The sequence below is a fragment of the Episyrphus balteatus genome, chromosome 1 (assembly GCF_945859705.1).
Source record: "Episyrphus balteatus chromosome 1, idEpiBalt1.1, whole genome shotgun sequence".
NCBI classification, from domain to species: domain Eukaryota; kingdom Metazoa; phylum Arthropoda; class Insecta; order Diptera; family Syrphidae; genus Episyrphus; species Episyrphus balteatus.
Genome location: NC_079134.1, coordinates 16710238 through 16920587, shown reverse-complemented (window position 1 = coordinate 16920587; position 210350 = coordinate 16710238). Strand labels below are relative to the sequence as shown.

The 210350-nt window shown below is 29.4% G+C and overlaps 4 protein-coding genes and 1 non-coding gene across 8 annotated transcripts; 3 read left to right on the top strand and 2 right to left on the bottom strand.

The window, feature by feature from the left end:
• The first annotated feature begins 27312 nt into the window (after positions 1-27312).
• LOC129921267 (guanylate cyclase 32E) lies at positions 27313-121240 on the top strand. The gene is made up of 23 exons (XM_056003010.1): positions 27313-28118; positions 82454-82587; positions 82811-82922; positions 94448-94522; positions 94650-94757; positions 94880-95003; positions 95092-95241; positions 100684-100792; positions 100879-100963; positions 101089-101241; positions 101322-101462; positions 101568-101749; positions 101850-101964; positions 102127-102199; positions 113607-113704; positions 113932-114242; positions 114314-114483; positions 117614-117797; positions 117854-117994; positions 118060-118252; positions 120123-120329; positions 120383-120541; positions 120606-121240. The coding sequence occupies exons 1-23, from the start codon at positions 27972-27974 to the stop codon at positions 121074-121076; spliced, it is 3642 nt and encodes a 1213-aa protein (XP_055858985.1). The 5' UTR covers positions 27313-27971; the 3' UTR covers positions 121077-121240.
• Positions 121241-125017: 3777 nt separating this feature from the next.
• LOC129921252 (hepatocyte growth factor-regulated tyrosine kinase substrate) lies at positions 125018-137943 on the bottom strand. Of its 3 annotated transcripts, none has more exons than XM_056002988.1 (9): positions 137810-137943; positions 137529-137613; positions 137197-137461; positions 132916-133152; positions 132729-132851; positions 132556-132654; positions 132074-132280; positions 125477-126323; positions 125018-125418 (listed from the first exon to the last, which is right to left on the bottom strand). In XM_056002988.1, exons 1-9 carry the CDS (start codon positions 137841-137843, stop codon positions 125036-125038), a joined length of 2280 nt encoding a protein of 759 aa, XP_055858963.1. In that variant the 5' UTR covers positions 137844-137943; the 3' UTR covers positions 125018-125035. The 3 variants fall into 3 exon arrangements, with proteins under 3 accessions (XP_055858963.1, XP_055858964.1, XP_055858965.1); XM_056002989.1 differs by having other exon boundaries at positions 132732-132851; XM_056002990.1 differs by lacking the exons at positions 137197-137461; positions 137529-137613; positions 137810-137943 and adding an exon at positions 133225-133363.
• A 5197-nt stretch (positions 137944-143140) lies between these two features.
• LOC129921254 (ATP-binding cassette sub-family G member 1-like) lies at positions 143141-182873 on the bottom strand. Of its 2 annotated transcripts, none has more exons than XM_056002992.1 (12): positions 182415-182873; positions 160191-160369; positions 151590-151710; positions 151337-151517; positions 151029-151174; positions 147204-147442; positions 146868-147130; positions 146635-146803; positions 144487-144587; positions 144236-144391; positions 143901-144109; positions 143141-143596 (listed from the first exon to the last, which is right to left on the bottom strand). In XM_056002992.1, exons 2-12 carry the CDS (start codon positions 160264-160266, stop codon positions 143458-143460), a joined length of 1800 nt encoding a protein of 599 aa, XP_055858967.1. In that variant the 5' UTR covers positions 160267-160369; positions 182415-182873; the 3' UTR covers positions 143141-143457. The 2 variants fall into 2 exon arrangements, with proteins under 2 accessions (XP_055858967.1, XP_055858968.1); XM_056002993.1 differs by lacking the exon at positions 182415-182873 and adding an exon at positions 166127-166217.
• Trnav-aac (transfer RNA valine (anticodon AAC)) lies at positions 149396-149468 on the top strand. Its single transcript has one exon. It is a non-coding gene; the product is annotated as a tRNA-Val (tRNA).
• Positions 182874-195666: 12793 nt separating the features above from the next.
• Positions 195667-210065, top strand: LOC129921253 (dynamin-1-like protein). Its single transcript, XM_056002991.1, has 8 exons — positions 195667-195896; positions 204655-204799; positions 204872-205536; positions 205598-206049; positions 206113-206434; positions 208460-208673; positions 208744-208955; positions 209016-210065. Exons 1-8 carry the CDS (start codon positions 195795-195797, stop codon positions 209070-209072), a joined length of 2169 nt encoding a protein of 722 aa, XP_055858966.1. The 5' UTR covers positions 195667-195794; the 3' UTR covers positions 209073-210065.
• Positions 210066-210350: the final 285 nt, after the last annotated feature.

Below are 210350 nucleotides of genomic sequence, written 5' to 3'. Positions count from 1 at the left end.
ACCGTTTAGAAGATAATCGTATTCAAATCGCAATGCATACTTGTCATAAGAAAACTATTGAAATCAGTGGGCATTGGTTTTGATACGAATATCTTCTTAACGGTTAAAGCAATTAATTTGCTGCTAAGGAACTTTTTATAGAACGTTTAAGTCCCTACAAGAAAACATCTTGCTAATTTGAAAATATTGAATTTTCAGTGAATTAGAAAATTTTGAAATTGAAAATTGATTTTTTTAATTTTTTTCTCGATTTAAATCGTGAATAACTTCTTCAGAACTCAATTTGGGGAAAATTACTATGAGACCTTTTTTGTAGAGAATTAAATTTCCTATAAGAATCTGTCGTGGTTTTATTTTTCTATTCACTTATTTGCTCATCACAAAATTCCAAAGTGAAACAGTCAAATTGAAAAAACACTTCGATTTAAAAAGCTTAATTACTCGAATACGGCTCGTCTGACGAAAATTTTCAATCAAATCTTTTTTGTAGGAAATTTAATTTTATATACGAAAAAATGAACAGAAATTTTTTTTACTTTGATCGTCTAGCAGTTCTGTTGTAACACATCATATCATGTATAAAAATAAAAAAACACCGATGATAGACCTCTTAAAATTATTTTTAACGGCTCAAATTTTCACCAAATTTTTTTTTCGTCATCCTGAACAAGATTTTCGAAGTAACTTAAAAAAAAAAATATTTTATTTTTTTGGCCCAGTCTACTATACATTATTTGCTAAATTTGTATTATAAAAAGTTTAAATTTTTTTACAAATTTGAACTATAAAAGGAAGTTCGTGCAACCCACAATCGTGCATTTTATTTCTAAGGATCAAATTTAGCAATACTAAAATGCGGTACCAAAATAAAAAAACGGCTCTAACGATTTTGATTAAATTCTTCTTAATCAAATAATAATATATTATTTATATATGGATACCTTCCCGTAAGAATGTATCACAACAAAAACATTACTGTTAAAAAAGGAGCCAAGTTCTCCTATGTTAAAATTATGCTGGCACAAAAAGTACTGAGATGTAAAAGTGTACCAAGTTCTAAAGTTTGGGTTCAAATTCGTATCAATAAAATTTTGATTGTTCTCTTGACAATTTTTCTTTTAATTACCGATTTTTAAAGTTATTTCAAAAATTGCCAAGTAAACAATCAAAATTCTATTGATACGAATTGGAACCCAAACTTTATAACTTGGTACACTTTTACATCTCAGTACTTTTTGTGCCAGCATAATTTCAACACAGGAAAACTTGGCTCCTTTTTTAACAGTAATGTTTTTGTTGTGATTTCACTACTTTTTGCAAGGTATGGCTGTAGAATTGAAAATCTCTATATTTGATGAAAATTCAGCGGAAATGGGCGGTTGCCACGCCCCCTGGCTGAAATTCTCAAATTTTAAATTTTTTCCTTTGTATAAACTACCATCTCTACCATTCTACCAAATTTCAAGATTCTACGATAATCAGAAGTGCTCTATTATATTTAATGAAAATTTAGCGGAAATGGGCGGATGCCATGCCCCCTGGCTGAAATTTTCAAATTTTAAATTGTTTCCTTTGTATAAACTACCAGCTCTACCATTCTACCAAATTTCAAGATTCTACGATAATCAGAAGTGCTCTTTAATATTTTATGATAATTCATCGGAAATGGGCGGATGCCACGCCCCCTGAATTGAAAATCTCAAATTTTTCCCTTTGTATACACCACAAGCCCTATCACCGTGTAAAATTTCAATTTCTACGTTAACGGGAAGTTCTCCATAATTTTGATGATCTGTCAGTGAGTGAGTGAGTGAGTCAGTCAGTCAGTTACGGTTCTTGCGATTTTTGAAGCCCTATATCTCAGAAACTACTCATCGTAAAAGGCTGAAATTTTGTGAGGAGTTTGGTTTTGACAAGCTCAATAAATGTAGCGAGTTTGAAATTTCTAGCATCTTTGGTGTGGAAGTTAGAGTGGGGTCGAAAATGACCTGAGTTGTTTCCTGTAAATAAGGGTGTAATGCCAAAGTTGCTAGAGAACTTGGCTGGGCCCCTTGATTAAGCGATCCCGTAAGAATGTATCAAAACAAAAACATTACTGTTAAAAAAAGAGCCAAGTTCTCCTATGTTGAAATTATGCTGGCACAAAAAGTACTGAGATGTAAAAGTGTACCAAGTTCTAAAGTTTGGGTTCAAATTCGTATCAATAAAATTTTGATTGTTCTCTTGACAATTTTTCTTAATTATCGATTTTTAAAGTTATTTCAAAAATTGCCAAGTAGACAATCAAAATTTTATTGATACGAATTTGAACCCAAACTTTAAAAACTTGGTACACTTTTACATCTCAGTACTTTTTGTGCCAGCATAATTTCAACATAGGAGAACTTGGCTCTTTTTTTAACAGTAATGTTTTTGTTGTGATTTCACTACTTTTTGCAAGGTATGGCTGTAGAATATAAAATCTCTATATTTGATGAAAATTCAGTGAAAATGGGTGGTTGCCACGCCCCCTGCCTGAAATTCTCAAACTTTAAATTTTTTCCTTTGTGTAAACTACCAGCTCCAACATTCTACCAAATTTCAAGATTCTACGACAATCAGAAGTGCTCTATAATATTTGATGAAAATTCAGCGGGAATGCCGGTTGCCACGCCCCCTGGCTGAAATTCTCAAATTTAAAATTTTTTCCTTTGTATAAACTACCAGCTCTACCATTCTACCAAATTTCAAGATTCTACGACAATCAGAAGTGCTCTATAATAATTTATGAAAATTCAGCGGAAATGGGCGGTTGCCACGCCCCCTGGCTGAAATTCTCAAATTTTAAATTTTTTCCTTTGTATGAACTACAAGCTCTACTATTCTACCAAATTTCAAGATTCTAAGACAATCAGAAGTGCTCTATAATAATTTATGAAAATTCAGCGGAAATGGGCGGTTGCCACGCCCCCTGGCTGAAATTCTCAAATTTTAAATTTATTCCTTTGTATAAACTACAAGCTCTACTATTCTACCAAATTTCAAGATTCTACGACAATCAGAAGTGCTCTATAATAATTTATGAAAATTCAGCGGAAATGGGCGGTTGCCACGCCCCCTGGCTGAAATTCTCAAATTTTAAATTTTTTCCTTTGTATAAACTACCAGCTCTACCATTCTACCAAGTTTCAAGATTCTACGACTATCAGAAGTGCTCTATAATATTTGGTGAAAATTCAGCGGAAATGGGCGGATGCCACGCCCCCTGGCTGAAATTCTCAAATTTTAATTTTTTTCCTTTGTATAAACTACCAGCTCTACCATTCTACCAAGTTTCAAGATTCTACGACTATCAGAAGTGCTCTATAATATTTGGTGAAAATTCAGCGGAAATGGGCGGATGCCACGCCCCCTGGCTGAAATTCTCAAGTTTTAAATTTTTTCCTTTGTATAAACTACCAGCTCTACTATTCTACCAAATTTCAAGATTCTACGACAATCAGAAGTGCTCTATAATAATTTATGAAAATTCAGCGGAAATGGGCGGTTGCCACGCCCCCTGGCTGAAATTCTCAAATTTTAAATTTTTTCCTTTGTATAAACTACCAGCTCTACCATTCTACCAAGTTTCAAGATTCTACGACTATCAGAAGTGCTCTATAATATTTGGTGAAAATTCAGCGGAAATGGGCGGATGCCACGCCCCCTGAATTGAAAATCTCAAATTTTCGATTTTTTCCTTTGTATACACCACAAGTCCTATCACCGTGTAAAATTTCAAGTTTCTACGACATCGGGAAGTACTCCATAATTTTGATGATCTGTCAGTGAGTCAGTGAGTCAGTTACGGTTTTTGCGATTTTTGAAGCCCTATATCTCAGTAACTACTCATCGTAGGAGGCTGAAATTTTGTGAGGTGTTTGGTTTCGACCAGCTCAACAAATGTAGTGAGTTTGAAATTTCTAGCATGTTTGGTGTAGAAGTTAGAGGGGGGTCGAAAATGGCCTGAGTTGTTTCCTGTAAATAAGGGTGTAGTGCCAAAGTTGCTAGAGAACTTGGCTGGGCACTACCGTGCCCCTTGATTAAGCGACATTTTTTTCGAAAATGACTTTTTGATGTGGAAATATACTATAAGTTGAGCGCCACGTTTTGGTTGTTCTATCATGTATACAAATGAAACTAGAGAGAAAATAAAATTGTGCAGCCCATACATTTCCTCACAGAATAATTTTGTTTTTTTCGTTTCCTGAACAATTTTAGAAATGTCGCTTAATGAATTCTTACGGGAAGGTATCGATATGAACATTCAACATATTAATAAAAGTTGTCCCAAGAAGTTGTCGCATTGTAGGTACCTAAATTTCTTAAAGTGTCAACATTTTAATCACCTGTTGTAAAAATGTTTTTTTTTTTTTTGTTTCTTTTGACGTTATTTAGTTTATTATTAGATTTATCATTATATACCTATTTGTATGGATAAATAAATTGAATTTATGCTACAAGAAAATTTCAGTTTCATGTACCTATAACATTTGGGATACATTTAGATTATAATATTATTTTTTGAAAATATGTATTACTACCGTAAACATAATTTCAAAAATAAAACGTTTTACACTGTGAGGTAAAAAAATAAAAATCAATAATTCCCAAAACGTCATTTCCGGGAACGCTTTAGGGCTCTGAATAAATAATTGGTTTCTTTTCCGATTTCTAGATCGTTTACGTTGTTTTGCAGAGATCACCAACATTACGGTGGTTTAATGAAAAATACACATTTGTGTGCTCTGCCCGTTTATGAACCGATAAATGATACATAGCTGCTATAGAAAGCATTTTAGTATGAAATTTTTATCATGAAAGAAAGTTGAGATTTTAATAATTCGGACCTCGAAATTTCCCACCTCCATGGTTTTGGTCCTTATATTGCTTTAATACTTTTTTTATTTTTCTGATTTTACTTGCACAATAATTCCATATAAAGTACTATTAGGTACCTATTTGTATTTATTGATACGATTTTCTCAGTGTTTTTTTTCCTCCTCAATTTATCCCAAAATATTTAAATAAACTTAATTTCTCATATTTTATGAAATATTCTTATTAAATTGTAATCGGTCTACAAAAGAAAAATCGATAGTAAAGTTTTACGTGATTGTTGATATTGCTTTTAGCATTAAAACTACCTGAAAATCAAATATTATATAAGAACTAGCTGACCCGGCGGACTTCGTTCCGCATTTTTCTTGTATTTATTTTCAATTTTTGGCTTTGTAATGTGTTAACCTTTTCCAATACAAAAAAATCGGGCCACAACTTGATATATGGAACAAAAAACATAAAATTGTATAAAGTATTAAAAAAAGCAAACCATTTGTCTGACAGCTATCTATTATAATTTTAATTGGAATGTGTACGAAGTTTCATTAATATTATTATAAGGTATAACAACATAAATCTTCAGCGGAAAGCAAAATGGTATTATGTCCTTAATAGATCCTATATGGAGTTACAATAATTTTGCTTTCCCAGGCGATATGTATGTTGTATGCATGCCACTGTTTTTTTCTGTTATTGGCACGGGTTTTTTGCGTCAAATAGTAAAAAAAATGTTTTTAAAAACAAAATCTTATGTGTCTCGAACTCCTTTCAATCACTTGCAATCGCTACTAAAATTTGATAATCCAGTCAAATAAGGGAATGAATGCTAATAGAATTTTTTTTGCTCAATACCTTCGTTTTGGCATTCCATAACATACCTCAAAAGTCTAGAAAAATCTCATGTCTGCAAGTCGCGATTTTCAAGCTCAAATCGCGAAATGGAGATTTTCAAAATTAGAATTTCAAGAATTACATAACTTTGAGGCAATTTTTAATGCTGATTACAAAAATTTTTTTTTGATTTTTGACATAAGTTATAGAATATCCAAACAGAGATACAAACAAAAAAATTAGCCAATCAGCACTAATTATAAGATTGTACCAGGATGTTTTTTAGTGCATATCCCAAAATTGTCCCTTTTCTCAAAAAATACCAATTTTTCATAGGTATGAATGTTTTTACTTGCTCTATAGGGCAAGTATTGGTTTCGTGTCAAAAAAAAAATTTGAGGTTTTAATCAAAACTAACATTACGATGATGGAGAAGTCCAAAAAAGTGGGTTTCGTCATGACGTCCGTCGGTCTGTGCGTCGGTGCGTCGGTGCGTCGGTGCGTCCGTGCGTCCATCTGTACAAGTAGCTACAGCCTAAACGGGTGGACGGATTTTGTTGAAATTTGGTATGGATGTTTTTTTCGTAATTTCCAAGGTTGTTTTTTTTGTTTGTTTTTTAATATCTCACTTAGAACGTATACCTCCCATACAAAATTTTTGAGTTATTGCAATTTTCTCGAAAACGGCTCTAACGATTTTGATTAAATTTAACACACGTAATGCTGTACATAGATCTAACATAACTGCGTTTTTTGTTTTTCTCAAAAAATACGGATAGTGGAAATATGGTCTTTTCATTTTTTTAAATCGCGGATGGCGGCTCTTCCCGTACATCATTATGGAGTTATTGCAATTTTCTCAAAAATGGCTCTAACGATTTTGATAAAATTTTGCATACGTAATATTCAAGGTAATTGCAGTAAAACTGCATTTTTAGTTTTTCTCAATAAAGTCAAGTCAAATAAAAAAAAATTTATTTAACTAACATTTGGCCTCCATGCCGTCTCTTCCCCTACATCAACCAAATTTCTTAAAATTTTATATAGAGGCAGCTCTTATAATCTACAAGTAAGCTAACTTAAAAGTGCTTTGAACTGCAAGAGCAAGTACGTGCGGCCCCAGTCGTGCATTTTATTTTCATTGCATTGTTTTGATTCTTAATGATAATGGATATGAAAACCTTCATGAAAAATTTTTTCCCTCTACCATAACTTTTAAGGGTTTTTCGGTAGTAAGTTTGCAACTGTTATAATAATATGGGTTGACAATTGAAAAACAGCTATAACTTTTTTCAGAGACGTCAGATTGTCTTGATCTTGTCTAGATCAAAATACCTCGAAGTGTTGTATCATATGTGAATAGCATTGTCTTTTATTGCTTATTTTGAAAATCTCCATTTCGCGCTTTGACCTTGAAAATCGCGACTTGCGGACATGAGATTTTTCTATACTTTTGAGGTATGTTATAGAATGCCAAACCGAAGGTATTGAACAAAAAAAAATTTCTATTAGCATTCATTCCGAGGTTTACTCCTTTTTTTTCACCTTATTTGACTGTATCATGATATTTTTTGGCTATTTAGGAAATTTAAAAAGTAGCAATCTTTTTTTGTAAATTGTAAAGAAACCGACTTAAAATGAAAAGATTCCGTCTTAATTCTATACATACGTCTAAATATTAAAATATTTTCTTAAGAATATTAAATCATTTTAAATTAATGCGAAAATTGTATTAATAAATTGGTAGTTGAAACAACTTAAACAAATTTTAAGTTTCAGTTTATCATACCAATTTTCAACTGTGAGATATAGCTTAGTGGTAGATAAACAATTTTAATTGAGGAAATAACATTTTAAAGAGTTAAATCGTGTTTGTTTTTATTAGCCTTGAATATGAGCTCTTTGAACCCCAAATATTGAATTTGCTCATAACTTGACAGCAGCGCCACGTACCAGGCCCAACAGGGGCGTACACACCATTGGGGCAAGTGGGGCGGTGCCCCGGGGCCCCCAACACGCCAGGGCCTCATAAGGAGACAATGCAGAGAAGGCAGAGAAGGTTATAAAAGTATCGAAGCAAAAAGATAAGATACTTGACATGAATCACTTCGGACACAAGAGAGACACATTATATTTTTCAGTGAATTGGTAGCCAGTCACATAATATTTCATCTAAAAAAAAGTATTACCTTAGGGGTCCCAAAAAAAAATTGCTTTTTTGAAAGAAAAATTACATATTATCTTGGGGCCCCAAAAAATATTACTTACATAATTTTAGCGCCCAACAAATGTTAGGTACATCAGGGGCCCCAAAAAAAATAAGTGGGCGTATACGTCCTTTTTTATTTGTTCTTATTTTCTATATCAAAGGGGCCCCAAAAATTTAGTCTTGCCCCGGGGCCCCGACAACTCAACGTACGCCCCCGGGGTCCAACTATGAAACAAAGCTTGTCTCGAATGAACCTTATCAAACGCAAAAAATTTCATAAAAGTCTATACAGCCGTTCGGACTCCAAATATGGAATTTAACTATAACTTGACAACAGCGTCAAGACTTTCTATATATAATTTGACAACAGCGTCCCCTACTGCATACAGTTATAATTTACAAAACATGGATGTAAATTATCACGAAAACGAAGTTTCACAAAAATCTGTCAAGTCTTTCGGACTCCAAATATGAAATTTGTCTATAACTACTTCGGCAACAGCGCCACCTACCAGGTCCAATTTATGAAACAAAACATGTTTCGAATAAATTGTATCAGACACAAAAAGTTTCACAAAAATCAAAAAATGTAATTTCCTTGAACTTGACAACAGTGCCACTAACGACTGTCCAGTCGCTCGTTCAAAATATGCAATTTTCCTAAAACTTGACAAAGTGCCAACTACTGGGTCCAATCATGAAACAAAACTTGTCTCGAATGAACCTTGTCATAACACAAAATTTCACAAAAATCTGTCCAGTCATTCGACCCCACCTATGGAATTTGCCTATAACTTGAAAACAGCGCCACCTATCGGATCAAATTATGAAACAAAACCTGTAACGGATAGACCTTATCAAATAAACAAAATTTCACAAAAATCTCTTCAGTTATTCGACCCCAAATATGGAATTTGCCTATAACTTGACAGCAGCGCCACCTACCGGGTCCAATTATAAAACAAAACCTGTTTCGGATGGACCTTTTCACATATATTTCACACAAAATTTCAGAAAAATCTGTCTAGTCGTTTAGGAGTAGGACCACAAACAAACGCACAGGAGAAATATGTATATATAATATGTAGATACAAACCATAACTCTGATTGATGTGCCAATGCTTTACTTATTTGTCCTCAATGAAAATCAGAGATATACATTTTATTTGTGCAGTCCATATGTGGATTTAATATCACAAGACGAATAATTATTTGTGTCACTCAAAATCAGACTTTTTTAATTATTTTGAAAGCTTTACAAATTAAGCTTAGTTAAAATTTTTAAAAAGCGAGAGTGGTTTTTTACTCGTACATATTGACAGCTATGTAAAGATGCGAAAAAAGTTTTATTTTTTTTTTATACAAACCATCTACATATTAATACCTTTCGAACAAAAAAAAAATTACCAAAATCGGACCAGCCAAACGCGAGTTTATCGGCCACACACACTAAACGAACTCATTTTTATATATAAGATGAGGATGTTTCACTTGTCCTTTGAAATTCAATAAAACATGTACAGCATAGAAAACACATTCTATCTATCCTTCCAGTTGGAATGTGTAAATTTTCCCAATATATGAAAAAGATTAAAATTTCATTTTATCATATGCACTAAGTGCACATTTGACTTCAATATATGCTTGGCAACATCACTATTAAAAAGAATTCCAAGAAAACAGTTTTGTATTTCAGAGATGACGACACAAATATGCTTTTGTGAGTGAAAATTTACCAAATAAAATCAAAGCATCAATATTTATGAATGATATTTCAAATTTTAGATTTTAATTATAATTTAGTAAAAATGCTGCAAATATTGTTTAAATTAAATTTAAATTTTTATTAAAAATATTAAGTCTTTTTTGTTTAATTTCACATTCAATCAAAAGGAATATAAATGTTTTCGAAGAAAATACAAATAAATAAAACTTCAGACGAGGACAAGACCAAATATTAAATTAATGTACACATCAATCAACAAACTCACTTTTGATATATATTTATTTATGCTTCGACAGGTTTGAGTTGATCGTATATCTTTTTATGTTAAAACAAAAAAAAATACATATGAGAACCTATCTATAAAGAGATGTATGTTTTTTGTACGTAAAAAGGATATGTGTGTAAATTTATTGAAATAAGGATGTTTCACGCCCGCCACGGTTATATGATATTTTGATTGACTTTAATCATAAAGTTGGAAGAATTAATTGGAATACTGTGGCAATTTTATTTAAATACTTCTCAATATGAAGGCGACGGATATTACACCCATCCAAAACACTACATGTAGGTGGATTGGATACCTTAAAGAAGATATTAAGTTTCCACTTTGTTCACACGTGTTCTTATAAAATTGGTGTGAGAGGTAGATAAAACCCTCTTTGAATAAATTTATTTTGACTTTATCGCGACAAAACACATCTCTGCAATCTATTTTTTTAATGAAAAAATGTCATGAAAAATTAAATTATACTTTTGTTGACAATGAAATTAAGTGCAGTAGTAGACAAACAAGGTTAGTATCAAGGGTATGTAATATTTTAAAACACTATATCTACCCAACTACTTTCATGCGACAAGTTTAAGGTTTTAATTGAAATATAATTCAGTTAAAAAAGTCAGACCATAACTTATGTTGTTTTATGCACTGCACAAGATGTAAATTCTGCTTTTGTTGAATATTTCTACCTTTTTAAAAAATAAAAAACAATTTTTGATAAATTGACCAAAAAAAAAGCTTTTACACTCCTAGTTTGTTACAGTATACGTGAAAACTTATTTTTGTGTAAGGACTGAATTTATTTACTTAAGCCTTTGTGCTTGAGAAAATAGTACAAAAATATCAGTTATTATCATAGTGCATTTCAAGATATTTTTGTATAAAATTTTTACTTCACGTATAGCAAATTAAACCAACACTTAAAAAAGTACGTATACGCCCGAGTGTACGTATATTTATTATTTTTGTATTTTATTATTTATTCAATAAAAACAACCAATTTACTGGTTTTCTTTTGCAAATTATTTTATATTTTTTTTTTCATATGACTTTTAAACTTGCAGTAAGTACCTACCAGAGCTGTTTTTTAATCTTTTTCATTTGGAAACAAAACAATGGATTTCAAAGACAATTTTAATAAATGCATTCGTTTTTTTATTATAATTTTGGGGAAAAAATTTAAGAGTCCATTAATGCCTTTGAGATGATGAATTTGGTTAGATGTATCGCCTGAGGAATCTTTCTTTAAAATGAATATGATGTTGTTTGGGTTTACCTAAGAAAAACATGAAAACTTAATTGCCCAACAATTGTGTTAATGTCCTATTTAAGTTGTAACCCTCTATCAGCACACGGGTGCAAATTTTTTTTTTTTTGAAAAATCCACTTTTCATTTTTTTTTAAAACTTTATAAATGTTTTTTTTAAATAAAATGGTTGCAGCTCTTTTCGAGAAAATTAAGATCTTCCAAAATTGATATAACAGGAAACTTAATTTTTGGTAAAAATAACAGCGTTCCCCAATAGATGCAAAATTAAAAACTTGGTGAGGTCGGTTTTGAGAGCTAATCGATGTAATAAATTGAGACCGAATTCAAAATTAACCAAATAGGTAACAAAATTTATTTGCAAACTTATGTTTTGGTTATCAAAACAAAGTTGTTTTCTTAAAAAATATTTCTAATTTTTATATTACAAATTTATATAGTGAAACAAATGTTCCATATGATTTTAGTATTTTGGTACGAAAAATCTGCTAAATTCTAAAAGTGGTTAAGTATAAAACTGTCATCTGTAATGTGTTTTTAATATTATCGAAATATTTGTCTTAGCATTAAAGTTGTTTAATAGAAAAACATGATTTTGGACTCGAAAAGATTTAAACGTATTTTGAGTCTAAAAACAAGCCAAAAATCATATTAAATCATGATTTCTGTCATTCCGGAATTCTAAGCAAGTACTCATTCCATTCCATATACAAGACTTTGTAAAGTTATCTGATTAAAGGCTCAAGACTAAACTGGTTCCCAGATAATCATAAGGTGTTGCTTAAAAAAATCTTTTTGTTAAGTGTTAATGACGCCAATGTACTTTTTCTTACATTTTTAAACTACTGAACTGGTTCCAAGAAAATTTTATAAGAAAGCTTTCTGTAGGTATCCTTTTTTTTTGTTAATTACGTACGTAATTTTTCAGTAAATTTTGAATTATTTAAAAAAAAAAGTCAAATACAAAAAATTTGACATTTATGTAGTTTTAAGTTAATAATTTCTTAAAAGTGGTGTATACCTATTTTTTATTTAACTCTTATATTTCACAGAACTTTTGACAGTTAAAGGCTTTAAAATAAGAGTCATTTCATTTAACACATTCGTTTTCAATCAAATTCAGAATATTTTGTACCAACTCCATCCTGGAAGAAAGATCCTGAAAAAAATCCTTAATATATTTTTACTTAACATTTTGCTTCTTTCTAATTGTTACTTTTGAGTAACAACAATACCATGCAACTGACCTTTTTCACTATCTTAGTTCCTATATACTTAACTACTTAACGAAACATCAAACTCCACAAAACTCATTCCACTACAGAAAAATATTATTACTAAAAATTCAAATTATAAAGTGTCTTCTAATTGAAAATTACAAACTATTTTTTTTTTGTTGCATAAAAAAAGATAAATATAGAAATAAGAAGTAAAAGTTTTTAAGTAAAATAAAACTTTTTGACCTCATACTCTTAAAATAGGATCTTTAAAAAGTCTGTTTATAATAGTTTACCACAATAAGTTTCTGCCAGCAAGATGTTGTCGGTCGTTTTCAATACTTTCTTTTTTCCAAAGAAATTTTAAAGAAAGTTTAGTGGTGATTTTGTGCAAATTGAGTTAACATCATTTTTTGCTCCATTTATTCACATTAAATGATGTTTGAATATTCCTTCAAAAGGAAAAGTTTTTTTCTGAAAGTCTTTAAGGAACTGATGTTGAATGAAAATAAAGTGATTTTTATGTTATTGTACTAAGCGATGTTAATTACAAAGATGTTGAAATAGGGAAAAGTAGCTATTATAGATAACTGAGGAACTAATTTTCAATGAAAGTACCTAACACTCGCTTTTTTTATCTTTTTTAATTAATATTGAATTAAAGCTTTAAAATATAGCTCAGAGCTGTATATGTCGACGATCAAAATTAGAAAGAAGAAATAAAATAAAAAACGGTTTGAATATAATTACCGCCATTTTTTAACGCACTTGCATTGAAGTTATTTATTTCCTTCCTGGAAGAATTTTATATTAAAAGCAATAGATTTTTTATTCTCTATTTCACGGTATTTTTTTTTTGTTTAGCTTTTTGCGTTCCTCTTTATGGTTTACATTTAAAAGAACCTTTTGCTTGTGTTGCGTTGAATTTTTTCAACCAAGAATAAAAGTTCTCGGGAGCAATTATAAATTTTTTGATATAAGTCACGTCAAATTCAAGCTTTACTTATCTTATGAAAAAAAAAAAAATACATTCAACCATGTACAGAATGTAGTTCATAGTTCACATTTCTATATGAGTGTTAATAATTAACAAGGATTTTGCAAAATCATTTTTATGATTGACCTACTTTTCAAGCCACGTAAAGAGTCTCCTCCTTTTTGTAAATATTTTTCACAAATTAAAATTAGCAATTGCTTACCATTAAACAGGAAACAAGTAGGTACAAGTACATAGGAAAGTTTTGAAACTTAATTTTGTTCCTGTTGCTCTATGAGAAGTTAGCACTTTTTACACTTTTAAATTGCAAAAGTTGGGATTAAATATGATATACAACTTAATTTTATTTGTATCTTTTGGCATTGCTAGTTGTTTGTGTTGATTGCATGTGTTTAATTTAGAGCTCTGTTTCTTTATTAAATACTTTGAGTCCTCTCTCTATCCTATTTGCATCCCAGGTTGGTGCTTTAGAAGTTATCATCATGTCAATAAATTATTCGGCGTTTCATAGAGTTCCTTGTAGTGCCTACAGGTGGTAAATATCCTCCATCATACTATTAAAAATCCGTAAGATGTACAGATACTCCCTCTCTTTTAAGATTTCTGCTTTTTTCGATTTCCTTCGGGATAGTTTGTCCCTAAAGGTTAGGAGGCTCTGGCATGATAAATGAACCAAAAAAGCTGGAATGTGTTCTGATACTATAAATCGCTTAAACTGTGGGTGTCATAGGTTTAAATTTATTTTTTAAATTATAAATTTTAGCTCCACAGCGTCTATAAGTCTGAAGATCAAGACTTTTGTTCCGGTTGATGGACAATCCTACGTTCTTCATAACTACTAAAGTAATGTACATTATAATTAATTACGTTATTTTCTAATTGGTAGATAGTGTACTTTCGCTTGAAAAACGTTAGTGGAGTTGGAACCGATAAGATCTGGATCACCGGCTATGTGTGTGAAATGTGCCTTAAAAGGCTTTATTAGAACCATAAAAAGCTTGCCAAAAGAAGTATGCATTTCTTAACCGTACTCTCCTTATTATTAATTCTAAATTATAATTGATACTTCATTCAACTAAGTTGAAAGTTCCTGGTCATTTTTACGATACTAGATTTGCAGGTTTACTTCTTCTTTTTGTAGGGCTCATTCACCGTGTTTTTGTTGGTGCGGCGTTGTCAGCAATCATAACTTCTAAGGTGTCTTCTGTTTCAGCTGCATCGAGTGTACCCAAAAGTAAAAACAAATTGGACCTAAAACACTACTTTGTGGTAATAAGTATTCAATGTAAATACTTCGCCTCTAACTTTGAATATTCGTATCCACCGTCACCACTTAACCTCATCAATCAGTGTATTGCCTAAGCTCAAACTTTAGGACTATCGAAATCTAATCAGGACCCGATTACCTATAATGCCGTACTAAGCAAAAAGGGCGCATATTTGACATCCTGAAACAATGCCTCATTTATATGTTAACTAAAAACAACTCATTTTCAATTCTAAGTGGCTCAAAATAGTCAATGAAGATGAGCACAACGATATTACTCTGCTGTATTCCTCAAGAGAAAAATGCATTTATTAGTACAACTCTAAAAATTAAAAAAAAAAACAGATACACATTTGGGAAGCTTGATTATTTTTCTACTAAAAGTTGCTTAAAATCATTTTTGAAATTGAGCACATTTACAATTCTCAACCTTTTCCCTTGTCAGTAAAATGCATTTATCTCAAAACTACAAAAATGGATATGTGTCCTTTTTGCTTAGCACGGCAGTAATAGATGTTGTGCCATTTTTAAAATAAAAAAAAAAAAAAACAACGCAAATTGAAGAGCAAGATCGCATCAAACAATCATTCATTAAATAACACGTTAAAAGGTCTGTGCAGGATAACGATGGGCCAACAAACCCCTCACCGATACCTTTGGTGTCAAAACAGCTTTTAGACAAGGCGACAGGCACTGATGTGACTTCCTTAACATCACCCTTAAATGATTTATACATAGGTATAGAATTCTAACATTAAAACCAGAAGCATCATCTTTCAAAAGTCCGTTCAGCCACTGGAATATGCTGATGATATTGAAATCAACGGAAAAACCCAGTGTAATTTCAATGGCGCGGCAAGTTTATGATGTCCTCAAAAAAAGGACACTCAACGTCGGCGTTGACGGACGCAACACAGCATCATGGACAAAACTTCCATAACCACTATAAACACCAGACAACAACACCAGGGCTAAATTCTATAGGAGGACTACTCTTGCCGAAAGCTGCTTTTGTGCTGATATAATTTCAAAATAGAACAAAATAGAACTTTACGAAAATTCACTATATTAATTATTGTTTTAAATTAAATTTAGGGCTTTCTGTGCCTTTGTACCTTCTATGAATATTGTACAATGCACATAGACTGTGTTATTTTAATATCGTTTGATATTATTTTAATTTGATTGATTTTAGTTAAATTTATATTACGTAAATAGGTATTTTGTTTGCTTTTGAGTGGCTAATTGAAACCACTTTTTGTTACTTTCATTTTGAGTAATGAGTTTTCTATGTTTAATATTATTTGTATATTTTGTTTGTGGTCTTGTATTTATATAATAATATTTTGTTGATAGTAATTTTAACAGTTGACGTGGCTCCCCCTTTTTTTCTGTGGTGGCACCCATCAGTGACCAAAACTTATTCTGCACATCAATAAGCACAACCGAATCTGCTGAACAGCTGAACGAATAAAAGCTATCAATGCGATGAGAATGTCAAAATTTCTCTGGACAAAAAGCAGGTTTTTGGCGAATTTTTTGAAAACAATTTATTTCCTATTTTTACAATTCCAAGAAAAATATATGTACCATTCCATAAACAGTCCGATTGCAGTCAGAAGTTTTAATACAATTTTGCCTTTTTGACCAGTGTATAATATGGTCTTGGTAAGTAGACGAAATTGAGGAAAAACATGTTTTTTAATTCTCAAAGGTCTAGAGATAAAATAAAATAGACAACCGACTTTAGTTTGAATAAAGTTGAAAATTATTTTGATTAGGTTTGAAATTTGTTTGAATTAACATTCTTATAAATATTTGTAGGTATAGACGTTCATACTGGCATTTGTTTATTTATAAAAAATATAGACTGTATATATGCAATTTAATATGAGTGAGTACTCTCTCATTTTAACGTCACCAGGGACTCAGTTAGGAAATTTGTGTTGAGTTTTATTCAAATAGGACTGCAAAAGAGGTGACGAATTCTATTTAAAAGAGTCCCCAACACTGAATATAGGTATGTATTCTTGTTGGAAATCATTTAAATAAGATTCTTTACCTATTTTTTTGCATTTAAAAACGTGTTTATTTATATTTTCAAACAGAAAGAGTTGTGTTATTTAAATTTGCTTGGAGAATTTAAATAATGTTGAACGTACGTGTTTGAATTAATAGCTAAAGTGACCTCAAAATAGAAATTTGTCTATTTTTTAAATCACCAAATAAAAATATACCTACACTAAACTAAGTAATACTCTCTTATATCTAAAAATTGTCGGGCGCCAAATCTTTAATATGAGCATGTACTTTGTAATCTCACTGAATTGCTTAAAAAACACCTAATTCTCTTCTTATTATAAGTTTAAGCTTAAAAAGGACTCAGAATTTAGGTCAGACCTACTCTCATCTAAAAATATATAGTTTAAAAAACTAAAAATACGCTTTTATTAAGCACTAAAAACTATAAAATAATTTAATTGGTTCTACGCTTTTTGATCTAACCATTTCCTATAAGGCAATTAAATTATTTTATAGTTTTTAGTGCGTAATTAAAGCATATTTTTAGTTTATTAAACTATGTATATATTTTATTTGTTACTTTTTAGTCTTATCATATGTTTCGACCCCCCAATGCCCCACCACAGGGTCCGGACTGCCAAAATATTGTGTTGTCATCCTAACTACATAGTAGGCTAAAAATGATTTGGGGTGTTTCGACCCCTCAATGCCCCTCCCCAGGGTCCAGATAACCAAAATATTGTGTTGTTTTCCAAGCTACATATATGTACAAAGTTTCAGTTCGTTACGATAAGTTAAAGTGGGTCAAAATTTAGTTCCAAGATTTGATTACATTGTTAGTTATTTAGTTAGTTAGTTAGTTAGTTAGTTAGTTAGTTAGTTAGTTAGTTAGTTAGTTAGTTAGTTAGTTAGTTAGTTAGTTAGTTAGTTAGTTAGTTAGTTAGTTAGTTAGTTAGTTAGTTAGTTAGTTAGTTAGTTAGTTAGTTAGTTAGTTAGTTAGTTAGTTAGTTAGTTAGTTAGTTAGTTAGTTAGTTAGTTAGTTAGTTAGTTAGTTAGTTAGTTAGTTAGTTAGTTAGTTAGTTAGTTAGTTAGTTAGTTAGTTAGTTAGTTAGTTAGTTAGTTAGTTAGTTAGTTAGTTAGTTAGTTAGTTAGTTAGTTAGTTAGTTAGTTAGTTAGTTAGTTAGTTTTTTTGGTTAGTTAGTTACAAGCGAAGCGTATTAAAAAATGTACTCGACAACTTTACTAAAATGCTCAAAACCACTAAAATCACTTATTTTTTAGTCAAAATGTATAATATTTGATACTTTTTACAAATGTCTGATTTTTTCTCGCTTTTGATGCTCTGATTACACTGGTCAATAGATTTAAAACATTTTTTTTTTACTAAAAAGCAATTACCAAATATTTAATTCAAACATTTAACATTCCAACATTTCCAATCGATTTGGTATTCAATAAAAAAAATTTCCACCGAATCCTGATTCTATTAAAAAAAATCTCATCATCATTACCACCAGATTTTCAAAACAATTTTCAAACAATTTTCCCTAACGTACAACTTCCTAATTCAATAAAACGACAGGCAAAACAAATTTCCAAAAACCTGATTACCCCTTAGCAAACAGACAGAGCTAATTTAACATATTCCACCATCGAAATCCGAAATACATATTTGTCCGGCAAAAAAGGGTTTTTTAACATTTGTCAAGGAAAAACGGCCTTGAGTCAAATCAAATAATCAAAAATCCGCATTGGCAATTTTATAGTTATTGGGAAAATACTTAACAATCAATCTCGTCATTGGGTGAAAATCGTTTAATTTAACTTCACAACATGTGTGTTTTCAATAAACGTTTATTACACAGACACAGGATGTTTATGAGCTTCCGTTTAACCTTGAATTAATATATGAAACGTGTGTGTAGCGAGATATCAACAAAACAATTACAATAATTATTTCAATTCACATACGAGTACTCGTACTAAAAAAGAGGTATGAGTTTGAGGGTATCCATGTGAAGTCCTTGAATAAATGTAAATTTCAATTACATATAGGATTTTATGCGATACCAGAGTAACAACACTGATTGTGTTAGTCGCTGCTTCTCATTTGTTTACTTGTGTGACAACTCTGTTTATCTGTTTCCAACTGGATTGACATTCCGAGAATTGCACTTGACCAAGTTCAAGTTGGAAAAAAAAAGCTTAAATCTCAATTTAATTCAATCCTGGAATGCCAAACAATTATTGTTATTATTATTTTGTTTTTCATTTACTGCTGGGTTCCATTAATAGCAGTCCCGTCAGTCACAACAACTTATATTACTTCGTCTCTCCTTGGTCTTCATGAGGACGGAAGGTACAAATTTATTCGTTGTGTAAATACAACAACAAAAATCATTAACAGACGTAATTGACGAAAATATAAAAACACAAAACGATTATCATTTAATGTATTTTGAATGTTAAGGTCTCGCAATAAAGTCCTTCATTTAGGCTGTAAATTAGGTATTGGGGTTTGGAAAGTTTTCTTCCCACTTTCTGTCAAAAAAAAAAAATGAAAATTGAGGAGAGTTGTTTGGTGGAGGGTTGTGTTAATACCGACACGACCGACAGTTGAGTATCTTATCCAGTGACTCAATCACCCATCTGATAGCTCTTGCCACTTCGCAAAAAAATCAGTTTTCTGAGAACAGAAGAAAAAGTTGAACAATTTTTGATACGTGATATTTGCCATGGTTTAAAGTCAATTTTTTTCGACAATGCCACCCAGCTTATATAGTTCAGTAAATGGGGAAAAATACGAAAAAAGTTGTGACGTCAACTAGAAGAGGGGTTTATCCTAAGTACAAATTTTAGTTTGTTTGGTCTTGTGGGGCGTCCGCTATTTTGAAAAACGCATTAATCTCAATATCTCGAGAACGACTGGGCGGACAGAAAACTAGCGAGGACTTTTTAAATTGGAAATATAATTATCTTTCTCTCTTTTCTATATCATTTTTCTCTAAAATTAATAATTTCAGAGTTACAGTACCGCAAATTGTGCGTTTTTTTTTATATTTTAAATATTTTAAACAACCATTAGAGTTAAATGGTAAATTACTGAAAATGAGACATTTTGCGGTTCTCTTACTCTGAAAGTATAACTCCTAGAGAATAATGATATACTAGAGGAAGAAAGATAAATTATATATTGAGATATTGAGACCAATGCGTTTTTTCAAAATGGCGGACGACCCACAAAACCAAACAATACGCAAACTGATATTATTTGTACTAAGGATAAACCCCTCTTTAATACTGCATTCAAATTTAGCAGACGTCACAACTATTTTCGGATCCCCTGCTTGTGACTCCTCATTGACTGAACTGATATGGTTAGTGTTAGAGGTGTAAAAAAATAATATGAGGAGAAAATTTAATTTTAAAATTTAAATACTTAGGATTTTTAGAAATTTGAAGTTTTTGTAGGGTAAACTGATGTGAATTTGGAAAAAGGTCAAAAAGCTATTTCCTTTAAAAGAAGTGATAGAATAAAAGATTGATCCTGGAATCGATAGATATTTTTTTAATATATAAATAGGTATTGTTAATATAGTATAAAAGTCACATATTTATACAAATAAAAAATGTAAAAAATCAGCAACTCGAGATATTTATGGCCTCTGTGTTTTCTTAGAAAAATTACAGATTTTTAAATTTCAATACACTGTATCAAAAAAAAACGAAATTTGAAAAAAATTTTTTCGTGACCTAGAACGTTTTGTAAAGCATAGGTATTGAATTTATTAAAACTGCATATTTTGTTTTTCAAAATACCTCCAAAATCTGGATTTAGGAACAAAAAACGGATTTTTAGGATTTCAAACAATGCAAATGCACTAACTTCGTAAATTTTCAATCGATTTTCATAAAAAATAAGTCATTTAATTAAAACTTAATATAAATTACATGAGTAGTTTTGCAAACAAAAAATATAACCGTGATGTAATTGGACGGCAAAAAGGCGCAAAAAACCCGTTTTTGACCTACTAATATTGAAGTATTTCAAAAATGCCAGTGAAATTTTGACTTCAAATTTGGAATCAGCACAAAAATGCTTTAAAAAAGTATGGTTTGTTACAAGTTTAAATAAAAAAGTTGTTTTCGTCTGTTGTTCCATACGATCTGAGATATTTCTTTTGACCAAACGAGTGAAAGGATTTCTAAAAATTTGGTACATGTGTTTTTTAAAGATGTCTGAAAGTTTTGTTTTTGCATAGCTATATTATCTCGCTTAGAACGTGTATAAAATTTTCGAGATATTGAATTTTTTTTTTCAAAAACGGCTCTAACGATTTTGATGAAACTTTCCAAACGTAATTGCCATAAATCCGCATTTTAAATTTTCCTCAAATGAAAAAAGTGTGTTTTCGTAAAAAAATCTGTCTTCTGTGTCGACCTTTACCGTATAGGTATTTCGAATAGAATATGAAAATCCCAGTTTTGTTTATTGATTTTATCCACTGGTTAGAGCCCCATGCGTTGAGACTGCAATTTGCTTAAATATGCGTGAGAACAACTTTTAATTTAATTTTTATTCAGCAACACCTCTGATGAATGACGAGAGTTAAGTTTCAGGTGTAGGCATACTCTCATATCCAGTGGCCAGTTTGAGGATATAATTCATTGTCAAAAGCTTCTTGTGTGCCTCTCTCCTTACTTTTTTGCTAACATGAAAGAGAAGTTAACCCGACAACACAACTTCCAAGTTGTGTAGGACAATAGGGATAGTGATAGTGTTGCTATATTTTCAGATTCTATTCAACACTGAAAACTCTCACTTATAAGTTGTTAGGCAAGTCAAGTTCAGTGTTGTACGTGAATATTGCTATGCAGTTACAATTAGGAACTGAAATAACTACAATTGATGTAAAGTGAAAATTGTGGTCACTGGGAGCAAAACTGCTATGGACATTGCCCACCCAAAGGGTTCAACCTACATAAATTTACAAGAAAATACATTAATTAAGTTTTCTATTTCTTTTGTACTCAGGTGTAGCCCGCAATTATATGCATCACTGGATTTGAACAATTTGAAAACAAATTGACAAAAAGTTGAGTTATTGAAAAACTTTGGTTATAATTTTCAATTTTATTGTTTTATTAATTACATAATTATTTTTACTACAAAGGCTTTTGTTTTTATGTATTTTTTAACAGGTTTAAATTATATTTTCTCTTTAAAAAATGATATTGTTAAAGAGTATTTTTTGTTTTGTTTTTAACAATGCTTACAAATGTTTGTTTAATTTACTTGGAAAATTTCTATAAATTCATATTTTTCAACTTTTTGAATACAATTCTGAATAAAAATTGATATCATGTAAAAATATTCCTTTTGAAGCACATTTTTTTGGGTTATTGGATCTGTGGTTTCATTAAATCGAATTGAAATTAACCTTGCTTGTTAATTAACGAAGTTACATCCATGGATAAAGAACAAAGAGATACAAGTCAATTTGAAATAAAAAAGTTTAAAAAATATTTCCACATAATTAAAAGGCATCATAAATAAATTGATTGTACTCAATTATGTACGTGATGTATAACATTTCCAATATCCGATATTTCTCTTTGTTCTTTCAAAACTTTTGAAATACCTTCAAACGAACAAAAAAGAATATGATTTCGTTTAACACGCCAATCTATCATAGTTGTAATAAACAATATTGTGTGTCTTCAACTATTTTATCGATGACAATAGTAGAGTTTTTTCTTCTAATATTTTCAAAATATTTTGATTTGCTAGAGACAAATTGATGCTCTGGATAAAGGAATTTCAGTGAATATCTGAAGCACAAAGAATGAAGTTCCTATTTAACGGAGACGGAGTAGATACCATGACCAGTGTTACCATATGCTAGATATTTGATAATTGAAATATTTTTACCAATTTTTACAAACTTTAGACATTTTAAGTTTTCGTGCTAAAACCTTTTAGACATTTTAAGTATTCGTGCTAAAACCTGAAAATGACAAACTCTACAATATGCATATTTTCATGGACTCTTTTGATTTTCAGTTCACATGGAATGCGAAACTTTCATACCATCATTAAGTAAGCTGTCAGTAAAACAAATATAAAATTAGAATTGAAGAAGCTAGATTTTTTTTGCAATGGATGAAAGTATGAAAAACAGTGTTTTTGAACTTAGTTAAATATTGGGGGTGTAACGAAATTTTTACATACCCTTTGTAATCAGTGTAACAAGCTCTATAAAATGCGTGTCACACAACGTACAAGTGCAAATAAATGATATTTTGCAACTTTTAAACTTATGAAATTTCCAACCAAAAATTAAATCAAATGCACGACTGGGTAGCACGTACTTGCTCTTGTAGTTCAAAGTATCTTTATCTTAAATATCAATTGGAAATTTGAGATTTTGTTTAGTGTGCAGAATAAAAAAAAAATCAAAAAAAAATCGAAAGTTAAAAAAATTTAATTTTTAAAAGTTTTCTTCAAAAACTTTTTTTTTAAACTTTTTTTTTACATTTTACACTTTAATATAATGTCTGTAAGTTTTGAATAAAACTGATTTAAGCTTTAATGAAATCTATGAACTTAAAAAATATGTCAATTTTTGAAAAACGGCAACGCCATATTTCCGTTTGCCGAATTTTTTAAGAAAAACTAAAAACGCAGTTTTATTAGAATCAAAAACGCAGTTTTATTAGAATCAATAAGAGTATTATGTACACCAAATTTAATCAAAATCATTGGAGCCGTTTTCGAGAAAATTGCAATACATCGGAAACGTTATATCGGAGGTAGGTATGCTTTAAAAAAGAGATATTGAAAAAAAAGGAATCTAGGAATACAATTTCTTTAAATTTTTGTGTTTTTTGACTCAATAATGATTTTGGAGTAAAATATTCCACAAATTGACTCTGTTTAATGAAACTAAAACAGTCTTAATATGCCAAATTTGGTAACTTAATTCTTGTTCAAAATTCTTTAAACCTCTTTCGTTTGTATTTTTTTTGCTCGCTACTGTATGTAGAAAAATATGTACCAAATTTCATTAATTTGTATTCGTTCATTTCTGAGATATTGTTCTTAGCACATAAATCTTTAGAAATATTAAAAAGAAATTATAAAATTGAAAAAGAGAAAGTTTAACTCACTACAACTACAATGCTGGATCTAGGGTTTGGGTCATATAACTTTGTGTGTACCGAAATTCGATTTACAAACCATAATTCTGTTATAAAATTCCCCAAATTCAAAATCCTGTATGCAAAATACTGTTTTTATAAATGGGTAAAGAAAAATGGTTTTGATAATGAAAAAAGTGCGTCGTTCTTTTTCATTATCAAAATAATTTTTCTTCTTCTCTTTGTGGAATTTTGGTGCTGACTTTTGTTCATTTAAAAAAAAATTTTTCTTTTTCCATTTACAGAATTTTGGAATACAGATTTTTAAAACCAGATCTCTGTACCGAAATTTTGAAATAAAGGATTCTAAATTAAAAAATTTTGAAATATAGAAAAATAGAACAAATGGAATATGTTCTTACCGAATTTTAGAAGGAAATACAGAATTTTTACCATACAGAATTTTGGAATAGAGAATAACGACCCCTTCCCAAGGATAGACTGTGTTCTGCTTGCAAGTTTTTTTTATTCATACTGTTCTGGGGATGTTTACAAACACTTTTGGTTATGACAAATTCTGATGGTACTGACACCAGTCATCTTTTGTTGGAGTGTTGGGTACTTTATAAAGTATCTTTTTTGTTTAGATTTTCGGAAAGTGGAAAGAACTTTTGTTTTCTGACCCATGTCCTTTTCTGTGATAGGAAGGCTGGAAACCACAGTTGGTTAGGACATCCAGCCAGATCATATAGTTTTCAAATACATGTATTGTAAACAGGACTGGCAGGTATCCTTACCCCTTGCGTAGAAATTGAAATAAATCGTTTTAAAAAAATTTGGTGGGAGGAAATGAGGCAGAAAAGCACGAGAAGAATACACTAATTTGTATTTTTAAATCAGTATTGTCAAAATGTTTGCCATTTTTCAGGAAGTTTGTCGACAACTACTCTCAGCTGTTTAGGTCTTAAATGGGCATTCACTTTAAGAGGGTATAAAACTGCTTGTTGGAGATTTTTTACGTAACAAGATGGTGCGTTGATTCGGCCAGGTTCACTTTCATATTTAATTGAGCGTTATTAATTGGATCATTTGTTATATATTGGTATTATCAAATTACATAGACCGTAAAGCAGATTTTTTCGTAAAACGTATCCGATTAATAATACTGTAGCAAGCCTCAACCAAATCATTGTGATGACAAAAACGATGGTTTGCCAATAAGCATTGGTGCCTTTGCAAAGAAAAAGTGTTTCAAAAGTGATTCCATTTTTCTGAAATTAGATTCAGTGAGAGTAACCACTTAATATTAGTTAGATCATGAAACCATTCTCTCCCTCATTATATATACATCCATGGCAGACGATTTATTCGCATCTAAACACTCAGCAGACGAGCCCGAAAACTCGTCTTTAAGCTAAACATTGAAAAGTGATCACATCTTGTTGCTTTTGACTCTCTCATTACAATAACATCAATGACAGATGTTTTTTAACAGCCCAAAACAACAGACAGTCGATCCCAAAAACATGTTATTTTCCGCGGAGATAGAGTTTGGGCGTTTGGGGTAACCACCTTGTTGGGTATTTGGGCGCAGTTTCATCGGTCACTTTCACTTTCACTTGTGCGGGCTAGTAAGACTAAGTAGGGGCACAATAGATCTTATAGGTCACAATGCATCTTACACCCCAAATATTAATCAAGACTAAGTAGTCTATTTAAGACTACAAAATCTGAGCCAACTTCCTCCACAAAAACCGGGCTTGAAGATGAGGAGTGAGAAGTTTGGTCCCATTACCTAAACTCTTACCATTAATCCCGTTTACGATCTAGCTTTTATTTAAGTTCAAAAACACAAAATTGTGTTTAATTACACTGTGCGACAAAATAAAAAAAAAAAATACACCCGAGAAATTACATAGTGTAGGCTGTTCGTATGGTCGAATAATGTATAAAAATATTTTTGTTATATTTTTGGAACCCTCCATTTTGTTTTTATTTACAAAAAACCATTTTTACAGACCTTACGATGTAATCCATCAATATCTCAGTCATTTTTCTAACAACTCTCAATATGTTATATGTTTTTGGAAAGAAGATTTCCAGACCTTTTGAATGATGTATATAAGTCTATTGTTTAAACAAATTAAGTATAGGTTTTTATCCCATAAATCTTGAAAAAGTGATTCTTTTCTCAATTTTTTCAACTTTACCTAATTTTTTTTGCAAAATAAAACAAACAAAAAAATAAAGTAAGATAACATTCTGAAAGAATATACATTTAGGCAAAAATTGGCGTATTTTTTTATTGAATTGGACCAAAACTGCGGAATCTATGCTACTTTTTCGTAAATAGAAAATGTGGCTTTTCATGATGTGAATTGCAAGATGCACAATAGGGTGTTCGTTATTTTAAAATAATTAGAATTTCTATGCTCCTAGGATCTTATATGGTTGAAAATAAACTAAAAAAAATATTCCCCAAGTTTCAAGTCTCTAACTTAATTCTAACCCGTGCCGCCAAGCGGTTGAAGTTTCTTATGGGAATAACATGGGGTTTCTTGGACTTTGTTCGATCAATTTTAAATTCCAGCCAAACCATTCGTTCAAAAAATTTAAAACTTTATAGACTCAAATTTAATAAGTGTAGCTATCATGTGAACATTTTTCAGATTTTTAATTGTTATAATTTTAGAGATTTAGCTTGTTAAAAAAATCATTCTTTTCAGACTTTTTCAAAAATCGCTTTTTACACGTTTAATGCCAAAAAATTAAAAAACATACATTTTTATTCATGCCTAAATTTTTATTTATGCCTAAATGTATATTCTTTCAGAATGTAATCTTACTTTATTTTTTTGTTTGTTTTATTTTGCAAAAAAAATTAGGTAAAGTTGAAAAAATTGAGAAAAGAATCACTTTTTCAAGATTTATGGGATAAAAACCTATACTTAATTTGTTTAAACAATAGACTTATATACATCATTCAAAAGGTCTGGAAATCCTCTTTCCAAAAACATATAACATATTGAGAGTTGTTAGGAAAATATTGATAGATTGATATTGATAGATTACATCGTAAGGTCTCAAAAAATGTTTTTTTGTAAATAAAAACAAAATGGAGGGTTCCAAAAATATAACAAAAATATTTTTATGCATTATTCGACCATACGAACAGCCTACACTATGTAATTCGTCGGGTGTATTTTCAGTGTCGCACAGTGTTATATACGTTTAAGCTCACATGAACTTTATACTTTAATTATTCAATATTTTGCTTTAAAAAAAAAAAACAACCCAACTGGTAACTCCAATCCATCCTTCTATTCTAATAACAGCATCCTCGCACAGCCACCCCAAACAGCAAACAGTCTACCGGATGGAACAGCATCAGAACATTACCCAGCGTGGGCTTTCCTGTTGTTTGCAGGAAGACACATCCTTGTGTGCCAGTCTGATAACTCGCACATAAAGCTACGATAATTTTTGAATTTCATTCAGTCGACTACAGGACTCGTATCGAACAGGATCTAAGAGACAAAACCGAAACGAAAAGATATTTATTTTTATTCTCTCGTCGGGTTGGTAGATGCGGTTAAAAAAAAAAGAAATGTGATGGTCCTTTGGAAGTGTTAACAGAGTGTACCTACTTGTTCCTCCTGCTATCGCGTATATATTATAGTTCTGTATTAATATTCGCTTCTATATTTTTTTCTATCCGATTTCGATATCCGTTTTAACGTTTTTTTTTCTCTGAAATTCCACTACTTTGTCATTTGCATTCACAACATTCTTCAGTTGATTGGTTTGACATAGGGTTTGTGATGCAATTTATATCCTCTTTTATAGTAGGTAGTTTGTTCGGGATTTGTTTGTGTTTGTACTAAAAATAAATTTAAATTGTGTTTGTTAAGGATCCGAAAAAGGCTTAACATCCTTTTTGTCGTTATTTTCCTACTCTTAATGGGTTTGATGATTATAGATAAATCTTTTGTGTGATAAAGAGTGTTAATGCATAGAAAGTGAAAAAATTGTAAAAAAAGGATATCCTAAATATTTAACGCTATACACACTGCCAATTTAATACTATAAATAGAAAAAAAGACTAAACTAATTTGTTTAGTTAAAAAAAAAAATAGAGAAAAATTCAAAATAAAAATGAATAAAAGAAACTTCCTCTTGTGGTTTGTTTTCGGAAATATTTTTAATTTTTTGACATCACTCCCTCGAAATTCATCCTTCCAGCCATCTGCCAATGGAGAGACAATATACATTGGCTTCCTCGCGGAGTATGCACAGATGCGTGTAAGTTGGAAATAACTTTTTTGGTTTTCAATTTCGCAGGAAATTTATATTCTTTGCAAACTTATTTCATTTATTTTTTTTGTGCGTTTTGAAAAAAAAGTTGAAAAATTAAAAATTCATCACCTCAATTGAACTTTATGTATGAATAAAGTTTTTGTCCCGTGAAAGAAACAACAGGAAAGTTCTTGGTAAATAATTATTTTGAATAAAATTCTCAAATTAACTATTTCTGTTGAAGTGATTTTAATTGGAGAGTTTTGTGGTTGCAAAATTATTTGCCGCAAAGTGGAACAGGTGTAACAGGTGTATTTTGGGTTTTATTTTAATCTTTTCAACTGCTATTTATTTTGGAAGTTTAAATAAGCTTTTGTTAAAGGATTTTAAGGTTACTTAATAGGATTTATGAAATTGAAATTGTGGATCTTAAGGGATTGAAAAGATTTTTGATCCCTTTTCTTTTTGTATAAATAAATGTTGCATCTTATAAGATTTCTTTTTGTTGTGAAAGAAAATATTTCTGAGAAATATTTTTCTTGAAAACAAAACAAAAATATGCGTTATCCCTTTAAGAGATTTTGTGTGTTTAAAAGAAATCGAAAAAGGTTCGATGTGAAATATTATTTGACAACGTTTTGGAGGTATTTTTTTGACAAAAAAAAAAATTGTTATTAAAAACGAAAACGTCGTTTTTTTAAGATTAAAGATTTAAAAAAGTATTTAGAAGGTAGGTATTTTTCTTTAAGATATATTTTTTCGAAAAAAAGGTTCTAGTTGTATTTATCTTCCCTGGAGACTATACGGTACATATGTTGTAGCATTTTTTTTTTTGAAGAAAAACTATCTTATATTTTCTGGCAGTTTTTTTTAGATTCCAGGATTTTTCGACAAATCTTTTGTTTTGCATTTTTGAAATTTTATTTTTCCGACCGAATGGCATATACCTATGTATGTAATTTTTTTAATACTTGAACATTCTTATAAACGAACCTACACATATCTATTTTTTTTTTTAAGTGTATCTATGTATCAAACTTTTAAAATTGTAAAAGCCCCGATTTGTAAAAGAGTGTGCAAAACGGTGGAACTAAACATCAAAATTAGACTTGGGCCAACATTAAAAAAAGCAGAATATCAGGGATGAAGGAAAAAGGATGCGGGGGTAGAAAATGAGACTTCAACCATTTCTGGCAAGAGTACCTCTCTTAATCAAAAAAGGTGTTAACAGATCCTTTATTTGATAAAAATGTAAAAAAAAATATCAATTTGTCGATTTTTAAATTTTTTTCGTGTTGAAAAAATAACAAAATTTTAAATACAAAATACAAAAACATTCATTATTTATAAAATATCCATTGGAAAATTTATTTTTTAAATACTCTCATTCGGTTTAATAAAAAGGCAATATAATATTTTTTGAGGTGTTGCCTTTTTTGTTTAGATAAATTAATCTATTCCAAGAAATACAAAATCAAAAGTTCAAAAAAACTAAAAAGTAAACTTTTGTTTTTAAGCTCCTTACGCGTCGTATATCTAGATTGTGTAAAAAAATATACATTTTTATTTCGATCAACCTCACCTTCTTATTGCTTTTCATCAAGAAAAATCCAGTAAAGACATTTCTCAACATTTTTTTTAAATCTATTTTTTTTTGTTTCCGTTTAATTCTTTTGAACTGACCATATTCTATGCATTATATTTGTCCTTAAGAAAAAAAAATTGCATATTTTTTTTTTTTTTTTTTTTTTTGAGGATTTGAGGATTGTATTTAAAGTTCATGAGATGCTTACAAAATTCCCTTTGAACGAAATTTTTTTTTTACTTGTTTTTCCATTTTCCATTTTCAATATTTAAAGAGAATCACGAATTAACATGAAATTAATTTACAATGTTAAAGCTCAGTGAGTTTTTTATAGGTAGGTTATGGTAAGTTATATACGTCGTGAGTATCATTTTGCTCCTTGTGCTGGACGCAAGTTTTGATAAGTAATAAATAAATCATCAAATTAAGAGATGAGAACATAATCATTAATGCCAACCCAGTGAATTTTTTTTAAAACTTCTGTTAATTACTTTTATGCTATAGCGGCGCGGCGTTCCACAAGTGTTGTTGATGATTGAATGCATTAAAGCTGTCTTAAAGCTTATTTAACATTGAATAAATCATTTAACATCGAGTAATCCTTAATGGACTTTAGGCAGCAATTAATGGACTTTTTTGGGAAATGACTTTTAGGGTATGATCAAGAACTCATTTGTACAATTTGGTTAAGCAAAGAATATCTAATTAAAATGCTCCAACTACCAGAAAAGAGATGCTAGGTGAACTGCAACAACTTTGGAGTTAACCATATTCACAACATTTCTCTTAAAGATATGATGAAACTCTGTAATGAGTCCTCATTATAATATGCTACTACCCACCATGCCACCACCATGTTGCTATGCTGCTAATGTTTTGTGAGATAGTGAATGTTATATCGGAAATAAAAATTGTGTCTGACTTTTTCTCAAAAAAAGATGATTTCGAGAAAAAACAAAAATTATATGCTGAACATTATTATCGTTGTTTGAAGGGAAAGAAATTTTTCAGATTTATTTTTGCATGAAAACAATCTATTCTTTATATTTCTATTCCATTTATTAATAAAATTCATAGAAAATTAATCTATCGTAAAGAAAAACAATACAAAAGATCAAAAACAGTCACCTTTTTTTATTAAAAAAAGTCGTATAAAGTTATTTCTGTAGATTTTCGATTTGTAATGGAAATTCGAAGCCGTCCTACATAAATTTTCTCTACATTTTTTTGAATGAATTTTCGAACAATTTTTTTTTTTTTTTGTTTGTGTTAAATTCGTGTGAACTGACCATAACCTATCCATTAAATTATTCCGTAAAAATAAGAAATTATAAAAACCTGAACATTTTTAAACTACTTTGCTTTAAAAACAGTCCATTTTATTTTTTTATTTTGTTCTTCGACATTAATTAATGAACTTCAAGTCAAACTCCTCGTGCAATTCCTTTTTCCACATAAAGTTTTCGTAATGACATCTGGAGGTGAAGTATCTAATAATTCCTTTCTACGTAATTAATTTTAAACTTTCCACTAATTTTATTTCCCTCTGTGAAAATTCTTAAGTTAAAATTTATGAGACCGGCATATTTTACACAGGTTTCGGAAATTAGGTTTTATGGCAGGAACAAATTTGAAAACTTATATTTACATATCTGTAATCTGTGAACAGAAGTAAATTAAAATGTGTTCACGAAAAAACATGGAAACAGGTAAAAATCATCTAAACTTGATACAAAATACTAAACATTCCAACACATTTTTGGCAAAAAACACAAACTAAAATAACTCTCTACAGTTGCACAAATTTACATTTTAAATTCCTGTGTTAACGTGACCAAGAGAATATTATTTGCTTACGAAATTCTCTTTGAGAGAAATTTAGTTTTTACTTGTCTTTCTCTTTTTCTAAACAAATTTACAAATTCAAAGGTACTGTCCAATACTGGAGGGGCCATCAAAACTGTGTGTAACCATTCTAAGTACTTTATGTACAGACAAACGCGTAAACTTGAATGACTCTCTTTTTCGTCGTAGTTTAAATTTATTTTGCTCCAATTTCTGATTTAAAAGGATGATTATATTTTAAACAAAAATAAAATTTAATCCTGTAGGCATACTGGTCATACCTACCCATAATTACTTTTACCAATCCTAAGGCAATAAAGACATTGAATTTGATGAATTAGTTTAGGTTATACTTTCAGAAAAGAGTGTATATAAAAGGAAATTAGTTTTCAAAGTTAAAGCCCAGTGATTTTTTTAAGCTTGGTATGGAGTTTTGGATGTCATGTGCACTCATTGTAGAGTGTTGAACGCAACTACTATTAAATCATAAATAAATAATTAACTTTAGAGATGAAAATGTAATAATTAATGCCAAACCACTCAGTGGTACTTTTTGAAAACTTCTGTTAATTACTTTTACGCAAAGTTTTTTTTTGTCAGGAGTTTTAATGATTAAGTAGATTTAAGTTGTCTTAAAGCATAATTTTTACATTGAATACACTTACCTACTTACACTCCATTTATTAAGTCAACAATTAAAGCATACTAGCCGACCCAGCCCTCGAAATTCGAGTGCCAATTTCTTTATTTTTTTTTTATTTGCAACAATTTTGAACACAATAATACCAAAATAGTTTCTTTATTTTTTATAGTATTTGTTGTTGTTTTCTTACGATTAACTACACTTTTTACACAGGAATATATAATATACCTACTTTTTTATATATTTTAAGCCTGATTTAGATATTGTCGAACTACGTTTTAACTACGCTCAACTACGTAAAAAAAGTATCGAAAAAGAAAATGCAAAGTGTAATCTCCTTAAGGGCATTGTGTTTGCACCTTGCATTTCAATTCAATTCAACCTGTTTCATGTTCCATTCGTTCAAATTCAATCCGTCAATCATTCAACCTCCACCCAACTTCACTCAAATTTGTCATTCACACCATTTTTTTTTTCATTTAGCTTGTAGGAACATGAAAACAGACCGACTTCTTTTTGCGATTGTGTATGTGTCCTTTGACAACAATTTTAACACGTACGTCAATCTGAAATCAAAACAACTTCTGCAAAATAAAACCAGAGATTCCTTTGATCAATAATTTTGTTTATTTTCTTCGGTAATATAAATTCAATTAAATCAAAATCAATAGGAAATTGCAGATATTATTAAGATCTGAGTGAAGATGAAGTAGAAAGTTAATTATTTTGGCCGTATGCTGTCGTTTTACAGAGACAAAATATCCTGAAGACAATCACGGGAAGAAAAGTCACAGTAATTTGACTTTTTCACAATAACTATACCAGGAAAAAATATATTTTGATCGCAAATGGTTTTTTTTTATTTATTTTATATTTTTCCGCAATAAAAAAACGATATTCAATTAGAATTTACTCTTTATTTGAAGTTGGTGTTCTCAAATTAACAATACGAATTGAATTGAATTGAATTTTATTGAGTCTTCAAAGTTAGGTTACATTTTATATCTTATTCTAACAATAGCTTTTATTGTACTAAAGTGGCTATAAAGTATTGCCTTCTTTTTCGAGTATTTTTTTTGTAAAGCCTCGTGGCTGTCAGTATTTATATAAAACTAAATATATGGTTGGACTGCTTTTGCTCATAAGCATTTAGTTGAATTTGTTTGTGACGGTAGTCACGAATACATATATACAATAAACTTAACCTATCTTAAAACTACATATATACGAAAACTGGCCAGTGCAGTGATATGCTTAATATCTAACATATTGCTTGAGATTTTTATTTTTTTTTCGTTTCTTTTCTTTTTTGTTTTTTGAGTTTATGAAGCGAGAGCGCCATATATACATTAAACATACAAGTAAAATCACATTGTAGCAAACAATAAAACATTCAATTTAGATGAAATTAAATCAATTAACTGGCGAATATGTTTTAAAGTATTTTAGATGTACTAGGGAATATGCTTTCAGTTTTAGCATCAGGTGTTTCGATGCGCCGTTATGATTCGTACCGCTTACTTGTATGGATATAGCGTGCGATGAAATGCCGCTATTTACTGTTGTGGTGTGTTATGTTGTACTGTTAGCACAGTTTAACTTTTTGTACATACTAGTTTCCCTGTTTTATGGCGATGTAATTATCCATCCTAGTCACTTTTTGTGTTATTATTAGCTGTGGCTAATTGTCTGTTGCTGTTGATGATTTATGTCGACTTCAAAGTCGCACGTTCTTTGCAGGACACACGAACGGGTTGGGGCATCCCGCAGACCCGTAAGTGACTCGTCCGGATCTCCATCACTATTTGAATTAATTAGCTGTGGCTAATTATCTATTGCTGGTGTTGACTTATAAGTCACACGTGTTTGTTGGACATACGAATGGGTTGGGGCAATCCCACAGACCCATTAGTAACTCGTCCAGATAATATAACTTTACGTTAAACTTTTACTAGCTCCAAGAGCTGCGACTGCCTTCGGCCACGACTGCCTTCGGCCACGGTTACTTCCAAACTCCTTAACAATACGAAGAAAACTTTCAGCTTGACGTTTGAGAAATGTCAAATCTTCCAGGAAAATTTTAATGAATGCGTTCAGACACTTAATAATGATTAAAGATATGTTCACATTTATTAAAGGTATGTTCAGGTGTAGATCTTCATAATATACAGTTGTAGTAAAAAGGTAATCCGTGGTACTATGTGGTGAGAAGCGACATTTTTTAATCAAACAAATCAATTCTTAAGGCATTACCACGACAACTGCGTCGCACAACAACGTTTTTTTTATTTTTTTATGTTAAAACCATAACTACAATGACCTAAAAAGTGAAAAAGTGGGAAATTTACAAAATTAAATTTTTTTTTATTTCTTTCTAGCAATATTTGTTTTTTTTTTTTTAATTTTTGGAAAAAACTACCAAACATTTTTTTTTAAACCAAAAAATAAGCTTTTTGCATCATTATTTTTTATTTTGTCGTCGTAAAAACTGTCATAAAATGAGTTTGAATCTATCACTTTTTGACTTTTTGCAAAAAGTTGCCGTTGTAGTTATACTTTTAAAGCCTTGAGGCTTAACTACAATGACCTAAAAAGTGAAAAAGTGGGAAATTTACAAAAGTAAAAAAAATTTATTTCTTTTCAAGCTCCATTTGTTTTTGGAAAAAACTACAAAAATTGTTTTTCAAACCAAAAAATAAGCTTTCTGCATTATTATTTTTAATTTTTTGGTCGAAAAAACTATCACAAAATGAGTTTGAAAATGTTGACTTATTGACTTTTTGCATTAAGTGGCTTTTAACTACATTGGCTCAAAAAGTGAAAAAGTACAAAAGTGACAATTTTCAAACGCATTTTTGTATGGTTCTTCGGGCTAGAAAATTAAAACAAAAAATGCGAAAACCATATTTTTTTTGAATAAAAACAATTTGTTAAAGGCATAACTACAATGGCCTAAAAAGTGAAAAAGTGGGAAATTTACAAAATTAAAAAATTTTTATTTCTTTCTAGCGCTATTTTTTTTTAGAAAAAAACTACAAAAATTGTTTTTTTAAACCAAAAAATAAGCTTTCTGCATCAATATTTTTAATTTTGTGATGGGAAAAACTGTCACAAAATGAGTTTGAAAATGTTCACTTTTTGACTTTTTGCAAAAAGTGGCCGTTGTAGTTATACCTTAACTCTTTTTTACAAAATTTTCAAATTCATTTTTTGACAGTTTTTCTTACCTTAAAATCAAAAATAATGATGCAAAAAGCTTATTTTTTGCTTTAATAAACAAAAACAAATAGCGCTAGAAAGAAATAAAAAAAATTTAATTTTGTAAATTTCCCTTTTTTTTCACTTTTTAGGTTATTGTAGATAAGGAACAAAAAAGACGTTTTTGTTAGTTTTCCCTGAACCTCATAAGAAAAACGCTTTGCCATGCGGCGATAAAATATTAGTGCCTTTTATGCAAAAATGTAAACGTCTTAAAGTGAAAACTTGGTAAAATGGTAAAGGAACTGTCAAAGTCAGCTATTACATGAAGCCTCAAAAGGCTTGACTCTTTTTTCGAAATTTCTTTTGATAACACACCCACAAAAAAAAAAAAAGTTCTGACCTGGGGTTGCGACTAAGTTTTTCATATAGTTTTTGGGTCGCTGAAACCGAATCTGGAGTCCGTTTTGCCCCATCACGTCAGGTTTTCGAGATAACCTAAAAAAATGTCACGAAAACAAAAATTTGTTTTCACTGATCTGGATATGCGAATATGTAAATCATATAGTTTTTGGATCACTGAATCCAGATTCGAAGTCAATTTTGCCCTATCACGTCAGGTTTCTGAGATATCCTCAAAAAATGTCAAAACCAAAAAAACTAAATTTCTTATTTGGGGTTGCGTCTAAGTTTTTCATATAGTTTTTGGGTTGCTTAAACCGAATTTGAACTCTATTTTTCCGTATCATGTCAGGTTTTTGAGATATCCTCAAAAAATGTCAGATAAGAACTTTTTTTTTGAGTTTAGACATTTTTTGAGGATATTTCAAAAACCTGACGTGATACGCCAAAATAGACTTCGGATTCGGTTTCAGCGACCCAAAAACTATATGAAAAATTTTGTCGCAACCCCAGGTAAAAACTTTTGTTTTTTTGGTTTTGACATTTTTTTGAGGATATCCCAGAAACCTGACGTGATAGGGCGAAATTGACTTCGAGTCTGGATTCAGTGATCCAAAAACTATATGATTAACATATTCGCACATCCAGATCAGAGAAACAAATTTTTTGTTTTCGTGACATTTTATGAGGTTATCTCGAAAACCTGACGTGATGGAGCAAAACGGAATTCGGATTCGGTTTCAGCGACCCAAAAACTATATGAAAAATCTAGTCGCAATCCCAGGTCAGAACTTTTATATTTTTTTGTGTGGCTGCCCTACTAACAATTTTGCTTCTATAATGCTTTAAAGAAGCAACAATTGCATCTGTAAAGCTTTATAAAACCAAAATTGTTTGTCGGGTGTGTAATCATTCTGTGAGGCGCGTACTATTACACGATGCCTCTTGAGTCAAGGACTCAAATTTGACATTTATCTTTTGAATTAAAATTTGTTGTTGTTGTATTGCACCAAGAAGCAAAAAGAAATGTGAGGGAATGTTGAAAAAAGAAAAAGTGGAAAAAGAAACGTCAAAAAAGAGTCTCGGACTCCGACCCACGACTCTCCGGTCGGATAATTTTTTCTTTCATCTTTTTCTCTTTTGCACTCATTATGTTTAAAAAGAGTCGCGCCTCTCGAGGCTTCATGTAATTGCTGACAAATTCTTATGTTCTTTCAAGAGAGAAAAGGACGAAAATAGATTTCATTGGTATCAAAAGTGTTTACAAAAGTAATAGACTTGATTTTAATAGAATTCGATTTTAACAAAAAAATTCATGGTAATAAAACAAACATCTTACTTTCTAAACTTAGATAACTAAAACAATGAAAGTTAACCATAGTTTACGTGCGATCTTAAAACAACGCACCAATTTGAACCCACCTTAATGTTTTTTGATTTTCGCTGAATGCTTTCATTCATTCATTCAGTCATGAATGACATTTCATTCCAGTCGATTGGAAATTTTCCAATAGAATTCCAGTTGTTTTTGTTTTTGTTTTGTTTTTGTTTTTTTTTTATTTTGTATCGAATTTTAATTTGCTTAATTTCGTTATTTCGGTTAATAAAAAGTAAAAAAAAATGTGATTCTGCACATCTACGCGTCATTCTCTTTCGTTCCGTGTATAATTTATGCCCCTTCGGTTTTTGGGGGCCCGGTAATTTGTACCACAAAAACTATGCTCGCCGTTTAATTATATGATGATTAGATCGCGTCATAGGACTATCTACCCTCATCGTTATACCACCTGTTGAGTGTTATATTTTCCTAAAGGAAGAGTTTAAAGAAACAGCTTGCACAATGCACATAGGTTGCCTAGCAATATCCTTCCCGATGTCATAATTTTAAAGAATGACATTCTTTTGAAGTAACTCACATTCTGTTATGGCATCAAAAAGTGTACGAGTACATGCAAAATAATTTAAATTCAAAAATTAGAAAATAAACAATTTAACTTCTAGTTAGTCTGCATATCTAATTTTATTAAGGCATTATGTCCAGGGAACATGCATAATTTATAGAGATTTTATCCAGCAAAGTGAAGGCATAAAGGAATACGAGAACTTGATTATAAATTTTCACTCGACTTGTTTTGCTCTTAAATAACATGAGAATGTTAAACAGCAACAAAGTCAAGAATTTATTCTCTAAAGATAACAATAAAAATTGAGTAGATTTTTTTTCATAAACAAGAAATAAAGAATTTATGATTGACGTAATTGAAATGGAAAAAGCATTAAAATTTTTTTCTTAGAAATACTGATATGATTTGTGCTTTAAAGCAAATAGATTAAAATTCTTTTAAACCCTTTTTAATCTCAAAATATAAAATATTAGGTCTGTTTAATGAAGAAAAACTAGAACAGAAAAGATCAGAACAGCACAAATTCTTAAAAACTGTCAGAACAAAAAAGATCAGAAAAGTACACCTTCCTATTTTATAGGGTTGACTTTTGCCTATCAGTTTTGAAACTTAAAATAAAAATAATTTTTTTGTTATGACTTTTCATTCAAATAAATTATAATTAATCAGAATATTTGTTCACATTTTGAATTTTTCTTCATATTAAGAAGATTCTAAACAAAATTTCATTATTTTGAATTTATTTAAATATATTTTTGTAAGAATAAAACAAATCAGTTGCTGTTTGACACTTCTCACTCGTTTGCTCTACCTCAAAAGTAGGTGCAGAAAAACTTGAACTAATCTGTGCTGGAAAACTTCAAGGAACACAAAATGACAGTTTGTTGAACAGTTTAGGGCAAGGTTTTTCTTCATGAAACACACAAACCTGTACTTTTCGGATCTTTTCTGTGCGGATCAGATTCATTAAACAGACCTATTTATACAAAGGTATATTTATCTAATAGTAATTTCGATTGGTAGTCCGGAATCATTCTGAAAGCGTTTTATTCGCACAAAACTGACAGTTTTGTATGAATAAAATTTTTTCAGAATGATTCCGGACGCTTCCGGACTGCCAATCGAAAACGCCATAAGTTTCAAAAAAAAAATATTTATAGCTGTCAAGTTGTTGGAATACTTTGAATAGTTGGAATGAAATAAAATTTGATGTCATGATAAAATAAACTTGACCCCAAATGAAAATGTTCATATATCCTTTTTCATACCTCGTTTAACACACATTTTCGGAAGTTTACTTAAGAATACTTTTTCTTGTTTGATAACAAAAAAAAAACTTTTTTTCTTGGGGTTACATAGTTAAGGATCAAGTGCGAACATTTACTTGAACTTTGGGCTTTATTTCTTAAATACAAACAAAAATAAAAATATTGAAAGAAAAGAATTATTAGAAAGTAGAGCAATTTAAATTAAACTGTCGGAATAAGTAATATATGTCGGCGTTTCTGTTTATCTGGACATATCTTAACCAACAACCTAAACTAAGATATTTTCTTGAAACTTGGTAATTAAAACTTTTAAGTGACTTCCAAGAGAGAGAGTTGTATTTATTTTGGTTTTCTTTTAAATTGTTAAATCAAAATATTTTTTGTTAACGCATTAGTTTTAAGAAGTGTGCTCGACCATTTTTTTACTGGGCTCATTGTTTTTTTTTTTTGTGTTCTTTAACTTGTGTTTCAACTTCAAAAACATTTTTCAACATTATCATTAATTGATTTTTAAATACAACCACTCTCAGCATAATTTGTGAGAGGCTCCCCACAAACCCAAAGCATAACTACCCATTGTCAGGCCTACCAATTTTAAAAACTACTCTGGTTGAACAAAAAAATTAGTTTTTAAGTCACTGTGGCGTATGAGTACTTTTTTCAGTTTTAGTTCTTTTGTGACTTTATAGTTCAAATCACTATTTTATCTGCTACATATATTGAGCCAAAACGAATGATATCACAAAATCTCAAAAGCTCATAAGTCATAACTGAAACAATTTTTTTTTTTAAATAGGTTATGTATTTGTTCAAGTCCTAGCAAAAATCATAATTAAAACTCATTCATTATAACGGTTCAATAGTTTCCCTCAATAGCAAAGGCAAACGTAAAATTTTCGATTGGCATCATATTACTGGTCGATCATCAGAAAATAAATCAACTTCATTAAGCTTCAATTGTTTTCATCACTATAAATTACATTTGGATATGAAGGCTCTCAACATGATAACCTATCAAATTCAAGACACTCTTCCAGCTTTGAAAGTCACTTATGTAAAAATCTAATATAAGCAGTTAAAAAAAAATTGTTTATAGTCGGTCGGTTACGGTGGTGTATGCGTATTTTTTTACGTATACATATACATACTTTTTATTTTTAAACTGATTATTATAAAAAGGCTATCTGCTAGTTATATCATAACTGAATGACACTCATTGGATTGTTGTGTTACAGGATTGGAAAATCAAATGTCTTTTAAACAATGTTTGAAAACGAGAAACATTTAAATATGATGATTTTCTTTGCAATAGCATTTTTTTTTTTGCTGTTTTGAGACCCGACAGAAAATTTTGGGAGTGGAGGTAAAACCAATAATGCGTTACATATTACATACATACATACATATTTGGATGATAAGCATCTTGATTTAGAAAGTCTGACAAGTTTATTTTACTTAATTTTTTAATTCATAGGTAGGTATACATATACAGGGTGCCCCAAAAGTAATGGATCAAACGAAATATGGTGATATACCAACTAAAAAGCTCTCAGAATTTGGTAACTTTGTACAAACAAAAATAGAGGCTTTTGTTCAAAGAGAAATAAACAAACAACAGCTCGAGAAAATGTGAACTCTAAAAAAAACACACACAAAATTTTTAATTGCTTCCTAAAGATCATTATTACTACCAAGTTTATTCAATTTTCAATAAAATTCAATTCACTACATCATTAGTACGTACCTACTTAACTCCTAGACAAAAAAAAAAAAAAACTTGTGTAAAAGTAATTAACAAAAGTTTTCAAAAAGTAACACTCACTGGTTTGGCATTAATGATTACGTTTTCATCTCTTTAGTTGCTCATTTATTAACAGCTTAATAAAAGTTGAGTTCAACACTTGACAATGAGTGCACATGACGTCCAGAACTTCATACTATGACCAACCTATAAAAATCACTGCTTTAACTTTGAAAATTAATTATATGTTATATCCTGTTGTTTTTAAACATTATTTACTAGATTAATTTATCAAATTCAATGTCCTTTTTGTCTTGTTGTTGGTGAGAGTAATTATGATTGTAAGCAAGGTATGTCCTGTCCAGTTTGCCTACAGATTTAAACTTTATTTTTTTGCTTAAAATTAAATCAGGAAAAATTGAGCTCCAAACTACGATGACAAAGAGCATCATTCAAATCTGCTGTGTTTTTCTGTATCTAAAGTACTTAACAACATGGCTACCCACAGTCCTTTTACCCCCTGCGGTGTTGGACAGTACCTTTTAATTTGTAAATTTGTTTTAAAAAGAGGACAAGTGAAACCCAAGTGAAAATTTCATTCAAAGAGAATGTCGTCAGCAAATAATATTCTTTTGGTCACGTTGAGACATTAAATTCGTGCCACTGCAAAAAAGTTCTTTTAGGTTTTTTTTGTGCCAAAAATGTGTTTGACCGTTAAGTATTTTAAATCCAACTTGACGTGCTACACAGATGTCTTTTCTTTGTCCTCGGATTTGTAATATACGTATAACTTTTTAAATTTTCCCTTACAATAAACCTAATTCCCGAAACCCTTATTTTAAAATATGTATACCGGTCTCATAAATTTAAACAGGAATTTTTCATAGGGCAATACATTTAGGTAGTGGAAAGTTTGTAAATTAATTTGGCAGAGAGAAATAAGTAGTTTTTCACCTTAGATATCATTACCTATTTGTATATGGTAAAAAGAATTTCTTGAAAAGCTTCATATGAAGTCCATTAATTTTCGAATAACAAAATTTTAAAAAAATTACGGGTTCAGGTTTTTATGCAATTTTGTTTCAGGACAAACACAATGGATTGGATAAATTACACTGGTTTACAAGGGTTTTGTTGCCGAAACAAAAATATACTTTTCTGAATGTTTTCGGTGTGCTGAACTCGAATCCGAAGTCAGAAAAAACTAATCAGTACCCGTTTTTGAAATATTACCTTTAGAAAATGCAAATGTATAAAAAAAATTGTTTTAGAATATTTAGTAGCGGTTTCTAAAAGATCTGCTTTCCATCTTTCAAAACCTGTTTAAATCTTTTCAATATCATTTTTATTGCCCGAGATATCTTAAAATGAAGTAAGTGGGTTTGGCTTCATTTATAATAAAGGAGATAATGGCGTTATAAAATTTCTATGGTATATTAAATTCCAAACAACAGAGGATATCTCGGGCAGTAAAAAAGATATCGGAAAGATTTAAAGAGGTTTTGGAAAATGGAAAGCAGATCTTTTAGAAACTGCTACTTAATATTCTAAAACAATTTTTCTTATACAAAAGCATAAGGTCCGAAGTACTCAAAAAAACGTTTTTTTTTGGCATTTTCTAACGAGACAAATAGGAAAAACTATTCAGTATGTATAACGATTTGTTAAACTTTACATTTCAAATTCTAAAGAAATAATTTTATTAGATTTTTTTTTCATGAATATCAAAATATAGGTTTGCCCTTGTAAACACAAAAAAAATGTTAAAATTGTTGAGCTTTTAAGTAGCTCTTGTAACAAACACTGATATTAAGGTATTTCTGATTTTTGACTTCAAAAAGCATGTGTGTGCACGTCGGTTTTTTGACATAACATTGTTTTTACTCAACGCAATTTAATTGTCATCATTAACGACGGTAAAAAAAATTGTTATTATATGACCACTATGGAAAAGCTTGTTTTTCTCAAATACGACCCACCACCTGGTGGGTTGCGGCAAATAAAGTCTTCCTTTTGACTCTTTTCAGTCTTTCCTCTTACAATTTTTTTTTTACGTTTTTGAACTTTCTTAAATTGCTGTTGGTAATTTCTTAACACCCACCCAGACTTTTGGCAATTTTTCCTCTTTTTTTTTAATTCTCATGGCAAATGCGAATATCCAGCCTTCTACGTCATTAAATTCATTAATTTATTGTTTTTAATTTTACAGTTTGATGACAACAATCAACTTTTTGCCCACACTTTAGCCTCGGGAAATTGTAATTTTTCCCGGCTAAAAATATAGAGATAAGATTTCAAACATTAATAATGATCCTTATAACAAATAAAAATGACGTTGAACTTTCGTGGCTTGCTCATATTAAAACTGCCAGAGGTCTTATGTAATATCCTTTTTTTTTCATTGACAGTAAGACCTACCAGAGGTTCTACTTCTGCCGAAACTGTTTCCAAATGTAAATAATTTGAATGCCAAATACCCAGGTTAAATAATATCAATTTGGGTATGTAAACATGTTTCTATGTATCCGGATTTATCAAGACATTTTTCAACTGAAATTAATTATTTTCTTCAGAAATCACATTAAGAAAAAGGCAAGTAGGATAATTGTTTGTCTGGAAAGGATAAAATAAATACCATAGAGTGAAATCAGAAAAGTGATCTTTAATAAAATTTTATATCATTCTTATAAAATGCTTTTACTTTTTTATTAAGGACAATGACGAATGAATCATTTTTAATTCTCTCTTTAATTTTGAGTAATCATCAATTATTTTTACCTTTCTTCAATGAACTTACTGACCTAAAAACCAATTTATATTTTCAATTATTTCAACAATTTTTTGTATGTTTCTACAAAAAATGTTAATTTTTCTCTACCCAAATGAATTAACTTTCATAAAAGGTTTCCATTCGAAGCCTTTAAAGTGTATGCTAAATATAAAACTTTCTTATATTTCAAGTCTGTGATTTGAATTGCAATTATATATTCACAAAGAAGAATTTAAAAACTTTTTTATTTGAATTCAATTAAGGTTCATCGAATAAAGTAGTCACATTCCAGGAAGCACTTGCTTTGCCTTGCTTAACAGGATATAATAGTTAGGTATTCCACACAGTTAATGGGTAAAACAACTGAAAAGTAATAATTTTCTATAGAATCATAAAGGATGCGGATATAATAGAATTCATTTGAATCCCACTTGTTTCCATTGCAAGTTTCAAAGCTTAAAAAAACCCTTGAACCAATCTCAAGGTTCAATAAACAGTGTTCGCGAAATAATTTTTTTTAAATTTCGATTTCTTTTATGTAAATGCCATACTTTTCTAGTAAATAAAATAAGTACTCCCGAGATGTATGTATATTTTCTTTACAAAAAAAGACGTCAAATTGATTTATAATGTCAAGAAATTATTGTGTTTTTGTGAAATTTACTGAACAGAAATAAGTTCATTGTGTCTCGAAAACCAATTCATATTGCTTTTTCTTTACAAAATTCGTTTAAAAGCATCAAACCAGAATACGAATTATGAATTATGTAGGAAAGGAAGAGGTAAGGGCATGTCATGGAAAAAGTAATTCATTTAAGTTTAATAAGAGCCCATACAAAATATTTGAAACAAGTGGTTTTTGATTTTAAGAAACTGAAAATAAGAGAAGGTTGTTTTGATTCAATTTATGTACCTGAAATGTTTAAATGAGAAATCAATTTATTTTTTTTTTTTTTGAAATATCAATTTGTTGAAATTTTTATATTCAAAAACGTTTTTTTAGATGCCTTTTTTCCTTGAAGTTATGAAAATATTTAACCCTATATGAAATAAGGGTCAAAATCATGAAGGTGGAAAATTTGGCATTTTTTTAATCAAAATAACAATCATTTAAAGCTTTTTTCTCATTTAGGTACCAATTAAAATAGTTGGCACGCATCTAAGAATATATTTGTTTCGGTTAGAAAAGTTTCCATTTCTTTTTTATTGCATCTAATATACCCAAAAGAATCTGAACAAATAATGCAGTCTTACACTCATAATTTTGCATTTTTTGGGTATTTTTACTCAGTATCCTATCTAAGTATGATTTATTTAAACCAACTATCTTAGTATAATTGATATTATTTCTAGTCCCCTAAAGTCGTTTTGAAGAGATCACCACCATTTCGAGGAACATTTGTGTAGTACTAATTTTTGGGGTTTTGCGGTAAATTGAAAAATATACATTTTTGTGCTCTGCCAGTTCATGAGCCGACAAATTATGGATAAAGCGAACATTTGAGCATGAAATTTGTATCATAAAACAAAGTTGATTTTTTAAGAATTCGGTCATCGAAGTTTCCCACTTCCATGATTTTGACCCATAAGCACTTGCCGGTAAAAACCAGACTTGGAAGTAAATTTATACAAATCAACTAAAACCTCTTGAATTTGGAAAACGCTTTCAAACTACGAACAATAGTCTACACAAGTATAAAGCAGACATATCAAACTTTCAGGAAGATTAAATCTTCTTCCGAGGAGAAGTGATGTAATTAAAAAAAAAAAAAACAAAATAAGGACTTGTTTGCAAGCGAGAGACGACGAACATGATTCAATTAAATAATTTTAAAGTTAAACCTAGAACGCAAGTCGAATCATCAATTAGATGCTTTACCTTTTCTAAGAACACACAAAATTACGACATCAACTGATGAGCACACTCCGGCTGTGACATTTTGAGTAAAGAATGTTTTTCTTTGCTAATGGAAAACAGAAAAACATTCCATAAATCATATTATGAGTCTAAAAAACAAAAAACATTTTATGAACATTTCAGAAATCTTGGATAAATTTGCCTCAAGTGTTTCTATATAAGTATTTGAAAAAGTGACATTGTTTTAAGTGATTCTCTTTCCGTCACATGAAAAATTTTTAAAGGTCATGCGAGTAAGGTACATGCAAAATAATTTAGGTTCAAAAATAAGAAAATAAACAATTAGCCTCAGTTAAAGTCTGCATGGATAACTTTATTAAGGCATTAAGGCCCATTTGCTCATACTAGTCATAAATTCTCATCTTAGCTAGGTCGAACATAACTCTTGTGTTTTACTTAGTTTATTCTTAGTTGCTAAAAAATATTTATGTTTAACCTAGCAATGATTTACTTTCATGATATAAATCGCTGAGAACTTCAAATTCAAAAGTCAAACCAATAGAAACGTCAAATAATTTAAATAGATTTTGAGCAATTTAGCAATTAATATACAACAATATCGTTAAATGTTCAAGTTTGTGTCTTTATCTTGCGGAATAAAAGTGTAAAAAAGTATATTTGAGCCAAAAATAAGTGTTAATTGGTTAAACAAAAATTATTCGTGTGTGTGTGTAAATGTGCTGGTGTGTCAAAATTAGTCAATGAAATATGACAGCAAAATAGTGCCTCATACAAAAAACTGTATTGTAAATTGTACCATCTGTGGATGGTTTAAGTTAATGAATGTAAGTTTATTTTTATTAAATTGATAATAATTCATGTCCTTTGTACTACCGACATCAATTTTTGAGCGACATTCTTGCTTTTTTCATAAAATAAAAGTGCCTAGGTAGAACATAACAGCTTAAGTTCTACTATTTCTTCCCCCTAAGTTATGTTAAACTTAGAGGAATTTATGACACAGTTTGAAGTTCGTGCAAACCGTAATGTAGAACTTAAGGGTTTATGTTTCACATAAATATTTAAGACTCGTTTCAGCAAATGGGCCTAAATCCAGAACATGCAAAATGTATAGAGATTTTATCCAACAAAGTTTGGGTATAAAGGAATACGAGAACTTGATTATAAATTTTCACTCGACTTGTTTTTCTCTTGAATAATATGAGAATGTAAAATAGCAGCCATATATTCGTAGTCAAGAATTTATAATCTACGAGTATGGCAGAGGATAACAATAAAAATTTAGTATAGATATTTAGCTTAACAAGAAATAAAGATTTTTTGAGTGACGTAATTGAATATATAAAAGTATTTAACATTTTTTCAAGAAATAAGTACCTACTGATAAAATTTGATGTTTTAAAGCAAATTAAATTTGAGTAAGTTCAAGTGTATGTACTATGTATGTAGTTTATACTATTTATCATTCAATAAGAATCCCAGAATTAATTTAAACCCATTTTAATCTGAAAATATAAAATATTTATGCCAGGTAGGTACATTATCTAAGTTCCAAAAAATATTTATAGCTGTCAAGTTGTTAAAAAACGTTGAATAGTTGTAACGAAATTGAATTTGATGTCATGATAAAATAAACTTGACCCTTAATGAAACTGTTCATATCCTTTTTCATACCTCGTTTAACACACATTATCGGAAGTTCACTTAAGAATACTTAATGACAAAAAATAAAGGATCAAGTGCAAACATTTATTAAAGTTGGGGTTTTAGTTTTTAAATGCAAAAGGGGTTTCGAAAATTATTTTTAAATGCTTAAAAAACAGAGCCTGCCATGCCATCGCGAATTTAAACAAAAATAATTAAAACCTACTACATTTGATATTAAAAAAAAAAAAAAATGCATCATTTCAAAAAGCATTATTTCAACTGAAAAAAAAATCTTTATTACAAATGAAAAAAAATTGCATTAAAAAAAATATTGCATACAAAAAAATTTTGCAATAAAAAAAAACTGAAAAAAACTTTTAATTCAAATGCATTTTTTTCAATTGATAGTTTTACAACTCTGGTTGTAATCATTATGAAGAAAAAAATACGGCGGTAACTATATGTCAGTATCAATGTGCATATAATTTATTATAAGACAATAAAGTATTATAGATGTTATGAAATTTTAAAGTTGGAAAAAGTTATTCCAAAAATTAGGGTTTTGGTATCATGTTATCAGGGAAAGGATAATTGAGAACGTATTGATTCCACGAATTCGGGATTTGGTTTTAAGGCTAAAAGCTCCCATAATCATGAACGGCAGGTGGACTTCTTGTCATAAAGTTAAGAGTGTCATGTCATCCTCTAGTAAAAAAAAGTAGCCTGGCAATTTTCCTGGAATTAATTCCACATGGGAGTTTCTGAAGCGAAATGTAGCCAAAAACCCTATAACATACAAATGCTTTATGCTTAGTTGGACGCTTTACTCCTTTAACACCCTTCTAGTTTTCTATTTGATTTATTCACCGAAATGCAGAAAATTGAAAAGTTGACACAGTTAATCTCCGGGAAAGGTAATTTTCTAAGAAATTGACTTAGAAAAAAAGAAATATTAAATTTCCTTCAAAAGACGTTTTTTCCAATGAAAATTATTATGTTTCTTCAGAAACTACATTGAGAAACCGACAAGTTACATAGAAATGTATCTGTAAAGGATAAATAACATTTTAGAAAGTGAAATCAGATAAGTGATCCTGAATAAAATGTTTCTTCGAATTTCTGCTCAGAGTTGAAAGGGAAACATTTGTAATTTCTTATTTTGATTTGAGTTATGTACAATATCATAAATAACTTTAACTTTTCTTTAGTAAATTAACTGACCTAAAAACTATTTAAGATAATTGCTACCTATTCTTTATACAAGATTTCCATTCGAAGCTTTATAAAAATTCATTCAATTTGTAAAATTGTTTTCCTATAGATAAAGTTTTTCACTTTTTTTCTTTTTAATTGTGATTCGAATTCGAACAATTATTAGGTAACAAAGAAGAATTTTAAAACTTTTTGCTTCAATCCAAAAAAGAGAGCAGTAAAATTCCGGTAGGCACTTACTTTACAGGATACAATGTGTAGTTTGGTATTCCACACGGTCCTTATGTGAAATGGGTAGGTACAAATGGAAGGTAATAATTTTCAATTGAGTCATAAAGGATGTGGATAGATAAAGATTCATTTGAATTCCATTTGTTTGCAAGATTCAAGCATTCAAAAGTCCTTATTTCAATCTAAGGTTCAATGAGCAATGTGTACTTTGTACATAATAAAATCTTGATTGAGTTTCATTTTTTACTTGCGATATAGGTACTATAGGTACTATATTCGTAAAAAAAATCGAACTCGAGATAACAATTTTACATGGCATTACGATGATGGAGAATGCCAAAAAAGTGGATCCGGCAATTCTGTCTGTCTGTCTGTCTGTATGTACCTCGAGCTACAGCCTAAACTATTCGAGTGATTTTGTTCAAACTTGGTAGTTAACAGTTTTGGGTGATTCCCTAGAGGACGAATTCAAATTTTTTTTTTAGGACCAAAATTAACGGTACCTGTCATATAACGGAAATAGAAAAGTTAATTTTTTTCAAAAACGGCTCTAACGATTTTGATTAAAATTTTTGAGTGTAGTATTAAACATAAGAGCCAACTTTCCAAATAAAAAAAATATTTTTTTTTACCGTTATTAACGGTACCTGTCATAGAACGGATTTTTTTATTTATGAATATGTCGTTCAAGACCACCCCGATTTCAACGAAAATTTTTATACAAAAGCGTTTAGGTGAAGGTGAAAGTTTTCAAAAAACTCATTTTTGGATTTTTAAAAAATATTTCAAAAATTTTTTTTGAAAAATCAATTTTTTGAAAACGGATTTATGAAAAATTTTGAAATTTCGTTTTTATGCGTAAATAAATTATTTCTTCAAAATGGCATACCAACTTTTTTTTTGAAAAATGTTAGAACATTTTTATATATGAAAAATTATTTTTTAAAAAAACGGCTCTAACGATTTTCGAAAATTTTTTTCTAAAAAATTCCTTTTTATACAAGAAGTAGACATGCATGCTTGGTTTTTTTGTGAAAGGTCATTTAAAGCGGTATTTAATTAATTATAAAAACAGATTTTATTTTTTTTAATTTCTTGAAAATATCAAATTTTAAATTTTCTTAATTTTCTTGAATAAAAAGCTTTAACATTAGAGTAACTATAAGCATAAGAGCAAGTACGTGCGACCCCAGTCGTGCACTTTATTTTTCTATGAAAATGCAATACAAGGTGTATATTTTCCTTACAAGAAGGATTATTAATGTTGAGCTATTGTGTTCTAGGAAATTTATTGAACAAAAAAAATCGCAGAAATAAGTTCTTTGTGTCTCACAAAGAAAAGTCATATAGTATAGCTTTTGCTACACAAAATTTATGTTACCTATTCTTATTGAGATTGTGTAAACCCATCAAACCAGAAAGCGAATTATATCAGAAGGGAAAGTATAGGTCATTGAACTCATGTAAAATATTAATTTTTTCCATCATTAAACTTGAATAAAGAAACCATACAAAATATCTTTGAAAGACAGGTGGTTTTTTTTTTTTAAGGAAACATTAGAGAAGGAAGGTTATTTTGGTATAAAATGTCTGCTGTCCAGATAATTTTAAGTATTTTTTTTAATACTGAATTGAATCACCGTCAAATATTTTGTAGACTTTTTATGTAGGTAGAAATGACTTTGCGTAGGGGAGAGGTGCGGACAGTGAGACAACCTTTTTTTCAATGTTTTCAAGATAGCTTAACGAAACTTTGAAGTCAGTGTAAGACATATTTTATCTTAATGTTGCAAAAAAACTTGTTGTTAAAAAATGAATGAGAGCATCACATTGGACTAAAATGTAGAAAAAGTCAAAACGTCTCACTGTTTGCAAGGGGTGCGATCGGTGAGACATTCTTAGGTGAAAAAAAATTAACGAAAACGTCAAATAATTAGGTAATTGACAAGTATATAATTACACTGTGTTCGAAAATGGAACTTTTTTTTCTGACAGAGGGCTCTCATATCTACTAAAGATAATTCGAGTCTGCTGAACACGATGGAGTTCTTAGTTTTTCTGGAATAGGTCAAATAAGAAAGATTTTTGCGTTTGAAATTTTGTTTGCACATGCCAAAACTGAGGGTATAAAACACCATATATTTTCCAATTTTTGATTGTTTATCGATGAAAAATGATGGAAAATCTATTTTTTCCCAAGTATTATTCGTACAAGAAGTTATTTGAAAGAAAAATCTGTCGATTGACATTTTAAATCATTATTTTATGGCAAAAAAAACGTCGATTTTTCTTCAGTTTTTCTAATATTTTTCGTATTACTTAAATTAAAATGCAGCACTCAGTGGCAACTATTTGGTCTTGTATTTCAGGATAAAATATGGCTTGTTTATAAATACGAATAGGCAGTACCTACCTATCTACAGTATTGGTTAAGCTTAAGAGTGAAAAAGTAGCAGTAAAACACTGTTTTTTTTTAATTTTTTAGTTTTTAAAATAAAAAAAAATTACAAAAAGTTTAAATGCAATACATATGTAGGGGAAGTGGGGGCAAAATATCACGTAAGATCGGAAGGGGGCAAAACGCCCATGTTCTCAAGTAGCATAAAAACCCGCTTAAGAGAAACCCTCTTAAGAGAAAAACCAGCTTATCTGAAACACTTTTCTGATCTTTAAATATTTTCTTCAGTTTAACGGGGTTCGTGTTTAAGTGAAAAACCCACTTAAGTTAAAGATGGACTGTGACAAATATATTATGTGTTGTGTATGTAAGCTCATATAATGCAGATGGACGTAATAGTAAATATGTTTTAATTTTAAAACAAATTGAAAGAAAAATGATTTTTTGAACTTAAAAAAAAATTAAATAAAAATATTGATACCATGCCTGATTTGTTAATTAAATATCTACATCTACATATGTATAATATTCCAGAGTACTAACACATAAAAGGTGTGTACAATAAAAATGTTGAGTTTTCGCATACATTTGTACCTTTATAGTTAAAAAATGTAAGAAAAAGTGAAAGAAAAGTCGACGTTTTTTGCCATGAAATAATGATTTAAATAGTTATTCGACATATTTTTTTTCAAATAACTTCTTGTACGAATAATACTTGGGAAAAAATAGATTTTCTATCATTTTTCATCGATAAATAATCAAAAATTGGAAAATATATGGTGTTTTATACCCTCAGTTTTGACATGTGCAAACAAAATTTCAAACGCAAAAATCTTTTTTATTTGACCTAATCCAGAAAAACTAAGAACGCCATCGTGTTCAGCATACTCAAATTATCTTTAGTAGACATAAGAGCTCTCTGTCGGTTTTTTGAACTATCACAGTGTTATTTAATTTATGCTACTTTAACCCATTTTTTCCAAAAAAAATAACAAAAAGCCAAAAAAAAAAACGAAAGAAAACACACTACAAAATCATATTGAATTCATGCTAAAACAACAGATTTTTTAAAAATCTATGTCTCACTGTTTGCTTTTTAATAATGTCTCACTACTGTTTACTTTTTGTCATTTTTCGGAAAAATATAAAATTACAAAAAACGAGAAGGAGTTCTAATTCCATGATATTTTTTTATGAAAGAACATATAAATATATTACATATGTAAAATAAATTCTGCCCAAAATCTAAATATAAAAACAAAAATTCTTTTTAAAATTATTTTATTTCTTGAATTTGAAAATGATAATATGTACATATAATGCAAATTTTTTTTCTGAAAAACAAAGTTTTTTTTTTATTTTATAGAAAGGAAGCATTAAAAAAAATAATACATCAAACTGGAAATGTGCCATGAAATTCTGTTAAAATAAAATATAAATTGACAAAATAACAGGAAAAGGTAGAACCATGTTTTGAGTATGAGGAATCATGCGTCGTCAGTTATGTATTTTCTTCTTCTGAATTCTAAATTTATGCAAACCTACTCGGTTATTGAAAAAAATAAATATCATTTATAAAGCTGAACTGTTTTAAATTCAATCCAAATACACAAATCCAATGTTTATCTGGATAACATTTGAAACGATTTACTTGATTTATTTTATTATATTAAAAAAATATTTAAATAATATACCCTAACTTGATCTAACCTTGAAATTTCCAAAGGTTGATATAATTGAATAGAATTCCGCTCTTAGTTAAATAAGGTATAACCACTTGTGTATATGGAACTTTGATGGAGTTATAATAATTAGAATATCATTTAAGACATAATATATCAAACATGCATGTTGTTAGGCAACAGATAGAAAATTCCCTTTGATAACATATCAGAGATGTATTAAATCACCTCTAATAGGATTCAAACGGTATTTATGTGAATAATTGTGGTTTATTGAAACTTATCATCATAGGTAACTATATTTGCTACTACTCAAATAAATTGGTACATATTATTATTATAGAGATACCTGCTTTTATTACTTTAACCATCGAAGTGTAATTCTGTTGAAAATTTCGAATATTGATTTCCTATGGGATATAAATTTTCATAGGAATATTCTTAAGTTCAAAGAGAAAATAAATACAATTAAAAAAAAGATGGTATTGGTATACTACTTTGTAGTAATTATTAAATAAATTTTATCAGCACTTTAAAAAAATTTAAAAAAAAATACAATTTATTATTTTTTTAGAAAACACGATTTAAAAAAAAAAGTTAATTTTTTTTTTTAATCAAAAATTATTCAAAAACATTGTCTTAATCTTCATTTGTATTCTATAGGAAGGATATTGACGCAGAGAGAACAAATTATGTAATTTTTTTAAAAGTTGTTGTGAGCTTAAGTTTTCGTCGGACTGAAGCCAACTCCTAAGTTTTTTTTTGTCGTATGAACAAACACCACGTGAACATTATTCAAAAGCACTGAAAAAAAGCATGTTAGGTCAAAGGTATTCTTTAGGATGACAAGGCACTTCGTTTCAGAATCGCGTTCAAATCTACAATCTACGCGTTCTATGCACAATTTTAAATGTGAACTAGCTCATAACTTTGAAGATTTTGGACATTGTCTGAACAAAAGTGGTCCCCAAGTGGAACCTTGAGGAACAAAATGAAAAATGTTTTTTTTTTTACTTATAAATAAGAAAATAAGTGTTCAAAACTAAATTCAAGTAAAATTGACTATATTAGGGCCAAAATTAATAATTTTTGAGCAAATATTACCAAAATTATATGAGTTAGAAGTTTGGTTTGACGTTTTATATGGGATTTACCATATTAACCCGGCCCCCAGTTAATGTTTAAAATAAAGAGCTGAAATTGTACAGGAATTTTTTTTAAATTTATTTAGAACAAACAAATCAGTCGAAATTCAACAAAATATTTTTTAAGGACCACTCTAATACATATTAGTATGCCTATCTTCAGCCAACCTGCGCATAAGATTCCATCGAATAACTCTTTCTATTAAAAACAATAAGTTAAATTTATGAAGACTTCTATGAAAGTTTTTAAAAACTTTCATTTTTCAAATGAATTTTCTTTGAGTGAAGTCTTTAGAAGAGATGCTGTTGTGTATGATAGGTAAGTGAGTAAAAAAAATTCATGACAAAATAAAAATCATTGCAAACTTTGCACAAAAATGCAATCGAAATTCCAATAACCACTTTGTATATTTTGTTTATAAACCTAGAACTTATTCATGTCATGTCAAAGGCAAAACCATGTCTTGTTTTATTGATCTCTATACCCTATGAAAGAATTTGCATTCCTAATTTATTTTGTTAATGAAAACATGTTATAGTCGAGTCTCCCAGGAAGTCTTAAAAAAAAAAAAAAAACAGGTCCTATTTAGATGACTTTGGTTTTGTTTCTATGCATCGCAGGAGGTGTCTTAAACCAATTTAATAGTTTTGATATAAATGATATAATATGTTTATTTTATGATAAACATACATGCATTTATTTTAACTTAGAGCTGAAAGAAATATTTGTTTTCATAAGAAAAAGCATTTTAGTAATCTATTACATAAAACGATGAAAAAAGCGATATACAAAACATATAAATGGTTCATACAATTCTAAAGAAATATAAAATTCAAATTTGTCCTTTTCTTATTTCAAATACCTACATATTTTATTTTTCAAAAGAAACAAATTTTCTTTCTATTTATGATTTCGTTTTTTTTAATTGACTTTTAATTGAATCGGTGATTGTTTAAACAACATAAGTGACAAATTTTTTGAAACCACTTTTATAACTGTTTTGCATTGCTTATGGGTAGAGCTAGCGTTGAGAGCAAAACCAACATGATTTGATGTTTGGATCATATTAAATTTCGAGGTTAAAATACGCATTTAGTGCTAAAACAACATATCTCTTCTGCCAATTTTGAAATTGAGTGTTAAAACACCTTAAGTACTTCATATTAATTTGTTTTTTTTTACATTCAACGCTGGAAAAACGAAGTAAGTAAACTGTTGTTTCTTACAGATTTTCGATGATTTAGTGTCAGTCAGTTGTTCGCGGTCATTCGAATGGAATTGCATCTTTCAAAATGTTCTTGTTAATAAATTAAATTGGTACCAAATGAAAAAAACTATATCTTAGGAAAAAGTTTTACTATGAATTTTTCTCTGCATTTGGATTAAGAATGTAAGATATTGCAATATTAGTATTGGTAATGCATCTTGCAATGTGTGAAGGACATATTGAATTTAATTTTTATTTTGAATATAAATTATGATGCTCTGTTATTTTCCCTGAGCCATTAACTTCGACATTTTGCTCTAGAGTTTTCAAGCTATTAATACCAGCAAAGAATTGAAATGCAAACTAAAAAAAAAATCGTAAATCTTGTCTCAAAAGGCTTCTAGTTTGGGTTCTATTGGTTTGATATTCAAAACCAAGGTCTTTAAACTCAGGGAAAATTACAAACTATCATATTTTTCACTTCAAATAAACATTAAAATTCAATTAGACAATCAATAAGAAGTGTTAAATGCAAAAATGCATTTTATACTATTTTGAAGTACCTATATCACAAGAATAAAACTTTTGCACAATATTAGTAAGACTTAACTACCTCAAAAAATAACAAATTCATTGCTGGCCGTGGAACGTCCACTTTCGCCTATTTGTTTAATGTTCTTGTTTTTTAATGTATGTATTAATAAAATTGCTGAATTATGATGGTCTTTTATTCATTTCCATTAAATTTGCTAGTACTTTGGATGTAAAATGAGTGTCAAAACAACATTATTTCCAAGTAGTTAAGTGGTTTTGACTCCCAACAAAACGTTGGGTGTTAAAACAACATATAAAAAATATTTATTTTTTGTTAAATCTTCCTTGATAAAGATATTTTTTTAAAACTTTTAGTTAATTTCAACTGCCAACAAGGCCTCTAAACCGAATTTAAAGCTAAAATTGTCAATGCGGCCGCTTCGTCAAAAATACAGAGTTTTTTGTCTCTCCTGAAAAAAAATAAAAATGTTACTTATGTTGTTTTAACAATCACCGATTCAATTATAATTAAATTGAGATTTGTGTGTGTGTGTTTTTTTTTTTTTTTAATATTTTGATCAAATAACAGCACGACAACTTTCAATTACATTTCTAAGCATCAAACATTAACTGAATAGAAATGTTTGTGATATAAAAATGAGGAAATGATTATGTATTTTCAACCACTCAAATGTTTAGGATTTTTTTAATATATGTAGCAAAGTATTTTTGTTCAACAAATCCTTCGACAAAATTTCTTGTGAAAGCGGAAGTTTGTAAACATTTAAAAAAAGTATCTCGAAAAAAAAATCAGTTTTTTTTTTCTCAATACAATACTTTTCAAACTATGCACTTTATACATATTATAAATGCTCATTGCTCATGTATACCTACATAAGCACATATATTTCATCGCATATGTATTATTATGTCAATACAAAGAAATCAATTATTTTAATGAATGGAAAATGAGAAGAAGAATTAATAAAAATCACTTTAATTTTATTAAAATTTAAAAACAAACATGCAAAAATTAAAATAAAGAAATTTCTTTCATTAAAATGTCCATTGCATGTCAGACCTGTATAAAATGATATACTGAGAACCTTTAAAGAACAAGATCGTATTGGAGGCATGTTTAATGATATTATGTATGTATTAAATAAAACGTGTGTTTTTTCTATACGTGACTGACAGTTTAAATTTTCAATATCTCTACTTTATACAAACTTTTGCGTATCAATTAATTTTTGTTTTTGTGGGGTAGATTAATTCGAGAGTTAAAAATGTGTAAAAAAAATGATTAAAACATTTTTGCTGATTCCTTAATTTAATAATAATACAGTCAAATAAGGTGAAAAAAGGGGTAAACCTCGGAATGAATGCTAATAGAATTTTTTGTTGCTCAAAAATTTCGTTTTAGCATTCTATAACTTACCTCAAAAGTCTAGAAAAATCTCATGTCCGCAAGTCGCGATTTTTAAGGTCAAAGCGTGAAATGGAGATTTTCAAACTAGCAACAATGGACAATGGTATTATATGCACATATGATACATGATTTCAAGGTGTTTTTTTAATGCTGATTCCAAAAAAATTAAAACCAAGGCAATCTGATGTCTCTCAAAAAAGTTATACCTGTTTTTCATCTGTCAACCCATATTATTGTAATAGTTGCAAACTTACTACCGAAAAACCTTTAAAAGTTATGGTAGAGGAACCATAAATCTGACATGAAGGTTTTCATATCAGTTATCACTAAGAATAAAAAAAATGCAATGAAAAACACATATATATCCATGAAAAAATGGTATTTTTTTGAGAAAGGGGGACATTTTAGAATATGCATTAAAAAACATCCTCGTACAGTCTGGGAATTAGTGCTAATAGGCAATTTTTTGGTTTCTTTCTTTGTTTGGATATTCTTTAACATATGTCAAAAATCTAAAAAAATCTCATTCCGCAAGTCCCATTTTTCCTGCTTTGAAGATTAGGTGCAAATTTAAAAAAATTGAAAAACAACACTTCAGATATTTGTGTCACATCAACATGAATAAGGTGCATTGCTTTTCAAGAACGTTCAGATTGACTCTTTTGTGAATTTTGTTTGAATAAGTGTTAAAAAATACCTTTAAATCATGTGGGTTATGTTGGTATACGTATACAAATCTAAAGTTTTCTTATAATTTTTTTTTAATCTGCACTTAACTTAGTATAACCTAGAAAATTATGATTTGCGGACATGAATATCCAAACAAAGATAGAAACCAAAAAAATTGCCTATTAGCACCAATTCCCAGGCTGTACGAGGATGTTTTTTAGTGCATATTCTAAAATTTCCCCCTTTCTCAAAACATGATAATGGATATGAAAACCTTCATGCAAAATTTGGTTCCTCTACCATAACTTTTAAAGGTTTTTCGGTAGTAAGTTTACAACTATTACAATAATATGGGTTGACAGATGAAAAACAGGTATAACTTTTTTGAGAGACATCAGATTGCCTTGGTTTTAAATTTTTTGGAATCAGCATTAAAAAAACACCTTGAAATCATGTATCATATGTGCATATAATACCATTGTCCATTGTTGCTAATTTGAAAATCGCTTTGACCTTGAAAATAGCGACTTGCGGACATGAGATTTTTCTAGACTTTTGAGGTAAGTTATAGAATGCCAAAACGAAGATATCGACCAAAAAAATTTCTATTAGCATTCATTCCGAGGTTAAACCCTTATTTGACTGGATTATAAAATAATATTCAATTTAATTTAAATTAAAAATTAAAGCATTAATCAACAAAAAAAATATATATCCAGATCCTTTTTGAAATGAAATAAAAATTGACAAAATAATAGGTAGTAAGGTAGTTATAAAGTCTTCTTTTGAATTCTAAATTAATGCTAATACAATAGAATATTGAAGGAAATAAATTAAAAAAAAAAAAATGTGAACTGTTTCAAATTCAAACCAAATATCGCAAATCCAATGTTTATGTGTATATAACATTTGGTCTGTTTAATGAAGAAAAACTAGGACAGAACAGATTAGGACGGCACAAATACGTGAAAACTGTCAGAACAAAAAAGATCAGAAGTACACCTTCCTGTTTTATAGGGTTGACTGTTGCCTATCAGTTTTGAAACTTAAAATTAAAATAAATTTCTTTGTCATGACTTTTCATTCAAATATTATTAATTATATTGTAATATATTAACCTGAATATTTGTTTACAATTATATTTTTTTCATATTAAGAAGATTCTAAAAAAAATTCCATTTGAATTTTGAATTCATTTTATTGTATTTTTGTCAGAATAAAACAAATCAGCTGCTGATTGACACTTCTCACTCATTTGCTCTACTTCAAAAGTAGGAGCAGAATAACTTGAACTAAACTGTGCTGTAAAACTTCATGGAACACAAAATGACAGTTTGTAGAACAGTTTAGAGTAAGGTTTTCCTTTATGGAACACACAAACTTGGACTTTTCGGATCTTTTCTGTGCGGATCAGATTCATTAAACAGACCTATTCTAAACGATTTATACGCAACGCAACGATAATTATAATTAGAATAGTTTCATTAAAGTTATAAGATTATAAATGTTTTCAAACAAAAGTTAGAAATTTAAGTATTCCCTTTGATATTATTGATCTTAAATCACCTCACCGGTATTAATGTGAATAATTATGAATTAATTAACCTTCACATGCCAAAATACTGTGTTTGCTAACCAAATTAACTATGGCTTATGCTTATGTCTCGTAATCCAATAAAGTATATTTCTGCTGAAAATTTTAGAATTTCAATATGTTAAGGATTTGGGCCATATCCTATCCATAAAATTTGGAGTAATTTTTATGATGAGGTAGAGATGAAAAAAAAAACTATGCATTAGGGTCCTTTTTTTAAGGCGACCAAAGATTTTTGTCACTCACATTAAAAAATTTTAGAAATAACCAACAAAAAATCCCTAAAAATTTGAGCACTTAAAATTAAGATTTAGCACTCGCTCTCAACGTTTGAAGATTTCCCATACAAAATACACGTTACATTGAGTGTATTTTAAAACCCATTTTTCCATGATGTTTTTTGTTTTTTTTTTTTCGGTATTATTTGGTGTTATTTTAGAAATATCTAATTCTATAATAAAATTGTATATGACAAAGTTGTAGAACTTTCAATTTCCTACAAAAAAATTCTATGCCTTTTCCTTATCCCTATTAATAATTTGGTCTTTTTTGTTTTCATTTTCAATAGTTGGTTTTTCGGAAGCCCAATTTTTTAGAATTTTGGAAAACTTTTGGTTTTTTTTAAACACGACAGTTTTGAGTAAACAATGAACAAACTAAATTCTCGACTTTCTCGTTGAAGTCAACTTTTACGTTCGTCAACATCCTATGAAAAATAATTGAATACCTGGGAATTTCACAGAATGTATTTCAGATAAGGTACACCTTTCATTAAATACCAAAAACATTGGTATTGAGGTTTCTTTGAAAAATGCATCACACGATTTCTTTCTTACAAAACACTCAGTGTTTTTACTTTTAATCTAAGCCATACACAATTTTCATTTGATGGATATGCGTTCTCCTTGAGATGTAAAATACTTTGTCCTATTTTCCTTTCTCTGAAAACAAAAAATTGATGAATGAAGTATGAAGGGCCATGTAAATTCTATGAAATCCAATACGAGCTATATCATCGAATTATTCATTCTATCAAAAAAAGTGAAAAGAATTCACTTTATGAGAACTTCTATGAAACTTTTTTACAGTTTTTTTTTTTTCAAATGCATTGACCATGAATGAATTCTTTACAATATATGGAGTTGAGTCAGTTAAGTCAATAAAAAAAATTGTGTGCCAAATAAAAATTCACTGCAAACTTTGTAAAAACCTGCAATCAAAACACCAATTTGACAACTGGATTTGTTTCTATAAATCCTAGAACTCATTCATGTCAAAGACTAAATTTTATTGTTTTTGAAAACACTGCAAATAAAAACGTATACATTTCACAGGTTTTTCTACATCATTGAGTGTTTTGTTTTATTGTTTTTTTTTTTTTATAGTAACATTCAAATAAAGTTTCAATTCAAATTAAAATTTTTACGTGAAAAAAATTGACAACACTTTTTCTATATTCAATTGTTTTACCAAGTGCAATTGCATATCAATTTTGTCAACTAATATTTTTCAGAACTTAGCAAATATTTTTAGTTACTCATATTTTTTGTCCCTCACTGATTTATGTTTCATAAGAAAAATGATATTGAGTTACCATATTTTTCGATGAATAAAAAACAAAAGTTATTTATGTTTCATACATATTCGAGAGAAAAACCCCAAATTATTTTTATTTCTATTTCAAAATATTTTAATTCAATTTATTTGATTTATTCAAAGCATATTTTATTTATCATGAAAAAAAAACACACAAATTGCAAATAAAATAAAATTTCCATTCAAAAAGTTAATTCGTGGTTGTAATTGAATTTTAATTATAGTAAATCCGGATATTCTACGAAAAATTTATTGTTAAATAACAGCACGACAACATTTTTAATCTCATTTTAAGCATCAAACATGAACTGAAATTGACAGACCAATGTTTCAGGCTTAAATTTAAAAACGCTGTAGTTTGAACCGATTAACTTTTTTTTTCCAGAAGGAAAGTATAAATTAAAATACAGGAAAAGGATGCACTGAGAATAACTTGATTTTTTTTTGTTCAATAATCCTTCAACAAAAAATTCTTGTCTTTGAATTGCGAAAGGAGAAGCTTATAAAGTTGAAAAAAGGATCTCGAAAAATTCTGTGAAAAAATTCTGAGCTTTTGTAAGGATGCGAGAAAATATTTAAACGTATATTGTCATATCAGGTACAAAAGAAATCGATTGTTTTAACGAATCGAAAGTGAAAAGAGGACATTAAAGAAAAGCACTTTAATTTCATTAAAATTTAAAAAAAAAAACAAACAAGTTCATTTCATTAAAATGTCTTTTGCATGCTTCGGAATTGTATAAAATGCCACACTCCCTTTGCTATGCCAATGCGTAGACCCACTTTTTACTCAAATGTTTCTACCATTGTAGTTCGAAAGTGGTTCCGTTGAATATCCGTAAAACTTTCATTTTTATATACGAGCTATCAGGAAAGAGTTATTTCTACTTTACGTTGTCTCATCAATTTTTCAATAAACTTGATTCAGGACGAAATTTAATCTTTCACCTTTTTGGTTTTTCATGGCAATTTAATTAAAAAATAAAATAACTGCAATGTGTGATACCAAACTCGTTCCTTTAAACTTGTAGCCGGAAATGGATATATTATCTTTAAATAAGTATCTTGCAAATATTTGTGATTGAGTATTTATTTTTAATGCAAAGAGCTTGTAAAAAGGCCTACATACAAATAATTAAACGTAAATTTCCATGTAGCTACAACAAAATCAATTGTTTTAACGAATGGAACGTGTAAAGAAAGTTCATGTGTGAGCCATTCACCATCACTTTAATTTCATTAAATAAAAAAATACATGCTTGCGTCTTTTTTGTTTAAATAAATAAATACTTTTAATTTAAATGTAAGTTGCATGTCAACCCATATAAAAATGAATATTGTGAATATTTTAAGGATAATGTTAAATTGGAAAGACGACCAAACAGAGAAAAGGAGGTTAAACAATATGTAGCTACCCATAAAACATGTTGGATGTTCTTAAGAATTTACTGCTTTTATAAGAAAAATTGCTCTCTGTTCTTTGTAACTTCACTCCTATTTTACCGAAAATGTTCTCGAGTATTTAAAATGTCACTGCTTTTTTGTAAGCATTCTTTTCTTTGTATCTTATGATTTCATTTACGATTATAAAAGCGAGGATGTATAGGGAAAAGTTTAACATGATGATGACGAAACAGATAAGTTCTACTTGAATTACCATTGTTTCAGTGCAGGCATTCAAGTAGTTATCTCTTATTAAAAAAAATCAAAAATGGTAACTTATTTTGTATATATTTTGTATCACGTTTTTAATCATATTTCAAATCAGGAAGAAATTTAAAAAGTTCCTAATTTACGGCTTTAACTGCTATAAGGAGTGATTAAATAGCAACTATTAATCGCTGCTTTTTTATATTCTGCTCACTGCTCTTTAAAAACAGTTCTTTAGCACACCTTTACCCTATAGTACATTTAAAGTGTAACTTGATTCATTACAGAGATAAAATGTCACCATCCTGTGCAACCTACAATTAGTTTGACTTGTAGAAGTTTACAATTTTTGAATTCTCGTTTAAAGTCTTCAATTTTTTTTTCTTTTTGTAACAACCTATTGAATTTTCAAAACTTTCACAAAATTTCTTTTCCTATTTCTTTATTAAATTTAGTCATAAATAAATAAGGATTCATTCTTCAACAACGTAAAAAATAAAAAAGTATTTTTTCCTGTAAATACAAATTTAATTACGTATACGCCTGAGTGCACTATTAACGGATATATGTATGCTTTGCTTTGAAAGTATTGACCTACTTTATTTTATCTATTTTACAATTATGAGTACAGATATACTCTTGTTTAGTTTCTCTAAGGATAAGAAAAATAATGATTTCTTATATTCTAGTGAAAAACCTAGATTTTACTGTGAGGCGCTTACACGAGCAAAGAAATCGTCTATGACAAACATATAAAAATGAAGAATAGAAGACATGCTTTTAATTTGTATGATTTTCAGTTAAAAGAAAAAATGCATAGGAATCTAGAATTTCTTTTGAAATCAAAAGAAATGTCTCAAGAATGTATGGAAAAAGTTCTTTCAAACTTTTACATGTTTACGTGGTTTGAGGCTTCAGGGAAGACATTTTCATTTAAAGACAGAATAAATGTTCTCTTTAAAGTTTGTAAGAGATGCTGTTGATTAGCTGTAAATTCATCGGTAATATGATTCTTTCTTTAAGTCTTTTGGCTTTAAAATGTTATCTTGGAAATATATCAATTTACAATATATCTAACGATAACGTTGCACATTTTCGTTTAATTCTAATTATCCTATCAAAAATTCTTTAAGTTAAGAATTTTTCTATAAAATTTTATAAAATTCTCTGAAAAATGGAATTTATTTATTATATTTTGAATTTATCGTCTCTTGCAGATGCATAACTTTTTAAAAGTTTAGTTGAATATGATTTAAAAAAAAAAATTAAAAATTACCCAAACTTTCAAGAACAACAATAAAACAATCATTTTTCATGGCAACTGTTTGAACAAGTCGCTGAACCCATTAATTAAAACAATTTTTTGTTTTATTATTTCAAACAACAATTATTCATCCACATTTTTTGTTTGTTCTGGCTTCTTGGAAAGTTATTCTTTCCCCATTTTTGTTTTTTTCTTGTTTCAAACAATATTTATGAACCTGTGACATTTTAAGTTAAAAATGGAAAATAATTTTCTAGCTTGAGTTCCGGATAACTTTTTAATATCGGCCTTAGAAATAACAATAATATTATATTACGATGATTTTTAGGCAGTATAGTCTATTGATTTGTCAGTAACTTTTGCCTTTAAAAAAAAATATGCACCCCCCCCCCCCTAAAAATTTTACGAGCTATTGCATTTTTCTCGTAAACGGCTCTAACCTAACGGTTTCGAATGAATGTGTAATGAATTATGTTCACAGCTCAGCTCAAATTTTGATCTAGCTCACTTTTGAGCTAGGTACCATAGCTCAGCTCATTTGAAAGTGAGCTAAAAGTGAGCTGAAAGTGAACTAAAAGTGAGGTGAAAGTGAGCTGAGATCAAAGTGAGCCGAGCTCAAAGTGAGCTGAGCTTTAAGTGACCTGAGCTGAAAGTGAGCTGAGCTGAAAGTGAGCTGAGCTGAAAGTGAGCTGAGCTGAAAGTGAGCTGAGCTGAAAGTGAGCTGAGTTGAAAGTGAACTGAGCTGAAAGTGAGCTAAGCTGATGGTTGAGCTGAGCTGTCGGTGAGCTGAGCTGTTGGGTGAGCTAAGGTAAAGTGAGCTGAGCTGTGATGGGTGAGAGGTTACATTGATTTTTATTTGGAAAGTATAATGAAATATGAAGATATTTTAAACTTTTATAAAACACCATAGGTTAGCTTAAGATATTTAGTTCTAGTAGTTATTAATGGAATTATTTTATAACATGCATATTTTTATAATTAAACTGATAATTTTTCGTGATCTTTTCTCTTGGTTTTTTTTAATAGTAAGTTGAACTTAGAAAGCGGCGGTAAGCATTCCACTTTTGAAATGTTTCATATCTCAGGCCAACTTCTTATGATGGGGTTCAGGGTTGTCTTTCAACATGTCAATACTAGCTGAAAAGGACGTGTTCAATTTTTTAAGAGATGTTTGTTTTTTTTAAGAATTTAAAATTCCTCGGATCTGCTACACAGTGAGCCTGAACAAGTTTAAAATTGATCTAAAATGACGACAAAAACAAAATCGGATTAGCTTCTTTTTTCGAGATACCATTCATAAACGTGTTCTTTTCGGAGAAAAATTCATATTAGCACAAGGCTCGAGTACGATAACTTGGGCACCGAGAATTGAAAACGGTTTTTTGTAGAGGTATTCAATACAATCATCGGATATTTATCTTCTGTTAGGTGTTGGGTAAAAATATTGAAAAGTATAGCCTGGGAAATTGTTCATTTGAAAGTCTGTCGCAATACTGTCGAATTTTGTGGTGAATTTCGTCCTATTCCACAAAAAGTTTTTGGCGAAAAAAATGTCTGAGCTTTCCTTCTTCTTTAAGCTGTTATTTTGAAGACGGTTGCTTTATTCATAAACACTTCAAGAAAATAACCGAAAAATAGTGTAAACTATAAAGAAATGATGAAGAGTGATTCAATTTAGATAGAGGGGTTTGTGTATATATTGTAAATGTAGGGCTTACAATTAATTTATGTTCAAGATATAATTTTAAGAAATTTATGGATATGAACCTCAAATATGGTTATATTTCAATTATAAAATGAAATGAAAATACATACTTCAAAGATAGGTAATTGTTTAGAATTTTGTACATCCTCTACAAATATTTCATTTTCAGTAGGTATTTCATGCCATAAATCCGACTCTTTGCAGTAAAAGTCCATTCATAAAGGAGAAGATGACCACACACAAAGTCCATCTATCCTTTTAGATAGATAAAAGAGTATTAGGTCAGTGTTTGTCTTATGATATAAAATGCCAAACATATAATTGGATATTATTCTTAACGATTAAATAACATTGTGTAAATATCTTACACTTGCAGTACTAATTTAAAACCCACTCTAAACTAAATACTTTGGACTTGGAGAAATAATTGATTTGAAATTATTGTGAATTCCATAGGAAATAATATAACAATCACTTTATTAGGTATAATCATCAAATCAGAAGTATTTTATCATTGGTTAAGTGGGGGATAACCTTTTCTAGGAATTATTATTTCTCTCATCAAATTGACTTACCTACTTTCAATTTATGTAGTAGAACATTTTGTTGGGTACCTACATAAATATATTATGTGCGAGTTCTTAAGATAAGTATTTTATTTGATCCAATTTATTTATTATTCTATAACTGACACAGCAATACCAAATAAGTACCTAATTGTATTTTATTTTAAGGACATCAGATCGTATTATTTGAAATTGTTTTGTGTGTTAGGAAATATTAAGTAAAGTGTGCAAGGATATCATTCCATCAATAAGAGTGTGTCATTTTAAATTAATTTGTTTGGGTTTTGTTTCTTTCTTTTTTTTAAGAATTCAAAAATTATAAGCATATGTGTATTTGTCTATTCATTTTCTACATGATGTTACATAAGATAATTGGTTGACATTGAATTTCATTGCCATAACAACAAAACAAAAAATAAACCGACATAATGTGCGGTCTGATGTCTAAGAGCATTTTGAAGTGGTGAGGCATTATGTTATGATAATGAAGAGGAATTTTATATAATTCCTTTCTGTATCCATTTGAAAATGATGTAGGTTTTGGTATCATCCTGTTACAAAAATAAAAAACCCAAAAGCTTGTGGAAGAATTGTGTAAATAATTATGAAAATAAACAAGGACATGTCTGTCATTTTTCCTCATTTTATTTATTTTTTTTTAAGGGACTAAGACACATTTTTTTCTGTCCAATTTGATTCATGAACGTAGAGCCGGAATTTCACTGGTATTAATTTTTAAGACAGTAAAGTGTTTTGAAATAGAAGATGATGTGAATGTTTCAGTCATTTTACCATTTTAAATGGAAGCATATTTAAACTGCACTTTAAAGAGAATATAAAACCGGATATGGTAGGATAAATAAAAGTATTAAATAGGCTATCAACTTCTGTAAGTGAATATTTTTGACGTGATAACGTGATGAGGGAAAAAAAAGTAGGCGTCTGATACGGATTTTTTTCCAACACTCTGAGTTTCGAAGTATGAATTTTTGAAAAACTCCTTGTTTTTTAGGGGTATTTTTGGGTAGTTTTTGATTTTTATCTTTTTTTTGGAGCGTTCAAAAAATCACAAACTCATACATACTGCCCATAATCTCGTAAAGGCCCTAACTACACTTTTCGTAGTTCTGAGTTATAGAGGGAAATAGTAAATGTAATATCGCAAATCTTATATATAAAAATGAGTTCGTTAAGTGTGTGTGGCCGATAAACTCGAGTTTGGCTGGTCCGATTTTGGTAATTTTTTTTTGTTTGAAAGGTATTAATATGTAGATGGTTTGTATCAAAAAAAATAATACCTTTTCTTCCATCTTTACATTGCTGTTTATTTGTACGAGTGAAGAAACACTCTCGATTTCTTAAAATTCTAACTTAGCTTAATTTGTTAATAAATTAATTAAGACAGGCTTCAAAATAATTATTAATTATTATCGTTTAAATCCTGACTTTAGCATTATTGTTAAGATAACATTACTCAGGATCAGCAAAAGCGTCGTCATTTAATCCACATTTGCAATATACACACATTCTGATCCTCGGTCTTATTTTTACAAAAAATATTGGAACAATGTTCGTGTTTAAATAAAAAAGTATAGTGGAAATGGGGTTCAAGACCGCCTATGGGGTCTGCCAGACGTCCCGATTAACAAAATGTCCCGATATTGTCCCGACATTCTGTTTTTTAATCTGTCTTTGTTTGAAATCGTTCGGCAATCAAAAAATGTGACTGCGTAATGAATCACTATTGATGTGCAGCAATTTCAATTGATTTCGAACAATCATATTCATCAAACATTTTGATCTTTTTTTTAAACCGTTAAAACAGAAATACAATGTTGAAATGTCAATGAAAAGTAAGTTTTTGAAACCTCAGATATAACACATTCATAATGGCTTTACCCTTGAAATTGATGAAAATGATTTTTGTTCTCTCTCGAAAACATTTAGCTGAGGTGACATTTTCTTCCTAAAAACATTTGCTACGTGTTGTTTCCCTTTTGGTGAAAATATATTACCACTTTTATTATTACACGTGTATAAATGAATAGTAAAACTACCGGCCCAAATTTACAAACATGTTTTTGAGATATTTTGTGGCGTCTTGATGTTTGTAAGCACTATAACTTTCGTTAGAGTTCAGACAATTGAAATCTGGTAAATGCCAAAAGCTTAGAATTTCCAAAATGAAAAACTTCCAGCTTTAGATAAAAAGCTGTTAGCCTTAATTTATTCACACTCCATTATATTTTAAGTCCGCATTCAAAATTAGAAAACTGTCAAAACAGGGAATTTTTACCATCCGAAAAAATGTATTAAATAAGTTTGTTTGGTGTCCCGATTTGTCCCGACTTTTAAAACCTGTTGTCCCGACATTAATATTATTTTATCTGGCGGCCCTAGGGCAAGACCATTTTTGTACTACGTTGTATGAAAAAAAGTAAAATTGGCAACACTTGCAATATAAAATACGTGCCTTTTAGTATAATCGAACACGTCTGTAAGTTTTACCAAGCTCAGTTGAGGCGCCGAAGAATTATGGTAAATTTTGTGATTTTTCATCAAATTGTTCATGTGTCATGTCAGTTGTATTTTTAACAGTGAAAAAATAAAATTTTTAACTTTTTCTTAAATAGTAAAAACGTTAACGAATGATCGTAATCGTATGCTGTAATTCGACCCCAGTACATCAGATATGATATGACTGGGGCAAGACTGCCCATGAGCGCAATTGTTAACATATTTTCACACAGGTTAAATTTTTTTTATAAATGAATCATTATTTTCAAAACATAATAAGTCCATGATTTAAAATTTTGCAGGAGAAGAAAAAAACGTTCTATTTTCTTTTGATGTGTGTAGCAAAATTTATAAAAAATATATTTTGTAGAACTTTTGCCTAGGTACAAAATACCGTTTCGTTTTTAATTTTTGGAGCGATAGTTCAAAAGATAAAAAAAAAAAACGCTTTTGGACTTATCATACTTTGAAAATATACGGATGTGAAATTACTTTTAAAATGGGTACACAATTTTGCTTTCATCTCCAGTCTATCACAAAATAGTATTTGAGATTAAAAAATAATGTATAATGTTCGGAGTGCTTCTTTAACTTTAAAGAAGCTTTAAACTTAAGATTTTCAGCCAGTAGCTTAATATAGCATTTACACATAAAAAGCTGTTGTTTATTTTCAAAAGATGATAAGTCCGGGACTTATCCTGTTTTTGATACTAAAAAAATATTTCGCTTAGCTGTAAGATCGGATATAGATGGAGTAGATACTACATTATTTTGAAGATAGACGTGGTTATCCCTAGAGTAACAATTTAGTCAAAAAAAAAACAAATTTTGAAAAAAAGTGGACTTATCATGTTTTGAAAATAAATGATTCAAATGCACTCAGCGAAGCGGGTGGGGTTAGCTAGTTTCATACAAAAATGAAAAAAATCAAAAGTTCATTTTCAATTTTCTGACGTATTTGAAGACCTAGGCTAAAAAAATAAATGAGGATAAATCAGAGACAATGCCCTAACTCCAAATATGCAAAAAAATCAAAATCGAAAATTTTGTAGATAGGGCCTTTACGAAATTATGGGCAGTATAGGACAAGTAGGTTTTGGCCTTATGCATACATGTGCAAAAAATTGTAATCCTTAAGTGAGTTTTTATAAAAAAATTCAATTCAATTGACTCATTTTAAACAAAAGCACACAACCTGTTTTCTGACGACGTTATCACGTAAAATCATCGTCCGTAAACCGGCTTTACAGACAACCTCTTTTTTTTTTTTTTTTAATTTGGAAGTCTTCTTCTTTACGAACCTACTTATGGGGAATCTTAACCAACAAGCCTTTCCTATACTGTACCTGAAACTGGCAGTAAGTTTAAAACAAATTTTGGACTGAGTGAACCAATGTTGATAATTCTTTTTGTATTGGAAAGCTGGTGTGTGGTCCCATTTCAATTTCGTCCGTTTTTGGCTATATAAACATGAGAAAAACCATAAAACCCAGTTTCGATCCATATAAGTTGGTTTTGTTTTTTTGCTAAAAATGATTTATCCATGCTAAAATTAATTAAAGTGTTAAAAACAATTTAACTCAACCCAGTCATTTTATTTTTTAAGCCTTGATACACATGATTCAACATTTCGTTTCTTCCTTTTAATACGATCTTTTATGTCAATTTATGCAGGTCGATATATGTACATGTTACAAAAACAAGTACAAATTTAATGAAATTAAAATGATTTTTAGTAAGTTCTCTTTTCATTTTTTTTTTTTGTTAAAGCAATTGATTCCCTTTTAATATGTCCTCATAAGTACGATTGTTAAATACAAGCACAATATATGCACGAAAGCGTTGAAGAAAGGAAAAAGATGCATGAATGTGAACATTGCAAAACTCATTGTATTTAAAAATGAAAACTCCATCATGGGTGAATTTTTCGAAAAACTTTTATAAAGTCATCTGTTTTTGAAATTAAGAGGCAAGCAATTTTGCTTCATTTTTTTTTATATTGGACAAAAAATTTTAAATTTACGCAATGATTTGTGCATCCTGTATTTAAATTGCTTTACTTCAGAAAAACAGTCGAACATTTAAGCGGTTTCAATTATTTATAGTATTTTTAATTTTAATTTTTAATCCTTCCACATGTGTATGGTGTACTTGTACATATGTCAACTGCGTTTATATGTTTGTTATGGGAAATGAAATTGAAACCTGTTTTGCTTTTTATTGGATTTATTAGTGGGAGAATATTTGCTATTTAATAATTAAAATTCAATTAGTAAAAAAATAACCTACATAGAGTAGACATTTTATATTATCTGTTTTTTTTTTTTTATAATATGTGTTTTAAATGAACCATATAAATAAATTAAAATATTTGAAATAAAAAACTGAGTATTTTCTCTCTCGAATGTATGCATGAAATATTAATACCTTTATATTTGCTTTTTTTCGTCGTTAAATAAAGTAAATCAATATTTTGGTTCTTTTAAAACATATAACAAATTAACAAAAAAATATTTGTTAAATTCTGCAAATATGAGTGACAAAATTGATATTCGAAATGTATGTATGTATTTGGTAAAATAATAATATAGCAAAAGTGTCATACATTTTTTTTGCATAGTATGTATCAATGAACGCAATAGTCAGTTTAGAAATGGCGATTTTTTTGGAATATTAATTAAACAAAATGAAAAAAACATCCGCGCTATTTTTTTATTAAAAAAACACACACAAAAAAAAAACACTTTAAAAGGATTAAAGTAAAATAAAAATGTTGTGAAAGATACGCACACTCAAGGGAATAATCTACCGTAAATGTGAACACATTTAGATGTTTAAAAGTTAATACTAAGCAACCTGAAGTTTGGGTAACGCTTTCCACATTCGTGTAGTTGGGCTGAAGAATGAATCTCTGTATCCGAAATAATATTGTAATTTTCCCATAATGAATAGATGCTGACAAAAATGATGTATGAAGGCGTCTTATCCTGTCTTAAACCTCTTAGGTTTTTTGGTTTCCAAAATATTGCTTTTCAAATTTCATCAATTATGTAATGTAAAAATCGAGTATTTTGTTTAAGAAGGCAATTCAGTGAATAATTTTGGCCTTCAAAAGGTAAAAATGTACCAATTTTAGTAAATTTTGCTTGCATATTTTATGAAAACTAAAATTTTTCAACATAGAGGGGATGCATGATAGAATTTTGTAAGACCGTATTGGTTCGGTTAAGCTCACATGATTTCAGCGATATGTGGTAAAATTAATTTATGTGTTTTCTAAATACATAATACCAGTTTAAAAGCAAATACCACAATTCAAACTGCGTTGACAGGGTTACATGCTGAAAAGTATAATAAGCCCAAAGGATACTGTTCTACTGAATTAACAGGAATCGCAGTTTTAGCCCAATTGAATCGAAAAGTGAAACAAATGCTTCACAGCGAATATATGGAGGCAATTCATTCCATTTATAGTTTTACAGACCTAAAATTGGATCTAATGGTGTCAGGAGTCAGGCAGGACTCTCATTGTATCTATACAATTTATATCAATTTGATCCTTTTCACATTTAATATTTATTATAGTTAGCTATATTAGGATTGGGATTTAAGCAATGCTAAAACTTTAACTTGTTGGATAAACAGTAAATCTGTTATGACCTTTAATAGTATAAAAAATAAAAAAAACACATTAAAATGGAAATGAAACAAGGATTTACCCTTAGTCATTTGGTCTGATTGTAGTTAAATATTAAATCCGAACCACATATATGCATTTAACATCTGTGAAATACGAGATAAATTTTATTGATTTTCTTTAAATTATAATTCAGGACCATTTATATTAAACCATATATAAACCGATTACAATAAATAATTCATTGAAAATGTTTTCAAACATTTACTGAAAAATATTCCAGTAGACATAAATTCCCTCAAGTTCAAGGTTAACAGAAATATTAATATTTTATATTGTATGGGGGAATTTGTTATTGATTTTATATAGTTTGCCACAAAAAATATCTGTTTCTGAGTTTCTACGAATTACGTGCTTTTAACTTGAAATGGGAATAGTTCAAATATCAGGAGGACACATAGTGAATTGGGACAAAACAAACACATTCATATAGATAGGAATTAACTGCGTTGTTTATTTTTCATTTTAGAAAATATAAATGAAATAAATTCTAAATTTTTAGAAGTACTACACTATCTAGGACACACCCATTGGTTCTCAGAATATCATCTATCAAAAAGAGTTTATAGAAATCAATAGGACATTTTTATATAAAATTTCCATATCTCTATTTTTTATTTTATTAAATGTTTCTCAAGTGGACTATCCTTTCATGATAGTGAAACTCCATACATATGCATAAGGTTTTTGAAACGTTAAAGAAAAAACTATATTTATATGCATCCCTTGTCGATACATTCAATTGAAATTGAAGATGTGTGCGAGTAAAATTGACTGAAAAATTCTCTGGAAAAGAGGTTACTGGTTTGCGAAGTAGCATATACAGGGTGTCCCAAAAGTAATGGATCAAACGAAATATGCTGATAGGCCAACTTTAGGACTCTCAGAATTTGGTAACTTGATCATACCAAATCCTCACGGTTTTCGATTTAATGCAGTTTTTGTGAAATTTCGAAAAATCCCGATTTTGCAACAGTATTTTGCTTCCTCGGCTAATAATTGATTTTTGTCTTTTACAATTCTTTCCACTTAGTGTTTGACTGTCTTAAAAACCAATAAAAAACATCTTTTATAATAGAATACAGTTTTTATTCATTAAGTTTAATGTTTTTTGCAGAAACTCTCGTTATTATAAAAAAAATAACAAAATACTGAACAAAAGATAATACGTTTTGAAAAAACATTTTACAAAAAACCGTCTTGCCCCCACATGGGGGTAAGACCGCCCTATCAAATTTTGTTGGTAGAAAGACCGTTTCTATTGTTTTAAATGCAGCCTATTTGTAATAATAACACAATTATGCTATATTTTCAATTGTTCTCACTCCAGCACAAGCTTTATGGTACCATTTGGTACACATTTTGCACTTAATCCAACATTACTTTGGATTGGATCAAGAAAACAGTTGCAGATAGAAGGTACAAATACAATCTGCAAAGTCTTCTTCATCAGAATCATCAATTACAGTATTCTTTGGCGCCTGTTGCTTAGCTTTTTACAAGATTTACCGGTGAACTTTATTTTTTCACTTTGTTTAAGCTACCAGAGCTTCCAATTTCGCCCATGGGCGGTCTTACCCCAGTCATATCATATTCGATGTTCTGTATTATTTTTTTTTTTAATTTATCTTTATGACTCCTTCTTTCGCAGAAAATACTTTTTGATATTCACTTTCTATTATAAAAAAAAAAGAAAAGTGTCAAAAATACAACTGACTTTTCACATGAACGATAACAATTTGATGAAAAATCACAAAATTTACCGTAACTCTTCGGGGTCTTAACCCAAATTGCTAAAACTTACAGACGTGATCGATCGTACCAAAGGGCACCTATTTTATATTGCAAGTGTTGCCAATTTTACTTTTTTTCATACAACATAGTATGAAAACCGTCTTGCCCCCATAGGCGGTCTTGCCCATACTTCCCCTAAATCAAAATGTTTTTCATTTCATGCGCCATTTTGCTGCAAATTAATTAACAGTTCCATGTCTAATAAAAACTCAATTCCTTACTTTTATTTCAGAGCATCAGTCTGCAAAAAATTTATATGATGTGACACTGGTTTATTATTTTGAAAACTTGCCGTGTTATTGCAGTTATCACAAATGTATAAAAATGTCCAAAGTTGAAATTAGAACTAAAGATATAACAGTTTGAATGCACAAAAACAGAGGTTTTCAGAGCAAAATAACAACCAAAAATCGAGGTTTTTATTCAAAAAGAAATCAACAAAGAACAGTCGAGAAAATGTGTTTATTTTTTTTTTGTTATTTTTTTCTGAAAAGCTCTGTTTTGTTGTTTTTAAATTGTAATATCTTTAGTTCTAACTTCAACTTTGGAAATTTTTATACATTTTTGAAAACTGCAATAACACGGCAAGTTTTCAAAATAATAATCCAGCGTCACACCATACAAATTTTTTGCAGGCTGATGCTCTGAAATAAAAGTTAGGAATTGAGTTAATTAATTGAGATAATTGATCCATTACATTTGGGACACCCTGTATAGTAAAATAGTAATGGAATTCTTTAACATTGTTCTACATATATATACCTCTATGTGGTAAAGTAAAAAGCTTAGAGAAAGTTAGATAGAAAAGCACAACTATTATTATTTTATTATTTATCTTGTTGATGTTTGTTTTCCATCGTCTTCAAATATTCTTTTGTTATATCGAGAGTAGAATAAATATATTTAGACAAGGTTTTTTGCATCTTTGTAATAAAATATACTTTGAAAACTTGACATAAGTATATGCATAAAAAGAATGTCATGAGAAAAAGAATAGAGACAAATTTAATTTAATAATATTATCATACTTTCATATTTATTTATAAATATTGCCAGTGGGTCATAGCTCCTTTTTAATTTTATAAAGATCTTTGAGATAGTATTTCATTTCATTAAAATATGGTATTTTAAATAATATCTTCTTCAACTCTTATAAAATATTTCGTTGGTTTTGCTCATATTAAATAAAATAAAATGCACGACTGGGTCGCACGAACTTGCTCTTAGAGTTAAAGTTGCTTAAATTTTTAGGACTTTTTATTTAGAAATTTGGAAAAAAAAAATAAATATCGTTTTAAAAAAAAAATAAAATAAAATCTGAAATCAAATTGCCCTCCAAAGCAAGTATGCAGTTTTGATTGATATATTAAGATGCATTTTTAGAAAAAAAATTTTCAAAATCGTTAGAGCCGTTTTTTAAAAAACTAATTTTTTCTAAATAATTTTTTGGAAAAAAAGTTATAAAGTAAAATTGGTATGCCATTTTGTAGAAATTACTAATCAACATCTTAAAACAAAATTTCAAAAAAATTCAATGTCCCGTTTTCGAAAATTTGATTTTTCAAAAAAAAAAATTTCAAAATTTTTTTAAAATCCAAAAATTATTTTTTTTTAATTTAATTTTTGGTTCATATTTAAATTATATAAATGCTTCTTCACAAAAAGTTTCGTTGAAATCGAATAAGCAGTTTCGGATATAATCGGATTTAAAAAAAAAACGGTTCTATGGCAGGTACCGTTAATAATGATTTTCAAACAAAAATTTTTTTTTATTAGAAAATAGACCTTAGCTTAAAACTACTATTTGAATTTTTTAAACAAAATCGTTATAGCCGTTTTCGAGATATTTCAATTTTACTAAAATCGGTATATGACAAGTACCGTTATTTTTGGTAAAAAAAAATTTATTCCAAAAATACCTCTGGAGAGTCTCCAAATAACGCTACATACCAAGTTTGACATCAATCGGTCCAGACAGACAGACTGACAGACTGACAGACTGACAGACTGACAGACTGACATACTGACAGACTGACAGACTGACAGACTGACAGACTGACAGACTGACAGACTGACAGACTGACAGACTGACAGACTGACAGACTGACAGACTGACAGACTGACAGACTGACAGACTGACAGACTGACAGACTGACAGACTGACAGACTGACAGACTGACAGACTGACAGACTGACAGACTGACAGACTGACAGACTGACAGACTGACAGACTGACAGACTGACAGACTGACAGACTGACAGACTGACAGACTGACAGACTGACAGACTGACAGACTGACAGACTGACAGACTGACAGACTGACAGACTGACAGACTGACAGACTGACAGACTGACAGACTGACAGACTGACAGACTGACAGACTGACAGACTGACAGACTGACAGACTGACAGACTGACAGACTGACAGACTGACAGACTGACAGACTGACAGACTGACAGACTGACAGACTGACAGACTGACAGACTGACAGACTGACAGACTGACAGACTGACAGACTGACAGACTGACAGACTGACAGACTGACAGACTGACAGACAGACGGACTTCCGGGACCCACTTTTTTGGCATTGTCTACCATCGTAATGTCATGGAAAAATGTTATCTCAACTTGTTTTTTGTACGAATGCATAACTTGATATATGTATATAGTACCTATATCGCAAGTAAAAATAAAAAGTGATCTAAATTTTAAGAGCAGATACGAGCTCCTTCGGCTAAATTCTATCACATTAGATCAGTTGTTGAGTTTGTAGACTTACTTGTAATCAGCTTCGTTTTTGAGCTGGATTTCGACGTGAAAAATCAGGGTTCTGATCCAGCAGCCACTATATTTTCAAAACTGATCTAAATTTTAATTTTAGGTTAAACTCAACTAAACAGGTTTTAGGATAACTCATCATGGACAGTTTATCAAAAGACAATTCATCACAGGAAACATTGATGAGTTGTCCTAAAATACTGTGGTAACTTGAGTTGTTGCGATTTTTGTAAACTTATCTTGCGATTTGAAGCAAGCGTAAACAGTTTGAAGAACTTTTCGAACTTTTTCGCTAATTAATTCTAACTCGTGCCCCCAAGCAACTGATGTTTCTGATAGGCTAGGCATTGATGTTTTCTCTTTGAACAATAATTCGAAAGTCATCGTTCATTTAATTAGATGGCGCTGTATAAAGAATATAGGATAAAGTTATATGGCTCATTGTCTAAAAGGCATTCAGCAACGAAGCCGGGTATCAATCTATTTTAAAAATCGATTGGTATTACCAATCAAGTTTTTTTTATTGTAATTTTTCAATGTGCAATTTCAGCCGAATAAATGCAAAAAAAAAACTGAAATAAAAAATTTTAAAGCCTCAAATTATGACTTTACAGTTTTACTGACACCATCAAGAACCACAATATTTTTTTTTAACTTGAATCGCTTATGGACATACCGTATAGTTAAACCAAACTACAAAAACCAAACAAAATCACATCAGAAATATTTCCAAGAACACAGCAGACATGTTAATCCTTCCAATAATTTAAAATACATAGCTATTTTTTTAATTTCCAGAAAATGGACACAAAAGAGAAATATATATTCCATGCACATTGCACAGTATGATATTTTTTATTTGCTCCTTTTGGGGAAGTGTATATGTATAACAAGGTTTCCTGTGAAAAAAATCAATCTCACGTTACAATAAAAACCAAAAAAATGGTTATGGTGGTTTTCATCGTATACCGTCCGTTTTATTTTTATTGAATATTTTATGAATATCTTTGACACATGACACAGTTGTATTAATTTAAACAAATTTATTCGAAAACAGTTTTGACGATGACGAGTTCGATTTATCTTGATGTAGGTTATGTTTATTCAGTCCTAGTCAAAATGTATAAAAAAAAATCTTATAGTGAAAATAAGTTGTAGGTAAAAAACGGTGTTTTTTTCAGTTTGCTTAATGGTTGCTATTTACTTAAATCATCAGCTTTAAAAAATGATAGCAAATACATGCAGTTAAGTCCCAGCCTTTTGTTTTTGTTTTTTGTATTTCTGGATAAATATTTATGATTTTTGTGTGTCTTTTTTTTAACCTAAAATTAAAATATTGAAACCCACTGGCAAAAATGTATGCTCCTACATTTTAAGACGAAAATAAAAAAAGACATCTTTAAAAATCCTTATGATCTCTGAATTTATGTTGAAAATATGTCGCATCGTGTTCCATTCCACAACATTATTTGCCTTAATGTAAACCAAAATAAAATCGATAAGGATATTAATATGAGACTCTTTCAAGTAGGAGGATGTTTTTTTTTCTAAGATAAATATAAATATTGTTTAGGTATGATAAGTTTTCATCATTAGAAGATAAATATGAAGACAGAATAATTTCCTTAAATTTCCTGAATTTTAATTTAAGTCACGATTCATTGAACTAATGGAATTGTGAAGTCATGTGGATGGATTTTGGTCTTATTAATAATTTTAAAAATTTTAAAATAGCCTAAATTGAAAATTTTACTTTTAAACCATTAAAAAATTTTTTTAATGTTAATTAACTTATGTTTTTGGATAAAACGTTTAGTTGTTGTTTTTGTTGATAAGTCCCCGATTCCATTTCTCAACCCTCTGGCATATCGCTTTTTAGCATTCCAAAATATCAGGGCGATATTCTGATATAAACGGTGAAATTCCAGTGGAAGTATTATTACAAGCTGGTTTACCATAATTTACAACATTTGCTTTTGGAATTTTGTTGATGTTAAAGTAGGTCACTGTGACGTATACGTATTTTATTTTTGTATTTTTAAATTTTTTAATATTCTCAATTATTGTTCTTAAAAAAATTCCTTGTGTTGTCTTGTGTGATATACAGAAAGAGTCTATTTTGATTTAATTGTTTTATTGTAACATGAAAAACTAAAAATGTGGACTTTGACGTTCAAAAATGGAAAATATGTAGGTAATTTCCGTAGTTTTGTACAAGTCATAAAAAGACTATAATGGCGTTTTCGATTGGCAGTCCGGAAGCGTCCGGAATCATTCTGAAAAAATTTTATTCACACAAAACTGTCAGTTTTTTACGAATAAAACGCTTTCAGAATGATTCCGGACGCTTCCGGACTGCCAATCGAAAACGCCATTATACATATCTTTCTATACGAACAACTGATATTTTAATTCAATAATGAAAGGCACCAAAATACTTTATAAAACACCCATCAGACTAATCCTGTTGATTGGTACAGAAGCACGGACATATTCTTCGTAGAAAAATATTCGTTATCGCTAAATATTCTTAACGGCATATTTCTTATCTCCGAAAAAAAATTTATAAACAATTTAATTTACAAAAACCCAAACAAAAAGAGTCTAGCAAAAATTTCATCTTATAAACCTTCAAAACGTATGAAGTGATTAAAAAAAAAACTAAATAAATAATAAATAAGTTCAACCCAAAGAAAACGTGAAGAACAACACTTCTTTTTTTGGTGTCATTCTTTGTAACATACATCGTCTAGGTTAAACCAAAAACCCAATAAGAGATATTGCAAAGTCATGTTTTATTAATTTTTGATAGCAGCAGCCTTGGTCTCGTTAACAGATGTGTTATATTTTGTATTACAATACAATCGCAAGGAAATGTAACCAATATATTTTGAAAGGATGGAGAAAATTCACAAATTGGAAATTCATGTTTTATGGATTGTAATACACTAAACACATTCCCAAAGCGTTTAAAACGCGAATTTATTGACTGAAAATTTTGAACATGAGTTTCATTAAATCTGTAATATAAATGTATGTAACAAGATACATTATAAGAATTGGGTGCGCAATCTTTGCAAATATTTGTATGTAATAAAAAATACAGAAATCACAAACAGAAGATAAAAATAACCAGACAAGAATCGTAGACAAGTGCTGGAGGCAAGTATCACAGACAAGACTTATCTTGTAAAAGAAAACAAAATTAAAGATTGTTTCCAGCTAACTAACTTACAATTTTTCAGCTTAAAATCAATGTTATGTAATATACATTGTATTTCTTGTAACCAACTTGTTTTTGACCGAAAATCGCATCTAAGCACTGTCAACCTTAACAATACCCACCAAGACATGAATGTATTCATAGGAGGAGTCCTTGTTTGCTGTAGCATACTATTTGGCCATTACAGCAAAAAAAGCATATAAAAGATGTTTTCCAATTATAGTAAGGTATCTAGGCAATGACTATTTTTCTATAGTTTAAAAATCATTGCTATGAACCACACATCACATTTCTCGCTGCATTTTTCCATATACCAATCTGGACTAAAAAGTATGACAAGATAAAATAAGGATATTGGTTAAATTTCCGGAATTCGGTGCAACTCGCTTATTTCCATTTTATTAGATTGTCACCCATAGCAGCACCCATATCCATTCATCTAACCATCAATGCATTTGAAAGTAGAGAGAGAGAGTCCTTGGTCTGTGTAGGATGAGGTTTGGGTTAACATTTCTTGTCAATGCTTTCAATAGAAAGTGTGTGAGAAGTACAACTATGGTTAATGTAAAAATAGATTTATGGAAATAACTTGTCTTTACTTTTTAGATAGTTGCTTATTCTCGTTTAAGAGGCAAAGCCTTTAAGGTGATCTAAATAATTTTTTTAGGGAGTTTATGATAGAGACTTTGAAAACTTCTTCATTATGGGAGAGTCTTTAAATTTGATACATATGTTACAAAAAATGAATTTTTTAATATAAAATGGCAAGTTAAGCCCACAAAACGGATGATTTTATTAATTCTTATGAATTCAAATATTAATTAAAAACATTCTTTGATATAAGGAAAATATTTGCATTTAAAGTAAAGCTCAAATTTTTTAATTCAAAAAATATTTTTTTTTTTTAAAGGCAAAATGGACAATGTAATTTTTTGAAAATAATCGATGCAATTAGAACTGAAAGCTCAAGTATAACATTTAAAGGTATTGCAATTTTTTCGAAAATGGCTCCAACGATTTTTGAATAAAATCGAAAAAACTGTTTTCTAGCAAATTATTAAACTGTTAAAAATGGGTAGTATTACACTCCTAAATCCAATACAAGATTTATTTTAACTTTTTTATTAAAAAACAAGCATTTTATGCTTTAATATTATGTTTTAAAATGATAATTTTTCTTTTTCTTTATGAGTATTTTCTTTCTTACTTCTTTAAAATGAAAAAAAAAAAATAAATAAAACTGAATGTGAATATTCATCATAAATTTAATAATGGTGATATTATTGTCTCTATTATTTGTTTCTCAAACTATGTGAAGGAAAATCTTATTGCCGATCAAAATTTTGTAAGAAAATCATACAATTTCCTTCGAAAAAACACAAAACGACTTAATTGGTTCAAATTCTAATTTTTTTTATCAAATATTTTTAAATTGATTATAATTTCATGTTTTTTTAATTTAAAATAAAATTGAAATTAATAACAAATTATTTAAAAACAGTGTTATAAAATATTGAAAAAGGCATAACTCCAAAGGTTATCTTGAAAACTACAACAGAATTTTCAACCTCGTACTAACAGTACCTATCTCCCGTTTTTTCTAACTTTTAACGAAGCATACGAAAATTTAAATTTAATTTGAATTATTTTTTTTTTTTTCATAAAAAAAGCAAAGTGTTCGAAAGCAGAAACACCATTATAATTGCAGAATTTTTATTGAAATTCAAATAATTCACTGGGGCGTATACGTATTTTTCTTTAATTCCTGGATTTGTGTTTTGTTGTTTTGTAAGTAAGTTAATTTTGACTTTAAAAGGATGTTATTTAAAAGATTTATGTTATCATTTTAAGCTCTTTTTCAGTCTTTCAAGAGAAAGCATTATTTCTCAGAAATGTCATTAATCACTCTAGATCTACATTTTGAGAGAAAATAAAATGATATTTCTTCAAATAAATTGCTTTATTTGCTTCATTCAAAGTTTTAAGTACAAGGTGATTCCCTGAATACTCATACCTTTATGAGGTATTTTAATAAATGTTTCGAATGGGGTTAAATTGATATGGATGTTCATAGAACATTAATACCAGGAAACCAAGAAGAGAAGATATAAAATCCGCAACATCTGTTGAATATCCCAATAATTTTGTTATTTTTTTTCTTTTTCTTTAAGCACAAATTCATAGAAAGAGTTATTATTTAAAACCCAAAGAAGCCCCCACAAAAGATATATAATTACACCCACAGCTTCATTGCATTGAACCTATTGATTAATTAAAGCTCTTTAATCCGTCTGACGAAAATATGTAATATTTTTGATATTCTATATCAAAAATATGGACATTTCATGATAAAGCCTTTTTGTTATTTATTTTAATGCAAACAAAAAAATGGAAATTCAATATTGTTTGCTCATGAAATTTGCGAATAATTTTACCACATTATTATTGAGTCATATTTTTAAATGGAATAAATTTAATAATGAACAAACAAAAAGAAAATTATATTCTTTTTGCTACAATAAACAGAAGTTCAATATTATCATAATTTTTGTATCGATTTCAGGTTACTCTTGGCGGTTTGCCATTGGCCATCAAAAAAGTAAATGAAAACCCCAAACTTTTGCCAGGAAGGAAATTGGATTTTAAAGCTTTCGATATTGGTCAAAGGGTCGATTCACATCGATTTCAGCCTATTAAGTAAGTAGGTATATATTTTGAGGTTATGTATGAGTTGAGTAGAGATACACATTTGAGTGAAGTCAAAAGTATTTAAGATCTCATTTTTTGTCAGTCGGTCCAATTTTGAAGAATTAAATTGTCTTCATGTTTGATTGATGGTGGAAAATACGTGGTGTTGAAACTTTTTATCACACAATCCTATTTTAATTAAATATGATTTTTTTTTTCATTTCTTTTAAAGGTTTATGACACAAATGAGAGATGAAAATATTGCTGCATTCATTGGACCTGATGAAGGCTGTACGGGAGAAGCACTCATTGCTTCAGCATGGAACATTCCAATGATGTCATTTGTAAGTTCAACAAATTTTCTATCGTCACTCTTATATCATGCTCTAATGTCATTAGCGAAGACACAAAGAAGTATTTGAAGTTTATTTCCGTAATTGGAAAATTAGATAACCCCTTTGTGTTACCAATTAGTTACTTTAATCGCAAGAAAGTGATTTCAATTATTTGAGTTCAAGAAAGTTTTATTTTTCTGACAAGAGCTTTAAAGTTTTTGATTAAATGCATTTAATTTAATTTCAATGATGATCTGTGTAGTTCCATTAAAGAAATCCATCAAAGACTTTCCGGTTTTTTCAAATAAATGGATTTTATACTCTTTTATGTTTTGACTCTCAAACCACTGGGAACACGAAGCCAAATGATGGAGAATTTGTTGTTCAGATGTAACAATGCGTTGGTTCCCTTTTGCATTATAAATACCTACTAATACCTATTATATTAGCTTCATGAATATAACCCTTTACAGCTTACACTGACCAATAAATGAAATCAACAACTATCAAAAGGAAGACCATAAATTGAAAAGCATTAGTTCGCAATTGTATGGGAATCTAATTAGGCCATGTTCAATGTAATGTGGAACAGACCAACGTGGTAAACCGAATTAAAATGTTGCAACAGGTAGAAACGCTGGTGTCATTGATGTTCATTTGAAACTACATATGTACATGTCTGGAAAATTTAAATTTTCCTCTTAATTTTCAGAATTTCTTGGAATCCCTTTCGATTAGGTACCTGCAATGGAAATTAAGAGGAAAATGTCAAATTTTAAGCTATGTAGTTTCAAAATAACATACACGAAAAGTTTTAAAGTTCATAAGTTTATTGTTGGACAGTATAAATGGGTGTTTATGAATTAAGTTGAATATTAATAAAATGAACAAAAAAAAACGTTTCATTCTATCAAATAATTTTCAATTCCAGGGGTCGAATTACGGAACACGATTACGATCATACGTTAACATTTTGACTATTTCTTTCTCTATTTAATTATTAGAAAACGATAGGGACACATAGCAACCATTCGTTAACGAACGTATGCAGTAATTCGACCCCAGGTTTTGAAATGAAAATATGTAATTTTAAGCGGAAAATTTGTACATAGGTACTGTTTGTAATTTAGATTTTGTGATGGTGTTTGTTCTGTTGAGTCGGTTCTATATAATGAAAAATAAACTAGACATCCCAAGTTTTTTTTAAGATAATAAAATTTTTTATATTAAATTTTCTGTGTAAGCTTTATGGTTTCCATAATATTTTATTTCGGGGGTATTTTTGGGTGAGTTTTTATTTTTTTTTAATTTTTCGTGGCGTTCAAAAAATCTCAAACTTATAGAACATGTAGTCTGTGACCGTGCACATGCATTCGCAAAAAATTTATTTTAAAATGATTTTTGACCGAATAACGGGAAAAACAAGTTTTTTGTCCCAAGTTTTTTGACCGTTTTTAACCATTTTTTATTTTTATCTTTTTTTCTTCGACAGATAAATGAATGAAATTAATACGGTAGATAGATAATAGACAGGACTATATCTGTGACTATATAGTCACAATTTTGAGATAACGGTAAAATAAAGTTATATTTTTCAACACGTTTTTTTCTTTTGATCTAGAACAGATAAAAATAATTAAACTTTATTGAGCATTGTGATTTGATATATCACACATAACTACAAGCTACACAATGTTAAATTAAAAAAATTTAGAAATACCTCAAAACACCTGTGGAGATCTGTTGCCCAAGACCAGCCACCACCGGTGTGGGAAGTACCGTATTCTCAGTTTAAAATCTTGACATGGTTGGCTTTAAAAAATTCTAACTTTTTTTGTAAGCATCCTAAAAATATAATTGAAAAGTCATATGAAAGGTGAAATAATAAGCTTTCTTATGATATAAAATTCAATATACAGTAGCCAGCAAAAAAAATGCAAACAATAAAAACATTTGCATTTTTTTGCTCGTCTAAAAACGCATATTTAGGTAGACTTTTGACCAAGTAATGGTTTTGGAGTAAAATGTTCCACAAATTGACTCTGTTTATTGTTTAATGAAAATAAAACAGTTTCAATATCCCTTTGGTAACATAGTTCTTGTTCAAAACTCTTTAAACCTCTTTCATTTGCATTTTTTTTTTGCTCGCTGTAGGTTGTTACAAAAAAAAATTAATTTAATGGCGTGAGAAGATAAAAAATAATGATATTTTTGCTTTTTTGATGAAAACTGATTGGGTTTGAAAAATTCTAGCTCTTTTTGTAGACGTCGCACAGACATGAGCGATATACAGTGGCGACAAAATAAATAGCACATGTACCCTAAAATTTCTAAAATGAAAGTTTTTCGCACTTTTTTAACTAAAAAGAGCTGTTTTATTAATGAGGAAGTAAGAACACAGATATATTTGATTTATTAAAAAAAAAATTAAGTACATTGAATTCTTAAACAAAAAATAACAACAAAATCATTAATACAGCTCAATTTTTTAGGACAAAATAAATAGCACACTTCCTAAAAACAAAAACAAATTAACAAAAATTTTAACACAGTTAAAAGAAAATAACTAGTATTTGGTTGGGTAACCCTCATTATTTATCACAGCATAAAACCAGCTGTTAATAGACGTAAAAAGACTCCGAAATCGTTCAAAAGGTACTGATTACCAAGCTCGTCGAAATTCCTGCCAAAGTTTGTCCTAATTTGAGGTATCAGACCTATTAATCACTTTTCCCACGTCACTCTACAAGTCCTCAATAGGATTCAGATCTGGGGACTGGCTTGGCAATTCCATAACAGCGATTTTTTGGACGGATAGCAATTGTTTCACAGACTTAGTCTTATGCTTTGGATCGTTATCCTGTAGAAAGGTCCACTTTAAAGGCATTTCCTTCTCAGTAAAAGGTAGAATAGTGTCCCTTAGGATTTCCTTGTACTTAAGGTGGTCCATAATACCCTCTATCCGATGAAATGGCCCCACACCATGCCAAGAAAAACATCCCCAAACAAGAATACTAGCCCCACCATCCTTAACAGTCTATACTTTATACTGCGGGTCACATTTCAACTGCCCCACTCGGGGAATTTCCGTATGGGGCATTTGGAAATGCTTCTCATGCCCCATAGGGGGCACACAACCTGTTTTCTTACGACGTTATCTTGTTAAATCATCGTCCGTAAACCAGCTTTACAACCAACTTTTTTTTTTTTTTTTTGAAAAAACAATTTTTTTCATAACGGGTTCATGAGTTTTTCTTATAATTTTCGTTCTAACTGTTGATCAATATTTTCATAAAAAATTGCATACCAACTTATTAAAAAAAATGGCTCCTACGATTTTCAATATTCCTTTTTTTTTTAAATTCAATTATATACAAAAATTCGAATAACATTTTTCATTCTGTGGTGTTAAAGTAATTTTTAAAACTATTTTTTTGTATATTTTTTACAATCCATATGAAATACCTTAAATTTTTTTCTTAAAAACTTAAATTTTTAACTGTAATTTGATTGCTTAACTCTGCATTAACCAATTTAAAATTTGTAAGGTAAATTCACTCTCTATGCATTATAAATTCATTCAACTTACTTTCGTCAACCGCAACCACACTTGTTTTTGGTGTTCTATTGTAAAATTGTGTTTTATTGCTGTTTCCACGCTTTTTCAAATTTTAGAAACAAAAATGTAGATTTATCAAATAAATATATTCAAGTTAATATAAAAAAAACACCTCTTCACAACACACCACACAAGACAAGTGTGGTTCCGGCTTTGAATATATTAACAGGAAGTCATTCAACCCCTTAAATCTTCTATCCCACATCCCAATTAATAAAAAAAACTTTGAAAGGTTAAACCTTGACTTAACTGAGTTCAACTTAATAGAAAAGCAAATAAAACCTCCCACATTCAACATTCCTCATAAGAATACCAAAGATAAACTTCAAAAGTAAGCACTTTGCTTCTGAGTCTTACTCTATATCCACAAAACACATTCTTTCGAAAACGAAAAAGGTGTAGGTTATCGTTAGGAAGGCAAATAAAAATCCCTACATATTTGAGGGAGTTCAGGAAATGTTTAATAAAACTATGTGGTAAAATAATTATGAATGTGTGTGCATTTTAACGCTGTTTTCGTTTATTCACTTTATTATCCTTTGAGATTGAAGAAATATTCACCATTTTAGTTGGAAAACTCTTTAAACCAAAATTTAAAAAGCGAAAGCTGGTATGTAAATAAATGAATTTTTCTATTTTTATTGAAACTATGGTTACGAGGAAAGCAAAGGTAGATTAACTCTTTGACTACCTAACCTATTCTACTAACAAAACAGTAACGATTTTCTTAAGGCGACTAACAGAACTCTTGGCTTGTTAAGAACTTCAGAACTCCTCGTTAGTTTGGTCTACATACGTGATTAGTAGTACGTAAGAGTATGTAAGAGGATGGTAGTATTAATACCTTCTCGGGGAATAAAACATTAAGATGTGTAACCATCTTAGTGCCATAAAATTATATTTTCAAATGTTTTTGTTCGCAATGATGTTCAGGATTTTTATCTTTCTATTCTTGTTTTCCTAATCCTCTTACAACCCTATCTATCTCGGTAATCGTGGTGTGTGTATCTTTTTCTCTTATGGCTACCGGCAGCCCTTTACATGAATATTATTACTTATTTTTTGTTTTTCTCTATCTCTTAGAGATTTGCAACTGTCAATTGAAAGTTGATAAAAATTAAATTTCTATATCTTATTACTTAATTCAAAAAAGTTTTGAAAACGGAAAATGATGTTTTCCGTTATTAATTTATATACTACCTACCTACTCGTAATTCAAATTTCCCTTGAAAAGTTGATCAATTTTACTATAAAATGGATTTTAAAATACCAAATTTCAGTATTTATCAAGTATCAACTCTAAATCGATAGTTGTAAATCGCAATACGGGTATATAATTTCAAAAACTTGTCAATACCGAGTTCAGTCATCGAAAACTGTTTTCATTCGGATGTACACAAAAGGTTGCATTTATAGAAAAAAAAAAAAAAAACAATTAAAAACCGTTAGAGTCGATTAAAAAAAACTTGTTTCTTTTTTGTTTAATGTGGTCCCATTTTAATTTCATAATTTCCATAAAAAAAAAAAAACAGTTTTGATCCATGGAAGTCGGTTTTGTTTTTTGATAAAAAATTATCAGAAATAAAATTGTAATGCAATTTTGTTGCTATTATTAATAAACGTCTAAAATTTAAATTTCAAAAAAATGCCCCGTTTACGAAAAATTGATTTTTCAAAAATAAAAATTAAATAAAAAGATTTCTTTTCTTTTTTTTTACTACGATGTAAGGCCGTGTGCGAATTGGGTTCAAATGTTGGTTAAATTTTCTACCACGATTAAATTTTGACGTTTGGTTAAAAAAGGGATCAAATTTATTTTTTTTCTGTGCGAATTGGGTTAAAATGTATTAAATTGGAACTTTTTTGGCACTACTTTGATTAAAATTCAGTCAAGATAAATCAAAATTACCCTCAAAAATAGTTTATATTAAAGTTGCTGCCAATAATCCTATAGAGGGTTTGGCTTAGGATTTGGATGTGGATGCGGATGCGGCAGATTCGAAACACTAAAGACCGGAAATAATTACTTTGCTGGCCTGCCTTAAGTTGTTAAGATAAAAAGCAGTTTATCAACATGGACGCTCAAAGATGGAAAAATGCTCAGAAAACTCGTGCTAGAAAGTCGATGGTGATATTAGATATTTTCAATTAGCTGAACTTATTTCTTCGAAGTACACAAAAAGTAAGTGTGTTAGTGACTAATAATACATTCCAAGGAATATACAAGCTTTTGCATTAAAAACTAAAATTACCATAATAATTTTTAAAATTTTCGGACAATTTTTTGCGTCAATTTTCATTTATAAATGTCAGAATTGAGTGATTTCATATTTTTGCATTCACTCTTATCGTTATTCCATTATCACGAACTCTATATCAAGAAAGAAATGTTAAAAAATAAAATAAAAACTTTCTCCTATTTTTTTTTTTTTTGAAATTACCAAATTCATTTATTTAAAATTTCGTGACTCTTTAGTCTTCGTGATGATTTTCAACAACACATTACATTTCCATCAACAAAAGTATCAAAAAAGTTTTATTAGTGAAATCAATGCACGTGCCAATAATTTTAATTCTATTTTGTATTCATCCTTGAGTCCTTGACCAAAAAAAAGGAGTTATTTAAATTTACACATTTTTATTTTCCAATCAATTACATACTATCACTTTTGGTTGTATTTTTTCCCTTTTTTTTTTCATTAAAAATGAAAATTTTACCTTGACCTTGTCACATCCTATACTAAAAACAACATGTTTCCATATTGAGGAATGTAAATGTCATAAATTGTCTGTAAGAGTATGTGAGCTTAATATAAAGCACGTTTTTCAAATCATTATTATAATCGTATGTGTATGTGTATGGTGGGTTGTCATTTTACCTGATGTTCTATTTAAATTATGCCTATTTGTATTTTTTTGTTAATTCTGAAGGCCATTTATGTATTTTACGTAAAGATTGGAAAGCAAATTCTCCATCTTCCTTATGAAATCTTAGATGGTAAAATATATTTTTTATTTTTTGTTTTCTAACTCATGACAACACGTTATTGTTCGTGACTCTAACAAACATGTGTTTCAAGGATTTAACTTAACATTATGTTGCTAATGACAATTAGAAGATTGATACTTTTCAAATTAATTTCTAAAAAGGTATCCAGGTATGCAATAATTAAAAAGTCTCATTTTAGAAATTGATTTTCTAAAATTATGTAAATCTAGTTAATATGGTATTTTCTTTATTTATTTTCTATGAAGAGTGGGAAAGCTTTCCGAAACCGGAAACCAAGAAAGTTAAACATTTGACTTCAAATTGGCAAACTTTAATTCCAAATATCCTTAATATAGCTATAAAACATGAACACAGTAATTTTAGATAGAAATTTTAAAGCCCAGGAGCATTAAATAGCTTTGTTATATAGATATTTTGGTATTTTAATAATTAATTTTGAATAATTTCCTATTCGTAAATATATTCAAAGCTTTTACATCAAAATAAACATCCTCAATAATGTAATCAGTCATCTTCTGGTTATCTGTGGTTTTAATATGCATTGTGCCTTGCCTAGTGTAACATACACCTGGGACCTGGAGTTGGGAATCTATCAAATATTTAAATATAAAACATGAACATATGTATAATACATTAAATCTCTGTTGTTGTTATTAAAAAGTTAAAATAAATTAAAATTGTACATGTCCTGAAATATAATGATTTTGTTTTTTAGGAATTTTCCTAAAACAACAATTAAACACAGATTGTAATTACAATATCAATTTAATTTCCGGAAACAAACCACAACAAGATACACTTCAAATTCTTTAAATAGCTTTTTGATGTTCATTTACCAAAATTTTTGTATTAGGTATCAATTTAATTAACTTTTGCTAGGAAGGGCATTAATTCTTATTAACGTTAAAGACTGGGATATATGTATATATACCAGTCTACAGTGTATCTTCTTTTTATTTTTTGTATTGCTTAAATTGGTTGACAAAATAAATATAGAGAAATCTACTAGCATAAAAAGATCAAAAGAGCTTATTGAAATAGGTTTTCATGATATTAAAACGTACCTAGTATATTTATCTAACACAGCTTTGCATATAGGGGTGTCAACTTTCTAATAGAGATTCTCTTTGACTCTGTCAAATAAATTAGGAAGTGCTTCCTGGATTAATTTTAAATTTGTTGGAAGCATGGGTAATTCAAGTAGATTAACACTACGATTCTGTTCCACATTCGCAACTTGTCAGATTCACAAACGAAATGTATCCTTTGTAAAGATTGTTTTGAGTTATGAACTGCTTTGAAGGAGATTAGAACTTTGAGAATTTTTATGACTCATAAATGGTGATTATGGAAGACAATCGGACAGTAAATGTTACAAACAAAAATTAGATAGTCCTTTGAATAGAACTTCTACAAACTTCTTTATTGTAGATAAGTAAAAAAAAGTTCAATTTTGCGAGTTTTTCATTTAAAATTTTGTTTTTTTTTTTTTTATAAATAACAAAATATTTCAAAAATGTTTTACTAAATCACTTTACATTTTGAAAGGATCTACTACTTGCGAATAAAATGCAAAAAAAAACTTTATTTCCTACCATCTACATTTTTTGTAAATAAAAATGTATGCTAAAATATTGATAAAAAGCAAAAGAGTCATATTTTTTGGTTAAAAAAAGTAAATCCTTTAAATTTTATGGTTTTCTAACGGCATATTAAGAAAACTGTATTCAAAACAAAAATCTACTCCGAACGATTAGAACATTCATTTCCTTTAATGTATGTTAATATCAACATTCATTTTTACTTTTTTATACCGAATATACTCCAGAGTTGTTTTGTGTAAATTTGCGAATCGAGTCACCGAAATATTAGGGGTATTCACGTAAACGCGGAAAACCCATAGAAACTGTAGAAACCGTAGAATTTTCTATCGGTAGAAATGAGCTGTCAAAATTTGTATGGGAAAAATATTCTGCAAATCATAGAATTTTATCTCACAAATTTGAAGCAGAAACCGTAGAAAAAAATCTGATAAACTTTGGGTGTGTTCAATCACCTATCGGACCTACTTTTAAAAAGACTGAAGTACAATATTTTGATAAATTAAGATTAAAAAATGGATTTTTAAATAAATTATAATTTTCGTTTTAAAGTGTGCGAATAATCTTTTTGAACGCGATTTATGTCTTATTATTCAGATATCCACAAATAAAATATGTTAATATTGAAAAAAAGAATATTATTTTATCTGAGCAAATTACATTTTTTTTTTTATTGTTGCATAGTATTTGCAAAATTAGCTTGACTTTATTTTTTTAATTGAACAAATTTTATAAGTTCAATTTGACGTTTAACAAACAGCTGTTTGTTTCCCTTGTTTACGCAATTATTTTCTGCTGGGGTGTTCATTTAAACCTATTGCGGAATTTACTATTTTTCTGCAAAGAAGAAAATTATCTGGTTACGTGAATACCCTTACTATTCTTTTTTTCAATATTAACATATTTTATTTGTGGTTATCTGAATAATAAGACATAAATCGCGTTCAAAAAGATTATTCGCACACTTTAAAACGAAAATTATAATTTATTTAAAAATCCATTTTTTAATCTTAATTTATCAAAATATTGTACTTCAGTCTTTTTAAAAGTATACAGGGTGTCCCAAAAGTAATGGATCAAACGAAATATGCTGATTGGGGAACTTAAGCGCTCTCAGAATTGGGTAACTTGTTCATCCCAAATCCTTACGGTTTTCGATTTAATGCAATTCTTGTGCAATTTCTAAAAATTCCTACTTGGCAACAGTATTTTGATCCTGCGCCCATTATTGATTTTTGTTTTTTTTTAAATTCTTTTACGAAAACATTGCCAAATAATTAGGAACCATTAATTTATCAAACATTTTTTTATTCCATACGCCATTTCGCTGCAAATTAACTAACAGTTTCAAGTTTTATAAAAAATCTATTTCTAACTTTTATTTGAGAGCACCACCACAAACAAATTTTGTACGGTGTGACACTGGTTTATTATTTTAAAAACTTGTCCCAGTATTGCAGTTTTCAAAAAAGTATAAATGTTTCCAAGTTGAAGTTAGATAGCAAAATATTGCAATTTGAATTCAACAAAACAAGGTTTTTCAGAGCAAAAATTCAAACAAAAATAGAGGCTTTTGTTCAAAGAGAAATAAACAAACAACTGTTCAAGAAAATTTGTTTATTTTTGTTTGTTTTTTGCTCTGAAAAACCCTGTTTTGTTGAATTCAAATTGTAATAATTTGCGATCTAGCTTCAACTTTGGAAACTTTTATACTTTTTTGAAAACTGCAATACTGGGACAAGTTTTTAAAATAATAAAAACCGTACAAAATTTGTTTGCGGTGGTGCTCTCAAATAAAAGTTAGAAATAGATTTTTTATAAAACTTGAAACTGTTAGTTAATTTGCAGCGAAATGGCGTATGGAATAAAACATTTTTTTGATAAATTAATGGTTCCTACTTATTTGGCAATGTTTTCGTAAAAGAATTTAAAAAAAACAAAAATCAATAATGGGCGCAGGAAGCAAAATACTGTTGCCAAGTAGGAATTTTTCGAAATTGCACAAGAATTGCATTAAATCGAAAACCGTAAGGATTTTGGATGAACAAGTTACCAAATTCTGAGAGCCCTTAAGTTCCCCAATAAGCATATTTCGTTTGATCCATTACTTTTGGGACACCCTGTATACGATACAATATAGAATATACAAAAAAAATGAAAAACGAAAAAGAAACTTAAACTTAGTGACTTTATTCGTTTTTGTACTTTGGTTTTAAAAAAAAACTAGAGAAAAATTAACTTAAATTAAGAATATTTTTTTAATAAAAACATATACTACATAAATTATTTATTATGTTAACATAATTTAAATAAGGCTTCGTAATATAATTTATCTTCCGAAGACATAAAAGGGAAAAGACTTTTTATATCTTCAAGTTTATCTACTCTTTGGATATTTTTTTTTTTGTTCTTTTCTGAATAATTTGTCTTATAAGTCCTGACTCCTGATCTTATACATCAAATCCCTCGCATTAAGACGTACGTGGATAACATATTTGAAAAGAGCACCCTCGAAAACATAAGACTGCATACCAAGTTCAAAAAATGCAATTTGGTGTATTCGGCAAACGGCACTCCAATAGGGCGCAGATATGTTAATTTTATACAATCATGAGAAGAATTGAAAAGTTAAATAATAAATTCATTATAAAAGACAAGTTTTTTTTTTAAATAAATACAAAAAGTTAGCGCATTCAAGTGCATTTCACCGTTAGGAAGTAACAACTTTATTTCTTTGTGTTAGGGCAGAAAAAAATGCAATCATGTAACATTTTTTTCTGGAATTCATCCTTGCATAAAAACTGTATTGTTTATGCACTTTATTTTGTAATACAAAATTTCACATCTTATACATCCAAATCAAAGAAAAGGCCGGTTGGGATGGGTGGGTGGTGTGTGTAACTGAAAATAAACAATATAACTTTAGGCGCTATCTCTTAAATGATAAAGAATAAATCATGTCTATAGTATACAAAATTGATTGGAAGTAATTAAATATTCACCTTAAATTGCCTCTAGCATGTTAAGACTTAAAAACTAAACAGCTCTATTACACTTTGATATTTTCCAGATTCAATTTAAATTCCTGTCCTTCAGTTTAAATGTCAAGACTTTATTAAATTTTACCATTTCCTGCGAGTTTACTTGATTAAATTAAAATGTCCGCTATCTTCCCAAAATTTAATAAACAAATTAAATAAACTTGATGAATCCTTCCGTATTAACCATTAAAAAAAAAAACATTCAACAATCAATTACTCATCTTCGTTTCCCTAGTTAATAATTTCACTCTCTCTTTTTTCAGAAATGTGCAGACTCGGCCGTTTCGAATAAAAAAATCTTTCGCACATTTGCAAGGACACTGGCGCCGGCCTCCAAAGTAAATCAATCAAAAAACAATTACATAAGCCTTTCCCAGTTGATTCATACTTATTTTCTCTTAATTTTTGTCCACTTTTCCCCTGTTGACTATGACAATAAATGTGTAATGTTGTGATGGTAAACAGGTATCGAAAAGCGTAATAAGCCTTTTACATCATTTTAATTGGGACAAATTTGCCATCATCGTTGGAACTAAACCTGATTGGGGTTTAGAAGTAGCACGTGCAATTCAAGTAAGTGAAATATAATAGTATAAAGTTTTAAAGTTTGTTAAACTTATTTTTATAAATTAAAAATACCTACATCAACTTTATAATTGATTTTTATTTTTACAACCTCTATCTTTCCGAGACAGGACCTGGCTGAACTCGAGAACTTAACAATTACTCACTTCAAGGAAATTTCCGATTACATTCCCATGAATACAACATTAATTAAAATGCAGAAAATCGTCGATGAGACATATCAAAGTACCAGAAGTAAGATTCTACATTCTTTTGAGTTTGATGGAAATACGTAATTAAAATTCCCAAAAAATGATAAAATTCTTTTGTTTTTTGTGGAAAGTTTATGTTTTCATTGGAGAGCATATTGCAATGGTGGACTTTGTACGATGCCTACAAAATCGAAAGCTACTCGAAGCCGGAGATTATCTAATTATTTCAGTTGATGATGAGATCTATGATTCCAAACGTCGATTGAACATCATGGAGAGAAGTATTTTTAAACATTTCTTTTTGAAACAGTTTCGTGGGAACTATTGATTTGAAAATGATTTTACTTTGAAAAGTAAGAAAATAGAATGATGTCCTTTATTACTTTAAATTCTCTAAAAGAAGTCCTTTTAATAACAAAAACATGAAACTACTTGAAAGAATCACATCAAATTTAACTTTAATTTGTTTCCAAGAAATTTGAAAACTTTTAATAAAATGTCTCCTTATAAAGCTGTCAAGGTTAAGGTTAAGGCCAAAGGCAGAGACGATTCAGGCGAAATGATGTCAAAAGTTCTTATTCTTATTCATATTATTCTACACACACACACACGCAAGTTTTTTAAATTAAAAAAGGTTTTGTTAAAGTTTGTATGGGACGATGTTTTCCGGTGATAAACAAACTTTTGAGAAGGTTAAGACAATAATAAAATTAGTCTGAATTTTTTTAGGAGTTGAGAATGCATAGAGGGGGCATGTAAATGACATTTTGATGAATCTTGTATTTACCTAGAATTTATTCATACCTTGATGATTCTAACATTCATTTTTCCTTGAAATCCAAAAAGGGTTTTCTAGGAATTATCCTTTTGAGGAAATGTGTTTGGAAGAGCCTTAAAAAGTCTATCCTTGTTCCTGTTTGCGAATGTTCTTGGTGCATTTCCTTAAATTTCCAATGTTTTCTTTTATTTTTTGTTATGAATCCTGTTTTTTTTATTAGCCTTTCAAAACCCATTCTACAATTTTTTTACAATATCCAAACAAGTTAGTGTAACGTCATCGATTTTGGATAAAGTCAAACTTTTATCTTTTTATACACACGGTTTTGTATACAGACAGGCAGAAGAGATGGTCATGGGCAAGCTTTATACAATGCCACATAACATCACCGGGCAACCAATGTTCGTCCTTAATATCAGCCGATATCTCATTCCCTGAACACCAACCCCCAAACACATCCAACTTTGATGTTTTGCGTTACTTTCAGTTTGAAATTCAGTGACTTTAAGGAAGAACCAACGACATACATACCATAGTAGATATTTCACTGTTGCCTTTAAGCAATTGCAGTTGAAGGCTTTTAAGGCTGAATAGGTTGCGTTGTAGTTGTTATGTAAAACGTTTCCATCTTTTTGTGTCTGAATATATTAATATAGATTTTGAGTTTTTTTACTGATGATATAAAAACTATAGGGTAAGTTAAATGTTCGTAAAAAAATAAATCACGACTGGATTAAATTTGACTATTTGATTTAAATAAAAAAATAAAAATAATGATATTTGACTTTTTGATTAGTTACCTAAACGCAAACCGTTTGAAATGATTTTGACCACAAACCGAAGAATGTCATTTCATTTCATTTTTTTAAATCGTTACCACCTTATTTTAAATCTTAAAAAAAAAAGAAACAAAGTTCCAAAAAAAATTAACGAACCGCTAATCAAAAAATCAAAAAAAAACATTTTTGGATTTTTAACAAAATATTTAAGAATCTTACACTGTTGTTAGGCTGTTTTGGTCGTCATAAAGAAAATGCGAATAAAACAAGTTCTATCCCATTAAGAATTTTGTTTTTAAAAATCAGTTTTTTGAAAACAAGGTTTTTTTTCAATTCCGTTTTCCATTATTTTTGATTAATATTTTCTTAAAAATGGCATACCAATTTCATTTTTTATTTTTAATATTAGAACATTTGGAATTATGTACTGTAAATATATATAAGAAACAAATACAAAAACCGCCCTAAAGATTTAGACAATTTGTTTTTCTAAAATTTCATTTTTATACAAGAAATCAAATGGAATACTTGGTTTAGTGGTTAAAATGTTTAAGTCATTATAACAACACTTTTTTTGATATTACTTATCAAATACCAATTTTCTTTTATAAAAAGCTTAAACCTTACACCTACTTTTGCCATAAAGACTTAACTAACCTTTGTTAATAGGTGCATTTGAATTATAAAAAATATACAGCAAATATTTTCATTTGGAGAATTTACGAAGAAATTTAACGCACAGGAAAATATAAGGTAGAAAATTGTCCAACTTCGAACAAATCGGAAATCTCCGATTATTTATGATTCTCATAGTATGTATAACAAATGTATGCAGTCCAAAAAAATGCATAAATTTTCCATGTGGTGCAATGGTACCATTTCAAAAGTATTCTTTCGCACTAAAAAAAACACCCTTTAACCTAAAATATTTGGATGCCCATATTTTATTATTTTTGTCTATGATGTTTTAAAAGTCCATTACCTTTTCTATGATATGCAACAAAGCGAGTGCAACAAGAAAAACTCTTGTATCTACCCTTCCAGATGGAATATAAAGTGGCCCAATATTACCTATGCTTTTATCATAAAGCGCACAATTGATCTCTTTTTTAATGCTAAGCCGCCCGACTAATAAGTTTATCTTGGTGATAATCAAATATATCAGCAATTCTAACGCATACAAAATTGTCTTTCAACATTATATAGATGGGAGATGGGGGTGTCCTAGAACTATTTTAACGAAATTCTTCCTGCAACACTCAAATAACCAAAATTAAATTTGTTTTTGAATATCTTTGTTCCTTTGTACTTTTTCTTGGAAATAGATCAATTTTTAATCATAAAACATCCTTATATCAAAGTTATTTTAACTTTGAAAAAGCCAACGAATAAAAAAAAATTGCGACCATTGGCGATCGATGCCGATTTACCATCAAGCTATCTCACTGTTGAAAATAAGTGTGAGAACACTGACCAACAATTTTTAATTTCTAAAATTTACCAGAAGGATTTAGGTAGGTATATCAAATTTTATGGATTTCGGTTCACTAAATCTTAAAAACTTTACTTTTTCTTCGACCGAAAGAAGAGTTAAGTTCTCATCTACAAAATACAATAATATCGAACTTGGACAAATACCCCAATGAATAAACTTTAAAACCATACGGGTTTCTTCAAAGTAGCTCTATTTTTTGAAATATTTAATTTTTCACATTTGGGTGCATATTCAGTTCATGCTAATTTTAAAGGTTTCCTTATTTAAAGCATTTATTAAAATTTTCCAGAAAATGTAATTCGGCTCAGTAAGCCTAAAGATCACATTGGTTCTCTTCTAGGAGCTCTAATTTTTGACCTGCATATTTTTTTTACTTGCGATATAGGTACTATAGGTACGTTGACCATCCGTCCCGGTTTACCCGGGACTGTCCCGTATTTCTACAGCTTGTCCCGTGTTTTTATTTAAGAAACCCGGGACGTATAAGTGTCCCGTATTTTGTTATTTGTCCCGTGATTGTCCCGTATTTGCACATTCTATTTTCAATATTTGTACAGAAAACAAGAAAACAGTGGTTGGAAATTAAATTTTTTTTATAATTTTTCGGATAAAGCATTCAGCTCAGTACGCTGATGAAGCAAAACGAAAATTTTTCTATGTCTCCAAAGTTAAAAAAATTTTGGAGCAAGAAAAATTGACTGGACAAATAAATGGGAGTGACAAACGATTGAAAACTCTCCAAATATTCTAGCACAGCTAAGAATTTCGTTGGCTAAACTGCGTAATGAGCAACGAAAAGAAAATAATTAGTTCCAGGTTCTGTTTGTCAGGCTACACCAGGAAATTTTTTTTTTCGAATAATGAACAACAAATGAAAGAGTAAAGAAGAATGGTTTATAAACTTTTAAGGACAAGTTAAAAGTTGAATTAAGGATCATACAATTTAAAATCATTTTTTTTGAAAAATTAATATTTTCAAAATGATCTACGATTTTTTTTATCTGTCCCGGGTTTCGCTTCCAGAAATATGGTCACCGTAACTATAGGGCAGGTTTAGGATTCGTAAAAAAAATCGAACTCGAGATAACAATTTTACATGACATTACGATGATGGAGAATGCCAAAAAAGTGGGTCCGGCAATTCTGTCTGTCTGTCTGTCTGTGTGTCTGTCTCTATCTGGAGCTGCAGCCTAAACGAGTGAAGTAATTTTCTTCAAACTTGGTAGTTAGCAGTTTTTGGTGATTCCCTAGAGGGGAAATTGAAATTTTTTTTTATGACCAAAACTAACGGTACCTGCCATATAACGGAAATAGAAAAGGTAATTTTTTTCAAAAACGGCTCTAACGATTTTGATTAAAATTTTTGTGTGTAGTACTACACATAAGGGCCAACTTTTTAAATAAAAAAAATATTTTTTGTACCGTTATTAACGGTACCTGTCATAGAACGGTTTTTTTCGTTTCTGAATATCTCGTACAAAATTAACCCGATTTAAATGAAAATTTTTAAACAAAAGTGTGTAAGTAAAGATAATATTAAAATTTTAGAAAATTTAAAAAAAACGCATTTTTGGTTTTTTAAAAAATATTTCAAAATTCTTTTTATACGAGAAATAAAATGGCATATTTGTTTTTTTTTTAAGATATTTTAAAACGGAGTTTTATTAATTATAAAAACAGATTTAATTTTTTTATACTACTTATGAAATTTCTTCAAAATATCAAATTTTAAATTTCTTGAATAAAAAGCTTTAACATTATTGTTACTTTAAGCATAAGAGCAAGTACGTGCGACCCCAGTCGTGCAATTTATTTATTTTTCACATCTTAAGGATATTATCACCACATGCGTTTTTGAAAATCTATTGAATTTCGGTTCAGTAAAAGTAAAATAAAAATAAATGTTTTTATATGAAAAAATATAAAACAAAAATTTTAGTTTAAAACTAGAGAAATACTAATGTTGTTTTCGGAATTCTGGAAAATTTGTATGTGTTTCTGCAACTTAAACTGGAGGCTGATAATAATTACATTTTTTTCTTTAAAGTTGTTTCAAATTTAATTTAAAGATGATTCAAGTAAGACAATGAATATACGTTATTGAGCATATTATATTTTACGTTTCGTTTTTTTCCCACAGTTCATTGTGGTAGTTGGCAGACATTCTTCTGATAAGACTTTTTGTTATTTTGGCCCAATCTAGACGCGTTGGTGTTTTTATGAAGATATATTTTGAAAAATACATATTTATTGGACTTAAATTACACAAATAAATGAACTTATTTGATTTCTTGAGTTCAATTAACAAAAATTTAAAAAAAATCTACGTTCAAGATACTGTGTAATTCATTAACCATTAATAATGACGGAAATCAAATACTGCGGAAAAAACCTGATTTTTCTTATTTATGTTTTCGGTTTCGTTATAGGCAAATGTGTCTAAATACAAATTTGTTGTAATAAAAAACACAAGAACAAAAAAAATCATCTTTAAACGAAAATAAAATTTCAAAAGAATAAATTAAGCAATATGAAGATATTACAGTAATTTTATCTGTTTTGTCTTCATCAAATTAATTCATTTTTCGAATATCAATAGTTCCCATTCCAATACTACTTCTGAATATAAAATTTAATTTCCCTTTATGATTTGTCATCTTTTTTTTTTTAGATTACCTTGATCCATATATAAAACGCGATAAAAATAAATCCCTAGATAAAAATTCATTTCGTTCTGTCATCAAAATCAGCATGTCATATCCCCAGAATCCGAATTTAAGGTAAAAACAAAAATTTACAACAAAAACAACAATTTTTACAGTACAATATTATTTTTAAATATGTTTTCCAAAACCTCTCCTCCCAGAGAAATTTGCAGCAAAATCAAAGAGAACGCTCGAAAGTATCCATTCCTAGTTCCGTACCATGAAAGAGTATTCGACAATATTTCGGTACATAAATTTTGTCAAACATAATAATGTCCTATTGCATGCCTACACTAACCTACTTTTGATTATATTTGCCTCCAATTTGTTATGATATCCATTACCTCTTCTCTATATTGCAATTTATGTAGGTTCCAATCTATGGTGTTCATTTGTATGACACGGTAATGATATACGCCCGAGCTATTACAGAGATTCTCCTTATTGGTGGCGACATTCGTGATGGCAGCTTGGTAATGAGCCGAGTCTTCAACAGATCCTATCACTCAATTCAGGGTTTCGATGTAAATTACATTTTTGGATGCCTGCCAGAGGCATAAGTTTGTATTGTATTTCAACACGTCTTCTATTCGTCTATGTCCAGGTGCACATCGATTCGAATGGCGATGCAGAAGGCAACTATACCGTGATAACATTGCAGGACGACACCGGACACGGATCGCTGGCTAAAATGTCCATGCAACCAGTTGGTTTCTTTGTGTTTAACAAACAATCATCCCTTCCGGTAAATTTAGGTTCTATTTTTTTTTTGTTTTGTTTTGTTTTCACTAAAAATACAGAAAACCAATTTCCGGCTAACGAAAAAATAAACAATTTATTTCCGCCGCAGGAATTCCGCTACATCAAACAGGATCGTCCAATACTTTGGCTAAAAGGTCGACCACCTTTGGCCGAACCGATTTGTGGCTTTCTAGGCGAGTTATGCAAAGTCAAACGAATAGATTGGAAATTTATTGGACCTGGAATATTCATAGGCTTCTTTCTCATCGTTGCTTGCATATTTCTCATTAAGTAGTCAATATGTCACATTTGATAGTAAAATAAGTCGACTTCCAGCTAACTATTTTGTTTGTCTTCTTTTATTTCTTCCAATTTTTTCAATCTTATACAGGCATTATCGATATGAGCAGACATTGGCTGGTCTTCTGTGGAAAGTCGATATGAAAGACGTGACCCCAATAAATATACCGAGTCCTGACTTCAATATGAAAGGCAATCGAAACATTGTAAGTTTATATAACCATAGTAACATTTTGACAGTTCTTATAAGAGTATTAATAGAGTACCTTACAATACTTGTGGATATGGTGGATGTGATGTAATCAATATGTTTTGTGTTGTTTCTTTTCTTTTTCGATTTTTTTTTCTTTTATTTTTTTTGCTGACAGTTTCAAACAACATGTCGTCAAAGCATATTGAATGGTGGTATGGATCCAACGAAACGAGCGTACACCAGCATAGGTAAGCAATTTGAGATTTGTGTTTATTTTTGGAAAGATTTTTGGTATGTGTTACCAGGAGATAGAATTTATCTTTCAGGAAGAATTGCAGAAAATATGGTAAATTTATTAATTATATTACTGATCTCAGTTGTGTGGCATATCTAGGTATCCTTAGGCAAAATAGGTTTGTTGGTTAGAGAAAATTGAGGTAGAAATATGAATTTTTTAGTTCAAAAATTCAGATAGAGGAAATGCAAACGAAAAGAGATAATTTCTAGTGAAAAAATTTTTTTGAGGAAATTCTGAAACATAAGCAACTATTAGCATAAGAGCAGGTATATTTTACCCAGTCATACATTTTATTTTCTCTACCTTGATATGCGACTAAGATATTGTTAGTCAAAATCAAAAGTATGGTTTTTGGCTTAATGATTTGTGTCTAGGTGCGTCTTTATACATATATTTAGGGACCCTAAGCCCCTGAGGATATTGAAGCCTTCGGTAGAAAATGTATAATGTTAAAGTTGTTTATTGATATTGCTTAAGATGATATTTGAAAATTCAAAATTCAAGTCTGGCTCTTCGATGTAAAATTTTGAAGATTTAGTTCTAGTTAAGAGGCTTTCAAATTATCAGAAAAAAAAAACAGTTAAGTTAAATTGAGTTATAGTTTTTAAGTTATTTTTAGAAAAAAAAAAATGTTACGCATACACCCCAGTGACCTTCAATTTGTTATGCATCACGAGATGGATATTTTAAGATAGGTATAGCTAAATTTAATAAATGGTCAAAAACTTAAGGAAAAAAACTTTTTTAATAAAATAACAGCAGCAATATTGACTTCTCGATAAAACCAAACCAAAAAAGTTAAGTACAAAATCAGGAAAGAAGACTGCATCTTTTTTTAACAAACGCAATAGGTACTAAAGGCCAAGTTCAGAATTCATGAAAAAAAGAACTTGAGATAATAATGAAGCATGATATCACGATGAAAGAGAATGTGAAAAAGTGGGTCTATCAATTTTGTCTGTCAGATTCTATCTGAAGTTGCAGCCCAAGCCATTGGAGTGATTTACTTCAAACTTGAGTGACTCCATAAAGAAGAATTAGAGTTTTATAATAAACGGTAGGTACTTATTAGTATTCTTAAAAAGGCTTTCGAAAACAAAAGTTTATTAATAATACAGTTAAATAAGGTGAAAAAAGGGGTAAACCTCGGAATGAATGCTAATAGAAATTTTTTTTGCTCAATACCTTCGTTTTGGCATTCTATAACATACCTTAAAAGTCTAGAAAAATCTCATGTCCGCAAGTCATGATTTTCAAGGTCAAAGCGCGAAACGGAGATTTTTAAAATTAGGAAAAATAGACGATGGTATTACATATATCACATATCGTCGCTGTAGTTCTAATACCTCGTAACCCAGAAAAGTCTATTTTTCAGCAGAGCCAAAAAACTAAGTATGAAATGTATGAGAATCAATACAAATGATCTGGTTTTGATTAAGCGTAGCTCTGACAATATCGATGTTAGGCAAACAGGTTCTTTTCTATTGCATCCGGATTTTTTTCAACAATATAATTGCATCATTAGTCCAAAATCGCCTTTTTGTGGGTTACGAGGTATTAGAACTACAGCGACGATATGATACATGATTTCAAGGGATTTTTTAATGCTGATTCCAAAAAATCTAAAATCAAGGCAATTTGATGTCTCTAAAAAAAGTTATATCTGTTTTTCATCTGTCAACCCATATTATTATGACAATTGCTAACTTACTACCGAAAAACCATTAAAAGTTATGGTAGCGGAACCAAATTTTGCATGAAGTTTTTATATCCATTATCATTAAGAATCAAAACAATGCAATGCAAACATTCATATCTATGACAAAATGGTATTTTTTGAGAAAAGGGGAAAGTTTGGGATATGCACTAAAAAACATTCTGGTACAATCTTGGAATTAGTGCTAATAGGCGTTCAAAAACGCGACTTTCGGACATGAGATTTTTCAAGACTTTTGAGGTATGTTATAGAATGCCAAAATGAAGGTATTGATCAAAAAGCATTCATTCCTAGGTTAAACCCTTATTTGACTGGATTATACCAATTTTAAATAAAAAAGAAAAATAATAATTTTTATTGAAAAATCAACTTTTGAAAACGGACCACTGAATTTGTTTGAAAATTTGATTTTAATTCTCGATTAATATTTTGTATGTGATACAAAATCAATTGTTTACAAATTATTTCACACAGTAAATTAATCCCTGAAAATATTAAGAATTGTTTCCACACAATTTTTGAGTATTTCAGTGATGAACACTGAATAAAATTGATATTCAGCTTGACAGCTGTTGACAAAATAAGTCAGATTATCTATAGAATTTTTGTTTAACTTTGTGTTCAAGCATTGTGGTATGCCTAATTTGAGATAAGACTATCATTAACACTAACTTAATGGGAATTCAATTCTCTCATGCGTTAGAATTGCTGACATTTGATTTGCTCCAGATAAAGTTCTTAATTTTATCATTATTGTTTATAAATGGTGCAGAATCACACAAATATCATTAATTTGATTGAACTGTTTATCCAGACATCCATCAATAGTGTATATGACATATTGAATCGATTTATACTTTCTATGTTCGTATGTTGCAAATCCCATCTGAATGAAAGCCATTTGAAAACTGAACAGAGTCCAATCAAAAACGATTATATGGAATTGATCCTTAACTAAAACGATGGCATTCCATTAAAATTTCTATTTCCCAATAAAGTGTCAAAGGAGTTCAATATATGTACGAGTATCTAATATAGTAGCAAGTATCTGGTTGGTTCGATGATTTTTCTAAGAAAAACTCTCAGGGGAAATTGGTTTAAGAAATTTTCATTTTGCTTGTTCTGGTTGGTAGAACATTAAGTTGACACAAATCTCAATTTCATATATATGTATGTACATAGGTAAAGTCTTTTTCAACTTTTCAATTCACCTCTCTCAACACACATTTCTTAAATTTCATTTTAATAATTTATAAATTGCATTGTTATGAATGCTGTAGAAGAAAATAAGCTCAGTTAACTCGCCGGTTCAGAAAAAAGGATACAGTACATTCACTTCATTACGCTTTTCCATTCACTCATCGTCATCACTAGGTTAAGTTGTTCTTTTCTGACATTACTTTTTACTGTTGCACGGATAACACACAAGTTGAATTCAAGAAGGGATTGAATTTCTTATTTTTTTAGATTATTTTATTCCTTCTAATGCTGAGAAAATTCGCGATTTAATGAAACTATATGTAGTTTTTTTTTTTTTATTCCGTTTTTTTTCCAGAGAAAAACAATGAAGGATAGACAAAATGTCAGGAGATAGACTTAACAATAATCCTTACTTTTTTACAAGTAACTTCAGAAGCAACATTGGAGTGTTTTTCGCTTTCCTAGTTCTTTTTAAAATAGCTTTGTAATTCTAATAAAATATTTAGATAGTTTAACCTTAATATCTTAATTTAGAGGCTTTTAATAGTGTACACACAGAAATGAAAATTCAATTGTACGATTTTTTATGATGTTTCGAAAATTTAAATGAGAAAAAAAAATAATTTTTTGAATTTCGTTAATTACGGGAGTAAGTGTTGAAGAAGATTTATGTGTAAAGTGTTGAGCAGTCAACAGAACCAACTTGGTTATACCTACTTAGATTCATGCAGTTCTTTAAACACCAGACCGAGAAATTATTCAGATCTAATTGAATGAAAAGAAGAGGACCTAAGTGACTGCCTTGAGGAACCTCGGAGGTAGCTGGAAAGGATTTGGAAGTGCAGTTCATGAACGACCTCTGTAGTCACGGTTGTCCAGGTTATAAGATATAAATTTTAAGAAGGCAGGTTCAAAACCGAGGGTAACAATTTGGTCACCGGAAAATTTATCGAAAACAATTCATCGAATTACAATTCATCGAACACAATTGATCGAAAAAACAATTCACCGAACAACAATTCTTCGAATGACAATTCGTCGAAAGCAATTCATCGAATGACAAATTCATCGAATAAATTATTAAAAATCATTGTTTGCCACCACAATGACGTGCCATACCTTTTTGTAAAGCTAGTAACTTTTACTTTAATTTTGCATTTAAATAAAAATGTTTTAAGAATTTTTTTTTCAAACTAAAATTTTTGAAAATAAGTCCAAAATATAAAAAATTATTCTAAGTGCCGGTTTGTTCACAGTCGATTATATTTTAATCAAGGATTATTCCATACAAAAATCCTTGATTAAAAGATAATCGAGTGTCAACAAACCGGCCCTAAGTCCTAATATGTGAAAAATTTTATTAAGTCGTGAAATATGAAATAGAAATTTTTTTCATATTTTTGGACTACGAAATTTTTTTCAGGACTTAGAACAATTTTTCATATTTCAGGACTTAGAAAAAATTTTTACATTTAGGACTTAGAAAAATTTTAAAATTTTTTTTAAATTCCCTAAAACATTTTTATTTAAATGCATATTGAAACAGAAAGTTACTAGCTTTACAAAAAGGTATGGCACGTCATTGTGGTGGCAAACAATGATTTTTAATAATTTATTCGATGAATTTGTCATTCGATGAATCATAAATTATCATTCGATAAATTGTTTTCGACGAATTGTCATTCGAGGAATTGTCTTTCGAAGAATTTTCATTCGAAGAATTTGCTGAAAATGCATCAAAACTCATCGTAAAATAAAAGGAAATGAACACTAAATCAACCATGTAAAACAAATAATTAAGTGTTTTCTTAGAAAAAAGTTTTTTTTTTTTTTTTAATTAATTTTTCGGAAACGACAAGACATTTTTGCATCAGGTTTTCTTTGTTTCCTTAAAAACAAATGTTAAAATGTATCTTTAAAAACAAAATTAGCTTATAATTTCATAAAATTTTGAAAAAAATTAGTTTGAAATTTTTGTTTTATTTTTTTTTTTCAAAATTTTGTGTTTGAAAAAAAAAATTGGAAAAAAGATTCAATAAAACGGTTTTATTTAAATGCAAAATTAGAGTAAAAGTTACTAGCTTTACAAAAAGATATGGCACGACATTGTGGTGGCAACCTATGATTTTTAATAATTTATTCGAAAAAATAATAAGAAATAATAAGAAAGGTAGGCCTAAAAACTCCTGGTACAAGCAAATGCAAAAACACCAGCATTCAGTTGGCCTTAGAAATGGAACAATACAAAACCGGGAGGCTTGCCGCCGATTTCTGAGGTCAACCCGGCTAACCCCACAGGCGGATCACTAGTGTGAAGCAGTAACGTGGGATAGTTATGATCCCCTCGACATCGAGATCATAACAGCGCCGAGAAAAAGGAAGAAGAAGATTCGATGAATTTGTCATTCATGAATTGTCATTCGATAAATTTTCATTCGATAAATTGTTATTCGACGAATGGTCATTCGAGGAATTGTTGTTTGGTGAATTGTTTTTTCGATCAATTGTGTTCGATGAATTGTAATTCGACGAATTGTTTTCGACGAATTTTCAGCAAATCAACAATTTATGTCACTAAAATCAATGGAGATAACGTCGAATTTTTCCTGAAAAGGTACAGGATACAAATTCGAGTAAGTAAGTAGACTTACTTTTCCGAAAGCCATGAAATCTAGGTAAAATGAGTGACTTGCAGCGAAAGCTTAAAAGACTATATGCAAAATATGTAAAAATTTTCCGATGGAATCATAATTTTTAACATTATACTTTGAACTTTTTTTGTGAATCGGGGTTAAGAAAAAAACCATTTCCATATTTTCTTAGAAATCTGGCGGTAATACATTGTGCAGTTTGTAATTTTTTATTATAAGGGTGTATAGGTATGCTGTATTTTCCATTCCAGATTGATGTTTTCAGACTCAGGGACCCTTAAAAGTTGGATGGGTAATTAGATGGGTGCAAAATTGTGCCCTTATAGTTTCTTAAATTTTTGATTCCAAATTGTAACGTTTCCAAAAACTTCAAACCAAATTGTGTTTTTGTTTTTGTGAAAACAAAATTAAAAAATCTTAAAAGTTCTCCGAAATGGTTGATTTTTAGATTTATTAAACTCTTCACTTCCTTTCATTTTATTGTCATTTTACTGCTCTGTGGAAAACAACAAACAAAACACATATTGCTTGGTGTTAAACCTTCTGTTTGTCACTTCCGATCAATTTTAGCTCCTATTCAAATAACCGCGTCAACGTTATACTGAAAACTGAAATGAACACTTTTGTTAATCAAGGAAGGCAGTCATCTCTAAATTATGTGCCCAAGTGTCACGTACACATTTGTTGATATTTGCCTACAGGAGCGTTGACACTTTGACACACATTTGAGTGTTTTAAATAGGAGTTCATTTCTTGTTTCTCAAATTAAAAAAAAAAGAAAATAAAATGCTATTCCAACGAGGTAGCTATTAGTTGGTGATGGACTTTTTCTTTATTTGATTTTTGCTTTAAAATTGCTAAGATTAAAACAGAGAATACTATTAAAGTTTTTGACTTGATAACTTAACTTTAACATATATTTTAATACCACCCAATTTAATTTAACTCTGTCTAAAAATAAAAACATAATTTTACCAACACTTCTTTCAGTAGATAAATTTCCTCAATCTCCCAAAGCAAACAGTATCTCCAACTTTCCCAATTTAATGAAAGTAAAAGTTTGAAACCGATGAAGCATCTACTTATAATGCTTCTGCAGTTGTCTTGTTTGTTTTGTTAGACAAATTTGCGTTCACTTAAATTTCTCAATCTCAATTGAGCAATAATAACAAAAACCTTGCAATAAAATAAAGTTAAAAGGAGTAGAATGTACGCTTTTAAGAAGCGAAACTTCTACGCAATAAATGTGTTTCTCCCATTGAAAGGAAAGAAGATCAGGAAAGTAGAAGTCAATTATACAGAATTATAAACTTAAACACACCATAACATAAACAAAATATTTTTTAAGTACAGCTAGGTACATGTTTTGAAATTCACTTCATTGCAGCATGCATGCAATTTGCCGTACCTTCTAGGTCAAACATTTCTTCTGGAGTAAATGCGGTGTTCATTAAAAGGTTAAATTCTGCTTAGCAAAATGAAAATAAAAAGTCATTTGAAAAACGTATGTTCCACGAATTAAATGCATATAAATAGCAAAGTTCGTTCATCTTTAACCCACTTCGTTAGAAAAGTGAAATTTTACAAACTATGTATCTATTTTTGGTGTGGTTATAGAAAGAAAAAAAAACAATAGGAAAAACATTTAATTTCCTGGAACATTCAAGTTGAATTTTTTTCTTCTGCGGAATGCTTGAATAAAAATTATTCGAACATTTTTTTAAATATATAAAAACTTATGGTGAGTAAAGAGAAATGCAAATTTCAAAATTTTCCAAGGAACATTATCTGCTAGTGAGAGTGTGAACTGAATCATTTTATGTTATTAAATAAGTACACTTCTACGATTTGAATGAAGTTCCGAAAAATCACAATACGTTGAAAACATAATGGATTTTCCATATACAAAACAAAATAAATGTATGTGTTATGAGCTGGTGCACTCATAAGAAAACAACGGCAATACTTACATTTTTTTTTTATTTTTAAGCCAAAATTTGGAAAGAAATAATTTAAACAAGCACATGAAATTTACTTCCAAAGTTAACTGCCTCTTTATCTATTTTATCCTTTATCGCACTGATTACATTTTTTTTTTTTGAGAAAATAGAAAAAAAAAAATTGTTGAAAACTTAATTGTATAAAACTTTTGATTACACGATTCACTTTTCAAACTTGGTATGCATCAGTTTTTTACTTGCGATATAGGTACTATAGGGCAAGTTTAGGATTCGTAAAAAAAATCGAACTCGAGATAATAATTTTACATGACATTACGATGATGGAGAATGCCAAAAAAGTGGGTCCGGCAATTCTGTCTGTCTGTCTGTCTGTCTGTCTGTGTGTCTGTCTCTATCTGGAGCTGCAGCCTAAACGAGTGAAGTGATTTTCTTCAAATTTGGTAGTTAGCAGTTTTTGGTGATTCCCTAGAGGGGAAATTGAATTTTTTTTTTATGACCAAAACTAACGGTACCTGCCATATAACGGAAATAGAAAAGTTAATTTTTTTCAAAAACGGCTCTAACGATTTTGATTAAAATTTTTGTGTGTAGTACTACACATAAGGGCCAACTTTTTAAATAAAAAAAATATTTTTTGTACCGTTATTAACGGTACCTGTCATAGAACGGTTTTTTTCGTTTCTGAATATCTCGTACAAAATTAACCCGATTTGAATGAAAATTTTTATACAAAAGTGTGTAAGTAAATATAATATTAAAATTTTAGAAAATTTTCAAAAAACACATTTTTGGTTTTTTAAAAAATATTTCAAAATTTTTTTTCGAAAAATCAATTTTTTGAAAACGGATCAATGAAAAATTTTGAAATTTAGTTTTTATGTGTAAATTAGTTATTTCTTCAAAATGGCATACCAACTTTTTTTTTGAAAAATGTTAAAAAAATTTTATATATAAAAAATTATTTTTTTAAAAAACGGCTCCTACAATTTTCAAAATTTTTTTTCTAAAAATACCTTTTTATACGAGAAATAAAATGGCATATTTGTTTTTTTTTTTAAGATATTTTAAAACGGTCTTTTTATTAATTATAAAAACAGATTTAATTTTTTTATACTACTTATGAAATTTCTTCAAAATATCGAATTTTAAATTTCTTGAATAAAAAGCTTTAACATTATAGTTACTTTAAGCATAAGAGCAAGTACGTGCGACCCCAGTCGTGCAATTTATTTTTTTTAAGATTTACGACCAAAAATAACAATACCTGTCATATATGTAGGTACATATTTATTTTAAATTTTAATAATGATAAATTCTGTCACGACACAACCCATGAAGGAGTAAGGCCCTGTGAGGTCATCACTAACAACCATTATTCTTTCTTGTCTGCGTTTAATTAATTTGCAAAAGTTTTTTTTTTTTTTTTTTATATCTCGCTTAGAAAGTGTACCTCCCATACAAATTTTTCAATTCAAACCAATTAACTCGAAAACGGCTCTAACGATTTTCATTCAACTTTGCAGACGTAATATTCTAAGCAATTTCAATAAAACTGCATTTTTAGTTTTTCTCAAAAAAAAAATCAAAAAAGTGTACCTCCCATACAAATTTTTCAAATTATACCAAATAACTCGAAAACGGCTCCAACGGTTTTCATTCAACTTTGTAGACGTAATATTCAAAGCGTTTGCAATAAAACTGCATTTATATTTTTTTTTTTAAGTCAAATACAAATTTTTTTTTCATTTAACAAAATTTTGCCCTAAATGTCAGCTCTTCCCCAACTTCAACAAAATGTCTTTGAAATTATATAGAGGCAGCTTTTAAAATCCACAAGTAAACTAACATAAAAGTGTTTTGAACTGCAAGAGCAAGTACGCGCGACGACAGCCGTGCATTTTTTTTAAGAGCGTTCAATTCTCTACAAAAATCTTTGATCCGCAGACCGCATGACAGTGGAATTCATCCTCCTTTAGTCATAAGAATCAGAAGTAAAAAAATGCCTGTGTTTTTGTTTTTGCTCATATTTTCAGGGAAGTTTTTAAACATCTAAACGAAACTTTTGAGCTCGGTTTCGAGAAACGCAAAAATTTTCTTTTTTGAAACACACTACCTTATATATATTATATACCTACATTTACTAAATTCGTTCATATAAGAGTTTAAAAAGTTAAAATAACTTAAACTATAGTTCGTGCACCCCAGACGTGTATTCTAAAAAAGCCTATAATATCTATTCATCAATTTTACCATTTTTATCTTGAATGTACGACCGATTTTGGTTGCAACGTTTTGTGATTTTCGGAAGTTTAATCAAATTGCAACAGAGGTGTTTAATTTATGATTCAGTTCAGTCTCAGGATGCAAATATGTGTTCTTTGGAAAATCCTGAACTGTGAATTACTCATCATCATAATGCTAGATACAGTTCCCAAAATATTCTAATCATTTTCATTCATATTCTATACAAGACCATAACTCAATTTCAATTAGTATTTTGATACACCTGTTGGCGAAGGTTAAGAATATGAAATGTTAATTTTTCCAGGAAATAAGAAGCTTTTCTCTAGTTACACCAAAAATAGATACAACGTCTTATCTGTGTGAAATTTAACTTTTCTGACAGACTGGATAAAAGTTTAACGATATAGTTAATTATGGCTATTTTGCATCAAATTCTATGTAAATCATTTTGAGTCCGCTTAGTCTCTAGAAGTTATATTTTACTAGGTACGGGAAAATTTGAACTACACTATTCTGTGGAAGTGGAATAATCATTTTGTTGTTTGTTTTTTGAGTGTTATACCTTTTAATCCCTTATAATTAGCTTCTACATTTTGATGTTCTTATCTTCCAAGAAAATTTTTTTTTTTAGAAATTTCCCTTCTTAAAAGTTTCTTCATTTGAAATTGATTTTATCTCCTGTTGAAATTTCAGTCCTTAAAATGTTGAAAAAGTTCTTTACACTTTTTAAATATTTATTTCCAAGAATAATTCCTTAAATCGCATTCAAACGAGTAGACAAATTTATTTCATTATACTAACAGATTTATTCCTAGAAATATGTATGTAAGTTTAATTAGGCTCTTGAGTCAAACGAATAGCAATAGTAATGCCGCAAATTAGACAAAATCTGAGAATTGCGAGTTGGAACGTTGGGAGTATGACAGGAAGAGATGATGAAGAGAAGGAGAATGGATATTTTGTTTTCTAGAATCTAAATGGTGAAACACGAAAACATCAAGGCCCGTTTTTAATCGATATCGAGATCATAACAGCATCGAATTAAAGAAAGAAGAATAACTCAGGGGGTCACTGTGGCGTATGTGGTACTTTTTTATTCGAAAATCTAGACTGTTGATGGTTAAATTTTTTTTTTTTTTTGCTTTGTAAACATTCTCTAGGATTTTATATTACCTACAGAAGTGTTTCACTGTAGAAAATGTGTTTTTCTAAATATTTAACCGCTTTGTTCTTAAGAATTTAGTTGTTGCCAATCAGCCATTTCAAATTCTGTCTATCCGAGTTATTTTTAGACTTTGAAACCCAACTCCATTCTTTTTTCTTTGTATACAAAGTAATAATCCTTTAAATGGTTTTTGACAAGTTCTTAGAACTAAGGACACTAGATATTTCCGGTAATATATATTTTTTGAATGCCCTTTTAGTAGACCCAGACAATTTGAACCACCGTCAAACTTTGGTTTTTGTTTTGCTAAAAGCATAAACAAAACTCCCACTAATGTACATGAATTTGCGTATCAACTTATTGTTTGGCTCATACTAACAAATTCTCTTTTTGTTGTTCTTTTGTTTGTTTCATTCAAGGACTCTTCCGTGGCAATATCGTAGCTATGAAAAAGATATACAAGAAGTCTGTGGATATAACTCGTGCTATCCGGAAGGAACTCAAACAGATGCGAGAGGTTGGAAAAGTGTTTTTTTTTTTGTTTTGTTAAATAATAAATAATAACATTACGAAAAGGAAATGTTAAGGTTTTTTTTTGTTTTTCTTGGAATAAGTGTTTTTGCACAAATAAAAAAAAAAACTCTCATACTCATTATCCTTGCAACCATGTTTTTCTTGATTAAATCCTCAAATGTTGGTATAATATTTTTTCTTTCTTTTATTTTGCGTTTGATGGTAAATTAGATACGCCACGAGAATGTAATAGGGTTTATTGGAGCTTCAATTGACCATGGAATTGTTGTTATATTCACTCCCTACTGTGCACGTGGCAGTCTGGAAGATGTTCTTGCGAATGAGGACCTGCATTTAGATCATATGTTTATATCGTCATTGGTGAGCGATATCCTCAAGGGAATGATATACCTTCATGATTCCGATATTATATCGCATGGAAATTTAAGATCCAGCAACTGTCTGATAGATTCAAGATGGGTATGTCAAATTTCAGACTTTGGTTTGCATGAATTTAAGGCGGGACAGGAAGAACCAAATAAGTAAGTAAAGTGGATGGTGTTGTTTTTCTAAAAATATTACCAACGAAATTGTTTTTTATTATTATTTTAAGGCGAGAAAAAGAGCTTAAACGTGCCCTTTGGATGGCTCCAGAGCTATTGAGAGATCCAGGCAGATTACCTAGAGGCTCACAAAAAGGCGACGTCTACTCTTTTGGAATTGTCCTTTATGAAATAATTGGCAGGAAGGGTCCTTGGGGAGATACAGCATACTCCAGTGAGGGTGAGTTTGAAATGTCCTTGCTAATGTTTTGTTTTTATTTTCGTTAAATCATACTGTCTATGTCTACAATAGATTGATGGTTGATGATGGTTTTGAAATTCAAGAAAAAGTTTTCTACTTTAATGTCCAGAGGGATTTAGATTTTATTAAAAATTTCTTGTCGCGCAATTTTGAAATTTATAAGTACTTATAAAGAATAATGGCAGTGAGAAATATGAGTAAGTGATGGTCTCAAAACTTTAATTAAATACCCAATCAATTACAAAGTTGTAAGCTTTCCGACCAATTATAAAGGTATTTGCTTGGATTAAATAAAGAAAAAGAGAAGGTTATTTAAAATGTTTTTTTTTTGTTTAAGAATTTGAATTAAAAGAAATTGAGTTACCCACCTAATAAACAAATCACCATTAAACCATTAAAAATGATAGTATTATGGTAAAGAAGCAATTTCGGTTATTTATTTTTAGATATTGTTTAAAACTTATTTATTAAAATACCTTCACATCACCAGAAAAAAGTGAAATTAGTTTCCACTTTAGGTGAAGTTATTTTGTTAAGGTATTTCCTGTGAAGTAAGTTCCCTTTACAGTTTCCATTTTCAGCCTTGGAAAAACTTTAATTTCTCAGAAACGGCTGCTGCAATTTTTTTTTTTAAATCATATCAAAATGTTTGAACAAGAGCATATGTATCAATAAGCATTAGGGTGGTCCTTAGGAAAAAAAAATAGGGCACGCCCTCTAGATTGGTTCCAAATCGGAAAAAAATGCCCTAATTTTTTCAAATTTTCATTCCTAACCCTTCGTGATCCTATTTCATTAAGAAGTTTATATGTATGAATGATCAAATATCCGCCATTTACCCAACACTGGACACAGAATATCGCCACTGCTCTAGTAACTTCTTATCAAAATAGGGCCAGGAAGGGTTACAGATAAAAATATGAAAAAAATAAGATATATTTTTTTCCTGATTTGGAACCAATCTAGGAGGCGTCGCACTCAATTTTCGCAAAAGAGTGAAATACGGACCACTCCTATTGTGTAAATAGTTAATCCAGTAGAACCATTTTGTTTGAATTTATAATTTTCTCCCAAACGAATGAACTGATTTCAATAACGTTTTGCAAGCAAAAGATTTTATCTAGCCTCAATCTTTTAAATAAATCGATAACAGCTTGCTATTTATATTTATTTGGTTTTAAAGGAATAATTTATTCTTTTTGAAGAGCCAGTTTTTCAAAAACCAATATTTTTGTGCATTTCTTTTTGAAGATATTTAATCATAATTATTGCTTTAACCATTTTGAATTCAAAATTTTAAACAAGTTGTGTAAATTATTAAAACTTTTTTTTACTCAAAATTTAGTAACATTTAAAAACAAAATAAAAAAGATATAAAACAAAAAAGCTAATTATTCATTCAAAAACCTTCAAAAAAACAATTTTCCTACTGTGCTTCATTTTTCTTTATTACGATGCATTTTTACAACAAGAAATCAAAGTCAATGGACCCGTTTAAAAAAAAATTTTTTTTTTGCTTTCTCCATTATCGCTAGTTTTGACATTTTTTTTTTTTTTTGAACGAAACAACAGTCACCGCCAAAGATGAAAAACATGATTTCCAGAAGTATTTCGAGGTCAAAAAACATTTTCTCGTTTTCGCTTCGTTGTCGAGTTGTAACATTTATACTATGTTTTTGGTGTTGTTTTTTTTAAATATTTATTTATTTTTTTATCATTTTATTTTCTTTTCCCGATGTTTTCCTGACTACGCAAAACGGATCATAGGATCTTTCTCTTGAATAAACCAAGAGAGTTTTTTCCCCGCTATTTGTCATTTGATGAGCTAACAGCAGTATCAAAAATCGTTGACCACCTCAAAGTTAAATATATCGATAGTCTCGTTCTTCATTTTGACTTCAACATTCGAAAGAGTATAAAGACACGAGTCGGAAATCTAATTCTGCACAATCGCACCTAGAATTATTTGGTCGCAATTTGTTTTTTGTTTTTTTTTATTTTACTTTTCTCACATAATTTTTTCGAAAATCCCATTGGCTTGAAAGCTAGAGCGATTTTTAATCACATTGAGACTTGATTTTCTTATATTCGTCATTATCTTTTATTTGAGTCTTTTCTTTATTGTTCTAGTGTCAGCTTATCACGAATCGACTTTTTGCAGTGAAAGTAACCTCCTTTTGACTATTCGACCGTTAACATTATGGTGACAGAAAGCATAATTTGCTGTATGTAAAATTAACTTCTGAATATCCGGTTCAATGATTCGAATTCAGCGTCCATTTTGTCAACCAGTATTATTACTTATAATTGAATTCTAAATTTTTTTTTCATTTCAAGTTACGATTTAATGCATCGCTTAACAAATTAAATAACACAATATTTTAATGAAAAAAAAATATGTATGAAAATAAATATAAAATTCTGTAAATGTTGGTTCTTTTACAAGAATAAAAATTAATCTAAGCAAATGAAAATAAAAAAACTTTTAAATTGATGGAATTTATGTAAGTACATTTTGAATTATATAATGTAAAATCGTGTTCACTGAAAAGAAGGGTAGGGAGGAAAAAGTCGAAGGATAAGCACTCATCCATTATTTTCAAACATGAAACTATTGAAACTAGTAAAAGTGCTAAAAGACATTGCATCTTTACTTCAAACTTTTTCAACAGAAGTTTTCTTTTCTATTTTTTGATACTTCGGGGACATTTCAAAAATGTTTGCCTGTAACTCAATGTTTTTAGATCTTTACCTTTGCGAGAAAGTTTTGTTTCGAAGAATTTAATAGGGAAAGTAAAAAGTTTCTTGGTATTTGTTTGTTTTTATCAAAGTCGTAATGTAGAAAGAAAAGACACAAAAATTGTCTAAGATTGATTTATGGGTCAAGAATTGACTTGTCGAATAACTTTTCAAAGGACAATTGTAAAGTAGTTCTTCAAGTAATAATGGTCTATCATGTCACTATAAATGTATTGAAGGTAGATTTCCTTGTTATAAATGTGCTAAGTACAAATTTTTGTGACAGTAAAAAGTTAAAGGCATATGTGGAATTTAAGTTTGACACGAATTGATATATTTTTTATACTTTTCCTTTTTTTTTTCTTTAAAGAAATAATTGCACGAGTAAAAAACTCTGAAATGTACCGTCATGGAGTATTTCGGCCGCCAATAGCATACCTCGAAGTGCCAGAATATGTTCGATTGTGTTTACGTTCATGTTGGGATGAAGATCCAGAAGCCAGGCCCGATATTCGTTTAGTTCGAATCAAGCTAAAAGAACTTCAAGCTGGATTGTAAGGACAATTATTTATTTTATGATAAATGTTTAGCTTTAATTTTTTTCCCACAGAAAATCAAATATCTTTGATAACATGTTGGCCATAATGGAAAAATATGCATACAATTTAGAAGCGCTTGTTCAAGAGCGTACAAATTTATTATACGAAGAGAAGAAAAAAACTGATTTATTACTTAATCAAATGCTTCCACGGTAAATTAAAATTTAAAAAAGAATTTTCAATATACATACATGTAATTTTATAATTTTTTTTTAAGATCCGTTGCAGAATCTCTTAAACGAGGGGAGCCAGTCGAAGCCGAATGCTTTGATTGTGTTACAATATTTTTTAGTGATCTTGTTGGTTTCACTGAACTTTGCGCAAAAAGTACACCATTCGAAGTTATTGAAATGCTTAATGATTTATACACCTGTTGTGATTCTATTATATCGGGATATGATGTTTATAAGGTATAGAATGAATATATTTATTCAAAGTTAAATTAACTTATAATATGTATTCTTTGGTTGGTGCTGTTTTTTTTATTTAAATCCGTCTTCATCTTCAAAAAAAAAAAAATTGTAAGCTTTTTTAATTAAGAAAACATTTTATAATAGTTTTTTTTTTTTATAAAAAAATATTACGCATACGCCGCAGTGACCAACATGTATAATGATATAATTGGCTATGTCTTTTAACTTAATTTATTTTAAGTCTATCAAATTTCATTACTATACACTGAACGAAATATTTCGGAAGTCTTTCTTATGTCGGGAAAAATGTTTGAAATTGTTAAATTTGACAAACAATTGTCATATTTTAAAACCAACCATTTTTTCAATTTTCACATTCATTCTTGAGTGTGTAGATCTAGATAAGTTATATATTTTAAAGTATGATGACGTTAGACAAATGAATTGAAATATTGGTGAATTTTTACTTAAGCATTATAAACTGTATACAAAAGTGTCTTCTAGTTAAAAAAAAGCAAAACAAACAAAAAATCATAAAAAGTAGATTAACTTAATCGTACAAGAAAATTACAGCTTTGCGTTTGGTTATTGCACCTCTTGCTGATCTTTTTTTTTATTGCATTAAGATGTTTTCTAAGAAAAGAAACTTTTCCTAAAGTTTTAAAAATTCAACAATACCCTTAATTTGCCAGTAAAATAGTAAAATTGGGACATAAGAAGAAGTTATCATTTCACATTACCTAAATAAATAGCAAAATAATAGGGTTAAGCATAAGCATTGTTCACATGAGAGCGAACGACTAACAAATGAGCGAATGAATTAACAAATGAAACTTAATGTAATTTAAAGTAATTTTTTTTTAACAAAAACTGTATTAAACAGTAGCAAACACTATAACTAGTGTTTAATTTTTTCAAAGAAAATTATAAAAATGTGAGAAAATTTTAGATATTAAAATGTAATTTTTTTAACATTTTGAATAGAGTTTCAATAGTGGGGTGGCTTAGCAACAAAATCGTGCACTTTGTGATAAAAGCATGAAATTTACATCATTGGTAGTACTCAATATAAGAGTTATTTTCAGATATTAGGCTACCTTGTATTACATTTGGAAGGGTAGATACAAGAGTTTTTCTGTGTTGCAATTTGCTTTATTGCATATCATAGTATAAGTAATAAAACAATTTTATTAATATGATACATGATTTCGAGGTATTTCTTAACGCCCGATTGAATAAAATTAATACCAAAATGTCTCGACTATCATGTTTAAAGTTATTGGACACTTTATGAAGAGCAAGAAACAGAATATTAGCAATTATTGCTTTTTGATGATGTAAATTTAGTGCTTTTATCACAAAGTGCACGATTGAGCTGTTTTTATTGCTAAGCTGCCTCACTATTATTAAATTTTCATTTGTAAGCTCAAACCTATAAGTATATAAAAAAAAAATATAGTTATTTCCTTTGTCATTGATTGTTAGTTTCCAAAATAAAATTGTTGGTAGGTACCTACTTTTTAATATATTCAACGTTTTATTTGAAAAAAAAAACTTAGCTCAAACGTTAGTTTACATACATCCTATGTGTTCCGCGAGAAATGGCATTTCATTTCCTAATTTCTCTTCGCTCGCAATCATTCACGGATACATTCGAAAAAGACTCAAAAATTGAGCCAGTTTCTATTCTTTTGACCGATTAATATTTTTAATTGGTGGTCACTGTGGTGTATGAGTAACATGTTTTCTGGTTAAAATTTTTAACTCGCCAACTATTCTTTATTTAATTGTAACATGCATAGTTAATAGTTCAGAAACATTTTAAACGCAAACATTATTATATGGTATAATGTAATTGCGTTAACAGGTTGAAACAATTGGAGATGCCTATATGGTAGTGTCAGGCCTTCCAATTCGTAACGGAAACAAACATGCTGGTGAAATCGCATCATTGGCTCTGCATCTATTAGAACAAGTATCAAAATTAGATATCCGTCACAGGCCTGGAGAATCTATGCAATTCCGAATTGGTATACATTCTGGGCAGTGTGCAGCAGGAGTGGTCGGAAAGAAGGTAAGATATTTGCTCACCACATTTTACACAGTCTTACTAAATCAACCGTTTAGATGCCAAGGTATTGTTTATTTGGAGACACTGTTAATACAGCTTCTAGAATGGAAAGTAGCGGAGAGGCCTTAAAAATTCACATCTCTGAAAGAACATACAAACTATTGGAGCAAGTGGGTGGATTTCATTGTGCTGAAAGAGGCATTACCAATGTCAAGGTAATCACCATCATCTTTCTAACCTCTTCAAAGCTTATTTTGTTTGTTATCAATTTTTTTTTAGGGAAAAGGAGAAATGAGAACGTATTGGCTTATAGGTCAAGTTAAAACCTACGAACATCGTTTACCTTTCCGTAAAAGCGACATAACTCCCGATCTTATTAGCAACGTTGACAGTGACTCCATGGGTCCAATACGACTGTCAAACGATTGTAACTCCTTAAGTCTATCCAGCGTTCAATTAAATTCGGGAAACCACCATCGAATCAACATCTTGCCAATCCGTCCAAGTTCAGCACGTTTAGTATACCCGAAGACATACTGTGCCTGCCAAACAAAATGCATATTCGATCGCAACTCCGATGATAATGTTAATTTTGTAATAAATCGAAATTCCGAAGTTAGTCATTTAAATGGGAAAATGCCACGACAACTTGATCGAAATTTCCTATGTGTATGCAATTTAAGTTCAAATTTCAGCGACGGTGGACCAAGAGGACCGCGTTCAGCACCTCACATAACATTCCGTCAATAGGAAGTGGTTTTTAAAAAATTATATAGATATACGAATCGATGTCAATGATATAATGGCCACCGGAAACATTATGCCAATTAAAATTATATGAAAAATTTATGGAAACTAAAAAAAAAAAAGTGTTGTGTTTGGTAATTGAGGTTGTGGTTTGAAAAATGTATAGAGTAAGTTTAAATTATAGTGAAAAAGAAAATATTTATGGGAAATTAACATTTCCTATAAATATTTTTTGATAATTGTGTGATGTTTAAAAAACAAAATATAAATTTTAAAGAGAATGTTATATTGAATGTTTAAAAAAAAAACCTATTTATGTATAAATGTGTGGATGTTGGATGTATAAGTATATTTTAAAATATCGGTATTCAGTGGATTGAATTGTAAATGGAAATAAGTAAAAAAAAAAAAAGTATTGACATACACATAGAATACAAAATTGACTGAATTTGAGATTATCGAAAAAGAAATACAAAAAAACGAAAATATAAAAAAAAAACAAGAAACACTATTTAACTTGTCCAAGACAAGCACACAAATTTTTTTGGAATTTTTATGAAACACATATATTTATATTATACACAAACTAATTATAGAAAATTAAGAAACAAAAAAAAACATTATTAAAATGAATTTTTAATAAATAAGTCCAGTAATGTTTTATTGATAAAATATCTCATGTTACATGAATATGTATTAAGTTTATTGATTTTAAATAAAACTATGTGTACATATACATAAAGCTAACTGTTTTTCTTACTGACCTAAATATTTAAACAAGTTTTGAAAATTCTTTGTCAAGGCTAAAGAAAGTTCGCGGAATTTGAAAAAAATCACAGTAGGTAAGTCTTGGGGGTTTTGAAGAGAATTAATTCCGATACCTTTTTTTTTAATTTAATAAACATTGAATTTAAGATTTTTTTCTAATTTTTCAATTAAAACATTACACGGAGGAAAAATACATGCTAAAAACAAAGGAATCTGTACTAAATTATTAGGATTTCTACGTTTTTTTACTTGCGATATAGGTACTATAGGGCAAGTTTAGGATTCGTAAAAAAAATCGAACTCAAGATAATAATTTTACATGACATTACGATGATGGAGAGTGCCAAAAAAGTGGGTCCGGCAATTCTGTCTCCTGTCTGTCTGTCTGTCTGTCTGTCTGTCCGTCTGTAAGTACCTGGAGCTGCAGCCTTAACTAATGGAGCGATTTTCTTCAAACTTGGTAGTTAACAGTTTAAGGTGATTCCCTAGAGGAGAAATTGAAATTTTTTTTTTATGACCAAAACTAACGGTACCTGCCATATAACGGAAATAGATAAGTACATTTTTTTCGAAAACGGCTCTAACGATTTTGATTAAAATTTTTGTGTATAGTATAACACGTAAGATACAACTTTTAAAATAAAAAAAATATTTTTTGTACCGTTATTAACGGTACCTGTCATAGAACGTTTTTTTTTTATTTATGAATATCTCGTACAAGACTAACCCGATTTCAACGAAAATTTTTATACAAAAGCATTCAAGTAAAAATAATATTAAAATTTTAGAAAATTTTCAAAAAACACATTTTTGGATTTTTAAAAAATATTTGAAAATTTTTTTTTGAAAAATCAATTTTTTGAAAACGGGTTAGTGAAAAATTTTGAAATTTCGTTTTTATGTGTAAATTATTTTTTTCTTTAAAATAGCATACCAACTTTTTTTTTGAAAAATGCTAGAAAATTTTTATATATAAAAAATTATTTTTTAAAAAAACGGCTCTAACGATTTTGGAAATTTTTTTTTCTAAAAATTCCTTTTTATACATGAAATAAACCGGAAAACTTGTTTTTTTTTGTAAAGGATCATTTAAAACTGTGTTTAAATAATTATAAAAACAGATTTTTTTTAATTTTTTTTTTTAATTTTCCCTAATTTTCTTGAATAAAAAGCTGTTATATTAAAGACACTTTAAGCATAAGAGCAAGTACGTGCGACCCCAGTCGTGCAATTTATTTTTTTTTTGTCAAGAAGACTGCCGTCTTAAAATAAGCAGAAAAATCTTGATTTCTTGCACCTAAACAAAGCATCTACTCTGACGGTGCAAAAAGTAAGCCAAAAGAAAAGAATCCTAAACAACCTTATAAATCATATCATTCTTAGTGGATACAATTAAATTTTTGAAGATTAAAATTAAATGAAATTGAAATTGATTTTAATATAGTGTAAACGGATCCCATTTATTTTTGCAAGAAATCTTATTGTTTTAAGTAGATACAGTTAACAAGAGCATCATCTTGATTCCAAGTGCTTTTTTTTTTCTCGGTTTGTGTCTAGAAACATGATCGTTTTATTTAGAAAAAAGTCCATTTATATCTATCGAATAAACCCAAAAGAGCGTTCCCAGAACTGGGAATTTAACGATTTGGAATGTTTGTTCCTACCTAATGCATTGCAGCTGTAGATTTCATTCAAAATAGGTCTGATTTTTATAAAAGTTTTCGAAATAAAAATTGTATCACATTTTCTTTAACTGTTAAAGAACTCAGAATTTCTTGTAAAACAAACAAAAATTTTTGTCCACACATCTTGTTTTATTAAAAAATTACTTATTTTGGATGGATTCTGAGAGGATTTATTAGACATACAAAAAATAGATGGCACAAAATTTGTTGGCAATTTTCCCCTCTTTTATCTTATATTAGTGAAAAAAAAAATATATTCTATTTTTGATTGACTTATCACCGTTTACAATTATATTTTTAACAAAACCCAGTAAGCCATTTGCATTCTTGAATAAAAAAGAATTTTTAGAAAAAAAAATTCGAAAATCGTTAGAGCCGTTTTTTAAAAAAATTAATTTTTTATATATACTAATTTTCTAACATTTTTCAAAAAAAAGTTGGTATGCCATTTTGAAGAAATAATTAATTTACACATAAAAACCAAATTTCAAAATTTTTCACCAACCCGTTTTCCAAAAAATTGATTTTTCAAAAAATTGATTTTTCAAATATTTTTTAAAAATCAAAATATGTATGTGTTTTTGAACATTTTCTAAAATTTTAATATTACCTTTACTCAAACGCTTTCGTATAAAAATTTTCGTCGAAATCATGTTAGTCTTGTAGGAGTTATTCAAAAACCCAAAAAACCGTTCTATGGCAGGTAACGTTAATAACGGTACAAAAAATATTTTTTTTTTCGTTTCAAAAGTTGGCTCTTATGTGTAATTTTTTTATGAATCCTAAACTTGCCCTGTGGTTCCTATATTGCAAGTAAAAATTTCACATTTCGAGAATCGAGCCAATAAAAAGAAGAAAAATATTTTTCAGATTTTTTTCCGCTAATTTTTAATGATTGCCGTGAGATATTTTATTACAACAATTTGACTAGATTATTAAGGTGTAGGTATTTCGTTTATAGAAAATTATGGTCCAAGAACAATTAAGTAGTTAAATTTGATTTTATTGAAGGGCTACCCCTTAGGTATGTGAATTTCCCATTCCAACAAAATTTAAATCAAGAAATCATTTTTTTTAGATTCAAGATTAAATTTTTAGTGATATTTCCTTACGTAAATAACTTTCCCCCGGAGCTCACAATAAGTGAAATTCAATTTCCTTTAAACTACTGACTATGATGAAATAAGACTACTGTTCCGTTTTCGTTAGCCGCAGTAAAACAACAGAGTGCTTTCAATTATCTTTCCAGAGAAGAGTAGTAGGTACCCCTTCTTTTTTCCAAGACATAAATAAATAAGAAAACTATTTTTGAATAATTTTAATAATAATTTTATTTATATTTATAATTTATTTGAATATTAATATCGCATCTTAAATTCTTGTTTATATACGGAATGAAATATTTCTTTTTTTTTTAACTTTTTCTTTAACACGAATAAAATATATAAAATCTGAATTTGAAATAAAACTAAATCCAACTCACAAGTTAAAAACATAAAAACACACAATTTAATCGAAACTAATTAGTTCAGCTGTAGTAACTTCCTCTTTGGGTGGCTCTTCAACTTTCGCTTGTGGTGGAGCTACTGGCTCTGCTGGGGTATTTTCAATTGGAGCAGGTGCCTGAGGCTGAGTTGGGTGAGCGGTTGTTGCCTGAACGGGTGGTTGTTGTGGATTCATATTTGGTATTGAAACAGGTCCAACAATTGGTGGTCCATTAACTGGAGGTTGTTGCATTGGATGAACCATTGAAGGTGGAGCTTGAGTTGTTTGAATCATACCAGTTGGAATAGGAGATTGATTATTAGCCACACTTTGCTGAAGCATTACATGAGTTAATTGAGGATTCATTTGCGAATGTGGATGTTGTTGGGGTGTACTTGGATTAGGAACTATAAATGAAAAATAATTTAATTGAAATCATATAATACGAGTTTCAAAAATACTTACCATTCATATTTGGCATTCCATCAGCTGGATTTGGGATTGGATTCATGTGTTGACCGCCCACCATTGGGCTGTGAGGCATTCCAGCAACCATCATGCCAGGGTGATTGGGTAATGGTACACCAGGCATTCCGGGAGTATACATTCCAGGCATTGGCGCAGCATTCATGTTTGGTTGATGTTGAGGTGGAACACCTTGTGGAGGAATTCCTTGACCAGGCTGTGGCCCAACTTGTCCTTGTGGATTAAATTGTGGTGGCACTGGACCAGGTGAATTGGGATTAAATCCATAAGGATTGTAAATGTTATTCATTTGATGGTTAGGAGAAGCATGTTGATTTGGGTTCGGCATGAATGGAAAAGCAGTCTGGCCCATTCGATATTGAGCCTTTTGTTGTTCCTGACGCATTTGCATTTCACGTTCTTGTTCTTGAATTCGCTGTAGAGCCAATTGCCTTTGATATTGCAAATATTCTTGTTTCTTCTTTCTCATTATTTCCAGTTTCTGTGCCATTTGGATTTGACGTTGACGTTCTTGTTCTTCGGCAATACGACGAAGTTTTTCAATATGTTCTTGTCTGAGGACATCAAGAGCAGCACGAGAATCCTTGATTTGGGCTAATTTATCTTGAAGTTGTTCATACCACATACGTTTGTCGTCCATTTCTTTAATAAATGACAACTGATTTGAGTGCAACGAAGTCAGAGTCATGAAAAGTGTCTGCACCGAACTGTCATTGGAAATACTACGTCCACGACTTGAGTTGGATTTCATGCGATTGACAAATATTTCAACTTGACTCCGCATGTTGTTGGCAAATTCGTCGATTTGAACTTCATCGGGCAACATCTGAGGAAAGAAAATAATAAAAGTTAGCCATGTTATTAGTGAGTTATTGAAATGATGCTAGCTTCTACCGGTTTATTACTCAGCTGGTAAAGACTTAAAAGATGCATTTTGTGTTTCGCAAATTGATTTATTATCAAAAATAATGAAGAATGTATGTCTGCATACATCTGAGACCGATTTGGTTATGACTTTTAAACAATAGTTTTTGAGCAGTTAAATATTGCAGTTAAAGTATTGTTTTTCATCAAACTATGTATATATTTTCTTTAAAAATTATTTTTTTTGTCAAATGTTCTCAGAATTTGTATTTTATGAGTAAATACTTGCAACCGTGGATTGATTTGAACTGACAGATATTTATCCAAATTATATTCCTATCGTAGATTTGCTACGAATACCGAAAAAACAATACAAAATCCGTTTGTATTGGAAAATTCATACAATCTATTGACATGTCGATGTGGTTACGAAACGGATTCGGCGATTATTTTTTCGGGATTCGTAGTAAATGTACGATAGCGACGTAATATCGTCGGTGAAACCAGAAAAGTGTGTAACTCCATTTTAGCAAATTTTATAGGAGAGCAAAAAAACAAAATCGTTTTGAAAGCATTTGTATGAGTTTTCATTTTCTAATTTGCTAATAAAATAAAAACTATGAACATTAAGGGGATTCTGAGTTTAAGGAACGGTAGATATTAGGTTTGTCTAACAGATGGCATTCAAACCTAATTTTCAGAAAATTTGGAGTTACACACTTTTCTGGTTTCACCGACGATATGTAATTTGTTTACGAAAAAATATAGGTATACAAACAAATTTTAACTTTAATTTAGTTTGGAAGGCTTTAAGGGCCAATTTATTGAGCCTCCATTAAATTTTGAAATGTATCGCTTTAGTTAACGGCCTTGTTAAACTATTGTCGCCCTTAAGTATACATCATTAAAAATTCATTTAATTCACTCTTCTTTAGTTAAAGTCCTTACTTTTAATGGAAACTTTATATTTAAAACTCTGTTAAAAATATCCTAGGGATTTTTTATTTTTTTTGAAAAATAATCTGTCAAAAGCTACAATTTTGTCAAATCAAATAGATTTGAATTTGAAAAAAAATTATAAAAACTATGGCCCGTAAGTATTTTGAAAACGCCAGGCGAAAATGCACGACATTGACGATATACCAGTGGTAACCAAAGAATGCTACAACCTACAATTGAAGCCATGAGAAGAAGAAGGAGTTAAATGAAATTTTTAATTTTTTCCAGCGATGTCAAATAACAACTTAAATTTAAGTGTTATCGGCATTCATCTCGTGTCATTAGTTTAGAAGTAAGCTTTAGATCTCTTCTTCTCATGGGTGCAATTGCAATGTTTTGAGATGCTAATATTATGCAGCATCTCAAACCTGATTAGTTTAGAAGTGGAGAATATAATGTAGTAGATCTAGTACTATATGTGGAGTAGACAAAAAATGCATTAATTTCCTTGAATTTTGTACTTATTTATGGTAGAAATGCATATGTGTATACCTTCAAAAAATTCTAGTCTGGACTTTTTTTCATAATTGTGATGTTTTTTTTAATAATTCTTTAGATCATTTGACATTTTTCAAATAAAATAATAATCAAACAATAAATAAAATGACATTTGACACTAATGGAGAGTGAATAAATAGAAATTCTGTTTAATACCTCCATTTGCTCTAAAAATCCCTCTTAAAAGGTCGAATTTGGTGTTTTAACTAAAACGACTTTTAAATTTAATGCTCAATTAGTTAATGATGCGAAACTTAAAAAAAATCCTTAAAAGAGACTGAATTAAACGAAATTGGTTTTTAATTTTAAAATTCCCTTTTTTAATGGCGATTTAAGTTTAATGGAGAGTCAATAAATTGGGCCTAAGAGATTGTTTTGATTTTTGTTTTTTTTTTTTTTTTTTTCAATTTGTACGTTAATTAACTTAATTAACTAAAGTGTTCATTTTAATATGCCCCTGTTGTTTGGAAGCTGAGAGAAAACGTTTTTGAATTAATGATTTGTTGGTTGAAAAAAAAAATATTTTGGTTGTTTTTCGTTATTTTGTAATTTTAAGAAAAGTAATATAAAGGAAAAAACCGTGACAACTTGTCTAGTCAATAAAGAGTGAAGCTTCATTTTGAATGTTTTTTTGTACATTGTGGCCGAAAAATGGGGTCCAAAATTGATATGAATCGTATCTTATTATGCTACGCTATTTTTAGTGCTCTTAGTGCTCAAAATAATCGCAAACATCACTTGAATATCAGTTTTGGAAACAATTTTGTGTCCGTATTTTGCTTTAAATATGGTAATGTAATAAGACCTTTACTATGAGAATTGAGTAAACCCTTCTACAATAAGCCTCAAAACCTAATTCCGTATTTGCATCGACTAATCCTTTTCTGCAACAATAAACAACACATCATAGATAGGGCATTTTGATTCACGGTGCGACACTGAAAATACACCCGAGAAATAACATAGTGTAGGCTGTTCGTATGGTCGAATAATGCATAAAAATATGTTTGTTATATTTTTGGAACCCTCCATTTTTTTTTTTATTTACAAAAAACTATTTTTACAGACCTTGCGATGTAATCTATCAATATTTCAGTCATTTTTCTAACAACTTTCAATATGTTATATGTTTTTGGAAAGAGGATTTCCAGACCTTTTCAATGATGTATATAAGTCTATTGTTTAAACAAATTAAGTGTATTTTTTTATGCCACAAATCTTGAAAAAGTGATTTTTTTCCCAATTTTTTCAACTTTACCCAATTTTTTTTGCAAAATAAAAAAAACAAAAAAATAAAGTAAGGTTATATTCTGAAAGAATATACATTTAGGCACAAATTGGCGTATTTTTTTATTGAGTTTGACCAAAACTGCGGAATCTATGCTATTTTTTCGTAAATAGAAAATGTGGCTTTTCATGATGTGAATTGCAAGGTTCACAATAGGGTGTTCGTTATTTTAAAATAATAAGAATTTCTATGCTCCTAGGATCTTATATGGTTGGAAATAAACTAAAAAAAATATTTTCCAAGTTTCAAGTCTCTAACTTAATTCTAACCCGTGCCGCCAAGCGGTTGAAGTTTTTTATGGGAATAACATGGGGTTTCTTGGACCTTGTTCGATCAATTTTAAATTCCAGCCAAACCATTTGTTCAAAAAATTTAAAACTTTACAGACTCAAATTTAATAAGTGTAGCTATCATGTGAAAATTTTTCAGATTTTTAATTTTTATAATTTTAAAGATTTAGCTTGGTAAAAAAAGTAATTTTTTCAGACTTTTTCAAAAATCGCTTTTTACACGTTTAATGCCAAAAATTTTAAAAACATACATTTTTATTCACAAATAAGCATAGCATGTATATTTAAAATGCAAATTCAACTCATAGTTATATAAAAAATTAGTTGTGTATTCATTCTCAAGTCACATCGATATTCAAAAAACGTGTTCCCGATTTAAGAAAAAGTACTGTAGTAAATAAATAAAAAACTAGTTAATTATATAACTTTGAATTAAATATAAATTTTAAATATACATACTACGCTTATTTGTGAATAAAAATGTATGTTTTTTAATTTTTGGCATTAAACGTGTAAAAAGCGATTTTTGAAAAAGTCTGAAAAAATGACTTTTTTTACCAAGCTAAATCTTTAAAATTATAAAAATTAAAAATCTGAAAAATTTTCACATGATAGCTACACTTATTAAATTTGAGTCTGTAAAGTTTTAAATTTTTTGAACAAATGGTTTGGCTGGAATTTAAAATTGATCGAACAAGGTCCAAGAAACCCCATGTTATTCCCATAAAAAACTTCAACCGCTTGGCGGCACGGGTTAGAATTAAGTTAGAGACTTGAAACTTGGAAAATATTTTTTTTAGTTTATTTCCAACCATATAAGATCCTAGGAGCATAGAAATTCTTATTATTTTAAAATAACGAACACCCTATTGTGAACCTTGCAATTCACATCATGAAAAGCCACATTTTCTATTTACGAAAAAATAGCATAGATTCCGCAGTTTTGGTCAAACTCAATAAAAAAATACGCCAATTTGTGCCTAAATGTATATTCTTTCAGAATATAACCTTACTTTATTTTTTTGTTTTTTTTATTTTGCAAAAAAAATTGGGTAAAGTTGAAAAAATTGGGAAAAAAATCACTTTTTCAAGATTTGTGGCATAAAAAAATACACTTAATTTGTTTAAACAATAGACTTATATACATCATTGAAAAGGTCTGGAAATCCTCTTTCCAAAAACATATAACATATTGAAAGTTGTTAGAAAAATGACTGAAATATTGATAGATTACATCGCAAGGTCTGTAAAAATAGTTTTTTGTAAATAAAAAAAAAATGGAGGGTTCCAAAAATATAACAAAAATATTTTTATGCATTATTCGACCATACGAACAGCCTACACTATGTTATTTCTCGGGTGTATTTTTTTTTTTTTATTTTGTAGCACAGTGTTATTGGAATAACGTATAATGCCTTCTTCTGCTCGCTGTGTCTATTACGCATAAAACCTCTCCTTGTAAATGATTGAAAAAGGAAATTGTCAAAAATCATTGATTTCACTTATAAAATACCAAAATATCCATTTAAAAAAATTTGCAAAAGTGTTCCTTTCAGAAAATCGATTTCCAAACCATACAAAAAAACTGAAACAATTTTTGCGCTTGAAATTTGTTTCAATTGTAGCTTTTATTGACTCGGTTATAACTTATAACCAAGCTTCTATAGCATGCAATGTAGATTGCTATTTTTGCACGACTTTTGCATTTCACGGACCAAGTAAAAAAAATCCAAATATTGTGCCAAAATCTGCGCAAGGTTTGACTCTAATAAGGTTTGTCATTAGTATGGTTAAAAAGTGTTTCGTTTCGAATTGTCATTTGTTCGAGAAAAACATTTACCATAATACTATGTTTCCACCTACCCTAAATCCGAAATTAAGCGAAGTAGATTTAGAATTAATCTGAACCAATCTCGTGATTTATTCTAAATCTACTTCTCTAATTCTCGGAGTTAGGGTAGGTGGAAACATAGTATAAGATTTAATGGTACCATATTTATTTTAACTCGTTATACATAATATATGCCCGTATTCACTTCTATTTCTTAACAAAAACGCCAAAAAAATCCAAGAAGACGGTGTTTCTTTTCTATCTGAAAATTTCATTTTTAATATCTCTTTAAGAACGAATACCTCCCATAAGTAGTTTTTATTTTTGTTAAGAAATTCCTCTCAACTCACCTAAATATAACTCTTCAGCTAATTTAGCTGAAAGTTAAAAATGTATATAACTTTTGTATCATTTTGATTTGAATTCAAATAATGTATTTTTAGATATCTAAAACTGAAACCTTCCAATTTTGATTAAAATTTAGTGTTCTCTTGCATAAATCAAATTGATTTTTTCCTTATCAAGACCCCGACTTATCAGTCTTTCTTTGTTTCTACCAATTTATGATTTAGAGGCATAAATTTTTCCCCCAAAATTCACAACGATAAATTTTATTTTACGAAATATTCAAATAAATTGAACAATAACAATAAAAACACGTTGTTATTCCAAGTAAGCAAAAAACCTACATTCATATCTCTAATAATAAGTTATAAATATTTAATATTGATTAGTCAAATGACTACAAAATAAACAAAAAACTAAAAAATAACCCCGTTTTTGTCCCATACTTGTATTGTGTTTACCTTATTACTTATAATTGGAGCTGGTGTCAATTGAGGCATTGGACTTGGTGCCGATGGACTGGCTGGTGATTCATTAACTTTTCTTTGTTCCCAATAACTGCGATTTAAATATTTAGCCAAATCGGGATCTTCAACAACACCAGGAGTTGGTGGTGGTGCTTCGGGACTTGGTGATCGTTGTAGCATTCGATAAGTAGTTACTGCTGGCTAGACGTTGAGAAGTAAAATTAAAAAACAAGACAGAAAAAAAATCAATAGTCAGTCACCAGAATCATGAATCGCACAACTAATTAAAGAGCTAAATAAAAAAATACTTCCACTCATATCAAAGTGTCTGACTCATTTATTATAAAATGAATGAAATAAACGAACAACAACAAAAAAAGAGAGATAAAGCTATCTAACTAAGATATTATGATTTCAGTCACGCATTCACACGAATTACAACAACAAAATTAAATTTTTGTAAACAAAAAAGTTACCTGTTTTTTCTTTAGTTCGGCTTCTGATTGACTAAGTGCCAGGGCTAATTGCAATTCTTCTTCCTCCTTTAGTTCTTGTTCGCTCTTTCTTGGTGGTGTCTGAAAACAATTAATTTAGATTAGTTTTTTTTCAACTGCTCCGATGGGGGTTGTATTGGGTATTATTTTGTTACCACCTGGACCTGCTGTGCCAAAGAACTGTTTAGATATTCAGCTGGTAGGTCATTTTCAGCTGGACGAGGCTTTCCACTGGAGGGCTTCTGTAAGCTTGTGTAACACCCATCGCAGACACGTACCTGGAAAGGTATTTAATTCCAATTAAAAAAAAAGCTCAGTAGTAAATAGTTAATTTGGTCTTACATCTTTTTCGATGCCATATTTTGGCAGAGGACATTGTTTAGTGGAACATTGACTACAGAAAATCTGTCCACAATTCCTACAATGATGTTTGCGTTGTGTAAATGAAAATTCTACGCGACAACGATGACACACTTTGCCATCGGCCCAATCGGGTGCAGTATCAGCGGTAAACATTGCATCGGCTTCTTTGAGTTCGGGGAATGTATGGCCTTTGGCTTTGAGAATTGTCATGGTATCCTGAAAAATAGAACAAATTCACAAATAACGTGTGAATAATTTATAAACTATTTTCGCTTTGTTGTTTTCAACCTTTTCTTCAATAGACATTTTGAAAGACAACACACAGCTGAAACTGAGGCAGCTTACTTTTGCAAACTGTTACAATTAGATTAGTTTGTGAAATTATAAAATGAAGGTAGACTGGGTGTTTGGCGACTGGGTGTGAAAAGTGTTGCCATCAATCTAATGTCATTTTTGTATTGTTTCTTTTTTTTTCTGTCGTATGTTTAAAGTGCAAATTATACATTTTAAAAATAAGAATAACATTCTCCGGGTTAGATAAGATAAGGTACAATAACAGGTATTTGTTGGATATTATTTTTTTATTCGTCAAAATTCAAGTAGTAGGTGATTGAACTTCAGTGTTATTTATTGATCGATTGCATTTAAGCACTTTATACGCTTTTTTTTACCAAAAATTGATTATATTGTGCATCGCTAACACATGCTTAAAAAATTATTTTGCATCATAAGATATTAATTTTATTAAAATGTAAAGTGCATAAAATTTGAACCTGTTTTTTACTATATTTAAACTAAATTCACAATTAATTTGTAAATACTAGCCGATTTAAACGACTTCATGTAATTTATCGCTGGTTCAGAGTTATTAAATTAAACATACAACTTTATAATTCTCAGCCAGTCTTGTGATAAAAAAAAACTGGCTTGAGTTTCAAAGTTTGATTAAAAAATGTCGTGAAAATTTTTAAAGTGAGTTTGATGATATTCTATGATTTAATTTGTTATGTTAGAGAAATCAAACGTTATTTTCTAATTTTTTTTTTTTTTTTTTTTTTCAAAGTGAGAAAGAACATTTATTGGGATCCTATTGGAACAATGTTCGTTCAACTCTTCTTTAGATCTCTGAGGGATAAATGCTGTTCTGGAAATATTTTCTCGGCTTTAGTCAAAGTATATTCTTAAAATTATAATAGTCTAATAGTGGAGTTCTGAGTTCTAAATACGAAATTTTTCATACTTGCAGGGAAGTTGCCGTGTATTCAATTTATATTGAAGGTTTTGAATGGGCAAGTTCAAACACCTATCGGATAGGCTATCTGGGATACCCGTATCTGGAATATCTCTTTGAACGAAAAGCTATCCAGATAGCTTGCCAAAGCAGCTCCTAAAAAAATATGTAAATATTGAGAAGAGGAAACTGTTGCTTTTGAGCAAATTACATTTTTTTTATTGTTGAATAGTACCTGCACAATCGCTTTAACTTTATTCTTGCAATTTTTTTTTATTTTCAAGCTGAATAATCGCCCGAAAAGTAATCAAAATTAAAAAAGGCCAAACGTTTATCAGCTGATCACTCGGATACCTGAGGTATACCAGAAATTCTCGGATACCTTCAGATTTTTTTTGACAGAAAATGGTTCGTTTCCTTGCTAATTTTTAACATAGTTTACAACAACAAAAAGCTATCCGATAACACACACAAGTTGTTTCTGTTCATTCACTTCCGTTAGAAGAGGAAAAGTAAGCGAGATAATTTGTAACGGTTTCTATATATTCTCAGTTGAAGTTAGTGTTTTTGCATATTGTATATATAACGTTATATCAACTTTATGGATCTAATAAGCCCAACTGAATGCAGTTGTCGTTGCATTTGTCATTTGAAGTATTTAATAAACCTATATCCGATTATATAGCTACGCGAAATATTTTTTAGTAGAAAAAGTCTCTGACTTATCATATTTTGAAAATATATAAAAGCTTCTTTATGTGTAGTTGAGAAGAAACTTACTACTGGTTTAAGACGTCGTTTAAGTTAAATAAGTACTCTGAAAAATATATTCTAATCTCAAATACAATTATAACTGAGGCTTTTGTTTTCAAAGTATGATAAGTCCAAAAGCGTTTTTATTTTTTATCTTTTGAATTATTGTTCCAAAAAGTAAATACCAAACTGTATTCTGTAGCTAGGAAAAAGTCCTACAGGAAAAATTTCGCTACACAAGACAAAAGAAAATATGTATAACGTTTTTTTCTTTTCCTAAAAAATTTAAAATCATGGACTTATCATGTTTTCAAAATAAATGATTGAATATCAATCCGAATTTATTAGTATCGGCAGTTAATTTTTCAGGAAATTTATATGGCATTTCATAGGATACACCATCCACGGAAGGTACTACTCTAGTATATTCAATATATGTACGTATTTAGTTGGTTATATCCTAAGTATATGCACTGAAGGTGAAAAACAAGTAAAATTTTAAACATTGAAAAACTATAATTTAAAGAGACCCCGCATAGGCTACACCGAAAAAATATCTTTAAAACGAACGTACTTGGGCAAATCAAGCTGCCATATACAGGGTGTCCCAAAAGTCAACGTCGAAACGAAAACGGTTGATAGGTTAGGTGGTGACTGTTATCAGAAAAATTTTTTTTAAAAATCGCAGCCATATATTTTGGGAGTTATGGGCATTCGAAAAAAATCGAAAAAAATGGTCACCCTGTGACGATCTTTCATGTGCAGTGACTCCAAATCTTAAGTTTTCTCAATTTGTTCTTTTGCTACGGAACCTTGAATAACCCAGCTAACAAGTGCATTTACGGTCGCCATTTATGGTCAAAAGACCGAAAGAATATGTTTTTCTACTATTTTCATTTATAAACCTATGCTTAAACGTAGTCTACCTTTAGAGTATTATTTAAGCTTGTTTATCTTTTAAAAAATCAGCACTTTACTAATTTTAAAAATGCAAATTCAGTTCTGAAAGGGTATAAAAATTAAATAATATGGAAAAATTACGGATTTCTTAAGAAAAATATTTTTATTTCCGCTATGTATGGAATATTATCAACAATGCTATACCATTTTGAAAAGAGAATTGAACACACCAACTTTTGAGGTAACTGGCCTAAATGTCGTATTTTTTTTACACTATGGTTCATTGAATTAGGGTGATGTAAGATTTGAGTTTACTAAGTTGGACAAAAAAGTGAAATTTGCTTTAAAACTGATACAGCTGAGTTAAAATTTTTAAATGCACTTGTTAGCTGGTTATTCAAGGTTCCGTAGCAAAAGAAAAAATTGAGAAAACTTAAGATTTTTAGTCACTGCACATGAAAGATCGTCACAGGGTGACCATTTTTTCGATATTTTTTCGAATGCCCATAACTCCCAAAATATATGGCTGCGATTTGTTTAAATATTTTTCTGATAACAGTCACCACCTAGCTTTTCTACCGTTTGCGTTTCGACGTTGACTTCTGGGACACCCTGTATATGCCAACACAATCGGAGTTTTGCTAAAATTCTGATAAATGCCGATGATATCAACTTAATGGGAAGACCAAAGCGAGATGTGGGAATTGGTGATGTCATAAATGATGAAACTTCGTCTTTTCATTCATACTGTTATCAACTAGAGTCAATTCCCATAATAGAATATCGACAGTTATGAGTTATAACTTTGAGATGGTCAGAGAATTTGTCTTTCTGTGCACTACTACAAACTCGTCAAATGACATCAGCCCAGAAATCAATAGTAGAATAACTTTTGCAAACCTTATACCCCACCTCAATTTTTTTTTTTTAGTCCATAGAACCATTTTGAATAATAAGGTCCTATTGCGGATAACCAATGAGACGCTTTATAAAACACCCATCAACAGCCATTAGGGAGGAAATGGAAATATTCTTCTAAATACAAGCTGTCTAGAGTCGGTATCATATTTTAAACTTTATTTGTTCTCAACAAACAGAGTAGGTACCTAATTGGTTAAAATTTAATAAATCAAACTTGTCGGGGGTAGAATACCCCAGAATATGTAGGTATAAAACAAAGCTTATAAATATTTTTACTAGTTTAGGTACTTTGTACTTTTAGAGACTTAGGCCCAATTTATTCACTCTCCATTATTTTTAAAGGCTCCATTAAAAATTATAAAACTGTCAAATCGCATACAAATTTTAAAATTTCCCTTTTTTAATGGCGACTTTAAATTTAATGGAGTGTGAATAAATTGGACCTTAGTACTCACCTTGATTGATTGATATTTCTCAGATGACCGGAATGCATATGCCCAAGTCTGCACAAGTTCCAACATTTTCTGGCGAACATTCTCGTGAGGAGTTTGTTCGAGAAAAGTGCTAAACATTTCGCAATTTTCCTTTGTAAATACTTCCTCGTGAATTGGTTGTCCGCAATTCTTCACGACACTTTCCAATACCAAGAGGGCATAGCAAGCTGAATGTGGATTTGGCGATGACATTTTCTTCTTAATTGCCAGAAAGGCTTGTTTTGGTCTGGAGAAAATACACAAAAGAGGGGTCAATAGAGGTCAAAAGAGAGAGAATAAAACAGAAAACATACGTAACATCATTTTGACGAATTGTATCGCAAATTAGAAGAATTGATGGCCAATCGGGTTCAAGACGAAGATGGCTTGTTGCATTTTCTATAATAAATTGAATAAATAAATGCATACAATAGTTTTTTTTTTGATCAATTTATTTGTTTTCTAATAAGAATGCAAAAAAGTATGAAAAGATGATGAGTCACAAGATTTTGATAAATCAACAATGTAGTTATTTATGTGAGTTATTAATGATATTTATGCAAAATTAAAAGTAAATTGAGTATATTATATTTACCAAGAGTTTTTTCAAAAGTTGATGAGCGAAACATTTTGATTTTCGCGTATTTTTTTGAGAAAATTTCACAGAAAAATAACACAAAAGATGATTTTCACCGCTTGACGTTTACAGTGGGTTACAAATTTAGTCGTTGACAGTTTTACATAAATGTAGTAGATTTCTATAAAGAAATTCAGAAATGTACTAGAATATTTGATTGGAAATACAGCGGTTGTTTTTTCTTGGATAATTGAGATTACCGTTATTTTTCAAAATATGAAACTGTTTTTGTTTTTAAAATTTTCGTTATTTCTTGTGTTGATAAATTAAAGTTTACATAGAAAATACAAGAAAAATGATTTTCCGACTTTTTTTTTGTTTTAGTTTTAGTTAAATTTTATTTTTTTTATATTTTGACTTTGACAAAATACTGGATGATATTTTTAGAAAAAAAAAATCGTTTCGCTTCAGCAGCGTACTAGAGTCTTTAGCCTAGTACGCTGCTGATGCGAAACGAAATTTTCCATACAAAATTTAGTTAACGAAATCTTGAACGAAATTAAATTTGTTTTGTTTTTACTTTTTAACTTATTTTCTGATGTTTTTTCTTGAATTTTCTTACTTATTTTTTTATTATTTTTAGTTTGCTATGATATCTGATGGTATTTTTTTGTCAACATGTTCGCTGTTAAAGCCCAGTACGCAGATCGCGGTAAACTAAATTTTATCTCGACAATTTTTATCTCTACACGCGTTCGCTAAAAGCCAAGATAAATTTAAATTTAAAAATAACGGCTGAATCACAGTTTCATTTACTTATACCTGCTTACATTCAATACCTATTACATACATATTTTTTTTACCTGCAGAATACCTTTTTTACGCTCTCATTTTGTTTTGTTCCTCTTCTTTTATATATTCCAAGGTTTTTTTGCCTCTTATTCCTTGCAGCAACAACAACGACCACAAAAATGTCAAAATTTATCTGTGAAAAAATGCGCTAAGCATTATTTCGCGAGCTAAATTGAGTGGAGACTTTTTGCAAAAGTAGTAGATGACAATTTCGAATTTAGCGCGTGAACTGCGTACTACCTGGCTAAAAATCCTCGCTAAAATTTATCTTTGGAGGAAATTTGTATGAAAGATAAATTTTAGCGTGATCTGCGTACTAGGCTTAACCTTGGAGACTTCAAAATTGTTCGTTTCGCTTCAGCAGCGTACTAGGCTTAATAGTCAAGACTTACAGGTTTAACAAGTCGTCTTTTCGTGAGAATTATGTAAAGTAAGATAAAGAAACGCTCTTAATCCAATCTGATTTTTGTATAGATGTTAGATTGAAATATTTTTAATTCGAAATATTTTTAATTCGAAATTTTGTGTTTAAGTTTGAAAATATAATTCTTAAAGATGTGACAAAAGCAGGGCCGTCTTTAACTATCCTGGGGCCCTTGGGCACACAAGAATTTGGGGCCCTTTTGGAAAGTACAATTAGTACAATTGTTGGCTTAAAGGCAATGTTTATGGTTAAAAAGAGGTGCCAATATATCGTTTCATATAAAGTACCTATCTAGTGTCTTTATTATTGACAGGGGGTGCCAATAATACGTGCATCGAGACATCAATCGTTGCCACTGCCAATAATTGTACCCTGTATCCGTTATAAGTTTCAGTTTGAAGAATTGGAAAAAAGAGCTCAAACGGATTGATAGATTTGCTAAAAATTCGGACCAGACGATTTCTACGTAATTTTCAAGAGCCGTTTTTTTTATTTTTTGCCTTTTTGTTTAAATGTCTCTTTTTCAACGGATATCTCCAATGTAAAGTTTTTGAGATATTGCAATTTTCTCAAAAACGGATAACGATTTTGCTTTGAAAAAAAAATATGTTTTGTTGCAAATAAGGCCTCACTTTTGAAAGAAGAAAAATATTTTTTGGACCGTTATTAACGGAACCTACTTAGAACTGATTTCTTAATGAAAACGACACAACCGATTTTAATTAATTTTTTTTTTGAAAAACAATTTTTTTTAAAGTTATTTAATGAATCTTATGTGTCAATCTTCAAATACGAGAGCAATTCGCAATTCAAATTTAAACCATTGTACCATGGCGTTTTCCATTGAACCAAAACATTGATGTACCGTCGACGAGCCGGCAATAGTTTTTTCTCAAACGTTTTACAACGGAAAAAGAATTGATGTTTTTTGCCGACGAATTGATTCTTTTTCGTCTTTTAATACGAATCTACACATATTTTTACACTGATTTTAACACGCACTACAAATTTGACAGTTTTGCAAACTTCAAACGAAATTATTATTTAAGGAAAACGATAATGGAAGAGAATTCGTTGTTTTTATTAATAAATAATAAATAATCTTACCTACAGTGGAAAAAAAAGTATTTTTCTTGTTTTTTTGAAAATATTATTGTCTTATTTTTTTGAAAATTGGCGCATACAACGCCACATAGTTTGTTTTCTTTTTTAAAACATATATTTTTCGTATAGGTGTAGAAAAAAATTTATTTGATTGTTTGGTTGCCATATAAAAACTAAAAATTTTTGGTAGATGGTCTGACCGACAAAAATGTTTTGAGAATATAATATTCGTTCCTTCGGGGCCCCCCTGAGAATGGGGGGCCCTGGGCACGGGCCCCGTGTGCCCTTATGGTAAAGACGGCATTGAACAAAAGTATCAAAACACAAGTTTTGAAAAAAAAATAACGGTTCAGCGGTTTTGTCTTATTATACCTATAATAGTTTTTACAAAAAGACTAAGAATGCAGTTTCGTTGGTAAACTTTTATCAAATGGCTGCATTGTCCATATTTCTTAAATATTTATACAAAACAAAGGTATTATGTACCTAATTTAATTTTTTTGTATGTTTTCAAAAATGACGCCCGCTTAAATTTTTGAAAGATTTATTACATGTTCCAGCATTCCATTTTGTAAACTAGTTCTGAAAAGCTGAACTTTGTTTTGAAAATTTATTTCTTGAACGATCCATTTTAAAAAATAAATAACATTTCACGTGTCAATTTAAGACAGATTGTTCATTTAATTTTCAAAACTCAAGTTTTTTTTACATCAAAACTTAATTTTATTGTTTCTAAGGCCGTGGCTACACAATCACGCTCCAATTCACATTCTCTAGGAAATTACGTCAAGAAGAGGAAAATCCTAACCCCTCTTGCCTACAACCTGACTGGTCAGGCGATTGAAAAATAACCGTGTAGCCCGGCACTAACCCAACGAAATTGGCTTTAAATGAAAAATGTTTCGAAAATTGAGGCGGGTTTTGTTTTTGAAAACTTAATAAAAAGATATTCTTAAATTTGTTCTAATTTTATATTTTAGTAGAGTAACTAAAGCAAATTATTAGGGAACCCGGCCGAACAGCTCTGATTTTAACGATTTTTTTTTTTTCAAACGTAGGTAATTAAAAATACTTTAAAGTCTATAGATTAAAAATTGCCGATGTTGCCGTATTGTTTTTTAAAATTAAAATTAAATTTTTTTTTCAACAAAACCATTTTTTTTGCTTAAATTTCATAAAACAAATGATGGCAAAAGATTCTCTAGGGAATTTAAGGAAAAAAAAAATATAAAGTAGTAAGGGACAATCTTAAATCGTTTAAGCGATAAAGCGATAAATGCAATTTTCTAACATTCTGACTTCAAACACAAAAAAAATATTTTGAAAACAACGGCAACACCTACAATATTATAAAATACATTTCTAAAAAGCCAGAAGCTCATTCTTATCTCTTAAATTTAAATCTACTAAATTTAATTAAGAGTTTTTGAAAAAATGGTCCTCAAACTCAGAATTAAAAAAAAAAAATTTTAAATGACTTTTTTCCAAACTTTTTCTAAAAAAATGTGAATTAATTTTTAAAAAAATTTTGGCCATAAATACTATCAATTGAATTCCGAAGCAGAAAAGGTAATATATATCACACTTAATTAAAAATTACTTCAATTTCAATGGGTTTTTTTTTTAATAAAAACTGAAAAAATAATTAATTTTCTCAAAGAATTTACCAAAATCTTTGAGAAAATTAATTACTTTAAATTTTTGCTTTTAACTTTCAACAGTAAGAGTTATTAAATCAATAAAAAATAATTTTTTTGTGTTGATGTTGAACATTAAAAAAAAATAAATTAAATTTTTTTTCAAAACTTTTATTAAAAAAAGTTCTTCGAAAATGAAATACTTTTTAATATTTTTCATAAACCGGGATACATATTGACATTTCCTTTGTTAATTTCAAATCATAATAAATGTGGCCAAAAAAATTGAAAATAAATGCATTTTATGTTACGAACAAGTTTAAAAAACGACATGCTAAAATTTTTTCAAAAAATTTTTTTTTTCAAAAATCTGACTTCAGTTACCATTCTTTCAAAAGCACTTAATTCAATTAACTTTATTGTAATTTTACAAATATGACTAGGCTTCTAGCTTTTTAAAAATGTATATTTTAATATTGAAGGTGTTGCCGTTTTGTTCAAATATTTTTTTTTTTTGTTTGAAGTCAATTAATAAGAAAAGTGCATCTATCGCTTGAACGATGGAAGATTGTCTCTCACTCCCATATATTTTTATTCCTTGAATTGCCTAGACAATCTTTTGGCTTTATTAAATTTATGAAATTTAAGAAAAATTTTTGAAAAAATAATTTTTTTGTTCACAAAAATCTTCAATTAAAATTAAAAAATCAAAACGGCAACACCGGCAATTTTTAATCTATAGACTTTAAAGTATTTTTAATAACCGACGTTTAAAAAAAAAGATCATCAAAATCTAAGCTGTTCGGCCGGGTTCCCTAATATTGCCAATTTTTGAGCTTTAGTTACTCCACTATTTGTCTATATTTTTGTATAGCAATTTAAAAGTTTATCGTTTATCAGTATTGTAAATTTTAAGTCCTCATTAGTTGTTAAGTCATAAATTTGCAGAAAGTTCACAGAAATTTTGTGTAAAGTTTTGACCCACTTGGATGGGTCCTTAATTGATTTGTGCCACCCATGTGGACAAAAAGTCCATGTCTAGATGTCCATCTGTGTACATTCCCAAATCCTAAATGGTAAATTTTCAACATTTTGAAAAGTTATTAAAATGATTTTTAGAATTTCGCGTGAATTTCAGACAGTTGTTTTAAAGTTTTTAAAAGACAAGCACGCACAAAATTTTTTAAAGATTCTTAGTTAAATGCCACCTACATATTTTGTAAAGTAACTTTGACAAGCAGTTTTGGTATTTCGATAACATTTTGCTTATTTTTAGTATGAATCAAGTGTATTAGTGTATCTGCGGAAAAAATAAAATAAAACTGCTAAATATGTAGAAATATTATTTTATTCAATAATTCTCTAGTAATAAATATCAAATTCCAAATTTGGCAACAAATAGGCATGCACTTATGTAATAAATTGTATACCAAATTACATAAATGTAAATTGTTTCATTAATTAAACATGAAACCGCATATAAATTCTTATTCTTAAAATTAAATATCACACTCCACAATAATATTTTGTGCATTTTTTACATTTAGCAAATTGAAGTAAATAATAAAAAAAAACTATTTACATTTAGTTATAAATTATGTCCCTACTTTATTCTATTTTTATAAACTATTTTATTTGTTCGTTCTGTATCATTGAGAGAATAGTTTTCGGCGTAGTGTGAAATATGCTAAACACTTGAAAGCAACCAATTGCAGAAACAACATTCCAACGTTGAAACCATAATTCGATTCTGACATTCCGAGATTCTTGAGAATTATATCTGCGCTTCTGTAAAAATAAAATAATAAGTTAAAGGTTAATAATTTCAAATTACAAGTCAAATTACAAGAATCGGTAGACTACTTATAAGTACTTTAATAGAGATTTGTAAGGGAACGCAGATTCAAGGAATTCATTGAAATTACCATGTTCCCGTGCGAAAAAGCATGACCAACTAAAAATTGTGCTTCTATAAAGCTGTACAGAAGCTAAAGTAGCTTCTGTAAGGCTTTAAAGAAGTGAAAGTTTTGTTTGCTGTTTAAGTTACTAGATCATTTCTATTCATAAGTTAGTCTACCACCATTTTACTTACTTAAAATGACAATACATAACATTTGGTGGACACTTCATGTCAACTCTTCCATTATCATAAACGGAAAGTATCAAACTCTCCAAAGCATATCGATGAGCTGAAGTATACGAGACTGCTCTCATAATTGATGACATATGAGTGAAAAGAATTAGAAATCCGGAGTAAATAATCATATAGCAAGTCATAACGGCGCCAATAAATGTTCCATTCTGTAATAAAAGAAAATAATAATAAAATAATCGCTTTTATTTGCTTCTAGTAAAAACACATATTATGTCTTTTTGACATAGCTCAAAAGTATTTGTGTCTTATTTTAGAAATTTATTCATACTTACAATAGGATCGAGTACTGTTCCAAGCAAAACACCAAATCCATCAGCAACTATTGTCATTATTATCAATGTTAGAACGAATTTAACAAATCTCTCCAATTCGAATGGTTGATCCGTCATTAAATATAGTATCGTAGAAAAGACTGATGAAAATATTATCTGGAAGCATAATAAAATCAAAAATTAATATCAGTTTACACTAACATGCCCTAATTCAAACAAAGCTAGAATGTAATCAAATTTGTATAACTTACATGAACTGGTGTTGACGTTATCACAGTTGCCAGGTAGTAGGTTTTAAGTTTGTACCAGTTGTTAAACGTTTCCTTTTTTATTGTTTCAATTTCCAATGGAACTGAAAAGAACATGAAATAATACTTTAATCAAACAAAGCATAATTCAAATAAATAATAATAAATAAAGAATTATCCTCAATTTCGAAAGAGGGGAAAGATAGTATTGGAGGCTACTTGTTGGCAGGTAACAAAGGATACAAGGCAATAAAACATTGATTCAGAAGTAAAAAGACTATTAATGTTTGCTATCTTCAAAAAAAAATACACGACACTACACGACGAAAACTGATAACTTATTCTATTTTCCGATTGCATAAAAAATAAATGCTTTTAACTAGAACGGAACTTAATACTTAAGAACAGATTTCATTTCATTTCTGAAGATAGTCCAGGAAATATGGGGAAGGAGAAATCCCAATCAAAATTCCAGTATCGATTAAATCGATTAAGGACATCAATATAATAAACAAGAACAAATATGAAATTTTTTTCTCAAAAAACTATCCCCTGAACTTCTTATTTTCAAATTACATATTAAGTGTGTTGTCATGCAATACTATTTTCGGGGACTGTCTTGGTTTTAGTTCCAAGAGAACTGCTAGTTCTCTTTTTTTTCATTTATTTTCTAGCATAGAAAAATACCCTAAAATCAAATACCATAAGCTAAGATTATTGATTTTATAAATGGCAATAGCAGATTGTTCAAATCTGAATACCGTGTTTCATGAAGAATCAAAAGTTTTTTATTTATTTATTTATTAACTAATTTATTTATTTTCTCATTTATTATTTTTTTTATTATTATTCAAGTTTCTGTTATTGAAAACGAAACCATTTCAAATCGAAATGAGAAAAAAAAATGATAATAGGTTGAAATCTTGTTATTTTAAAAACAAAAATTCTTCTACTTGATTTTACAATGTTTTCTCTATATTTTTACCATATTTCCTTAATTTGTATAATAATTCAGTTGGTGACTTTTTTATCTATTTGATCTTTTTTGAAGAAATGAAGAAAGTAAAACCTGAATTTTTCATTTTTCATAATAATCAAAAAAAAATTTACACAAATTTTTTTTTTAAATCAAAGCTTACAAAGTTTTATAAAAATACAAAAAAGTCGAAATTGGTTTTAAAATTCTTTAAAGCCAGATTAAGTTTAACATGTTGCTATGTTTATTTTAAAGACCACCCTAATATACATACGAGTATAAGTTAAGTGAAAAACCGTGTTTTATTATTTTTTAAGAAAAACCTTTCGTTATTAGTCAATTTGCAAAATCTAAAAAAAAAGTACGTATACACCACAGTGTACATTCCATACAAATTTATGCAATATCGTAGCTAATGAGGCAAAATATTTGTAAAAAAGTAATGATTATCTTAAAGTAATAAAAAGTAAACTTTAAAAAATTCGAAATTTATAAAACCAATCTAGGTTAATCTCTCAAATCAAAACAAATTGAAAACAACACTTAACCTTTCTGATTAATTTCTTATTTTAATATTAATAATATAATCATTGTCAAAATGAAACACATGTCAAAGTATTTACAATCAATAAAGATGCTTTCAACATTAATCACTTTAAACAATAGGACAATTACCTACTCTAGTAGTAGGTAGTTAGTAGCAATTTTGTTTTGTTTAATAATAAATTATTATAGGCATTATAAATGACTTTGTAATAACAATCGGATGTGATCATATAATTTACAGGCACAGGTCAATTATATTGATATTTTTCATGACAAGATAATTATAATATAGTTTTTTACATGAAACATCACTTTGTCTCTGACTAATATAAAAGTGCTGCGCAATGATTCTTCAAATAAAAATTGCCGACAAATATTAAGAAGCGATCTTTATACGATGATGAAACACAAGAGCGCGACTTGCCTGCCTATTATCTTATGACGTTTATTTCCTTTGTCATTCTGACAAAATAGCAAACGCGTGACTTGAATATAATTTTGTATCAAAGTTATGATTATTCATTAAAATACTAAATAGAATGCCCCTGAACTCATTTTAATCATAGCAAAATTGTATAGGTGCTCGTAATTGATTTTAACAATAGGAAATTTATTTTTAAAATACTTACATCTTACTACTCCAGGCATCATGGTCGTGTACCATAAGTAGGCAATTCCAAAAATGAAAAGTCCAACATTTGAAATCGCTTTTGTTGCATTTGATCCTGAATCCCCATAAAGCAGTCCAATTAGTATCGCACACATAATGTGCATAGCCAGTTTCAAATACGTCACCGTCTTCAAAAGAAAAGATAATTCTATTAAAACCTTTTTTAAAAAATAAATATATTTTCTTTCCTACCCAATCTCTAAAGAACTGAACATGACACCTTCCAATGAGTAGCCATAGCTTAACCCATTCAGGAGGTGGGTAAATGTGTTTGGTTGATTCAATTGATGGCCATCGTTTTTGGCCAGATTCGACAGCTTCATTCATTTTAATTAGCTGTACACTGTCCATATTTTCGACGTCTTCAATTGCATCGTATTGCCATACTTTATTTTGTGCTGCTTCAATAAGTTCAGCTGAAAAGTCTCCATATTCACCAGAAACAACTTCAAGTACTAAAAAAGATTTGATTTTGTGTTAAAAATATTCATTATTCATAACATTTATAAAATTAATTAAAATACTTACAATAATCTGCAGGATTATGATATTCGGGACAATTCAAACCTAAACTACGAAGGTATTGTACTGTATTTTGAGGTGAGCCTTGATAGGCACATTTGCCTTTATCTAAGACATAAATTTGTTTGAAAATATTATAAACAGTTGATGAGGGTTGATGAATTGTGCAAACAATTGTGCGTCCTTCACTGGCAAGCTCTTCCAAAAGGGTTATCGTATCAAATGATGATGAACTATCTAAACCTCTGTAAATAAAGATTAATTTTAGATTGATAAGATATTATAGGTATAGGTAATTTATTACGTGTTTTCAAGAAAAGTATTGGTTTTAGATAAGAAAAAAAGTAAAACAATAATTAAGGTATAATGAGATAAGTTTTGCGAGAAGGGCAGGATTATCGACCTTTATATGAAATTAAATCAACTATTTGCTATTGGAATTGGAAGGTGAAAAAATATAGGCTCTTATCACATACAGTGCTGCTAAAAACATTCCGGATTTTTTTGTCATTTTCATCAATTGAAATTTTATAACACAGAACTGGTACAAAACATTGTTTTAATATTTTTTCTAGGTCGTTTATATATCAGTTAAGCAATTTCAACAGAAAAAAATGATCTTTAATACACTCAAAAATTTTAAAAATTGAAAAATTAAGCAAAGTCAGAATTTCAGCTGTGAAAAACTAACCGGATTTTTTAATGTTAATTTTCAAAGTTAATATTTTGTTCAGTAACCTTTCCTTCGACTAATCCAAATAAAATAAAATAAGACCATAAATATATGTACTCCCAGTTATTTTTCAAAGCTACAAGTACGGTAGTTGCTGAGGTGTGCTTTTTCTTTTCTACCCGTCACTTAAAGATGGCCCACAAATTTTTAATCAGGTTCATGTCGACTAATTGTTTCGGCAATTCTAAGCCAGGAGTATTGTCTGCCCCAAAATACTGTTTAATGAGCTTTTAAGAATTTTTGGCATCATAACTTGCAGAAAGAGGCGACGTAAAGGCATTTCTTTCTCCTTTAATAGAGCCATTATCGACTTACACATCTCTCTATCCTATAAATGATCCATAATTTCGTTGATTTATTGTAAGCCTGCAGCTGAAAAAACCAAAACCATCACTGATCCTCTGCTGTGCTTCACAATAGGGAGCATATTTTTTTGGTTTCAAACATGACCATGTTTGCGCCATTTCACAATGGAAATAAAACAAGCTAAAATTGCTTTTATAACTGAAAATAATATTTTTCCGTTTTGTTATCGAGCAACTCAGATGTTTTTTTGTAAATACAACCGTGATGAAGTATTTTTATTTTCAAATTTAAAGTGTTTCTTAAGATCCTTTCATTGCCTACCTTTTTAGACAATGCTTAGTATAATGAAATGGCCTTTTCCGAGCCGAAAGACATAAAGACCAAACCTCTCAAACCCTTTCTTACTGTACTTGATGTTGAAGGCAGATTAAGCTCCTCACAAATCGTTTAAGAAGTCGCAAAAGGATCTTTTATCAAAAAACTCTGTATTCGCCTATCAGTTTTTATGGATATTTTGTGATGGCATCCACCCAATTGATCTACTTCAACAAATTTTTCGCTTTTTTATTTTTTGACGATATCAAACTCACTTGACGTTGCAATTTTCAACATCCCAAAGGGACAATATTTTGTTTTATTTCGGCTTGAAAACGTTCTACAACTCAATAACGAATTTGATAACTATAACGCGTTTTTTTCCGTTATTCCATAAAATATTTTTTACAATTCACAAAGCTAACAACTTTTTTTGGAACTGCAAACAAAAATTGTATTGAAGTGACGCTTAAAACCCTTACCTCAACAACGAAAATCGAAATCCTTAAAAATCCAGTTAGTTTTTCACACCTGAACTTCTGACCCTACTTCATTTTTCAATTTTTTAAATTTTTGTATGCATTAAAGATCACTATTTTCAGTTAAAATTGCTTAACTGATATATAAACGACCTAGAAAAAATATTAAAATAATATTTTGTTACAGTTTTGTGTTATAAAATTTCAATTGATGAAAACGACAAAAAAATCCGGAATGTTTTTAGCAGCACTGTACATACCTTCTATTTTATTAGTGTAGACCAAACGTATTTTTATCGATTTCTTAAAATAAAATAAACTCTTACACAACCTAACAAGGCTTTTTAAATGTCCTAATTGCAAGTGTTTCCGTGGTGTAGTGGTTATCACATCCGCCTAACACGCGGAAGGCCCCCGGTTCGATCCCGGGCGGAAACAGTTACTTTTTTTTGTTTGTTTTATTGTTTTAAATAATTTGCGTTTTCTTCCCAAAAAAAAGTTCTGAATTGGTTTAATTTATATTTGAATATTTCAGTCGGTTTTGACATAAGCCATCATGAAAATTTTGTTTCCATATTATTTTATTCAAAAAAATCTATGTAAGAAAAATTATAATAAAATTTGTCTTTTTGGGTTTTAAGATTGTATTTGCATGGTTAGGTCAACAAAGGCTCCTGTGCTCCGCTTCACCAACTCAGGAAAAGTTTTATTTTTCTTCTTCGCTTAGGAATTAAGAGATCTCAATTAAATTAGAGACAGAAATAAAATTATTTTCATTTATTTTGTTTTGGCGGTTAAACTTAGATGGTCAGATGCGGCGTATGTGTAATTTTTCTGTTGTTGAAAAATCTTAAATGTTAATTCATGTGTTCTATTCTTGAGTAATTCATCAGAAAAACTTAACTTTGCTGACCATTCTTTTAGATTTCAGAAACCTTTATTGGTCAATTGATCTAAGTTTCTAACCAAGGAGTAAGAGTTCAACAAAACCTTTCTTAAAAATGCATGAAATAAAAATTTATAAAATTTGTTTTTCAATTCCACTAATATTTTTTTTAGATAGGGTAGTTTAGTTTTAAAAAGAAAAAAACTATGATTTGAAATAAGATATCTAGAAATCTCTCGATTTGTTGGAAACTTTAACTTTGAGCTGCTTAGTGGCACATTATGCTCTGTGTTGAAACTACTAGGACCGCAAACATTTTTCAAGAAAGAAATCATTTTTGTTGAAAGTTATCATGAGCAATGCATTTTTTTAAAGGCAAAAATACGTGACAAAAACATTTAATTTGGTTAAATTTTCGGTTTCAACTTACTAATGGTCTAAATCCGTTGATTTCTCTTGAAAATACTACTTATGAACTGAAGAAGTTTTTGTTTACCCCTGAAAAGTTGATTGATTGAAATTTTGAAACATTTTATTGTCAGAAGGTAAATTTGAGTTGTAAAAGGTTGAATTTGTTTTGAATTCAATTTGCAAAATGGTGAAATTTATTTACTATACTTATGATAAATTAAATTTCAAAAAGGATGAACCTGCTGAAAAAGCTTTATTTGCTGAAAAAAATTAGAAGTTTAAACGTTCTCTCATCGTAAAAGCAAAACTATTACAATCGAAAGTTAATCGAATTTAAAAAATAAGCAGGCATGCATTTATGTTATTTTAATTTATGACGATTTGACGTAACTACAACCATCAGCTGTTTTTAAATGAGGTTAAGTAGAGCATCCTTTGCTAAATAAATAAATTAGTTAAACTAAGTGAAAACTATATGAATTTTTAGTGATTCCTGTAGATTCTTTGTGTGAGCTTAATTTCGTAAGGCCGTTTTTATTTGACCCTGCAACTAATGTAGATCTACAAAATACCTATACTTATGAAGTCCTTTCGAATCAAAATTCGTCTAAAAAGAATGCTCTTTAAGGCCTATTTCACAGTTTATGAGTACCTATGTACATGAATGAAAATAAAGGATAAAACATTGCATTTTAACTTACGTTGTTGGTTCATCCAAGAACAGAACAGGCGGATTATCAATTAATTCTAACGCAATTGATAATCGCTTCTTTTGACCACCAGATAGTCTTGCACATTTGGTTTGTTTGGCATTTGTGAGTTTTAACATATCTAACAGATGCTCAATCTGAAATAAATAAAAAAACAGAGTTGATGCTTAATTGAAAATACAAATTAAAAACTCAACATTAATACGTTTCAGAAAATTATTAATAATTGTTTTATATAAAATAAATTTCTATTATTACTGAGCCCAACTATAAACATAAAAGAAAAAAAAAATACTCACAAGCATATGTTTTTCTTTGAGATTCATTGAATTATTTGATATTTTTAATGTAGCTGCTAATATCATAGCCTCTTCAACGGTAAACCATGGGAAAAAATGATCATCTTGTAAAATATAACAACACATTTTACGTGACTTTGAAGTATTTCCAAATGATACTGTTCCATTGACACCAGATTTTCTATAAAAAGATTATTATAAATTAACATTAAATTATTGAATGTACTTTTGTTCAAAAATAATTTATACTTACACAAAACCAGTTAAAATATTCATCAGACTTGATTTACCAGCTCCAGATGGACCCATTATAGCAGTCAATTCTCCTGATTTGAAATTACCTGATATTGATTTAAGTACATCTTTCTTTGCATCTGAAAAAAAAATTCAGATTGTTGTTATTAAGATATAATAAAAGCTAATTTTAATTTTTAAAAAATCAATTTAGAATGGTGTTTGAAATATACAAAGACGTGTTTTTTAGTATAAACAAATTTGTTCATAATTACAAACTTTATCAAACACCAAAAAAGAAGAATGCTCTTGCAATCATCTATGACTAACTGATAACTCCAATTACGTATTTTTTTGTATATACAGACAAATGTAGTGGGGCGCAAAAACGCCCACCACGTAATTTATCACAATTATAATGTCCATATTTATCTAACTAATTTATATTTTTTTTTTATTTTTCTATTACTGTACAACGCACAGTGGGGCAACCCATATGGCAATGTTGGAAACAATTAAAAAAATAAAACAAAAGATATCGGTGTTTTTTGTTAGTTTTCCGTTATATAACATTCCTATGCATCAAAACCACACTCATTTTATCTTGGTGCATGATTTCTCACTCTAAAACGAGCACTTGAAGTTGCCACATTAGTTGCATTTTAATTGTGTTGTAAAAAAATTAACAAAAAGGTTTAATGTTCAACTAGCTGCCATTTTTGTTTAAATAACAGTCACATCCTCAGTATATTTTAATAGGCTTACTTTTTGATCTAGCTTTATTAGGAAGGTTCTTATTTTTGAGATATATATAATCTTTTGCTCCCATAATCTCATATGGTTGAAAAAAAATAAGAATTTACATTCCTCAATGAAAGTTCCTGACTTAATTCTAACCCGTTTTTCCGTTTTTCAAAAAAATTAAAATAAAAAACGTTGAAAAAATGGTCAAAAACTTTGGGGCAAAATAAATATTTTTCCCCTTTATTCGGTGAAAATCATTTTAGAAATAGAAATTTTTGCACACTAACATAAATCAATCTCACCTATAAGAACTATAAGTTTCAAATTTTTTGCAAGCTTCCAAGAAATCCTAAAAAAAAAATACCACTCAAAAATACTCCTACAAAATAGCTGTTTTTCAAAAATTCACGTTCTACGACAAACCGTTGTAAAAAAATAATTTTTTTCTTACCATGTCGTTTTACCCCTATTTACCCTATGTAATGATTGAATTTTTAGAAATCCTTTCTCAGTGTTCACTTTCAGGATATAAACTTTTAAATAAACTATATTAAATTTTGTCTTTTGGCGTCATAATGAAATAAGATGAAACTCCAATCTATACTACATAGCTAACGGCAAGTGGAACGTGAGGAATAGTCATCCTTTTTCGTATTTGCAGCACGGGTTCATCGATTTATAACATTTTACCACGTCACAAATATAATTCAGCCAACTAAATTTCGCAAATGAATTAATTCCAACTTTTGGGGGATCTTGCCCCATTGTGCAACGTACCTACATGCCAGTAAAAGTTTTTTTTTTTATTTTTTTTTTACATTTATGTCGCGTGTGATATTTTTGACAGGCAATTATAAATAGACACGCTACTCATATTAATTTGAAAAAATCAATTATTTTGAATTAAAGATTATGTTTTAATTGTTGTTAACAAATAAACAACACCCAGACTTCTAAATAAATAAAGTATTAATAAGAAATTTATATTCATAATGTGTATGGAATATACTGAAAACAATCATATAGTAACATACTTAAAACCGATAATTAATTGCTATTCTCATTAACTAATACACCAGTTACTATTCTAAAGTAATTATTTATTCACAAATGATAGTCATTTATTTTCTCATTTACTAATTTGTCTATTAAAATATTTGTTCCTTATTGCCTTAGCTTTTTAAAATGGCTGTAAAAATGAGTATTGGTTGCATAAATGTATTTTTGGTCTACCCGAGAGAATGCAATTTTTAATTATAATAGCGTCTGGTGTCTGGACAGAAGTTTAAAATGTGTCTGTTTAATGATTGATAGATAATGTCGGTTTAGTGTCATAAAAGATCTATAGAATTAATTATTCAAATGTATTCAAGTGTGTTACTTGAAAATCCTGTACAAATTGTGTGGAAACGACATTTGTTTTTTAGTTGGGCGAAGCCAAAATGGTTTCCTTACCACTTAGTCCAAAAAATCTAATTTATTTTAGAGAAATTGATCACAACAAAAACATTACTGTTAAAAAAGGAGCCAAGTTCTCCTATGTTGAAATTATGCTGGCACAAAAAGTACTGAGATGTAAAAGTGTACCAAGTTCTAAAGTTTGGGTTCAAATTCGTATCAATAAAATTTTGATTGTTCTCTTGACAATTTTTCTTAATTATCGATTTTTAAAGTTATTTCAAAAATTGCCAAGTAAACAATCAAAATTTTATTGATACGAATTTGAACCCAAACTTTATAACTTGGTACACTTTTACATCTCAGTACTTTTTGTGCCAGCATAATTTCAACATAGGAGAACTTGGCTCCTTTTTTAACAGTAATGTTTTTGTTGTGATTTCACTACTTTTTGCAAGGTATGGCTGTAGAATTGAAAATCTCTATATTTGATGAAAATTCAGTGAAAATGGGCGGTTGCCACGCCCCCTGGCTGAAATTCTCAAACTTTAAATTTTTTCCTTTGTATAAGCTACCATCTCTACCATTCTACCAAATTTCAAGATTCTACGATAATCAGAAATGCTCTATTATATTTAATGAAAATTCAGCGGAAATGGGCGGTTGCCACGCCCCCAGGCTGAAATTCTCAAATTTTAAATTTTTTCCTTTGTATAAACTACCATTCTACCAATTTTCAAGATTCTACGATAATCAGAAGTGCTTTATTATATTTAATGAAAATTCAGCGGAAATGGGCGAATGCCACGCCCCCTGGCTGAAATTCTCAAATTTTAAATTTTTTCCTTTGTACAAACTTCCAGTTCTACCATTCTACCAAATTTCAAGATTCTACGATAATCAGAAGTGCTCTATAATATTTGATGATAATTCAGCGGAAATGGGCGGATGCCACACCCCCTGAATTGAAAATCTCAAATTTTCGATTTTTCCCTTTGTATACACCACAAGCCCTATCACCGTGTAAAATTTCAAGTTTCTACGTTAACGGGAAGTTCTCCATAATTTTGATGATCTGTCAGTGAGTGAGTGAGTGAGTGAGTGAGTCAGTCAGTCAGTTACGGTTTTTGCGATTTTTGAAGCCCTATATCTCAGAAACTACTCATCGTAAAAGGCTTAAATTTTGTGAGGAGTTTGGTTTTGACAAGCTCAATAAATGTAGCGAGTTTGAAATTTCTAGCATCTTTGGTGTGGAAGTTAGAGGGGGGTCGAAAATGGCCTGAGTTGTTTCCTGTAAATAAGGGTGTAGTGCCAAAGTTGCTAGAGAACTTGGCTGGGCACTACCGTGCCCCTTGATACTCAATAATGAAGTGCTATAACGTTCGGGGAATAAGCACCCGTTGAGGATATTTTCTAAATTCATGCAGCCAAATCATTTAAAAATAACTGTCGGTCACTGCTGTTTTTGATTTTAAAGCAGAATTTGATAAAATAGTAATTACACAAAAACGATACCATGACTGCCAGTGGCAGTGTCTCGTGAAAATTTCTTAAACGATGGCAAAAGACGTTACCAAATACGTCTTGGAAAAACTTTAGTCTTGGGAACTTAACCTGAATCCGCTTAGTTACGTAAAATTCAGAAACTTTCGCTAAATTCGATTATGGAAAATTGTTTATGCAGAGCAGCTTAAAAGTTTATTTTCCAATCGGAGATAATATATGTAAACTCTCGAAGAAGAAAGCTGTTCAGAAGTCACAATTGACGATTGACTTCTAAAGACGTTCAGCGTCCATGTCCGATGTTTTTTTTTTAGGATTTATTAAAACAAACGAGAAAAAGCATGCAAAATAAAATGAATCCCAAAAAAGCATGCATGTCCTGACTGAACCCCTGGTCCTAAAAAGATGGTTAATAAATTTTTGAAAACAGTGTTTAATGCAGACAAGAACCTAATTGAACTTTTTTCCTCTAAAGCTATAACTTGAAAAAAAATTCCATAAGTCAACATAGGTATTCCAATTTTCAATAAGAAAAAAAGTTAACCATTGTAGGGCGCCACCTAGCGTCAAAATAAAAATCTGCAAAACTTAAGGGATTTTTTTCTTATTATTTAAGTTTTTGCGTGACAAGTTTTGCGCTCCTTTTAATTACATCTTAGCTTAGGTTTTTTTTTCGTGGAGTATACCAAGAAAAATCTTTTGACGAGCACACTTCTAGAAAAAGAGAGTAATCAACACCGAAAGCATACAAGCCGCACCACAATCAAAAGTAACTTATTTCCCGAACCAACTAGCATGGTAATCAAATGAGGTAGTGACATTTGGATCTTTAACCCTCTGTAGGCACACCTCTTTTTTGCGAATTTGGTTTATGCTTTTTCATGTTGCTAGAACTTTTTTCGGTCTCACTATTTTATAAAGAATCACATATGAAATTGATGTAGAATTTTCCGAGGAATTCGAATATTGTATTCACAATTCCAAAAAATGTATATTTACCCTTATAAAGACCACTTTTCCACTTTCTATTTTTGTCCTGCCAAATTCGCACCCGACAGAGGGTGAATATAGCTTTACTTTCTGGGAAATAAATGAAACGGTTTACAAACCCAAAAAATTTTCATACAAAGCCAAGCTTAACCAATCTCATCTTTTGTGTTCAATATTATTATATTTTTGGTGTTTGTTATCAAGGTTTTTCCTGCACTGCCTGTGGTGCAATTTCTCGTGCTCTTCATAAATTTCACTTGTTAAGCATTCATTTCAAGTGGTAACAACACTTTTTAGAGACAAGACAAAAATGTTTAAACTAAATATCTACAATGTATAGTACAAACGAATATATTTATTTATTTGTTTAGGGTTTATTTAAATGAATCTTTTTTAATCTTCAAAGATTATTCAACTCAAAAATGACGAACCAAGACGAAATTGTCATGATAAATATTTATTCATGTGAGTAAACATCTCAAACGCCACCGCGCTTCTTAACTTTATAGTATTTGTACATATACAAACGTGTTTATTATGTAGGTAAGGTACATTATGTCAATTAATAGTAAATTTTTTTTTTCGCAAATAGAATCTTAATGACATACCTACTGTTATATTGTTACGCAATATAACAAGTTGTATTTACGGTAAATTATTATAAGCAGATTGCAGATACGAGTGCTTGATTTCTAGTGATGTGTAACGAAACGAAACACAACAATAATAATGTTGTCATTTATGACAACTTTAACATGACAAGAAGTAATGATGTGTTTATTTTATTATTCCATTATTCATCAGTTAGAGAATAAAAAAAAAACTATTGCATAATTCAATTATTTTATATGAGTATGATTTGATTTGAATGATTTGATTATAAGATTAATGTATGTTCTAGTGACATTTTGTTTAAATGATCTTTGACGAACATAACTTGACGCAAGTGACATCTTGCGGCAGTAATACAAACTTGGCCTTGTCGACGTTAATGTGCTACATACAAAAATTTTAAACAAAGTTGTGAAGGATTGCAATATTTTGTTTTGTTTTTCAACTTATTTTATTAAAAAAAAAATGCTTTATAGTTTTTAAAATTTAGTTAACCCTTAATTGCGAATTGGCTTGGCTTAAGCCTGAAACAGAAGCCAATAATGACATGCTCAAGCCTTTTAAACTTAGATACCTAACTGGTTTAAGAACGCAATAAGTAAATCTAAAGGCATGACAAAAGCATGTTAAATGTACGTACATTGTACCTATGTACATATGTACTAACTCCTACCTTTATAAAAAGCCTTTAACTGGTATACAACTTACATGATAATTTTTATTACAAACAAAAATAAAGAAATATAGGTAAACTGTTGTTGTTATTCGAGAGACTTCCATATCTACATATATGTAAATTTATGTTTATCTTATTTTTTATTAATTTTATTATACCTACTTTCAGATTATATTTTGTTTTGGCAATAAAATATAAAATATAGATAGTATGTATAGCAGGGATTTATGCGTCATCTAAAACGGTATTTTCCACTCAAGAAAAAGGTTAAGAAAAATGATCAAAACAAAAAAAAAAACTGGATTTTACAACAAAAAATATATGTATAACTAAACCAGAATAGTAGCCGATCAATTTAATTAATTCGTAGGTACACGTGTATAAACGCGTAGACATAACATAGAATACGTGATGCGTCACTTTAAAGTTGGACATACACAAAAATATATTGATTTAATCAAAAACAAGTATTTTAATTGTATCAGATTGAAAGCACCCAAAACAACGTTGGAGGGTTCAAGTTCAAGATTACTTGTAATTTAAATAAGATTGTGGAAGTTTACCCGTTTTTTTGATTTCTTGCCAAAAAAATAAAATGCACGACTGGGTCGCACTTACTTGCTCTTGTAGTTCAAAGTATCTTTATCTTAAATATCTATTGGAAATTAAAGATTTTGTTTAGTGTGGAGAAAAAAAAATTAAAAAAAAAATCGAAAGTTAAAAAAAAATTCCAAAATTAAAAAATAAAAATTTCAAGAACTTTTTTTTATTTTTTTTTTTTAATTTTACACTTCAAAATGATGTCTTAAAATTTTGAATGAAATTGACTTGTGCTTTGATCAAATAATAATTCCTTTTTGATCAAATATATGAACTTAAAAAATATTTAAATTTTTGAAAAACGGCAACACCATATTTCCGTTCTCCGGATTTTTTGCGAAAAACTAAAAACGCAGTTTTGTTAAAATCAATAAGAGTATAACGTACACCAAATTTAATCAAAATTGTTAGAGCCGTTTTCGAGAAAATGGCAATACCTCGAAAACGGTATATGGGAGGTATGCTTTAAAAAAAGAGATATTGAAAAACTAAAAAAAAAAAACGGACCTAGGGTATTACGCAAAAATCATCTGTACCAAGTTTCAATTAAATCCATCCATCCGTTTAGGCCCTAGTTCGATGTACAGATGGACGCACAGACGCACAGACCGACGAACGGCATGACGAAAACCACTTTTTTTATCTTCTCCATCATCGTAATGTTGGTTTTGATTAAAACCTCGAATTTTTTTTCTACACGAAACCAATACTTGCCTTATAGAGCAAGTAAAAAGAAAGAATTATGTTTTTTCACATGTATAAAATGACAATAAAGCTTCCTTTTTTCTTGTTTGTTTTTTTTTTTTTTTTTTTTTTTATTTTTTATTTTCTTAACTACAATACAGAAATGTAATGAAAAAGTGTTTTTTTATTTTCTTAACTACAATACAGAAATGTAATGAAAAAGTTACTCATAGGTATGTATTATGTATGTTCATTAGGGTGGTTTTTATCCGGGACATGCAGTTTCGTTAGCCGCCATCCGTATGGAAATGTTGAGAAATTTCATGTCAAACATTTTGAAACCTCATTGTCTATTTATTTGTATGGGAAATTTATTTATTTAAGCCCTGATTTTTCAATCGGCAGTAAGACTATCAGAAGAATAAATTTTAATATAAAAAAAAAAAATGTATTCCTAGGAATAAGCTCTATAACTGAGGTTTATCTGAATATTGAAAAATTGTCTAAAATGTTCTAAAGTGCATTTCCGGTTTCTCACCAAGAAAATGCGCTTGCATCAAAATCATAGCTGCTCATTTACGAAAGTATAGGAAAGAAATAAATGGCTTTTAATTTCTTTGCCGCCTAGTACAAAGGGGTTAAGTCACAAAATTGCACTTTTCGGGTTTCAATGAAATAAGAATAACCTCTTTTTTCTCTTTTATTTGGTATCAAAAACATAAATTTAGAACAACTCTTTCCTATAAAAATAAGACGATCAATGCTCAAAACTTCATCGATTAGCTCAACAACGCATTTTCTGGCAAACCATCATTTATGACTTAACCCCTTTGTACCCGGCGGCAAAGATTTAATGCAATGGTTTTGTTGATGACAACATTTTGAAAAAATCATAAGACAATTGGTAATTTGTTTTCAAAAATAATTTTCAAAGATATTGGAAATAACATAACTGATTGTTTTTTGAAGAAAAAACCAATTGCGGAATTCTGATTTGGGCTTAAAAAACATCATTCTAGGGAAAAATTAATATTTTAGAATAAATATAAAAAAAGTTTCATTCAAAATCGAAAAATTAATATTTTAGAATAAATATAACAAAAAGTTTTATTCAAAATCGAAAGTATTGATGAGTAACAGCTAAAAAGTTAGAAGTGAAAGAATACATCCTTAAACAGATTTAAATTTATCACACTAGAATCGATTAAATTCAGTGATTCTTCCCAACATGTTTTTTGTCTATCAGTATTGTGAGCGTACTAAGAACGTTTGGTAGCTTTAATTAAGTTTCATTTAAATTTCAAAACTTTATATTTTACGGATTTTTTTTTCACTTTAAAAATTAAAAACGTACAAAGAAAACACCTCCTTATGTCAATATGAAATGTTATATGTTAAAAAAAATGTACTTACTTCTTGCATCGACGGTATATGTTAAATTTGAAAATGTTATATCCACAGAACGAATTTTCTTTTCCATCTTAGCCATGATTTTGGTGCGTGCGTGATATTTCTCTGTAACTTTCTTAAACTTCAACTAATTTAAGCTCATATCTGGGTCGATTTAAACACTGTTATTGTTGTTTTTTTTTCTGCAAGTAAATACAAAAATACCATAATTTATTTATAATCTGTCTCAATTTATTTTACAAAGAAATATATAAAAATAGATACCCGAAACCTTATACACCTGCTACAATCTTAATTTGATATCAAATGTGTAACAGACAATTTCATTTTCATTCAGAAACCACAACAACTCTATTCGAGAGGAAAAGCAATTTCATTTCATTTTTATTTTCATCTATTCATGCATTACCTTCTGAGAGTAGTATCATTATCTTCCGGTACAGAAAAGGAAAGTTTTTTTCTTCATCATTTAAAAGCAAAAGGAAAATCAGTGAAATAATACTAAAGTTAAGTAATTTGATTTTGTAACATTCAACTAGTGGAATTTAAGCAATAATTGTTTAACGTCGCCAGTGTCTCCAGTCTTGAGTTATATTTAACTGAAGCTGGTGAGAATATTTTCATTTAAACTTTCTAATACAAAAAATTATTAGTTTAAACTTTAACTTCATTTTAAAACCATGTAACACTAAAAATGTAACGTCTTAATAACGTAAGACACTTAACCTTATTTAGAAACACACATTAAAGTTGAATGTTTGTAATATACAACATAATTAATGTCACATCGTTCTACAACCCTAAAACAAGTTGAGATGACAACAACAAGTTGTTGTGATAAAAATTTGATGAACACATTTTTTTTTCGTAACGAGTTCATTGAACAAGTTGGTGGTTAACGAAGCTCTATTCGCAATCAACTGCGGAAAGTCTAACGTCTAGGCATGGCATATAACATATGAAAAAAGTACTAGTTTATATTTATAGTAAAAAATAAAAGAGTCATATAATACGGAAACAGATACACCCGCCCGTCAGCCATGTCGCGTTAGCTGGGGTATAGATATTATTTTTTACAAACCTCTTTTGAGACTTGTTTTGGACTCACGTCACAAACCGGGCATAAGTTTTGCCTAACTACGTAAACTATACAGAAAAAATAATTGCGAATTCAAGGTAAATTATAAAAACCAAAGGAATAGGTAAATAGTGGAGGATAAATGATAATGAAAACATTCGAGTTTGAAATGAACTTTTGTACATACATGTAGGTATTCAAATTGTATTTTTGGTTGATTTTTTTCTCTTCTTTGGTTTACTGAAGGATTTTCATTTGCTATAGAGAAATGTTTTATGATATTATTTTTAACTAGAAGTTAACGTAGGGTCCAATTTTTGTTTTTGTTCGAATATAAACGGGCAAAATAATAGGTAGGTATTCTATTAAGAATCGGTGATTTCATTCGATACGGTGATTTCATTCGATAAAAATCGACTATAAATTGATGCATCAAATTAATTTATGTGAAGTTCACTGTGGCGTATGTGTAATTTTTTTCATGGGAAAAAACTCAATACTTTTCTCGTATTCAAAAATAGTTTTTACGACTTTAATTAAATTTTCTGTTTCGCATTCTTCAAATAAGACTTGTCTTTTAGTGCTCAAAACACACATTCAATGTAGAATGATTGAAGAGATTAATGAAATTTTTAACAATGTTTTTGTTTTTTTTTAATAAAAAAAGTTCTTGTCGAAAAATACAAAGAAAAAGAACTTTTATAAACCTCATTTAAAACTTAAATATTATTAGTGTAATCATAAAACTGGACTAGCTTAAGCCATTAAAAAAGATGTCCTTGAAACTGAACCTTGTATTGTCTTATTAGACTTTGAGTTTTACGATTCTTTAGATTTAACGATCAGAATTTCAAGTTCTTGTTATCTGCATTAAAAAAAATGAACTGGTTCTTGTTTTTATTTTACTACTAATTATTAATTAATTTGTAAAGGTTATTTTGTATTAAAATTGTGTCGTTTATTTCCTTAAATGTAATTTAAAATAATTGAGCTTCATTATAACAAACATTTTATAGAAGATATATTTTATACTGGATAGACTTCCTTATATTAAATGCAAAACCAATGCATGACCTATAGCTAACTAGTTTATTTAAATGTTTGAATATATTCTTTAATTATTATCAATTACAAGAATAATTAGTGTTTTCTTATTGGGTGTTCATTCCTTAATGGTTGTAATTAAAATAATTATTACTTGTCCATTTTAGAAATTAACATTGTTTATTCTGTTGTTTAAGTTAATATTTTCAGTATTCCTTATAAGACATTAAATTATTAGATTTTGTTAACCGACTTTTAACTAACACATTTTTAATGGAAATATTAACGTTAATTTATAAGAAAGGAGAAAAATTATAAACATTTACGTTTGAATATAGTTAAAATCGACTACAAATAAGTTGAAATCCGATCGCAAATAAATTTCAAATTAGTTGCAAACTAGTTTTAAATCGATTGCAAACTAGTTTCAAATCGATTGCAATCTAGTTTCAAATCGGTTGCATACCAAAATTGTACCCTTCATATGTTACAGTACCTATACTCAAATTTTAATTTAAATCATTTAGGATTTTCTGTTATGGTTACAGGATAGGTTTCGTCAGTTTTGGTTTTGAATATCGTCTAGAAGTCACTCGACATTTTTAATTACTAATTCTACGGTTTCGAATAAAAGATTGACACACAGACTGCTTTGTTTATATTTCAGTTCAAATATCAGTTTTAAATTAAGCTTAAGAAAGTAAACGTTTTAAATACAATTTAATTAATCTTATTGTTTGCTTATTTTTAGGTGAACTATTTGTCATAATATTGACTTCATTCAAACAGTCATTACACATTTATAAATGCAAATGTTTCCCAATGCATATGCGCATAAGAAGCTAGTGATTAATTTTTACAATATTTATGAAATTTACTTATCTTCGACAGCAGTGTAAGTATTTTTACATTTTTTCAACCCACTTGTTTGTGCATTTTCGTTACATTAGTTCAAACATCGTCCTAATTTCCCATTAATTTGTTTAAATTCAACTTATATTTACCAACGAATGATTTCCATACATCGATGTAAATAAAAATTGAAAACACCTGGTTCAAGTCTGGTAGCAATAAAATGAGCCTACTTTATTGCCTCAAGCTTTGTTTATCTCAAGTTTACCATCTTATTACTTAAAACAAAGTTTACTCATGCTAATAATGTTGTTTCTCCTTCAAATGACAAATATCGTCGCAAAAATTAAAGCGAATACCTACTAAATCTTTTAATAACATTGACCTACCGGTTTTATTTATTTAAAATAAAACATTTTATAACGTTTGCGATATAGGCACTCTGATGCATTGTACAAATGCTAATTTTGCAGCTGTCACTAAGACTATGTCCATAAAAAAACAAAATTATTAAAACAAACACAATTGCTTGTGGAATTAAATTTGGGTGACCCTGTAAACTTTTCGTTGACTGTTGAAACTATAAAAACATTTAAATTTTTTGCACAAAGAGATAGACACTTTGGAGCTCGCAACTATGGTGGCTTTTAACTCTTTTTTTTTTCTACTAAGAAACTTTATGATACAAGTTTGCAGAGGAAAATCCGGTTTTCTTTCCGTGAATGAACTTTTAAATAACCAATTGTTGCCCGGCATGTTGGTCATGAAAAAAAAAAAAAAAATAATATACCTACTGCCAAACCAAATCAAAAGAATTTATGTTTTCTTTTGATCCAAAATATGTGCGGATTTTTTGTAATAAACAAAATAGCTAACAGAAGTCAAGGTCTTGTGATAAATAGTTTATACTTGAAAATATTTTTTAACATTATATTTTTTTAATCAACAAGTTTATGAGTATTATTATTTGGAAGTCAAGGTTAAGGAGTCTTATCGGAACTTGAAAGGCAAGATTTGGTGTATTTATTATGAAGATTGAATAGGAATATAGCAATTATTAGATCGTCAAAAAACTTTTATAAAAATAGAGTTAGAAACGGGTTTAAAAAATATACCTTTGTTAAAAAAAAGTGGAATACAACCTTAAAATAAATGAACAACTGAGTTACAGGTATCTTCTCTTAAAGTTAGATATTTTTAGAAGCATATTCATTAAGTTTCTCAGCCTCAGAATTTCATGGAATTTTCCTCAGAACCGGTACCTATCAAATAGAAACGTTGTATTTTTAAGTCATCTGGTACAAGGGACTATCGATAGTAAAAGGTTATTTAAGAGCAAGCGAAAGAGTACGATATCTTAACAGTAGAACCGTATTTGAGCCGTTTTTGAAGAAAAAAACGTTTTTCCATATTGACAGACTGCAGCTTGAGATATTGACAGAAAGACAGACAAAATTGTGGACCCATTTTTTAATGTCGTAATGTCGTCTATGACAATCAGAATATGTGACGACTAAAAACGTTCAGATGTTATTTTTGGATACTTCAAAAAACCCAAACGGTCGATTGGTGTGTTCTCCGGGTCGTACAATTAGATCCATGGTTCGTCACCATTCACGATTTTGCAAATAAACTCGTTATAACAGCCTTATTCAGTGGCAAAGAATCCACATCGGAAGAGAAGTCGTTACAAGTCATCGCTCGAAAATGTTGAAGAGATAAATCACTATTTTTTGTAAGGCAAAATTGTTGTATGTATTTCTTAAGAAAATCAAAAAAGCGCACTTATGATAAAATTTGATTACTTCGATTGAATAAAACAATGCCAAACTTTATGAAAACAATAATGAATGTTAGTTGACAAATCTACCGCTGTTATAGTTCACTAAGTAATATAAAGTCTTTTGGATGCCACACCCGTAACGAAACCATTAATAGTTTTTTAAGAAACCTCATAAGTTTTAGAGATCGCTTAATTTAAATTCTGTTGTTAATTAAAAATGTAAATTTAATACATTTAATACTGTCGCACCCGTAACGGTGAAAACGGGATGGGGTCAAAATCCCGAAAACCCAAAATACTGAAAATTCAAAATCCCGAAAAACCAGAAGTAAGATAATTCAGAATCCCAAAAACCCAGAATCCTGAAAATCCCAAAAACCCAAAACCCCGAAACCTCAAAATCCCGAAAACCCAAAGTCCCGAAAATAACGAATGGAATCCCGAAAAATTATATAGAATGAAAAATTTTACAAAGTTTTTCATAAGTGGGAAAAAATCGTTGAATCAATACAATTGTGAGTTTTAATACATTTAAGTTATAATAATTATATGTTTATATCGTTATTTAATTTTTGTGGATTTTTTGGATTGTGGTTTTTGGGAATACTGGGTTTAATTCAAAATTCCAGGATTGTGTCCGTCTTCCGGTGAAAAAACCCTCAGGCAATTTTAAAGTTTTGGTACCTATACTTACAAAATTTATATAAAGATCCATTTATTCAATTGAGAGAAAATAAAATTTTAATTTCCACTATAGTAAATATCCTAAAACAAATACATACGTGGAAATGTTGTTTCAATGTAGAAAGAAAACTTTTTTCTTTGCTAAAATGCTAAAAATAATATAGAGTGATAGATACTTATAAATAAATTCAAAATTCGCAGAAATACAGAAAGTTCATCACAATTAATTTTTTTAACTATATTAAATTAATTCATCAATAATAAACACCTATTCAACAGTTCATTAAACTATTATTTCATCTGAAATGCACTCAAAACATTAACCTTGAAAACAAGCATGCGTTTTTCCCAACTTGTTCTTGTGATACTCTATCAAGGTAAAAAATGCAAATCTATAGCTATGCTTATAGAAAGATACAACCGATACACATAAATAAAAACATAGATACAATCGAAAGAAAAAACAGCTGTTGTAGCTTGTAGACACATTGTATGTACCTGTTGCAAAATACTACGAGTTGAGTATAGATACACTTCTTATTTAGTCTTGTTTTATTTTATTTTTTTTTTTTGCACATTCGCCCTCTCTGTGATCTGTATCTAAAAATATTTTCTTACTCACAATTTATGTTTATTACTGTCAATTTTAATTTATATCTCAAATATTTGTATCAAGGCAAATATCTACTACAGAACATAAGTTTCGTATGTAGTTAATGTTTTTTTATCAAATCAATTGTTAAATTTGGATAAATGCTCATGTTTTTCTGTTTTTAAAAGAATAGAATCACTCCGAGAAACCCTCACTGAAAACTGAATGACATCAACCTAAAAATGCAAGCAACAACTTCTATATGCAGCTGCAACTGACATTCGCAAAACTTAATAAACACAGAAAATAGCACAGATAGTCAATTCTTGAATGAAACAAATTGCAAGTTTTACAATAAAAATAATAATAATAATAATAATAATTTTGCAAAGTATTAAATTATGTCGCAAAAAATTGTTTTTGTTAAAAAGTGACACACGAGTAGATCACAATTTATAGCTACTTCCACTTTATTTTTGACGAAATCAAATTACTGTTGGTATCATCATTATTTCGAAAGGAAAAACAATTGTGTTTAATTTCAAAACTTTTGAGTAATTTGCAATCATGAGAAAATTATGTTATTGTTTATTTTTTTTTTTAATTTGTTTAAAGGGTAGGTATTGGATTCATGAAAAATTTGGTAATTATGGATTTTCAAAAGTCTTCATGAAAATGGTATCATTTTAACCTTGATTACCATTAGACATTTTTTGGAAATGCACTAAATATACATATTTTTAAATTTTCCTAGTTTTTGTGTATTTTTAGTAGGTATTGAAAAATTTGTCTAATCCAAGACTACATTCTAAATAAATTATAGCTCAATGAAATTGTTTAAGAGTGTTATGTGTTATTGTCATCTTTTATAAGGTTTGTAGCTTAGTATTTAATTTATAATATTATTGAAAACCAACCAAAGGCTTATCATCAAATTGTTATTATTAGAAATTCCAAATTTATATTTATTAGACTACATAGGTTAAACATGTTAGTCTTTTTTTGTAAACCTTGAACGACAAGTCACGTAAAATCTTTGCAGAAAAAAAAATAACTGATTGTGTTTAGGTTTGTTATTGCTTGTTTTTTTAATTGTTCAAGGTCAACAATTTTTCAACAATTTGTAACGTAAGCTACATAAGAAGCTTTTTTTTTTGATAACAAGAATAAATAAGAAAGAATCTATTTCCTCGCTATACTGAAAGAATCACGTGGCATACTGAACCTGCTTTAGTCTGTAGTTGTAACATTTGAGTTGTTAAAATAATATTTTTAAACTTCAGATTATAAACAATGTTAAAAAAGTATTAAAAGTGGATTTTAAAATTACGAAAACACTTTTTTAGATGGTTTTAATCTTCAAATTAAGTATGCCATTTGATTTCTTATAGAACAACAAATTTTGTTAATTTTTTGAGCTGCTTTGTAAAAAAATAATTTTTTTATACAAAATATGTCAAACCTTTTTAAAAAAAAAATTATAGGTATGTCCTTTAAAAGAAATTGTATTTCCTCATATTGAAACAAAATATCAAAAAGATACAATTATCCGTTTTTAAGAAATTGATTTTGCAAACAAAAATTTTTAAATATTTACAGTTAATTTTGGTCTTAAAAATAATATTTCAATTTTTCAATTTCTATATTTTGTACATTTAATTTATAATTATATGGTAACTCAAGTGCATTTTAGTAAAAAAAAAATGTCAAAAAGTCAGCTGCGGACTTTGCATTCTCTATTCGTAACATCAAAAGCAGTTGTTGTAATCTCGAGTTCGATTTTTTCCCGAATCCTAAACTTTGCAAATAGTACCTACCTACATTATATTGCAAGTCAAAATTTTATCGATCAGACCAACAGAAGGTAACTTCAGAATTACATATGTATATTCAGCCTAAGAAAAAGTTTAAAATATGTATATGTACTTCCTTATCCCACTTACTAATTTTATATTCTTACTATGACGTATTAATGCTGATGAAAAAAAAAATCTATTAAAATTATTCCATTAGAGACCATTTTCTTAAAATAACCTATATATATTTATGTAAACTACATACAAATTCATTATTTTTGCGGTTGGGTTTTTCTAAATTAAGCTTGTTTTGTATTTTATAGGCCAAGTTTATAAAGTATCTTAAAACAATGATATTTTTAGATACTACTTATTTGATCTGATATGAATTCTATTTTTCACTGTTGTTAAGTTATACACCAGAATATGCAGCTACCAGATTAGTTAGTGATTTTTAATGCAGAGTAGTTCTTTATTATTTAGTTTGTTTTTAGTTTAAATTTTAATAAAGAACTGCTTTTGTTAATTTTTAATGAAAGTGCTCTTTTAAATACGTCATATAAACAAGAAACTAGTTCAAAAATATTTTTGAGTCACAGTAGATACTTACACACAAAAAAAAAAGATAAACACGAAAGACGGGTGAATAGATCGATAAGGGAAAATAGTGCATCTGCTTTTAATATCCTCATGTGTACTTGTGCTTTGGGTACATAGTTTGTGAGTGTACTTTTTAAGTGCGATGGCATTTTAAATGCAGATTACAGTGAAAAATACTACCTATATATTGATAATTGGTATACAATTATGATGATAAGTGCCGGTAGTTGATAATTATTTATTACCTATTCAATGTTATAAGCTTAATTAAATAATTTAAATTGAAGGCTGAATTAAATTTGTACGTTATAATTTAAAGAAAAGACAAAGTTCAATGTTTTTTGCTACAGAATTAGACAAATAGTCTGTTGGTGTGAACTATGTAAATGACAAATATTTTCAAATATTTGAGTAATCAGATTTTAAATTTGTTTAACTGCAAACAAATTCTTTGTAAACATTGTACTTTAATATGAACTCAAAAGGAATTTTTCATAATTTATTGTACTTGTATTCTGGTTTTACTTTTTTAAATCATGTACTATTTTTCAAAAATAAATTTATAAAACAACTTATAGTCAGTGAACAATTGCTTCAATACGATTTCTTTGGCCCTCAAATTGTTTATGGCTAAAACAATTAACAAATAACTGATCATGATTATATCCTTATGATTTTCTTATAAGGAATCAGAAATATTTTTAAACTTGCATCATGCAAGTAAAAAAATACCAAAATACAGAATTAAATATATTTCAAATTCAAATCAAATTATTTTGAACAATTAATCACTTTGTTAAAATCCCATTTAAACATAATAATAAATAACAAGTTCCTTATTTAAACATTTTTAATTAACGATCAACCCCAACTTAATTTCAACAAAAAGGCAATCAAACTAATAAATTCTAAAGTCTAATGTACAGAAAAGGTACATAAGAACAAAAAAAAAATAACAGAATTGAAATTAAATAAATAAAACGACTAGGTCGAATATAATGGCTGTTTTTTGGTTCAAGGCTACGAGAGTGCATAAATTTTATTATTTATTGGCATTATGTTTGGGTAAGTTTAGGAGGAAATAAACTTGTTTTGTAACTTGAAAGTTTGCAAAAAATTTGTAAACCGATTCATTTTTTGTTAACAAAATTCATTCAAAAGTCATTTTATAAAGTTTTAAGTTAAACAAATAATAGTATCTAAGCCCTGGATCACTTTGAAGAACTGGATTACTGTGGCGTATGCGTAACATTTATTTGTATTGGGAAACATACCGGTAAAAAAAAAGTTCAAATTGCAATTAGCTAACAAAACGAATTGATCATAATTGATATACTGGAGTAGGTAATTAAGATATCGGCTCCAAGTTTAATTCTAGAATTGTTGATGTTGTGGTCTTTTGAAAATAATCTTTTCATTTTTTTCCGATACCAATTCAAATTATTTTCTTCAAGATTTGCCAACAGATATTTAATATTATTTAATTTTTGTTTAAAAAAAAACTTACAATTTCAGTTAGAATTGAACTAGATATTTTCCAACTAACTGATTGGTCGAAAAAAATATTCATATAAAATTACAATGTAAAGTTGTAATTACAGATTACACGATGATCAATTAAAGTTACGAAAAATATTTCTACAAGTTTTTTTTTATAGCATTTTTTACAAATCGTTCAGGATTACAATATTTTTAAATATTCATTGGAAATTCAAAAAGAAAAATGACAATTATCTTATATGTGACGTATTTTTTTTAATAAGCTAACCTAGGGTCATCAAATTATCCAACAACTTGTAGTATTAAATAATAAAATAGTTGGTACAGACATCGTTTGCTATAATATTATTTTTATTGACATAGGATATTTTGTAATTTCAATTAAATCCTGTTTTTAATCAGAACAAAAAAAATTTAAATTTATAAAAAACAACTTTTTGCAACATTTTAAAAATCGATCTAATTGCTATCTTTTGAGAACAGAGAAAAAAGAATAATTTAATTCAATTTTGTTGTAATATTAGGTAGATATATAAAAAATTCTATTTCATAATAAAACAAGAACAACGTCTAATTAGCTTAAATCAGCTTTTTTAATTAAATAATTTTCTAAGTCAAAGTGTAATGTATTTTTGCTATTATTCAAACAGAATGGTGCATATTTTAATTGTCAGAAAATGTATGTATTAGTTTAATTATTTAACACGTACACTGAGAGAAAAAACAACTTAAAATCAACGAAAACCACGTTGATTCAACTATTTTTCGGAATGATTTTGCGTTGACGACGCAAAAAAAAAGTAGTACATCGTTAGTTTAAAGTGGTTTACCATTATAAAGCATCTTTAAATCAAAGTTGTTTCATCTTTAAAAAAAAAAGTATCAAAAGAAAAATTGGGCAGGCGCTGGGGATCGAACCTACAACTCTTGGGTTACTAGATGAATGCTTTACCAACGTGCTATCTCACTGTTGAAAAATAGAATGATAAAATCAATGAAACAAAAGCTGAAGTCCGACAAAAATAAAAAAAAATATTACGTTGTTTCAATTTTATTTTGAAGAAGTTTCATGTTAATTTTTGCAACATTAAATCAACGTTGAACATTTTACATTTTTGCGTTTTTTCCCTCAGTGTAATATTCATAATTTTAAGAAATTTCTCAAAACATTTTATTAGTAATTTAAATTTGTTACCAAGCGTATTAAGTATAGCAAATGATTATGACATACCCATTTATTAAGTATTTTAATTATGATAAATTCTCATACACAACTTTTATTAAAAAGCAAAAAACATTGTTAGAGGGAGAAGTAATGTGGACACTGAATTTTCCACAGTTTTATAGGTAAATGTTTGTTTTTCGTCTTATCAATATCAATAGGATTTTTTCTAATGACGATCTAAAATTAAATGATAATATTAAACAAGGCTATAAATAAATATTCTTTTAATATTTAATAGGAACCACATCTTATCTAATGTTAAAATGTCGTCAATATTAATTAACAAGTTAATTATATAAAAAACTATAAATTTTTTTATAATTGAATTTAATTTATACTTGATACTTGGAAAGCAGAAGAGATGTTTTTTCTGGGTATTTTCTAATCAAGTTCTAATGGAGAAAAACTTGTTAAAATCAATATTAAACGTTACTACTTATTTTTTATTACCTTGTATCTTTCACACTACTTGTACCGGGTAATTTACACTTTCATTTGAAATCAATCAATTCTATTTTATTGATGCAAAGTGAAGACCAATTATATTCATTACCTATTTTTGGTTGGAAAAACTTATCTCATAACATTTTATTATTTATCTCATTAATAATGAAATATATTTCATAAATAGTAAAATAATGCCAACAACAACAAGAGTTATTAAATTGTTTTTTTTTTTTTTTTATTATATTATTTTATACAATTTTTCAAAATCTAGGCAACCTCATTGCCTAAATATTTTTGGCAGACGGGTCATGATCCTAATGAAATTTATGGCTGTTATGACCTAGAAATTAAATAGAATAATAGGAACTATGAAAAATGCAATAAACTCAATTCTCTAAAAAAAAAAAAAAAGACTGATAAGAATGAATATCATTTCATATATTTTTGTTAATATTTGGATGACTAGATTTTTGGTTGTGGTATTCCTTTTTTATTGTTTTATTCTGTTTACTTGCACACGTGTGTTAAAATGTTTTGTTATTGATGAAAAAGGAGGCAGATTTTAGACTATGTTTACATCTACTATCTGCAGACTATTGTTTTAAATTTCTCAAAAGAATAACAACTTTGTAAGATCATTCGGGAAAGTTTTTCGGAAATATTATATAAATAAGACTCTGTATTTAAATAGCAAAACTATAAAGAAAAAAAAATAAATTCGAAACAAAAAAATTAATCGAAGCTGATTGTAAAGGGGGAAAAAATACTTGTTTGCGTTTTTGTTTTTTTTTTTTATTTTAAATTATGTATAATAATCTCTTGCTGACCCTTACTAATCATGTAATGTAACTCGACGTAGTTCAATAAATTGGCATTGCTTTTATTACATCAGAGATAATGGCGTGGGTTGTTTGTTCAAAATCCATTTCAAAATTCTATATTTAGTTGCTGCTTAGAATTAAGAAACATCTACAAAGTAAATTGAAACAATAATTAGAATTCCACCTCTTAGATAATGTAAAAATGAATAGTCATATAACCATGTCATACTTGATTTTAATATTAATATTTGAAATTTTGCGATCTCATTAGTTTTAGAATTGCCTGGAGTACTTATGTGTTACCCAGCAAAAGCTTTGTCGATTGACAGTTTTAGGCTGCGAAGTAATAGAGTTTAAGCAGATTGATTCTAGAGACTTTTTAGGGCAAACTGACTTGCTGATTTAAAGAGTCAAGAGGAAGAGACAGTGATCTAGTCATCTAAATAGTAGATATTTGTAATACCATGTAGTGTTAAGATTATTGCAATGAGCTTTCACACCCGAGAGATTCTGGGTTCAAATCCAGCCTTCACAGCACGTATAAATTTTTACTTCTAATAGTCCGAATGGGGTTTATCGGAATAAGTGCAGTATCAGTTGAAGGCTCTAATGATACAAATAGAAATTCAAGTTTAGACTTTGTTTAGTTAAAAATGTAAGGAAATAAATAATAACCTCCCAGCTAACATTTCCCTTAAGAACTGAATCATAATTGGTTCACATACGTAAACAAAACCTTCATTTATGAATTCAGTTCTGAACCTTTTTGAGTCCTTTCTCCTGGGTAGCGTGGCAACACGCGTTCACTTTTATTCACATTTAGTCTATTTGTTATTTACGTTCACTTAAGTGGAGAAATCCCTTATCATTTATGAACCATAAAAACGATTCGAATGTGTTGCCACGCTACCCAGGAGAAAGGACTCAAAAAGGTTCAAAAAAATACAGTAAGTTTTTTTTTGCAAAATTTCGAAGAAACTTAACAAATTGCCTAAATGTTCGTGGAAGCTTTGAATGATCAAATAGTTTGAAGGAATTGGTAATTCATCAAGTCAAGATTCATGCTTAAGTGAAGTTTATAAGAACGTTTTGGTGTCGTTTAGTGGTAATATTGTAATTAGAGTCAAAACTTCGTCAAAAGCTTTAAACACATCTGAAAAGATTCTATGCACTTGATCGATATTTTCATAAGCTTTTGATATTGTTGTAGGAAACTAAAGAACCATGTTTTTAACTATCTAAATGTTCAATTTCAAATCTCGAAAATTTTTTCCAGACCAAATGTAACGACGCAGTTTTAACGCAAAGGCTACTGGTTTACATTGCATATTCTTCTAGATGACGCTGCAATAAATCATTTTATTAAACTTATTGAGTAAACACACGCAAGTGAGAAAAAAAATGAAAAACATCAATTATTTTAACCCGGTTTAAATAAAAATTTTGTGCTATTGATCTTCTATATATGTATTATGTATGCTTGTAAAAATCAACAACAAGTTCATTTTCTTATTTGAAATAAGAAGTAATAAAAATTTCAATAAAATTAAATGTTACGAAATAATTAAAAGTCGTTTTTTTTTCTTAACGATTATGCACTGTCTGAGATTAAATGTGTTATAAACGTGGAAACTCAGTGCGATAATACAAGATTCTTCTATAATTTTGTTTTTATTTTTAAAACAACAAGTAAAAATGAAATTGATTAGATCACTTAAACTTGATGAACTACAATCTCATTTTTTACAAAAAAAAAAAAAAAAATAAAAACTGCAGTTAAATAGATTAAATATAAATGCAAATTACATATAAATACACTAGAAAATATGTCTACTTATAAAGTTATAAGGAAGACATTAAACTTAACTTCGATCACAGAGTCAATGGGTTAGATGTTTATTTAATATATTCGTAATATTATCGATAGATAGATTATATTATATCAGTTTAAAAAAAAAAAAACTTACAGCTTAATTATATTATACAATGATTAACCGGTATTTGTTTTTTTCTTAAAAAGTTTTTATTTTATGGTAATCGCGAGTAGGCACCTTATAGAAAAAGGGTTAAGAAACAAATTAAAAACAATGTAATCTTATTTGTATTAAAAAGTTCTAGAGTTTTTTTTCTTATTAAAAGGTTATTCGATCAGAAGACGATTAAAATCAGAATTTGTAAGAAAAAGTAATTTTCTTGATCTTTTACACGGTTAAAAATTCTGGAGTATTTTTTAATACAGCTCTTGTATTAAAGCAATTTTCAATACAAACAATATTACAATTTAATACTTCCAAAATATTAAAACTATTTTTAATCTTTTTTGTATTAAATTTCAATATTCAAGTATTAAGTTTACTACTTGTAATACAAAAATTATTAGAAAATAACCTCTGTGGCTTAAATTCTAATCTTGTATTGAATTTTAATACCGCAGTTTTAGATTTTAATATATTTGTGCCCATGATAATGAAAGTGGACTAAGTCACTTTTTGCATTGTTTAAAGAAAAACTTACATAATAATTTTCTTATAACGATTTAATTATATTTCTTTTATGAAATCACTAGAGGAGCAATAAAGAAGTTTATTTAATGCAATTTCGCTTTCAAATATACTTTACCTCTTAAATTATAATTATTTTAAGGCTAGATTTGAGGCCATTTTTAGGAGTGACTAAGTCCACTTTCATAATTAAGGGCACATTTGTATTACATTTTAATATAATTGTATTAAAATGTAATAGGTACAACGACGCACGCCAGCAGCAATTTTAAAAAAGAAAAAAAAATCCATTGTTTGAGATACCTTTTCTAAAAAAAAAATTAAATCAAAAACTGTAAATTTGTACTAATTTGAAGGCGTTTTGTGTTTTTTCGAAGCAAAATGCATACATTGCAGATGAATTTTGATCGGCAATAAGATTTTACATTTTACATTATTATTATTATTTTGATATTTATTTTCAGTAATGAGTTTTGGAAAAAGAATAGATATTATTAACTTTCAATACATTTGGTATTCAATAGAAATATTTTTGGTTATCTTTTAATAAAATTCTTATTAGAAATTAATATAAAAAGATTAAATTTTAATATGTAATACTTGAAATTTAATACATTTGGTATTAAATTCTAATATAAACTGTATTATTTTTTAATACAACTATATTAAATTTTAATACCTACATTTTGTATTAACTAAAAAATTTTAATATTTGTCATGTATTAAATTTTAAAACATTTCTGGTGTAGACCTACATATACATATGTAAAAAAAAGACAAAAATAAAGCAACGGCAACACCATATTTCAGTTGTAAAAATTTCTTTAAAAAAAATTGTGTGTGTTTTACCGTAAACAAAAAAAAAAACTTTAATTTTAAAAGTGGTATTTTGTATGGCATATTTTTAATAATGAATCATTTTAATAAACATTTTATGGCTCTCTTCTCAATCAAGGATTTTCCTTTCTCAAATACGAACGTTCAGACTTCAATTGTTGTTGTTTTTCAACTAGTAACTATAAAACACATACAATACTTTTTATTGCTGGTAATATATTGCAGTTTGTTTATTACTCTTCCGTAAATTGTATTATTAATTTGTATTAAAACGTACATGCCCTTTCAAGTATTCTTATTCGTATGTTATTTTTTATTATTAAATATTTAAATTAATAAACATGAATTATTCCTGATTCCGATTTCTTTTTGTTAGTCCTTGAGATTTATTATTTTATTGGTGTGAGTAGGTACTTGTGTCTAAATGGTGATATTATTTTATACAATTTTTCAAAATCTAGGCAGCCATGTGTCTAAATGGTGATGGACCTTCTCGATGATTTTTTTTTTTTTTTTTTCAAAAAACTCGACAACGCATACATAAATATTAGTATATACCATATAGCTATTTGTTTACAATCATTATATTTTAATAATTAATATTGGACTTGGGCTTCTTAATTTTATTCTTTTCTTAGATAGACGTCAATGCATTAATAATTCAATCAATAATTATTTATTAAACTAAACATTTTAAATGGTTTAGAAATTTAGAACTGTCACTTTTTATTAACTGTACTATTCAATTTATGTACATTAATCAAATCAAATAGTCATTAATAGCGGTTTTTTCCAAAGTTCATTTAATCAGCAGTAAATTTAATTTGTAGTAGCTTTGAGAATAGGTACATAGTTGGATTTTGTTTAATCACTTAACTATCCTATTTAGGGCCAATTTATTGAGCCTCCATTAAATTTTGAAATTTATCGCTTTAGTTAACGGCCTCGTTAAACTATTGTCGCCTTTAAGTATACATCATTAAAAATTCATTTAATTCACTCTTCTTTAGTTAAAGTCCTTACTTTTAATGGAAACTTTAAATTTAAAACTCTGTTAAAAATATCCTAGGGATTTTTTATTTTGTTTGAAAAATAATCTGTCAAAAGCTACAATTTTGTCAAATCAAATAGATTTGAATTGGAAGAAAAACCAAAAAACTATGACCCGTAAGTATTTTGCAGCTGAAAACGCCAGAAAATGCAAGAGATTAACGATATACCAGTGGTAACCAAAGAATGCTATAACCTACAATTGAAACCATGAGAAGAAGAAGGAGTTAAGTGAAATTTTTAATTTTTTCCATCGGTGTCAAATAACAACTTAAATTTAAGTGTTATCGGGATTCATCTCGTGTCATTGGTTTAGAAGTAAGCTTTATATCTCTTCTTCTCATGGCTTCAATTGTAATCTTATGTATCTTATGTATGTATTATGCAGCATCTCAAAAATGATTAGTTTTGAAGTGGAGAATATAATCTAGTAGATCTAGTATTATCTGTGCGAAGTAGACAAGAAATGCATTAATTTCTTTGAATTTTGTTGTTTTTTATGGTACAAATGCATGTGTGTATACCTACAAAAATTCTAGTCTGGACTTTTTTCATAATTGTGATGTTTTTTTAATAATTCTTTAGCTATTTGACATTTTTCAAATAAAATAATAATTCAAATAAAAAAAATAAATGAAATGACATTTGACACTAATGGAGAGTGAATAAATAGAAATTCTGTTTAAAACCTCCATTAGCTCTAAAAATCCCTCTTAAAAGGTCGAATTTGGTGTTTTAACTAAAACTACTTTTAAATTTAATGCTCAATTAGTTAATGATGCCAAACTTCAAAAAAATCCTTAAAAGAGACTGAATTAAACGAAATTGGTTTTTAATTTTAAAATTCCCTTTTTTAATGGCGATTTAAGTTTAATGGAGAGTCAATAAATTGGGCCTTAATTTCTTTGCAAAAAAATAAAATATTACCGTATTTTTCAGTCAGTTGTGAGCATCAATAATTAAAATATAAATTTATCGCATTCGTTATCATAGTTTCAAAAAATTTACGGAAAACCGAACTGTTTGCCGTTAATACTGCATGGGCCATAATATTGTTTTAAAAATGCTGAATGTCAAAATACTGTATTGTTATGTTGTTTGTACAAAATACTGTATGACCAACATTTTTTTATTCAAAATTCTTTATTTTAAAATGCTGTAAATTAAAAATCGTATTGATAATGAACAAGTGTGTATACTTTTTCACTTTTTACATTACAGAGTATTGAGATCATATAGTATCGTACAGGATTACACAGAATTTTGGTTATATAGAACTTGTAAATATAGTAATATACCCTCGGTTGTAAAACATAAAAATATTAATAGCAAATTTAATTTCTTATATACCTACTTAATATTTGTTTGTATTCCAACAAAAATTAATGCTTACCTTAATTTGCATTAAATTTTTTCTATGCAAAACAATTTACTATTACTAAAAATAAGATTTGACTTATCTATTGCCAAATCATATTAGCTAATCTAACATTTTGCATTAAAATATGAGAAAATTAAAAAAATTTGCTGGTGTTTGAGATTAACTATAACGAGCCTGCATGTTTAATTTTTTTATTTTATCATTAATGTAAAAATGATTGCTCTAGTAAGAAAATTCAATTCGCTGCCAAGAAAGTAAAAATAATTTGGATCTAGGATTCATCGTTCGTTAAATTCACCAAGTTGATTTTTTGAAGTGAAAACTTCTTTAGTATCGTAGTGATTTGAAACAAGATGAAACGAAAACGCGACACGACTTCAACTTGTTATAACTTTTTTGTTTTAATAGATAGATGAATGAAATTTGTAATGTAGATAGGTAATTAAATAAATTATAATTGTACAAAATTTCAATTAATTTCATATTCAAAATTCTGAGATAACGGTAAAAAGATGTTCTTTTCCAACACACGTTATATCTTTTGATCTAGTGCACATACAAATCTGGTTTAACTTTAATACGCATGCTGATAACATAACCTTTTATTTGATATATCACACATAACGTTACGTGCTCTACAAGTTACACAATCTTAAATTTAAAAATACCTCAAAACACCTCTGGAGATCTTTTAGCGATGACCAGCAACCAGTGTAGGAAGTACCGTAATCTCAGTATGGAAATTCGACATGGTTGACTTTAAAAAATTCTAACTTCTCTTGTAGACATCTTTGAAATAAGATTTATGCATTATTATACAAGGTGACACAATAAGCTTTCACATGGTATAACATTTTTTATAGGTTGTCAAACAAAAAAATTGATTTAATAGCATGAGAACATAAAAATAAATGTTGTTTTGCTTTTTTTTATGAAATTTCATCGAGTTTAAAAAATTCTAGCACTTTTTGTAGATGTCTCATAGGTCTGATCGATATATATATTTTGAGCTTAGACAATAAGCTTTCAGATGGTATTAAATTTTTTATAGGTTGTTAGGGAAAAAATGCATTTAATAGCGTTAGAAGATAAAAATACGTGTTTTTTCGCTTTTTCATGGAAATTGATCGAGTTCAAAAAATTCTAGCTCTTTTTGTAGACGTCTCATAGACCTGATCGATATATATGAGATGAGTTAAGACAAAAAGCTTTCAGATGATATAAAATTTATATAGGTTGTCATATAAAAAACATGGAATTGAAGGTGATAGAATAGAAATAAATAGGTAGATTTTTTCTATTTTTCTCAAAAGGTTTCACTTCTACCGCGTGTGAATTGCACACATGATTTTTTTTTTTTCATTTCGTCATAATTTGTCTTAATTTTAAAGTTCTTAATGATTAAAAAAAAGATTCGAATACATTACCGAATGGAAAACGCATATAAATAAGGAAAACATATTTAACGTAAACTTTCTTTAATTTGGGATATTGTAGCTGAAAAAAAGATTTAAGGACGTATTCAAATTAAAAATATAATCTCACTCAACATGATCAATCAAAAATGAACCATTATTTTCCCAAGATTTTATAATGAATTTCTTTGTGTAACCTAAAGTATTGTCTTCATCTTAATAAAAAGAGGTTTGTTCAAACCTTTGGACAATGCATGTTGTCTATCATCTAATGTTGCATAGATCTTTTTAATTTTATTTTTAAATTTAAATTTATTTTTTCTTACTCCTTAAAGCCTAGTACGCAGCTGAAGCGAACATGTTGACGAAATATACCATCGAGTATTGTGTTAATGCCAAAATAATAAAAACACAAATAAACAAAAAGTCATGTGTACAATTCACACGTGGTAGAAGTGAAACCTTAAAAAAAATTTCTTGAAAAAAAAAAAGAAAAAATCTACCTATTTTTTATTCTATCTCCTTTAAATACATGTTTTTTATATGACAACCTATATTAGTTGTATATCATCTGAAAGCTTATTGTTTCAGCTCAAAATATTTATATCGTCCTTGTCTATACAACATCTACAAAAAGAGCTTATTTTTTTCAAACCAAATCACTTTTCATCAAAAAAGCAAAATATCAATCTTTTTTCTCTTTTAACACCATTAAATATATTTTTTTAAATAACAACCTATAGTAAATTTTATATCATCTGAATGGTTATTTCACCTTTTATATAACGTATGAATCATATTTCTAACATACCTAGAAAAAAAATAAGAATTTTTTTAAGCCAACTATGTCGAAATTTCAAGCTGAGATTACGGTACCTCCTACACTGGTCATCGTCAACAGATCTTCACAGGTGTTTTGAGGTATTTTTAAAGTTTTTCAATTTAAGATTGTGTAACTTGTAGAGCTCGTGCAGTTAATTGTGATATATCAAATAAAAGGTTATGTTATCAGCATGCGTATTAAAGTTAAATCAAATTTGTATGTGCACTAGATCAAAAGATATAACGTGTGTAGAAAAAGAACATCTTTTTACCGTTATCTCAGAATTTTGAACATGAAATTAATTGAAATTTTGTACATTAATATAGTAATTAAATAAGTACAAATTTCATTCATCTATCTATTAAAACAAAAAAGTTATAAGAAGTTGAATGTTCGTGTCGCGTTTTCGTTTCATCTTGTTTCAAATCACTAGGATACTAAAGAAGTTTTAACTTCAAAAATTCAAGAAAAAACATCAGAGTTTTAAAACAAAAATCAAAAAAATTAAATTTCGGTGTACAGCTTCGTACTAGGCTTAAATACCTATTGTTTTTCAAATTTCTGATAAAAGACATTATTCCACTATAAGTATACCTATTTCGGATTCGCGCTTCTTAAACTCTATAACCTTCACAAGAGCCATAGTTCCTCAAATAGTATGTCTAGTTTCACAGTAACCAAATAATATTTTAAGTGGGTGGCATTGGCACAGAGATTAAATGACGCTTTAAGAATTAAATGTAAGTAGAGTCAATCATTGTCATATCTGACGGCATTGTTTGATCTGTCAGAACAAGCTTTGATTAATAATAATATGTCAGATGTATATCTGACTATCGACGGGCAATGACTTGCCTCATAATATTTTGGCATAAAATGTTAGTATATGAACACTCGGTTGCAAAGCATTTGCTAGTTTGTTACAGACTAAGATTTTCAGAATATACCTACTGATAGAAAAAGGGTAAGATTTTAGTTGTTAACCAATAATGAGAGGACAAAGACCAAAAGCGTATCCGAGTCTGAAAAAGCTGTAATCTACAAAATTGCAATACTCAACAATTTAATCGATCAACGTAATGCACTTAAACTTGATTTTAGTATATTTGAATATCAAACAAAGCACAAATTATTTGCAAGGCCTATGTTAATATGATTTAAATTTTTGGTTACTAACACAAATATTAAACCTCAACATGTCAGACAACTACTAAGATGAATTCAACCTTTGGTTATTGCAAATTTTATGAGAATGTTAAATTTGGCCATCAACAAAAACTGTAAAAAAAAATAAATAAATTTGGCCTTAACTATGTGGCAGTCTTTATTAAATCTTTTCTTGAAGAACTACACGATTAAAAGACACAGTTGATTAATTAATGCCCTAAAGTGAAAATGAATGTCGTTATTAAGGACCGAGTTGTCTTCCCTCAGTCGCGTAGATTGTTAGAACAGTTGAACATTTTTCGTAGAAATCTTCCAAGCATTGAATACGATTGAACAATGAACATTCCTTAAAATTAAATGAATCATAACAGCGTCGAATTAAAAGAAGAAGAAGAAAAATTATTTTTAATGCAAATAGGTATTGAAAAACTTATAATTTTGATAGTTTCTCAAATACCAAAATGTTTTGTTATTGGTCTTGTTTTCGGCCAATGACCGTTTTTCACGTTTTTCTTAAGCCCATAAACGAAAAATCCCTTAACAAATTCTAAGTTAATGCAATAACTCTTAACCTTATTTTAAATGCAAATATTTTACTAAATTAAAAAAAAAAAATTATTTCAATACGAACCTTATTTTTTGTGTATTTATTTCACTTTAACTTTGACGGTTTATTCACAATAGAAAGTTGCTATTGGCAATTTCTATTAAGATTTTTAATTTAATTAAATTTAACACAAAAGGGTTTTGAATTCACAGGCCAAGTATAAGGTATCACAACCCCGTTTTGTTAAACATTTATTCGAGAATTTAACAATTGATTTTGATTCTATTATACACCAACACAATTTGTTTCAAAAATTGTGATTCTATTTTTTTTTTTTTTTATTTAAATAAATTTAAAAGTTAATAAGCAAACAATAATAATTTTATTTAAATAAAAATACAAAAAGAAAATAAATTTAGCGCCACGGTCAATGTGATTAATTCGCGAATTTATTTCTCTTAATTTAAAAAAACTTTCAACAAATTCCGCGCAGCTCTGTTTGAAAGCCTCTCGACACTCAGACTGACTTTAGTTGCGTACAGCGACTTGAACATGAGCTAAAGTTATCGCGTAAAGTTTATAAATGAAACGTCATCAGCAATAAACACTGTGCCGGTGCCTCTGTTACTCTATAAAGCAAGTTTTGCTTTATTTACAAAAATTCTAGTAGATATTTTGTTATTGTAAAATAATCATGCTATTTAAGGCTTTGGTCGAAGCTATTTGCTGGAAAATACAATATTCCAGCACAATAGAAATGGGTTGATGTGTGATAGAGCATCATAACAGTGTACCAATGAGATACACAATACTTTTCTTCAATTAAAAGGTGATACTTTGTAGAAAAGAGAAGTTAATTTGACAGAGAGAATTTTTTTTATTATGTTATATGACTTAATTAAAACTAATAATTAAATTCATTTTTTTTCAATTAAATGTATAAATATGTATTTTTTTGTCTCGTCGATATGAACACCGTTACCGCTGTAGTGCATAGTGCACGATCAGAAACAAAATATCTGTTTGTGTAAAAATTCTGGCAAATTCTTTTACCCATTTTGTTGGCTCCGTGAAGCCAGAACTGCGACCTCAAAATTTTTGAAACAAATTTGTCTAATTCGTTTGTCCACCGTTTGTCCACCCAAAATTTTTGTTTGTCTTTTTTTTATAGAAGTCTGAAAAATGAAAAATCGTCTAAAACGCTCAAATTTTGAGATAGACGTATAAAACCAACTGCAATAGTTTGTCCACGACAGAAATTTGAAATTTTTAAAAAAGTCAATTTTTGGAGATTTTTTGGGACTTTGAAATTTTCATTACAAATTTTGTTTTTTGAATATCTCTTAAACGTAGGATGGACAAACGACGATTTTTTGTTTGTATCCATTTCTCGAGGTGGACAAACGATTGCCGTTTGAATTTTTGAAAAATAATAATTTTTGAGGACTTTTTAATTTTCAGCAGCGGTTCACTGTACTTTTTTGAGAGTTGCTATAAAAAAATTCTTTTTGGAATATCTCCTAAACAGAGGGTGGGCAAACGATGATTTATTGTGCGCGTAAAGAACTCGAGGTGGACAAACGACAGCAGTTTGAATTTTTGATAAAAATTGATTTTTGGGGATTTTAGGGGAGTTTTAATTTTTCAGTGCAAAATTTGTTTTTTAAATTGCTCCTAAACGGGGTGTGGAAAAACGATAATATTTGGTATGTATATAGAACTCGAGGTGGACAAACGATTGCAGTTGGTTTTATACGTCTATCTTAAAATTTAAGCGTTTTAGACGATTTTTCATTTTTCAGACTTCCCATAAAAAAAAAAAGAATTTGCTCTAAAATTTTTTTGAAGGGTGGACAAACAAAAATTTTGGGTGGACAAACATGGACAAACGGTGGACAAACGAATTAGACAAATTTGTTTCAAAAATTTTGAGGTCGCAGTTCTGGCTTCACGGAACCCATTTTGTTTGTATTTTATGTTCATCTGTTCAATCATAACTTCTAAACTACTGATCGTATTTTGACAAATGAGGTGTCGTTGGAATCGTCTTCCTTGTCCACTGGATATGTGAAGTCACATAATATTGAATCAAAATTCAAAACTAAATTCGGCGTGAATCACAATAAAATGAACAAAGAAATTATTTCTCTGCCACAAACAAATGTTGATCGTAACCTGCTTGGTCCTTTAGTGCAAAATACAGTTATTTTAGTTAGTTATTGAAAATTTAAGCTTGGTTAAGATATCATGAGAAAAATAAAAAAAAAATCGTGTACAATTTTTTTTTTATTTCTTTTTTTTCGACAATATTTTTGAAAATTTGAAAACATACTATTTTTGATAATGGTAGTAGATACCTTTCAGTATATTTTGAATAAAATAAATTTAGTACCAGTTTTTCGTAAAATACGGCAACGTTATATTTCCATCATCCAATTTTTTTTAGAAAATCTAAAAACTTAGTTTTATTACAATAACTAAGATCAAAATGCTCCACGGCGACTGCCCGACAGGTCAAGTACCTGACAGGATAACAAGGTGACAGGGTGAAAAGGTGATAGATGACAAGGTGGCAAGCACAACAGAGGGACAAAAAGACCAGACCTGATGATTTTACTTATTAGTTAGTGTAAGTAAGTTTATTACTTTTTGCTTTTGCTATCGCTTTGGTCTACATTCAATTTTTATTCTTTACGCAACTACAAACCAACTCAACTCAACTTTTGATATCATACTGATGGTTAGAAAAACTTGTGTGGTACTTGATCAGAACTTCAATTTGCATCTCACATAATTCTTTATTGATAAAACTCAAAAAGAAAAACTCCAAGTTAAGTAAAGTCGTTAGAGTCATACTTTCTTCATTTTCTGTATCTATCTAATACCATGAAAAAAAATGTGTGGAAATTGTCATTTTTTTACAAATAATGTAACATGGCTGTCATTAAAAATATTAACAACATTATATTACTACCGCATGTCAAAATTTTATGACACATTTAATACTTCCTGTTTAAAATTTAATATTTTCCACTTTAAACGTGTTACACAAGAAACATTGTTTTTTGTTTAAGAAACAACCGGCTTCTTAATGTTACGCAGCACATTTTTTTCATCATTTGCACACTTCTTCAAGAGTTTTTGTTTTTTTTTTGTCTCGGTTGTTGTCATCAAAAATATTGTTATTACTTTTAAGCATCGGTGTTTCTTTATTAAATTAAAGGCTTACCAATCATTCATCAACAGAATGATTCTTATCGAAAGACCACGCAGAATTTTTGCGGAATAATTTCAACTTTTTTATCGATTTGTTTACATCATTTCAAGGTCTCGTAAACATAATCGTTGACTTTAGTTCAGTGCACTAGCTTGCAGTGAACGTAGAACCGAAATGCAAGAGGAAAACTCTTGAATGAAACTCGATTGTGAGAATCTGTCATAAAATGAATACCAAAAATTATCAGTTCGTATTCGTACATGTTGAAGTCATTGCTATTTTGCATTATAACCGTCAAATTGTATATTAAATGGAAAACTCAATTAACTAATTCATGGCGCACAAACTGCAAGATAGACAATTATAAATTTATGCAAAAAATCTTACTTCCAACATGATATTCTAGTTTTTATTTAGCAAGCGCAATTGAAATAATATTAGTTTACATCGTCATTTGCAGTTTGCCATGATCTTGTGAGTTATTATGACCAACAAAATATACACGTGACGTTACAAAAGGTCAGGTACATTGATAGATTGTTTTTAATTGAGTGATAATATCTGTACTGTTGTATAAGTCTGCATGAATTAAAGTAATAAATACATATCGCACGTTGAAAACAACAGTAGCAATTAGCAAAGACCTAGTTTTGAGATATGGTTGACACTATAGCGAACTTCGTATGGAAACTAGATATCAAGACAACGATCTTTGCTAAAGATTCGTGGTCTATATCGGAAATAAGATAGTTTTTTTTCAAGTCGAAAGTGTACATTTTTATAAAATATAAATATAAATTAAATATAAAGAGGTAAATGGCTTGTTAAATAGATACATTTTTACAGTTGAAGCTATTGCTTTTGATCTCTATCTGAGTATAGTTATACCGAAAGTGATATTTGCATACGTATCGAGTTTAATTATATTCCAAGATTGAATTTAAAGGACAATGACTATAAGCCTACCCGACTAACAATCTTGCTTCTGTAAAGCCTTATACATGCTTCTTTTGCTTCTATAAAGCTTTATAGAAGCAAAATTGTAAGTTGGGTATAGAAAATAAGATAAGGTCTACTCTATACTATGATTTATGCCTGTTATCATCGTGCGACATTAAATTTTCATAATTATATAAATACCTCAAACGTGTCATATAGTTATAAAAGTTTATTTAGATTTTAGCATAAATATTTAATATGTTATGAATCATTTGATTATGAACCTTCACATATAAGAAACTTGCGCAAATATATTATTTCTTAAGCTTAAACTACCCTTACATTATTTTTGTCGGTGAGGCTAAAAAAAAATTTCCTTTTCCAAATTTGCCCAAATTTGGATTTTTGCTTCTGCCTAATTTTCATGATATCTCTTCAAAATAAATTGTATTTGTCTTTAATTAATATGTTTCGTTATAAATTCTATATAATTATCTACTAAATTGGGTTTAAATAATTGAAAAACAACAATTAATACTTGTTTAAGATATTTGGGAGAAAATGTTGCGTATACACCCCAGTGATCCATAAAAAGATGTACATATAGTAGGGTGTGTCAAAATGCTAAAGTATGGAATTTTCAAATGTAATAGCTTTTAAAAGTTGCATTACTTATCAAAAATAGATTTTTGGCTGAAGAAATTTGAATTTTTAGAGATTTTTTTAAATATATGTTATTTTTTTAATTGGGCCGTTTGAATACAAAAACAAATATATTAAATATATGTATATCTTTCTAAGAAAAAACTTTAAAGCTTATATTTGTTGGAATTGAACACTTGTAAAGAAGCTGCGAAAAAATATGCGAAGAAAAAAAATCATTTTTTCATATAAAATCGTTTTTTTCCTAACAACTTCAACCGATCTGAGCGAGCCAAAGACGAACGATATTATAATTTTTTTTTTACATATTACACTGGTCAACAAAATTTAACTTTTTTTTGCCAAAAGAACCAAAATATACTTTTCTAGTAGTTTGCTGAATCCGAATCTGAAGTTGGAAAAATTTTATTGGCCTCCGTTTTTGAAATATTACCTTTATAAAATGCTAAAAATCGTCATTTTGGCTGTTTTCGAGGCTCTGTTTTTATGTGGGGTAATTTATTATAAACAAATTTGTAACGGTGATTATAAGAATAGATATTTGTCTTTCAAAAACTGTTTAAATTTTCCCGATATCTTTTTTATTGCTCGAGATATCTTAAGTTTCAATTAATAAGCCAAAGAGAAACTAAACTTAATCTAAAGTTTAAGTCACTGGTCACAAAATTTTTGCCACAAGAACCAAAATATACTTTTCTGAAGGTTTTTGAGTTACTGAACTCGAATCTGCAATCAGAAAAATTCTATTAGCCTCCGTTCTTGAAATATTACCGTTATAAAATTCGGATTCGGAATCGAGTTCAGCAACCCAAAAACCTTCAGAAAAGTATATTTTGGTTCTTGTGGCAAAAAAAGTTTAATTTGGTTGGCCTGTGTTGTTTCTGATTCAAAGACCGCTACTTAAATTTTAAATATCTCGGGCATTTAGGCCCAATTTATTCACACTACATTAAATTTAAAGTCTCCATTAAAAACGGGAAATTTTAAAATTTGTATGTGATTTGACAGATTTTTTATTTTTAATGGGGCCTTTAAATATAATGGAGAGTGAATAAATTGGACCTAAAAGAGATATCGGAAAGATTTAAACATTATTTGAAAGAATAAAACCAGTTCTTATAGGCACCGTTACAAATTAGTTCATAATGAACTACCCCACATAAAAACATAGCCTCGAAAACAGCCAAAGTGACGTTTTTTGACAGTTTCTAACGGTAATATTTCAAAAACGGAGGCCAATAACAATTTATTGACTTCAGATTCGAGTTCAGCACATCAAAAACTACTAGAAAAGTATATTTTGGTTGTTGATCAACCTTAAAGTAAATCAGAATTTTGTACTTTAACAATAAGTCACATAAAACCATAAAATTCTTAGAATTGGATGAGTATAGCATTTGCATTAATCCTTTACATTAACAAATTGTTTAACACTTTATAATTAACTTCATTTTTCTCATACAAACGTCATTAAAAAAAAAAACCTAAAAACCTTTTTCTGTGTTCAAACTTGTTTAACTCCATTATTAAAATAATAATAATTGGTAAGGGAATAAAATCCTGACCATGAGACTAGCCAATTAGATGAATATCTACAAGTCATGGATCTTAAATAAAAACTTAATTAAAACAAGTAACAACATTTGAACCAGTTTTATTTTGCAAATCCAAATTTAGAACTCAAGTAAATAAAACAAGAATTAATTAAATGACAACTTTTTTTAAAAAAAGATCATTTTTATTATAGGTTTATGAGTGGTAAGTGTTACTATAACTACCAAGAATTACTTGTTTATTTAAATACACATAAGTACTTAAATTACAAAAAAAAATTAATAGACGTTTCTTTATACATTACATATGAAGAATTATAATGAGGTTTGAGCCGGCCAAGTTAAGTAGCCAATAGCCATCGCACGTGACTTGTTTTAAGTTGAAAATAAATCAATAAGAGTAAGGCCAAATAATTTTCAATCAATGAGTAACGATAAATTCAATAACCGTATCATATTACGTCAAAACGTCATTTGTGTGTGTTTTCAAATCACTTTTACTTCACTTCACTGCAAAGAGTTCATGACCGAGCTACATATATGGATTGGAACTGACGTTTAATCACCATATAATTCGGGATTCGCTTACATGTTATGTTTGCTTGGAAATATTTGTGTTTACTTGCAAGGCATCAGTGATTTTTTGTTTGTTTGAGAAATAATTTGATTTAAAACCAATATTTTTTGTTAACACTTAAAATACATAAATTTATGAAGTTTATTGAATTCACTGAACTCAGATTTACAAGACAAACACGAACTTATGAGACTTTCATGAAGAGAGAGATTACAGATCAATTAACACTTAAGAGCGCCAATATTGCTTAAGTATTATTTGTTTTGCTGCTATTCAGATATCTTTTGTGTCACCAACTTCTCATGTTGATGGAAGAACTAAAAGCAAACGATATGACAGGAACAGATATTATTATTGTGCTGATGAGATTGGTTATACAGAAATTGAAACGTCTTGATCTTGACCTAACACACATACAATTTTCTTTGACACTTGAAAATGCATCATCACCTCATTAGGGTGTCCCATATCGTTTTCATGCAACGCTCTTATGTGATGTGCCCTCCTATTAAACAAATAGGGTGATGCTTAAATTAAACAAACAATGAAATAATCCAAAAATTCATAAACAAAAGTTTTGAAATGGCTGATCAATAAATAATTTGCTCAAAATTTTAATCGATTTAGTAAAATGTTTATTTACTAAGCTAAGAAACAGTCTGTTTTTTTAACTTTGTAACTCACTAAAATGGCTTTAGCATTTTACTAAATCGTTTAAAATTTTGCGCATTAGTTTTAGAATGGAGAAACAATAGTCGGAGTAACCAATGGAAGAATAACCAATCTCCTCTGGATTTATTTTGAGCTCAAAATAAAGTTCAAAAGTAACTTACACTTACACATACAAGGTTAAAAAACTTAAAACGCTGACATAACTTAAGTTTTAAATGTTACTTAAAAACTTCTTTAACCGTTTTCTAATAACCGCTTCAATTTATTAAAACGTATGAAATTTGTTTTGTTACAATTTTTTTTTGCTGATTAAGCTTTTTAACAACGTAATAAAATTTCCGATCCGATTTTGACGGAATCAAAGTTCTTTCTTTCATATTAATCATTTGTAAATCAACCTAACACTAAATTCCTGATAACATGCAGGCTTATATACATATTTGAGTTATGAGCTTCAGTATTCAAATACCTCACTCGAAGTGATAACATATCATTATTCCGGAGTTTTACTATCAGTCAAGGTTATCTCTTATCTTTCCATTCATAATAATATGCGTTGATTAAAATAGGTAGTTTTGTTTATGAGGCATAATATTTCAAGCCCCCTTCCATCATCACTCCTGTCGATAGCAAAATTATTGCGCTTTTGTTAATGTTTATTCTTTAACTATTCTGCTTTTTTGCTTTACAAAGCAATTTGGCAATAATTAAAAAAATAAAATAAGTTTTTTATGCTATTTTCATTAGGTTCGCTTGACCTGAAGTTAAACTTTTTTGCAACTCTTCAAATATAGCCACTTAGCTTTTTTTGAATTAATTGAAACAAAAATAAGTTCTTTTTTAAACCAGGCCATAATTACACTTAGCAAGCACATTTTAATATAAGATTGGTTGATAAATAGACGATAATTTGCATGTCATTCATATTATCGTATTTAACATTTATGAGAAAAAGGAAGTATCATTAACGCATTTTAAATAAATAAAATTGAAGACTAGGTGCACTAACCTAAAGAATGCCACGTCATATTGTGAATGAAAAAAAATATAGGTAATAGCTATTGAAAATTTTGATATTTACAACACGTACTCGCATTCAAATTATTTATGCAAATTTATTAAATGCAGCTGTACTGTTTGTCAGTTTAAAAACTGACGACACATACAGTATATATGTCTGTTTTTTAATTATCCTTAAACAAAACATTATTAAAAATGCAACTCATTCAAGCTGTGACTTATCAGCTAGTAAATTATGGAGTACTTGTCTATAGGTTTACTTCGGAGTATATATGTATGAAGTATTAAACATCAGTCCAATGACTTAACACAGCGGGTGGTAATAAGAATTTATGCACTTCTTCATTGCCAAATCTGTGGAAAAAAAAGATACAAAAAACTTTATTTGTAGCACATAAAAAATGTAGAGATCTTCATAACCTTGACATGTTAAAACTTCTGCAATACGATATTGTGAGTGTTGCCGTTGATGATTTTTCCTAAATGGAGGCAAATATACTTATTTTTTTTATATAAGTCGAAAATCAAAGTCTAGGTCTATGGCAGGTATAGGTTGTTCTTAGTTGAAATTCTATTATAAAATAGACTTTTAGCACTGCATCCCTTTCGCATGACTTATAATCCACTAATACCAAACCATTGGAAAGGTCAACAAAAGTCAAAGGCTCGCCTGATGACTTACTCAATATTAAGTATTTTTCAAAAAAAAAGTTACACATACACCCCAGTGACCCTCAAGTTCACTTTAGTTGAATTGAAGGTAATTGAGGAAAAAGTTGACTTTTACTGACAAAAATTGATACTATTTAAAAAAAATTACACAGTTCCTATAAATGTGATTTTATTCATTTCTAAATTCTAGTTAGATAAATATTTATTTACCTATTAAATAATGAAACTTTGTTTTTAATAATGATTTTAACACAATTAATGCCAATAGCTTTTATATTTAGGACAGTTTAAACACAAAGTGATCATAACCAAACAACTGCGTTACTTTACTGCAAATTTAAGTTTTATTTTTAAAATCATATAATTAAGCTCTCTGATATTCCTATTTGAAACTATAGGAACAACGTTAGTCTCCTCTATGAAGTGAAATCACAGAAAAATTAATTTCAATTAAATGTTCTTAATAGTTTATTACCAAAAATCAGCTTTAAAACTTTAAATACCACTGCGTTACCAAGATAAACCACAATGTTATCTACCGTGATTTGTAACCAATTCGATCCAAATTTGGGTTTCAAACAGTGGCGTATTGAGGGGGGGGGGGGCTCAGGGGGCTCAAGCCCCCCCCCCCCCCCCCCCCCCCCAAGTCTTCCAGATCATGTTATTTTTTACCTAATTTCATTGTAATGTATATGCTTGACTGAAACCTGTTCGTAAATCTTATAGATTTAGAGGCAGCTCAGATGCTCGAGCCCCCTCCAAATTCTGAAACGGCTATTTGTGTTTGTTTGAATAAGAGCCTTAGCTGTAGCTGGGGGTTGGGTGGTTTTTTTTCGGATTTAAGTCCAATTCGAAATTCTTCAGATCACTTTTTAGTACAATACGTACGTCGAATAACATCACCGTTTAATTTTGCAAAAGTTCTTATGCAATCTCAATAAACACTTTTCAAAAATTATATACTTCTCAAAGCTATTGGAAATAGAAATATTTGATATCCCAAAACTTAGTGGTCAAACATATGTAACTAATGGTTTCTTTCAGCAAATGCCAGTTTGGATTTCGAATTCGGATTAAAAAAGCAACATATTACGAAAAAATATATATTTCGAATTAAACATTTAAAATAATTTAATGGAAAATTAGTTTCTAGACTTTCACTTTCTGCATTTTTCACTCATTTAGATTTTCTGATCGAATTCAATTCACATTATTTCGGTTTGTAAATTTTGTGCCTTTTTCAATGAATCTATAATTTTTGGACCAAATATATTATCATAACTTATTTGTGTCTCCTTATTTTTTCTTTTGAATTCTTTTCCATTAAAATTGCCGATAAAATTGCATCCAGCAGTAATAATTTAACTTCAGAAACAAAATTAAAAAGGATGATCCTTCAGGCTTCAGCTATGACAGTTCGAAGCAATTTCGAAGTTTTTGAAATTGATCCAAATGAAGAATATGATATTTTATTTCACATGAAATTTAAAAGTGATTTCAATTCACTTTCGGTCGAATTGCGGAACATGGGCGTTTATATCGAAAATGGTGTTTGTCACACATAAGAACTTTGAAAACAGGAGACAGTAGTACGAAGCTGTCGACGTCGAGAGCAGTTAAATGCTACCATACCACTTTCAGTACCGCAGCACAGTTCACTACTGTGCTGCGGTTTTTTCGTACCCCTCTAAAAAATGTTTGAAAAATGTTCTAGCCCCCTCCAAATTTTTTTCTGGATACGCCACTGGTTTCAAACTTGTTAATCAAAATAATGTTAATTTTATAGCTCAATATAGTTTTTTTACTAGTTTGTACTTTTTCTTAAAGAAAAATGAAATTCAACAAAAGGGACATTTTTTTAGACACTAAATAGTATTTTGGCCCATTTAAATAGTTTTACTAGCATACATTTTTGAATCTCTTTGTAGGACATACAAGAAATATACAAGAAAAACCCGAAAGCGAAAAATATGACAACTCTAATTTTTTTTTTTGTGTCTGCTGATTTCAGGGCATTGTACACCTTTGGCCCGTTCTTTTGTAAAATAAAGTTAACTTTGGTTGTTGTTGTTGTTTTTGTTAGATTTTGTTAGAAAATGTTAACTTCGATAAAGGAACGACTAGTATTAGATATTGTTGATCTGTTAAAGCAAAATTGTTTGAGATCAATTTTATGAATGAATAAACACGAAAGAATTAATTTGGTACTGAAATAATTATTTCAAATTGAATTCTGAGCAAATTGAAACAAAAATATGCATTAAATAATTTAAAATATGAAAACAAACAATAAATTCCCTTCTAACATCTTCCCCTCTCTTCCTAATTAAGTTGTGTTTGACAGATTAACATTGAAACTCTTGATGTCCAGAATCTATGTTGGAAAAAGTTACAAAATATAACTATTTGACACTTTAACATTGCATTTAGAAACGATGCAGTGACATCACAATAGCCCTGTTCCTTTGTGAGGTGGCAATAAGTACTACAAGTAGTTTACTAGCGATTTTCAATAAAACGTGCTTTCAACGCATTTAATACAAATAGTATCCAATCGGCAAAAAGAGCTTGAGTAGTTAACTATTAGCCCCGTTCCATTGGAGGTGGTAGTTTACGAGTAAACTACCACCTCCAATGGAACAGGGCTATTGTTAACAATAGTTGTTAACATCGGCGAATAAAACAGAACGCACTTCCTTGTCAGGCACATTTGAAATTCTATCATTTATGTTTTGTCAAAAAGTTAATTTTCACTCTGATACAAACGTCGGAAAAGACGTATAACTTCAAAAGGTTACACATACACCAAAGTGATCTTCAAAGCTTCTTCTCTAAAACAACCGTTGCACTGTGGTTTCGCCCATATGACAAAAATAAAAAAAATAAAGTTCGTTTTTTCTGTCTCAAGTGACTTATTCTAATAAATAATAGTTCAATATTTACTGCTGCATACATTTTTTCTTACAAGTCACGTGATATCTATTTTGTTTTAGGTTTCAAAGTGAACTGATTATTCAATTTTTGTTGAAAACAGGTGTTAATAAATTTGATAAAATTCAAGTATTTTTATTTTTTATAAAAGTGAAGTTATCAATATTTTTTTGAAATGGAATTACAAAAGGAAGGTGTGTAGATTATTTTATTAATTTTTTTGTCATATTTGTGCGCTTAATTTTATATTTATGTGGGTAGAGTCATGTACCATTTACGCGTTTTTTCTATTTTTGTCAATCTTCAAGTAAACTTTTAAAATAGTTCTTAACATAACTTAAGCAAAAAAAGTTGTTTGATATGTCAGCTTTAAGAAAAACATAATCTTAGCACCCACAATCGACCACAAGTTGCGCAATTGAGGTTTAAGTGTTGTATGTTTTGAGCCTTTTTGAGCCGTTTTGATTTTTTGTTTTTATATTAATTTTCCTTAGGTACGATCTATTTTTGCCTGTAGTGTGTAAAAAACGTCTATGACATTTGGGCAGTAAAAAGTGGCGAGATAGTTGAGAAAAAATTACAAAATTTCAATTCCGTCATAGAAAATATAAATTCTCCAGAAAAAAAGGTTAAATTTTGACTTTTTGAAATTTCGTATTTTTAATAATTGATTATTTTTTTTTTAACATGAGAATTACTTTTTCGAGTTTGATTTTGAAATAAAAATTGAATATACTATTAAAAAAAATTAATAAAACAAAAAAAAACAGAAAAAAAATTTGTGAGTGGGCGTGTCAGTGGGCGGAAATTTGGTGTGGTGAATTCTTTTGAGACTTTATATCATGCTTGAAAGTTTCATCCCTATTGAACAAGTAGTTCAGAAGTTATTGAATTATGACGCCATCTCCATACAACCCAAACCACTGTGCGTTGCACAAAATAATTTCAAATACAAAAATGTATTCAGCGCCATCTGTAATCTCAAGCACAATTCACCTTTTCTTCTGTTCTTACTGTACACTTTGCAAATTTATCTAAACAATGTTGGCAAACCTGTAACTTTGACATTTCATATTTCAATTTTGCACTTTGTCAGCACTGGTGCTATAAGAACGAAGCAGGAAGAAAAAATTTATTGTACTGCGAACTTTTTCTGATTGCATTTTAAATTATTTCAAAGAAAAAAAATACAATTTTGTGTGTGATATTATTCCAAAACAATGGAAGCATTAATTCCGGTTATAAATAAATTACAAGATGTCTTCAATACAGTTGGATCGGATTCAATTCAGCTACCGCAAATTGTTGTACTTGGCAGTCAGGTAATAGATTCCTTTGAAAAAGAAAAAACAATACATTTTCATTATGCTTGCATATTTGGAAGGAGGAAAAAATTTCAAATTGATTTATCATTCTTCTAGATTCATTTTGGCCTACAAAAGTAAAATTATTTAGAATTATTTTTTTGTGAATTATGTAATCTCATTTGCCGGCATTTTGATGCATCTTTTAAATGAAAAAAGTAGGATCTTTCTTTTTTTTGTTGCAAAGAATTAAGGCTGAGGAAGTCGTCATTGTGTGTATATTTTGTTAATGATTTCTGATTTTTTTTTTTCAATTCCGAGGTTGTTTATTTTGTTGTTCTTCCTAAAAAAGATTTGTCATACATTTCAACAAAAAAACTGGCTTCTTTCTTCATTTTTTTTTTTTTTTTATGTTTTTGCAATGTGGATATTCTCTCCATTTAATGTGTTGAAAGGCTCCCTTGTGTTTTTTTTTAATCTAAAAATAGGAGGCGGGTAGCAGTTACACAACAGCTACCGCAATGAAAAAACGAATATGTTCTAAGCCTAAAAGCGAAGACGATGTTGAATGTTTTTTTATAGCGAATATTGTTGTTTACATTTTTTTTGCAAAAGAGACACAAGACAGTTTTTCCAATAATTGCATTGTAGACCGTTTCTCTGATTATTTATAGTTTTTATGGAAATGGAATTAAATTATTCATTATTATTGCAATGTATTTTAGAACCTCTTTGTGATGGCATTTTTTTAATGTGAGCAAATAGGTTGCATACCCATTTGCGGATTATTTTTTTAATTGTAGATTGAGGTCGTTAACCTAAAAAATGCGTCTAGGCTAAAAATTAATTGGCCTCGTTTTTAATTGTTTATTAGATGTCACTCAAGAAACCGTCATAATTTCAATTAAAATGACTCATGAATTAAAAAAATATTACAAAATCGTTTAACGTTATTTATAATTAAATATGTGGGTAGGGTTGTTGGATAGAGAGTTCCCCTGAAATTCATGAGTTTTCGACGAAAATATTTGCTAGAATTTTTTTATAATCATTAACGGCCATATTATTCACTAGTTTAAAAAATACATCTGGATGTAAAATTATTGTCAAATGTCAAAAATAAATCCAAATCCAAAATAGTTATCCCGATTTTAACTATGAAAATAGTTAAAAAAAAAAAATAGTTAAAAATGAATATTTTTTTCTGATAGTGAATATTATGGATTTGGATTTATTTTTGACATTTCAATTTCCTTACATCCAGATATATTTATTAAACTAGTGAATAATATGGCCGTAAGCGTCGACAAAAATTAGTCCAATTAGATTAATATTTTTCTTATAAGACCTTTCGAAGAAAAAACGTTTATTCGTTGAAGGTACATTTTGTACCTATAATAACTTGAGCATTGAAAAGAAAAAAAAGTAAATATGAATAGTTAGAAAATCTTGACTAAATGGAGTAACTCAGTTCTAGTTTGTTTTATTATACCCAATCTTGGAAAAACTGAGGACTTGAAAACGCATGCTCATAGAAGTGTGCGATCTTACTTACTTAGAATGACCAGATTCTTAAGGTGACCCTACTATTCCTTGTAGATTCAGGACTCAGCCAGTAAGCTTCTCCAGCCAGCTTTATACTTAGCCAGATGCTTCCAGTACCGCAGGCCAAGTTTATTAAGGTCTCCTGCTCCACCTTACAACAGGTTTTCCTCTACTGCGCCATTCCTCTGTTTTAAATAGGCTCAGTCACTGCACCTTTACTCGTCTGGCTAGGTTGGTGTCCTTGTAAAACCTATACAGTTCGTTGTTTTACTTTCTTTGCCAATCACAAACAATGATGACACGCACAAAAATCGCCGGGAGATCTTTTCTCGACAAAATCCAATGAGCTTCATCCACTTTATAGCATGAATGGAATGATAAGAGTCTTGTATAGTTGCTTAAGAGGGCATTGCTGGTCAATTGCCTTCTCAAACCAAAGAAGTAGCGGTTGGCAAGAGTTGACCTTCGTTTAATTAATCGTTGTTGTCTATATTATAACCAAGTAGTCCTTTACTACCTCGAAGTAATGCCTTTCCATGATGACGTTTTGTCCAATACGTCGGTGTTGAGGGTTTGACCACAGCATATACTTGGTTTTGCTTTCATTGACCAAATGCGCATCTCAATAAAATATCAAAAAAGCGCTTCGAGAAGTCCAACAGGCAACACCAATTAATGTTTAAAGTCGTTGATGTAGCTAATGTAGTAACCTGTGAAATAGGCCCCTGGTCTTGAATTTCCTTGTTTTATTGTTTCTTTAATCAAACTGAAATAAGTTTTTTACTAGGACATGTTAGTAAAACCAAAACATTTCTGATAGAAATTTAAATATATCAGGAACATATTTTTGATTTTCAATTACATAATTCATTTGGTGTGATTGAAGATTGTAATTAAGACTAGTAAAAATATTTTTGTCAAAAAAATAATACATAGTTGACCCTTCTAGGTGCAAGGAAAATGTTATTTAATACTAGTTATTTTTGGTTTAAATATTGTACAGTTTTTGGGAGATTACATTGTTTTTTAAATGTAGAAAACTTAATATTGTCTTTTATTTTGTGTTTGATTATGTTTATAACTTGAGTCGTTATGTGTATAGTATATTAGTTTTTGTTATAATTTCTATTTATTTTTTTTTATTATTCATTTCTTAAGAAACGTTGTAATATATTTTAAAATAAGCCAATACGATAACAAATACAGTTGCCAAAACCTCTTTCCGTTGAATTGAAACTTACTCGACCGGACCATTCAATTCGTTATGTTACTTGCAATATAATCGTATGTATGTACAATTGTACATACTCAGTTATGCATTCATAAAAAAATTGAGCTATCATTCAATTATTTTGCTGACAACATAAGCCATAGCTTTTTATATTTACTAAATCTCTTGTTGATACTATTTTATTATAAATAATGAAATTTGTGGAATTCATATTACTCAAATTTGTCTTCTATCACCCTTAAAAAAAAAATAAACCAAATAAATTAATATAACTTAAACACTCTTTGTATTTCTATATAAATATTTTTACTTGAAACTGGTACGAATTTTAATTCATTTAACAACGTCACAATAACATTTAACAAAGGAATTCAACAACTAAAAAAAAGCGGTGACAAATAAATTCTGTTAACTCGTTCGTTTAGTTCAAGATAATTGAATTCTGTTATTGTCACTTCCAACAAATAACTTCATGAGATTGAAAATAAGTTTTAATTGTAACTTAATGATTTTCTTGACGTAAATAGTAGTTGTTGTTCGTTGTTCTTTTTTCAGTTTCCGTTTTTCAAATTGATTTCAATTTTCAAATAAATCACAATAATCAAAGTGTGAGTACGCTTTTTTAACATTTAGTAAACGTTTATTGCAAAAATCATACAAATACAAAAATCATACAAAATCAAAACAATGCAATGGTTTTGTTAGCTAAATAAATAATGTGGCGTATTCATAATTGTTTTTTAGTTTAACTTAGACGGGGGACATTTTAAATATATAGCACAAGGTGGCGCATATTTGTCACACAAAAACCTATAATATTTTTATGAATGAAAAACCTTGAATGGCTTGGTTTAATTCAAAAAATGATTAATAAAATTATAATCTTTGAACAACAACAACATCTTGAAGGTGCTACCACCAAGTGTTTTATGGCTAGAGTTACAGTACTGTTTCACGGATGCCAATCCGATCATCAGACTCCTTTTTTATTCCATTTTGTGTGTGGTGCTTGGTCTAGTAATTTTTTCATTTGATTTGAAAAACTTCTTCCGTCACACTTGAGTATTGAACCTAGACCAAGCGAGTTCAGAAGCCAGTACACTACGCACTGCGCTACCTCACCCACGTGATTAGCCTCACCCAATTGCAGGTTTTCTTAGTTTATCAACATGCAAATGAATAGACTTAGCATTTTTACTAGCTCCTTCAAGTATGATTGTTGTTGTTCGGCTCTTTCATGTTTTTCTCCATAGTCTTAAGCATAGCAACAATTCGTTTGCATATACGAAAGTAGGAAAGTGATTAGAAAGATGTTAGGCGCGGGCCCTGATTATTTTTCATCATATTAAGTTTACAATTTTTTCGTATGTTTCCATACTTTGCAGTGACTGCTTTTTTTGTTCCGTCAATTCCATTATAATCTTTGAACAACAACAACATCTTGAAGGTGCTACCACCAAGTGTTTTATGGCTAGAGTTACAGTACTGTTTCACGGATGCCAATCCGATCATCAGACTCCTTTTTTATTCCATTTTGTGTGTGGTGCTTGGTCTAGTAATTTTTTCATTTGATTTAAAAAACTTCTTCCGTCACACTTGAGTATTGAACCTAGACCAAGCGAGTTCAGAAGCCAGTACACTACGCACTGCGCTACCTCACCCACGTGATTAGCCTCACCCAATTGCAGGTTTTCTTAGTTTATCAACATGCAAATGAATAGACTTAGCATTTTTACTAGCTCCTTCAAGTATGATTGTTGTTGTTCGGCTCTTTCATGTTTTTCTCCATAGTCTTAAGCATAGCAACAATTCGTTTGCATATACGAAAGTAGGAAAGTGATTAGAAAGATGTTAGGCGCGGGCCCTGATTATTTTTCATCATATTAAGTTTACAATTTTTTCGTATGTTTCCATACTTTGCAGTGACTGCTTTTTTTGTTCCGTCAATTCCATTATAATCTTTGAACAACAACAACATCTTGAAGGTGCTACCACCAAGTGTTTTATGGCTAGAGTTACAGTACTGTTTCACGGATGCCAATCCGATCATCAGACTCCTTTTTTATTCCATTTTGTGTGTGGTGCTTGGTCTAGTAATTTTTTCATTTGATTTGAAAAACTTCTTCCGTCACACTTGAGTATTGAACCTAGACCAAGCGAGTTCAGAAGCCAGTACACTACGCACTGCGCTACCTCACCCACGTGATTAGCCTCACCCAATTGCAGGTTTTCTTAGTTTATCAACATGCAAATGAATAGACTTAGCATTTTTACTAGCTCCTTCAAGTATGATTGTTGTTGTTCGGCTCTTTCATGTTTTTCTCCATAGTCTTAAGCATAGCAACAATTCGTTTGCATATACGAAAGTAGGAAAGTGATTAGAAAGATGTTAGGCGCGGGCCCTGATTATTTTTCATCATATTAAGTTTACAATTTTTTCGTATGTTTCCATACTTTGCAGTGACTGCTTTTTTTGTTCCGTCAATTCCATTATAATCTTTGAACAACAACAACATCTTGAAGGTGCTACCACCAAGTGTTTTATGGCTAGAGTTACAGTACTGTTTCACGGATGCCAATCCGATCATCAGACTCCTTTTTTATTCCATTTTGTGTGTGGTGCTTGGTCTAGTAATTTTTTCATTTGATTTGAAAAACTTCTTCCGTCACACTTGAGTATTGAACCTAGACCAAGCGAGTTCAGAAGCCAGTACACTACGCACTGCGCTACCTCACCCACGTGATTAGCCTCACCCAATTGCAGGTTTTCTTAGTTTATCAACATGCAAATGAATAGACTTAGCATTTTTACTAGCTCCTTCAAGTAAGAACAACAACAATCATACTTGAAGGAGCTAGTAAAAATGCTAAGTCTATTCATTTGCATGTTGATAAACTAAGAAAACCTGCAATTGGGTGAGGCTAATCACGTGGGTGAGGTAGCGCAGTGCGTAGTGTACTGGCTTCTGAACTCGCTTGGTCTAGGTTCAATACTCAAGTGTGACGGAAGAAGTTTTTCAAATCAAATGAAAAAATTACTAGACCAAGCACCACACACAAAATGGAATAAAAAAGGAGTCTGATGATCGGATTGGCATCCGTGAAACAGTACTGTAACTCTAGCCATAAAACACTTGGTGGTAGCACCTTCAAGATGTTGTTGTTGTTCAAAGATTATAATGGAATTGACGGAACAAAAAAAGCAGTCACTGCAAAGTATGGAAACATACGAAAAAATTGTAAACTTAATATGATGAAAAATAATCAGGGCCCGCGCCTAACATCTTTCTAATCACTTTCCTACTTTCGTATATGCAAACGAATTGTTGCTATGCTTAAGACTATGGAGAAAAACATGAAAGAGCCGAACAACAACAATCATACTTGAAGGAGCTAGTAAAAATGCTAAGTCTATTCATTTGCATGTTGATAAACTAAGAAAACCTGCAATTGGGTGAGGCTAATCACGTGGGTGAGGTAGCGCAGTGCGTAGTGTACTGGCTTCTGAACTCGCTTGGTCTAGGTTCAATACTCAAGTGTGACGGAAGAAGTTTTTCAAATCAAATGAAAAAATTACTAGACCAAGCACCACACACAAAATGGAATAAAAAAGGAGTCTGATGATCGGATTGGCATCCGTGAAACAGTACTGTAACTCTAGCCATAAAACACTTGGTGGTAGCACCTTCAAGATGTTGTTGTTGTTCAAAGATTATAATGGAATTGACGGAACAAAAAAAGCAGTCACTGCAAAGTATGGAAACATACGAAAAAATTGTAAACTTAATATGATGAAAAATAATCAGGGCCCGCGCCTAACATCTTTCTAATCACTTTCCTACTTTCGTATATGCAAACGAATTGTTGCTATGCTTAAGACTATGGAGAAAAACATGAAAGAGCCGAACAACAACAATCATACTTGAAGGAGCTAGTAAAAATGCTAAGTCTATTCATTTGCATGTTGATAAACTAAGAAAACCTGCAATTGGGTGAGGCTAATCACGTGGGTGAGGTAGCGCAGTGCGTAGTGTACTGGCTTCTGAACTCGCTTGGTCTAGGTTCAATACTCAAGTGTGACGGAAGAAGTTTTTCAAATCAAATGAAAAAATTACTAGACCAAGCACCACACACAAAATGGAATAAAAAAGGAGTCTGATGATCGGATTGGCATCCGTGAAACAGTACTGTAACTCTAGCCATAAAACACTTGGTGGTAGCACCTTCAAGATGTTGTTGTTGTTCAAAGATTATAATGGAATTGACGGAACGAAAAAAAAAAAAAAAAAAAAGCAGTCACTGCAAAGTATGGAAACATACGAAAAAATTGTAAGATTAATAAAATTGATGAACATTATCATCAACCTCGTCAGAACTTCAGGCGATAAGTCTTCGCATTTTTAACGAATTGTCTATGTTATTTCTGCAAAACTCTGATGATTAATAATAAAGACTCATGAATTCTAAAACTTAGAGCCGTTTGCTGAATCGAAACTTAAGCATTTATGTTCTACATAAATTCTTTTGTGACAGTTTAGGCAGAGGAAAAAGTAGAGAATAAGACTGCCGTACTAGGCAAAAAGGGCGCATGAGCAAAAAATCCAAAATTGAGTTAAAGGCATATTTGACATCCTGAAACAATGCCTCATTTATATGTTAACTAAAAACAGCCCATTTTGAATTCCAAGTGGCTCAAAATAGTCAATGGAGATGAGCACAACGATATTACTCCGCTGTATTCCTCGATAGAAAAATGCATTTATTACTAGCTCTAAAAATTAAAAAAAAAATTAGATACGCATTTGGCAAGCTTGAAAAATATATAATTATTTTGTTAACTAAAATAAAAAAGTTGCTTAAAATCATTTTTGAAATTGAGCACAATTACAATTTTTAACTCTTTCTCTTGTCAGTAAAATGCATTCATCCCAAAACTACAAAAATGAATATGCGCCCTTTTTGCTAAGCACGTCAGAAGAGCTTATGTTCAACTTAAATTATTTAAGTTTCGTTTCAGCAAATGGCCCTTGACAACATAAAGTTTGAAACGACTGTATCGTTGATGTAGAGAAAAAGACTTCCAAACTAAAGAGAATAGAATATATTTTAAATTGTTTCTCAAAACCTTTAAAATATCTCGAAGGTCTTTTTGGGTCAAGGAATAAAAAGGTTTTGTGAAACGAATTTCAAATTGTACAAAAAGAACAAAAAAAAAATAATCAAATAACTCATTTTATCATTTTTTTAATAAAATAATAAATCATTTCGATTTGATTAAACGGTAAGTGAAGAAGAAGACGCAAAAGCGTTGTATGAAAGAAAACTAACCCGGCTAAACAGTTAATGTACAAACGACTGGGATTGGTGTTCGTGACTCAGGTGGCGAACTCAAGTGTCCGGAAACACTTTGCAAACGTAACTGAAGATAACTTTCATAGGAAGCTTTTTTGTTAATCTTCCAATCCACAAGAAAATCATAAGCCACCCTAAGCAAGTTTATAGATAAAATAACTACCGATTAGTTAGTAACTTTGATTTTCGTATTATATTCAACCCAACATTTTCAATAAAAACCTAAGTATCTTTCACTTTATCTTTAATCTTTAGTTGCTTCTAATTTAATTCTACTGTACATAAGATTATATACATTTTGTAATTATCTTCTTTTGATTTGTTTCATCAATCTGAAACGGAAATTTGATACCGTTTTGACAACTCTGTCTTTGAGGCAAACAATATTTATAATTCTTTACAAGACAAACAACCAATTTAAGAGAAATGATCCAGCCAAACATATTTTAAGATGAATCATATTTTTTCCAGATCAATAAGCAGTATGAGTCAGCGTTTCATCACTTGCTCATCAAATATAAAACAAGTCTCTTTGTGTTTATTCAAAATTTGTTTTGTCTAATCTAAATTTTCATCAAAATTCATTTCTTCCTTAGCTTAACGTTCTCTCTAAAAATCATTCTCATTGAAAATTAATATATTTTTTAGAGTTCCGGTAAAAGTTCAGTAATTGAAAGTTTAGTTGGACGATCATTTTTACCCCGAGGAACTGGCATTGTAACACGACGTCCCCTTATTCTACAACTCATATATTCCCCCATCGATGACAAAGAACATCGTTCAGCCGAAAATGGTATGTCTACTCAAACTACTACTAACACTGTAAGTGGAATTTTCCGTAATCCTTTTGTTGCTCGCCCCACAGGCACAGTCAATACCGAAGAATGGGGAAAGTTCCTGCACACCAGAAAAACCTACACTGACTTCAATGAGATCCGTCAAGAAATCGAAAATGAAACAGATCGTGCTGCGGGCAGCAACAAAGGAATATGCCCAGAGCCAATCAATCTCAAAATATACTCAACACGTGTCGTTAATCTAACACTTGTCGATTTACCTGGCATAACTAAAGTACCAGTCGGCGATCAACCCGAAGACATTGAGGCACAAATTAAAGATTTAATTGTTAAGTATATTGAAAATCCGAACTCGATTATTTTGGCAGTCACTTCGGCCAACACAGATATGGCAACAAGTGAAGCATTGAAACTGGCCAAGGATGTTGATCCAGATGGACGACGTACGTTGGCTGTTGTTACGAAACTTGATCTCATGGATGCTGGCACCGATGCAATTGATATATTGTGCGGTCGTGTGATTCCAGTTAAACTAGGCATTATTGGTGTAATGAATCGATCTCAACAAGATATCATGGATAAGAAAACTATTGAAGACCAGTTAAAGGATGAAGCTGCATTCTTGCAGAGGAAATATCCAACTCTCGCTACTAGAAATGGAACACCGTACTTAGCGAAGACTTTGAATCGTCTTCTGATGCACCACATTAGGGATTGTCTCCCTGATTTAAAGGTAAATGAAAAGTACTAACTTGATGGGATAAATTTTTAAATTGTTGTACTTTTTTTTCCAGACACGTGTGAATGTTATGTCATCGCAGTTCCAATCACTATTACACTCATACGGCGAAGATGTGACTGACAAAAGCCAAACTCTGCTTCAGATAATAACCAAATTTGCCAGTGCATATTGTTCAACTATTGAAGGCACGGCCAGGAACATTGAAACCACTGAGCTTTGTGGTGGCGCTCGAATTTGTTATATTTTCCATGAGACTTTTGGTCGTACTTTGGACTCTATTCATCCACTATCTGGATTAACTAAAATGGATATTCTAACAGCCATTCGCAATGCAACTGGTCCTAGGCCAGCTTTGTTTGTGCCTGAGGTTTCATTTGAACTTTTGGTTAAACGTCAAATTCGTCGTTTGGAAGAGCCTTCATTGAGATGTGTTGAATTGATTCACGAGGAAATGCAGAGAATCATTCAACATTGTGGTAATGAGGTTCAACAGGAAATGTTGAGGTAAATTCTTATCTTATCATTCCTGAACTTTTTTTATTGTAAATTGTTTATTATTTGCTTTAGATTCCCAAAATTACATGAAAAAATCGTCGATGTTGTGACACAATTGTTGAGACGTCGTTTGCCAACAACTAATGTTATGGTGGAGAATTTAGTTGCTATTGAATTGGCTTACATTAATACCAAACATCCAGATTTCCATAAAGATGCTGCTTTGGTACCAAGTCTATTGAAGGCAGATTTAATTAATGAGCCATTCTCACAAATGCAAATGCAAATGAATATGCAACGTCAGCGTCAACAACAACCGCGAACGACTAATTCATCACCCCAAGTTACAGCACAACAACATCAAGATGCTAATGACAGACAGGAAAATCATCAGGTTGGTTGTTAAAATTTATTGTTTATTGTTTGTTTTTTGTAGAATATTAATTTGCGTCAAAATAGTTTCTTGGGTCTCAGCCAATTGGTCAATAACTAGTTGTTGACAGTTTCGCATGCCAAGTTGGCTGAATTGATTTCTTTTTCATAGGCACCGGCCTTTCAGGATAAGTTTGAAAATTGTTCGAACTGTTTCAGCAAATGAACTTTGAATCTTTTTAAAACGCCAATTTCTTTTTGTCGTGCACATCACTATTGAGGCTTTACATATACATATGAATAACTATTATGTTTGTTCAGCTTTCGAAATACTATTTTGAGCTTCTCGAGCTCCTGATAAGTTTGGAATTTTAGAAATGAAAAAATAATCTTAAAAATATTATTAAAAAAATGAAACCTGCTATACTCCATGACTCTAAATGAGAATTAAAACTTGAGATAACAAATGCATTGGAGTGGCCTTGATGGATGAGCGACTAAAAATATTGTTCAGGTTAAAGAGCTTTAAAACTCACATAGTTTGGTTGTGAATGTGAAAACCGTGTTAAACGAAATTCCTTGGAAAAATTTAATGAATTTGTTTTTTTTTATTAATGATACGAGTGAAATCCTAACCCATATGAACCAGAGCCTTCAGGAGGTCAAATATTTAATACGAAAGATATTTTACGTTATGTTACGTTGCCGAATTTTATATAGTTTAAACTTGAGACTTCTTTGCATGTTCTGCATCTAATGACAAATACCGAATAGAATATACACTATAAATGCCTATTAGATCCATTTAAATCCAGTGCTTTTGGTCTTCCATAACACCAATAGTTTACCACCATGGCAGGAATCCTCAACAAAATAACAAACTTTAAGCTATTCTAAAACTTTCTTGCATTTTTATAAGTCGATATTTACCAGATTCCGGCACAACTTAGTACTTCATAATCAACCGTTTTCATTGTAAAGAGAAGTTGCTTGGCGAACAAAAACAGTACATTGAAACTTGTGCGCTGATTTCGCACACTTTAAAAACCTATGGTCAAATCGCAATCGACTTTACTTCGTCTTCTCCTCATTTGTGAGAAGACTCACTTTGTTTGCCACTACTCCATGATTAAAAAGAAAGCTGTAACACCTCACTTGGGTTTTTCGCAACACATCATTTTAATTAGCAAATTCTGGATATTCACCCCTGTTCTGATTTTCGCTCTGAATTGAATTCGTTAACGAAATTGATTTTCACACAGATTTAAAAACGTTGAACCGAAACGAAATGAAAACATCAAAAAAATAAATTTATAGGACCGCGATAGTTTGTTTGTACACCACAGTCCGCAAGAATTAAAAACTAAATGAAATTTGGAACACTTCTTTATCAAAAACGAAAGTATTGCTTTAGTAAACCAAAATCAGAACAGGGGTGATTGTGTAGATTTTGGAAAAATAATTCAGATTGTGTTTTTCTTTCTATTGTGCACTTTTCTTTTAAAACCAATATTAAAATAAATACAAGACAGTGCATCATTATGCTGCAGTTCTCTTTTCGTTTTGAAGTTTCACTTGAGTCTCTTCCATTTAAGATGGAGTAGCAAGCATTCTACACTGTCATCCTGATGAGGCGTATCAGTTTGACTGAGATACTAAAACAAAAAATGGTGCAGCTCCACTCTATTTGGTCTATCTTTGAAATCATTTCTGTTTTGCTTATATTAAATTTAGCTTTGTACCATACAGTGGTGACTTAGAGTCTACTCCTCCCAATTTTTAAATTACTCTCATCAAATGGTAACTTTAAATCGGACTCAATCGAACTGGAAAAACACGGATGCAAAAAAAACAATCCGAGGCCTGTCGAATTTTCCGGCTTTCAACATTATGGAAGACCCTTCTATCTGTCTAGAAGCCTGTCTTATTTTTGAATAAAATGAAGAAACAAGCGAAACGTAATTCGAAAGCATTTTGGAATTACTTTCAAAAATATTTGGGAAACATTTCGATTGTATTAAACAAAATAATTTGTGTATTTTAATAGAATCACAATGGCGAGCAGCATTCAACACCTAGCAATTGGTTATCAAACATGCTTCCACCGCCAGCACAGAGCATGGAAAATTCAGCGACCAATACACCAATTCACAATATGATTGCAAGCCCAGTTAAAGCTGTTAATTTACTCCCTGATGTTCCCAGTCATAATTCAGCAAGAAGACTTACTGATAAGGAACAAAAAGATTGTGATGTTATTGGTATGTATCAATCTTAATTTATTCCTTTAAACCAAATAAATACTATTGATTTGTTTTTATTCCTGAACAGAACGTCTCATCAAATCATATTTCTACATAATTCGTAAATCAATTCAAGATTCAGTACCAAAGGCTATAATGCATTTCTTAGTTAACTATGTTAAAGATAATCTTCAAAGTGAGCTTGTTACACATTTATACAAATCGGATAGAGCTGAGACTCTTCTCAATGAATCAGATCATATTGCTGTTAGAAGGAAAGAGGCTGCCGATATGTTGAAGGTAATGAACTGGAAATGATTTTAAAAAGAAAAGAATTAACGATTTTTATATTCGTTTTAGGCTCTAACTCGTGCTAATCACATCATCAGTGAGATTCGAGAAACTCACATGTGGTAAATCTTTCGTTAAAAAAAAGAGCCAGAACGTATTTATTTGCATGTTTTAAACTGGTTGGTTGTTGGAGCATCGTTATACCGATTGCTCTAAGAATTGTCTATTGTATTCTATTAAGCAGATCCAGAGCTCGATTAATACTCGGCACTCAACCTGTTGAAACTGTGTTTTTTTTTATATTAAAATTTAGGCATTATATTTATAGAAGTAAAAAAGAATGTTTGATATTATAGTGCGAATCATAATATTAAAACAAGTAAATAAAAATCAAACTTAAGTCATAAAAATATTTCTTGGTATGTTGTATATTTGTTGAGCGAAATTGAGCTTGAAAAATATATATACAAAATGTTTACGAATGCACTTGTTAATGCTATCTATTAAATTTGTAGTTAAACGAAATTGTTTACTTTCAATCATTATAAATTTATTATGTCCTTGTATAAAAAATTATTAATGTTCATTGTATTTTTTTCTTTTAATCACTTATACAAGAAAATAATAATAATAATATAACTATGTAATGTCCAAAGAAATGTATATTACACATTTTGATTGCTGTTAGTCTAAAGAAAAAAAATGTTTATCTCTCTCTTTCTTTCTCTATTAAGTGCAACAACACACATTCTCATAAAATGATTTTAAATGCACTCTAAATAAAATTGTGTTCGCTATTTCGCTACTTTATTCAGTAACATTTATTATTATTATCACACATTAACACCATTCATTATAAATTAAAAATATTGTTCGCCTCAGAGAAAAAATAAATTTAAAAATAAAAAATATTGTATAAAATACCATTCCTGAAAAAACGAAGAAAAAAAAATAAATAAACAATTAAGAATCATTAAAGCTACATGATTATAAAAAAAAAAGTTTTGTGAAATTTGTTTCAAACCAACCATATAAAAAGCATACTAGTCTGACACAATTGGTTTTGTACAATTTGGTGAAAATAAGAGATTAAATAAACGAAAAATACTAAAAATATTAGTACAGTAGTTGTGTAGTTTTAAAAAATACTTGATATTGTGCGCCTTATAAACGCTGTTACTGGTGCATTTTCAAATAGAATTTTTCAGAGCGTGATTATATTAAGGTGGTCCTTATATTACTTTATGCCGAAATCCCACGGTGAATGGATATCAATTTGTTCTAAATAGCGAACAAAAATTCTCTAAGTTTTGCTCTTATTCAACTGCCTAGTCATACAAAATTAGAAAATATCCTAAAATTTTACGTTGAATCCGGGAGAGGCAGGGAATCAAATAAAAATCT

What these genes read in the sequence shown, in the direction of transcription:
- LOC129921254 (XM_056002992.1), bottom strand. Translation starts at nt 160,266, where the DNA reads ATGGCTAAGATGGAAAAGAAAATTCGTTCTGTGGATATAACATTTTCA. An exon ending in GATGCCTGGAGTAGTAAGAT is followed by an intron (nt 144,588 to 146,634) that starts GTAAGTATTTTA and finishes TGTTCTTTTCAG; the next exon opens with TTCCATTGGAAATTGAAACA. An exon ending in GAACAGTACTCGATCCTATT is followed by an intron (nt 144,110 to 144,235) that starts GTAAGTATGAAT and finishes CTTTTATTACAG; the next exon opens with AATGGAACATTTATTGGCGC.
- LOC129921253 (XM_056002991.1), top strand. Translation starts at nt 195,795, where the DNA reads ATGGAAGCATTAATTCCGGTTATAAATAAATTACAAGATGTCTTCAAT. An exon ending in ACATCGTTCAGCCGAAAATG is followed by an intron (nt 204,800 to 204,871) that starts GTATGTCTACTC and finishes CTCGCCCCACAG; the next exon opens with GCACAGTCAATACCGAAGAA. An exon ending in AGGCTGCCGATATGTTGAAG is followed by an intron (nt 208,956 to 209,015) that starts GTAATGAACTGG and finishes TATTCGTTTTAG; the next exon opens with GCTCTAACTCGTGCTAATCA.
- LOC129921252 (XM_056002988.1), bottom strand. Translation starts at nt 137,843, where the DNA reads ATGTTTCGCTCATCAACTTTTGAAAAAACTCTTG. An exon ending in AACTTTTGAAAAAACTCTTG is followed by an intron (nt 137,614 to 137,809) that starts GTAAATATAATA and finishes AATTTATTATAG; the next exon opens with AAAATGCAACAAGCCATCTT. An exon ending in AATATGGCATCGAAAAAGAT is followed by an intron (nt 132,852 to 132,915) that starts GTAAGACCAAAT and finishes ATACCTTTCCAG; the next exon opens with GTACGTGTCTGCGATGGGTG.
- LOC129921267 (XM_056003010.1), top strand. Translation starts at nt 27,972, where the DNA reads ATGAATAAAAGAAACTTCCTCTTGTGGTTTGTTTTCGGAAATATTTTT. An exon ending in ACAAACAATCATCCCTTCCG is followed by an intron (nt 101,463 to 101,567) that starts GTAAATTTAGGT and finishes TTTCCGCCGCAG; the next exon opens with GAATTCCGCTACATCAAACA. An exon ending in GGACAGGAAGAACCAAATAA is followed by an intron (nt 114,243 to 114,313) that starts GTAAGTAAAGTG and finishes TATTATTTTAAG; the next exon opens with GCGAGAAAAAGAGCTTAAAC.